The 288358-nt window shown below is 40.6% G+C and overlaps 1 protein-coding gene across 1 annotated transcript; it reads right to left on the bottom strand.

Moving 5' to 3' along the window:
• Positions 1-64777: 64777 nt before the first annotated feature.
• ARAP2 (ArfGAP with RhoGAP domain, ankyrin repeat and PH domain 2) lies at positions 64778-282260 on the bottom strand. The gene is made up of 33 exons (XM_034772450.1): positions 281907-282260; positions 267406-268480; positions 245709-245794; positions 241811-241890; positions 237628-237716; positions 236406-236768; positions 231901-231970; positions 220161-220281; positions 213002-213180; positions 187573-187688; positions 186120-186319; positions 183550-183635; positions 180231-180413; positions 176663-176837; positions 175033-175167; positions 165249-165393; positions 162113-162215; positions 161262-161460; positions 159060-159123; positions 146629-146792; positions 144215-144427; positions 139956-140061; positions 130997-131144; positions 130079-130147; positions 115858-115932; positions 114593-114710; positions 105210-105338; positions 91092-91231; positions 89440-89522; positions 87233-87268; positions 86239-86302; positions 74434-74565; positions 64778-67172 (listed from the first exon to the last, which is right to left on the bottom strand). The coding sequence occupies exons 2-33, from the start codon at positions 268299-268301 to the stop codon at positions 66825-66827; spliced, it is 5115 nt and encodes a 1704-aa protein (XP_034628341.1). The 5' UTR covers positions 268302-268480; positions 281907-282260; the 3' UTR covers positions 64778-66824.
• Positions 282261-288358: the final 6098 nt, after the last annotated feature.

The raw sequence follows: 288358 nt of genomic DNA, 5'->3' as shown, positions 1-288358 counted from the left end.
TTTCTTAGTAAGCATGCACTCTGCAAAGAGTAAATAATGGTTCATAAAATGGAACAAAAACATGATGTAGTCATCAAGTTCATTGCACATTAAAATATTAGTCTGCATATGATTCTGATAGGTTTCTAGGTGAAGTTTGAGGAGCTGGTTTTATCTATTGATCTTTAAATAGTTTGGTACCTAGTTATCCGAGGTGAGAGTTGGCCTCTCTCCACATATAGCATCATTATCCTCGTGATCACAGGGGCTGATCATGCTATCAGACTCCAAAGTTGAAAATGGAAAGAGAGTCAATGTTTTGTTTAAGCAGTCCTTGACTGTGAAATTTCATTCATCGGAACCTGGAGTTGACAACCTTCAGAGCATGCTGCAAAGCTCATCTATTTTTTTTTCCAGGCTTTTTCCTCGTATGGTGATTTGACAGATTTGGGCTGGTTGGTGGAGGAAGAGATAGGGATTGTGTGGGGCAGGACAGATAAATCTATGTATTGTGTTTTTGTTGTAACAGAGTCTTGGTTAGAATGGAGCTTTATAAACAATAGTACAGAAGTATATCAAATTAAATAAAAAACTGAATATTTATATATTTTCTAATGAAGCCACTGTGTGATATTTGTGTTCTACTGAAAACACCAGATATTGATCTTCTGATTTATGAGAATGGAAGAATCATTACTGCTAAGATATCAGGATACCCAACAAACTGGAACAGAAAGAAAAAAAAATGGAGTTTTCAAGAAGGGAAATGTCATGGAAGTCAATAAGGATTGATCCTGTAAATTAGCCACATTCTACTTTCTTTCATTCAAGGATGATGAAGATGGCATGGGATACTCATAATGGGAACCATAGTTAGTAGTCTGTCAGAGTAAATGACTTCTCACCGCTTCTTCTGATACCTTAGGCTTCCCCCAGTTCAGGCTTCAAAGGGATTCAGTCAGACATAATTCTGTCTGAAAATGTTTAATCTGCTATTGTTACTATTAGTAGTAAGAAAATCATAACTAGGATAGGGTAGGATGAAAAAAAGAAAAAATTATTTTGTCCATTTATTAGCACTTTGTGTGTAGCCAATTTCACCATTTCCCCCACAGAGAGCGTCGGTTTCCTCTGTTGTTCCTATGAGTATTATACAACAGAAGAAAAAAACGTTCATAAAAATAGAATGTCTTATTGTAAAATCACAAAAATTGGAAAAGAGGCTTAGAGAAAGTTATAATATCTATAAGTACTTTACACTTTTTTTTATTTGATTAGATTTCAAGTTGCTAAGTGTGATCCAGGGACCTCTTGTTGCCAACTGGTAAAGGGCATATGGGGGTGCATAAAAGTTATAGGCATCACCTGGGTCTAGTATTTACATTCTAGTTCACCAAAGAATGTCATAGAAGGTCTCTAATTTAAATCTGTCATATTAGTCCTCTTAATTGTTGTGAAATGTAGGTACAGATGATATTTAAGGAGCTATGTATCTGTACAAAATTATGTTCTTAAACATGTATATGACATGCCCTAGAAGGGTTCCATCGGACAGGAGGTAAGAAACATCTATTTCTCTGGCTACATGTAAATGAAGTACTGTAAAAGCTTTTCAGTGGAGGCCCATTTACATACTGACTTAAATGCTAATAGTGGGATGTGAAATCAACATCAAAGCAGCACACAGGAAAAAAAAAGCCAAGGGGAGCTTATCCTGTTTGCACTAAAACAATGGGGTAGGGAACTATTTCTAGAGATGAACCCTAGTTATTCCTTCCATCTGTAGGACAAACTGCCAGCAAGCTTCACCTTCTGGGAAGGAGTCTTAACCAAACTGGTTGGAAACTCTAAGGAAAGAACTTGGGGTAAGCTAGTTTGTAGGTGATAGGGGGATGTCTTGTTAGTTAAGTTTAGTCTCTTGAAAGCATATTATGATATTGTTTTATATGTATGTATTTGTTTCTATCTTGCACACTTTTTTTCGTCTTTTTTTGTTTTATAATTGAACGTAAGTACTGTGCATAATACAGGACTGATGGTCTAAGGAAACTGGTAGACTGTGGTATACTGCTCCTTTGGAACCAGAAGATCTGGGATTTCTGTGGGTGTCCAATGATCATGGGCTGTATACCACAGGGGAACGACTCGGGCTGGGGTGCATCCATTGTCAATCTGCAAGGTAAAGACAGTAGCCCAAATTAGAGTGCTTTAGTGGTGGACAGGCTGATAGTATTAGGGACCTAACACCCAGCTAGCACAGGCAGGACTCCCTGGAGCTGGAGACAGGTGGTAACAAGGTGACTCTCAGCCCAGGGTGCCCCAAGAAACAGGGTTTGCAGTGTCAAGTGGTGGGACAAGATTCCCAATATCAAAAATCCTTAATTGTTGTTGGATGTCTAGCATTTAAAGCATGCTCATGAAAGCTCAGCTGCATGGGTCTAGACATCTTGTTGGTGGGGCCAACTTGAGAATACTCAAGGCTATATTTTATGGCCAGCTAAAACAAGACACACAGAAGTAAAAATGTAATGCATGTCTGGTTGACCCCCAGCAAGTGGAAAGCAATAGCCCATGACAGAGCAAGGTGGCAGCAGATTTGTTTTGTCACAGTTAACTGCTTTGAAGCAAGGCACATTAACATCTTATGTAAAAAGCATGTACCCTTGCTTTGTACTGTTCAACAGAATGCAATGGCCAATCTTGTAACTGTTTGTGGTTCTTGCAGTGGTCTGACCTCACAAATAGGTGTTCACCTACAGTGTTTTCTGAATCCTTGTATATCAACATGAGACTCAATCATTATCCGTTAACAGTAGAAAAAAGCTTTCAATTTTCCTTCCACCAGAATCTGACGCTCTCTCTGTAGGAATCGTCAAATGGTTAAGAGAGCACCTGCTGTTCACAACAAGAGAAACATTTATACTGCCAAAGAAAGTATTCAGTACAAGGCCGCATGGATCAACAGTGGCACCCAGTGGACAATTGATTTGTCATAGAAGTACATTTACTGAAGCTGTATTTTCTAACAGTTCTATACATAATGCTTTCTGCATGAAAGGAACAACTCTTAAGCAAGTCTAGTTTAATAGCCTATAACCAAATATTGCATTTCCCCCCGATTAATGTTTTGTAATACTATGTACAGTAGACAGCACAGCTGAGTTTGGGGCTTTGTACAACTCTAAGAGAGGCTTGTATTTGATGATACTGTGGGTATTATGCATAGTCAAACTGACTGGCAAGTGAAGACAATTTAGAAAGTCAAAATGTTGCTCAGATATTATGGTGATGGGTGTCCTAAACCTACCACAGACAGCAGCTGAATTAGATAGCGTCACAGTTTATATTAAAAAATTGGGGGGAGGGGAACTAACATTATGGAACCTATTACACTGATAAGATGCACACAAATTACTTAGGGCAACTATATGATCCCTCTGCCTTCTCCTCCCCCGCCTCCAATCCCTTCTTTGTTAAACTCAGAATTTAGGTCATCTTGTAAACAAGTGGATTATATCACTAGGAACTAAATGAAAGTGGCCCAGCCTCATTTCAAAATGTTAGGCAGTGCTGAGGGTGGAGTAAAATCACCCCCACATGCCCAACCTGCAGATCCAGATTTTGTTCTCAAATTAATCTGCAGTTCCCCTCCCACTCCGATTCCCCTGCCACTCCCATGCAATATTACTCTATGAAAACAATGAAGCCCTATTTGTTTCATGGTATAGATGAAAGGGGAGGATGAACTTAATCTCCTGTCCATCAGTGGACTGACAACATAAGAAACACGTCCTATCCTCACAGGTATTTTAATCTTTTGTTATTCCAAGAATGCACACAGTAGCCTACTTTGCCCACTCATGTATACAATCAGTTACCCATGAGATATTTATTGTTCGCCTGTGTAGCTTTGAGAACAATTTGATTAGAACTCATGTTTTAAAGTCCAGGAAATTGAAATTCAGGATGAAGCCCTTGAACTGGCAGTGAAAGCAAAACTGAGGGCCTGCGTGGGATTGAAGCACAGGGGTGATATGCTCATGGTGGTCTAACCCAGAAAGGGTATTTTTCATTTTTAACAAAAAGGTATTGTGTCTGGGGGAGGGGGGGGAAGAGCCTCTTGTTTAGTTCCTCTGACTGCTATATTGCAGCCAAACCAATTTAATGGGGGATAATTTTTCTACTGTTTTTTAAACATATATGCTCTTATGGAAGTAGTCTGCAAGTGGTTCCTTTTCTTAGTATGTGAGCAGTCTGGAGAAATGTTATGTTGTGGTGAGGCTGTTTGTATAGATTCTTGCAAAACAGGAATTTGGTCAGTGCCTTAATCCAATGATTCTCAACCAGGGGTATGCATAGGTCTTCCAGGGGTACGTTGACTCATCTAGATCAGTGCTTCTTTACTTGGGGTTCACAAATGCAGGGCCAGCGTTAGGGGGTTGCAATCATACTGGGCAGCAGGACTTCGGCTTCAACTCCGTGTGGCCCGGCTCAGGGGTACTGTTTGGAAATATTAAGGCAGTGGTTCTCAATCTGTCTCACTGGAGTCAATTCTTGATGCAGAGTTGTTTCCTAGGATCTGGGCATTAGTATTTTGGCAGAAATTCTTAAGAGGGGGGATTGATTATATGCTGTTTGTGACCACCTCTGTTCTAGTATCATGTGTAAAAACAAAACTAGTTACACTAAGAAAATACACAGACTATGTCTCTCATGTCTCCTCAAAGGGGAAAACAATGTGTAAAGTCCTGAAATCAACTGTTGCTTGGCAGAGTGGTGACAAGAGAATTTTACAGAGAGGATATAATTTTCTATAAAATTCTATAGGATGCCTTAAAAATTCAACAGAAATGCCATTCTCTATTAAATGCTATATATTTTAGAGTAATTTCTATAGAACACTACTGGTTTAATCCCTATTATGTTGTAGAAAACTCTTCCACAGCAGAAATGCGTTGGAAGTTTTTATAAATTTATATTATCATAGCACCTAGGAGCCCAAGTCATGGACCAGGACCCTGCTGTGATAGATTCTGTACAAACACAGAACAAAGAGACTCTCTCTGTCACAAGCTAATATTTACTGCAATTTTACAGAATGTAAGAAAACAATATAAACATGAAATATAAAAGCAAACAAGAAGCTGAAAACATTCTAAGGTTCAGCCACAACGAATCATTAATTAAAAGGTGCACTAGACTCATTTAAATTGTTTTAACCTTACAAGTTATTTTAAAGATAATGCTATCTAGAGAATGGAAGAGCGTTTAAAAGGAGGGAGAATGGAATGGAAGATCTTCTCATTTTCCCTTTCATAAAGGGATTGCTTTAAATGTGAGGCTCTCATATTTCAGAAATGCATTTAGTCATTACCATTTCTTAGGCATTTGTGTCACTGCCATTATATATTTGTTTGATATTTCATCCCTTTTATTTATACATCTTCTTCCTGTATTTCAGCTGAGTCTCTCATTAAATGCCAAGTAATCCATGCTGATTCATTCAAGTTACAGAAGAGGGACATATTGTACAATTTACCTGTCTAACTTATGCAAAAGTTGACCTTACAAGGGGCCTAAGTCCTTGAATTTAAACCCTCAATGAGAAATTTTGCAATAGGCATATGCCTTGCCTTTCTCGTTGCTTGTCTGACATTCGTAATTACCTTGCCTACATGGCAGAAGAAATCTCACTGCCGATATTTAATATAACTTAATAGTCTCAGGAACTGATTCAATTTAACCATGCCATTCTGACAGAACACTAAAAAATTGTCGTAGAACACATGTAGTTGTTAATACAAAATTTTACTTCAATAGTCCATAGAGATCTTTTAGTTTTCTGGGCATACAACCCTTCAAATATTTCATGTTTTTCTTAGCACATTAGAGCCAAAACTGTCCTTGGGGCGAATGGATAGGGAGCCTTTTAACACACCTATCTGCTTGTTTCCATGGGAAGGGATGAGTCAGCCTTTTGCATGGGACCACTTTGCTCTTCCACAGAAACAATGGAGGGCATTTCATGGAGGGTTTCCATGAGTGGGGAGTGCATTGTTCCCAATCCCAGATCCTAGGGACTGCTTTTTAGGAGCTAATAAGGTCTTGGGTTGTATTAATTCCCAAGCAAATTCCCTCTGTGCTGTGGAACCACACGTTTGAGGGGTGGGGGTTGAGATAGGAGTTCCAGGGGCAGCTGCTGTCATGAGACCTGCATTGCAAGGTAGCTGAGGAAGAATCAGGGGGTGGGGAGGAGGGTGAGGCAAAGGGTCAATACATGAGTATTCCCATGTACACACGGAATCTCAGATTCATGGGACTTGGAAGCTAAACACCTTGCTTTTTCCACAGAAGAACAGAATTTGTCCAACTGAAGAACTTGGAAGAAAGTCCACAATGGGAACTTCCTTTTCTCTTTTTTGATCCCCTTCAACAGCAAGTCACAATCTGGCTCTTGGCTCCAAGTGCCAGGCACATTTCTTTGGCCTTGCCTTCTAATATAAATACAAAGCAGTGTGTATTAAAAACACAACCTCCCTGTCTCTCTCTCAAACACACACACCCCAGAACAAACCAAAAACCATAACAAACTCCCTACCAAAACAAGATAATCCACTGTTCACACTTCTACCCCTGGAGAAGAGGATGAAGGAACAAACATGTGCCTAAGGTCAGTCATGTCGCATAATGCACTACTGGAAGGTGCTTGGTTACCACTGTGATGAGACCCTATATAGAATAGAATAGACCGTGGCTAGCAAGTTGTGTGAGCAGAACCAAGGCTCTGCCTATTCCCCACTCCTGCTCACCCAAGATAATCCCACTTGCTCTCCCTTTGCCCCCTATGTGGTGTCATAAGCACAAGCCACAACTTGCTCCTCCCTCCCTCTCCCAAATCTAACCACCTACAGAGCACACTGCAAAATCTTCCCCACTGATGAAGTATTTCCATCATATGCAACATGATGATTTTTTTTTTTTTTTTTTTTTTTTTTAAAGAAATTATCCCAACAGAACCTCCTTCAACCAAGGCACAAAGAAGAGCAGAAATATCCAGGAAATTCACTAGGGATCTCACCATGCAGATTTAATTGATCTAGTAAGTTCCTGGATACTGTGGTGGTAGACATTATAGAAACTAAGGTAAACAGACATCAATACATTTTACAAACATTATTTAGTTGCGATCTCACATTATGGTTGGGCAGTGGGTCCTTGGGTATTGTTTTGTGGGTGAGCGTATAAACTGAAGTTGGTCTGACTAGAATCTTCAATTTAAACATTGTATTAATACATTTTAGATGTTTAATAACATACTTGATTTTTGGGAGGTACTCATAGCTGTCAATAGGAGCCAGATAACCTAAAAGAATAAATAAATTGAAATAATTAACTCTCTCCAAAAAACTTTCATGCTTACATGAGAAAGGCTTACATGCTACATGTTTTTTCTTCAAGTAGTATGGTTTTTTGGCAGAGGACTAAACTAACAGAGGGCAAGCATCTTGCTTAAGCTTATGCTGTAAATCAGGGTAATGCAGGAAGAGGGACTCAGAAGTCCTGACTCCCATTCCTGTATTCTAACCACAGAAAAACGCAATGATCTAATTCATCTTTCCTGGACTCTGGTTTCATTAAAGTTGAGTATAAGCTAAAACAAAGTATGATATAGTTCAGAGCATAACTCTTTATTCCAACATTCCTTTTGTTCTAAATACTAAAAACTTTTCATGATACTGTGGGCTCAGAATCTTTTATTTATTTATTTATTTTTAATTTAATTTTCTGTAGGCTGCTTTGCATCATCACATTGTGATCCAGCAGAGCTCAGGCTCACAATACTGAATAAGCCTCCCAGGCAAGCTTAAGTATTTTTTATGTCTTAGCTTCAGTTGAAAAGGTTGCTGCATTAAAATTGTTGTCATATGGTGGGTTAAACCCTTCTTCCTTCACTTTTAATGTTGGCACAAAATATTTAAGATCCTGAGAGTTGGCACTGAAAAATTCTGGAACCTTGTTAGTTATATTTAAAAAAAAACCCACAATAATATTTTCTACTGACAATGTTATCTTTAGTATTATTCTTAATATTCTGTACTATATGCATACATCCCCGTAAAGGATTGGGGGCCTACCTTATAGCATCCCCTTCCAAATGGACCCAGGCTTGTGCCTGCTGAGCCCACTCTCTCCCCACGGAAGGTCAGCCTGGAGCCCTCTCAGAATCCAGGGAAGGTAGTTTCCAGCCAGATTAATTGCTGTGGATTTTGTTTCAAGCCTTCTGAATGAAAACAGTATCAAAGCTTCACAGTATTTCCCCTGAAAGTCTGATCAGGTTAAGTCCCTTTCATCAAGTTTGCCCCTGACCCCACAAGTTCATCAACCCAGAAGTTCCTGGTTCTTACTTCAGAGCTTTTGGGATAACAGGACTGTCCCCAGTTTCCCTTCTGTCCATCTGTTTCTTAGAGCCATTCTTCCCTGCAGTTGCTCCAGGCTTTGGCAGGTATTGCAGCCTACCTTCCATTTCCTGCTCCTGGTTTTATGGGGATCGCCCAATTAAATTTTGGGGTCTTTTCCTAGGTGCAGCAGGTGGGGCTAATTAGTCAGCCAACCAGGTGCAGGCTGTGTCCCTAGAGGAATACTATCCCTCATACCTTCACAATTTCAAACAAAAAAGTTTAATTACCCTGGAGTTAGGGTTGAGAGTGTATATCAGTAACTAAAATGTAAAAATCCTCACTAGAATGTTGTAGTTAGCAGTGGGGGAAATTTAAAAAAAGAGTTAAAGAGAGACGAGGGTTGGTGAGGTAGTTTTCGAACTACACCAAGCTCTTCCTCAGGTCTGGCAAAGGTACTCTGTGTACTCTGAGTTCCATTCCCAGACCTGAAGAAGAGCTCAATGTAGCTTGAAAGCTTGTCTCTCTCACAACAGAAGTTGGTTGAATAAAAGATATTACCTCATTTCTCCTGTCCTTCTCTTTCTAATGTCCTGGGACCACCATAGCTATAACAATACTGCATACACAGAGTTAAAGAGAGTTATTACAAGGCATGGGCACATTTGAAAGTATGGAAGTTAATATTTACCATACTCAAACTTTTTTTTTCTACATATTATACTGGATATGAGTCAACAATGTGCCCTTGTTGCCAAGAAGGCAAACGGCATTTGGGGCTGTATAAGTAGGGACATTGCCAGCAGATCGAGGGACGTGATCATTCCGCTCTATTCTGCATTGGTGAGGCCTCATTTTGAGTACTGTGTCCAGTTTTGGACCCCACACTACAAGATGTGGACAAATTGGAAAGAGTCCAGCGGAGGGCAACAAAAATGATTAGGGGGCTGGAGCACATGACTTATGAGGAGAGGCTGAGGGAACTGGGATCGTTTAGTCTGCAGAGGAGAAGAATGAGGCGGGATTTGATAGCTGCTTTCAACTACCTGAAAGGGGTTTCCAAAGAGGATGGATCTAGACTGTTCTCAGTGGTACTAGATGACAGAACAAGGAGTAATGGTCTCAAGATGCAGTTGGGGAGGTTTAGGTTGGATATTAGAAAAAACTTTTTCACTAGGAGGATGATAAAGCACTGGAATGGGTTACCTAGGGAGGTGGTGGAATCTCTTTCCTTAGAGGTTTTTAAGCTAAGGCTTGACAAAGCCCTGGCTGGGATGATTTAGTTGGGGATTGGTCCCGCTTTGAGCAGGGGGGTGGACTAGATGACCTCCTGAGGTCCCTTCCAACCCTGATAGTCTATGATTAGGAATGACAAGTTCCCATTATAAGCACATTTGCTTCTGGCATTGCTTGGATAAAAATGGAATATCTATAACATATCACTATTTTCCATAGAATTCCATATGATTGAAGTGAGTCTCAGCTCATACTATAACCCTTGAATGGGTTTGTTGCATACTTATGTTCTCTAATCATCTGCTTTCAAAATAAAAATGAAAAATCACAAATGGAAACTACCTTACTTCCTTGGTAGCAGTGGTTTCAAAGTTTCCATTGCATGAAAAGTCCAATATTGGGAAGGAAAATATCAAAAGAATGTTTCATTTGTTAAAACAACAAAAAAAATCTTGAAAACTTCCTATAAGGTTGCTCTTTATTTTCACTCCCACGTTCCTTGTTTTGCTGTCTGATTTCTGAAGAGCCAAAAAATCCAAGCTAAAGATAAAATACACACTGTCTTCCAATATCTTAGCACAAAGGGTTGTCAATGTAACAGCTTACTTAGGGCCTGATTCAAAGTCTAGTGAAGTCAAAAGAAAGACTCCCATTGATTTCATCAAGTTCTAGATCAGGAGTGAAATCTTGGCTCAATTGAAGTCAATGGCAAAACTCCCATTGACTTGAGTGGAGACAGGATTTCAACTCAAGTCCTTAGTACTCCTCAGTTGTGTCTTGTGTATGTATGTGTAAAGTAGATATTAAAGTTGTGCTTTGTCTATGCACTTATCACAAGGAATTCATTGGGTAACAGATAATGACCATGTTTTCCATATAAATATGCTGTTTAAACAGCCTGGGTAGTATTTTAATATCTTGTGTGCTTATATCACATTTTCTAAATCTGGTGTGGTAATTTGCAGCACCAGAAGTAATACCACATTTAAAAAATGATGATGGAATTCATGATTACTTTTCTTGGTGTAAACATTTAGCTTTGGTTACTGCCCTCTGGGTTAAGAAAGAATGATGGAGAAGTCAGGAAGGCTTTTCCTTTAAAGCTCATCCAATTTAAAATGCTGGGCCTTTCTTGATTTCTAAGCATGGCTGAGCTTTGCTCAGCACTGGACTTGGAGACAGATAGGGAGTGAGTGAATTTTAGGACACTTTTATGGCTTCCAAGTTCCAGGGCCTACTGGAGTATAATTCATGCTCTGCTGTAAGGTAGCCATTTGTGACAGAATTGCAACCCTCTGTAGTTATCTGTTGGGGACTATTCTATGAAATTTATGGACGGTTTATTTATGATTGTGTATTGCTCTCTGGGGAGAGGGTTACCACAGCTTTTCCAGGAACTGAAAACAGCAGAGGGTGATTAAAATGAATTGCACAGAGTGTAAACAACAACTCCAGAGAGGTACCACATCCTGGAGTGGTTTTCATATATTCAGAGAACAGACAAAGGAAGGGTTTTGCTATAAAAGAAGGAGTTTAAACAGCCAGGTGGTCTTCCTTTGGATTAAAAAAACCTGACATGGCCTTTGGTCCCAGGGGGACCCACAACCCTTGCTGGGTTGGAAAGAGTGATACCTATCAGAGCCCTATATTGGAGATGGTGGATGACCTCTGGTAAGCTGCTAGTAAGCATGTAGAATCTTTTTAAAAAAAAAGATGTTTTTCTTTAATGCTTTTGCCCTAAGAATAAATGTGCTTGCTTTGCAAGTCCCGCATGATAACTTGTAATGGCAGACAATACACAGATCATTGCCCTTGGAGAGTAAGCATAGCCCAGGTGCTGGCCAGTGGGGATCCCTCTAATTTTTCCCATATATGTGCAGGATGAATTTGGTTATGTGCACCACTATGGAGCTGGTGTATGACACATCACTTTCATATTTGTGCACATAACAAAATTCATGTGGTGGGGTGAGGGGTTTGGAGTGTGGGAGGGGGGGGTCAGAGGTTTGGGGTGCAGGAGTGTGAGGGCTCTGGGGTGGGTCGGTTATGAGGGGCTCAGGGCTGGGGCAGAGGGTTTCAGTGCGGGGAGGGTGAGGGCTCGAGCTGGGGGTGTGGGCTCTGAGGTGGGCCCAAGGATGAGAGACTTAGGGCTGGGGCAGAAGGTTGGGGTGTGGGAAGGAGAGAGCTCTGGCTGGGAGGTGCAGACTCTGGGTGGGGCTGAGGGGCTTGGGGTGAAGGAGGGTGTTCCAGGGTTATGGCAGGACTGCCTCCAGTTCTCTCTCCCTACAGCAGCACCTTGGCTGAGGGGGAGAGGCGCCTCTCCCCATCGCAGTACCTCCGGGGCTGGGGCCACGAAGTAGACACCCCCTCCTCTGACTGCGGCTGGACCGGGCTCCCCCTCCCCTGTCCATGGCAGGTCTGGGGCTGAATTGGGGCAGGGAGCGGGGCACCCCCATAGGCACTGACTCTGTGGGTGCTCCAAGGCCGGAGTGCCCACAGAGAAAAATTAGTGGGTGGTGCTCAGCAGCACCCACTGTAGCCAAGTTCTCCCCACACCCCAGCGCCTCTCACCTGCTGGCAGCCCTGCTGATCAACTCCTCCCTGTCCCTCCCAGCACCTCCCACTCACCACGAACAGCTGTTTCACTGCATGTAGGAAGCTCTGGGAAGGAGGGGATGGGGCGCTCTCAGGGGAGGAGGCGGGACAGTGGCAGAGCAGGAGCAGAAAGAGGTGGGGCGGGGGTGAGGACTTGGGGGAAGGGGTGGAGTGGGGGTGGAGATGCATGGGATCGAGCATCCCCTGGCTAGAAGGGAAGTTGGCATCTATGGCGTGTCCCTCCCCCGGCAGCAGCAAGTCAACTGGGCGGGTTCCATGAGCACCTTAGGTGCTCGCCTGTAGGCAGACTGGCTTGCTGAGGATATCCCAATGTATGGCAAGAGGAAAGGCAGCTTTCAAACAGAATGGAGTGGGAGAAGGGTCTCTACCCAGAGATAGCTGATGAGTGGAGACCCGATACCTTTCTGGGTACTTCTGGAGTAGTCTATGGAGGGGGAAATACAGGTGCAGTTACCCTGAAACTGTGATAGCTAGATCTGCTAACTTTATGGCCATTTTTCAGCAGCAGCAGAGCAACAGAAATGTAAGGGACCTGAGAATTGGGAACCCTGTGTTAGCCCTAAGGGGTGTAAATGGGCTGAGCCAAGCTAAACCTCTATGTTCTGGTTATAGGTTCACTGCCCTTTGCAAGGAAAACACAAACACTAACTTTTCCAAGATTATTAAGCTTTGATATGCTTCTTTATTTTCTAATATACTTTGTATTAAATATTAATTTGAGGAGAAAAGATAACATGTACCATAAATACAGCTTTAATTTTTTTTTTTTAAAGGCAGCATAGTGGCTGAAGAAAGCCAGAGATTGTGCCAGAAAGAGTTTAATAATAGTGCTCTGGTCACAGAAGCCTAGTGCTTAAAAAAATTAATTTATAGTTTAAAGCTGTTACTGGCAGCACCAGGAGTGTACAAAGCACATTCTCATTACCAGAACAGTTTTTAGAGTATAAAATCCAAATGCTCCAAGGTAAAGACAAGGAGGACTTTCAAATCTGTCAAAGATCTGAGACATGTATAAAACTTCCAGGCCATGAAAAATAGATTTCCCAAAACAAATGAAGTGCTAGAAGGTAAAATAGAGAGTTTTTTTAATTCCTGCTTTTTACAGCCATAAAGAGGTATCCACTTCACAAAGAATGAGATCATGTTAATTTAATGAAAGACTAAGTAAGTGTGGTCTTGATCTCTCTCAAATTCAAGTAAAAGAAACATCTTCTAATGTCTTTGTTGCCACTCAAAAGAAAAAATAAATGTTTATCTACTTCTGACTTACAACTACAACAAATATAATGCTACTTTTCATACTGCAAAGGGAAATTCAAACACATTGGCAAAATCAGTCCTTGGCCTAGAGTTGTACTCCTGCATACCTGTACAAGCAGAGCAGAAAGACTTCATTGTACTCAAAGATCTCATCATGTGAATAGGATCAGATGGTTTGTTCTTTCATCTGTGATCTGAGAACTACTGAACAAGTCTGAACATTTTTGTCCAGCAGTGTCACTAATATTTTAATGGAGCCATTGAGAACCTTTTTATCTGTCCAGATACTATTATCTGTGCTACTTCCAGCACCACAGTGAATGAGTGTGATGATTTGAAGAGGTGAGATTACATACTGCAGGAACACAGTGCACAAGAACCAAAATGTGAAAGATATTCTAGTTATATCTAGTAAAGATTAATCTGATTGTTAATAGCATTCATTGTGCATCAAAATGCACAAGATATTCACAAACTCTATAGGAAGAGACAGGGTCTCTAAGAGCTGGATAAATCATTCATAGCAAACAATTTCTGTGATAAGTTTTGCTCCTGTTTCGATGTATTGATTATTTGGACTTGTTTTATTTACATAAGCTGTTTGTCAAAGTCATTCTGTGGGTTCATTAACTATCTATTTCAGTCATGTGCTACTTATTATTCATAGTGTCATTGGTCACCTAAGTAGTAAGGGATAGTTTCTGTTTCCTGATTGGGTGATTCAAGTTTTTAAAAATCTGAAAACAACAAATGAATAATCTTCTGGGGATAGAAATTCACTTATTTGCATACACATACATGTCTCCAGCTGAAGAACAGTTATTGCCAATGGGAACAATACATTCACATGAATATTTGTAAATAGCAAGTAAAAAGGGGGCAGGAATATGATCAAAGTGAACATCTGTTCAGAATTTGAATGAAATGTTTCTCAGCATCCAAACTAATAACTTTCATGGACCTGCTTTTGGACCTTATGCCGTCATGTACACTTTTGCAAAGTGAGCACAAAAAAGGAGTAAATTGCTACCAGATCAGAATTCTCCACCGCATACACTGTAGTGTTGTACACTCAGACTTTATACCAGTGTAAATGGCAGAAAAGCAGAACCAGGTTTAACCCCCCACTCCCAGCTGTTTACCTATGCTATTTAAGGTGAATGGAACTTATGCTGAAGAACAAGAACCAGCTTTAGATCAATTAAATTAAGTAGTTTACTGCTGGTGTTTTTGATAATCCATCATAATTATTGTAGTGAATAACACACCCTAATTGTTGAGTGTTTGTACAAAGGAGGGGTCCCCTAGGTGAAGGGTACAGCCACATCTGTCTCTGATCCCTGGTTTGGGGGGAACATTTCAACAGATCTATTTTTCTGGCGCATTAATTAAAGAACATAAGAACGGCCATCAGGGTCAGACCAAAGGTCCATCTAACCTAGGATCCTGTCTTCTGACAGTGGCCAGTGCCAGGTGCTTCAGAGGGAATGAACAGAACAAACAATCATCAAGTGATCCATTCCCTGTCATCCAATCCCAAGTTCTGACAGTCAGCAGCTAGGGATACTCAGACCATGGGGTTGCATCCCTGACCATCTTGGCTAAAAGCCATTAATGAACCTATCCTCCATGAACTTCTCATTCTTTTTTGAACATTTATCATTTCGAATCATTCACAACATCCTCTGGCAACAAGTTCCACAGGTTGACTGCATTGTGTGAAGAAGTGTTGTTCTGTTTTAACTGCCTTTACTGAGAGTCCCTGTACCTTGACAATCCCTTGGAACTCCACTGCCAGGATTTTCCCTGCTGGGAACTGTCCCAGGACTCCCCACAAAGGGAGGTTCTACAGTGCAAAGAAGAGCCACAAGGCTGCAGCAACATTTTCCTGGATCTGCAGCAGGGCTTGGGAAGGCCATTGAGTGTAATTTCCCCCAAGCTGTGGAAGCAGGACTCACTTCCATCCTTTGCCTACTCCGTCTGTATTCATGGATCTCTGCCACAACAGAGAATGAGTGACAGTGCCACAAAGGTGGCTGGTCCTGCCTACACAAAGGCCCAGGATGGGTACCCTCCACACACAAATCTCAGGGGCGCAGTTAGACTCTAAATTTGGATTACTTAAAAAAAACCCACACAAACCAGAACCAACCCCGCCCCCATATTATTTAATTATAATAGTTATTATTTCCAGTTGTCTTAGCAAAATTTTCCTTCCACATCTTTTATGTGAATTTTAATTTACACAACAGATGTCATGAACTCCTGTGCACCACTGAAGAACCACCTAAGTCTTATTTTGAAGGCTTCGTTGGTGCAGACCTTGTGTCATCTCCCCGCCCAAGTGTGAATTTCACCCACTATGCATGACTCCACATATAAGTGACCGAGGGGGGGGAGAGAAAAAAAAAAAACCACATTAGGAATTATACAGACATGCTTGCCTGGCTCTCGTATCTTAAAAGTAATAATGATACAAATAAGTGGCAGGTGTATATTTTCTTCTCTACCCTTAGAAGATAAGATTTTTAGCTGTTGAGCTTTAACCAAAGTCCAAAACTGGACAAAAAGTAGTGTCATTTTATTTCATGTCTGAATTGCATCAAGCTTAATACCCATGCTGAGCACAATATAGTTACTTATTAAAAATGCTGACATTGGCATAAAAATGCAATTACAGTATTGTGCCTCCTTTAATAACAAACTAGTCTGCTTCCCTATCTTAGAGGTGACTCAAAGCCTTAAATTAGAATTCTCAGCATATTCCACATAGGCAAACTGCAGGATTTGAATGAGGATATCTGCTTCCTGATCATGTTGCTTACTGCTAGCTATAATTACAGTATTTATGAATTTAAACCTTAATGACAGGAAACCCAGCAGCTTTTCTGCATTGTGCAACAAATGTCACTTTCATTTTTCTATAAATATCTTATTCAAAAATAGATGACCATTAGGACAGAATGCGGGAAGTGAGGGGTTAGGATTCAGATTTGTGTGTGGTTACAGAGACTGGAGAGTGATTATCAGCTAGACATTAAGGCATTACTGCAAAGCCCAGAAATCCTTCAACTTTCCTGGAGGATCATGAAGTAGCCTGTGGTAGCAAATCCCATTGCAAAAATCTGGATGGAAATTGCAGGAGACACATTATCAATTCTCATCTGGTTTGCTTGACTGACTTTTAAAAGCATCTTGTTTTTAACTATTATATTTATCAGCTATTATTCACTGCTTCTGTACAGTTTGTGCAGCTGGTGACCCATACGACTAGTTCTTTTTGCATCTGTTTTTCTTGATACCTTGAACCATCTGTGATATGTTGATTTGGCTCAAACATAATAAAATTTTTTTGAAAAAAGAAATTAAAGAGAAATTGCAAGAGATCATGTAACAAATACAAAATACACATGGGTCACTAAAGCAACTCCTGCCTAACTGTGTAGCATGCATACTGTGACAATAGTTGATCAGGTGCAGTGTACACCATATTCTGGATAGCACAGCCAATATTAATAGGGAAGGATTGCTCATTCTTCCAACATTATACATAACATCTGTTTCAACATGCTGGCTTTTTTCTCCAAATGGCCAGTCTCTTGAGCCATCTTAATGTCTCTAATCCCAAGCCACCCAATGGCAACTGCTTAGTATAGGCAAAGCCTAATCAGTTTTGTCAGGTTGAAATCACAACCACTGACAATGAGGGAACCAAAATAATGTAATTCCCTGCTGCTGGAGCTGCATTTTCACTGTGGCATGTAGCTACACATATGGTTCCTGTACTCTACACGCTGCCGTAAATGTAGACATAGCCTAAACTACTGTCTGAAGAAAAGGGATCTCTCACTCAGCAATAAAACAATGACATATTTGAGCAGTACTGTTTTCTCAGGTCAGAAGAGAAAGAAATGCCTGATACCATTTATTTTCATTTGGGTTACTCTACAACTTTGTCACACCCTTTCACGCCAAGTGGTTTTGTTTTCTCTCCCTCTTCTGTCGTTAAACTACATTTAGGCTCCTTTCAGCAAGCACTTATGCAGATGTCTATGGGCTTGGCTACATTTGAGACTTACAGCGCATTAAAGGAACCCCGGATGCACTAGCTCACTACCCATCCACACTGGCAAGGCACGTAGAGCGCTCTGACTCCACAACTAGAGCGCTCCTGGTACTCCACCTCAGCAAGTAGAATAACGTTTGATGCACCCCCCGCTGGAGCACCCCAGCGTCAGTGTGAACAAGGTGTTGCATTACTGCACTCTGATCAGCCTCTGGAAACGTCCCATAATCCCCTTAAATCAAGTGGCCACTCTTGTCATTGTTTTGAATGTCCTTTGAAAGCTCCATTTGACAGCCAGCATGCTTATCTGCTCCAAGACAAAGCAACCATTACTGTGGAATGCTGTGTGAGAGAGAGAGGGGCAGGGGAGTTGGAGGGGAGGTCTGTTGCTGTCTGAACTTACAAGACAGTATGCTGACATCCTCTCAGCCCCCAAAAACCTACTCTCTCCCCCCATTTACACACAACACACTCCACCCCATCCTACCCAATTTGAAAAGCACATAGCAGCCACTTGCATGCTGGGATAGCTACCACAATGCACTGCTCTGTGGCCATTGAGAGAGCTGCTAATGTGGCCACACCAGTGCGCTGTCAACATGGACAGACTATAGCGCTTTCCCTACTGTGCTCTACGAAGGCAGGTTTAACTCAAAGCACTCTACATCTGCAAGTGTAGCCATGCCCTAAGTTTAAGCCCACAAGTAGTCCCATTGAAGTCGGTAGGACTGTTTGTGTGCTTAAAGTTAGACTGTGAGAGGGTCCTGTATTCACTCAGCCCTTGCTATCTGGATCCAGGCAGTCAGTAGCATAGGCCTAGGCATGGGAGATTCCACAGAAGTCTACCCCTTTCAGGGCTGTTATAGTTCCCCCAAAATGCAAAGAAAAGAAAACTAATGGAAGCTAGGAATTAGCTTCCCATCTGGCAAGTGGCCTCTGGCAATCAGTAATACAGTTCAGGCAAGTCACCCTCAGGACTTCTAATGCAAATGTTCAGGCCCACATTCTACTCAGGATGCTCATACTGACCATGGTATCCAAGCAGTCTTTCACCTCACCTACAGTACTCTCCAACAGCTGAGGATACTGAGCTCCAACTGCTGCCCCCATATTGGCTAACTGCCCCCTTTTTATGGGTTAGTATACTCCATAACAAACACTAGTTATAGGCATAGTATGAATAGAAACCCAGCCACATACAATGAAGATGTTGTGACAAAGTTAGTCCTCTATCTTGATAGGTCCTGCACTTATTGGAAGATTTTCTTGCCTCAGAGATTCACCATATGGGTTGACCTTCCCCACAGTCCAGGTCAATTGGGAGGTTTGCAGGTAACCCAGGCCCACACTCTACTCCAGGTTCCAGCTCAGGGCCCTGTGGATTGCAGCTGTCTATAGTGCCTCCTGTAACTGCTGCATGACAGCTACAACTCCCTTGGCTACTTCCCCATGGCCTCCTCCAAACACCTTCCTTATTCTCACCACAGGACCTTCCTCCTGGTGTCTGTTAACACTTGTACTCCTCAGTCCTCCAGCAGCAGCATACCCTCCTTGCACCTCTTACTCCCAGCTCCTCACACTCATACCACAAACTGAAGTGAACTCCTTTTAAAATGCAGGTGCCCTGATTAGCCTGCCTTAATTGATTCTAGCAGCTTCTTCTTAATTGGCTCCAGGTGTCCTAATTAGCCTGCCTGCCTTAACTGGTTCTAGCAGGTTCCTGATTACTCTACTGCAGCCCCTGCTCTGGTCACTCAGGGAACAGAAAACTACTCATCCAGTGACCAGTATATTTGCCCTCTACCAGACTCCTGTACCCCACTGGTCTGGGTCTGTCACAATGTCCATAAGCTACAAAATCCCATAAAAATATTTCAACCAAAAGAATAAAGAGGTTTTCCCACATTTTCCCTTCATCCTGTCAATAATTCCAGACTTACTATATTAGAACTGGTCAATAATTTTTTTTATTGGAAATTTCTGAAAATAGCAGTTTTCTTCCTCTATTTCTTAATTTTACTTTTTTTGATTAACTCCCCTCCCCCAAACTGAGAAACTGGATTTTTTCTTCAAAACCAGGTTTTAGTTCTCATCTTCTTTCCATTCCCTCCCTTTCATCCAGCCCCCATCTTCCACTTTTTCCTTTTTCTACTCTTTTCCATTGAGAAAAAAAGAAAAGAGGAAATGGGGGAAGTGACAAACTGAAACATCAAAAAATATTTTTTCCACATATATTTACCATTTTCCACCAGCCCCATATATTATTGTTAACATCACCTGACAAGACAAATTATGAATTTCCAAATTGTGTGATGCTTGTACTAGTCCACATATTGAAAGGTATTTATAAAATATCAATTTCTTCACTTCACAGCCTTGCCTTACTTTGCATGCTGCAATTTTCATATATTTTTGCCATGCCAGTACATAGCAGTATTACCATGATGTGAAAGAAGAAGTTCTGTAGATACCTTCAAGGCTACTTCATGGTTATCATTCCATCCTTTTCACATATGTGTGTCCAGATATCTCAGATGTGGTCAGCCCTAGGAAGGAATTTTGTGCAATTCTCATCTGCTAATGGGCAAAATTCAGCCATAGAGTGAAATCCTGGCCCTGTTGATATTAATGGTAGTTTTGCCATTGACTTCTTGGGACCAGGATTTCACCATAGAACCATGCCACCAGTGATTTTCAAGAGAACTTACAGAACATCAAAAAGAACCTGAAAAGATCTCCCTTCATTTCCTATTCTGCCCCCAAGAAAGTGTTTTCCCCCTAAGCAGCTCTGATTTCCCACCTAGCTATTTAGCTTTTCAGGGTTCAGAGGAAAAGCTGGACCAGTTAGCTAAGCGACAGTTCTGCAGAAAAGGACCTGGGGATTACAGTGGATCAGAAGCTGGATATGAGGCAACAGTGCACCCTTGTTGCCAAGAAGGCTAACGGCATATTGGACTGCATTAGTAGGAGCACTGCCCGCAGATCAAGGGAAGTGATTATTCCCCCTCTATTTGGCACTGGTGAGGCCACATCTGGAGTATTGCATCCAGTTTTGGGGCCCCCCACAACAGAAAGGATATGGACAAATTGGAGAGAGTCCAGCAGAGGGCAATGAAAATGATTAGGGGGCTGGGGCACATGACTTATGAGGAGTGGCTGAGGAAACTGGGCTTATTTAGTCTGCAGAAGAGATGAGTGAGGGGGGATTTGATAGCAGCCTTCAACTACCTGAAGGAGGGTTCCAAAGAGGATGGAGGTATTCTGTTTTCAGTAGTGGCAGATGACAGAACAAGGAGCAATGGTCTCAAGTTGCAGTGGGGGAGGTCTAGGTTGGATATTAGGAAAAAACTATTTCACTAGGAGGGTGGTGAAGCCCTGGAATGGGTTACCTTGGGAGGTGGTGGAATCTCCATCCTTAGAGGTTTAAGACCCAGCTTGACAAAGCCCTGGCTGGGATGATTTAGTTGGGTTTTGAGCAGGGGGTTGTACTAGAGGACCTCCGGGGGTCTCTTCCAACCCTAATCTTCTATGATTCTATAACCACTAATAAGGTGTTTATGGAATCCCAGATAAACTAAACAAACAGGCAGAAATAGAAATGATCCATTTGAATTCAGAGTGAAAGAAGGTGAACAGTAAATTCATCATATACTGTTACAAAACAAGTACTAAGACATTTGTAAGAAAAAAAAAAAAATCACAAAAAACTTACTCTTTGATTAGTGACTTTCAGTTTTACTAATATGTGACTCATGATAATTCCAGGTAGAATTAGCTATTTTTCTCCATCGTGTCATGAACTATCCACTCTTTAGATGGTAATACTTTTGTAAAATATTTATTGAAGACAGTTAATATTTTCATGGATTCTGATGGGAACACTTAATTTGAAAAGTTTACTTTGGAGTATACATTTTCAATTTAAAATGAAATCTAATTTCCCTAGTGACTTGATCAGCATTCTATAGCACTGAATAGGAGTCTGTTCTATTTTTAATAGCCTAGTGTCCCCAAAATAAAAATATGTAAAATGAACATGAAAAATAAATAGAAAAGAGATGTATTTTCAGAATTGCTTTTGTTATATGATTTCTACGTATAATGATATTAGAAAGCAAAAAATACTATGTGATTTATATGGATAATTCTACCGTAATTTCATCTGTCAGACATTTTCTTGTCTTTATTTTGCAATTTAACTGATTGTTTTTCCTTGTCAATATTGTGTATTCATCAAAACTCTCTTGCAACTTTTGCTAAAGTATTTTAATTAAAATGGGAGTATTTACGTTTGTTTATATCACATTCATATTCAAGTAGACATAAAAATTTCACTAAATATTGAATAATTAAGAATAATACATTATTAATCTGCTATGAATAGTTTTCTACAAGATAAAACACTATTTTGTTATTATTTGTATTTATTTATCAGTTATTTCAAAGTCAGGTTGATATTGGGAAATGAACTTTCTGATGTGTGTACACGTTCACACAGACAGACTGCAGCAAATTTTGAAATTGCTAGTATCACCTATTACTGAAAGCATAAAAATGAATATTATATTCTTGCTAATTTGTATTCCCCTAGCCCTCGACACATACAAAAAAGTGGGGGATAAAATGATACTTAAAGAAATAAAACAAAACTAGGGTTGAATTTGTTAATTATTATGTTATCTTCTGGTCCTCTTTATCACCAGCCAGATGCTATTTGCATTATTCATCCTTAGAGAGCCTAATGGCACATGCCTGCAGTCCCATCTTTCTCTAAAAGTAAGTGGCCTATTGGTGTAAAATTTCACACAGGGTTAGTTTTGCCCTTTGAATTGTCTATGTAGTTTGGTTTCTTTTCATAAAAATTTAACAGGAAGACTTTAAAATTCATCTGTGGCTGAAAGTTTTCCTTCGCAGTCTCTCTTTTCATTGTTCACTAACTGCGTTTAAAAAAAAAATCACTGTCTACACTACATAGCATTTGGTAGGGAGGTGAATCCTGAGTAGATCCTAGTACAACTGGTAGGGTGGATTTTTTTTTTTTTTTTTTTTTGAATGGATTCAGAATAATTTTTTGCCTTTATTCAAGTTTTTACTGAAGGTGTATGAGCTGCGTACCCCAGCCTGATTGATGGGTGACAATTGCATGCAAAGCTGAAAGTACTCCTGGTTCAGACTCAAAACTGTTCATGTCAGGACCTACACTTTTCTATCAGATGTTATCCACAACAGAGAAATTTCATGTACAACTGCTGATGGATAAAACACTATCAGCTGCTGCACTTCTACATCCCACAGGTCTGACCCACCTGCCTTGTCAAATCCACCCCCAAATTAAATATTAAACAACCCAGAAAGTTAATATGCAAAATGTGTTGTTGTGAAGCAGTTAGCACTGTCACACCCACAGCATACCTGACACAGAACAGTAAAAGCAGGAAAATGAAATCTACAGCCACCTATCAGTATATAGTATCAGAGGGGTAGCCGTGTTAGTCCTGTGGCACCTTTAAGACTAAAGGAAGTATTGGAGCATAAGCTTTCATGGGTGATGCATCTGATGAAGTGGGCATTCACCCACGAAAGCTTATGCTCCAATACTTCTGTTATTCTTAAAGGTGCCACAGGACCCTCTGTTGCTTTTTATCAGTATATATGCTCTCTTCCTCCACAAACTGTATCATTACAAACAACTAACATACATCATAGATGACACACTAAATTTAACTCTACACATGTCCATTTACCAACTACCTGTTTCAAGCACAACTACTTCACCAAATTTCTTCAGTTACTAATATTGGGGAAACTAATCTATTAAAGGTGTGTGTGTGTGGAAGGATGGAAGAGGAGCAGAGCTAAGGCTGTGATACACTGGATCAGTTCATCAGCTTCCCCAGTATAAATATTAAATAACAATAAATATCCCATAGGGTAATGAGGAAAAGAGCAATACTTTAACATGTAAAACTTGCAGAGTTCTTTCGCTAATCTCATTTCCCCTCTGTCATTTGCAATACACCCAGATTAGTTATATTGAAGGGGTATTGTAAAATAAATGAGTATTTTATATTTAGACAACACCTTTTATCCCAACACACAAAAACTATATAGATACTGCACTGCTGAAATGAAGCCACTTTTGGAGTATTGGGCAGTGTAACAGGGTTAGGACTCACCACCATGGCGCCTCCTACTGGTTGTTCCGAGAATTAGCTCAGTCCAGTGGAGCGCCCCCTCCTTGTGATGTCCCGACCGTTGTCTCACCCTCGGTTGGCGTGTCTGAGCCCATGTCACTCACCAACTCGCGACGTCCTCTTCAGGACCACTGCCCTCCGGCAGTGCCCCTCTGTCTTTCCACACCCCCTTTGGGGGGGGGGGGGAAAAGGTGTCAATCAGCAGTCTCCTTGTCCAGCCACCGTAGTCAACCACACACCCCAAAGTCTAATCCCTCCCATCAGGAATCTGGCATGGTCTGTACTGGCCCCTCCCTACGGCCAATGGCGAGATGTACTGCAAGGGAGTAAGTGGGGAACCCAGGCCCACCCTCTACTCTGGGTCCCGACCCAGGGACCCTCTGGCGGCAGCCTCACTGTCCTCCTACTCTCCCCTCGTCTGTCCACTTCCCTGGGCCACTTCCCCTACAGCCCCTTGCACCGGCTAGGCCCTTCCACTCAGGATCTGCAGCCTGGCAGGCCTCAGGCTAGAGCTCCCCTCTGCTCCCTGAGCCTGGCCAGCACTGCACTGTCCACAGTGCTAGTCTCCCAGTTTGGAGATAGACCCTTCCCCTCTCAAAGGCCTGGGACAGACTGACTGCTCGCTCCCTGTGCAGTCTTTTATAGGGCTGAGCCTGGCCCTGATTGGCTGTCTCCAACCTGGGCCCTGATTGGCTCCCAGTAAGCCCTGCTCTCATTGGCTGTGTGTCTGCCCATAATCTCAGGGAGTGGGGCAGCTACCCTACTACAGGCAGCCAGCCAGATAAGCAGTGTGCAACACCTAGACCTGAAAAGATGGAAGAGAACATTTTAACTTCATGAAGATTACAAGAGCAAAAACCCAACTATGTACCTATACATCTCCAGGAACTGATATGGCCTGCATCATACTAGTACATAAAGCCACAAGTAAAAATTACAATGCTGGCTTGATCTCTCTTTTCCTTCGCTGACACCAGCTCTTATGAAATCTGCCATAGGACTACATTCTGAGCGCATAGGACCTCATTGTTTAAGAGGCTAGACAGCACAGGTAACTGCCAAGTATGCAATTTAGCTGCTTCTGGTGCTGAATTGAACATGCTAAATGTTCTGTCATGGTAATTTGCTTCCTCTTCCCCCATTTTCTAGTCAGAAAAAAAAGTCACATGAAGTTGCATGGGAAGGACTGAAAGTTCAGCTTTGGCTCAATGTGCGATACATTCCTCAGCCAAATTACAGATCAGATAAATATTTAAATCTGCTGATTATATTCAGTAACTATCCTATCAGAAATATGAATACATTACCAATGTGCTAAGGTATCTGTAGAATCTGTGCGCTAAAATGACTTCCCACAGTTGATTGCTAATCAAAAAATTTTAACCAGTAGCAAGTATCAAAATATAGAGAGGATGAATGGTTTTGTGATAAAGGTATTACACAGGGAAATCTGAGTTTAAATCCTGGCTGTGCCCCACACTTGGATATGACCTTGGGCAAGTCATGAACGGTATGTCTACACTGCACACTAAGCGTAGTGTCCAACTCAGGTTTGAGCCCAAACCCCCCTTCCACCCACACACAAATCAGTCTGACTCAAGTCAGCAAACACTCAGGACTTGGGTTCTAGAAGTGTGGGTCAGACCCAAAGTCCTGCTGGGACTTGGGTCCAAGCCCTGTACTTTTTCAGTGTGGATGCAGCTCAAGCCACGGGACAGAGTCAGGAGGTCTGTGCAGTGCAGTATGGATGCTGTGACGGGGTTTATAGACCCCACAATAAGGCTGAGGCAAGGGAAGGCCTGCAGCATTACTGGGCTCAGAAGGCCCTGCCTCTAAGGCACTGCCAAACATACTCCTGGGGAAAGGACCAGTATAAGGAAGCTTCAGCAGCCACAGAGACAGAGAAGAAAAGAGAGAAGAGATTTCCTAGAGGAAGACCACTCTGCAGCAGCAGAAGAAACCACTGCTAAGGGGGGGTCTGGCTGTAGGTCATAGAATCATAGAAGCATAGTGTTAGAAGGAACCACAGAGGTCATCTAGTCTAACACTCTGCCAAGATGCAGGATTTGTGGCTTCTAACCCCCTCCCCCTTTTGTGACTCTACTCTAGAGGGAGAGGTAGAACCAGGGTCAAAGGTAGAACCAATTCAGAGGTCTCAGGCATTGGCCTGGATTGTGAGGTCTGGAGGCAAGGAGAGTTATTCAGTTGTGGCCACACTCCAAACTCAGACACTGAGTGTGATAGGAAGTGTCCCAGGGGAACATGAACAGTGGTGTACTAAACCCAGATTATCCCATGCCACTACACTTTCAGGGTCCTTGGCTAGGAACCAGTAGAGTAGGAAGATCCAGGGTCCCCATATGCAGCCCAGAATCCTGACTCCTGGCCCCAAGAAGGGCAGGGAAAGGGGTTATTAGCAAAGAAGCCAGTCCATCAGGGATCTTATCCAGAGAGTAAAGGAGATATTGAACTCAAATAAGGACTAAGATCGGAGGCCCAAAGCACTAGGCATGCTGACTGACCAAATCATCCTACTACAGATGCATTAGCATTGCTGAGAGACCTGGGTCCAGCAATTGTAAACCCAGGTTTACAATGCAGAGTGAATGCTCAAGCATGGGCTTGAAAACACCAAGTCCACTAGGTCCCACAAACCTGAGTTTATAATCTAGGGTAGACAGACTCTTAGGTTCTGAACCTGCTCCCATACCATTCAATAGCAAAACTTCCATTGACTTCAGTGATACAGTACTGAGCCCTTAATCTCTTCATGCATCATCTCCTCACCTGTAAAATGGGAATAATAGTATTTTACTTTCAGATTTGTAACTTCTTTGGGTCAAGAAGTGTCTCCTATTGTGTGTTATACAGTGCCTAGCACAATGGGCTGTGGTCTTACAAATATTAAGTAATAATAATAAATCAATAACAATAATGAATAAATAAATTCAAATAGAGATAAAAAAGCCTACAATACAAATATATTAATGTACAAAAAGGATTTATTTATAGAAAAAAAACAAAAATTATAACAAAACAGAAGTTGCTAATAGATGTCGAAGGACAATAGATTTTCTGGTTTTTATGCATACATATTATACACGGTTCAAATAAAAATGTTTCTAAAGGAGCAATATAATATGCACACTATTTATTCTTTGCAAGGTAAGTTTCTCTGTCTTTGTGAAAATCAGGATTCCATCCAAAAGGTTAATTCTTTTTATAAAATTATTTTTGTTGCCTTGGCATACATTAGAAAACTATTTTTTCTTTCTTACTTAAACATCCTGAATGACACACCAAACACAAATCAAACATTCATATTGTGTAGGTTTCAAAAGTGGTTATGTCCTTTCAAATTAGTCAACAGGTGATAAAATAGTGCAGTCTATAGGTCATGCAGATTTATTTCCAGGAAAGCACTTGATTTATTTTGTGAAACTCACTCAAGCATGAGTTTCCCTAACAACTTTATCTGTTTATACCAGGCTTTTTACTGCAGTGTTTAAGCACTTACAGAGATGGAAAGTTTCTGCAGTTGACAGCCATGGTATTTAGCAATTTGCGTATTCCTTTCATTTCCTCATTTGATTTCCTTTGTTTGATGAAAATTATTGGAATTTGATTTTCTTGCATTTAATGAGAATCATAAACAATATTTGTCATGATGGTACTGAGCATGTGAAATAATACAACCAGAAACATACAAACACTCTGGACAATGAAATTTAGAAATAAGATTTAACATGAAGAATAAACACTTAATTTACAGTGCTGATTACAATCTTACAAATTACAGGCATGTCAATCTACCCATTCTTTAAGGTTATTATATTGGCAAAGAACTATTAAAACAAAATATGGGCAATCTTTTCACAAATGAAAAAATGGTTATAAATGCAATACCAGTCAAAACAAATATATTCATTTCTAGTGGAAGAAAATGTGACAATGGGCTGACATATCAGGGAATCATATTTCCTACTGTAACAATAGTTATAATTTTATTTTCATACCTGTAGATTCTCTAATACTTGAGGGAAGTCTAGAAATTCAGTGTTATACAAATGGGAATATTATGGATAGATTGGGCTATTGAGTGTAAAATTGACTGCAGAGAAAATCCTAAAGATTTTGAGCAAGTGAGTCTTCTGGTGCAAAAAAAAAGATCATAAAAGTGTTTCTATTAAACCATTTGCGGGTGCTGGAAACATTATAACTCAGCTAGCAAGTGCTTTGAAGAATCAGATGTGAAAAATTCATTTTTAGTATCACAGGACCCACCACTGATATCAGGTAAGTAAAAATTTATGTCTGAGGGGCTTCAGTTTCTGCAAAAATAATTTTGCACATCAGAAAACCTGGAAAGCTCCTCATTAGGATTAGTTTGTAGATAAATGATCACAGTTTGCATGAAATATAAATGGAAATTCAGAAGAGAGGTGCATTCAAAGAGCTCAAAACTGATTTCACAGACATTGCAATGCCATCTTTCCAAATAATTTATTTAAATCTTTTACTGTGGTCCATGTCCTTCTCTAATTATGAATTAGAAACACATAGTTTAGGTGTGTATTATTCATATAGTGGAATATAGAATATTCAGTATAAAATTATAATGAAACAGTAGTAATTATAACCCTGATTCAATGGGGACAGGATAACTCAAGGTACTGGTAATAGACTATACAGTCTTTCATTTCTAGGCAGCCAAACTGAATCCAGCCCAAATTGGGAGCAACAAAGTTTTAACATCTGGCCAAGATTTTCACAGAGAATGACGTACCCACCGTTGAAATAAGGATGAAGTATGTTAGCAGGGATGCATGGTAGAAAAAAAACATAACTGTTCTGTGGATCGATTGGCATTCATCTCTCGGGTACCAATGTTTAGATACCATAATGCTGGGCAACAAACAAAAAACTAAGGCCCCAATCCTGAAAAGATTCACACACACATGCTTAACTTTAAACACAAATAGTCCCATTGAAGCCAGGAATGCTAGGAATGAATTTGACTTAAATTGTCTCTAAGTCAATTGTCTATTGTACAGACAATAACTACATTTGTCATAGGGACAGCAAATGATTCATGATATTTTTAACTTTTTATAACTTAGCCTCAAACAAAAAGTACTGCATGTTCATTCATCCTGAAAAGTGTTTTAGAGTCTAGGAGGTCCCAAGGAATTATAGATCAGTGAGCCTATCTTCAGTACCTGGAAAGATACTCCAACAAGTTATGACACATTTTTACAACCAACAAATTGATTACTTGCTATGATAATGTTATTGTCTTTGCTTTCTGTTTTGATATCATAAACAAGCAGATCATGGCCACTGTTAGTAGTTTTTCAAGGCTAGGATCTATTCCCTGAGAGTCATCTTTTCTTCCATAGGAGAAAGGCAGACTAATTATAATCTAGTCATCACTCTGGTACTTATCTGATCCTTAATACTATTGTATCTGATTTTTAATTTCATCACGGGGATCACTGAAGACATGTTAAAGGTGTATCATCCATCATTTCTGATGTTAGGTGCCTGGCAAATCTATTTGCAAGCCCTCAGAGGTGGTGATAAATGTGATATAAATACTTAGGTAAACAGATATAAATATAATTCTGTTTAAATTAATTGCTTCCATCATCACTATAATCCTTTAAAAATTATTTTGACAGTCTTTTATGGGTATGATAGGATGAAGAATTAAAGAGAGTAATATAATTAATGCCATATGGAATTTATGGAAAAATAGATCCTGTCAGACAAACTTGATATCTTTTTCTTTCAAAATGAGATACAGTTTGGTTGATAAAGGTAATAGTGTTGATATAATATACTTCGACTTCTGAAAGGTATTTGACTTGGTGCCACATAACATTTTGATAAAAAATTAAAAAGATATAAAATTAACAAATGACATGGATTAAAAGACGACTAACTGATAGGTCTCAAAATGTAATTGTAAACAGGAAATCATCATTGAATAGATGTGTTTCACTTAGGATAATGCAGGGATTAGTTCTTGGTCCTATGCTAATTAAAATTTTTATTAATAACCCAGAAAAAAACATAACATCATCACTGATAAAGTTTACAGATAACACTAAATTGGGGCAGCGGTAAATAATGAAGAAGACAAGTCACTGCTTTAGAGTGATCTGGATCACTTGGTAAGCTGGCTCAAGCAAACAATATGTGCTTTAATGTGGCTAAATGTAAATGTATATATCTAGGAACAAAAGAATGTATGCAGTACTTACAGAATGGAGGGCTCTATCCTGGGAAACAGTTTGTAGGCTGTGGTAGTTAATTACTGTCACTGTTAAAAAATGTACACCTTAGTTCTATTCTGAATTTGTCATGGGTGGTGGGTGAAACTTTCCCTGGGGGAGGCAAACTCTTTGTCCTGCCTCTTCTGCCCACAGCCCTGCCCACACTCCACCCCTGCTCTGCCCCACACCACGCCCCCACCCACCATTGACTTGCCACTCACCTCTTCACCTCCCCCCGAGATCCCCTCACCTCCTCACCTGCCTGCCACTCGCCCAACTGCTGCTCACCTCCTCACCCCCTGCTCTGACCAGACCCTTTCCCCGCCCACCACGAAACCCCCACCCCCACTTGCTGTGCAGCAGGCTCGCCGCCTCACATAAGAGCATAACATAAGACCATAAGAACAGCCATATTGGGTCAGACCAAAATTCCATCTAGCCCAGTATTCTGTCTTCCAACAGTGGCCAATGCCAGGTGCCCCAGAAGGACTGAAGAGAACAGGTAATCATCAAGTGATCCATCCCCTGTTGCCCATTCCCAGCTTCTGGCAAACAGAGGCTAGGGACACCATCCCTGCCCATCCTGGCTAATAGCCATTGATGGACCTATTCTCCATGAATTTATCTAGTTCTTTTTTGAACCCTGTTATAGTCACTCACCCTACTAATGCCCCATCCCGTGATACCCTCTCTCCTTTTCACCTTAAAGCACTAACAACATTCCTCAAGGGAACTGAACAGGCAATAGGTATAGCTTAATTACCAGATAGATTCTCCTCTGCATGGCAGGGAGTTCAGTGTTTGCTGTATAGAGAGAGACAAAAAGCTAGGCTACCTGCGCCAACCTGAAGCCTAATCTCTCCTTTTGAAAAAGTGCTTGTCACTGACAGCCTGCATTCAGGCAGTAGTTTAATCACCTTTCTTACACAGAATTCCCTGCCAGTCTCGTTTACTTAAACTGGGTTTGAATAAAATGATTAGATCAAGAAATAAACTCACTGGCTGTGTTCAGCTCCTCCTTGAGCCAGGTTAGCAATTATTCTCTGTACCCAGAAGCAGTAACTGAAGGGTCATTATTTGGAAACCGCTTTTAACCCCAATAACACATTTTCCTACAATACTAAAGCCAGCTGAATGTGGCCAAAGGCTTCCTGGGCATTGGCAGATGCCTGTTAAATGGCTTCATTGCCACTTTAATGGCTCTTTAACAGTTTCAGTGATCTTTGCTACTAGGTCTCTGGAAGGATTTTTCACTGTGTAGTTACTCAGGGATCCCCTCCACTCGCCTCCTCACTCCCCCCGTCTGCCACTGACTCCCCACTCGCATTCACGACACACACACCGTGCCCCATGGGGAGGAGTTGGTGGGGAGAGAGGCAGCCTGCAGCTGCGGGGACCTCTGGGGGGTGGAAGGGGATGGGGTGGAAGAGAGGAGAGGAGATGAGGAAGACTCATCCCAGGCAGCAGCAGCAAGCCATGGGAGTCTTGGGGAAGGGTCAGAGCAGGGAGGGGATGAGGCGGGGGGGAGGGCACCACGGCCCAGGTGTCAGGCAGCAGGGATGGCTGTGCGTTGCCCGCCCTTGCCTATTATACCCACCGGCCATGGAATTTGTCTAGCTTCAGCTTCCAGCCATTGGATCATGTTATACCTTTCTCTGCTACACTGAAGAGACCAGTTTTAAATATTTGTTCCCCATGTAGGTACTTATAGACTGTAATCAAATAACGCCTTAACCTTCTCTTTGTTAAGCTAAACCGTAACAGACAGGGGATCACCTGTCTGTGTATAAAGACAAAAGAGTGATTCAGTATAACACAGGATGGAGAAAGACACTATGTATCCATTCACTGAAGAGACATCTTGAGCACATGTGTTTCATGAAAGTCTGGATCCTGGTTCCTCAGTAGCCAGACGGCTCTGCAACAGACTGGACTTTGGGCAGAAAACATACTCTATTGGATAGAAAAGATAATATAAAATTCACTTGAGCAGTATCCTTGACCATTTTCTGTTCACTTTCCACAAATATTCCAGTGAACAAGTTTGATGGTAGGAACGTTCAAGGATAAAGTGAATGTTATGGACATATTAGGGAAAGTTTGAGGAAAGCAAATGTTGAGGTTGGCATGGATATTCTCACTGGAAACCTGATTCTATTGTAATCAGAATATATAAACAATACAATGTGATTTATGCATCAAGTTAAAAACCAACCAAAACAGCTAGAATCTTGAATACCAATGAACTACTCATGAACAAATTACAGACAAAGAAAGATTTGAAGAAATAATTCAGTGCATAATTTCAAATAAGTGATAAGATGGAGAAAAGTGTACGCTGTACACAGACAAATCACAAAGCAAAAAATAGTTACCTTCATCAAATACATTACTTACTATAAGCTATGCATGCAGATCTACTGCCAAGCCATACTTATAGTTGGTTATTTTTTCATTACTCTCAGTTGTTTGTAAGCCAACCCCACTGTTCCTTATAGGCTCAAAAAATAACATGGACATGAACAACCATCAGGAAAAAAACGCAAATATTTATATTTTCCTCTGTGTGTGTGTGTGTATTTATGACTAAGATGTGTTTACTTCCCTTCAACTCAGCTTTGAGAATATGATATAGTAATCTTTTGCTCCTCTTGTGTTTGGTTGTTAACATGCGTTCTGGGTGTTAACATGAAGGACACCAAGCTTGACAAAGAAAATTGGCTATTTACAGAGATGCTGCAACTGCAGCTAGCTTTCCAGTCAAGTGCCTACAAACTGAGTTGCTGGTGCCTCCTCCAAACTGTGCTCTTCCCTCCACATTCCATGCAGGTTGCGACAAACTGTAACCTGATCCCCTGGAAAGCAGGGCAATGGAGGCTAAGCTGGTCCTACTTGCTCACACTCTTTGCACAGATTCCAACATCTTTGTTCCTTTACTTAATCAATCATATACAATAAACACTACATTCATGCCCCTGCCTTAGTTTTTTTACCACTCCAGGACAATCTTTGGGCTGTGGCCAGAAATCCCTTGGGTTGTCAAGAATCCTTCTGCTTCAGTGCTTGGCTCATGGTTTGCCAAATGCTGGGTTGCTCCGCCTTCAAGGACTGAAGGAAAACGGCCCCTAAGCAGAACTGCTTCTGCCCTTTTAAAACTTTGTCTCTCATATTTAAGTTTTTATCCACAGTGAAACAGTCAGTGGGCCAGAAAGAGAGAGTGAGAATGACTCTGTAACCCAGGTGTTAATGCATCTGCTTGGAAACCTCCCCCCTCCCTGCTCTAATCACTCTTATGTTGTCCACAGTGGAACAGCTTCAACAGGAGAGAGAGAAGGATCCTCACATCACATTAGCTCATAGATCAGAAGTTAGAGCATGCTCCTGAGAGATGTGGGAGACCCCTGTTCAAATCCTCTCTCTGCCTCTGCCTCAGTGGAGAATTGAACCTAATTCTCCCACATCCAAGTTGAGGGCCCTAACCACTGCTAAATGTTATATTGGGTGTATCACCATACTAAAAGTTTTAAGGTGGATGGTTTTGACTATGACCTATCCAGTAGCTGGCCTCTGAGCACACCTTCTGGATTGTGCCAGGTCGAACACACACATCTTCCCCTGGCTTGTGAATAGCTCTGGGGCTTAGGCAGGAGATAGATGTCCAGACTAGGCAGGCCACTCATTCGTTATAAGCTAGACAGTTCTCTTTTTGGGTGGTTTGTTCCCTGTCTGGTACAGAGACAAAACCAGATGTGGTTTTCTCCCATATCAGACAGCGAATTCCATTTTTGAAGAGTGCACTACTCTGTCCACACTGGCGAGACCTTGCACACACACCATGAGAAATCACAATGGCAGGGGTAGAGCGGAGTGGCACACCCTTCAAAATTGCGTCCCCCATGTGGCATGACCTCATGGGAGCGTGGGCCTACACCATTCCTGGAAGTACCTAAATACCCAGCATTCTAAGGAATGTGAGAGTGGCCACTCTAGTCCAGATGCCAATAGGGAAGCAGTAGTATGCATGCTCAGAGACAGAAGCATAGATGCCTAGGAACTTTTCCCCTGAAAATTTAGGCACTGAATGAGTTTAGGCATCTACAAAGGTTAGGCAGTAGTTCTGTGCATCACAGTGGAACCAAACCTGGGAATTAGGAGCCTAAAATAGAGACTTAAATGCCTAACTCCTTTTGCATATTGAGCCTTGGAATAAGGTAGTATCTCCAACCTTAAATAGTTTGTGAGGCCTCTAGTGGTGCTCACTGTGTTCTATGCTTTAGAAGCTGCCAGAAATCAGTCAGAGCAGAAGCATGTATGTATCTAGGTCTGACATGTTTGCCTGCCCTGCACCTTTAAGCAGGGGACATTGGCTGGCTGTCCGAATGAAGGGAACAGTGCTTTATGGCTGCTGGGGGCGGGAGGGAAGGGAGATGAAAACTGCTGCAAAAACAAAAAGGTGAGCATGGTTGCCGACTCATTGCCTGGGAATGCAGAGTTTAAAAGGTGCAGCTCGGTGCCTGAAGCCTCCCCTTTTACATTTACCAAGGCTGAAGCAGGACCCCATCCTCCCTCCCTTTTAGGTGGTAAAATACCAGGTTTGGTCAACACCTACTGTGGGCATTACACTAGCCGCCCTTTTTTTAGGGGGTCTGGGAAGGCATTTTTCCCTTACCACCATATTAGCTTGGGTACTGTTGGGGGGGGGGGGGGTTGCCTTCCCCACAGTGGGTTTCAGGAAAGGCTCTATTCATGCATGGCATGGCATGACGGGAGGTAGGCCATATGTCACAATTCATTATTTAAGTGTAGGACAGGTGCAGGTAGTCCACAGGAAAGGTACACAGTGACCTAATAAATGGCTTGGAAAAGAACTTTAAAAGAGGTGTTCATTAAAGGAATGAACAGGGGGCAATTGGGGACTCCTATGATTGGTACAGCAGGGAGCCAACCCCCCATTCTTATAGCCCACCTTAACCCTCCTACCTGGATGGGGCGGAGACAGGGGGATGATAAGGTCCTGGCAATGGATTTGCTGGAGGGACATGGATGGAAAAAGAGGGGGAGCTGGTAAAAGCCCCCCAGGTAATTATGGAATAGACATGGAATTACCTGCACTATACACTTTTATCTGCCAGGTAGTCCCAGACATCTAATAATAAAATTACAGCTTGATTAAACCCATGTCAAATGTCTCCTGTCCTTCTTTTGGCAGAGCCAGACAATGTGTATATTTAGTGAATAAGGTTATTTGGGCTCCAGTGTGCCTGTGTAGTTAGTGCACACAGTTAGTGTTTTGTAAAGAGCAAAAGATAAAACAAACTTATAACAAGAAAGTGATTCTAAGGCTGAAGTTAGACAAAAATAAACAGAAAGCGCATACAGACAGGGCAGCAAGACCCCGAAGAAGAGACATAGCAAATTTAAATTAACCCAGTTATTTTATAACTTTCAAAAAGCATCATTTCCAGAGTTGCATCTTTCACCTTGGACTTGTTTTTCTATACATTACATCACATTTTGGCTTCTTAGGGTATTGTAAGGTCTGGCAGAATGTGTGTATCAGTGGGCAGAATTTGACCCAGTGAATGAAGCCAGCAGATGGAGGACTCTGGTAATTACTTAATTGCTCTGTCATGTCTGACCACCCGTTGGGAGGCACAACAGCAGCTTTCACAGTTATTAGTGTAATTGCTAACTGACATTTTTTTTGCATGCTTTTGTTTATCGTTTTGTTTCAGTGAAGTCTTATTCTTCCAAAATATCGTTTTTCCTCTCCTTCTCCCCAGTCTCCCTGTCCAATAATACATTTTTCTGCTGATGTGCTGCTCTTTTAATGTTACCTGTATATTTGGGGAATGATCCCTCATATCTCTAGATAACCATTAACCAAAGCACCATTGAATTTTGCTGATCCATGTTACTACATAAAAAACAGACGATAAAAGTAGTCAAGGGATAGGAAATGAAAAGTGCCTGTTAAGAAAATATGTGAAGCAATTTGCCTCTGAACTGTTTATTATACCCTGTAAAAATCCAAATGATGTCACTCAGAACCATTCCAGATGATATTAAAGTACCAAAGATTTGCAAGTGATCACAATATCGACTTCTCTAACCCTAACTGTACCACGGGGGTCCAAGAGATTTTGTACACTACTGCATACTAAAAGTCCCTGTGCTCCAGCAGAGAAATAAGACCATACATCTTGCAGACTCTATTCTCTCTTGTGAGTTTAGTTAATAACAAAGGAGAACTTTCTTTGGGTTTACCTGCCAGAGATGTGTTCCATATTTCAGTGAGTGGAATTTTTCTACCTCTCTCAGAAATGGTGGCTTCAAAAGGAATTACTTATCTCATTTCTTATTCATCACTCTCACCAAGACGTGTTAGAAGAAGCAAAATGTAAATCTCTTTATAACTAAATTAATCCAATTCTTCTTTTTCATTTCTCATCAGAATGACAAAGCTCTATTGTCAGCTGAACACACGTACCAAATGCTTGTCACTTGCGTGTGCTAAAAGAGCAAAGACTAAAAAGAGATAATTTCTTCTGACTAATACCTATCAAAGCAAGAGAGTACTTTTTCCTCAAACAAATGTGCCCGAGCAAATTATTGATTTGTTTGCTTTATATCCAATAAAAACCCATAGCATGAGTGGTATACAGTGCAAGAACTATCATTATGTATTTATGAATGCAAAATAGCCATGGTTCCTGTTTTGCCTTAATTTAATCTTTATAACAAAATGCACAAAGTTTATGGTCTTATAATGGCAGAATACTTGCCAAAATATTCCTATCAAAATGCTAATTTTGACCTTCCACCTAATATTAGCTATCAGCTTTTTCTCCTAAATTCCTTTGGGATGGACATACTTAATAAGAGGAGTAATATTCTTGGTAGATTATATTTGTTTTGTTTTATTTTTCTAGTCACTTGGCATTCAGAGAAGTGAAGTTTCTTGGAACCGAGAAAGAAACATTAGAGTTTATGATTACAAAATCCAGTATGAATAAATTAACCATTATTGTGCTCACAAGGGAAACAAATATTATACTCCTTATCGGCACTTGTCAGGTAATAAAAACAATATATCAAATAGTATACATTTATAAAGGTATTAGAAGCTCTTCCTATAAAATGACAGATAAGGTTTCCAATAACTTTCATATGTCTAGCAATACATTAGGATTTGCATGTCTATTCTCATCCTGTTTTAAACTCATCTTGGTGCTAGACTCTGGCTCTGGGAAGTGTAAATGCATGCACATAAAGGCTGGTCCATTCAGACGCACTCAGCATTGGCCTAATTTTGCTCCTATTGAAGTGAATGGTAAAACTGGCATTTACTTCAATAGGAGCAGAGTTTAAGTCAATCCCACTCAAAATGCCAGAGCCCGAGAGAGGAATGTGCTGTAGAAATATTCCACCCAGACTCCAGCTCCCCTCAACCAGACGCGAACATTCACTAGAATCATGGCCTGGAATCATGGCCTCATTGTGCTAGACATTGTACAAGCATATAGTAAGAGACAATCCCAGCTGTGAAAAACATACAATCTAAATAGACAAGAGAGGCATGGAGAAAGAGAAAAGAAGTAAACCTTGCATCCGGGCAAGCATTACTTCAGGAGTAGGATTGTTGCCATTTATACACGAGGTACAGAGAGTTTCTGTGACTTGTCCAAGGTCACACAGACATTACGTGTCAAAGCCAGGATTAGAAAAATCAGGTCTCGCTCACACTCCTGGTTCTGACCACTATACTCTGCTGCCTCTCTAATTTTCACCAGGGTGGAGGTGGGGAACTGGGACCAACCAAAATAGGGGCTCACAGTCACGTTTACTTTTGCAGAATTAGGACATGCTTGTTGTATGTACAAAGCCAAAAAGTGTCAGAATTTGGCCCAAAATGTTTAAAATATTAGTAAATTGATATTCACTCAGTTGTTATACTGGTGCTTGTAGCACCACTGTAGTGCTTAGTTACTCTCTCTATCTACTCTACTACTGATGCACATTTTATACAAATACTTTTTTTGTTGTGTGTGTGCACATTGCCTATAACAATTGGGCTGGGTCTTCTAGTTACAGCTACCAGACAATTAATAATAATAAATAGATCTCACTCATAGGAAAAGAAGGTTAAGCGCATACAACAGAATAGAATATACCTGTTAATCCTAATTTTCAGAGTCAAGTGCAAAAAGCATTTTACATTTTAAATCACATTAAAATAAAATTTGGGGTCAAATTGGGTGTATGTAGATCAGAGATGGTGTTGCATTTTTAATCTGTAATTAAATGATATGTGAACTAGGCTGCACTTCTTTCATATAATGAAAAGAAAAAGAACACATGATCTGTCTGCAATTTCAGATGGTTTTGTGGTAATCCCTGTAAAAGAAAAAGAAAAAAAGATTCTTTTTTTGGCAGTAAAACCATAAAGTAGATTAACCTCTTCTGGTTCTTAGAAAAGAATGATGGGAAATGGCGAAGATATTTAACCTTGAAAAATACTTGCTTAGTATTCAAAATGATCAATAATATTTATTCGTCAAATGTATAAATACTATACTTTTGTGTAAAAAAACAACAACAACCCACTATGCCTTTTACTTAAATAGGAATGTGTGCTGTCTAAAATCTGCTGAGAAGACGCACCAACCTGTGGCATGTTTGGGTGACCACTGAAATTCGATTTGACACGTTGGTCTAAGACTGCCCACCAAAAATAACTTCTCACCAGACTGTATATTTTCATATGACTTGGTGAAATTTGGATAATTCAACCATCACCCTAGCATAGAAAAGTATAGTATCACTTCTCTAGTATCCCAGAGTCATGGATGTAGGAAGAGGCAGGATTTGTCCCATGCCACTTTTTACCTGGGTGGAACAACATTGCCATTGCTTCCTATCCTCATTCCTGCTGTCATTGGAAGAGGCTCAACAGTTCCCTCTTCCAGGAGTCCCTGTTAAGATGATGGGGAAAGAGTGGCACAACAGATGAAACTGCATGCAGCCAGTAAGGGGAGCTCTAGTGCAGTCTGTGATGCTCCCCATCTCTCACCCAGACTAGCAGAGAAGGAGGGGTGCAGAGATCTGCCAGCTCCAGCCTCCACACATAGCAGAAGGGAGGCCAAAATGGTTATGGTGGCTCCTCCCTCATCCCCTGCATCAGCTACAGGATGGGAGAATGAATGTACAGATGGCAGTGAGGGAGCTGGACACTGGGTGGTACAGAGGGCATTTAGGGGAGTCCAATCTTAGGTGTGGTGTGGTACATACTTGTCTGATGTCACACATTTGATCTGAAATTCATAATTTTGTGGGATTTCTCAAGCTTACCTCCAAGATCTGACTCTTTCTGGGTAAAAGCAAAAGTGCATGCTACTATGCATAAGGGTTTCTGTTTAAGCTTTTTTCTTTTGTTTTGTTTTTCTTTTCCAAATAATGTAAATATGGATGTTCTCTTAGTAAACAAAATGCTTCTCATACTAAAATCCTGGCCTCTATGATGTCTTGTGGCAGTGAGTTCCACATATCATCAGTCAGGCAAAAAAAACTATTTCTTTTAATTAGTTTTATATTTGCTGCATTTCAGTTCCATTGAATGGCCTTTTTTCTGATAGTTTGAGAATGAGCAAATAGGAAAACCTGATCTAATTTCTTCAGGCTATTCATTATTTTCTTGTTCCTTCATTATTATTTTCCTTCATCTCTTCTCTAAGCTAAACAGTCCCAGTCTTTTCAATCTCCTTCAGATGTCTAACACTTTTGTCACTCCTCTCTGAACACTATTTCTGCTAGGTCTTTTTTGGAGATGGGGTACCAGAACTGAACACCATATCCAAGTGAGGGAGAACCATCAATTTGTATAACAGCAATACAATATTTTCCAGATTATTTTCTATTCCATTCTTTACACAAACTAACCATTTGTTTGTTTTTTGACCATTGAACAAAGCTGACTCCACCTATACCAAGTCTATTTTCTGAGTGGTTACAGTTAATTGAGAAATAAAACCCAGGAACACGTATGAGTGATTAAAATTATTCATACCAATGTCAATCACCTTGCATTTGTTAACCTTAAATTTCATCTGCAATTTCATTACTTTATTAAGTCACTCCAAAATTCCACAAGGTCGTTACAAGTATTGATTAACTTAAATAATTCTTCATCATCTGCAGATTTTGCCACCTGAGACTTCACCCTATTTCCCAGGTCATTAATAACTACATTAAAAAAATTAAAGGTGTCTATTTTCAGATTAATCTTGGAGAGATAAGCCAAGGCAGGTTGCACAGTGGACTTCTCTTTACTCTAACTCACTGATACATAGAGCTTTCACATGTCTGCTGCTCTTTGAATGGTCTTTAATGATTATCTCTTATAAACTCAAGATACAATTATATTATTCATCCACTATACTGCTCAATATATAACAAACATGTGCTGTACGCTCACTTAAAATAGCATAGAAAAAAATGGAATCTGCAATCTGAAGCAGTAACAAATCCTTTCAAGATCATTAAGTAACAGCTAGTTACTGCACACAGTTGCTCTCTGCATTCAGGAACTGTATATTTGTATTCAGTAAAACTTTCCCCCCAAAGTCTTATAATTGACAATAACCTTAAAAAATATAAAAAGCCACTAGAGATCTCAGGCTTCAAAATAATAATATGTGAACATGATGTCAGATTGTTCAACTAGTCACAAAGAAAAGCATTCAAAAGAGCCAGTCAGTATGACAACAACATGCATTTTCAAAACAAAAAATAATGACTTCCATGCCAGTGACAGGAGGTGATTCAACTAGCTGGCTGGCAGTAAAGGTTGTTTACCAGGTTCTGGATTCCTAATTGGGTGTCTAGCTTGCTAAGGAGCAGCTGGTCTTTAATTAGTTGAAAAATTATTACCACTAAAAGTTGTCGTAAAAAGAAAGAGAACAAAATAATTAAAATGTTAGAATCCATATGGTGAGACCCTTATTTTCACTTGTCAATAGCTGTTTTTCCTCTCCGCCCCACTCAGCATTAATAAGTCAAAACTGCCTATTTGCCAAATAATTTCTTTGCTTTTAATTTATATTCAAAGAAACAGGAAATCTGAAGAGTGTTCCAAAATGGAAGTGCGCTCAGAGACCAGCTCACAGTAGTGTAACGATTCCTTTTGACCATGAAATTATCGAAGTTGCTATTTTCTGTGGGTCGAAGGCAGGATTGATGAGTCACTCTTGTCAGCATACCTAATTATGGCAGGACATCACAATCCCCCTTTGGTTTGTTACCTATAAAGTAAAAGCAGATCATGTCTCTTAATATATTAAGCTTAGCAAACAGCAGCATTCATGAATGTGTTATATTAAATATGATCATAGCATAAATGCATATTAGAACACCTGTAACTGAAAATTTACAAGCAGCTGTGCTACAATTATATATCTTAATATATTATCTGCCTATATAATTTCTAAAGGCTTACAGATTCTTCCCAAGCTTAAGGAACATTTCACTTAGCTATATAAGGAACAAAGGGTTTATCTAAGAAGCTACCTGGTTACTGTAGAACAAGCCCAGTTGTATTTGTAAGATCTTTGCAACTTCTATCTTGTCCAACTATAGTTTTTAGGTGAAATATTTGAAGCACATTGCACTGTGATTTTTTTTTAACTATATTGGCACTGGCGGAAAAGCATTTAAGAGAAAAACAATGAACATCTTCCTTTGAGAAGTTTAAACATTACATGACTTTGGAATACTTAATTGAGTCCCCCTGAACTAACAGGTTCAAATCTTGGCAGGGTTATCTTGTCCATTCACCCTTTCAGGACAGGGTGTTTATTTTCAGAGCACACCTCCTGGAACAAGTTCCCTCTCTGCTCTGCTGGGCTGTGTCATAGGCCTAAAAAACTTTCATTAGGCTAGAGTTAAAATTGAGACCACATGATCAGTACCTTTAAGTTCAAATACTGACAAGAGTATGGGTGTTAAACAAAAGAAAACCCAAAGCAATGGATGCCCAAGAAATTAAGCTTAAAAGAAACTCAAATATTTGAAAGTATAGAAATACATAGTAACAACACCCAGATAACTTTCACTCTGCCCCTGTAGCACTGACTTGAGAAATAAGTCAACTCAAACAATATTTTCCATTCATAATAAAATAGTTGATATTTGGGAGTGACCAAGAACACTAGAATTATTTCATCTTAATTGAATAATGGTAAGTAAATGGTAGCCTTCTTCATGACTATACATAGGCCACAGAAGGGACACAGACTTTTACAAAATGTTCATTAAATAAGCAACTCACAATTATTCATTAGAATTTCATGTCTGCCTTATTTTTTTCCTAAAGTGCCTATCTACAGCTAAAAGCCAATATAACTGATGTCTCATCAATTATACAAATGTCAGTAAGTATTATTTGCTATTTGCATTTTCATAGTGCCTGCAAGCCAAGTCATGGACCAGAACTTCTTTTACTAGGCGCCGTACAACACAGAACAAAAAGACATCTTGAATAAAGTGCTAATCTCTCTCTCTCTCTCTCTCTCTCTATATATATATATACACACACCCACACACACGATATATATATAGAGAAAATAGATGTAAATTTCCTGTGTACAAGATCATAAAATTTACATGTAAAAGTAACAGTTACTGTGTTGACAAAGCATCAGTCTTTAAACTATACTCACACATACACATCTGTACAAGTTGTAAAAGTACAGTCTCTTCTCTAGTTTAATATTTCCGCATTCACTGGCTGCCACCTTTTTCAATTCTTTATGAGAAAAGAGGATGAAAAGAGGATGGAAGAGTTATAGTCGCTGGTGTATGAATACAGTGGCTTTTCCAAATGTTAGATATCCAAAGTTGAAGACTGTGAACTTCTTAAAGCTCAACGAGCATTATTTTATCAACCCATATTCACATAAGTAAGGATTTTCATCATCAGGCCCTCAGTGGTTTGAGCATTGGCCTGCTAAACCCAGGGTTGTGAGTTCAGTCCTTGAGGGGCCCACTTAGGGATCTGGGGCAAAATCAGTACTTGGTCCTGCTAGTGAAGGCAGGGGGCTGGACTCGATGACCTTTCAAGGTCCCTTCCAGTACAAAGGTGGTATAAAGCCTTGATCCTAGATGTAAAGTAGAATAGCTAGAGGTGTGCTTTGACTTACACTGACTTTTAATGGTTCCAAAGGCCACAGTAGCATCCAGGTCTGACTGCAGCTAAGGGTGTCCTGTAGCCAGTTTTTGACATTCCTCAGTAACTTACTTATACACCACTTCAATAGAAAAACTTGAGGCCCTGACCATGGCTCCACAATATATTTGAAATTAAATTTCTACTTTAGTCAGAGCTAGTTTTTTTTTAATAAAATATTATGATTATATTATGCATATACCCACATACTCACCCCCAATTTAAATAAGATTTTGCCTATCATTAAGGATGTACACCTCTACCCTGATATAACTGTGTCCTCAGGAGCCAAATAATCTTACCGCATTATAGGTGAAACCGCGTTATATTGAATTTGCTTTGATCTGCCGGAGTGTGCAGCCCCGCCCCCCCAGAGCACTGCTTTACTATGTTATATCCAAATTCGTGTTATATCGGGTCACTTTATATCGGGGTAGAGATGTATATTAGGGAGGGGAAAATGACACTGCAGTGGACTGACATTAAGATATCTGCATGAGTATGTATATTCTATAACACCAAGTAGAACTTACATTTGAAATATATTGTGACGCCACAGTCAGGCTCCTGTCATTTTCTTCTTTCTAATATATATCCTCAGTGATAGCTTCAATCTTGCTTAAATTATGGCCAAAATTAATGCATTTCGGCTTAAATATTCTTCTATTTTAATTTCCCTCTTTTGTTTTAATTATGTTGAAAAATAAATAATAAAAATGAGGCAGAGGGCTGCCAGAGTGTTCAGTGAACCCAGATTAAACCTTTATGTAATTTCTAGTAGCAGCTGGTAAAGAAAGAGATTGAAAAGGAAAGATGTTACAGAATCCTGATAAGCAGGCCCCATTCAACGGCAATGAGAATGAAAGAAGACCATATCTGATTTCCATGAAACAGATTGTATATTACAAGCAGTCCTGGGAAAAAGATTATTAAAAGGGTAACTGTTAAGAGACTGTTACGGTATCTTTGCATTTTATCTGAGTAAGGGTTAGGGTGCATTAACCCTTTTTATGAAAAAAGCATTAAAAGTTTCTCAAACGTAATCACCCTTTTTTCTTTATATAAGCTTGATTACCTACAAAAACAGGTTTTATTTCCTCAATCTTGACCATCAAATATGTTAACTTTAAAGGCATCATTCTGTACTGCCATATCAAACAGACCACAAAAAGGAAAAAGAGAAGCTCCCAATTCACAAATGCGACAGGAAAGTCTGGTTAGTAAATTAACTGTTTCATAATCTCAAAACTCATCCCTGCTTATAGATAGAAAACACCTTGTTTGCTGTATTACGAGCTCATCAGTATAATTACATTGATATACATTATCTTATTATTAATATTAAATTGTATATTTTATTTGTGTTCTCATCACATACTGTTGTAAGTGATGCAAACAGCAAAAGTTTTGCTCAGAAAGTGGGCAAGAAGGTCCTGTCCTTGCAAGCTAACTTTAGACATTAAAATCACAATTAAATTGGAACGATATATGAATAAGGAATACCACCCAATGTTATAAGAAGAAAACAATACATAGAGCCAAAGAGAAAACCCACACACACAATTTACATAAATTGAAAAGTCAATGGAATGTGAGTTTCTTTCAACAAAGTTAATATAGCAGATGTATGGTAAGCTGTTCACTAGCAACTAAATAAGCTAGCCTAATATTTCATATAAGTGCAAGACCAATTTGTGTGTTTAAGCATGAGTGTGTATGCACAAGTGTAAGTGTGACCATGTGAGTGAGGGAGAGAAAGTCAACAAGTAGCAAATTTTTCTAAGCCAAAATACACAAAGAGCTCAGATACTTGGAGCACTTTACCCTTTCAGTGTTAAAACTTGTATAGTGAAGGAAAGAGGATGAATCTACTACCTGACAAGCCCGCTTTTAAACAACCTATGTTTGGAGGCCACATATATTCAATCAAACAGGGATCTCCATATTTCCTCTTAAAGGAGGAGTAATACTCATTTTTTTCCTTCACTGAATCAACAGAATTTTCCATTAGCTCATTAGCTCCAGAAAACCAAACTCCTGGATCCTAGTAAAGTTTGGCTTTATCATATTGTAGGCAATGCAATGGGCAACTTGAAAATAAGAAGAAAAAAAAAGGATAAGACACTGAAAAGCACCCATGAAATAATTCTCTATTATTTATTAACTAGTTGACCTAGATGAATCATATGCAGACTTTGTTTAACTATATTTTATATTGTTCTTACTAGGGCCTCACTTTAGTACAGCACTTGAGTATGTGCTTCATTTCAATTGGTTAAATTCAAATGGTTAAAGACAAGCATTTGCTTTAGTGCGTGTTTGAATCAGGGTCTAGATCCTCTTCAGCAGCCTGTGCCTAAGCTTTTCCTGGAACAATTTAAGATGAGAGGGTAAATGCAACTGGGGAATGGTTCAACTAAATTACACTAGCTTGTAACAGCAGTATATGGAGTCATTATGCCAGCCAGGGATTGCAGGAGGATTGCACCAGAGGGAGGGGAAAAGATGAGATCAAGAAATAGCACTGATGGTGGTATAGTCCTGGTTACCCCCAAAATGAAGATCCTCCAGTTATTTCAGCTTTAAGCCCCCTTTTTATCACCAGGGCAGCACAAAGTGGTTTCAGCATAGCCTAGGTGTGGATTTATCTGTGTGCTACTTGAAAATTGCTATAATTCATCAGAATATTCTGGTTTATAAATAAACCTGTCTAGTCATTTGCTTTTTAGAATCTCTTCAGTGTTTCTGTTGATGTATGTTCCAACAGAGTTAGCTCTCAAGGACTTCCATCCCATCATGTTAATGCAAAGTTCTGAAACCAAGAACCTGAAGGGACAAAAGTAAACAACACATAATAGCTTGTTTACATTATTCAGCATGTGGTATATGAACAGAAAACATTTACAAGGTTCATTTTATATTCACATTAATTATGTGAAATTAGAGGCACTGAGAGTGGCCCATTAAGTGCTGATTAGACAATAATATCAGAATTTCTGGCAGCGCTGGTTATAAGGAACCTAAATTTACCTCCAAAGGGAAGAGAGTTCATTAAAATTTTAATTTGTTTTTCAACAGTTCAATTATAACATGCTTAATGTGCTGGACATTAACTTTCAGGGGCCTGAACAAAATTATAGGCCAGGCCAAAATTACCTTGCACTTTTTTGAAAATACAGTAGCAATTATTTTCTTTATTTGCTGTCAAGACTGTTAATGATCCACTTTGACCCAACACACTCTTTGTAAGTGGGTAAACTGACTTTGCCCCTTACTGAAACATAGTAGTTTTCTTGGTTAGCTCTCTCCCAGTTCAGAGAAAGGGGAAGGACCTAAAGGAGTCAGGATCATGGAATTGAAAGGTCCCCAGGGCCAGTGGGGAGAAGCCAGCACTCAAAGTCAGCCAGATTGACAAGGCGGGCAGGCCAATGAGGGTGATGAGCCCAGGACACATCCTCCGTGTGAGTTGGGGCTGCCAGGGTAGCATAAGTCATGAGAGGGAGAGTGCCTGAGATCTGAGCTGCAGAGAGTGCAGCAGCCACTCAGAGTCACGGAGTTAGAACAGCAGAGACCAGCCATGTTGACGCCGGTCAGCTAGGACCCAATTACAGTGGAGAGCCACAGGACAAGAACCAAAGTAGTGGAAGGTACGCCGTTCTGCAAGTAAATGAGAATGAGGTGGGGATTCTGGGCAGAGAGAGGGCCCAGAAGAGGGAGATGTCACCAGACAAGAGGGCCTTGAAGGTCGCACTCGGAGGTGGGGATGTGAACTTCAAACTGGAGAGGAGGGTCCTGCCACCTAGAGCCTGAGGGTGTGTAGCTATCACCAGAGCAGGTATCATCGCAGTACATCCAGGGTCTGGGAAGAAGGTCTGGGACAAGTGAGGAATAGATTGGAACTCAAGAAAATTCAGAGAGACTATTGTGTACAGTGTTCACAGTGCCCATCATGTGGGGTTCCTTGATCCTTTAACCTTTTTAATTTTTCCCTTGTTTGCAGTTGCTATTTTATAAAGTGTATGTGATTTAAACTCAATGTAGTGCTCACTGGGTCAGGGAAATGGCCAGTGAGTAGAGAGAATACCCCAGAGTGTGGACACCCTAGCCTGTGCTGAATAACCCACAATGGGACTGGGGGTTAAGCCTCCTAGGAATCCTGGGCCCAGCCTTATCAGGATTACAAGGACTCCACTGCATGGTGAAGAGTCCTTGAAGTCAGGCAGGTATCCAGGTAAAGGGAGTGGAGGCAGGGACTCAGATCCTTTGATCATCCGATTCCACCAGGGTAGAATAGAAAGTAGGAAAATTCCCCATGATACTGGGACCATTCCCCTGCTTAAAACAAGATAAATTAAGTTTCCTGCTTTCAAAGAGCCTGGAATGGATTTTGCTACTGAAGACAAAGAGGCCTTGTGTACATGGTGCAGCAAAGTGTGCCAGAGGAAGGGGATTTGTAAAGCACACTCATGTGCTGCACACTAACTGGCCCTTGTAGACCCTGCTGCAGTGCTCTAAGTAGTATCTAGTTTGTGTTAACTAAGTCATGACTATTTTAACAAGAACACGGTACCTTTTAAAGCACACCAGCAGGGTCTACAGGGGACAGTTGGAGCATAGTCCGTTATAGCTTTACATATCACATCTTTTGGCATGCTTTGCTGCACCATGTAGACAAGCCCAAAGTAACACACATATCAGAGGATACATGTGTTCAGCATAGACAAAAACCTAAAATGGTAGATCTCTGTCTATTTTCTTATAGTGCCACATGTACGGAAAACTGGACACATCATGGAAACAAAGTCCTTGTTGAGGTATCTGTATTATAGGTTAGTATCCAGTTAAATCCCTTAATTGCTTATGCATGCAACTCCTGTTAAATACATGTAGAGTATGAGCAGCTCCTGGATTTTGCTTCACATAATGTTCATGGCAAATTCTACTGTACATTTACCATTGTTTTGTAGTACTACATAAACAATTAACTCAAAGTGAGCTGCCTAAAAGAAAGGAATTTGTCATTTTTCAATAGTGTCCTCTGAGGGCAGGCAGGTGGGATTTACTCCTAGGTGTTCTTTTCATTAATGATACATCAGAGAAGGGAAAAGTGAGCAGCAATATCCAGAAAGCTGACAAGATTTATGAGAGCAGGTCACTTACTGTACCTCTGGAGGCAAACAGGGCATCTAGTCTGTCTTTAATTTTTATGACAGTAAAAAAAAAAAATAAAAACAACGCAGAAGTGCAAGTTGACAGAGGACAGAGAGGGTCAAAGGAGAGACTGATCATGGATATTAAGTGAAACATCACAGAAGTAGAACAAGTAAGTGGTAGTGGCCATTAAAAGCCATAAAAGATTTTGATAGTGGAGGCCGGGGTGGATGATTCAATAGATGCTTTATACTAAATTCCTCTTGGACATGATTTTGAGTTGTAGTCAAGGGGGACACTGCGTGCCTGCAGCAGCACCCTTTGCCCCAGCACCACAATCATAATCCCAGCCCAGTGTGGACGGAGAACCCAGCAGGGTGGGACTGGGGATGAGAGCTGGAGAGCAAGCCTGCCCTGCACTCACCCCACAGTGGTGACGCCTGTCCCACAGGGCTGGGCCTGGCTCCTTACTTCAGGCATTGCAACCTGGCACACAGGGTCACAGTGCAACTCAGGTTTGGCACCTTGGGTTTCATGATTTCAGTGGGTGCAAAGCCATGAGCTCCACATTAAAGCTACCCCTGGCTGCAGCAAACCCCAAATCCTGATGAAGTTGGTTGAAACTAAGTGGATGGGGGAGAAATGATAAGTGTAGCCTTTCCATGCTTCTTTCAAATCAAGAGGTCCTATTTATATTAAATGAAGTTTCCATTTTGTATTATGCTTTTAACAGGCAGAATTAAAGTAAAATAAGTCTGCTCAAAACAAACTGTACCTAAGGGAATGCTAACTGACATTAGTTTCATACCACCATCTTTTGACTTCAGGGTGCAGTAATGTCTACTAAAAAGCCAGCCATAATGATAATCACCCATGCTTTGACAAAATAGTAGACAGTCAAAGTGTGATTTTTTTATGCCTCTTTGGAGTCCAGACCTGGGTAAGACCGTAAGACAGACTCAAAGGTGAATTCACTCTTCCTTTGCAAGCATAGAGTGAGTTTTTCAGATAGTTTTTAACCATTCCTTCCTTAGCCAAGGGCTTTCGACCCATGTTATCCATAAATTGCAGAAAGTACAAGGTCAGATCAGGTCTAAGGTTGGGATTTTCAATATCACATAAAGGAGTTAGTTGTCCAACTCTCACTGAAAGTCCAATTTAAACTCCAAGTACAACTCTATTGACTCTCATAGGACTGCATGTACTTATATCAGTGGGAGATTTCTATTTTATTCTGGTTCTTATTTTGTACCCAGCACTATTGTATCCAAGTACCTTCCAAGGTTCAAAAACTAAATCAAGGGTCTGATCATAAATTCCATTCCCCCACTCCCTGCCCATGGGCAAATTGTGGGAGAAGTGCGAAAGAAATACTGAAACTCTGCCACTTGAGACACCATTCCTAATAGATTGTGTAGGTATTCAGAATATGACTCTAAAGAAAAGAAGGAGTGAACAGAGCAGAATAAGGACAGAGGACTTAAAAAAAGACTTCAACAAACTGGAGAGAATTGGTGAGTCCTGTGGGAAGAAAATCTAAGGGTAAAAGGAGTTCAGGAGAGCTGGAACTTTCCTCAAGAGACAGTATCAAAAGACAGAACAGCAAACTATCCCATTGTGAAGGAAAGATCGGAAGCACAGTAAAAGGTCAATAGGCTGCATCTGGAGCTCTTTAACGAAAACCAAAAAAGAAACCTAAAAATAGTGCAAACATGGGCAAATTGATAAGGATGAGTACAGAAGAATAGCATAAGCACGTAGGGATAAAATCAGAAAGGCTAAGGTACACAATGAGTAACACCAAGGAAGAGCTATAAAAAACAATAAGAAGTTCTATAAATCCAATAGGAGCAAGAAAAAGACAAAAGAAGTGTGGGCCCACCATTTTGCATGCAAGGAGAGCTAATCATCATCAACACCAAAAAGACTAAAAAGTGTCTAATGCCTATTTTGTTTCTGTTAAAAGGTTAATTGTGACCAGATGTTTAAACACAACTAATATTAATAACAAGGGGGAAGCCAGAATAGGGAAAGAACAGGTTAAAGGATATTTAGATAAGTTAGATGTATTCAAGTTAGCAGGGCCTGACAAAAGTCATCCTAGAGTACATAATGAATTAGCTGAAACCATCTCTGAACCATTAGCAATTATTTCCGAGAGCTCATGGAGGATGGGTGAGGTCCCAGATGACTGGAGAAGAGAAAGCATAGTACATATCTTTACAGAGAGGAACAAAGAGGACCCCAGGAAATACAGACCAGTCAGCTGAAGTTTGATACCTGGAAAGATTCTGGGACAAATTAACAATCAATTTGTAAGCACCTAGGACAATGGGGTGACAAGTAATACCAACATGGATTTCTCAAAAATAAATCATGCAAACCAACCTAATTTGCTTCTTTGATGGGTTACTGGTCTAGTGGTTGTGTTTTTAACTATTTGTTTATCCATCTTATAGTAATTTCATCTAGACCACGTTTCTCTAATTTATGAGAATGTCATGTGGGACTGTATCAAAAGCCTATATCAAGTCTGATATATATTAATTTTTGTAAGGCTTTTGATACAGTCCCACATGACATTCTCATAAATTAGAGAAACGTGGTCTAGATGAAATTACTATAAGATGGATAAACAAATAGTTAAAAGACCATGCACAATGAGTATTGTTTACTGTCAAATTGGGAGGACATTTCTAGTGGGATCCCTTGGGGTCAGTCCTGGGTCTGATACTATTCAAAATTTTCATTAACGACTTGGATAATGGAGTGGAGAATATGCTTTAAAAAACTGCAGAGGACCCCAAGCTGGGAGGAATTGCAAACAATTTGGAGGACAGAATGAAAATTCAAAAGGACAATTATCATCAAAGACTAGACAGGTGATAGCAAAGACATTGGTCACGTATACGACTAAACATGATGTCTAGAGACTAAACTTAACTAACAGGTTAACTTCCTGTTTAAAGAAGTTTATCTTATCCAAAGTCCTCTTCAGCCTTTTCAACCAAAGCTAGCCGAGACACCACTTTCATGAATGCAAACACACTGTCTGTTTACTTCCTAGGTACAGGATGCCAGGGTGCCTTCTTTGCCTTCTTGAAATACAATTGTCTTTACTCAGACAGGATATTCCCCCCATGACTTTTTTTTTCCTGTGTGCTCCTTTCCTGTTGAATTCACGTCTCTTCATTAACATTTGACTTTGTATTTCAATAGGCATCTACTGTATTCATTTACAATGTTTAATTTACACCCCAACAGAGAGCTAGGTGAACAAAAACCTCGTCTGAAAAAACAACTGTTTTTCACCTCTGCTGGTGATTAATACCTTGATACAGACTCCAAGAACATATTTTCCTGATATATACATAACTCTTTACATAGTATCTGTAACTACAATTCACAATTACATTAATAACACTGGCTTTCATTTGAGACCTCACATCACATTCTTTGGTGAACCAGAATATACATACCAGAATCAGGATATTCCTGTGACCCCCTTGTCAGCATTAATAGGTTCTTGCATCACAGTAAAGACATGTATTATCATGGTGAGGCCATCAGCCAGGTTCAGATGTATCTCCTAGGTAGAGAGAGTTTCTCACAGATAAGAGCCAAGCATCAGCAAAGAGTCATCACTACCATTTGAATTTAGAAGAAAGATGCAAGCCATTTTAAAGTACTTCCTTGGACTCCTGTCCCCACTTCCAAGTGAGAACTATCTCAAGATCAACAGTATCAAATATTGCAAATAGTTCCAAGAATAAAAGAATTTTAGTCTGGATGTCACTCTATGCTGTATTGTAGCTCCCTCCCTTCCCTACCTGTCACTTTGTCATTTTTATTTTAGAGAGGCAGGAGACTTGCTGACACTTGCATGAACTATAAGGTAAATTGACTTTGATCATTTCCCTTTTCTGGGCCTGGTGAGCCAACATCTTAGATATAGAAAAATGGTCAACTGCAAAAATTGGTTACTTACCTGTCTGTAACTGTGTTCTTTCAGATGTGAAGTAGACATGTATTCCATGTAGGTGTTCATATGCCCAGTGCACTGAAGCTGGAGAACTTTGCCTAGCAGTACCCCATAGGGGCGGTGCTTGTGCCCTGTTGCCCTAGCCCCTCCCCTGGCTATATACGTTTCTTCACACTGAACATGGAGAGTACAGACTCTAATGCAAGGGGATGTTGAGTGCGTTGTGAAATACATGTATGCATCATATCTTGGAGAAGAAGTTACAGTACAGATAAGTAACCATTTTTTCTTCAAGTAGATACAGCTGTGTAAGCAGTACTCACAGGAGGTGGGGCTCAGAGTCTATTTAAACAAGGATTGCAGGATTGCCTTCCCAAAGTTTGCATCTGATCTAGATTCAGTAGTAATGGCATAGTGGTTTGTAAACATATGTACCGAGCCCTGCAAATATTCGATATAGGAATATCACTTAGAATTGCCATCAATGTTACCAGGGGCCTCACAGAATGACCTCAGCCCTTTGAGAAAGCATACAACCTAGCTCAGATTGCATTATCATGATACTGGAAGTTATCTACCTGGAGAACATCTGTGAAGAGACTGCTTGGTCCTCCATTCAGTCCACAAATGAAACAAACAGGTAAGATGAAGAAAAGAAAGATTTAGTTCTATCCAGGTAAAAAGCTAAACATTGCCAGACATCCAATGTGTGACGATATTGCTCATCTAGAGTTGAATATGGCTTAGGGAAGAATGCTAGTAGATTTATAACTTGGTTCAAGTGAAACTGAGAAACTATTTTAGGTAAAAACTTAGGGTTCAGCCACGGGATTATTTTGTCTTTGGAAAATTGCATATAAGGAGGGTCTCCCATCAAAGCCTGCAACTCACACATTCTCCTTGCAGATGTTTTCTCTACAAGGACAGCAGTTTTCTGACATAGAAGGCAAAAAGAAGAAGTTGCCAGAGGCTCTAATGGATGTCCCATAAGAGCCATTAAGACAATATTATGGCCATGCTGGAACAATGAGAATGAATGTGGTATGATCCAATTTCAGCTTGAGATGGACCTATGGGATGATTGGAGTTGGAGGAAAAGCATACAGGAGAGTCAATTCCCAGCTCAGGTGAAAAGCAAAGCGTTGGTCAAGGAGCCCTGACTGAGACCCTCTTGAGAGCAGAACATTTCTTGTTTTCACTTGTGGAGAACAGGTCCATCATTGGGATGCCCCACACCATAAAGATGGACTGCAGGAAGCTGGGCTTCAGAGACCACTTGTGATTCAGGGAAAAATTTCTGCTGAGGCGATCTGGAGCCTAAGGTAAGTGATCAGCCACAGGGGTAAGGTTTTACCTGATGCAAAACTGCCAGAGCCTGATCGCATCCTGACACTGCATATTAGAGTGTGCTTTGCCCATCTGTTCACATAATGCCTTGTCATGGTACTGTCGGTAAGGATGTGTATCACTGAGTCCTTGGTGTGATCTCGAAAGGCCTGACAGGCATTGCAGATGGCATGAAGCTCCAGGACACTGATAAGCAGAGACTATTTCTGTTCCAACCACAGGAAGCCACATTTGAAGAGGACAAAGCACAAGCTGGTATATTAGACTACCTGGGTGCTTGCGGTCAAATGGCCTAGCATCCTAAGGTATACTTAGGCAGTGGTTGAGGCTGCAGTTCCAGACATAGGTAGCAAATCCCATGGAATCAGTCACTCAGCAGAAATGCTCTCAAATTCATAGAGTCTAGCAGGCTTCCAACCAACTTGATTCTTTGAGTTGGAACCAAAGTCAACTTCCCGCTGTTTAGGATGAGACCTGAATGATCAAAGCTTAGAATGAATTGAACACGAGCAAGGACTTTGTCTCTGGATTGGTCCTTCAGTATCCAATCATCCAGATATGGGAAAACAAATTCCTTCTTCCTGAGGTATTCTGTCATCACAATCATGCATTTGCTAAAAATCCACGGAGCAGAAAACGGACTAAAAGGGAGCATAGTGTATGGATTGTGCTGGTCTGCCACAACAAACCGGAGAAGCCTCCTGTGGCTCCAGAGAATTGCTGTGCGGAAATAAGCATCCTGTAGATCCAGTGCAGCAAACCAGTCATTGTGATTTAACGCAGGGAGAATAGTTGCTAGGGTGACTATATAGAACCTCATGTATCTGACAGATCTGTTGAGATAATGGAAGTCAAGGATAGGCCTCATCCCTCCCCCTTGGGCTTGGGAACCAGGAAATACCAGGAGTAGAACCCATCCCTGATGCTTCAGGGGAAACCTCCTCTACAGCTTTCAAAGCCAGTAGAGACTGAACCTGCTTAAAAAGCAGTATATCATGACAGGGGTCCATGAAGAGTGGCAGAGTAAGGAGGTGGGGAGGAGGAAGAATGGAGAGGAACTGTAGAGCATAACTGAATCTGACAGTGCTTAGGACCCAGCTGACCACTGTAATTAAGTCCCCAACACTGTGAAAAGGAGCCAGCCTGTCCTCCAAGAGGGAGAATGGAGATGGAGAGGTTATCACTGGATCATTGCCCAAGACAGACAAGTCAAAATGGGTGCTTGCTGGATGCTGTGGTAGGACAAGCCAGCTGGCTAAATCCAGAATCAGAGGGCCTTCATCTCTGTGATTTAGGATCCTTCCTAGGCTAGTCCTGCTGCCTTACGGGAAAGGAAGACTAGCCAAAGAAATACTGTAGGCAGTATTGGTGTTGCCTGCTATAGTGGCATCTCTTTACAGCTGGAGTATAAACTTCCAAAATAGCTCAGGAATCCTTAAAAGAGTGCAGGATCTTGTCAGTCTTTTTCCAAAAACAAAACCTGACCATCAAAAGGTAAGTCCTCAATGGTCTGCTGTACTCTGGGTGCAATGCTCAAATTCTGCAGTTGAATTGTGCAGTTCGTGATCAGAGTGGATGCCAGAATTCTGACAGAGGCATATGCTGTGTCCAGAGCTGACAGTAACAAAGTCTTGGCTACCATACAGCCTTCTGTAATGAATGCCTTAACCTCTTCCCTGGAGGTGTCTGGCACTTGTCAGCAAACTTAGCCATGGAAGCTCAAAAAGTCATATTTAGCAAGTAATGCCTGCTGGTTCACAATGCACAGCTGCAAGGAAGAGGAGGTAGAAATCTTCCTCCTCATAAATTCCATCCTCTTGGAGTCTTTAGGAGTAGATTTACATCTTTCCTTTTATACCCTGCAATTTGCTGCAGTTACAAGGAATTAGGGGCCATATGGGCGTAGAAACCCTGACAAACCGTGCCTGGGGACAAAGTACCACTTCTCCACAGAATTTGTTGTGGGAGGCAACAAAGTAGTATTCCAGCGGGCCTTTGCAGGCTCCAAAAAGCCTCATTTACCAGAAGGGCTACTTTTCCTGGAACGGATGATTGGAGAACATCCAACAGTTTAGGTACATTCTCCTGTATAAATTCAGCTTCTATGCCTAAGGCAATTGCCATATGCCTTAAAGTCCTCAGGCAGTGAGGGAGCGGAAGAACCCAACATAGTAATTCTCCAGAGAGGATGAAGAAGTGATTTACTGCACCAATGGTGGGTCCTGTTCTTGAATCACAGGATCCAGTTGGGATGACCTTGGAGGTCCAGAGGGAATGGGCTCTGTGGTCACTTATAGATGAGATGGTTTGGGAATGGCTACCGTGAACTGGACTAGTGATCTCACTCTTCAGCAGGCCAAAGAATGGGACCTCAACAATGAGGCGTATCCCAAGGATTCCAAGGAGGCCACTGGGAAAATGGATATGGCATTTGTGGCTAGTAAGTACCGGGCCAAGAACTCCATCCCAGCTGTGGGAATGATGTTGATCTTAGTTCCGAGGGTAATCTGGGAATGGGCTCTAGCATCTATGAGGTGATGATGAAGGAAAGGTTGACACCAACCTGGATCTTGAGGAGTCCCAGAAATTCTCTGGTTTCAACAGGGAGCCAGCCCAAATAGGGTGGACAAATGAACAGATTCACCCAAAGCCCCAAATGGGGGTGGCATTGGTGCTGAAGAGACGAATAGGGAACAAGCACTGGTGGTACCAAGTGAAACATATTCCCACCCAGTACTGGAAAAGGCACTGGCAGTGAGGCCAATGGCAGCACCAAACTCGATGATGGGATCTCCTGCCAGGGCAATGATGGTACCAGGGGTGCACCAGCAACAATGGGGCTTTTGCTTGCAGGCATAACATTGGACTCAATTCCAGGATCTGGGACCTGCATGGTGTGAGCTGAAGAACCAAGCAGCATTATGACACCACCAAGGGCACAATGGAGATAGAAGCTATAGGATCCCAGAGACTGAGAGAAAAAGCAGATCTGATACGTCACCTGATACACCTGGAGACAGCGTTGGTGCTGATGTCATCGGTACTGGTCTGAACAGATGCCTCATGGCAACAACTGAAGTCAGTGGTACAGGCTTTCACTGATCTCAGCACAGTACCGGGCAGCAGTTGGACCTGCTCCATTCTGTGTGCTGGAAGGAGTATGGGGCCAGTCAGCAGATGAGGAAGAGTCTCCTCAAGCCCTCTTCCTTGCTGCACCTGAGGAGAGAACGGGATTCCTCTTCCTCTTGGGGAAATGCCAGAGCAGCATCACTTGCCAGTTCCAAAGGTGACTACTGATCAGACAGGGGGGCTCAGTACAAAGTGGGCCTCATAGCCTGCTCCAGAAGGTGCTGCTTCAGCCACAAATCTCTCACGGAGTCCTCTTTTTGAATGACTTACAGATGGAGCACCATTCCTTAATATGTGCCTCACCGAGACACAAGAACCTCGTGTGGGAATCACTATTGGGGATTACTCCCACACACGATGAACAATGCTTGAACCTTGGTGAGGGCATCACACAGGGCTGCCAACTAACACTACACTAAACTAAACCAAAGGTAGTACTAATTATTACTTAGAGGTAAAACTCTCAGAAAACTGAGCCTGAACTCATGAAGTGACAACATCATACAGAGCTCCAACTCTAGCTGTGGGCAGGGAGATAGAACTGAGGGGGTGGGGGGTCACTGCCCTTGTGTAGCCAGAGGAGGAGCTAAGGCCAGAGGGTGCAAGTGCCACCCCTACAAGTACTGCTAGCTAGGCAAAGTTGTCTGGCTTCAGTGCGCTGAGCTCGCACACACCTACGTGGAATACACGACTGCATCTACTCAAAGAAGATATATTGTGCAAGAGGAGGCTTGTCCAGACAGTCCCATGAAGTGGAGGAATTTTGTTTTAGAAATTTAGGAATAATTTCTTGATGCATGTTTAGAACACGACGGAACACCTTTTTCCTGCACCAATCTTGAGATGCAACAAAGATTGCCTCAAACGCTTGGTAAAAAGCAGCAGATCACATGAATGCTGTCACTCACCATGCATGTCTATTGTTGAGCAAATTTTGTGCTTCCCAACCATGTTTTCATGGGAAAACTGAGCTAAGAATTTTATCTCTGAGCTCATTGTTATGCATTTATAAACAAACCATGTGCTTGGTGCAGTACAAGGTAACTAAAATCTATATCTGCTCTGATTTATCAATATGCCAGTACATGGCAATGCAACCAGCCATCCTGGGTGCTCATGTCAGTGTCCTATGTGAATGCACCATTGACCAATTAATGAAGACTTTTTTGTAATGCTAATAAAAATGAAATTTCTTAATTGTGTCATTATATGCTGACCTGGCTGCATTCTACAGAAGTTAAGGATAGTAAAATGTCAGCAGAAAACTATCCTCCCCATTCCAACCCAAAATAGCTCCATGTGAGCTATTAAAAAAAGCAGAAATATTCCCAAAGGCTCATCTGGAGACAGATTAACAAGTTAACTACAAAAACTTCAAGCTGCTGGTACATAGTATCTTACTATTGGCCACATTCTAAATTGGGATTTTCAAAGGAGTAAAAGTATCCAACTTCCACTAAATTTCAATTGGATTTTTGGTCCAGATTATCAAAAATATTTAGGTACCTTTGAGAATCTGGGTCTTTGTGGCCAACTCTTTGAAAATCCCAGTTCTAGATTCTATAAGGTTACATATGTGTAGTTAAGGAAGCCAGTCAAACACTGAAACAATGGCTAATTATTTATTTAGTGATTGACAGGAAAAATATGTTGAATAATAGTCACAAATTATGTATTCATCCAGATCTACTATTTAAAGAGAACTAAGGAAGCTAATGCTGATGTGATGAGAATAGCTTGTGCAGGCATATAGCCCTTGTATAAAACTAAATCTCAAAATGAAAGCAATTTGAAATATAAAGTAGCTTTTCCACAACATTTAGAACTCAAAGATAAACTGCTTCAACTATAGTCCAGTTTCAAAACAGGAAAGTTACCATAATTGACTTGTTCATAAGAAAAATAAAAACATGTCTGTTTTTAGTCTAGCAGAGAAGTGGAGATAATAAATTTTATCCTAAATAAAAATTTGTTTTTATTTTGGAGACCAATGAACATTAAGTGACTCACTCTTGGGAAAGGGCTTTATTTTCCTATTAGCTCTTTATATTTAAAACTGATGATGTCTTTTTGAGAGCTTTTACCCAGAATAGTCCAAACCAGCTTCCTCAAAAGTCATTTTGTTTGTCCAGATTTTTGATATTTTGGGTGATTCACTAGACCAACAGTCTGTGATACTGAAAATACCTAATATTGGTAGCTTACGCGGGACACTTCCAAGTTAACACCCACTAAACAATGACAATTCTTCACACATAATTAGACTGAGTTGCATGGTTTCAAGGTAGGCCTCAAACCTAATCAATCATTGGAACAATTTACTAAGGGTCATGGTGGGTTCTCCATCCCTAGCAATTTTTAAATGATGTTCTCTAGTTCAAAAGGAACGTAAGGAGTCAGAGACTAGAACCCACGTGTACCGAACTTGGGACAGCTGATGTTCCCATAGTGCCACCAGAGGCCTTGCAGACCTGTAGTCTAGGACAGTGGTCTCTAAAGTGGGGTGCATACATCCCAGGGGGTGCGCAAGAGGATCCTTCGGGGTGCACAGCAGGAGGAGCACCGCCGGAGCAGCGCCGCTTTTATTTCCCCCCCTTTGGCAGTTCGGCCAGGAGTCCGAGCAGCTTTTTTTTTTTTTGCTTCAACAGTTCGTCCGGGAGCAGGGGGTGTGTGCTCAAAAATTTTTTACTGATGGGGTGTGTGATCAAAAAAGTTTGGAAACCACTGGTCTAGGAGCACATTGGAGAGTAAATGCCACAGCAAGTACTGTCCAATAGATACAGAATGACAGCACCCTGCGGTCCTCTGATTGGCCAAGCATCCTATTTAACCCTGGAGGGTGCCCAAGGAAGTTGTCTGGGTAACCACACAGACTTCAGGCTTGGGGCAAGTCCAGAGCTCACCTTGTCTCCTGGTCTCCGAATCAGCCTGACTTTGCCCCTGATGGTTGCTTATTCAGCCTGGCTCTAGCAATTCCTCCAACCCCTGCTGACTGACTGCCATCCCTGACATGTGGACCCCAGCCCAGCTGTGACCACTAGGCCACACCACCTACACTCCAGTCGCTTACAAGCAAATATCTATGACCTGTGTTATACAGGAAATCAGATTAGATGATCAATCACAGTGGTCCCCTTCAGGTCTTCCAATCTATGTAAAAAGCTGATCTGGCCAAAGAGACTAGAGGGAGAAGCTGCAAGGTGGAGTGATTTTTTTTTTTTTTTTTAAATACTTAAGAATCAAAAGCAAGGCTGAGTTGGCTTGCCAGCTCAGTCAATAAGCCACATTCCAGAATCTCCAAGACTACGAACCTCAGAGAAGTCATGACTAGGGCTGTCAAGTGATTAAAAAAATTGTGACTAATGATGTGAATAAAAACAATCACGATTAATCGCACTGTTATACAATAACAGAATACCAATTATTTAAATATTTTGGATGTTTTCTACATTTTCTAATATATTGATTTCAATTACAACACAGAATACAAAGTGTGCAGTGCTTACTTTATATTTATTTTTATTACAAATATTTGTAAAAAACAAAAAATAATATTTTTCAATTCACCTAATAGAAGTATTGTAGTGTAATCTCTATCATGAAAGTTCAACTTACAAATATAGAATTATGTACAAAAAATAACTGCACTCAGAAACAAAACAATGTAAAACTTTAGAGCCTACAAGTCCACTCAGTTCTACTTCTTGTTCAGCCAATTGCTCAAACAAGTTTGTTTACATTTGCAGGAGATAATGATTCACACTTCTTTTTTACAATGTCACCTGAAAGTGAGAACAATCAATCGCATGGCACAGTTGTAGCTGGTGTCACAAGATAATTATGTGCCAAATGCGCTAAAGATTCATATGTCCCTTCATGCTTCAACCACAATTCCAGAAGACATGCGTGTACGCTGATGGTGGGTTCTGCTCGATAATGATACAAAGCAGTGAGGACCCATGCATGTTCATTTTCATCATCTGAGTCAGAAGCCACCAGCAGAAGGTTGATTTTCTTTTTTGATGGTTCAGGTTCTGTAGTTTCTGCATCAGTGTTGCTCTTTTAAGACTTCTGAAAGCATGTGCCACAACTCACCCCTCTCACTTTTGGAAGGCACTTCAGATTCTTAAACCTTGGGTCGAGTGCTGTAACTATCTTTAGAAATCTCACATTGGTACCTTCTTTGCATTTTGGCAAAGCTGCGGTGAAAGTGTTCATAAAACCAACGTGTGCTGGGTCATCATCATCCAAGACTGCTATAACATGAAATATATGGCAGAATGCGCGTAAAACAGAGCAGCAGGTATATAATTCTTCCCCAAGGAGTTGAGTCACAAATTTACTTAATGCATTATTTTTTAAATGAGCATCATCAGCATGGAAGCAAGTCTGCTGAAATGGTGGCCGAAGCATGAAGGGGCATACGAATGTTTAGCATATCTGGCATGTAAATACACCTCTACCTCGATAGAACGCTGTCCTTGGGAGCCAAAAAATCTTACTGCTTTATAGGTGAAACCGTGTTATAATCGAACTTGCTTTGAGCTGCCAGAGTGCGCAGCCCTGCCCCCCCCGGAGCACTGCTTTACCATGTTATATCAGAATTTGTGTTATATTGGGTCGCGTTATATCGAGGTAGAGGTGTACCTTGCAATGCTGGCTACAAAAGTGCCACGCAAATGCTGGTTCTTACTTTCAGGTGACGTTGTAAATAAGAAGCAGGCAGCATTATCTCCTGTAAACAAACTTGTGTGTCCTAGCGATTGGCAGAATAAGAGTGGACTTGTAGGCTCTAAAGTTTTACATTGTTTTGTTTTTGAGTACAGTTATGTACCAAAAATAAATAAATAAATAAAAATCTACATTTGTAAGTTGCACTTTCACGATAAAGAGATTGCACTACAGTACTTGTATGAGGTGAATTGAAAAGTACTATTTCTTTTGTTTATAATTTTTACAGTACAAATATTTGTAATAAAAGATAATATAAAGTGAGCACTGTACAATTTGTATTCTGTGTTGTAATTTAAATGTATATTTGAAAATGTAGGAAAACATCCAAAATATTTAACAAATTTCAATTGGTATTCCATTATTAAACTGTGCAATTAGTTTTTTAAATCATGATTAATTTTTTTGAGTTAACCATGTGAGTTAACTGTGAATAATTGACAGCCCTAATCATGACATTGATAAATAGGCCACGCCAGCCTTAACCAGTCTATCCCAGCACTCATAGCTGGTCCATAAGCAAGAAATGCTGTGCCAATAGACCTATAACTGTCTGGTTTCTTCTCTCTAGTTCTACAGCCTGTGCTCAAGAGTCTAGAAGACTACAAGAGTTGAAGAGTTCATAAACACCCTACCATTTAGTTATCACATTTTTCCCTTTTCTATATTTCGTCTTTTGTTTTTATTAGGTGGGAGATATCCCAGCCTTACTATATTTTATTTTTTGGGACATGTGAAAGTGTGGCTGTGCGTATAAGTACCCACAGCACCCACATAGGGAAGGCACTAGTAAGAAAAGTTGCCCAGGTTGAGACAATTTGTAGGGTTACTTAAAAGACCCTCACATTAAAATATGTTCTGCATTTAAGTCCTGAAAGGACTTGAAATTGTCATCTGTAATTTCTGGAAGAATTGCTAAATATCTACTTATCAGAGTATCCTGTTAAAGTCTGTATTATAATATCACTATTGGAGGGAGGGAAAACAATTAGCTACCTAAGAATTGAAGTCTAAGAAGATTTAAGCATCTAAATGAAAGCAGCCTGAGTTTCTGAGGGACAGAACACCTAAAGCTTTCATTGGCCCCTATCTACCAACGAGGTCAATGAGTCTGTCAAAATGCTTAAAGTTATGCACATGGTGAAATACGTAACTGAACTGGGACCATTAAACAGATGAGACTAGTCAGACAGTGAAACCCGATACTTGGTAGGATGTGGTCCTTAGATGCTTTTATTGAGTGCAAAGTAGTATATTTATTTTATCTAGAACACTCAATCTTCCATGAATTAAAAAAATTTCAGATGCAATCATTTATTTATTGTTTCTTAAAGCTGGAGAGACACCACACTAAAAATACAGACTGAGCAAGCCCAAGATATTTTATATCGTAATGGATTTGAATAATTAAAATGGATAGCCTGAGCATGCAAATAGCCTGCAAAGAGAAAATAAACAGCAAAAAAAGTTCAGTGCAGGACACCCAAGTGAAGATTGTTAAGCTATTGCAAAATTTAAATATGCACATATAAAGAAGAACTACTCAAACACCAACATCATTAGCTTTTAATTAGTATGTATTGGAAATGAAGATAGGAAAGAAAATGACTAGTTATTAAATCTATTCATATATATAGATGGAAAACCTCAAATGTATTCTAAATTGGTAGTTCCACAGTAGGCTGTAGTACCAGATAAATCAATACTAACTGAGTTCTAAAAGAAAAAAAAAGGATTACTATTCATATAACCAAGGTATAATTTGCAAGGGAATGAATTCTGTAATACCAGGAACAGCACATATTATAAGATCAGCCATGAACTGAAGTAAATCGTATAGCATAGAACATTTTTCTGATCTCAATGAAGAAAATGGTGTAAATTTTTAATGGTGAGAGTAACTAACCATTGGGACAATTTACCAACGGTTGTGGTGGATTCTCCATCACTGACAAGTTTTAAATCAAGGTAGGATTTTTTCTAAAAAAATATGCTCTAGGAATTATTTTGGGGAAGTTCTATGACCTGTGCTATATAGGAGGTCAGACTAGATGATCACAGTGGTTCTTCCTGGTCTTAGAATCTATGAATATAAATATGCATTTCCATAATAATTCCAGAAGGATTTATAAAGTAATTAAGATATGCAACACTAAGTGTATTGAGAAGGCTGCTCTCCATATTACAACATACCTTCCGACATAGTCTTCATTTTCACTTCCTGGAAATGTAAGTTTGGTGATTATTCCTAGGAAAGAACAGCATCTAGCTAACTCTTCAGTGGCTCTTTTAACGGATGAGCTAAAAGTATAAAAAGACTATGGGGGGATATGATAGAGGTATATAAAATCATGAGTGATGTAGAGAAAGTAAATAAGGAAAAGTTATTTACTTGTTCCCATAATACAAGAACTAGGGGCCACCAAATGAAATTAATGGGCAACAGGTTTAAAACAAATAAAAGGAAGTTCTTCTTCACACAGTGCACAGTCAACCTGTGGAACTCCTTGCCTGAGGAGGCTGTGAAGGCTAGGACTATAACAGCATTTAAAAGAGAACTGGATAAATTCATGGAGGTTAAGTCTGTTAATGGATATTAGCCAGAAGGGGTAAGGAAGGGTGTCCCTAGCCTCTGTTTGACAGAGGGTGGAGATGGATGGACTTGAACTGTTGGGTTCACTCCCTCTGGGGCACCTGGCCAAATTGGCCACTGTCGATAGACAGGATACTGGGCTAGATGGACTTTTGGTCTGACCCAGTACGGTCATTCTTATGTTCTTATGTTCCTATGTTCTTATTTTAAAAACTTCTCAGTAGAGCTTGAAAATGCACAGAGAACTGACATTGTGTGGATAAACAGTATTGATATTTATTGGCTTTTCTAACTAGGGAGGCTGGAGGAATCTAATATAATAAAGGACCTGAGATTTACTAATTCCTAAATTTTAATCCCAGCTCTGACACTGTTATGATTTGTGCAAACCATTTATTTTAGTTGTGCCTTTCTTTCCTCATCTGTGAGGTGGGGATAACTAATCTTGACCAGAGCTCAGAGGTACTGCAAGGATTAGTAGCAACGGTATGGAGATATGCGTAGAAATAATTGCTACAACAATTATCACTGGCTTGATGATTTTTTTCCTGAAGAGATTACACAACACAATTTAAAGAAAATATTTATTCTCTGGAAATTAGTTTCCTTCCCATTCCAGAATAGATGACATACAAAACACAGCAGCCATTATGACACTATTACAGATGACACACATTTATTCTTCAGTTCTTAGACCAGTCTCAGTGCTTAGTGCAATACTGATTGAACATCAGGTAATAATTTGAATCGAAATCAGAGACTCACAGGTAATGAATTTTAAATGAATTTAATCACACTTCCATTTTATTACAGAAGTTGTGTTTAAGTTAAACAGTGCCATGGTTCAAACAATATGTATTACACATGTAGAAAACACTGAAAGATTATTTATACTTTAGGTGAAATATTTTCACTGATAACTCAGTAGCCATAAATTCAGGTATTTTAACCACAATTGAAAAGTAAACAATATTTAGTTTGAATTTTTTTCAAGTAAGCAATTTTTTTCTTTACATTTTTCGTACCCTTTGCAGCAACTGTGCCTCAGACAGACAGTATAAGCACTTTGCTGAAATATCCTCCTTTCCACAAAGATAAGTCCTGATTAAGGAAAACATTTAATAATGTATTTCACATTCAGCACTCTCTTAAGTAAATGGGACTTAAGCCCATGCTACAAATTAAGACTAACAACATAATCAAAAGTGCACTGGGGAAAATTAAAAAAAAATTACAAACTTGCTCTTAGATTTTACAGTTGATCGAACAGAATAAGTGCAAAGTGAATGACAGAGGAACCCTTACTACTGCTACATTCTAGCAAACTATTACAAACAAAACATTATAAAAACCATTAAATCATAGGTTTTCTGTCCTTCCTTTCAGAACATACAGATTACCAAGACACTTGTATTCAGATGGCAGCTTTCTCTTTCAGAATTAACTTCCTCCAGACTGATATGTTCAGTGCTAACCACCATGAGACGTAACTGTGACATCACAATGACAGTTATGACATCCATTCATATCAGAAAATAGGAACAAGCTAATTACAGAGGACACTGCTTCTGTTCGCACAGAAATATGGCAACAGGAAAAATCAGAAAATATGCTTGTTAATTAAATAAGGCCAATATTACACTTTATAAAGCTTGATGAAATATGGCAGTTTCCCTTCCCTCCACAATATTAATGAATTTAGTGCTCCTGAAGGGTACTAGATTGGTAGAGCCTGAAGCCTCTCATTATCCTCAGAAGAGCTATAGCACAAATTGCAGCCTCAATCAATGTCTTGCTCCATCTTGATCTGGTGGGACCACCTCTAAGGGTGAAAGGACAATTTTGTCTCCATGCTCATTTCATTCCTGGCCATTCTGTGACAGGATGAATTAGAGACAGTCTGATGGGTGGTTTTGTGATTGGGCCATCTGTTCATAAGGAAATTAATTTTGCATGTGATTACTGAATCGCCATCAGATAACAACTTTGTCACTAGCAAGCTAGTCACATCCAAAAGAGGGATCTAAAGATGAAAGTTCTTCCTCACATTCCTGATTATATGAGCTAGCCAGTCCCCTGGATACACTTTCGTTAAATTAATTTCAACCTGTTTAGCAGAGAGAAGATCCTGCAAGATGTCATCAGATTAGATCATATGTTACTTATTCTTATATATTATTAGACAACCACAGTATGTATGTGCACTTTGGTCTCTTTTTACAAGAAGATTTCTCCCGTACTTAGAAAAGGGTTCTGGACATACAGAGCATAAGCAAACTGTACTTAACATTTAAACCGTCTTTTTTAATTTTAATTTAATAACTCTGGTTAGAACACTAACAAAGTCTGCATTCAAAATGATGGGTGAAATCCTGGCCCCACTGAAGTCAATAGCAAAACTCCCACTGGCTTCAAATTCCAGGATTTCATACCAGGAATTTTATACACGTAAAGGTCTCTGTTTAATCTTAAATTATGTCATATTACCAGCACATACATAATTGTCATTTAAAAATCAGCAGCTGTATATAAACACATTTCACAGTCTCTACACTGTACAAAGCGTACACGCACTTTAACAAACAAGCTATTTATTGCCTGGAATAATCAGGTTTTTTGTCATCTGTCTCTTACAAATTCAGCTTTAGGTTTCTTCGTTGAGGGTTCTGTTTTTCTGCAGAACTGTATTTAGTTCCTGAATAACATTTGGTGGCAACTTGTCAGATTCCAAATTAGATTTGTTTGTTTTGTTCTCATGTTTCTTCAGTGTCCTTGATTCTTTATAGGGACTTTGGTGTAAGTCAGCAATGTCAGCACCTGTGTCCTCAACACAGATCAAGCTTCGATGTTTTTTCACATGGTTTTTCATTTTCTCCTCCTTGCGCCCTAGACATTGTGCCACGATATGTGCTCTTTCTTTTAAATTCTTTTTTTCTTCCGCAATGTCATTTTCATCTTGTTCACTGAATGTCAGCTTTCCAGCTTTAATATGCTGAATAAAGTCAAGAAATCAGAAACAGAATGGTTCAAATTAACACAATATTCAATAATATTGAGATTGTGAGTTTTGCTCATTACTTTACATAACAGCTTACAAGAAAAATCAATTTTGCCGAAGAGCTGGGGCAGCAAAGCTAATAGTTCTGGCCCCAGTAATGGTGTAGGAAGGCATGGCCAGGTCCGACTCAGCATGCACACAGCTCCAAGAAGTGAAGCTGCTCCCACTGTGCCAGCCAGGGACTGAGCGCATGGCCAGGCACCATAGCAGCAGCACTCCCTCAGACTCAGCCCCTCCCCGCATCCTGACTAGACAGACCCCTCTTTGCACACAGCCCCTAGCTACCTCCTGCCTGCATCCTGAATTACACCCCTGATGGCACCCTGAGCTACCCCGGTCTCTGCACACAGCCCCTAGCAACCCCCATCTGCACCCTGAACTACACCGCTGCCTGCACACAGCCCCTAGTTACCCCTTGCCTGCACCCTGAGCTGGCTAAAAGGCTGAAAAGTGAAGATGAGATCAGGTTGGGCCTCACTAACATATATCCCCAGCTGGAAAAACTGCAAGGAGAAGCAGACACATCCATCCCATTAAGAAGATTCCTTGTCTGGAAGTTATTCTATATTTTATTACAAAATTTGATCCTTTTCTAATTAGTTGAGAATAGGATTGGGTCTTTACTTACACAGCAGAGAAACATTTTACACTAAAAAAACTGAACACAATATAATGTTCAAAGTTGGAGACAACCATTTTGTTGCTCTTGAAAAATGTATTCCAGTTCCCTAACTGGGCAAAAGGGAGGGAAAAGGAACAAAATACATATAAGTGAAGTGAGCTCCCATCTCCAGCATTCTTTATCTACCGAAGTAGTCTCTACTCACTTCTTAAATTTCAGCTGAATCAACATTCACACAATATTTAAAAGAATAATATTATTTTGTCATTACATTTGGGCAAAATAAACCAATGACATTTTAAAATAGATTTTTTTTCCTAAGAAAAAACGGAGAGTTAAGGTTGCTGATAGTGTAGTTCTCATTCATTAAGAGTGAAATTCACCCAGGAGCAACTGAGCTGTTGATGCTAGTGGAATTTTGGTGTTCTGATACCTGGGGGAAGGTCAGCTTTAGAATGACCAAGCATGGGGACTTCATACCCCTGCATGTGCTAAAACTGGCTTATATACATGGGCCAGATCTTTTTCTGGTGTAAGCTGTCATATCTCCACTGACTTCTACAGTGCTATGGCAATTTACACCAGCTAAGGATCTACCCTTGGCTCTCTGTAGGCCAGCACAGAAATAAGGAGTGATAGCACGGTTATTGGCTGTAATGTGTTTTCGTGTTGACAGTGGCCAAGAATCCCTACACAAGTGTGCAAGGGAGTTCAGAAGCTGCCCCAAAACCTCAGTGTTGCAGTAGTGCTATCCTGTCTAATAGCTATGGACGTTCTCATTTTCCATGTATATTAAGAATATAAAGTCTGAACAGTAATTCCGCAAACCTCTACAAACAAAATAGAGTTCAATTAATAAATATGATGACCCTGAATAAGAAAATCTTCATAAATACATATAAAATAACTTTTAGGTGTATTCCCTGGGGCTCTTTAAATAAGGGGTTCGATTTTGATCAGAAGATGCAGTAACATGGCTGGAGGGCTTTCTAAATGTCAGTAAGCCATGGTATTAAATTACTGCCTTGAAATTCAATCTGGAAGAATGCATTTTATTTACAACCCCTAGTAAAACCATGTTTCAATTTTGCATCTTCTAAGAAGCAAAATAGTGATTACATTTCTTAAAACCCAATATAGCTCCTTGTTAAATTGGGTACAGTGAGCTCCCTTTTTCCTGACGTTCTCCCCCAAAGTTGCTCTTACATGAAATTGGAAAAGGCCTAAAACAATAATCACTTTTGAAAAGTTTCTTCTCTTTTGAAATAAACTAGCAGATCAATAGATATTCCTTCTACTTAAAGTGGGGCATACCACTCACACACAGAACTTTTTCAGTGGCACTGGTATAGGCTCAGCACACAGATGATTTATAATTTGCACGTTGTATAAAACCCATGAAATTGATGAAACCAGCTGTACAAAGTAAAGCACGATGTAAGACTATACAGAAGATACAGAGCTAAGCGATTTCCCATACCAGTAATGTGTGTCAAACACTAGTGTAAGATGACCTGTGATCAGAATTACCATATTGTTCTCCCAATGATTTCCATATCAAAATGTAACTGTTTTACAATAAAATGATATTTTCCCCTAACTGCCAGCTCTGCAAAAACAATATGGGTATAATTATGATAATCTGGAAGTCGAACTTTTTCCTTCTGCATATCACCAGTAATAAAGATTGGTCAGACTAAATGATGTCCTCAGTTACATCTGTGCAATACTATTTCTGTCAATGGGATTGCAGAGGTATGCCTTTCAATTTAGTAGGTAATAATTCTGATAATGATGCACAAGAATGGACAAATCTATCTTACATTCTCTCTTTTACCTTTGTTGGCTTTTCAAAGCTAACAAGAAAAACAAACAAACAACCCACCTTATTTTAATCAGCCAAGTAAGTAGACACAATTCAAAATACATAAGCAGATCTTGTGAGGAAGGTGGTACAATTTTTTACCATTTATGTGATACCGAGTACACTAAATATTAAGAGTGAAATTCTGGCTCTGCTGAAGTTGATGGGAGTTTTGCTATCAACTAAAATGGAGACAGGATTTTCACCTATTTTTTCCCTTTCATACCCACAGCACTCATAGCTGACACAGCTGTCCAGATCCTGTTCTGATGCTGATATCATAGTTATTTTGCAACAGTGCTGGAACATGAATCTGGTTAATAATTGCTTAATTACTTTAAGTGGGTATATTTTGATTTTAGTTATTTGATGAAGTGTAATAAACATTATTATAAGTTAGTGCTTTCAGCACATACTGCTAAAGATGTTGAACATTGGTTAATTTTAGTTACCCATTACCTTTCACATTGTTAATTTAAACGTAACTAAATGTTTTTCAAGCATTTATATTTTGTGCTACATATTTTATTTGTCCATGTACAGCAAAATTCCTTCAAATACAAATCAGTGCAGAAAATTATGTACTGCAGTTTGTTTGATATTCATTTCCCTAATATAGCCTCCTTTTTTATTTTTTTGATTGGTCTACGGGTCTCTTAGCAAATCACCTTTCTGCTACCTTTTTACTACTATTAAATTAATTTCTTTTTTCAAGTACTTCAGTATCAGGAAGCCAGCCAAACTATCAATGGGGCCACTGGACAATCAAGGTACTAAAGGAGAACTCAAGGAAGACCAGGCTGCTGCAGAAAAGCTAGATGAATTCTTTGCATAAGTCTTCACTACAAAGGACAAGAGGGATATTTTTACCCCGAGCCATTCTTTTCAGGTAACAAATATGAGGAACTGTCCCAGACTGAAGTGTCAATAGAGGAGGTTTTTGAACAAATAGATAAAATTAAAACAGTAATAAGTCAACAGGACTAGATGGCACTCACTCAAGAAGTTCTGAGGGAACTTAGACACGAAACTATAGAACTACTAACTGGGTTATCTAACCTATCATTTAAATCAACCTCTGTACCAGATGACGAGGATAGCTAATGTAAAGTCAATTTTTATAAAAGGCTCCAGAAGTGATCCTGGCAATCACAGGTCTGTAAGTCTAACTTCAGTATCAGGCAAATTGGTTGAAACTATAGTAAAGAACAGAATTATCAGACACATAGATGAACACGATATGTTGGGGAGGAGTCAACATGGCTTTTGTGAAGGGAAATCATGCCTCACCAATCTATTAGAATTCTTTGAGGGTCTCAACAAGCATGTGAATATAGCATACTTGGACCTTCAGAAAGCCTTTGACAAGATCCTACACCAAAGACTCAAAGTAAGCAGCCATGGGATATAAGGCAAAATTCTCTCATGGTTCACTAACTGGTTAAAAGATAGAAAACAAAGGATAGGAATGGTCAATTTTCAGAATGGAAAAAAAAAGAAGAGGTAAATAGCAGGGTGCCTCAACGATTTGTACTATTGAGCATATTCATAAATGATCTAGAAAGGGGGTAAACAATGAGGTGGGAAAGTTTGTAGCTATTCTTTATACAGATCTGAGGACATTATCATCATGTGTTTAACAATCTATTGTATCAAAAGGAATGAAAATGCATGCCACCACTGAAATGGTTACCTCCATAAGTTTGGAATCAAATCCTCTGTTGGTTAAACTAAAATGTTATTTTCCCTCCTTCTCTTTTTGAACCATCTCAATTACATACTTCTTCAGGACAAGACTAATTTGGATTCCAACAATATATGCAAAAAATGTTAGTTTACACTTTCCAATGCTTAGTTTTGTTCTAATTTTCTTAAGGTATTCAAACAGGACCTGTGTAGATCTATTTTTATATATCAAGTTTGATTCTTTTTTATGGCAGAGTTTCACAACACTATGAGCACTAATTGCAAACCTTTTTCTGATATGACTGTCACGTGTTTGGCATGACATAATGGAGTTCTTGCCAACAGGGGACAACAAAATCAAGAAGGCCCTGGTAATGTTTAGATTCAAAATTATGCAGTTCAAGAAAGATAGGTAAAATCTTTACTTCCAATAAATGCTCAATCTGAAGCTAGCTTAAAGATAATATAATAAACATTACATTGCACTTGTAACATCAAGCAAAAAGAAAGTATGAAAACAAGATTATGGGGTACCTTCAATTGCATGATAAGTTTCTCTTTTTTTACAGGAAAAATATTTTAAATGGTAGGAGTAAGAGGTTTTACAGTTATTCAATAACCCAAGGTAAATTTAAAGGTCTTTGAATGAGAAAGGAGGCTAAATAAATTAAAAAAAAAGAGTTAACAGAACTCAGTGGCCATTTAGGAAGCAATATCACAACTGCTTAGGGTTACCATCCGTCCGTATTTCCCCGGACATGTCCGGCTTTTGTGTCTCTAAATAGCCGTCTGGGAGGAATTGGTAACAAGGTTAAAATGTCCGGGTTTTTTTTCCTCCCTTGCCTCCCTCCCTCCCTTCCATGCAGAGTGCGGCTGCTGATTGGGCGGCTGGGCCGATTGAGCCGTTCCCATTGGCCTCCAGCAGCCAGAGCCCTTCCCTGCTCCCTCGTCCCTCTGTCTGCAGCCCTGTGTAACACACAAACTGACCCACCGGGCAGCGTGTTTTGCCTACACGTGAAGCCAGAATGGTAAGGGGAGTCGGGGGGGCAGTCAGGGAGTGGGGGAGTGTTGCATGGGTCCCTGGCCTCCACCTGCCACCCCCCCTCTGCGCATCTCCCCTCCCCCGTGGGCCCTCCCTCCCTGCCTGCCTCTCCCTTGCCTGCTTGTACTGCCAGAGCCAGCAGCAACTGCTGTCTGCTGCCCCCGGGTCCTAGCGTCCCCCATCCACTAATGGGAAGACAGGCTGCACCTACCCTGCCCTTCCACCCTAGCCCTGAGCCTCTCCAACGCCCCAAACCCCTCATTCCCCCGCACCCAAATCCTCTCTCCCAGCCCTGAGCTTCCTCCTGCATCATGAACCCCTCATCCCCAGCCCCAGCCAGAGCCCTCATCCCCCACACCCTAATCCTCTGCTCCATCCCTGAGCCCCCTCCTGCACCATGAACCCCTGATCCTCAGACCCACAGCCCTCACCCCTGCATCCCCTATCCCCAAACTCCCTCCCAAACCCCCTCCCCTTCCCACACACTCCCTCCTGCCCTCAAACTCCCTCCCAAAGCCTGCACCTCCTCCCTTTGCATCGCCTCCCACCCCCAAACTCCATCCCAGACCCTGCACCCCTCACCCCCTCCTGCACACCCACCCCCTGCACCCAAATTCTATCCCAGAGTCTGCACCCTGCACCCCGCCTGCACCCTAATCCCCAGCCCAGGACCTGCACCCCAGACCTCCTCCCCACACCCAACCCCCCTCCCAGAGCCTTAGGCAGGTGGGGGGGGTTCTGGGCACCACCAAAATTTCTACAACCCTGCCACCCATGCAAGTGGATAAGGGTCAGGGCAGTCAGGGGACAGGTAGGGTCCTAGGGGGGCAGTTAGGGTGGGGGTTCTCAGCAGGGGCAGTCAGGGGTCAAGAAGCAGGGGGGGTTGGAGTTCTGAGGGGGGCAGTCAGGGGGTGGGAAGTTGGAGGGAGTGGATGGGGGTGGGACGGGTCTAGGGCGGGGCTTCCCCCCCAGCATCCTCTTTTTTGATTGTGAAATATGGAACCCTACAACTGCTTGAAGAGACTAACTGTATCACACATGCATCTGCTTCAGGAAAGCAGCACTGTCTAGTGGATAAAGCATTAAACTCTGACTTTGGAGACCTGGGGTCTATTCTCAGCTCTATCAGTAGGTTGCCTTGAACAAGTCACTTCACCTCCCTATGCTTCAGTTTCCTGATCTGTAAAATGGGGAAAAGGATGGTTACCCCCTTTGTTAAGCACTTTGAGGCCTACTGATGAAAAACATACAACAGCTAGTTGTTATTACTATTATGTAGGGTCAATGATAGCAACTGTTCTGTTCCCACACTCAAAATATTCCCCATTCCAATGTGCATGCAGGAGCACCTCAGTGCTCCTTTTTGTGGTGCTAATGGTTCATCTGATAAGTCACTTATGTTAGGACTGAGAAACGCCATTCATCCCAGAAGTCTCATGGCACTTGAGTAAGTGCAAACAGCATTGCTCCAGACTTATTATTCTTTAAGCCTAATAATGCTATAATTGAAATGTACAGCAGTCAGTTCCATCTTAACTTAATTTGCAAATGGATCTCGTTGCTACTAATATTGTAGGATAGCTACCTAAAAGTTCAAATCTGCTTTGGAGATAGGAAAAGATATGGTACAATATGCACACAAAGCTATATCATCAAGGACTTTATTTTAAAAAACACCCTTATTAATGTCTAGTAACATTCATGGTAAAAATCACATTTAATTCAAATGGGTGGCTCTTACTAAAAAAACCCCAGTGTTAATTTACCAACTTGCCACAGGGCTAGGTCATTATGCATTTGATTACATTGTCCTAACTATTTTTTTAATGACAGAACAATACAAAGGACACTAATATTAGAAGCATCTACATCTCACATTTATCCAACTCCAGAGAGATAATGGCTCCTCGACTATATAAAAAGGACAACAAAATATAGCATTGTAATTAAAGTTCAACACCAATGTTAACCACCAGCTTACCTCTGCATTTCCTCTGGTTTTAGAAGTATTTTTCTCCTGCTGAATGGGAATTAAAGGTAAGCCTCCAATCTTTGGATTTTTAGTTATAGACTGCTTTCTTGCTTTTCCAACTGGTGGCCATATATCACTGTGCTGTAGAAACAAAATTCCTTATTCTTGGCATGCAATTTTATTATGATATATACACTGCTTTTTACATACAAAACTTTCTTAGTAAGACTATATACTATGCTCTACTATCGCTCCACATAAAACTGACTTTTTTTTTTAAGATAACAGGAGTGTGTTTTTTATAACTATGTTGATGCTTCTACAAATGCATCAGAAGTATTGCTGGAGGACTGCAAGATGCTAAGTGAATAGAGCTTTAAGGTCTCAGTACACTGTCTATGTTCCAGAGGTGTTCCTCCACACTATATATCAAAATATCAAAACATATCTATTGGCAATAGAACAAAAATCAATATTTAGGAAAACAAATTTATCTCCACCTCTACCTCAATAGAACGCTGTCCTCGGGAGCCAAAAAATCTTACTGCGTTATAGGTGAAACCACATTATATTGAACTTGCTTTGATCCACCGGAGTGCACAGCTCCGCCCCCCTGGAGCACTGCTTTACCGCGTTATATCCGAATTTGTGTTATATCGAGGTAGTGGTGTATTTGTTTTTTAGCTCCAAAATTCTACATAAATTGTATATATAAATGCAATTATCTGACCAATATGAAAATAAATGTTTAAGCATAAGGGAACATTTATACTATTCATTTATTACTGTAAGTTAGTTATCATAACAGTTATGGTTCAGACTTCCAAGGAAATTCAGGGGATTTAGTCATACATCTTCCCCTCATCCCAAAGGGTTAAATGTACTGAGTAGAAAATCTTTAAAAATCTTAACCTACAACATGTAATCTCCTCATGGTAGAAACATAAAAAGAGGTAGACAGCAAGTAGAACACACCACTTCTTTGGGTGAAGGGATAAATTACATTTTAGTGTAAAGAATTATGGGTGAGATTCACTAGGGAGACTTAGGCATTGCAACACTCACCTGGTTTCAGACCTCTCCCGATGAAGCTTTTCCACTGCGTAGAAATAATCATTGAGGCAGGAGGACTTGAGTCTCTCACCTCTGAGGTGTGTACCCTAACAATTGGGCTAGAGAGTCGCACTAATTTTCTTGGTGCCCAATGAATATTTAATTATTTAAACAAAGTGAGACAGCTTTAATGAGAGAGATTGAGGGAGACCCACCCCAACATGGCCAATAGCTCAGTGGTTAGTGACCACGCCCAGGAGGTGGGAAACCCCATTTCAAATCTCTGCTCCAAATCAGCCCAACAGAGATTTCAATCCAGGTCTCCCACATCCTGAGTGCTCTAAGCATTGGGCTAATGGACACACCACTTCTTCCTCCTGCTTTGTGTGGGTTTAGGCATACTTTGCGCATGTCTACTGGAACGGGCCCCAAAAGCAAGATAAGTGTGGGGAGAAATGCCTATTTTGTGAATTGCTGAGAGTTAGGCACTGGGCAATGGCAGGAGTTAGATGGCTGTGTGCATGCCAAACTAGTGAATTTAAGGTGGTCAGGTGGAACCTGAATGTGAGACTTCAGTGCTTAAGTCTCCTTTGTGAATCCCACCCTGAGTGTCTGTAACAGTTTTAATTGAATGGTAAATAATAAATTATTAATATTTGTAACTCATTAGACAAAATTAAAATGTACTTATTCACAGTTCTGGCTCATCTAGGTGGCTCTTGTCAACAGAAATATATCAAAATATCTTTGTCTTTTCAGAAGAGAACATATAATATATCAAGTCCATTTTGTAAATATTATTCAAGTGCGAAGAGTCTGTAGATTGGTCTTGCAAAGCACAAAGCGACAGGGATAAGAGAAAGAGTATGTGTATGCTGCCATTAGTACATGGCCTCTAAATTCAGGGGGGCAAGATATGTTTATCACTCAGGTTTATAACTTGGAGATCATCTTCGACTCTTCCTTCTTGACATGCCCAAATCTTGCAGCTTCTTCCTTCACAGCATATTATAACTAAAGAACTGTAACCATTCCTCAGTTATGCCATTAATCCCTGATGGATTCAATGAGGTGGAAGGCCTCTGGGAAGGTTGAGCTCAGAGAAACAGGCAGTGTTTTCATTGCATTTATCCGAGAATGACTGCTGTCATGATGGATGTAGAATGTTGTTTCAAAGCAACTGAAGAGAGAATATTTGGTGCTCAATTTACAGTGATTTCTGAAATTCTCCATGAAATATACTGCAAGAATTCTGCATGTATTTATTTAGTTTAAAAGGGTCACAGATTCAACTGGCTTTCATAAAGTGGTCTGTGGAGAAGAACCCTTAAACCATTCCAAATAACAAAATTTTCTTTCTAAGCAAAGAAACAAGGCTCCCTTAATTGAAGTATTAAGCAGAAGAATTACTGCCCATGTACTTGAAGGTGTATCTTCATCTGGGTGCTAATTTTGGCTTTACTTGTCAGCCTCATGATGTGCTCAGAGGAATACATGCACACAGATATTAGAATTGGAAAATATCTTTTTTGCTCATCTTCCCATCAATACCATATTTCCTAGATAGCTGTGTTAAGTGCTTTTTGTCCAGACTAGTTTTATTCAATTCAAGACTGGGCTTGAACTATAGCCCATGGGATGACCATAAACAAAACAATGATCCTATTTTAGGCATTTTTTTACTGTTTACCAATCAAAATACAAAATGAATAATCTCCATACTAACCCAACTTTCTCTAATTGAAGCCAGAGAACTAGAATAATTAGGTTATACAAACGCCCCCCAGGTTACACAAACCCGACTTACGCAAATCCGCACTTACGGAAAAAGTTCTGTAAGCTAGAATTTTTTTTTTTTGGCATAATGGTCGGGTATATGTTTCCGACTTACGCAAAATTCGAGTTACGCAAGGCATTCCGGAACGGAACGCTTGCGTACGTTGGGGAGCGTCTGTAGTGAGATAAAATTTACAATACTATGGTACCTACCTCATCAGAGGAGGGGAAAAAAAGGATTAATACGTAATATCTTCCCTGAATACTACACTGTTCAGCTAAACACAAAAAGTTTCTATGGAGTAAAAGAAAATGGGTCTCCATCACCGAGTTAGGCTTCTTCCACTTCTAACGGCAAAGCCTCTACCTTTGGATAATTTAATGCAAAATCTTGACACATATATGCCTTCTTTACATTCATCTTGAAGTTCAAATCTAGATTCATCACATCATTCAAACAAATGAAACCTACTGTCTAAAATTCTATCCACAGAAATGTGTTCAGATACCATGCCAATGCGTCTTGTATAAGAACAGAAAGCATAATAATTTTAAACATGGTCATCATTGAAATGCTGATTCAGGGTAACAAATCCAGCTTACATACTTACAATGTTTTTTCTAATCTAATCTATAGTGGTGATGAGGATTAACTTCGTACCAGAGACAAACACTTGCATGTAAAAAGCATTCTGAGATTTTACATCTTCAAGTACTGATTTTACAGCAAATAATATTTTACCATGGAAAAATAGATTAGTTGTGTCTCATTACCGCCTAATGGCACAAATAATTCATGGTGTTGCTACATCTGCTAAAGACCAGAATGCTGAATAAAACTGTTCACTTAATACAGTCTGTTAATATTGTTAATTTATATACTGCATATCATGAGCAAGGCTGCAATTTAGTCATGGAGGTCACGGAATCCGTGACTTTCAAAGTCCTCTGTGACTTCAGCCATTGCCTGCTGGGAGCTGCAGTGTCCCCTGCTGCCTGCGGGCAGGTGGCAGTGGGGACCTCAAGAGCTCCCGACCGCTGTGAGTGGTTGGGGGAGCTCCCGCAGCTCCTAGCTGCGGCAGAAGGCGGGGAGGACTCCCACAGCTCGGAGCAGCCAGCAGAGAGGGACCCTGAAGCTCCGAGCCCCCTGGGCTCGGAGCTCCAGGGTCCCTCTCTGCTGGCTGGGGGGGGGGGGGGGCCTGGAGCTCCCAGCCTGCCCACAGCTGACCAGGCTCCCCATTTTGTCATGGATATTTTTAGTAGAAGTCAGGGACAGGTCACAGGCTTCTGTGATTTTTCATTATTGCCTGTGCCCTGTTACTTTTACTAAAAATATCTGTGACAAAATCTTAGCCTTAATCATGAGTAATGAGATGACAGTTTTCAAAGAAAAATAATTGAGGAATATGCTGAAGTTGGAAGAAAAAAAAAAAGTAGCAACGTGCATTCTTCTGTTTAAACAATTCCCAAAAGATATTAACTGCTTCTGTAAGTCTTCATTCCAGATTGATTAAACAAATACATTTCACTCCATACTTGTTGGTCTCAGAGTTGTAACATTATCTTTCTTGTGATCTTGCATCAATAGGACTTGAACAGAGTTACTAAGCATTGGATGAGTTGTTTTTAAGTAACCTATGTCAATAACCTGTGAACCTATTCATTGAGACACTACCCTTGTTATCCCCATGAGATGTATTTCCGATTTGGTAGCTGTTTCCATGGAAACCACAATAGTTACTTCGCTTGGAGGAGCTGAATAAGACACGGTTTTGAAAAGTCTGTTGCTTCCGAGACGTATATTACACATCCCACTTCCACTATTTACAAAGGTCAAAGACAGACTCTCCCTCAGTCCATGATTATATAGTATGTATTGCAATAATCATGTGTTCATTCTGTATTATATACTCAGAACACAAGCAGGATAATCAGATATATTTATTTTTTTTATAAAAAAATGTACATTAACAATGAAATAATTTTTTAATAGAATGGCAGCCTGTGAGGGCTGCTAACTATTACATTCTCAACTTTAATATTGCCATAAGTGCACACTACACAGTAAATTCTAAACAACTTACGACTCCCTCCACAATCAGATCTCCTTGAATATACTGCATTATATTGTTTGATATGGCTGTATAACAACTTCCACATGAAGAAAAAGGAAGCCAAATTTAACAGCGACGTCTACTTCCACATTTGTCACATGTTTATTTTCTCATCTTCTCCCCAGGGGAGCAGTGGAATGTTTTGGTTTGAAATTTATACACACACACACACACATTGCCATATGTTTATATTAGAGAAGGAAAGGTCAAAGAAATGTGCCTTGCATTTAGAGGGGAAGGTGGTGAGGTTTGTGATGGTCCTTACTTCCTGTGAGAGCTCATGCTTCATTCTTGGGTCAGCTCCTGAGAAAGCTCTGCACAAACAAAGCTTTACCTTTGTTACAGAAAGTCCCAAAGACCATCTTCAGGTTAAAAAAAGAATCACCTTTGATCAAATAGTAAACATGAGAAAAGACAGTTACCTTTTTCGTAACCGGTGTTCTTCGAGATGTGTTGCTCATGTCTATTCCACAAAAGGTGTGCGTGCTCGCCATGTGCACTGGTGCCGGAAGTTTCTCCCCTAGCAGTACCCATAGGGGAGTGCCCCAGTGACCCATGGAGTGGTGCCTCCAGTGTGCGCTCACCCCACCCTCAGTTCCTTCTTGCCAGACAACTCTGACAGAGGGGAAGGCGGGATGTGGAATAGACATGAGCAACACATCTTGAAGAACAACAGTTACGAAAAAGATAACTGTCTTTTCTTCTTCGAGTGATTGCTCATGTGTATTCCACAATAGGTGATTCCAAGCTATATCTGTTGGCGGTGGGAAGGAGTTCACAAACTCTTGGGACAGAGAATGGCCCTTCCGAACCCGGCGTCCTCCCTGGTCTGAGAGACAATCGCATAATGCGAGGTGAACATGTGAACTGAAGACCACGTGACAGCTCTACAAATGTTCTGAATGGGAACATGGGCCAAAAAGGCAGTCGATGAGGCCTGCGCCAGAGTCGAGTGCGCCCTCACAATTGGCGGCGGAGAGATTCCCGCCAGGTCATAACAGGTACAGATTCACGAAGTGATCCAGTTGGAGAGTTGCTGAGTGGAGATCGGCCGACCTTTCATGCGCTCGACCGAGGTGATGAACAGTTGCGAGGACTTTCTGAATGGCTTAGTCCGCTCCAGGTAGAAAGCCAGAGGCAGTCTCACATCCAACGTGTGGAGGCGGCGCTCCTCACTGGACGCATGGGGCTTGGGGCAGAGGACCAGCAGAAAAATGTCCTGACCCATGTGATAGGCGGAGACCAGCTTCAGCAGGAACAAAGGGTGTGGGCAGAGCTGGATCTTATCTTTATGAAACACCGTGTACGGGGGCTTGGAGGTCAGGGCCTACAAGACGTGATTGCAACCAGGAAGGCCACCTTCCACGAAAGGTGTGACCTGGAGCACGAGGCTAGTGGCTCAAACAGGGGCCCCGTGAGATGGGCCAACACCAGATTAAGGTCCCACTGCAGCACAGGGGGCCTAACATACAGGAAGAGGCGATCCAACCCCTTAAGGAATCAGCCAGTCATAGCATGGGAGAATACCATGTGGCCCTGCACCGGCAGATGGAAGGCCGATATGGCCGCCAGGTGTGCCTTGACCAACGAGGGCACCAGGCCCTGGGCTCTAAGGTGAAGGAGGTAGTCCAGAATAAGCTGATCAGAGCAGCCACCATGGAAACGCCCCTCTCGTCCACCCATCTGGAAAACCGAGATCACTTTGCCAAGTAGGCTCGGCGCATGGAGGGTTGCCTGCTTTCTAGGAGGACACACTGAACCCCTTCCATGCACATCCTTTCCTCCCTACCTAACCATTGAGCAGCTATGCCGTGAGTGGAGTGCCGCTAGGTTGGGGTGGAGGAGGCGGCCTGGGTGAGCAGGTCCAGGCGGGATGGCAACGGTCACAGCAGGGGGAGCACCAGGCCCATGAGGATCCCGTACCAATGCCCCGGTATGGCCCAGGCAGCAATCAGAAGGACCCAGGCCTTGTCCGTCTTTATCTTTTCCGGGACCTTGCCGATCAGTGGGAATGGGAGAAAGGCATAGAGAAACTGGATTCACCAGGACAGGAGGAAGGCATCAGAGATAGCGCCCCGTCCCAGCCACACCCCCGGAGCAGAACCCAGGACAGCGACAGTTCTGCCGAGTCACGAACAGGTCCACCTGGGGAGTTCCCCATGCTTGGAAAAGTCTATGCACCACCTCTGAGTGGAGAGAACACTTGTGCTAAGAGAAGAAGTCCCTGCTCAAGCAATCTGCCCGCGCGTTCTGGACGCCCGGTAGATGGAAGGCCCGTAGGCAGATGTCGTGGGCTATTCAAAAGTCCTACAGCCTGAGAGCTTCGCGGCAGAGGATCGGGCCCCACCTTGTCTGTTGATGTAGAACATCGAGGCCATGTTGTCCATGAGGACCCTGACCACCAGGTGTGAGCGGAAGGCCATGCACACCAGCCGTACCGCCCTGAGCTCCTTGACGTTTATGTGAAGGGTCAGATCCTGAGCTGACCACAGGCCTTGGGTCTGAACATTCCCCACATGGGCCCCCCATCCCAAGTCCGACGTGTCAGACACCAGTTCCAGTGACGGGGCCCTGCCCCGAACAGAACCCCTTGGAGCATGTTTCTCGGGGAGGACCACCACCATAGGGAGGTGATAACTGGCTTGGGCACCGTGAGGACTTTATCCGTCCTGTGCATGGCCTGGGAGAACTCAGAGGCCAGCCAGAGCTGGAGTGGCCTCATCCTGAGTCTGGCGTGACGGACCACATACGTGCACGCCGACATGTGACCCAAGAGCTGGAGGCGCACACTGGCGGTTGTTACCAGAAATCTTGTGACCGTGTCGATGAGCCCCTTCAGGGTCTTGAACCTGTCTGGTGGGAAGGAGGCTCTGGACAACGAGGCATCCAGGACCACCCCTATAAACTCTATGCGTTGTACCGGGACTAACGTGGACTTGGTGTTTACCAACAAGCCCAAAGTGGTGCACGTGGACAGAAGGAGTGCCACGTGATCCCGTGATGACCTACGACCGGGAGCTGCCCTTGACCAAACAGTCGTCCAGATAGGGGAAGATCTGGACCCCCCGGTGCCTAAGGTAGGCTGCCACCACCAACATACATTTCGTGAATACCCTGGGGGCAGTGGACAGGACAAACCAGAGTACCGTAAATTGGTAGTGTTCCTGCCCCACTGTGAAACGGAGGAAGCATCTGTGCCTCTCGAATATATGAACATGTAAGTACGTGTCCTGCAGATCGAGGGTGGCGTACCAGTCCCTGGGATCCAGGGAGGGGATGATGGAGGCCAGGGAGACCATGCGGAACTTGAGTTCACCGTGTAATGGTTCAGGCCTTGCAGGTCCAAGATGGCCTGAGCCCCCCTTTGGCCTTCGGGATAAGGAAATAGCGGGAGTAGTACCCTTTGCCTTTGAACTCCCCCGGTACCACTTCCATCGCTCCTTGGCCGAGGAGCCGCCCCACCTCCTGCTTGAGCAGAGCCTCGTGCGAGGGGTCCTTCAGGAGGGACGGGGGAGGCAGTGGTTGGACGGGGGTGGGAGGGGAGGTAAACTGGAGGATGTAGCCCCGGGAGATGGTGTTGAGGACCACATACGTGCACGCCTCTGTGGGCGCCTCTTATAGTCCTGGGACTTCTTATAAGCGGTCTCGTATTTTGACTGGGTGGCCTGAGCGGGAGTCTGCTGCAGCTTGAACTTAGGTTTAGCCAGAGCCGGAACATAGAGACCCAGAGTCTGGAGAGCTGTGCAGGAGTCTTTCAGGCCATGCAGCTTTGTATCCATTTGTTCTGCAAACAGAGCTTTGCCGTCAAACGAGAGGTCCTGCAAGGAGGTCTGCGGCTCACTGGACAGCCCTGAGAGCAGGAGCCATGACGCCATTCTCATGGACACTGCGGAGGCCACGGACCACGCGGCCGTGCCCCCTGCATCTGAAGCTGCCTGCAGGGTTGCCCTGACAGCTGCTGTGCCCTCTTCCACCAGCGCTTTGAACTCCTTCCTGTCGTGCTGCTGGAGGGAGTCCTTGAACTTGGGCAGAGAGCCCCACAGATTGAACTCATACCAGCCCAGGAAAGCCTGGTGGTTCGCCACCCTTAATTGGAAGCTAGAGGATGAATAAATTTTTCTTCCAAATGAGTCCAGCCCGGAGCCTAATGTCCCATTCTCTCTTGGTCGGAGGCTTAAACGACTTGCAAATCTTGCAGCGATCACTGAGATGGGTTTCCCCCAAACAGCGTATGCAGTACACGTGCAGATCACTCAGTGGCACAGATCTCCTACAAGTGTTGCACAACTTAAAACCTGGGGCCCGAGGCATGCCCTTGCCTGGACGCTCTAAACTAACTAACTAACTACGGGTACCATAAACTGAACGAACAAGCAGTTTTGGGGACAAGCCAGAGCAAAGATGGAGCAGAGAAGTTCCGAAGCACCTTCACTGGCGGCAAGACGGAACAGAGGGTGAGGAGAGCATGCAGAGCCCCTTATACCGCACCATGGAGGCGCCACTCCAGGGGTCGCTGGGGTGCTCCCCTACAGATACTGCTAGGGGAAAAACTTTCAGCACAGGTGCACGTGGTGAGCACGTACATCTATTGTGGAATATATATGAGCAATCACTGAAAGAAGAAATGTCACATCCTAAAGTTTATTAACTGTGAAAATCTCCTCTCCTTCTGTTCAGCCATGGTCTGGGTAGTGAGAGGGTGTTTGTCAGTAGTGGCAGGGGAGGGGTCATCTCATGTGGGGTTGGGGCAGTAGGAAATACCTACCCAAAATCCCACTTAGTGGTGTAAGGATATAACTGGGTATGAAAATATCCCAGATGTAGGTGGCCATTTCTGCACCTACTTACTATCCACATCCCATTTATCCCTTGGCTATTCAGTGGTTTGCTGCTGATGATGTGTCTCTTTTCAGTGCTTTATGTTCAGTTGGTACCCTTTTTACAAAGCCAGGAAGGGTTTTTTCTGTCCCTCCAACTGGTGAGCAGAATGTGGGTTTTTAGCCTCACCCAAAGAAACTTGGGAAAATTAGCTAGAGAGAGAGTTTATTTTGTCAAATTTTATTTTTCTTATTACAACTGCATGGCAGCTGGGGGGTGGGGGAGAGAAAGAGCTTCAGCGTCTTACACAGAAAGAGGCACCTCATCATCTCTCACATAAGGAAAGGACAAAGAAAGATTTGGCAGTTTGGGTGCCAGATTTCTGGGGTGGTTCCACGCAAGGTGACTCTTAAACATTTAGCATGCCCTCCATGGCCACATCTTGGTGAAATGCACTGGACGTAAGCCACTGGACAGTTTTACTTAAAGTAGTGTAGGGAAAAATCCACTTGAAATCCTCTCCTGGTTGCACTACAACCATGTTATGCAAGTTGTAGAGGCTTTAGCTGAAATCCTGGATGTGGTGTGATGCTAACTGTGATGCTGGTGTGACTGCTGCGTCTTTTTCAATACTTTCTTGACAAAGAAAATGGGCATTTTGCTCTAACTAGCATTACAACAGCCCCCAGCAAAACAGGCAGCATTTTCTCCCCCCATATGGTGATGGTGCACCAGACTGGAAGCCAGGAAGTCTCAAGTTCTATACCCATCAATTAATCGGGGTTATGAAGATATTTAGCATCGGTGAAACCTGAAAACGGACAGAATTTTAAACACTCGCTGCCACAGGCAGACAAAACGGTCACACTCTATACAGGGATGACATTTGCAAACACCTCACCTCTGGCATCTAAAATATCAATTTTCTCTTAGCCCTGTTGAATTTTTATTTTCACCACAAGTAAGTATTATCTTATTTGTTACGCTAGGGAGACATTTTCAGAAGTGTCTAAGTGACTTAGTGTCCTTTGGACTTACAGTTCTAAGTGCCTACATCTCTTGAACATGCAACTTAGGCACTTTTGAAGATTTTACATTAGCAGAATAAAGCTGAGAAAGGCTAAGGACAACGTTTTCAAATCTGCTTGCTTAAAGTTTTCTATTTCTGAAAAATAGCTAAATTTTCAGAAGTGCTGAACACATGCTACTCCCAATACTTGGCACTTCTGGAGATCAAAAACACCTAGCTGCCCAAATATGGATACAGGCACCCAAATTTAAATGTTGTCTGATATTTCCAAGCCTCAGTGACCTAATATGTAAAATTTAATACTTCCTTATGAAGGAATCGCAAAAGTCAACATTTGTCAACTGTTACCCACAGTGACTTTGCCAAGAAACATCCTGAATCCTCATGGAAAAAAGTAGAAGAAACTCTGATGCAAATATAGCACCATTTTCAAGATTCCCGCTAAATGGCTGCGTGTATAGATCTCCACTCTGGGTGAAATTTTCCACCATCTCTTTTAGTCCCTATCACCACTACCCAAGCACATTAAAATCCTTTTGTATGGATGTGTTCTTGAGCTGCCACTCAATCATACCCCACCTTCCCTACAACCTAGTAGCAGGTATCTTGCTATTTGGGGCCAGGATTTCACCCAATATGTTTACAGGTGGGCAAGTGGGTTGCCTCTCTTTGTCCAGATTCTCTGCAACACAAAAGAAAACCCAGGAGAACTCTATGTACTCCTCCCAAAAAACTACAGCTCAAGCAGTTATTATCTATCACTCTAAGCACTTGAGTGATAGCACATAGCTGGGCTAAGTCCACATCTTCTTGTAGTTGTATGACCTCAAGCATTTCAGTAACATTACTGGCTTCACAGCATTATTCTTTTTGCTACAATGTATGGTTCATTCAGAACATCCTTCCATACATTTAATTGTTTTGCAGATAAGTACAAATTACTGGTGAAACTCAGCGATTCACCGCTAAATATGAAATGTAGAGAATTTTAAAAAATCTTATTTCCTCTGACCAAAGTATTACCTGTGCATTGAAAATACTGGTCATCCACTCCATCTGTGTATCCTGTCCATCACAACACATGTGCCTACAATACAATATGTGGTATCATTAAAATAAACAGATTAATGAAGTATCGAACTGTAATTGTCACATACCACAGAAGCAGTTCTTGTTTTGACATTCAAAACCTACTTGGATTTCTCTTAATTATTTAATGTTGTTAGCAGCGCCGTATTATTGCCTAGGCCGACAAGGCCTAGGCCTAGGGCGGCAAATTTGCAGGGGCGGAAGCTCCCCTCCATGCCCCGCCCCCCTGCTCCAACTCACCTCCGCGTCCTCTGCAAGCGTGCCACCGCGTCCTGTTTCTCTCCCCTCCCAGCACTTGCGCCGCGAAACAGTGTTTCGTGGGGCAGGGAGGAAGGGGGGAGAGGGGGAACAGCGCGTGCTGGGGGAAGAGGCGGGGCCGGGGATTTGGGGAAGGGATCCAATAGGGGAAGGGAGGGGGCGGAGACTTTGGGGAGGGGGTTGGAATGGGGGCGGGAAAAGGGCGGAGTCGGTGCAGGGCCAGGGCGGCATTTATTTCCCGGCCTAGGGGCGGCAAAATTATTAATCTGCCACTGGTTGTTAGTATTTTATTATTTACATTTTACACATAAGAACTTCTAAAATATATATTAAATGCATATTATGAAAAGACTGAGGATCCAATCCAGGAATCCGTCCTTATTCTACAAAAACTGAAGCACCTGTTTAACTTTAAGCATATGCTTAGTTCCTGGTATTTCAAATCACAGTTTTAAGCCTGTGCTTTGGGGCTTTGCTGAACAGGGATCTTAGCAAGGATATGAAACTGACAGCTTAAACTAAAAGTTATTGCAACAAATCAACCAATAATTTTTGGTAATGGGTAAAAATTAAACAAAAACAACACACACACATTAGGTTTCAAGGACACTATTTAAAAAATGTTGACACTAAACAGGCAAACACACATTTGTTGGTGTTGGTTACTTACCAGTGGTGCTTTTCAGAATATACTGTAAGACCCCAGCTGAAAAAAATAAAACTCCACATTAAAAATAAATATTTATTTATTTACCAGAAACCAAAGCCATAACAGAGAACTGAATGCTAACTTCGGGGTGCTTGCCAAATATTCCATAGGGAAGTTAATTTTACATGGAGATTACACCTCAAAAGCTATTGCAAGAAGTTTAATATGTGATTCTAATCTGAAAAGCATTTTCATTTAAAATGGCCTTATGGGGTTCCATGTTTATTGTCTCAATGATTTGATATCAACTATGCTCTATTTACAAGTTGTGACAGGACCTTTTCATCTAACTAGCAGGTCTGTCAACTCAGTCAAGCTGGGCTCCTTTTACCTCATGAATCATCAAAACAGCAACAAAGTTTCATAGATCAAATTATGCTCTCAGTTATGTCTGTGCTACCCCATACATTTTATAGTTTCAGTAACACCTATGCAACCTCATGGAGTTATACTTGGGTAATTTGTTGGAATTAATGTAACTTATTAGGAATTCTTTGATGATATACAAAATGGAATAGAATCCAGCTCATTCGGCCTTAGCTGTGTAGGTTCTGCAGGGCTGCTGTGAGTTTAAAAAAAGCATTTTTGTCACTAAAGTAAGAAAAGCTATGACTGAATACACACAAGGAACACAGCTGAGACAAGAGATGTCATTTTTACATGTTCACTTTCAAGAGGAACACTGATATTTAGTCCTCTACAAACACTTTGAGATCCTTTGATGAAGGTGCTATAACAGGCCAAAGTATTCCTACTAGCAGTGATAGGGACATGGATTTGAAGCAGGTGGGGCAACTAGTGAGGGCAGTCAAGTGAAGGCTTGGTTTCTAGAATGAAGTCAGGCAATATAATCTAATATATAGCACTGCCCCATTTCTAGTGGTGTGAGAGACCAGATCAATCAGCTGAGAGTTTGTAAGGCTGGGGTAAGAAAAATAAATCATAGAGCGGAGAAAAAAAAAGAAAGGTGAAATGGGACCAGACAATAAGATGGCAGAATGAGCAAAAACAGAAGGAAAGACAAAGTCAGCAAGAGCAAACGACCGCATGCACACACTGACACACACAATAGGGCAGAAAAGTTAAGAGGACAACCATATGAACAGCTCTGCAGTGAGAGACATTGGTTTGATGCCAGCTTCTGTCACCTCTGAGGCCTGGGCAGAGCCGGTGGAAGGATGTTTCGCGCCCTAGGCGAAACTTCCACCTTGCGCCCCCCCGTCCCCGAGCCCCTGCCCTGAGGCGCCCCTCCCCCCCCCCCCGGCAGCCCCCCCCCTCTGCCCTGAGGCGCTCCCCCCTGCGGCAGCCCCCCCACCCAATCAGCTTAGGCGCCGCAAGCCTGGGGGGGTGGGAGAAGTGACGGCGTGCTCGGGGAGGAGGTGGGACAGGGGTGAGCTGGGGCGGGGAGTTCCCCTGCGTACCACCCCCCGCCCCCTTGCTGCAGGCGGCCCTCCCCGTGCTCCTCTGCCCCAGCTCCCTCTGTCTAAATGCCGGCAGCGACCGGGGCGGCCGAAGATCCGGCCGCCGCGGTCGTTGCCGAAGAAAATGGCGCCCCCCAAATCCTAGTGCCCTAGGCGACCGCCTAGGTCACCTAAATGGTTGCACCGGCCCTGGGCCTGGGTGTGCGCTAAGGGACAGAGTGCTCTGCCTCTGAAGATAGGAGACCTACTAGTCTCCAGCAACTAACCTGACTCGGTCAGGAGTGCCACTAACTGACTTAAATACAAAGAAAAGTCACAGCAATGTGAAACCTGGAGAAGGAAAATCCTTCATTGAGGACCCAGGGACTGGCACCAAAGGTCAGGACTAGTAATCTTTTTTGGCACACTAAAGGTGTGCCCACCATTGGAATGCAGGATACATGCTACAAGACTAAATTGAGCTAGTAACAATTACAGCCACAACAGAAAACACACTTCAGATTAAGAAAACCAATCAATAAAGTAATTTTCTAACACAGAAGAGTTAACACAGAACACAGGACCAGACAGCATCAGAACAAGTAATATTATGGAGAGCAATTCCATTCAGAATAAGGGACAGACTTCACTTGATTTCCTGATTTTGTGTGCGCTTGTGTCTGTGCGTGTGCGTCTGTGTGGTGTTCCATCACAAAACTCTAGTATTTTGCTATACAGAACATAACCCCATTTCTTTTCTAATCTTACTTTGTTGGTGGCTTCATTTTCTTCTTCACTCCAAGATAAAGTTTCAGTGAACTGAGGGGCAGCACTTTTTCAGGTTTGCTAGTCTGTGAATGAACATAAGTTTCTAATTACTGCATTAGAAATGTACAAAACAGAATGGTTTATAAAAGCCCAATCCCCTTTTTTCTTCCTTTGGGGGTTCTCTATTCTTATCTTTTCATTATGGGTCACTATTTCTAATTTTTCTACCTCCCCCCTATCACCTTTGGGGAAATAATCAAACCTTACAGACCTAGTATAATTATATACGTGTATAAGGTATATGAGTTTCACAGCTCCAGCTTGAGGCTAGGAGATTGAAGTGAAGTTGAAAAATTTTCCAGTAGAAAAAAAAAGAGGCACATTTGAGTGTCTCATACATGGAGCATAAAGCCACATTGTCAAGGTGCTAAGCAAGGTTTTAGGAGCATTAATTAATGCTCACGTATGTGCCAATTTCAGTTTTTAGCACTAAGTATTTAGACCCTTTCTGACATCCTGTGGTCATTCTACTTACGAAATATATCTAAGGATTTATACAAAAAAAGGACATAATATTTCGTTTACATAATCTTACATTAGCTATTAACGCATTAAACTCTTCTCTAAGAAAAGGAGGATATTCCCCCAACGTATTTTAAGGAAAGTACAGTATATGTATAAATCCGCTGCACAGACAAAAACAGCATCAAGACCAAAAAAGCAATACTTTATTTAAAAGGTATTCTTTACCAGAAGCTATAAATGGTAAAATGAATCGAATAAAACTAATCATAAATACAATACTTAGTTTTATAATTTTGTATAAATTGCACACATTCAAAGGATTCTGCAAAGCACTAAAAACTTCTGATATATTATGGACCCAAAGTGGCAAAGCTCTTAACACATGCTTAACTTTATACATGTGACTAGCCCTGTTAGTCAATGAAATTGTTAATGTGTAGGAAGTTAAGCACATGTATGTTTGCAGGACTGGGCCTAAATCAATAATATAGGTTTACTTTTCTGCTTTTATTATTAAAAAGTTAAGTAACAACTTCATACTTTTTTTGGAAGGGGCAGGGGAGGGGAATAGGGAAGAGAGGGAAAAAAGATAACATTTACAAAACAATACACAGAAAAGAAAGAAGATAGTATAGTGAAAAATGTTATTTTCCAAAACTCTTCTATCATGACATTTTTAACAAAAATAATTTTAAAAAAGTTATTGTGCTCCTGTACCTTGCCTTTTCTAAAAGCCTTGAAATTGCAGGGCAAACAAATAAGCAGTTATTGGAGCTTTATAATACTTACAACACCCCAGCCTTTAAACAAGCTCTGTACATAAAACATAGGCTCTATACTGGCTTCTAAACTATACTGGTTTCTGGAAGTTGCTTTAATTAAAACAAAGTTTATCACAATACATAAACATAGCTAAATGAGCTCTTATATTTTCTCACTTTATTCCACTTTAACAACTCTAACATAAGCAAAAAATCTCTCTTCTAATTTTAATGCCTGAATTGCGTAGGCAAGCATAACAATTGCTGATTTGCCTGTCAACCAGTGTTCATTTTTTCATATGTAAAGGAAAGAAGTTTAAAGCTTAAATGCTCGTGATTAGAAGGGTGCAGAGTATGTGTTTATACCTTCATATCCTTGTAAAGAAGCAGATTTCCTTCCCGTAATACAAAATAACGCTCTTGAAATTTATTTCCAGACAGTAATTTTGATGGTTCTTCTTTGTATTTCAGATAGCCTGCTTTCACACTACCTTTTACATTCTTCTCTGTCAAGAAGATGAAAAGCATTTGGTTACAGTATTTTTAAATATTGGAAATCAACGAGTATTGAATTTTAATGTGCTTAGCATTATTATATACCAACCCTATGATACCAGAATGTTATTGTTCTAAACTTTCTTATTCAAAAGTTTATGACTACTATATTGGTGCTGAAAGATGTCCTATTGATAGCACAGACAGAGACCATGTAAGCTGTCTATACTGTCTCATCAACATACTTCAATATGAACATGGAGAGACTAAAATACATTTCTAGGAAAGAATATCCCAAAGCTTAGTTAGATCTTAGTTTCTTCAATGAGTCTAATACTAACTGATACCTTTTGTTGAATAATGTATTTTATCATGCTGGACTGTGGTAGGTCAACTTATTTCTAGAGCTGGTCAACAATTTTTGAATGTAATGTGGCGTGGGTAAAAACCTGCCTTTTCTGAAAAGTTTTGCAAATATTTAGGAATATATATATGTGTGTGTGTGTGTGTGTGTGTGTGTGTGTGAGAGAGAGAGAGAGAGAGAGAGAGAAAATTTGTGGCTTTTTAAAAATCCAAACCACTGCCAAAAATTTTCACTGCCAAAAATTGTGTGTTGTGTCAATTCAGTTATGTTTTTGAAAAACTGATTAAAAAGTGCTTTAAAAAAAGGTCTCTCTCAAACCCTGTGCAAGGGAAACAACTTTAAATGTTTGACATTTTTGCAAGTATCTTATTTATTTAACCTGTTCTACTCATTTCAGGTAGGTCAAATGTCAGCTGGCAATGACTTTTGGTCACTAATGTCTAGGCTAAATTTGAATGAAACTGCTAAATAAATAAATTCCATCGGGACTGATATTTTCTAAGTAAAAAGCAATTACAAAAAATGCCAGTGGGTTGAAGAGAGATGTAAAATGGGAATCTAGAATGTAACTCTATAGGTGCTACAGGCTGCCACAGCAACAAATTTGAATTTGGGGGAGCAAGACAACAGTGAACATTGTGGCTAGTCACGTTTAGATGAACAAAGGGTACTCTGCCTTTTATCTGGAAACTACTGTGAATGCACTGTACAGCAAACCTAGATTCCTGTGACTGGGACACTGCTGGAGTTGGCATTCCTTTCTAAAGTTACTGCCACAAGACTCACTGAAAGGATACAGAAGCCAGCAGCATATGAGTGACTTATGGGTGACCAGTAGTTAAAGCAGATTGCCAAGAAGGAAGGGGAGTAATCAGGGAGACTATGGGCAGCAGTGCTCCCTCATTCCCTCCTTCACACTTCAGCCCCTGTAGGGAGTCATATCCTGGTAACAACAGCTAATAATTCCATTATCCTCAAATACCACCACTCTATAAACTGAGTCAAGTTTTTGCAGAGTTATTTTTCTTCTGTTTAATTTACACATTTCTTAGATGCTTTTAGTCATTTAAAAAACATGTCTGCTCTTGTTGACCACCTGTAGAACTATACTGTTAATGTTTTTAGTGGAAAAAAACAATTATGTTATATGTTTTTACATTGTTGACTTGTTTTCAATAAAATTTTGATTTATGTTTTGCAAAGTTGATACACAAATTGCAACTCATCAAGAAGTGACAGAATAATATAGCTGTAAAATATAAGGGGAAAGGACATAATATTTGAAATAAATTCTCAAAAAAGTTTTAAGCAAATCATACATGAAAGTTAATCAGGAATACAGCAAAGAGAACTAATTCATATATAGGTACCATTTAGTTACAAAGATGGTGATACTTAAAGAACAATGCCTCACAGCAAATGACACAGTTAATTATATTTGGGAACTAGTGATTCCTACATTATATCATGATCAGAATCATCAAATTCTTCTATATGCATGCATTCCTTTGTACAGGTAATCATGATATCAAAGTATGACACAAAATGTAAAAATTTGGTATTACAACTGATAAGCCAGAATTAGGAATCTACTTGTAATATTGAAGGAGGCAGTAAAATGCATGGTCCAATACAGTTTCTAATAATATAAAGAAATTACTGCACCATTACATTTCTTCAACATTCCCCAGTAATCCCAAAATTACTATAATTTCCTAATTTTGCAATATTTTTAGTAAGTCAGTCATGTGACAAGGAAATGTCTATCTTATTAATATTTCAACAGGAACTTTCATACTGTACATTTGTCTCTCATACTCACTGCTTATAAGACTATTTTTACATTAAAATGAGTCAAGTTTGGCATACCTGATCCAATACATTAAAACTTACTAAAAAAACTGGAATTGCTGGTAAAACAGAAGCTAATGGGTACTTATGTTCGACTGTTAGGAAGAGAAAATAATTTACCATCTTAATATATAACAATCAGTGCTGTTATACATATGGGGGAATGTGATGGGGAGTGCAGAAAAATGGAATTCCTCATTTTTTCCTCTTGTCTGTATATGTTGCAGTAGTGCTTGTAACTATACAGTTTTCAATGTCTGTTCTCTTCTTTATGTTCTTTTTTTTTTTGAGTCCTTTAAAAATTTATACCATATATTAATAAATGAGGAAAATTGTTTCCATAAGTAAAACCTTCAAACTAATTAATATTGCCTGTCTAATTTATATATATATATAAAAATTAGAATATATATATATATATTCACACATACACACCTCGCTTGACAACTATACACGCACACGCACGCACTCTGTAATTGGGTCCACATGGATGGACTTCGGGCTTATGTGAATCTCCATCAACTTCACTGGGGTGAAGTGTGAGTATGTAAGGGTTCAGGATCTGGACCTTGCCTGCGGGTGTGGTATTTGGTGGGGCCAGAAATGAAGGGTTCTGGGTGCGGGGGGAGGGGGGGGGTGAGGACTCCAGCTGAGGGTGCAGGTTCTGGGGTGGAGCCGGGGATGAAGTGTTTGGGGTGCAGGAGGGGGCTCTGGCCTGGGGCCAAGGGGTTTGGAGTGCAGGAGGAGTCCGGGGTAAGTGGTTGGGATGTTGGGGGGTGGGCTCCGGGAGGGAGTTTGGGTACGGGAGGGGACTCCGGGCTGGAGTCCCCTCTAGGCTGCAGCTCCCAGGAAGCAGTCACCAGGTCCCTGCGGCCCCCTTGATGCATGGATGGCCAGGGAGGCTCTGCGCACTCTCCTCGCACCCACTGGCTCTGTCCCCACAACTTCCATTGGTTGCAGTTCCTGGCCAATGGGAGCTGTGGAGCTGGCTATCGGGGCGGGGGCAATGTGCAGAGCCTCCCTGGCTGCCATGCATCTAGGGGCTGCAGGGACATGGCGGCTGCTTCCGGAAGCCACACTGCACTAGGGCAGGCAGGGAGCCTGCCTTACTTCTGGTCCCACAATGCACCACTGACCGGATTTTTAATGGCCCAGTCGGCAGTGCCGACCGGAGCCGCCAGAGTCCCTTTTCAACTAGGGAAGAACTAGTAGGGGAAGCAAAAGTGGATGGGAACCTGGGAGGCAGTGACCATGAGATGGTCGAGTTCAGGATCCTGACACAAGGAAGAAAGGAGAGCAGCAGAATATGGACCCTGGACTTCAGAAAAGCAGACTTTGACTCCCTCAGGGAACAGATGGGCAGGATCCCCTGGGAGAATAACATGAAGGGCAAAGGGGTCCAGGAGAGCTGGCTGTATTTTAAAGAATCCTTATTGAGGTTGCAGGAACAAACCATCCCGATGTGTAGAAAGAATAGTAAATATGGCAGGCGACCAGCTTGGCTAAACAGTGAAATCCTTGCTGATCTTAAATGCAAAAAAGAGGCTTATAAGAAGTGGAAGATTGGACAAATGACCAGGGAGGAGTATAAAAAATATTGCTCAGGCGTGCAGGAGTGAAATCAGGAAGGCCAAATCACACTTGGAGTTGCAGTTAGCAAGAGATGTTAAGAGTAACAAGAAAGGTTTCTTCAGGTATGTTAGCAACAAGAAGAAAATCAAGGAAAGTGTGGGCCCCTTACTGAATGAGGGAGGCAACCTAGTGACCGACGATGTGGAAAAAGCTAATGTACTCAATGATTTTTTTGCCTCTGTCTTCACGCACAAGGTCAGCTCCCAGATTGCTGCACTGGGCAGTACAGCATGGGGAGAAGGTGACCAGCCCTCTGTGGAGAAAGAAGTGGTTCGGGACTATTTAGAAAAACTGGACGTGCACAAGTCCACGGGGCCGGATGCGCTGCATCCGAGGGTGCTAAAGGAGTTGGCGGGTGAGATTGCAGAGCCATTAGCCATTATTTTTGAAAACTCATGGCGATCGGGGGAGGTCCCAGATGACTGGAAAAAGGCTAATGTAGTGCCCATCTTTAAAAAAGGGAAGAAGGAGGATCCGGGGAACTACAGGCCAGTCAGCCTCACCTCAGTCCCTGGAAAAATTATGGAGCAGGTCCTCAAGGAATCAATTATGAAACATTTAGAGGAGAGGAAAGTGATCAGGAACAGTCAGCATGGATTCACGAAGGGGAAGTCGTGCCTGACTAACCTAATTGCCTTCTATGATGAGATAACTGGCTCTGTGGATGAGGGGAAAGCAGTGGATGTGTTATTTCTTGACTTTAGCAAAGCTTTTGATACGGTCTCCCACAGTATTCTTGCCACCAAGTTAAAGTAGTATGGGCTGGATGAATGGACTGTAAGGTGGATAGAAAGCTGGCTAGATCGTCGGGCTCAACGGGTAGTGATCAATGGCTCCATGTCTAGTTGGCAGCCGGTTTCAAGTGGAGTGCCCCAAGGGTCGGTCCTGGGGCCGGTTTTGTTTAATATCTTTATTAATGATCTGGAGGATGGTGTGGACTGCACTCTCAGCAAGTTTGCAGATGACACTAAACTAGGAGGCGTGGTAGATACACTAGAGGGTAGGGATCGGATACAGAGGGACCTAGACAAATTAGAGGATTGGGCAGAAAAAAACCTGATGAGGTTCAACAAGGACAAGTGCAGAGTCCTGCACTTAGGACGGAAGAATCCCATGCACTGCTACAGACTAGGGACCGAATGGCTAGGTAGCAGTTCTGCTGAAAAGGACCTAGGGGTCACAGTGGACGAGAAGCTGGATATGAGTCAACAGTGTGCTCTTGTTGCCAAGAAGGCTAACGGCATTTTGGGCTGTATAAGTAGGGGCATTGCCAGCAGATCGAGGAACGTGATCGTTCCCCTTTATTCGACATTGGTGAGGCCTCATCTGGAATACTGTGTCCAGTTTTGGGCCCCACACTACAAGAAGGATGTGGAAAAATTGGAAAGAGTCCAGCGGAGGGCAACAAAAATGATTAGGGGTCTGGAGCACATGACTTATGAGGAGAGGCTGAGAGAACTGGGATTGTTTAGTCTCCAGAAGAGAAGAATGAGGGGGGATTTGATAGCAGCCTTCAACTACCTGAAGGGGGGTTCCAAAGAGGATGGAGCTCGGCTGTTCTCAGTGGTGGCAGATGACAGAACAAGGAGCAATGGTCTCAAGTTGCAGTGGGGGAGGTCCAGGTTGGATATCAGGAAAAACTATTTCACTAGGAGGGTGGTGAAACACTGGAATGCGTTACCTAGGGAGGTGGTGGAGTCTCCTTCCTTGGAGGTTTTTAAGGCCCGGCTTGACAAAGCCCTGGCTGGGATGATTTAGCTGGGAATTGGTCCTGCTTTGAGCAGGGGGTTGGACTAGATGACCTCTTGAGGTCCCTTCCAACTCTGATATTCTATGATTCTATGATTCTAACTGGACATTCTGGTTGAAAACCGGTCGCCTGGCAACCCTAGGAATAAACAGGAATTCAGTCCTCACTCTTCCAATCCAAATGGAATTGACAAATTATTACAATTATATTCATAACATTGAGATTCAATAATAACTTGAATCCCCTCACCCATCAGCTCAAATTGAGAGAAAATAAAGTCACAATTATATTAATAATAAATAATAGGAATCCTAGGACTCGAAGGGACCTCAAGAGGTCATCTAGTCCAGTCCTTGCACTTAAGGCAGGAGGTGACTATCTAACCTGCTCTTTAAAATCTCCAATGACAGAGATTCCACAACCTCCCTAGGCAATTTACTCCAGCGCTTAACCGCCCTGACAGTTAGGAAGTTTTTCCTAATATCCAACCTAAACCGCAATTTAGGCCCATTGCTTCTTGTCTTGTCCTCAGAGGTCAACAATTTTCTTCTTCTCCTTGTAACAACCTTTTATGTACTTGGAAAGTTATGTCCTCCTTCAGTCTTCTCTTCTCCAGACTAAACAAACCCATTTCCCCCCATCCCCAATCTTCCCTCATAGATCATGTTTTCTAGACCTTTAATAATTTTTGTTGTTCTTCTCTGGACTTTCTCCAATTTGTCTACATCTTTCCTGAAATGTGGCACCTAGAACTGGACACAATACTCCAGTTGAGGCCTTATCATCTGAGAGTAGAGTGGAAGAAATTACTTCTCGTGTCTTGCTTACAATACTCCTGCTAATACATCCCAGAATGATGTTTGCTTGTTTTGTAACAGCATTACACTGTTGACCCATATTTAGCTTGAGATTCACTATGACCCCCAGATCCATTTCCCCAGTACTCCTTCCTAGACAGTCATTTACCATTTTGTATGTGTGCAACTGATTGTTCCTTCTTAAGTGGAGTACTTTGCATTTGCCCTTATTGAATTTCATCTTATTTACTTCAGACCAGTTTGTCCAGATCATTTTGAATTTTAATCCTATCCTCCAAACCATTTGCAACTCCTCCCAGCTTGGCATTGTCTACAAACTTTATAAGTGTACTCTCTACTCCATTATATAAATATTTGAATATAGAGGATACCCAACTCCCATCATAGCAAGAGGATTTAAATTAATGGTCACAACTTTTCATGATCACAACTTAATCACAAAAAATAGATAGATATTAGGTTGCTAGTCTGCTGTGACTGCTGCCTATCACCAATCCAAGTAAACAATGAGACAATATTGTACTCCCTTTCTGTCTGTATCCACTTATTGTCTCTTGTCTTATACTTAGATTGTAGGTTCCTTGGGGCAGGGATCATCTTTTTGTTCTGTGTTTGTACAGCATCTAACACAATGAGGTCCTAGCCCATGACTATTGCTCCTAGGCACAAAAGTAATACAAACAATAAATCATAATAATCAGGATTATTTCTTTGTTCTGAAGTTTGTCTTTAAACTGATAAAACCACTTGTTCTAAAATCAGTAACCCTCTTGCCATAACAAACCTGTCAAAATCTCTCTCTCAGTTCTATCAACTGATTGACACACGGAGCTTTTTATCCAAATCTTAAGGGAAATTGCTTCAATTCTATACCACACAATTTATCCTTGAACTGACTATTTTCTATATTCTTTGCCTGCCACTAATTGGGTGTCTGATACTGAAATTAAACCTAAAATAATTTCAGTTTTTGTCTTAATATGGGAAATTCTCATTTTAGAGGAAGAAATAAAGACTTATTAAATACAAGTGAGCCTTACTATTATCTCGTCATAAAAAAACAAAACAAAACAAAAAAAACCTTACAGCACACACTTAGGTTTTCCTCCTTGCTACTTGAAAGACCTGAATCATCTCTTGTTACAGACCTCATCCTTCTGCTGTCTAAATTTATTAGACATGCTAACAGAGAAGGAAAAACTAATGGTCACCAAGGACATTACTATATATCCATAATTAAAATCTCTGGTGGGTTCCATGTATAAAAATCTGAGGACATTATACAGACATTTGATTCTTTCTGTTAAAAAAATCTTTGCCAAACTCATGACCAAAGGTAGGAGTTTTTATTTTTTATATATATATATATATATATATATATAAACACCATCGGTCTTTATAGTCTGAATAAATGAAAATTCTGAATGGCCCAATCAACAAACAAGATATAAAGGAGGCTAGTCATCACAAAAAAGAAAATTAAATGATAAAGCCTCCATATCAAATGATTTTGGCACATATTAATAAATATAACTTTTAAATTAACCTCTTTCAAATGTATCAAGCAGCTTTTGATAAGTAATTTCCTGGATCTTTCAATACTATCAATTTCTATTACATATAATTAATTAATGGAGATATCCTATCTCCTAGAACTGGAAGGGACCTTCAAAGGTCATCGAGTCCAGCCCCCTGCCTTCACTAGCAGGACCAAGTACTGATTTTGCCCCAGATCCCTAAGTGGCCCCCTCAAGGATTGAACTCACAACCCTGGGTTTAGCAGGCCAATGCTCAAACCACTGAGCTATCCCTCCCCCCCATTTTAGAAAAATGCTGTTTCTAAAAACCTTACCCCTCTCTTTGGTAAATGCAGACTTTTGGTGACATGGCTAAAAAAACCTCTTCCTGAATCTAATATACCATAAACAGAGATGGCTCAGCAAAAGTGGAACATCAAAAGAGCCTTATGAATAACTTGGGTGCCAAACACTCTGAGCTGAAATTAATTTTAGTTTTATAGATGCCAAAAAAGGCATTTGAGAGAGTCATGGAATTGCTTTTTTGAATCCCTGTGACGAAAAGCATCCGGGTATTCATACCCTATGCGCCACTGTCATAATCTTTGTACAAAATCTGCCTTGAGAGGTACCATTGCTAACGATTTATTAGTTTTCAAATGGTACCTCATCTATATACACATACATATTTACATGTAAGTGGTAAACAGGATTCTCAATACAGCAGGAGAAGGAGATGGCAGAAAACAGAACAATTTATATTTTAGCAAACACAAGTGGGGAAAGGAAGAACATGGAACCTCCTTCATCACCAGACTCCATGTCACCTTCCTCACTTTTTGGAAAAACTTTGCTTGAGAAGTAACCTTCAGAAGAATCCACTTCAAAGGTTCACTGGAATATAAAAGAAAGGCAAAAAATCCCAGTTCTCTCTTTCACCTAAGACGACAAAAGCATCAGCACCTCTGGCCCTCTCCAACCAAAGAAAGGGTCAGTAACTATCTTACTGAAAGACTGTAGGTGAGAAAGGCCAATTTAAATGATGCCTTGCTAGATTAAATTTTAGACTTTTAGATGCGTGTTTCCACTTAATTTGCTTGTAACCATTTCTAACTTTACCCCTTATACTTGAATTCACTTAAAATCCTACCTTGTTTTGTTAATAAACATTTGATTTTTAGTGTAATCCAGTGCAATGTTAAAAATTAACTGTTTGGTAACTGCAGTTCAATTAATAAACTGCTGAATATTGATTCCTTATGGGGGCAAGGGATCTTAATAACCGAACTGTCCAGGAGAGGGCTGGACTTTGCAGAACACACGTTTTTGGGGGAAAATCTGGGACTCAGAAAATCTGGGGTCACTCTGTTAATAGTAACCAAGGACTCTGGAAGCCTGAGTGTGACTGGTGTGTTGCTGGCAAGCTGCAGGGGTCAGAGCTACTGGACCAGGGTTGTCACTATACAGACACTCAGGATGTGACTTGCATGCTGGTAGGCTGTTTATGAGAGACCCAGGTTGGCAGCTACAGCAACAAAGCATCATGAGGCACCCAAGGTTACAGCAGTGACAAATCTGGACTGCATCCCATTGACAAGCCCTTTGTATATTTGCTGTTGGTGGTAACTTTGCACAATGGATCCAAATTCTAAGTTCTGCTCCCAAGGGACTTGTCTCAGTTAATAACTAAAATTCCCCTGGTTTGGTTATTTGAGAAAAGATACTAAGCCCATTCTTCATTTTATTTTTGTTCTACAGAACCAGTGGCTGTATATTTTCCCCTGTTTAATGGTGCCTAGGTGAGAAGAGGCCACTCACATGATTTCTGTATATGCTGCTTTCCACCCTCCTCTTTATTTTTAGTCCAAACCAATTTTCAATTTATAAGTGTAGGATTCATTACTATACCCTTTGTTAGAAGAAGTGGGGAACCTTCTCTGCTTTGAATCACACTCACATTAGGGAAACTCTTTGAAGATGTACAACTATGCTATTTTTGTTGGCTCTTTAAAGGGAACTAAATTGACTTAAGTTCTCAACATTTCAGAACCATTATTTATACTCCCATGTCCATATCATTTAGTGCTGATGGTAAATCAAAGTTTCATCAGACCAGTTATAACCAATTACCAAAGAAATGGAAATTAAGTTTAGCCAAGCTACAGCATTAAGGGCAATTAACAGAGCCAATTACAAGGTCTGAGCTATGCTAGGAACGTCACTGCTACAAATGACAAAGGCACACAATACAGAAACTCCAAATAAAAAAATGGAATCCCTCCTTGAGTTCAAAGTGGTTGAAAGAAATTTGAGCCAGATGAAGATGAAACACTGGGTGTTTGATCAGGCCACACCAGAAAATAAAACGGATTCAGTAATAATGTTAAAGTGAGGGCTTCACCTTTATTAACTGTAAGCGGAGAAAAAGGGAGTGAGAGAAAAGAAGACATATGCCCACTGAAAATACCTGGCATTTATTTGGGCCCAACACAAATAAATGGCCTCATGCCAAATATTAAATAGTTAGGGTTGCCCCCCACCCTTCAGCATAATTTCTAGGATTTAATCCATAACCATGAATGAAAGTACACATGAATGGTACCTTAATCTGCAAAGACATAAGGTCTCTCCTTCCTCCTCCAGGCTAATGGATCCCACCAGTTATCTCCTCCTTCTCTGCCCAGGAACAATCTCCCTGCACATTCTGGGTAGGAAAGCCACAGAGAAGCCAAGTCAGCCCCTCCCTTCTGCACTCCTCTCAGGATTCCACAGGGTGGCTTTCCCTTGCTGGTCTAATCAAGGATGACTACGAGCCACCAATGTGATATGGCCGTGAAAAAAGCTGATGCGGTCTTGGGATGCATCAGGCGAGGTATTTCCAGTAGAAATAAGGAGATGTTAGTACTGTTATACAAGGCACTGGTAAGACCTCATCTGGAATACTGTGTGCAGTTCTGGTCTCCCATGTTTAAGAAGGATGAATTCAAACTGGAACAGGTTCAAAGAAGGGCTACTAGGATGATCCGAGGAATGGAAAACCTGTCATATGAAAAGAGACTCAAAGAGCTTGGCTTGTTTAGCCTAACCAAAAGAAGGCCAAGGGGAGATATGATTGCTCTCTATAAATATATCAGAGGAATAAATACCGGGGAGGGAGAGGAATTATTTAAGCTCAGTACCAATGTTACAATTGATTTTGCTTGTATCATTGACTCTGCTTCATTATTAAGACAAGGCAAGAAAACCATAGAAATATTCCTTAGCATTTTTCAGTTTTTACAATGAACAGCAAAACGTGAACATTTCTGAAATGGTGCCTGTTGTGCTGGTAACAAATTGACATTAAATCATATTTGATTTATTTTAATTATTTCCTTTTTAGATCCCAATGTTAAGGTGTATCGGATGTAATGAATGTAGCAGTAATGCTGGAGTTGGAAGTCTTTGCGATTGATTTGGAAGACATTTGTTCAGACAGAGACAAAGTAAACTACCCCAAATCTATCACCAAGTACACTCTACATAAGTAGTATTTACAAGTTGGTTGCTGCAAGACACAATTAAGGAGAGAGAAAAAAAATACCTCAGAGTTTTAGTCACTGAAACATATTCACCATGGAAAAGCTTCTTAAAATGGCAATCCTAAATTCAAGAACAGTTCCAGCAGTAATGCAAGAGATTATTTAGCTGTGATAATAGTGCCATGATTAAGACTACAATTTGCAACATTGCAGAAATATTCTGAATCCAAATCAAGCAAGAGCACTCACTAAATCTGCTTCTTAAATACACTTTTATTACTTTAACATCTAAACTACTTTAAATATCCCCAATTAATTTACAAGATGCTTGCCTGTAAGCATCTAAATACAGTACCATTAAATCAATATGCAACATTAAAATAAAATGAAGACCTGAACCAACGAGCATTGTAGCCACAAAACCAATGTATCTGGCCCAAGTCAAAATGCATAGAACTGAGGCAAGCTACCCTATCAGATAATGGAGATCCATTCCAATTGAACATACAGAGACGAACAAAGAGGAGTTATGTAACCCATACACCACCTGGGTGCGGTGCTCTGTCCCATGTAGTAGCACCGAGACCACTTAGAGGTTAATGAGTCTGCTACAGCCTTAGCTAACAGCCACAGGGCTTTTTGCTCATGCAGTAGACACTCATGCATTTAGCTCCAGAAGTCCCAGGTTCGATCCTGCCTGCCGACGACCGGGGTTTGTTGGTGTTACAGTAGCACACACAAAAATGTGTCAAAATAAATAAAAAGTAAGGATAGTTCTTCTGAAGTAAGTGTAAATTGCACACCTCCAGGTTAAATTACTGCAATGACCTATATTTGGAAATGAACCCGAAGGGTATGTCTGGATCGGCGGGTAGTGATTGATCTATCAGGGATCGATTTATAGCATCTAGTGTAGGCGTGATAAATCGATCCCCGATCGCTCTGCCATTGACTCCAGAACTCCACCATGGCAAGAGGCAGAAGCGGAGTCAACGGGGGAGCGGCGGCCGTTGATCCTGCACTGCGAGGACGTGAAGTAAGTGATTCTAAGTCGATCTAAGATACGTCTACTTCAGCTACGCTATTCTCGTAGCTGAAGTTGCGTATCTTAGATCGATCCCCCCCCAGTGTAGACCAGGCCTCAGACAATGAAGAAACTCCATTAGATAAGGACACAGTGGTTCACCTAATGACCAACAAAGGCAGATGAAAGCACCTTCTTCTCATGCTTCATTCACTTCACTGGCTACGCATCAAACACTAAGTGGGGATCAAGGTCTTTGTCTTGATATTCTAAACTCTCAACAGGCTGGGCCCAGCTAACTTCTTCCTCTCCATCCACCAACAACTATATAAATTGCTACTCTCATGGATGGTGTAACTGAAGAATAAAACTAGCTAAAGTAGTGAACAATGTGTTCTTAGTGGTGGAGCTTCCTTCCAAAAAGAACCAAGGATGACAAGAAAAGTTTGCCACCTTAAGGACAACATGCATCTGACTTTTTCTTGTCATCCTTGATTCTTTTTGGAAGGAAGCTCCACCACTGAGACAGACAGACAGATGAAAGATTGACGTCTTTGTGTAACTGGAAGTGAGAGAATAGAAAGGAATATTTATATGGATATGTTGATAGATAGTTTTAATATTTCATTAAGTCTATCAGGAAAAAAATCAGCACTAGGTTTGATTGCCACAAACACCACTCTCATACAACTTGAATCCATAATGTACTGGTTTTCAATCTTTTTTTGTTGTAAAACATGCAACATAGAAATTCCCCTCATGAATCCACCTTCCAATCCCCCATTTTCCCTGAAACAACTACAGTAAACAATTAACTTAACACATGAGATGGCTGTGGCTGTAACTGCTAGATCACATCTCCTCATTTTACATCTGAGCTATGTTTACTCCCTGGGTGCCAGACCTAATTTTCTCTTCCTACCTGTGACTTCTACTGCCCTACTCTCTTTTGCAGTTTGGTTCTGTTGTCCTATGTTTGCTCTAGTGCTCCATTTTGGTGTAATCAGGATACACAGTCAATGATTTTACACCAAAAGGACATTACCCAAAGTAGAGAGGCTCTATGTTGTTTTTAATTGGTCAAAAATATCATCAGAAACATCTCGTTAGGCCTTGACTGGGCTATGAAAAATCTGGATAGACCTTAACTGCGCTACAATTATCAGCAAGCAACACATGGACTATCTAGCAGTGCTTTGTGAGCCAACAGTGGTATGCAGACCAGTTTCTGAACTGCTGCCACAGAGTTTTCCTTGGATGTTTTCATATACTCAAACAATGGATTTTATAGTTTGGGAAAAAAAGAAAACCCATAAACCCACTTGTTTAGAGAAATTCACTGGAACCTTTGGTAGAGCTCTGATTTTTATACTGTGTAGTACTAGAGACTTTCTCAGATATTTCAGTGGTACTTTACACACACAGAACAATCACTGAAACAGTTAGCGAGTTTATGCCATGTTGGTACTTTGACATAAAACATCTAATTTTTCAAAAGATAAATGTACGTACCATTGTAGAGTTTTACTGCATCTGCTGTTAGGAACTTCTTTATTACAAGATACGCAGAGCAAGGCTCAGGTAATGAACTCCAGTGAAGAACTTGTTCCAACACATTCTCTGTGTAGTGTAGAGGGCGCTCTAAAAATGTCAAAAGTGTAAAAAAGAAAACATAACAGACAATAAACAACAAAAACAAAACCACAGGTCCTGGTAGGTTACATAAGCCTAGGTATTAATGTGGATCTCTTTAAAACATGGAACCTTACCTTGTCGGTTGTTCAAGTGAATTCTACAATTAAGCATTTAACTGTTGATCCTCTACCACAACACTTTTGCTGCTATGTTCCAAATAAATTTCAATTTCAAGCAATGCATACCCAGATGAACATCAGCAAAGTGTTTAGAAGAACTCATTATATTGAACTCTTAATGGACCCTTCTGAAAGGACATAAAATACATAACTGTACTATATACTATCTAATGCAAAAGTTAGATTTAAACATAATTTAATATTTTTATTATGGTAACACCGATGGTGCCAGTCCAGTTGGGTCCCATTGTGCGAGGCACTGTACAAAGTGACATTCGCTGCCCCCAAAAGTTTGCAATCTAAACTATAAATATAAAATTTCAGTTATGGCAAATAACTTCCTCTTTCCCATCATCACAATCTGCAGTAATTTATTGGCATAAATTAAATTGTCCATTAAAAAGGACACAAACAGATATTGGGCCAAATTCTTGGCACCACTCCGTTCCCTTTGCAAAATAGTTATGCAGTGCTGGCTTATCAAACCAGGAAATCCACTGACCCTGGCCCAGGAGATACAGCATGATAAAAGAGGGCGTGTGCACAGTGTCAATGCATTTCAGTAATCCCTGAAGGCAGAAACGCACTTTAGGGGAATCAAAAGGTTACACACAGTCAATATGGCCCTGGCCAACCCAAGGATCACGGAACTGTAAAGGTAAAAGCACAAATTGTGCCACTGCTCCCTAGGATACTAATTCAATGCAACTTGGGCTGATGGGCCCAATAGCTACGTGTGTTTTCACACACAGACCCAGACATACCTGCCGACCAAAGTTAAGCTGAATTTCATGGGGGACAAATATGGTATTTCCTTAGCCCCAGGACTTCCCCTTGCCAAATAACTGCTGCAAACAATGGAGGCATAAGATCTCTTTAAAACAAAACAAAGTCACAGGAATACCCTATAATAAAGAATGTTAGACATCGTAACTACAGGGGTCCCTACCAGCTCCTCCTATAATAATTTAAATATTTTCTGTTTTGTAAAATTCTGGGCTGTTTATTGCATTATTTCAGTATACAGGCTTGACATTGAGTGATTAATCAAATTCACTCATTTGTAAACATCATTTTGAATTTTAGGAAATTATCAACTTGAGTAATCCCTTCAAAAATATTTAACAATACCATTTTATTAAAGTTTCAACTGTTATATATTTACTATGGTAGGTCCCAGAGGCCTCCCCCCCAGCTCCCAATCAAGACCAGCACCAAATTGTTATAGATACTGTACAAATGCAGGAGTAGTTAAGGACACAACACAAAATCTTATAAATGGTGCTTGTTGCAGGATTAGAGACTAAGAGTGCCCCCTCTCCCCTTGGTAGGAGACTCATTTATTTGATCCAAGTGTCAGGACTTCCTTCTCAGAATACTGATCAGAGGGCATGCCCTGGAGCACCACGCCCCCCCCTTCTCTAACCTCTTCCCTGGCTGAGAATGCAAATGGGAAGCATAGATGGGGGAAGGGGCTTGTGTTGAGGAGGAAGATCCCCTGCCCATCCACTGGCCAATTCAGATGGTGTGTGGGAGCTGATGGCCTCCAGCAAACCCTCCTCTCTTATGTGTTTAAGCATTCTTGGGCATGCAGCAGCCTTTTCTTGCTGCTGAAAGTTGTCTCATCCACTCCACCCTATAGGTGATGTCATTATCACACCCGGGTTTCCAGGCTTCCTATGGGCCTAATCAGATTATCTTAGGGGTCAGGAAATAATTTTTTTCCTCTGACAAGATTGGGAAGGTGTCTGGTGGGTTTTTATTTTATTTTTTTTACCTTCCTAAAAATGCTATTGGCCCGGTAGGTGGAGATGATAAAGATAAGGGATAGTAACCCACTTCTAAAAAAGGAGGAGGTAATAAAAGTTAGTAAGTGTCACTGTACCTTGGAGTCAGTGTCCAGTGTGACTAAGAGGCTTCAAGAGGCAAGATCCTGGGATAAACCTGAGCACTGGACTCAGAAGGAAATTATAGAGCCTGTGAAGTCCTCCCCTCGCCCCCGAGACTCAGTCTTCACAGTCTGAGCAACCTTTCATCTCTGCCTTCATTCCCTCTGGCATGAAGGTGATGCAATTCAACAATTCGCTAAATTATGAATTTGGTAGTGGGTATCTAACTAAGGGAGCAAGCTTCATTCTTTGATTGTATGTTGTGATTTAACCCTGTACTGGACTCAATTAAATGTCTGGTAGTTTTTGAGAAGGAGGAAGATCAGCACCCCATTTAATATTAAAAATAATAAAGCTGAGGCCTATCTTTTTAAATCCTTCATATTATCCCTAGCATGGATAGGTTTCCATGATCCTGGGTGCCTGATCAATATAGGTATATTTTTTATAAAATGCCTCGGTGGCTTAGGAGACTTTTTGAAAATATTTTAATATATTGAGACATTTTGAGAAAGGCATTTTCATAAACATTTGTTAATTTCCCCCAGTAACATTTCTTAGATTTAATATTAATCTGAATGTATAATGTTATCCTACTTTATATAAACTAATTACAGCAAGTTTTCAGTTTGCATTGTCACAACAATTGAAACAAATAAATATAATGTGACTCAATGGAATGTAGGCTCAGTAGGCTGAGCTGTGCTGGGAGAGAACAACATGGCACTCTTTAAACAATGTGCTCAGGAGTCTTTAAGGCCAGAATTTTGAAGAGCTCAGTGCCACAACTGAAACCGGATTTTCAAAAAAGTGCCTAGCTCTCATTAAGGCACCAAAAAAAGCAGTCAGATTTTCAGAAGAATTGGTTGGGCGCACATTGGGCATTGAACTGTTTTGAAACTCAGGAAACAATTGGGGTCAGAAAGTTCAGCCCTCTATTTCTAAAAGGCTTCTGCCTCCTAAACAGCGAGGGAGAAGCATGGCACCTAGAAGGTCTTGCTACCTGTTTTAAAAAAAGAACAGGAGTATTCTATGCAAGCACAGGCAGCCAGACATGCATATGGACACATCATTGCAGTAACACCCTTGGGGTTGGTCAGTACTGCAAACTGCACTAGTAGAACCTCTTTTCTTGCACAATGGCCCACTGGGAGAGAGGTATGATGGCATCTCTTTTATTCACCAGCACAGTGCAGTGGGAGGCATAATTTAGCTTTGCATAAGAAATGATTTACTTATAGGCATATTAACCCAGTTATTAAGCTTTTTTGTAATTGTTCAGAAATGATGATTATGGGGCAGTTTAGCAATAGTCTTCTATGGTCAGTAATTCAATAGTCCCTTTAAAACTGTGCCTGTACAGGAACTTTTATTAAAGTAACACTAACTTTGGAAGAGATTTAGGAGTGGGGTGGTCCTTTAAATGTAATAACATTAAACCAACTCATTTCCTTTGTAAAAGAGTTAAAATTCACTCTAAAGCAAAACCAAAAAAAAAAAAGCCAAGCTGAACCTGGCACATCACCATATTTTCCTAGAATATAAATGCTCCCAAAGTAAACACCTACTCTTTTATTTATAGCTACATTTAAGACCATCTGTCATCATAGATTATATGGTACATAAATCATCATGCTAAAATGCATTAGCTATTTTGCTGGCAACATACCTCCTTTACAAGCTATCCATCTCACAAATATTACTAAAAAATGACATTGATCCTATTTGATAATAGCATATGGTACTATGAGTTCTCTGCAAAAGGCCAGATAATTTTACCAATTATTTCAACTGTTCTATATGTAAATAATTTAGTTGATTTTTAATATTGTAATTTCAGTATTTCTAACATCAAATGGTCAACATATACTTCCAATTACCCTGTTACTAAGGTCATTATGCATTTGCTGGTAAATATCCAGAACAAGTTATTTTAGTCTGAAACAGCAATAATGAGAAGGAAATTACATTTCAGATAATACAAGATGTTAATTTTCTTGACTTCTGAGGGTTCATTTTCAGCATGGTGCCCAAGAAATTGTTTGACAGTACACAAAAAAGTGCAGCTCCCCAGAGACTGCAGAGTAGACTCTAATGAACTGAATCTCCCAATGCCCTGTACAGGTGCCAATAGACAAGTACAATGATACATGCTAAAAATACTTTATCTTCTGTACTGATGTGTCTGAAAGAAGTTGTGATCATCAGCATGATTTGAAGCAAAACAGGCAAATCTTATCATCTGGGTCTCCCAGTCTCTTCTCTTATTTGTGTCTTTTAGACTAAGCTCCTTGGGACAGGGACTGTACAGTCCACAGCATGACAAACAAATGTATTAAATAATAACATTAACAAAGGCAACTTGGAGACCAAATATATTTTGTTGGCTCTTATCTCCCCAGTTTGGGTCCAGGAGTAAAGCGTGTCTTAGCTGTAGCATTATATATATATTAGCCCAATTAATTTTTATATATATTTCAGGCAAAGAATTAAAGAAGTGCTGATAATGAGATCTGAGCCTTTGAGGTCATTATGGGAGTCAATGGGAGTCTTTCCATTAATTTTAATCAAAGTTGGGTCAGGCCTTATCTGGAGCTGTGATGTGAACTTCTAAAACAAGGATTGATCCTGAGAGGCACTGCGTATCCACCTACTCCTATATCAGGACTAGACCATAGTTAAATTTGTGGCAGACTAGCTTTCATGACTTTAAGGCCAGAAGGGACCATTAGATATGACCTCCTGTATTTCACAGGCCTTTACATTTTACCCAGCTACCATTGTATTGAGCCAAATAACCTGTATTTAGCTAAAGTGTATCCATGAGAAAGGCATTCAATCTTGATTTGAAGAACCTCTCTACACCCATTATTATTTTTTCAATAAATGTTCTTATGTTCAGTTTGGGTTAGATGTTTATGTCTATCTAGAATCAAGGTATTTTAGCCTTGCTTCTCAGAATTTCTTGGCACATGCCATAATATTTTATGTTAGTTTGCATGGCCAATATATCAAATTTGCCTCTTCTGTAGACTACAGTACTCTGTAGCACATAAATTAATATAAAGTTGCCTTTATTTTCAAGCCTCAATGGAAGTCTCAAATTAAATTTCTGGGAATCTTAATTTTCTTTAATCTGAAATTATATTAAAGCTAAAAGAAATGTGACACTTTGCTTCTGATCTCCTTTCCCTTTCCTCCTCTCTTCTGTTATTTAAAGATTAGCTATTTTTGTATTTACTATATAAGGGGCAGTATTTCTTGCATGGTAACTTTTCTCCATTAGTCTTTGTTTTTAGTTTCAACCTTGGGAAGAACTGCTTTTAAGTTTAGCCAGGATTCCACAGAATCTCCACTGAACAAGAGCCTCTCCTGGGTTTACTAATCTCATTCCCCACTTCCAACAATTTATCCGCTTCCTGTATTGCACAGGTCCCCCCCTCAACTCTGAGGAGTAGGGATTACAGGCTGCTTGTACCAGTAGGTCCCTCAGGAAGACTTTCGAACAACAGAAACATACAGGCTTCTGTTGACTTAACCGAGACACAATCAGGTCTTCTGTGTTTAGTTAGTTTGCCTCCTATTTATTGTTAACTCCCTGAACTTTGTGAATCTCTGGCTTTTATTGGCTTCCCCCAGGCCCCTATCATACACAGGGCTTGTAGGGTCTCCCCCTAAACTTGGTTTTACACCTCCTCCAACATCACTAGTTCAGTCAGCCTTTCAGGCCAACGCTGTACTCGTCATTGCATCCAAAATACTTCACAACCTAGCTTTCCAGCGTCTTTGCTTTTATCTCTTTCCACTACCCCCATCCCCCTCCTTTCATATCCCCTTAAATCCTCATTTGCCAAATTTGTACTCCATTTCAGTACTTCAGCAAATGAGTAAATTTCAGGTACTATCTAAATAATAAATAATCTGTTTGTATTCATCATTTGTCATCAAAGTCAGTCAAAATGAATAGGTCAATAAAATGCCAAAGTTTTGTGATCCCTCTGGCTGCATTACAGGTAAGAGTCTTTGATGCCATTACAACCTCTTTGGAGCCAACCAATGCTCATGCATTCTAAGATGTTGAGGAGAGTTTTGACACTTAATTTAATTGAAAAATAGTGATTCAATCCCATTATGTTTGCTGATACTGCGAGGTCAGCACTAAGTATGGCAGCAATTCTGGTAATTCTTTAAGGCAAGGGTTCTCAACCTTTTTCTTTCTGAGCCCACTTCTCCCCCGCCACATTCTATAAAAACTCCACGGCCCACCCGTGTCACAATAATGGGTTTTCTGCACATAAAAGCCAGGGCCGACGTTAGGTGGTAGCAAGCAGGGCCTCATGCCACAGAGGCCCCCGCAAAGCTACATTGCTCAGGTTTAGGCTTCGGCTTCAGCCTCGGGTGAAGGGGCTCAGGGCCTGGGCTTCCACCCCATGCGGCAGAGCTTCCTGTCCTGAGTCCCAGTGAGTCTAATGCTGGCCCTGCTTGGCGGCCCCCCTGAAACCTGATTGCAGTGCCCCCAGGGGGCCTCAGACCCCTAATTGAGAACCTCTGCTTTAAGGGGTTTTCAAAATTATATTCCAGATCAGCCATTTGGGGATTATCCATGGCAATCCAGGGAATTTGACAATCCCAGTTTTCACAACTTTCCTCCCATTTAATTTATTGTTTTTAAATTTAATAAAGAATGGCCCATGTCAGAGAAACAAATTATTTCACATTTTGCAAAGACGACGACCAAACTATATAGGTACCACATTATTCTATACCACACAAACACACAGAAATGTAAAAACTCTATAAACCTTACTTTGTACACACTATACATGTTTTTTTCCTAAGGCTATGTATATCTTTCAAAATGTCAAAATGGCCCCTGTGGTTAGTGAGTGGGTGACAAGATACAAAATATTAGTAATAATATGTCCATGATGGCATAGCTGCAGTCCTTCTCTTACTATGTTTAAATTTATAACAGAATGTACCTTCATTTTAATAACTTCTGTCATTTTAACCGTGAGTTCCAGCATTAAAACTGCACTCCAAGTGTTGGATTAGTAGCAGAGATTCAGTACTTACAACACTTTTTTTATTTCTCCTTATAACTTATGAACTATATTGTGACCTTTTGGCCTTTGGTGTTGTCAGCTTTACAGTGATGTTTACAGCAGTGTTCCAAGACCTCATTATGTATCTTACAGCCCAGTGTGATAAATGTAAAATGATACAACTTTTGCTTGTGTTTTTTTCTAGCTTTTTAAAACTAAATTGACTGAAAAAAATTAACAAGAGTGCATTCTCTCTAAAGAACTGCATACTTTCTTCGAGCATCTTCTCCCAAAAAGTCAGTATTACTTATGAACCAAATGCTGATCTTCCATTCTGAATACATTTTGTGTTTGAAACATTATTATATGAGTCTATTATTTTTTTTTCTGGAAGTATGGGCCATAAATTTACCAAGTTTACCAAGAACCAACAACATTTTTCTACCACATATTTATGAGCCTTCAAGCCAACTTATTAAATCATTTTTTAATTTCTGGAGGAAAGGATCACTTTGAAATTCTGATGCCCAAAGAGGTGGAATGGACCTTTATTATATTTATAGGCTTTATGTTTTGACTTTTTGTTTTAGGTTTCCACTACAACTAAGAGGGAACTGGAGATTCTTAGAGATGTATCATCCCTACTTGCATCTGAAGAAGTGAGGTTCTTACCCATGAAAGCTTATGCTCCCAGTACTTCTGTTAGTCTCAAAGGTGCCACAGGACCCTCTGTTGCTTTTTACATCCCTATTTGTATTCCATACATGGGTGCACACACGTGCCATGCTCCTGAGTCCAGAAGTTTTCCTTAGCAATGTCTATTGACCCCCATGTGCATCATGCTTCCTCTTGTGCTCGCAGCCGAGGGCACATAATAGGTTGTGCGGGTCGACGCCTCTCCAGTGTCCTTACTGCTGAGTAAGGGTCCATAGCAGAGGGGATGGAGGGTGAGTATTGGAATACAAATAGGGACCATACATCTAAGTAAACCTCCTCTTCTTCTTCGAATGATGGTCCCTATATGTATTCTATATGTGGGTGAGTAGCAAGCAGTGATCAGCATGGAGGTGGATGTAGAGGAAGTGCAATCTGTAGTACGGCATGGCCTACAGCGGAATCTGCAGCTATCGCTCGGTCGACGTGAATGTGGAGACCGAGTTCCAGAGAGCACAACAGATGTCTTGCCATGGGACATCTGCAAGGCAGGCTGATGTGGCTGCTTGTGCTGATACAGAGTGCACTGTGACTCCATCAGGTGGTGGCACATTAGATTGTGTTTAGTATTTGCTGATGCACCTGGAGACCCATTTGGAGATTCATTGGGAGCAGAGGGCTTGGCCCTTAGATCAGTCAGCAATGGTTACAAAGTTTCAGCGATGTGCAAAAGGAACTACTATCTACACCTATAACTATATACAAATGGACAGAAGCCACTGTCATAGCAAAAGCTAAAAGCGCAAAGGAACAGGGGTTCTGACTAAGGCCATATGGCAGTGTGACAGGGTGCTAAGCAGAAAACTGCTTAGCCAACCCTCTGTCACTCCAGCTCCAATTAAGGGAGGTGAATTGGAGCTGGATAGACCACCTGGCCCTCATCGGGGAAGCTTGAACAGCTGCTGCCTCATCAGGCTGGGGCTAGATAAGAGCCCCACGGGAAGGAAGTCGGGGGGAGCTGGAAAGAGAAAAGGTGCAGTAGAGGAAAAACAGAGAGATAGCTTGCCCCCTTTCTCCTGCTGGTGGACTGCAAGAAGGGGACTACTTATATGGTGGAAAGGTGATGGGAACACAGCCTGTAAATAAAAGCACCAGGTGGGCACTGCACCTAAAGGTCTCTGTGTGACTTTCTCTGCCCAGTGGGGGCAGGAGGACTCTGCAGGGATGCTGTTACAAGCAGTAACAGGGAACCGGACAGGCATTGGCCCATCTGAAATATTATACCCTCATCTCTGAGCACAAGGGGACACTGCTAAGGAAAACTTCCAGACTTAGGTTCCTGGTGCACATCCGCACCCATGTATGGAATACATGTAGGGACCATCACTCGAAGAAGAACTATGGAGTTTTGATTTGGTTAACTTTCCAAAAGAAACCAATAATAATATGGTAAGAAAACACACAAATATTGTTGAAAAAAAAAAGTCACTAACCTAGCTCTCCATTTTCAATCACTTCAAAAGCAGCCCAGATCTCATCCTTGTTGGGAATGATGTTTTTTATTCCTAATACATCATTAGTTAATTCTTCTGCCTCTGTCAAAGGCGATACCTGTGATACAGATTGTAGGAGTTCAGAATTTAATAAATAGTTTCTGAAGTACTAATGGCTTCTGACTTGTGCAGACATTTTATACTTTTGTAATGGAAAAACAGTCCAACTTTTTCTTTTTAAGCACAATCACAGAAATACCAAGTTTGTGAATCCAATAATTATTTCTCAAATTGCTGGCCAGTACATTTTCATCAACTTTGTTGCATCAGATTGGAAGTTATCCAGCTAAAAACTGTAACTTCAAACCTTTCCCTTTATCTTCACCCCTTCTTCCCCCCAAATCAAAGCACTACAGCTCAGTTCCATGTGAAACAGAAAGAAAGAGCACGCTGTGATCTGAAAGGTAACAATTACTACAGACACACTATGTTTTTTGGTACAGTTCTCCCTCTCTGCCCCTCTCCCATCCCAGTCAATGATACAGAATTTTTTGGTCTTTAAAAACAAAAAAAATCTGAGTTTTTTTGTTGATATGTCCCATGCAGCATAAAATGATAATGAAATGGAACTAGACAACCCTAACAAGGTTAATAGGTATTTTGCTAAAATTGCTTTTCTAATAATATCTACCCTTCATTATAGCAGAAATTTAATGTTATCCTTTACATTTGAACATTAGAGTAGTATTGCTTAGAGTCCAGTACTTTTCAGGAGTGCTATTAGACCCGAGGCTGGAAATCTCAATTATAGTGAGTGGGGAGGTTAGGCTTCTCAGCACCTAAGCAAGGCAGACAGCCTCTGGCAGAAAGAGACATCAGGAGGAAGGCCTTCTAAATGACCTTGTGCTGCTAAATAAACTGCAGAAATCACTAGGCAATTGTTAGTATTCCTATCTATTGCAGCAGGACAGTGGTGTCGCTGTGAGCATCAATACTGCTGTACCCTGCCATAAAACTGAAAGAGGAGGTCTCTGCTTTAAAATTATGCCATAGCCTTCTGCTTAAAAGTACAAGAGAAATACTATTTACAGATTTTAATTAAGCCACAGCTTGAATGTAATAAATAAATAAAGAAATAAAATAAAGATGGGAAAAGAAATGAACTAATAAACACAAATGTAACAACAGACATGCTAAAACATGCAAATTTGTTTCACTTCATAAAAAAAGTTTATCAACAAGTTATAACAATTTTACATACTAACCCTTATTATAATACTACAGTCTGGCTCTTTTCTTTCCACATAAACTTCAATTAACAAATCTCCAGCTTGGGAAACCTAACACAAAACACATAAGTTACAAAAATTAAAATGCATTGAAATGTATATAGCTTTTTTCATAATTGGGAAAATACAATCATTATTTCACAGCAATGATAGAGTCTTATCAATACACAAACCTTCTTCCATTTTCTAAGCTGCAGAAAGAACCAGCATCCATCTGATCAATCATAGATAGGTCTCTGTGTCTGTCATGGAGGTTGCAGAAAACATGGACTTTCCACGACTTCCGTGACTTCTGCAGTGGTCAGTATGGCTGTCCCCAGGTCCGCCCAAACAGCTGGCTCCGGGGTCAGGTGCTGCTCAGGCAGCCCTGGGCAGTGGTCCCCAGGGTGGCCAGAGCAGCCACTGGCCCCCCAATCGACCAGCAGCGACTCCCCTCTGTCCCCGCAAGATTTAGTCAGGAGTATTTATAGTATAAATCATGAACAGGTCACGGGCCATGAATTTTTGTTTATTGCCTGTGACCTGTCCGTGACTTTTACTAAAAATACCCATGACTAAATTGTAGCCTTAATCATAGGAAGTCTCTACTGTAGGGTTGGTAACTGATTCAGGAAGAAATCTGAACTTGACTAATGCAGTCATGATCATATCTATCAAAATGCATATGAATTTTGAAGTATAGGTTCAGAAACAGGAATTCTAGCTAGACCAGTCATGGGTGAATATTATCGGGAAGACAGTCTGTGCTTCAGAGATCCACCTCCAGAGTGCAAGTCAGAGGAGATCTGTGTTTAGTTGTCCAAGCTTGGAAATTCAATCTGTCGTATTAGCCAAACTGTATGGTCAGAAGTTGATCTCAAATTTACCTGATTCACTCACCAACGTAAACCCATTTCACAACTATGATAAAAGAACAACTTGGGGTAGGGAAGAGTTCATAAAGCTCCTAATGCCCTTTGCATGGCAAAAGTTCTATTTCTCAGAGATTTTAAACTCTTCATCCACAACCACAAACCAGACAGGAGCTAATGCAACTCACCCTGGCAGCATAGCCAGTTCATATTGTCATATGGTCCCCTATTGCTGCACCTGCAGAACAACTGATGTTCCTGAGCATGATTCCTGGCAAAGTCAATGGAACAGAAATTAAACTTCTCTGCCTTAATATGACAGTGGAAGTTAATGATGGTCCATCTGCAGCTTCTAGGTTGTTTTTCTAGGGTATTAGGCTGCCTGGAGCATCTGCTCTCCAGCATTGTATCTTTGCTATCTACATCACAAATTACTGCTGAAGAATTTGTATGGGCTTTGGAGAAGACATAGCATACATGCTACTATAACACTTCGATATGATTCTTTTTTCCTTTCAACTTAGTTCATCATTCATTTGCTTCCCCTCACAGGATGAAGGAGAATATATAGCTCTTTATATGAGAAAGCCAATGGTTTGGATTTTGGGGGTGGTGGTGGGAGAATGTGGGACAGACTTTAATAAGAAACAGGGCAACAATTAATTAGAAATTAATTGATCATTAACTAAAATAGTTTAAAAACAACATTTAAAGTTCAATCCCCCCTAGCGCTTGCACACACTTTTTTGCTTTGTTAATTATTTCATGAAAAAATACAATCATAAAAATTTCTATTTACAGTGGACACCAATAAAAATAGGATATTTATCACCTTCGGTATTTACATTAACTGAGGGGTTTGTGTTGTTTGCAATGAAAAGTATAGTGAATACTGCAAATTCCTGATAACAGTAAAGACTGGTGGTCAGTAAAAGTCTATTTTAATGGTACCTATGTAATCTTTTAGAAATATGTATGACTTTAGTAAGTGGTCATGTTGACAAAATGGACAAAATAATGTTGGTCATGTTGAAAATAATGGCACGTAAATGTACAGAAAAACAAAAGGAAATATTCCTACATGCAACGTGTAATCGTTTTGTGGAATTCACTGTTCTGAAAGTCAAAGTTTTAAGATAAAATTAAGATCTTTTAAAAAAAAATCTGTAATCATTAATAGCATTAATATGCGGTTATGCATATTAAGTGTAACCAAACCATCTGCTTCCAATCAGAAATAAAACAAGTATTCTGTCCCCTGCACATTTACACTCTCCATGGACAGCTTTGGGCAATCGGCTAAAGGCTTCAAGGATATTTTTTTTCACTCCCATCTAGATATTGGCCAACACTGAAAATAGGACGCTAAGTTTAATGGGCCAGTGGTCTGGCAAATATTGTGCTAATAAGTAGAATTTTTTCATGATCAGATTAAATAAACTGATTTTATGTTGACTATATATTAGTTCATATATCCAGAAATAAAAATTGTAACATTCTTGTTAACTCAGACCTTTACTAAGGACTTGATAATTATGGAAGTAAGGAGAAAACAGAATTTAATGATGACCAAGTGGGATATATAAAAACTCCAAACTACTACTTCTTTGTTTTTTGTTTTTTGTTTAAATGAACTGATAGAGAATTTTCTATAGGAATCTGGCTTGCTCATTCATAACTATAAAGCCATCTACATTGTGAACGACAAATTTCATTGTTCCAAAGATAAAATATCGAGTGACTTAAGTACTGAGGCTAGGTGCAGAACCTACACTCTTAAGAAGATAGTCATATGCCAATTTAAAGGGGCATAATTTGAAACCCTGTGATTGTGTTTACAGTAGCAGGGTTTCAGGGAAGATATAATATGGAAGAGAATGAAAAGAGTGTGGGGAAAGGGGGAGGTTAATAGTTAATTTGAAAAAAACTGGACCTTTCATATTTGATCCAATATCAAGACTAGCATCCAAATGATGGTAAGTACAATAATTTGGGTCACAATTCTGAGACACAGACACAATCATGCTAAACAACACACACCTACATGCATATATATGGGTTAAAACCTAAGGAGGCTGAACAGGGCAAACAGATTCAAGCTTCATAGTGTATGTAATAGGATATTGAGTAGAATAATGAGGTTGCAAGGGAAGCTATGAAAAAATGTTTTGATTAGTTTACAGAGACTGAGAAGTAAATACACTGCATCACTCAATTTCTACCAACATTGACATAATGGAGAAATTGTGACTTTAAAGTTAGTTTAGCTCCTGAGAATAGAAAACCAAACAGAAGCATTTGTGAGGGAAAGCATTATGATGCTACTTTGAAGAAAGCTTCTTAATTACAGTGGCACAGACTCTGAAAATCTTAGTTCCTGGTAAAGTTTGCTTTTTAGATATTACAAAATAGGGTTGCAAGAAAGAATGAAGTTGACATTTGATTTCTACTGGGCTTATGTAAACAACTGTACATAAAAGAAATGTGCTGCAAATTACAAATAGCTGGCAAAATGTTTGGCAGATAGAACACAAAGAGTGGTTAATGAACTGCCAACTGGAATGGAAAACAAGATCATCTTAAGTGACAATTCAGACATGAGACCTTTCTTGGGTTGCAAAAGAAATCTGGGCACGTTAGCTTTTCCATAAAGTTTTCTATATCCCCTTTATGTTTGTTCATTTTAAGTGCCTGCATTATTTACTCTCCCTGCTCTAGCTCCTACATGAATGTATTATGATGGAACAACAACTATCGTTCCAGAGAGCAGTGTTTTGACTCTCAGACCTTAATTGAAATAAGATTCTCACTCAGGCTACACCTACACTTGGGGTGTGATTCCCAGCTTTCATAGACATGCTAGTTCTCATAGAGCTAATGCACTACAAATAGTAGTATAGCTGTGGAAACACAGGCTACTGACTCACTCTGCAGAAGCAGCTGCCTCCCTCTCCAACTGACCTGATACAGCAATGAAGTTGGGAGGGTTTTCCTAAATTGCTTGTCTGCTTAAACTGTGGTGATAGGAGCATGGGGGATTTTGCTGCCTTTCTTGATCTATCACCTCCCCTTTCTCTGTACAAGGGGTGTATAGGTTCTTGAAGGCAGGGAAGCAGCCTCATAGGCTATGAGCTGCAGAGAGCTGCTTCCCCCGCCTTTGAGATCCTATATACAGTACACACGCACGCACACAGACGCTGCTGATGCAGGTGTGGTGTGGATGCAGATAAAAGATAGAGTGCAGATCGTGAGTTGGATACAAGTGGATTCTTGTGGATGCAGATCAGATGCGGACCCGTATTTTTGTATCCAAGCAGGGTTCTACCTATGGTTACATATGCAGGGCAGCTAATCCATGCTGCTCTTTGCTGTTCCCACGGCTACACTACTTTTTGTAGCATGCTAGCTCTAGCAGAGCCAGTGCATGGTTGTCGTGAGATGAGAATCACACACGCCTCTGGCTCCAAGTTCAGATGTAGACACAATTTCAAAGGACTAGATGACCGTGTACCTTATGCAGTGTCAGTTTGCAGCCAGCTGCAAGTCACATTCATAATACTAAAGAGGAAGGTTGGGCTTTTTAAAAGCACTCAGTATTGGCCTAACTCTCTTCCCAGTGAAGTCCATGGTAATACCCACTAATTTCAATAGAACATAACCACCACCATACTAATGGTCCATCTAGCCCAGTATTCTGTCTTCTGACAGTGGCCAGTGCTAGATGCTTCAGAGGGAATGAACAGAACAGGCAATCATTGAGTGATTCCCCTGTCATCCATTCATAGCTTCTGACAGTCAGCATAGGGAAACCCAGAACATGGTGTTACATCCCTGACAGTCTTGGCTATAGCCATTGATGGATGGACCTATCCTCCATGAACTTATCTAATTATTTTTTGAAGCCCATTATAACAGTTTTGGCCTTCACAACATCCTCTGGCAATAAGTTCCATAGGTTGATTGTGAGAAGTAGTTAGGCCAGTGCTGTGTGCTTTTGAAAATCCCACTTAGAATATTTAGCAGGTAGGATAAAAGCACAGTACCCTAGAAGAAGTTTCTGGAGCCACTGTGCTTTAGGCAGGCAGGCAGAACACCCCTTGGAGAGGATGCAGTCTATATACCTTGTCCTCCATGCATGCACAAAACAGCTCTCAGAGGAGTGCATGAATACACGAGTGTATTTACATATGCATGAGATACATATAGCAAGTTTCAAAAAGGTTCACTTTAAAGCTTCGACATCACAGTAATATATTAGAAGCGTCTGATCCAGCAAAAATTACTCTTTGCAGTTGCTGACACATAGAAGTTCCACAAGACTCAGTTGCTGCTTGGCCACAGAGACTAATCCTAATTCAGAAGGGAAAATGTATGAATTTTGACAATCGAATTGCCACATATGGCCATCAAAGTCTTGGGAACAATATCAGAGGGACTTCAAATGAAACAGAGATAGGAGCACTCCTTACATTTTAACATGGTATCAGGTTATTTCCTGCCTTACTAAAACCAAACGTAAGGACAGCGCTGATAAAGGAGAACGGGGCAGGGATACATTACTTTATTTTAGAAGATTTTCCTGCTCAGAACAACTCCAAACTCAAACCCAAATTAACCCCTGGGACACAAATTCTCAGAACTTTTAAATCTGAACTTTAAAACAGAAATGCCCACAGTCAGGCTTTCAAAATGAAGCAATAAAATCAGCCATTGGTGAGCGTTTGCAGCCTATGTTTTACAAAGAATGAGAGGACAGAGTATTTTCAAGTGGGGATGCTTAACTTCATGCAGGTGAGAAACAAAGTTAGAATCTGTGCACTTGTCTGCTGAAGTTAAACTTCCACATAAATATGGCAGGATCAGGCCTTACTTTGTACGATAATTTTAACCAAAATAAAAAATGTTGTAGCAGCTCAGTGTCTATTAACTATGAATAATAAATATACCATGTATTACATTTTAAGTAGTTTCTCCTCTATGAATAGTTATTTTTAGAAAATATAAATGAGATTGGAGAAAGTTTTGAAAAAGATTTCTATGGTGATGAGTTTGACTGTTTTGGAGAATAGGGCTATTATCCCCACCTTTGTTTAAGAACCTTTCTACCAGTCAAATTCTCAGTCTGCTAAATATTGCATGCGAGTCATCTTTATAATCCTAGTAGCACAGAGACAATGTCATTCTACTTTCCTGTTATCTACCACACAGGTCTTTAATTGCAAGGAAAAGACTGGTACAGTAAAAAGAAAACTGTATCCCCAGCAATATGCAGTTCAACTTTATCTTCTCAACTGTTGAAAAAGTAATTATTTTTTCCTTTACATTTTTATAAAGTTAACAAAAACAGCCACCCCTGCAGCAAGCACTTCCAAGCTGCCAATGGCTACCTGAGTTAAGGTCTGTTGGCTTTCCCAGCAAGTCACTGGTATGAAATGACTTTCCACTCAGTGATTATTACTTAGAAAATCAACCTATAGTGTTGCTCTGTTTTTGTGACTCAAACTCAGTATATTAGAGTTTTGTGTCCACAGTGACTTAATTAAACACTGCAGCTCCATTAATATTTTTTACATTGGATAGTGAAAATCTGCATGCCAAATATTATTTCCCCAAATGGCCAAAGTAGTTCTATGAAATGTTACACTTTGTTTTCCTAGAAATGGAGAGAAGAACTAAAACAGCAATGACTGCTTTAAGCTAGGATCGTCTGTACTGCTTGCAAATCAGAGAAAAGAATTGCATTTTGTACAATATATGCCATTACGCCATTCAAAACTACAATAGTCTCAGGACACTATATTAAATGATCAAGCCTTAAAACAATGTATAGCGACATCCATTTCACCCACAAGCAGTGAATAAGAGGACTCAAAATTCTGCTTGCCCAGACTTGCATAACAAAGTACTTTCTGGAGAGAGTGAAAAGAGGAGGAGTAATTTACTGTAAGAACCTATCCATGAAAAAAAAAAATCTATTTCTTTCCAGAGTGAGATTTGCCAAAACACAGATATTGTTGATACATTTTGCCATTTATTTGTGGAAGAGGAAACTGAAAATGTACTTCCTGAAAAGCAAATTTTTTTACTTAGAACTGAGAACAAAGTCTACGTTCCACAAGAGTTTCTCTTTGGGGTAAGCAAATACATACAAATAAGAATGCTGCACAAAGTACAGTACAAAAAAGAGCTAGATAGAGTGAAGATGAGATCACAGATGTGTTGGAGCTGTACAATACATCACAAATTCTCTGAGATGGTACTGCAGAAAGAGGACATGCACTTACTGATAAACAGGATACATCTACAGTTACAATATTAAACAGCAATGTGACAATATCTACAGAAAAATCAACGGCCAAATACTTTACCTCAGGTGGGGCCTCATGAAGATTTGACAGTTTTTATTACCCAGCATTAGCACTTTTTTGGAGTTCTTTTTTCCATTAAAAGGAGCAATTGAAGGAAAAACAGATTTTAAAAATGACACCTGGACAGGTTAATTTAAATGCATAATGCATACTTTTTTTCATTTTTTTTCCTTAAACTAAAGTAAATATAATCTCTAGGCAGTAGCTTCCCTTATTTTTATAAAACCTTTGAAATGAGTACTGTCTTTGATTTTAAAAATAGAATATGACAATTCTAGAAGTGCATTTCTTTAAAACTGAATTTCTTTTAACAACTAGTTTTTGTGTAGGTTACTGTAAGTTATTTCCCAGAGTCTCAACACATACATACATAGAAACTATGAAATTTCACACAAATATGAATAGTGACTCAAATATTCTTTAAAATAAATAAAAAGGAAGAGAATTTGACAATTGAATACATAATTAAATGGAAGCATTGTCTCTACTACTTTTGAAAGTTTAAATATCACATTACACTACAAATCATCACTCTTCAGCTGCGAGCTGGAAATTTCTGGTTGAATATGTTTGTTTGTGTTAAGGTTGAAATAAAAGTGCTTTTTGTTGGAAGAATTTAAACTCAGCTATTGATAGGTTGATGAGACTCAAGCCAGGGGCTATAAAATGCAGTGGGTGGAACAATCACATATGAAGTCTGATTATGAATAGAGCAGAATTTGTTGCAAGCAAAGTGAAAACAAATAGTCAGAAACACAATTCAGGCTTCTCACAATTCTTCTTCCCGGCAACTACTAAAGTCCCCACATAAACTGGTCAATCATTCACAAGGGTCTGTCTCACTTTGGTTTTAGTGTGGGAAAATTAAGTATATCATAATGGATTTTTTTTAAATGACACCAAATGACTGCAGGAAGCTTAAACTTCAATTTTAAAAATGAGAAAGCAAGTCTCTAGCCTCTTTCCTTTTGAAAATAGCCTTCAGAACAAGAACCAATTCCTAAAGAGAGTGCCATAGTGATCTTTCCAATAAAACATGGAACATCACATCTGCCTCTTCCTAGCATTCCACTCTGTCCAGAACTGTAGTTTTGGCTGAATGCACTCAGCTATCAGCAACCAGAGCTCCCAAATTGGTCACCCGTGCCCAACGCTTTCTATTTCTCTTTTCCACCAACTCCCAACTCCAAACACATGGAAGTACCAGTGGAATCACTCCCAAGGCACTTCTCTCATTTATGCTCTTAGCTTCAGTGGCTGTACCAGGTACCAGTAGTGACACCAGGAGAAACTGCAAATAGCACCATAGCCATTGGAGCTTCTGCCATGACTTCCTATGGGGATGAAATCCTATGAAAGGGACTGTTCATTGCAGGCATTTCTTGGTGCTAAGTCTCCAGGAAATCACACAGTTAGAAGGCAGAAAAATTATCTTTTCTCCAACTTTCTATGCACCTAGATCTTAGGCATCAAGACTTTATTCCTCCCAGCAAAAATCTTCTCTCAATAGCATCACCACTCAAAAGCAATAGAGATAAGATGTTGCTGTATTTATTTTTTAACGTAAATTTCAGTCCCTTGCCAGCAGGAGGCATGTGGTGGTATTATATTTAGCCCTTTGCACTGGCAAGTCAGGTGCACACATTGCATGAACGAGGCCAGTGGCAACACAATCTTCACACGAGGCAGAATTTTCTCTCTCTCTCTCTCTCTCACACACACACACACACACACACACACACACACACACACACACACACACACACACACACACCATTCAAGTTTTCATACATGCACATCCACAAAAGGGCCATACAACAGCACTTTTCCCCAGAGCAATGAAATTTGACATCCATGGTAGAAGGGGAGGAGACAAAGTAATACAGCTCAGCAGAAATACAGAGAATCATAGAACATCTGACTTCCATGAGCACCATAACAAACTTATCTTTACTGATGAATTAAGGTACTTTGAGATTTACGTGTTACACCACACGCATAACCAAGAAGGGCAGCCACCAATACTGACTTATAGTTTGATGTGTCTCCCTCACACTAACTCCTGTAGCCCTACTAAATTCCTAAACTTCCCAGGGCTTCTCCCCAACCTTATTTCAGACCTCCTACACAAATCACAAGTTCCATAGGTTTCCTTTTGTCATGGTTAATTCAGCTGCCCACCTGAGCAACAGCTTCCCAAGGTTCAGCTCCGGTCTTAGAATCACTGCCATGTGCTCTAATTGGGACCACACATGAACACTACTCAAACTTTAGCTAATGAAGCATGTAGCTACTCATTTAATAGTTCTTCTTGCAGAGAGTATAACATGCTACAGGGATGTATGGGGTTGTCAGGGAGGGGTAGTACCACTGATGGGGGAGCAGTCGTAGCTCATCCACTTTGGTCCCCACTTGACACCCAGCTCTCACCTGTGGCTCCAAGTAGCTGTCAGCATGCGACAGCGGCCACACCCCAGAGACCGTCTTGACTGGTGGGCTAAACCAGGTGAGGGTAGCCGATGAGACTCTCGGTGAGTTAGGGCCTGTCTACCCATTGCATGCGAAGGCTGGATCCGGCTGACTGAGGCAACCTGGTTCAACCTGGTTCAATGGTCAGGAAGGCGGTGACAGCAAGCGTTGTGGAACGCTTAAGAGAACGACAAGACACGTAGGCGTCCTGGTCATCCACTGCGCCCTGCCCTATCTCCACCCGTCTCGACTTCTGTCCTGCCACTGGATACAGATAGGAACTGGGAAGAGAGAGTGAGGCTGACGTCGCGCAACTCTCCCTCACTTTAATCCAATTCACGCGCAAGTCTCGACATCATATTATATCATATTACATCATATCAAGTCCTGTGGCGATGGGCGAGCGACGAAGCAGCAGGTGTGGATACACTGGGAGCTGTAGCCATGGACCTGCACATAGGCGGCTCAGGCATAATGGTCGTTCCTCACTGACTGAAGCAGCAGTGGAGCTCAGCATCTTCTTGAGCGACTGAACAGCCCTATTCAGGATTGCACTGCTCACCTCCGTGGAATGAGGAGGGGGCTAGAAAAGGTGCCCTAAACATTGCCTGCTTCACCTTACCCTGGCCAGCATACCGCGGCTGGCGGGGATCCCACAAAAGTGGTCGAACAAAAACAAAAACAAAACTTAGAGTGACACCGATCACTATTGGCACATGGAATGTGCGCACGTTACTGGACAACATCACGGCAGACAGAAGAACAGCACTTGTCGCTTGGAGAGAAGAACAGCACTTGTCGCTAGAGAGCTCGCAGGCTACAACATTGACATTGCAGCCCTTAGCGAAACTCGCCTTGCTAATGAAGGACAGCTGTCTGAGTCAGGCGGTGGCTATACATTCTTCTGGAGTGGCCGCAGCAGTGATGAGCGTCGCGAATCTGGAGTTGGCTTCGCCATCAAGAATCATCTTGTTCGGAAACTTGCCAATTCCCCCAAGGGTATAAATGACCGGCTCATGACAATGCAGCTTCCGCTTCAAAAAGGAAAACAAGCTACTTTGATCAGTGCATATGCTCCTACAATGACCAACCCAGAGGATGTGAAGGATAAATTCTACGAAGAACTAGATACTCTGCTATCGTCAGTGCACCGCACAGACAAGCTGATTCTGCTTGGCTGTTTTAACGCAGGAGTTGGATGCGATGCCGCAGCCTGGGAAGGAGTCATCGGGAAAAATGGAGTGGGAAAGTGTAATAGCAATGGCCTGTTACTGCTGAAAACTTGTGCAGCACACGACCTTCTGATCAGCAATACAGTCTTCCGCCTTCCTACCCGTAACAGGACTTCGTGGATGCATCCCCGTTCCAAGCACTGGCATTTGATTGATTATGTCATCATCAGGAGAAGGGACAGACAAGATGTCAGGGTTACAAAAGCTATGTGTGGTGCTGACAGTTGGATGGATCATAGGCTTATATAGTATCCAAAATGAAGCTCCATATCATGCCGAAGAGACGAACACAAGGCTCTAAGGCTCTCAAAAGGATCAACGTGTCGAAGCTGAAGAACAGCCCCATCTCTGAAAACCTAGCAGAAGACCTAGAGAATGAGCTTGCTGATCTTCGTATTGAGGATGACGCTGAGAAAGTCTGGGAGCAATTCCGCAACACTGTCCATACAGCTGCATCGAAGGTATTGGGGCCCTCCACATGCAGGCGGCAAGACTGGTTTGACGAAAATGATGCAGAAATCCAGGCCTTACTTGCTGAGAAGCACTGCCTGCATCGTGCATATCAAAACGATCCATCCTCAGCGGCAAAGACGACCACCTTTATCAACGCTTGCAGAACAGTACAGAACCGACTGCGCAAAATGTGGGACTTGTGGCTGAGTGCCAAAGCAGATGAAATACAGGCATATGTGGACAGGAATGACTATAAGTGGTTTTATGAAGCCCTCAACACATTCTATGGTCCACAGTCTTCTGGGAGTTTTCCCCTCCTGAACTCTGATGGTACTGTGCTCCTTACAGAGAAGAGACAGATTCTCCAGAGATGGGCTGAACACTTCGAAGCAATTCTCAATTGCCCCTCAGTCATCAATGATGAGGCCATTGACAAGATGCCCCAGGTTGCAGTCAATGACTCCATGGATGCTTCACCAGAAGAGGACGAAGTGAAGAAAGCTATCAATCAGCTGTCAAGTGGCAAAGCCCCAGGGTCAGATGCCATACCAGCAGAGGTGTACAAAGTCGGTGGATCCGTGCTGCTACGGAAACTCACTGAGCTGTTTCAGTCCTTCTGGAAGCAGGGAACCATTCCACAAGAATATAGAGACACGTCCATCTCGCATCTCTATAAGAGGAAGGCAATCGCTAGGTATGCGACAATCACTGTGGAATCTCGCTGCTTTCTACAGCGGGGAAAGTTCTTGCACGGGTTGTGTTGAACCGACTGATCACTCACCTGGAGAAGGGCTTACTGCCAGAATCAGTGTGGCTTCCACAAGGGACGTGGAAGGGACTATTGACATGATCTTCGCTGTGTGTCAGCTACAGGAGAAATGTCAAGAGTAGAATCGTGAGCTCTACACAACTTTTGTGGACCTCACGAAAGCATTTGACTGTCAGTCGCCAGGGCCTGTGGAGGATCATGTCAAAATTTGGCTGTCCAGACAGATTTATACGAATGGTACGTCAATTTCATCATGGGATGATGGCTCGTGTCCTGGATGATGGTGAAACATCTGAGGCTTTCCCAGTCACCAACGGCGTCAAGCAAGGGTGTGTTTTTGTTCAGCATGATATTCGACATGATATTCTCTGCCACTTTGACTGATGCTTTTCAACATTGCACTGAAGGAGTAGGCCTGAAGTATAGAACTGACGGGAAACTATTCAATCTGAGGCGACTGCGTGCCACCACCAAGGTGAAGAAAACTGTACTTCGAGACTTTCTCTTTGCTGATGATTGTGCTCTGAATGCTAGTACAGAGCCAGAAATGAAAGCCAGTATGGACAAGTTTTCAACTGCATGCAACAACTTCGGTCTCCCCATTAACATCAAGAAGACTGAGGTCATGCACCAGCCAGCTCCCCACGCTCTGTACTCAGAACCGTCCATCACTGTAAATGGACAGAGACTTCGGACAGTGGACCATTTCACGTTCCTGGGTAGTACCCTTTCCCGAGCAGTGTCAATCGATGATGAAGTAAACTGCAGAATTGCTAAAGCCAGCTCTGCATTTGGCCGATTGCGCTCCAACGTTTGGGAACATCGAGGGATCAGCCTACCAACGAAGGTCTACTGAGCAGTGGTGCTTCCAACTCTGCTGTACACCTGCAAGATGTGGACTGTATCAGAGTCATGCACGAAGGCTTAATCACTTCCACATTTCCTGTCTGCGAAAGCTTCTAAAAATCAGATGGCAGGACAAAGTGCCCGATACTGATGTCCTCACTAGAGCCAGTCTGCCGTCAGTTCACACATTGCTGATGAGAGTCCAGACCAGGTGGGCCGGACATGTCGTGAGAATGTCAGACGAACGCATTCCTAAACAGCTCTTCTACGGAGAACTCACTCAGGGAAAGCGCTCCCATGGAGGACACAAAAAGCAGTTCAAGGACATGCTGAAGACCTCTTTGAAGTCCTTCGAGATTAACACCGCCACATGGGAAACCTTCGCACTGAACCGTCCAGCATGGCGCAGTCTCATTCACACGGGCAATAATACCTCTGAGGCGAGGCGTATTGCTGAGGCTGAAAAAAGCGTGAGCTGCGCAAGTCCAGAGCTGCTTATACAATATCGACAGTGCCATTACATGTCTGCCCAACGTGTGACAGGACATTCCACACCCGAATCGGACTGATCAGTCATCTTCGGACATACAGAGCCCAGTCATCGAAAGAATGAGTTGTTGAGGTCTTCATCGATAATGATGGACGAACATCATAACATGCAACAGCTTCCTAATAACTTCACAGAGCAATTCAAAGTGGGTTTTTTAAAAAAACAAACAACCAAACAAACGTACGTTATGGTTTGAAGCCTCCCTGCACTGAAAATGGCCTCTTTTTTGTGTGTTCTGTTTGAACACTAAGATAATCAGAGGTGCCCAAGCTCACACCATGCCATTATCTACTGATAAGCCTGTTTTATAAAATTCCAATACATACAGAGAATTCTATCCTAAAGATAGGAGCTCAAAATGTTTTCCTAACAATGCCAATCACTACTTCCTACAGTTTATAAAACATATGGAACTAAATACATCTAAAGTTGAAATCTGAGTGAGATATATAGGTAAGATATAGTCCCATTATGTGTTAGATCATAATTTCATGGGAACAACGCTGCATAGACACAGTTGTTTCACTTTGCTGTTTTATGTCTCTTTTCGAAATGGGTACATTATGCAAATCTCCATAAAGAAATACAAAACTGCTACATGACAACAAAATATTCCTTTGTTACGATCATTCCCAAATCAATCGAGTTTCACCACTTACTTGGGTGTCTTTCCACTTGGTAATGAAGCTGTTCTCTGTATCCATTTGTTTGATCTGATCTTCATTTATCTGTTAAAAATTGATATTTCGGTAAGTTAGAGGGAAACTAACATAACGCTTTATCATCCTTAGTGGATTCTTTATAATGGCTAACAACACTAAGAAAATCAAGTAGGGTTGTTATGAGTGATTACACTTACAATGTATTTTATCTGATTGAGAGATTTTTTCTAGTATCAAACAGAAGGCACTATTTTTATCGAATGTAAATCTAAAGAGGATTTTTCCATAAAATCCATCATACCGCTGAGCTCTTTATAATATCAACACATTTCCTCTGTGACCCCCAGATAAAAAAGAAGAATGCTGCATAATGGGTCACAAAGATTAGTCCCTAGTAATGAATAAATTCAAATTCAATTGGATTCAGTTCTTCTGCAAAAAGCTTCGGAAGAAAACAGTATCTCTCTGAAGTGCTCATCATTCACTGAGTCAAAAGTCTGGGAATACCTTAGCTGCAACACAAGAACCATAATAGGTGAACAAACATACCACTTTCAAAGATCACAATCTTGGAATTTGTTAAAAACTATGCCATCTTCATGCCAGTGAGAAGAGTTGTGCGCACTCATTTGGAAAAGACTGATTCACAGCAACTCTATAAACACAGCTTTTTCTCTTCAGTCTAGACTAGTTCAGAATTAATGTCTAAAAGCAGCCAAATAAAAGGCAAAGGCCACAGAGCTAAAGCATCAGAGAATCCTGCACACTGTGAAGCAGTGGAACCAACATTGCACAAAAAACATTTGTGAAGACAACATCTTTGTGCAAGATCATGAAATGCAGAGAGATTTTCAGACATCTTACAAAATTCTATTACCAGAGCACTTAGGCCACTACATTATGTAAGATACTTACATCGAAGAGTTGTACGTAATTTTTAATTAGATCTTCTATTACATTGACTTCTTCACTGGTATGTCCATTAGTTTGAAATAAACATGATGAAAACACCATGGCTAGATTGTGCGGGTTCATATAATTGATTTCTGAACATTTATGCACCCTGTTTGAAGGAGAATAAATCCAGTTAGAATACTCCATTGTTCTTGACACTGCTCATGCTCGACTCAAGGACACAGAGTGCTTTTCCAACAGCCATATTTTCAACAGTATAGTTTTATTAAACAAAATTATTAACCTATTTTTATCTAGTCTTTTACATGTATGTAATGATTTCATGTACACAAACATTAATTGATGCTTTCTTTCTGCCTCTGATCTATGGTAGTGAATGGTGTCATGTCAATAATCATTTTCATACTACTACTTCATTTTGTGATCTGTATAAGTTGGATATGGTCAGAAAATGGGGGAAGAGATAATGAAACTCTTAAAACATTTTTGTTTCTATAGTGCTGTTAAAATTTTCTAACCAATTGTACTAGGATTTTTTTTCTACCGATTCCAAGACAGAAGTGACCATTGTGATCATCCAATCTGACCTCCTGTATAACACAGGCCACAGAACTTCCCCAAACTAATTCCTAGATCATCTCTTTTAGAAAAACAGCCAATCTTGATTTAAGAATTGTCAGTGATGTAGAACCCATCAAAACCTTTTGGCCACAGCATCACATTGGGAGCTTGTGTTCAGCTGATTATGCTTCCACCATAATCTCCAAATCTTAAGAGTCACTGCTATATGTGTGTATTACATGCTTAAGCACATTATACTCTACATGATTCTTTAAGAAACAACCATTTCTTTAAGATACCACAGGGCATTTTAATGCCATAGGTGCCAACTTTTGCTATATCTGCTTAAAGTGAGTTTAACACCGACAGGCGGGATCAAACCTGGGACCTCTGGAACTAAATGCATAAGCCTCTACTGCATGAGCTAAAAGCCACATGGCTCTTAGCTAAGGCTGTAGCAGACTCATTAATCTCTAAGTGGTCGAGGTGCCACTAGAGGGGCTAGAGCACCACACCCAGGTGGTGTGGGGTTACATGGGCACCTTAAAAACTCCCAATTTACTGATTTTAACCTTATTTCCTGCATTTCCTATACTTGGAAGAGGAGGTTACTTTCCTGTAACTGGAGGTTTTTCGAGATACATGGTCTCTATCTGTATTCGAGTGAGAGTTATGCATGCGCACCATGCACCCAGAGCTGGAGAATTTGAAAGCAGTGTCCATTGTTCGTGCATACGCCCTAGCTCATCTTGTGCCTCCAACCAAGGGAGTGAAGGGCGAGGCGGATCATCCACCTCTCCAGTTCCTTCTAAAGCAGAAGGGAAGGAAGGTGGACAATGGAATATAGATAGAGACCATACATCTAAAAGAACCTCCAGTTACTGGTAAGTAATCTCCTCCTCTTCGAGTGATGTTCCTATTGTATTCCATTGTGGGTGACTAACAAGCAGTACCTAAGTAGGAGGAGGATGTAGATGGTAGGGCTGAGCAGAGTACCACCATACCAAAGGAGGCATCAGCAGAAAAGTCCTGCACCAGGAAATAATGTCTTGCAAATGTGTGAACGGAGCCCTATGTGGCCGCTTTACAGATTTCGAGGAGGACTACCTCCTGAAGAGATGCCATACGTGTTGCTTACGTTCTGGTGGAATGAGTTCTTAACTCATGGAGAGTGGGGGGGAGGCTCGAAAGCTGATAGAGTAGAATGCAGCTAGAGACCATTTGCAGATTCTCTGGGTGGAGATGATGTGCCCTCTGACTCAGTCGCTATAGCGACAAAAGTCTTAGGGATTTCCTGATTTGTTTTGTTCTCTGTAGGTAAAAACCCAAGGCCCACCGACCACTGAGGGAGTGGAGTCTTTGCTCCTATGTGGAAGTGTGCAGTTTTGGGAAGAACACAGGTAAGTGAATGTTTTGTTTAAGGTGAAATCCAAAGCTACATTAGGGGTAAATTTGGGGTGGAGATGCAAAGAAACCTTATCCTTATGGAATATAGTGTACGGCAGATCGGACATCATGTCTCCAAGTTGGCCAACCCTTCCACTGAGGTGCTGGCCACAAGGAAATCAACCTTCATGAAAAGGATGGACATGGACTATAACTAAAGTCTCAAAGAAAAAAAAAAACATCTTGTGAGTACTGAGAAAACAAGTTTCAGAGTAAGAAGTGGGCTGTAGTCCACGAAAGCTTATGCTCTAATAAATTTGTTAGTCTCTAAGGTGCCACAAGTACTCCTGTTCTTCTTTTTGAGAAAACAAGGTTTAGGTCCCACTGGGGAATAGGCTTCTGAACAGGTGGGAAGGTTTTTATTAGGCCTTTCCAGAATCTATTGGTCAGTGGATGTGTGAAGACCGAGTAGCCCTAAGAAAGTGGATGGTCTGCACTGATCACAGCCAAGTGGACTCGCAAGGAGCTCATGGACAAACCTGTTGTCTTCAAAAAGAGAGGATATAGTCCAAGATGAAAGCAAGATTTGTAGTCTCTGGGAGAATGCCTCTTTGGTGCGCCCAAGAAGAGAAGCTCTTTCACTTAGCTAGGTAACATTTTTTGTAGAATCCTTTCTACTTTTAGAGAGGATGTCTCATATGGCTGTGGAGCATGAACATTCTAAGGATAATGCCCATCGAAATACCAAGTCCTGAGGTGGAACGGATGCAGATCAAGGTGCTTGATCTTGCCCTTCCACCGAGTCAGGAACTCATGGAATGTTGGGAGAATGATTGGTGGTGAGGCTGACGTGAGGAGGAAATTAGGAAACAAGAACTGTCTGGCCAGAAGGAGGTTATCAGGATGACCTGCACTCTGTCATGCTGGATTTGTGTACAACTTGGGGCAGAAGTGGTAGTGGAGGGAAGACAGTTGAACTGGTCCCACCAAGGAAAAAGCATAGTGTCACCCTAACAGTGGCATCCTAGGGCTCTTCTGGAGCAATACATGATGCACTTCCTGTTTGCTAGAAAGCGGTGAACAGATCCCTGGTTGGGGTCCCCATAGAGTGAAAATATTGTGCAGTACCAAATCATGAATCGCCCACTCTTGGTCGATTGTAAAATGTCTGCTGAGGGAATGTGCAAGCACATTTTGTTTTCCCAGAAGGTAGGCTGCCAATAGGGTGATTTGATTGCTGATACACCAGTTCCAGAGGCCTGACAGGGAGGTGGATCACAGTCCCCACTGCTTGTTGATGTAGAAGACAGTTGTAACATTGTCTGACATTATAAGGAGATGGTGAGCATGGATGAATGGAAGAAAGAACTTGAATGACTTCCAGACTACTCACAACTCCAGGATACTGCGGTGCGTTCTGGACTCTCGAGCTGTCCGGGTACCTTGTGCTGGGTGGCTAGTCATGTGGCCACCCAACCAAATAGGGATGTGTCTGTAATAATGTTCCTGTCTGGAAGGGAAGGGAGAAAAGGGACACTAGTGCTTATCTGAAGAGGATTTGTCTTCCATAGCAGGGGAAGACATTATCTTGGCTGGAACTGTCACCATGAGGTTCATGGAATGATGGTTTGGGGAGTATAGTGATTGTAGCTAAGTTTGAAGGCAATGAAGGTGGAGTCTTGCAAACAGGGTGATATAGGTGCATGAGGCCATATGACCTAGGAGAGAGAGATGTTTTGACTGGTACTCGAGGGTTGCTTGACACATGAGCTATGGTATTATTTATGGTCTAGAACCTATCCTTGGACAGGTACGTTCTTGCTGTCAGGGCCGGGTCATGGGCAGCCAGACCTAGTGGTACGAGCTGGAATCCACAGTCAGGAGTCAGCTTGGCCAGGATCCTGGAAGGTCAGAAACCAAAGCCAGACTGGAGATCAGAGCAAAAAATCAGAAGTCCAGAGCTAAGCCAGAGTCAGGATGCCAGGAAGTCAAGCCAGGGGATTGGGGGGGGGGGGCGGAGGAGCATAAGCAGGAGGCACAAGGTGGATGCCAGTTTTTTAAGACAGCTTCCTGTTCCTGATGCTGTCATAAGTAGGGCCAGGAGGCCAATCAGCTGCTCTGGGGTTCTACCAATGGGGCATCAGAGGCAGAGCTTCAAACTGGGGCTGGGCTTCATGAGTCCTGGATCAGCAGTTGGTCCAGTGGAGGGTTGCAGCACGTCCGATAAACCCTGTGGACCTGGGTTCAAGGCCTGTCCATCATGACATAACCCCCACTCCTAGGGGCACCCTCTGGGAAACATGGGCCCAGTTTTCTTGAGTGGCTCCTATGGAAGGCCTGAACCACGGCAGGAGCATGAACATTCTCTGCTGGCTCCCAAGTTCATTCCTCTGGGCTGTAACCTTCCCAGTCAATCAGGTATCACAATTTACCCCGCTTGACCTTGTACTTGTGGAGCTTAGGCTCTATGGGGAAATGTATTCTCAGTGTAAGGTTTTAGGAGTGACACATGGAATACACGGTGGTCCCTAAGGGACTGAGGGAACTGAAGCTCAAAGGTTACTAAGTTGATCCGATACAGGCCAAGGAACCGGTGGTCTAGTTTCTGAGAGGGTCTGTCTGTGCAGAGGTGTTCTGTAAAAAGCCATACCTTTTGTCCCACAGTGTAAGCCAGGCCTTGTTGCTACTACTACTGAAAATATCTTGGTAAAGACTCTAGGGGCAGTTGCTATCCCAAAAGGAAGTTCTCATTATTGAAAATGGTTGAAGAACACCATGAATCTGAGAGAGCATCTATTGGCAGGATGAATGTCTATGTGAAAGTATGCATCCTTCATATTGAGAGCCATGAACCACATGGCCTTTTCTACAGATGGAATTATCACTGCCAATATGACCATGCAAAATCTGAGTTTGTGAATGAAACAGTTGAGATGGCAGAGGTCAAGGACTGGTCTCCAAGTGCCCTTCTTTTTGGATATTAGGAAGTAGGTGGAGTTAAACCCTCTCCTTTGATCTTGAGGGGGGACATGGTTCTATTGCTCCTTGCTGCAATAAGGAGTTCACTTCTTGAGAATACTCTCATATGAGAGGTTTCCCCAGGGCCGGGGAGGAAGTTTCTGGAGAAGGTAGTGTTGCAAAATGTATTATATAGCCAGAGTGGATGATGCTAAGCACCAACTTGTCCATTGTCATCACACTCCAGGTGTTGAAAAAGACTTCCAGATGACCCCCAAGTACTGTGTGGCAGGGGCGGGAGGTGTTGGGCTTAGTGTTTTGTGGCTCTTGAGCTCCCATCAAAAATAACATTGAGCCAGGGATTGAGATGCCAAGCCTATTGCCGAGGGTGTAAGGAAGTGGGACTTTTGAACCCTTGGTCTCTTATGTATTGGTTCAAAGTTGCTCTGATAGAAAAATTGCTGAGCCATAAATCTAGATGTGACCTGTGGGTGGTGAAACTTTCTCTTAGTGACAGGCATATCCATAGCAAGTGGAGGGCAACCCTGGAATCCTTCAAGGTATAGAAGGACTCGTCCGCCTTCTGGTTGAAGAGCTCCTATTCATCAGGGGGGAGGTCCTCAATGGTATTCTGGAACTCCTTAGTGAATCCTGACACATAGAGCCATGACTCCTTGCGCACGACAATGGCGGTAGCTATAGCTCTAGAGGCAGCATCGACTACAGATTGGAGGGTGGTCCTGGCTACCAGTTTGCCATTGTCTGTCAGAGCTTGAAAAAGAGATCTGTCTTGATACGGAAGGCTGTCAAACTTCACAAACTTGGCGTAATTCAGGAAAATGTATTAAGCCAGTAATGCTTGGTATTTGGCTATCCTGAACTGGAGGCTGGATGATGAGAAGATCTTTCCTCCAAGCAGATCCAGGCATTTTCCCTCTTTGTCAGCAGGAGTAGATGGTGGATGCTGCTTTCTAGCCCTTTCAGAAGAGGCATGGACCAACAGTGAATTGGGAAAGGGGAGTGAAAACAAAAATTCTTGGCCAGCACATAATAATGCTTCTCAGCCCCTTTGGTGGTAGGAGTGCAGGTGGTAGGAGTGTGTCAAACTGTCCTAGCTGGCTCCAGTATGGCTTCATTAACAGAGAGAGCTATTCTGTTGGTTCCAGAAGCATGCAAGATGTCTAAGGTCTGGTCTATACTACCCGCCTGAATCGGCGGGTAGAAATCGACCTCTCGGGGATCGATTTATCGCGTCCCGTCGGGACGCGACAATCGATCCCCGAATCGGCGCTCTAACTCCACCAGCGGAGGTGGTAGTAAGCGCCGCCGACAAAAAGCGGCAGAAGTCGATTTTGCCGCCGTCCTCACAACGGGGTAAGTCGGCTGCAATACGTCGAATTCAGCTACGCTATTCACGTAGCTGAATTTGCGTATCTTAAATCGACTCCCTGCTGTAGTGTAGATGTACCCTAAGAGTTTGTGCTGGGAGTCCTGGATCTCTTCAAGAGAAATTTGAAACTTTCCAGGAACTCTGCAGAGATGGTCCTAGAACTGCCTGAAGTTATCAGGAGGCAGGGGGGTTAGAAGTCACCACTTTATCCAGGGATGATGATGGCAGTCTTCCTAGTTCCAGTGGAACTACAAGGTCAGGAGCGTAATGTTCCTCCTCCTCTGTCATATCCGGGAGCAGATCTGAGCATCCCCTTAGCAGAGAGGCAAGGGGTGTCTCCCTGGCAAATCGGATCAACTCTTCAGGGGGAGTAGACCAGTAGGCGTGGTTGATAGGTGATCACAGAGGCCCCCATGGCATGGGGTAGCAGAAGCTCAAAGTTAGATGAGGTAGAGATTGTTCCCAAGCCAATGAGGGTCTTTTGAGTGGTGGAGGACACACAGGATAAGGGAAGAGCAGTTCATTGGATGACTCAGAATCTTCTGATGAGGAGAAGGCTGATTCCAGTGCCAGTGGTGGTACTGTGGTGCCATTGGAGGGGAGATGTATTCTGCAGATGGATCAGGTGATGAGCTCCTTCCAGCAGTTGATTCTCCCGGAGGTGGTGATATGTCCCTAGAAATGGAGGGGCCCAATGGAGAAGGAGATTCCGGATCTGGGAGAGCAAAAATGTCCTGTGAGGCAGGCAACAGATTCAGATCTCTCTGATGTGAGAGGGGTTTTGCTTGTCCAGGCCACCAGAGCATATGAGGAGGGTGGTATCCATAGTTGGCAGTGATCTGACTTGGTCAGTCCTGGCAGATCCTGGGGTTTGGAAGAAGCCAGGGAGGATGGTACTGATGGAATACAGTCTGGTACAGGTGGAGTCCAATGCTTATGGACTTTCTTGTCGTACCGCTGGGATTTAGGACATATTAAATCCTCATGGGTCAAGCCGATGGGCTTGTTTACAGCTGAGTCCAACTTCTATGAAGTGGACTTACAGGAAGATTTAGTCTCATGGTTATGACAGTGCTTCCTAGCTTCCCGATAAGACCCTGCCGTGGGGTCTGTCTTCCTGCGTCAGCATCGGACTTTGCAGCAGGAGGTGCACTTTTTGCTGAATCAGGCTAATGTACAGGGGTGATCCCCTGCCTGGGTCCTCCAAGAGATATTTGTGGAGATGAAGTTCCCGCCTCTCTTGGATACAGCTGGGGAACAATCAGCAGATACTGCACCACACTGCAATGAAAGATTCCCCAAGGAAGTACAAACAGCACTGACGGTCATTGCTGACTGAGACGGATCATGAGTAGGAAGCATTGAGTTTGAAGCCTGGAGTCCTGGGCATAGTCCAGTTCCTGAACAGGGAACAAGTCAGTGGGAAGGTCCCCCTGGGACACTAATCTAATACTAAACAGTAAAACCTATTAAAACTGTTAAGAATCATCTAGTTTGAAAAGTTTTATTTCGTAGAACAAAGCCAAAGCTGAGGACACTAAAGTATCTGACTCAGACCATATGGCGGCAGTGAGAAGGAACTGAAGAGGCAGTTGATCTGCCCCGACCTTTATCCTCTTCATCATGGGCACAAGATGAGCCAGGACACATCCACAGACCAGAAGAAACTGCTTTCAAATTCTCCAGCTGCGGGAGCATGGTGCGCATGCATAACCCACAATGTAAGACAATAGGGACCATCACTCGAAGAAGAAAAAAGAATTATCACTAAAGACTTAAAAATTGTTATTTATATTGATAGAATAATTTAAGGACAACCCTGGTTGTAGCTTTATTCTTCAACTCCGCATATTGTACTGAAGCAGGCATTCCAGAACCCCCACTTCAGATATTCAGTTAGTTTATGACAAATATTAGTGGAACGTATTCAGTTGCTACTAACAAACAAACAAAAAACCCAAAAAACTATTTAACAACAATTAACACTGATCCATTTAATTCAGTCTGACTTGTGCAGGAGCATCCAAGCTATACAATTCTGATACACTCTTCACAGCTTACTCTATCTTAGAAAGAGATACGGGTTTTGCTGTGTGCTTCAGTCTACGGTTTCAAATACTCCCCCGGGCTGTTACACTTGCAAAATTAAAAAGTAATGAAACATAGCTAGGAAAATTAATTCTTAAAGCCATCATACATATTAGACTCTCCCTCAGAGCCTTCTCTTCTCAGGAACTGCTATGCATGATGGAGCTTATGAGAAAGGGCTTTTAAAAATCCTCTAAAACTCCCTAGGTCCTTCTGCCTCATCTCTTTTGGAGGATGACAGATTCAGGTAGCATGGTCTTAGTAGGCGCATTTAAAATTCATTCTATATCTGCAGCTTCCTGTCAGTGCAAGATTGTTCTTTAAAGTGTGTTGGTATCTATAGTTAAAATTAAAATGTAAGAAAAATACAGTTTATAGATTACAAATTAATGCAAATCCTATTAATCCTATTTATGAATCAGTAAAATTAGCCATGACTAGTTGAATAGCTCTGAACGGTACTTATCGATATATGAAGTGTTAATGACATTTCAGTCACGCCAGTGAAGTAAAAAATGCTTATTGAGTGTTCTCTACTGTGGTGCGAAATCTGAGTCGATCTGCTGACACACTGACCTGTAAAGGTGTTCAATTAAAGCTGCCAAAGTTGCTCTATTGACTCGTGGAAGGCTCTGAATAAAAGTTCCATACTTCCTCACTCGTTCCTTTTCATTCTGTGTATCTAATGGAGGAAGAAACAAAAAGTCACTGGACATTCACCACAATGTATGTCCCAAAACAAGAACAATACTGATCCACTACAATGGCAACATCTAGTCATTTAAAATTATAATTCAACCAATCAGCCTCCAGAAAGCAACAAATTGTTTTTCATCAAAGGATGCCTTAATATGTAGAGAGTGCATGTGTCTGTAGTTAGTAAATTGGTTTGATTTGGAGAGAATATACTTTTTTTTGCACCTTATTATTATTATAGTAATATGTAGAAGCCCCAACTGGGGTGAAAACACACAGTGCTCCAAATAGTTTACAATCTAAACCAGGGGTCAGCAACCTTTCAGAAGTGATGTGCCGAGTCTTCATTTATTCATTCTAATTTAAGGTTTCGTGTGCCAGTAATACATTTTAACGTTTTTAGAAGGTCTCTTTCTAGAAGTCTATAATATATAACTAAACTATTGTTGTATGTAAAGTAAATAAGGTTTTTAAAATGTTTAAGAAGCTTCATTTAAAATTAAATTAAAATGCAGAGTCCCCGGACCAGTGGCCAGGACCCAGGCAGTGTGAGTGCCACTGAAAATCAGCTCGTGTGCCACCTTTCGCACGCGTGCTATAGGTTGCCTACCCCTGATCTAAACAGACAAGAGAGATGAATGGTGAAATGAGAAGCAGAGGCTCACTGAGGTGAAGTTACTTGTCCATGATCAGACAGCGGGTCAGTGGAAGAGCCAGTGATTGAATCCAGTCTCCTGAGTCCAGTGTGTTATCCATTGATCTACTTTGCTCTCTACCCTGCATCTACCTTGACTCTCTACATTGTGCCTAAAGCCGAACCTGCTGCCTACCTTGCCAGGCTCAGGAATAAAACTACTAACTCATATCAGGCTTTTCTTCCTTTCCTCTTTGTTTCTGCCTCAAATCTTGTTTTGCAAATTTTCTGTTCTCTCAGCTAATGACTAACCATCTCTATTAAGTGTTTAGCAAGATGGTGTATTAAGAATACTACATAAAAATATAATGCACTGTTGCATATAGTTTTTCACTACTTGGAAAATATAAAAAACTGATTTAAATTTCTGTTCCACATATACCTCATGTACCTATCCGCTCCCATGTATTTATAACTGTCACACAACTGAATACGTTCCACTAATATTCCTGGTAATATTTAACTACAACAAGAGTCTCTGCTGCAAAGCTGGAACAGAGTTCTAGTCACATGCACTAGCCAGGATGTTAGTCAATGAGACTTCATTATGGACCTTCCCTGAAAAAACTAATTTAAAATGTTGCTCATGAAACTTTTTCTGACTGCTGACTCGATGAGAGCAATCTACATTTCAAAATTCAGTCCTACACTTCGTCTTAGTTGAGGTCAAAGGCCAGTTACTGGTACTAAGCCGTGTTGTTGTTGCCATGTCGGTCTCAGGATATTAGAGACATAAGGTGGGTGAGGTATTATCTTTTATTGGACCAGCTTCTGTTGATGAGAGAGACAAGCTTTCAGCAACAGAGCTCTTCTTCAGGTCTGGGAAAGGTAATCCCATCTTCACAGCAAAATACAAGGATGAACAGATTGTTCAGCATAAGTAGTTAACACATAGTATAAGGGACCATTCAAGGTAGAGTGGCCCATTAACACCTCTGCAGTCATACGAGAAAAAGAGGGGGTTAGTGGTTTACAGAGATTGTTGATTTATGGCTTATTACAAAAATCTGTAACCTACTAACTCCTCTTTGAATGGTCTCCTACAATATGTGCTATTACCCTAACCCACATTGTCTCTCTAAGTTACTGGTGCTATCTTTCCCATGAATTTGCCAAGTTCTCAAATGGCCAATACTCATTGAACTTCTATATTTAGCCCCATCTTTTGCAAAGTTAGAGAGCAATTAATGCTGCTATATACTTTTTAAATTCAATATTTTATTCTTAAAATGAAACTGGACATATTTATAGTCAATAAGATTGTGTCATGTAAGTGAACTACAGTGGTATCAATCTTGTGTGCTTCATTACTATAGTACCTGAGCAGCTCACAATCTTTAATGTATTTATACTAACAACATCCCTGTGAGGTAGCAAAGTGCTACTATCCCCATTGTACAGATGGGACACTGAGGCACGGAAAGACTAAGCTACTTGACCAAGGTCACACAGGGAATCTGTGGCAGATAAAGGAATTGAATCTCTCTCCCAAGTCCCAGGCTAGCAATGTAACCACTTGGGCCATCCTTCTTCTGAAAGGAATCTACAATTCCAGTACCGTACTTGGGGGGAAAAACCTCAAAAGTTTAAACTACAAGGGTGTCAATATTTATGTTATCATAATTCTTTATATTGTTTACAAATAAAAGTGAGTAAATATAATTAAGAATTATTGCCCCTACAGGTAAACATCATTTATTTTCATTTCAGTTAATATTTATCTCCAAGGTCAATAAACCCTGATGTTGACCTCAACAAAAGTCAAGGTCCTAATAGTAAAATCTTCACCTCCTATAATTATACCAGGAGGTATAATGCTAGCACTGTTTACAGGGTAGATAAATATGTGTTTATATGTTTCCTAACTATTAAGGACCCCAAAAAACCTTTCAATCAATCACTCTAATTTTAAACCCAGTCAACATGTGACTATGGACTTGATCCTGATCTCTATTAGGTGGAGACACATATCCTTGGGCTTCTAAAATAAGATGAAGTTGGGTTTAGGTTGAAGTCTCACCGTTTTCTTTCATGTTTAAGTTTGTTTTATTTGTACTGCTTAAAGAGAGGCACATATAAACAACAAATTACTCAACAGCACAAGTACAGATTTAGTAACACACTTATATCCATACTGATGTGTATATATACACATATAGAACTAATTAAGCCAAAGGATCTTTAACGACTGCAGGTGTCAAGAGCTTGATTTATGTCTCATGCAGAATATGGCAAGGGTGGCCAAACTGCGGTTCGTGAGCCACATGCGGTTCGTTTACAGTTAAAGTGCAGCTCCCAGAGTCTCCCACAGCCCCCATTCTCCACCTACCAGACTGGGAGGAGGGAGCTCGGGGTTTCTGCCATGCAGTGGGGTGGTGAAGCTAAGGGCTTCTGCCAGTGACGACTGATGCCTGCTGTGAGTTGGGGAGGGCACACAATTTAAAGGTTTGGCCCCTCCAACAGCTTGCGTCAACCCCCCAGGCACACTTCCCCTCTTATCCTCAGTGACCCCTCCCTGCAGCTCCCAGGTGTTAGCTTCATATGGAGAGGCAGCAGCAAACAGATGGGAACTGCAGGAAGGGGCTTCTGCTTTAGCTCCTTGGGGAGAGGCAGCAGCAAAAGCAGCGACTCTCCCTGCAGCTCCCAGCTGTTTGCCGCTGCCTCTACCCAAGGTGCAGCTCTCAGCTTGCCGGCTCCTGCGTGCAGGGAGGAGGCCCAGTGGTACCAGGTGACCAAGCAGGGCCAGCAAACCCTGGCAAAAATCTGGGAGGGCACATGATGCCATGTGTCCCCCTCACACATTGCCTCTGACTTCTGCCCAGTGGGGAGGATGGTCTTGGGGCTTTAGCCCTAAGTCCTGGCAGTCATGCCCTGACTCTCGAACTTCTGAAGATTGTTGTATGTGGCTCAGAGTGTCAGTAAGTTTGGCAACCCCTGGAATATCGCATCACTAGTATCATGCCCCTTAACCACCAGGGCTCTTCAGTACGTACTCAGAGGAAGAGGCACCACCTACTAAATACATGGCCTCTATTGGAACTCCAATGCCACTTTCTCCAGCACGTGTGTGTTACTTGCAAACCTCACATCCAGCTATTGACTAACCTTACTTAGCTTGGGAGATCTTACTGGAACACAACACAAGATTGTATATTTGCAAGCAGTAGACAGAGGACTAAGCAAAGAGCAGTATTTACAGGTCCGAGTGTACAAATTAATGCTTTTGCTACTGACTTCAGTGGAGCTGGGATTTAACCCATAATTTCTAAATAATATATATAGAATCCTTTTATTGATTATTCAATAATCTGATGTTTGCTCTGTGCATATATATTAAATATAAAATACAATATTTTGCATTAAACATGGTAATAAGAGTTCACATTTACATGTTCTTTTCCTAAAAGATCACTTCTGAGCTATGAACAAGACTTATTTATTTTACCTAGTGCAGAGATCCAAAATGGATAAAGCTCTTTAGTGAGAAGTGCATCACTTATTTGAGACAGGAAACATTTCAGTACATCAGTTACATCTTCCACCTGATGTGTTCCAGCTCTCAATTTAACACTTCTTGCATCTTTTTTGAAGCTCTCTAGAAGCTCACTCACGTGGGAAGGATCGCCATTCTTTGAGTAGATATGTTTGCTACCTAAACCTTAAATACAGGAACACAAGGGAAAAATCAAGTGTTTTCTTAAAATCAAAACATTATTCCTTACACAACATTGACCAGCACCACCAAACCCAGTTACAGTTAACATAGGCCTCTTTCTAGTGGATTTTTATTAATGTCAAACTGTTCTATGAACACTACTTCAGGAAGAGTTTAAAATTACAAATTCCAACAATCATTTATGGACTTCTTATAATCATCATAAAAGAAGTGATAAAGGGAAAGGGTGCTGCCTCTTTATATAAGGTGATTTCTTTCCGGTTTAATATATCTGCACTTCTGTCCCTCCCCCAGTGACCCTTTGGGACTAATCCAAAGGTATTATTTTAATGTGTGTGTTTGTTCTAAGATGTTTGACTCCTGAGGCCTTAATGACGGCACTGCTGATTCTCTCTCATTTTCAGGTGGACAAGTTCCAGACACCACAAGGGAGCCACTGGCAATTCCACTGTTCCCGTGGGTGGACTGGAAGCTTAAAGAGATACTGCCAATTTGAAATATAAAACACCTGAAAATATGTTATGAATGTCACCTTTAACTACTACAGATAAATAAAGCCTTTTATATTAAGTTTGTTAAATGTGTGCATTTGACAGAACTGTGTGTGTAGTCAGTTTAACTGTTTCTCTTTGTAGAGGCTGCTTTTCCCTTGCTTCTCCTTAAAAATGCTGCCAACCATGCCAGCTCTGCTGCCAGCTAGTTCATGTTTCCAACAAACGCATCCCTGCTTTCTTCCAGGGCACCCTTTATGTATGGAGGGAAACTCTGTCAAAATCCATGAAAATCACCAGCTTACATTCTCCTTCAAACTCACCTCTACTGTGTTATCTAAAAGCACTATCATCTGATAGTGGTTCTGCATTGTTAACCTTGGTGTGGGGCCTGGTAAATTCATTTATGGCAATTTGTTCCTTTTCAGGCATATTTTAAGTATAAACCACTACTCTAGCAAGAAAGAAGCATCTGATAACTGTCTCAGCTGAGTACACTTTATTTCTCTCACACTCAGAATACTAATTATCATAATCATCCCATTAAAAAGGACACTATATACCTCTGAGCTGAGAGCAAGCATTTTAACCCTGAGGCTAATTTTTGAAAGGGATGTTAAAAATGTCTGAAAAAAAGGGGTTAGCCTAAATGTGCCTTCTCCTTCATAACTACAGCATCACACTTCCCATGCTTCAGTAACAGTTAAACACATACAACTATATTATGATACTTGGGAGAATAAAATGTTATTTATAAAAATTCTTCAGCTTGCAAATGAATCAAAAATAATTAAGCAAACAATTGTTCTTGGTTTCAGCCAAGAAAACAACACCTTGGGATACCACGGTTTACCATAAGACAGCATTACCATATTCAAAACAAAAGTTATTCAGCTAGACAAACCATCAGTGTTAAAATATGTATGTATGGATCACGCTTCATTAAACCTATTCCATGCTGACAGAGGCCATGGACACTAATATTCTGGAAGCATGTCTTTATAGGGTTCAGAACACTAGGCTTCATTAATTCTCAATGGTGCAAAGGGTGAAGGCAATTTGCACATACCCTCTACAGGAAACTGTGCTCCAGAGAGATTTACCTTAGTAGAGGATAGATGCCCCTGTCCTCCTTTGGCTCTTCTGCCAGGTGGTGAAAGAGGTCGGAGAGGGAGCAGTAGCTTTAAAAATACAGTCTGGGATCCCAGTTTGTGGAGATCTCTCAGGATATATGCTCAGCCTGCTCTTTCATCCTGGTTGATTTTATTCACTTCCTGGGCTCAGCTTACCAGCTCTGGATGCTCAGGTGCAGAGGGGGGTTACAGAGAGCTTGCACAACTGCATGTGGGGCTGCCATATGGGGCTTAAAGCTTGGGCTTAACCATGCAGTGAATCAAACTCCACAACATAAAATTATAAAGGGGACGCATGGATTGCCAGCCACGTTCAAGTTGCAGTTCCCAAAGTTTCACTTATAATCAGGTATGTTGCACTGTACATCTCTAACACATCAAAAACCACTGCAACACAAAGCACCTGCTGAAAGCAGTGACAGTGTCAATAAATGAGTATGAGTTTTAGCTACAGTAGCACATAAACTCATTCAATGCAATCTGATAGAGATGCTTCTTAAGTATTATATGAATGATCCTAGGAGTTCAGCGAGTTGAATAAAATCTCTACTCCACTTACCATACTGTGTAACAAATGCTATACAGCTGTTCACTATAATAGGAATGTCATTTTTGCTGAGCTGCTGATCTTGTAAGGCATTACCATCTGTACGTGCTGCTTTTTCAATTGCAGTATGCCAGACCGTGAAATCCAACTTTGTATGACCATGGATGTATAATGTTCTGCAAAGTTGGAAAATATTTTGAAACAGTAATAAGGGAAAGATAGAAAACTTCTCACTTTTCCAAAGCAGCACAGTAGTTCTCATGAAAAATGAATACACGCAAATAGATTCAAAGGCTCAAGGTAATATTTGAAATAAGGCATCAGAGCACCTGACTTAAATATACTACAGGAGGCTGTTGTAATGGCCTATTCTACTTTTAGTGCTTTCATTTTTCAGCAAAATATTATCCACAGTAGTACAAGTATTATATACTGGTGCCAGCATGTGTTACAGTAGAGACAGAATAGAATCCATGGACCTTGACGCAGGATTTGGGATGGGGCCCTTTATTAATGCTTTATTCTTTTTTGCTCTTGTGCACCCACTCTTGCAGTGCACACTCAGGACCGAGTCACAGTTCGGTAGAGACCACAGCCTCACTCCCAACTTAAGATGAATTAATGGTATCCTTCTCTTTTCTGTTTTCTCCCCGAGATCCAGAACTGGAGACAATCTAGGCCAAGGGTGTGGATGGAGGAAGTCCCTGTGGGGAAGCTGAGCTACCTGAGCTAATTCCCTTCCCCCATCCTCTCTGCTATACAGAGCAGTGATTGTCCAGGAATTTTATAGATCTGGGTGAGGGAAGCAGAGTGGGGAGAAGAAACTCTGAGCACCATGGAAAAGTAACTTAGCCAGTTTCTTTATTCATTTCCTTACCCTGAACCATTCAGTTTGGCTGTTATTTAAGCTGACTGTAAGAATCCTCACTCTGTTTGCCCTTACTTAGCTTTGGCTCCTGGGAGGCAGCTCCAAGACTTGTTTAATGGTCTACATATAGAGAAAGTGTTCAGTTATCTAATGACCATTCCCAGATTCGTTCCTTTTCCAGCAGGAGGAGAATATGAACCAGATTTATTGTGATTGTTTAGCACAAAACTCTATGAATTAGTAACATTTTATTTATTTACAATGATTTGTGCAGAGTTCATTCATAGCACGTTGCAGCACAGCCAAGACCAGCCAAGTGATGCCTCAGTTGCCTTCAGGCCTGCCAGGTCCTGTGGCAGGATCAGAGGTGCAAAACACAGCAGGCACTGAAGCAGCCCTGCATCTTGGAGACCTCTTTCAAATCTGTACCCAGACAATAGACGTGCTCTTATCTGGCCTGATTTTAAATCTCCCTATGTGCTCCAATAGGGATTGTGAAAATACAAATCATTCTGGGGCTGCGGAAAGGTGAGCAGCTATAGTCACCATTTTGAACTGCTTCTCTGAGAATTTGGCTTCCAATACCACTCGTTCAGAAGTACTGCTTCACCACCTGTCCTTATCTGATAGCACACATTGTACCATATGGCAAACGAGTAGGCTGGTCTGTCTCACACTGGGCACAGAGAGAGGGAGTGCTTTGCAGGGGCCGTTCTCTCGGACTCTGGGGGCAGAGGTTGACAGGAGATAATGCATTGCTTCCAAGCACATTTGGGCAGCCATTCAGAATGCTAGTGAAGAGGGGGAGGATCCTTTCAGTATTTTCCAATATGATGGGCACAGCATTCTCTGTAAAGTCACACTTATGCATTATTCATTCTTTTTGCTGCTGAAAAATAACAGGATTTATCTTGTGGTTGAATGTCGCTCAAAGGAAGTGAATGGAAACCTCAATAATAGAATTCTAATACACATAGGAAAGCAGCATACTGTAAGTACAAATATTTTCAACGTCTTCCAGTCATTCCACTCAGCTCAGAGTCACTAAGTGGCATACCAAAATATATTGTAACTTGATAATTCACCTTGTTTTCTAAAATTTGAAAGCTGTCATAATAGATTTTAATTCTAATAAAGGAGCGAATGTGGCATTGGCTTTCTTGTAACAAAGAATGAAGAAAAGGAGAGCTATATTTTGATGACAGCCCTGTGGTTTCCAGGATTCCAAGGCTGGAAAATTCTGCTACTACAGCAGAAGTTGGCTACAATTGCTGGACAGGACATTGGGCTATGTTATGCAGGAAGTGCCTTCTGGCCTTAAACTCTGAGTGTATGAAAGTAGCTATTCAAGCTTCTCTCAAAAATATAACATTGATCCTACCCCAAACTCCAGGGCAGAGACAGCCAAGCAGGCAGGAGTAGCTGGAGAAGCAGTTTCAGCATGTATAGCAGCACCAAACAGGGAGAGAGGGGAAAATGAAATCCAGCCTCCTACCACGGGAACAGAAAAGCATCCAAAAGGGAGCCTCTGTCAATCCCCGGATCAAGCAGAAAAAGGGGCATTTCCTGTTCTGCCATGGCTTGGAACTGAGCCTCAGGGAGGAAGGCTCTGGCCTGAGTAGAGTCGAGTTGAGTTCATTGTTGAACTCTGAGTTGTACTGGAATGAAGGTTGATTTTTTCTTGTTTATTAAAGCCCCAGGTCATGACAGGTGGAGAAAATCAGATTGAGATGCCGCCACACCTGATCCTGGGACCAGCCCTTTATAAGCCAGTCATCGAGGTACAAATAAATTTGCACCCCTCAGTGCCTCAGGTAAGTGGCCATTGGAGCTATGCACTTTGTAAACATTTGAGGCTGCCGAGAGCCTGAATGGCAGCACCGTGAATTGAAAATGGCGGTGGCCCAATATAAAACAGAGGAAATGTCTGTGCCCTGGGAAAATGGAAACATGCATCCTTCAAGTCAAGGGCAGTGTACCAGGGAGGGAATAATGGAGGCCAGAGAGACTATGTAAAATTTTAATTCTTGAGAGACTTGTTGAGGCAGCGCAGGTCCAGATTGGGTCTGAGGCCCCTTTTGCTTTTGGGATTGGGAAGTAGAGGGAGTAGAACCCTTTCCCCTTCAAGTCTGGGGTGACCTCCTCTACCACCCCCAGGCATAGGAGGTTCTTGACCTCCAGAATGAGGAGAGGTCCCTGAAGAGGGACCGGGAGCGGGGCGTGGGTGGGACTGAGGGTCGGCCACAAATCGCAGGGCAAAGATTATGTTGATACCCAACAGTCTGAGGTCAGTCGCGACCAAGCCAACCGGAAGGGGCGTAGGCGGTTGAGGAAAGAGCAGGGGGGTGGATCCTGGGAAGTGACTGGGGCACCATCCTTGGGTGCATCCTCAAAAGGTCTGCTTCTTGCTTTCTTCGCCCCTGGAAGAACCAGGCTGGGCAGAGGAATGGGAAGAGGAATGGGAAGATGAAGGATGACGCTGTTTAAATCCTTTGTCTCTGTCCTTCTTCCAGTAGGAGCTGTACCAGGAAACACCCAGGACCTCGATGGAGGCAGAGCCGGTGGGGGACACAACAACTTTCTAGCCCGCAGAGCGGTGTGTAGGCCCAAGGAATAGAGGGTGGCACAGGAGTCTTTAAGGCCATGGAGCCATGCGTCAGTCAGCTCTCAAAAGAGCCCTGCTCCCTCAAACAAGAGGTACCGAAGGGTAGTCTGCATCTCCTAGGACAGCCCAGAAGACAGTAACCAGGAGGTGCACCTCATGACCACCACCATGGTGACTACCCAGGCCGCTGAGTCCGTACCGTCCCAGGCCACCTGGAGGGTGCCTCTCACCACTGCTTTGCCCTCTTCCACCAAGCCAGCAAACTCCTGGGCTTGGTCCTGTGGGAGACTCTCCTTGAACTTGCTGATGGAGTCTCACAGGTTGAAATTGTTCCTGCCTAGCAACAAAGAGTCCTGTGGCACCTTATAGATTAACAGACGTATTGGAGCATCAGCTTTTGTGGGTGAATACCCACTTCCATCAGATGAATGTAGTGGAAATTTCCAGAGGCAGGTATAAATATGCAGGCAAGAATCAGTCCAGAGATAATGAGGTTGGTTCAATCAGGGAGGATGAGGCCCTCTTCTAGCAGTTGAGGAGTGAGGCCTAGCACGTTCTGATGGTTAGACACGCAAAATTACAGGCTGGCTGTCAAATAAATTTTCTTGCCAAACAAGTCCATCCTGTTGGCATTTTTATTTTTTGGTGTGCTACTCACCTGATCCTTTCATTGACAGTGGATACGAACTGGGACCCCACTGGAACTCCAACGCCTAAACTACTATGCTAACAGTTAACTTAAAGGTCTAGGTCTAGCTAAATACATATCAACTAACAATAAAGAAGACAGAACAATGGACTGTAAGAACTGCTAATGCTCTTGCGATGCAAGACAAGGCACTCCGACCAACCATCACAGACGTTAAGAAGAAACTGAGAGGGCATAGGTTCGGCAGCGCCTAATATACCAATGCATGAGCGTGACACTCAAGGGGGTACTACAGCCGACCCTAAGACTATCGCTAAGGCAAAAATCTCTGACGACTGTGCACATGGGCGCACACACACCTAGAATGGAATCCACATGAGCAAGCGCTTGAATAAGATTTAATTTACCCTTTCCTAACAAATCAGATGAGACATTTTACTAACCCTAAGCCATATTTGGTATGTTTGTCTGTAAGAATGTGATGTTACAAACCAACGGCAAGGTGGTATGAAGAGGAAAGGGGGCGGGGGAAATGGTTTCTGAAGCATCCCCTAGTATGTGGGAATAAGTGTAATACAGTTTACAAGATTTTCTATAGTACTATATATATTTGGAAGGACAGCTTTGCAGCTCTAGCATCATCTATTGATGTCACTTTCATCTCTTTGCCCACACATTTTTCAGCAAACAGCAGCAAAAAAGCAACAAAACCCACTACTAGAGAGAGATCCACTCACAGCTTAAGACAAAGTAAATCAGTAAACAGTAAAAGGAGCTGGTGTCTCATTCTGCTCACGATTGAATCACCTGTCAATAACACACTCAAATGGACTTTATTATTTCTTTTATAAATTTCAATCTTTGAAAACAAATCCTTTTTCTATTATGTTTATAAATGCCTGCCCTTCATACAAACTGACAATTATTTTGCACAGCAACTTAGATATGAAATGCTCTCCAAATGTCCTATACTGTATACAAACATTTTAAAGTACAGTTAAGAAAATATACTATCAAAATGGCAGAATTGCAATAAGGGTTTAAAAAGTTGACTCAAAAAAGTACCGTATATACTCATTCATATGCCAAATATTTTTGGTAAAAAAAAATGAGGCATCAAAGACCGGGGGTTGGCTTATAAATGGGTCTATATCAAAATTTGATAATTTTAAATTCTATGGAATCATTGAATTGAATACCTAATACAGGGATCGGTAACCTTTGGCCCGCGGCCCGCCAGGGTAAGCACCCTGGTGGGCCGGGCCGGTTTGTTTCCCTGCCGCATCCATAGGTTCGGCCAATCGTGGCTCCCACTGGCCGCGGTTCGCAGCTCCAGCCAATGGAGGTGGCAGGAAGTGGTGGCCAGCACATCCCTTGGCCCGCGCCGCTTCCTGACGCCTCCATTGGCCTCGAGCGGCGAACCGCGGCCAGTGGGAGTCTCAACTGGCCGATAAACAAACCGGCCCAGCCACCAGGGTGCTTAATCTGGCAGGCCGCATGCCAAAGATTGCCGATCCCTGATCTAATACATTGCAGTTTTGTTTACTTGGAGCGTCTGCAGGCATGGAGCCCCTCAGCTCCCTGTGGCTGCAGTTCGCCGTTCCCAGCCAATAGGCAAGCCACTTCCCACAGCTCTCATTGGCTGAGAATGGTGAACAGTGGCTACAGGGAGCTGAGGGGCTCCATGCCTGCAGAAGCTCCAAGTAAACAAAACATCCCAACCCGCCAGCGGCTTACCCTGATGGGCTGGGAACCAAAGTTTTCCAACCCCTGAAATATAGGGTCAGCTTATAAAAGGGTCATACAGTTTTTGCTATTTTTACCTATCCATTTTGGGGGGTCGGCTTATAAAAGAAAGGGCTAATGAACGAGTATATACGGTAAGTGGGTTGTACAAATTAAGGTTTTTAACAGTGGAACACACTAAGCAAATGCTGCATTATCTAAGTAACGCTTATTATTGGAATAAGAATCAGATTTCAGCCAGGGTCCACCTGTCATAAAGGGCACTGAGCTGTGCTGCAAGTCAACCACAGCTTCTTAATCTATTTTTCCCTTTACCAGTAAACAAAACTGATAAAATGAAACTGCTCACAAGACATAAAATTTGAGGTGAAATGGTCCCTGCCCCAAGAAATTTATAATGCAGGACTGGGCTGTTGGAAGCAGATCCACCAGCATGGAGCAGTTTGCAGGATCATGGCCTAAGCATTCACTTTCTTTCCGCTGGCACTTAGTAATCAGTATGTGTGGAAAATTACCAAGAAGATTGTTATATTTATTTAACTGGAAGGGGATAACTGAAAGAGGACAAAAGTGAAGAAGCTGGTCAGAATCAGACAAGTATAACAACAAGGGGCAAAGTTCAGCAATCTTTCAAATGGCAACTGAAGGTCTTTATACCCCTGCACAACATCATTATGGTAGCACTGAGAACGTCCATTCAGCTATGTACAACTTTGTGTTTTATGTCTAGATTAACCCCGAGATGTCAGTAGTTTCCACCCCATTTTATGCTCATGATTGCATTTCACAAGAAGTCTTATTGTTGACATCAAAAGGTAACCAAGAAAGCAATGTAAGTAATGAACCATCAGTATAATTAAATTATACCATGATGTAGGAAGCGGTTATCATCTAAATAAGAAAAAATACCCTAAGTACAAGAAAAGGGCAAGAGAAACAAGCACCATCTGGATCACATTCTGGTCTGAAAATATTCACCCACACTTAAGAGGAGGTGGGGAAGTGTCTCTTGAAGAAAACACCTTTAATAAAAATATACTTATATAATAACTCATTATTCCTTAAAGGAAAACTCCAGTGATTTAGCATAAACTTTTCCAGAGGTGAATACTTCCTTTTCTTAAAAATGATGAGCCTGACCAATAACTTCTACAGTACAATATCTTTTATACCCCAGCAATAATAATTATACTAGTTTATGTTACGATTTATAATATATGCTCCATTACTCATCTACAGTTGTTCACAGACACTATTCTTCTCCCCACTAGACAGTCCACCAGCAAGCCACCTAGACTCTCCAACCCAACTTGATCAGTCACCCAGTAGTGGGAGAGCAAGGGAAACAGAGGGAGCGAATGGGAGATGGATTTGTCAAATGGGTAGTGCCTGCTGGAGGAGAACTAGGGATATAGCATGAAGGAGCAAACTGGATGGGAGAACCAACAGGAGGGAAGAAATATATATGTATGTGTAGCTACAGTATAAGGCTACCCTGTGACTGTGGGGCGCTCCAGATACAGGAGATGGAAAAAGGATTGCTGCTTCAGTTTCTATGTCTTACTGAATGTCACCAGGTAAAACCAAAACACCTCTGTGTTCCAAGTTTTTTTTTTTTTTAAATGTTAAATCAAAATAAATTTCAAGTGTTTGTTTTTTGTTTTATAGGTTTAAAGGATTGTAAATTTGGCCAGTCCATTGGAGTTTTGCCTTAACAGACTGTCTCACTCAAATCTTTTTCAAGGAGCTAGAAATTTAAAAAGAGAAATACTATAGACTGAGAACAGTTGACTCTGATTTAGCTCTGTCAGAGCAATCTTCTACTTGCTATTGTGCTTAATTAATATGCTCTGACCATTACCTTTGTACCTGAGCAGGTGGTGACTTTGTGAAACAGTCCAGATGCCATGTTGCTATTATCTAATCCTGGCGAGGAGAAGGCACCACACAAGTAGAAGAATGAATTGGTGCTGATATTGTGGTTGTAACTGAAAATTTTTAAGCTGGCCCCTGCTCATAAGCCTTTCATCATACATTAAAACTATGAAAATCTTGTGCACTTCTCCGTAGCAAGACTCTGGGCTTGTCTATATTGGCAATTTACAGCGCTGCAACTTTCTCTTTCAATGCTGTGAAGTGCCAGTGTAGACAGTGTACCAGCGATGGGAGCTACGCCCCTCATTGAGGTGTTTTGGGTTTTATTGTCCAGGCCCAGCATCTGGCAGTTGGAGGGTTAGGGACACCCAGAGCATGGGGTCACATCCCTGATCATGTTGGCTAATAGCCATTGATGGACCTATCCTCTATGAACTTATCTAAATATTTTTTCAATCCCATTATACTTTTGGCCTTCACAACTTTATCCCCTGGCAATGAGTTCCAAAGGTTGACTGTGCATTTTTTGAAGGAGTACTTCCCTTTGTTTATTTTAAACCTGCTGCCTATTCATTTTATTGGGTGACCCCTAATTCTTGTGTTATGTGAAGGGATAAATAAGCCTCTCTTATTCACTTTCTCCATATGAGTCATGATTTTATAGACATCTATCATATCTCCCTAGCCATCTCTTTTCCAAGCTGAATAATCTCTCCTAATATGGAAGCCATTCCATATCCCTAATCATCTTCTCTGTACCTTTTCCATTTCAAATGTGTCTTTTTTGAGATGGAGCGACCAGAATTGCAAGCACTGCTTTAGATATGGGCACACCATGGATTTATACTGTGGCATTATGAATTTACGGTCTTGTTATTTATCCCTTTCCTAATAGCTCCTAACATGTTTAGCTTTTTTGATTGCTGCTACACACTGAGTGAATGTTTTCAGAGAACTATCCACAATGCCTCCAAGATCTCTTTCTTGAGTAGTAACAGCTAATTTAGACCCCATCATTTTGTTTGAATAGTTGGGATTATGTTTTCCAATGTGCATTATTTTGCATTTATCAACACTGAATTTCATCTTCCATTTTGTTAGCCAGTTTTGTAAGACCCCTTTGTAGTTCTTCACAGTCTGCTTTGGACTTAACTATCTTGAGTAAATTTGTAACATCTGCAAACTGCCTCCTCAGTGTTTACCCCTTCTTCTAAAACATTTATGAATAAATTGAACAGTACTGATACCAGAACAGGTCCCTGGAGGACATGGCTATTTACTGTTATTCATTCTGAAAACTAACTATTTATTCCTACCCTTTGTTTCCTGTCTTTTAACCAGTTACTGATCCATGAAGGGAACTTCCCTCTTATCCCATGACTGCTTAGGTTGCTTAAGAATGTTTATCAAAGGCTCTCTCAAAGTTCAAATACATGCAAGGTCCCTTCCTCCTTTTCAGTGTGGGCTGGAGCCTAAGTTAAGCCTCTGAAATAAGCAAAGGGTTTGCTCAGGTAACATAATTTTAGACTTAATAACACCATGCAGCTTTATTACTATGACCAGAATATCATCAAAATTAATAAAACTCTGTGCCTGGTCCTTCCTTTATAGGTCAAATTTGTCAGCAAACTTTTAGATTGTCACATTATGAATCATTTTTATGTACCAAACCTCCTGTGCTATGACAGCACACGTATATTTTAAGTACAAAAACAACAAAGAGTCTGGTGGCACCTTAAAGACTAACAGATTTATTTGGGCATAAGCTTTCGTGAGTAAAAACCTCACTTCTTCGGCCGCCGGGGGATCCCTGCCCCGAGCCCCAGCCCCTGCCGCGTGTCCACCTTGGGGAGCCGGGCCACGTGCTCCAGCTGCCCCTACCCCAGCCACCGGTGGGGGACTCCTGCCCCACGCCCTGGCCACCTCTGCCTGGGCAGCCCGGGGAGCCCCGCGGCGCGCCTCCGCCGCCCGGGGACTCCTGCCCCGTTCCCCGGCTGCCACTACCAGAGCAGCCCGGGGAGCCCCGCGGCGCGCCGCCGCCGCCGGGGGACTCCTGCCCCGCTCCCCGGCTGCCGCTGCTTGAGCAGCCCGGGGAGCCCCGCGGCGCGCCTCCGCCGCCGCCGCCCGGGGGCTCCTGCCCCGGTCTCCGGCTGCCGCTGCCTGGGCAGTCCGTATATTTTAAGTGTAATTTAAGGCATAAAGATTCATAAGTAATTATGCAAGTGGTTAAACCCACCCCCCATCCTTTCTTTGCCAGTGTTACTTATGAAAACATGAACCATTCAAACAAACAAGTGATGAAATTCTAGTCCACCAAAGTCAATGGCAAAACTCCTATTGACTTCACTGGAGCCAGGATTTCACTCAAGGTATTTTCGTTACTTCCCCCAACTGTATTTGAGGGGAAAAAAAAAAAAAAAAAAAAGAGGAGGCAGGAGATCTGCCATCTTGATTCATTCACTGACGCAAAGAAATTTTAAGTGTTTTGTTCACTTTGGAAGTTCTAATAGTTCTGTAACAAACTTTTCTCATCTTGTCTCATTCCTATTAGCTACTTATTGATACTTTGGACTGTGCAATTTTTCTCTAAATGACTTATGAAGTAATACCAAGGATTTCAATATAGCAGAATATAGATTCATCATGCCTAGAAGCCCCTGGAACTCCATTTAGCAAATTGTACACTACAAAAACATGACCACAAGTTGATGAACATAATATGAAAGTCTGGAGGCTTTGCTGTTTCATCACCACCACACATTTGGTCAATACTAACTAATATTGAGGAATTCCATATAGATGTACTAACGAGTTAATCTGCTGTTTTCATATATCAAAGCTGAATAGAAACCATAATAAAGTAGTATTTTTAACTCTTCAAAATCATGCCGCAATAAATTGCTTATCACTAACAGAGACAATATCTGGCAGGCATGCTGAAAACCTGGATAATTATAGAGTAATATCCTAAGAAACCATTACTATGCCAAAGCTCTTATATCCATATGGCTTTTAATGGTTCAGATAATGTGAACACTATGCATTTAAATTTAGTGTGGCAGACTTAAGTGGAGAAAAATTCAACATATTCATGCTCACCATAAAAAAAAAAAAAAAAAAAAAAAAATTCAGTTGATGCCCCTGCTGGAATTACTTCCAAATAGTTCAGAATTTCCATTAAACTATCAAAGCAGTTCAGGGAAAACTTGTCTCTGCTTGACAGAAATATTATAATGAAAGCAATAATAAAATCTGACTTAGAGCTAGAAGCTTTTCCGAGCACTGATATCTCTGAAATTATATGTATGGTATAATCTGTTGGACTATGGTTGAATAGCATACCCACTGTCCCTAGTTGGGCTGTGTGTTTTATCACTGAGCCTTTCAATATGTTTCTTTTAAAAAAAAGGCTCAGGGAAAGGTGTTAGTTTTCCATCTGTGTTGCCATATTCAGTTATGATGTCCAATACATTTTTAGGAAATTAAAAAGTACTTATGAGAGAATTAAAATACCGGAGACACAGACGAGTTTCCTAGAGTAAGACAATAATTTACAATAAACAGGTATTTAGGATATTGGAGGTTTGCTATAATGGCAATCAAATCATTCATAAATGCAACTTTGCAATTGTTGTCTCCCCCCCCACACAAAAAAATGAAAGAGAAAACAACCTATCTTCTGCCATCACCAGATGTCCAAACGGTCCACTAGTCCGAGTATCATTGTTTTCTGTACTTACCTGCACATTGTTCACTCCCTCAATATCATATAATTATCAACAGTCCCATTATCAGATGAGGGTTTTTCCCCTTAATCTGAGAATGTTTTTAGACTTCCAACACTGTTTTCTTAAGGTCTGAACCTTGCATGAAGAAAAGAGTCTTTCATTTTCACACCCCTTATCACTATCTTGTCAGTTTTGTTTTCATCACGCTTGCTTTCCTTCAGCTATCTTGCTGGCAGGAAATTGCGAACGGCTTGGGTAAGCCATCCTTCACTTAGTTTTATCCAACTAAACCATAGCTAAGGAATGTGCAAGCTTTTCATCTTAATTCTATAAAGGTTTCACATCAGTCAAGAAGTAGCTTTGACCAGTTATTGAGTATACTTGTCCTTGTCTGTACAAGGAAAATTGCACAGTTTAGATAGCAAAACTACAAAATTCTACTTTGAAATAGACATTGCTTCACTAACATTCCCTTGCAACTAGTATCAAAAAGTCCTTTTTCTACCAGTATGTTACTGATTAAAGTCATGCATTAAATTAAGAATAAAAAGGATGAACCACACATACCACCTTCTACTCTTACTTCTAAATTGATTTAAATAAAGAACCTGGGATATAGTAGTCATGTAAAGACAGAAGCAGTGTGAAATTTTTAGAAGGGTTCTTGTTCTTTTTGTCTACTTGGGAAAGAAAACTAGGGCTTTCTGAAGAGGCCTAGATATGAGTGATGGAATAATCTCTCAATATGAAAATTTTACTTACTTAAAATACACTGTTAGCATTTTCTGACACAAATTTAAGATTTACTTAATAACAGAGCAATTTTTTTCTTTTAAAAGGCCACAATTTACTTAGAAACCACAACTGCAAAAACATGACAGATAAGCAAGAATCCTAAAACCCAATCAGCCTAAAAATCAGACCACATCTACTAAAGTTTTAAAATTGATAATATACAAATGAACACTTTACCTTCCTTTTTCAACAAGCAGCAAGACATCTATTTTTTCTCCATTTTGAATCACACTGCTGATTGCTGAAAACAAAACATAATGACATTTTCCTCTTGGAAATATGTGCAACAAATTTTAAATGACCAAAGGAACATGAAGCTCATCAAAATGTTTTAGATTTAGCATGCATTTTGAACAAGTGAACATATGGCAAATTATTAAAGCATAAAAATAAATTACAATAGATCCAAAAGTATATCAAGAAAAACAACCTGAATAATAACCAAGTAAAAATAAGCAGATTTTTATTGCAACTCCCACCTCACTGTTTTGCTGTATCAAATTAACCTTGACCTGGAAAAAAAAGCATGTTACAGTACTGTACAGGTGCATAAGTAAACTGGATTCTTGAACCTGTCAGCTTGCTTGCATTCCAATGGCTGTGAATATTTACAATATCATATTATGGAGGAAAACTAACTAGTGTAGTGTGAAGACCATTTCCACTCTTGATTATGTTGATTTATATTGTGTGTGTCTATATAGGTGTACATAAGTATACATATGTACATAGATACCCGCCTATATAAAGTATACGTATCAAGTATATACATACTCCACTATATTTTTATAAGCAGTATTATCTAAACAGTAAAAGCTTTGATAGGTAAAACTCAGTTGAAGCATTGTTGTGTCTATCTACAAACTGGGCTCTCTGAATAGGTAATCTCTTTCAAAGAGTCTGTGGAATATCTTCATGCTGCCACCTACCTCAAGAGACAGCAAAATTTTGAATTTCAATCAAGTTCAATAAGCGTATCCTGGTGCATGAATCAAATGCCAGTAGCTTCCGTTTTTGTGTCACATATACACAATACCTCATTTAAATTCACTGTTACTTGAACACATGGAAGATGGGAGAAAAAGTGGCGAGTGACTCTGAAGAGTCATTATTTTGCAAACTTCAGTGACCGGTATATAATTCAATTTCCTCATTAGTTGGAAAGACCCTTACTTTTTGGCAATTGAAAAGTCAGAATCTAAGGAAGATGGACAGTCTGGGTACCTAGGAATTCAGAAGGAATTATGTGACTAGTATTACACGATGTCCATTCCATCATCAGAATCGAAGCAATACTACTTGCCGAAGGACCAATATTCAAAAATTAGGCCAACATGCATCCTTGCACAGGCAAATGCATAGCCAAAAAAACCTGAAATTCTGAATTCTCATAACTAATCCCAATGCAATTGTTTCAGATTTTGATGACCACAACCTGACAACTGTAAGTCAAGCTCAGAAAGTATTCCAAAGATTAAACGAGAGCTAGAGGTATGTGAATTCATGAAGAAATAGATGCCTTTCACAGTACTGATGGGGAAATTAAAGGAGGCCAAGAGGTCTGCTGGCTTTTAAGTTACTTCTTGCTTGAAGTGCAGAACAGTCTCATATATAATAGCTGTGCAGATGGATAGAGCTACAAATAGATAAGAATAATAGCATGTATGAAGAACTATATATAAAGAGATAATAAAATTTATGAAAAGCATAATTTCTAACCTTTCCCACCCCCCGCCCTATATTCCATGCTGCCCTGCTCTGTATAATTAAATTATAAAACTAAAGAGGGCTCCAAAATCTAATTACTCCATTATTGAGCACAGTGTAATCTACTATAGAATGTATTAAATACATATATTCCTATCTTCCTCGCATCATGAAATTGAGCAAAGGAAAATTTGATACTAAAGTAACAGAAGAGTGAAAAACACTAGATGGTGAAATAGTTTTCCCAAGAGGACTATTATTTTCCAGTAAATTTGCATACTTCTAAACTAGAACAGTCAATCGTCTCAAGAATACACACTGAATGTTTCTGTATTGACAGGGAAAAAAGACAACAGACCCAATAGGTCATATATTATTCTATGATCCTGCACTCTTGTAAGAAAGATTCCACTATAGCTAGACCAGACTTGGTTTACTATGATGCTATGAAAATAGCTTTAATCTGGGCAACCAATGGAAAGAGAGAAACAGATATAGACAGTACAGTATGAGAGTGGATGGGGATGGCATTTGGTGCATGCAATGGGATGTGTGCATTGAATTCCTTGACATTCGTGATTTTAATGTTATACAGATATTCCCAAAAGCGAGGATCAGAATACGTTTCTTAGAACACATGCTATACATTTCAAATATTCTCTGAAATCTCACTTAGCTCCTGCAGTCTCCTTAGATGTATTGAATCCTCTTGAGCATTCTCCATTTCAAGACAAAAATGTAGACTTGACTTATCTATAGCAAACCAGCCTTTTCTCCACTGATCAAGATTATGGCAATCTTTGTAGTACAGCTGGCCAATCAGGTCATAGTCTCTCTTTAACAAACATTCAGCCACAAAGGGAACAAAATGCTGCCAAGAAAAATGAGAAAAAATAAGCCACTGCAAATACCAAAGTTATACATACACAAAATAATAATGCATATGTATTAAATGGGGATGAGGTGACAATATAGATAGATATTGCACCCCTTAATAAGGATAAAAAATAAATACATACGTTAAATCCTAAGACCAAATGTAAAATCAAGAATAGTACATTTTTCCAATTCTGGTCTCTTTAAGCTTGCAAAGTCAATGATCTATTTCTAGTATAAGTAATGTAACCTTTATGTACCTTGTTTTATTTCAGTAGAAAATATGTGAGAAGCATAATTGTAGCCATACTGCTCAGTTGATGTAAGCTCCTATTGCATGGATCAGTATCCATTGATACTAACACCTACTGAGACACTAGCACATATACAACCGTATTCTTAAGGTCAGTGTTAGAATGTTGCATACCAATTCTCCTTGTGTTTCATTGCATTATCTCAATACACATCTACATTACAGTAGATATTTTCTTCGCTGCACAGAAAGCCTTTGCACACCAGATAGCTCAGTATTCATCAACTTACATTAAAGAACGGTTTCCCAGACGATTCTAAGCTAACAATGCCACTTTAGATCTTATGTAAAGGCTCTTGGCCTAACTTGCACAGATAATTATCATCAGCATTACCTTGGCTATTGCCCAGGTCCATTTTCTCTGTGAATGTGCGGTTTCAGTGCCAAATAGAATAACACGTTCTGTCAGTAAGTAGATTTCAAAGGTAAAAATGGCCCTAAAACAAGCAAGAGAATAAAAAAGTTGTATTTAGGATAATATGAAATAGCCAAGAGCTCTTTTTTTTCCTCTTTCTCTCTCTCTCATACTCTCATTCCTATGGAAATCCATCTGCATTTTTCTTTTAATGTTACATATATAAAGTAGCTAATACCATAAAACCGTTTATATTATGCAGTCATAGCAGGATGGTTACAGTACTTTTTAGGTCAATACATTTTGTGAAGGCATTGCATATTGGGCTTTGAATTAAGTTGAAATGAAAATTTCATTGGAAGACTATTATTTGATCTTGAAATTTTATGTAATTTCAGGACAAATCATTGTTGCAATACATTTAAAACATATTATGCTTGTTGAATATAAACAGACTGTTTACCCACTGAAAAGGATGTTGCAAATGATTCCTTACTAATATTAAAACATACCCAATATTTTAAAGGTTAGCTAATCAAAATTCACATTTTGCTAATTGTAACATAAAAATAATGATGCTGTCATTATCAAAGAAAATCAGCCTGAATTCCTAGCCAAGATTTCTCCCCCAGTCCAGCACATTTGGGTTGTGACTCTTCTTGCAAATACTGGAGGCAGTTCAGATTTGTCTACAAGCTTTGCAGATTGTTCATGGCCCTCCACCCTCATTCCAAGTGAGCACTTCCAAAGTTATATGGAAATTCGTATTATTAGTAGGCTAAGCATCTCAACAGTAACAACTTATTCCACTCCATTAAGAACAGACGTGAAATTAAATAGGCCATCATATAGTCACCCAACAAACTTCTCAGGTTGGGTGGACTGGAGGAAATATCATTCCCAGAAAGGAAATGAGGCAAGAAGTTTTCAACTCTAGCCCTTCCACCCAGGCAGATACAATTGGTAAGGTAGAATTAATTAGGGAGAGATTATTAGTAGTAATAGTAGTATTTATTTATTTTGGGCCTCGTTGAGCACCTTCCTGCCAAACAATGCTTCTGCAAAAAAAAGAAGGCCAAGCCTGTAGCAGTTTATGAATGTGTTCATGCATCAGCAGGTGTCAGCTTTACAGATTTCCTTTGTGGGTGTCAATGTCCTTTCTGTCCAGGATACTGTCCTGAAACTTGCTGAATGGGTTTTGATTCTTTTTTGGAATCAGTGTGTCTGTGGCTTCACATAATACAATACTACTGGCACTTCCTCTGGAGGTTTTGGATGTTTTAGATAAAGATGATGAGGGAGTTTTTCTTGTTAAGGTATCCTTTAATTTCTCTTCACACATCTAAGGTGAAATTCTGGCACCACTGAAGTCCACGGGTGTTATGCCATTGACTTCAATGAAGCCAAGATTTCACTGTATTGCATGATGTGTTTTTTTCCTGTGTGTTAAGGCCTTGGGCAAAATGAGGGAAGAATGATTTCCTAAGATCTAGGGCAAGAAGAGTTAAAGTTCTGTGGTGAAAGACTCTGGAGTACAATGGACTACCTTTTCTATCTCTGTCAGTCAAAAAGCAGGAAAAATTTTCTCCCTCCTCCCCCTAACCTTTGAAATGATTTCGACCAGTTCTACTGTCAGTCTAGATACATGTATGTTCCCATCACTGTGCTTTCTGAAAATCTCAAATACAACAGAAGCAGGGCAGAAATATCATCCCTATTCACTAGGATGGGAACCGAATTGCACAAGATGTCTTTTGACAGAGCTGGAAAGTGCATATGTATTCCCCAAATCCAAGTTTAGAACCTAAACCATGTGACCATTCTTGTCCTCACAGAACAATAAATAATAAATAGAATCATAAAAATGTAGGGGTGGAAGGCACCTTAAAGGGTTCATTTAGTCCATCCATTATGCGAACACTCCGCTCTTATCAAACCCTTTCCATCTGTAGATCTCAAAGTGTTTTATAGCAGAGTTCAGCATCATTAGCTTAATTTTATAGATTAGGAAACTGAAGCACAGAGAAGGGTAGTGACTTGCCTAAGGTCACACAGCAGACCAGTAGCAGAGCCAGGAATAGAGCCCACATCTCTCGAGTCCAAGTCCAGGGCTCTATCCACTAGGCAACAGAGTCTCCCAGTAAAGGTCACGTTTTCCAAGACACAGATTTTGAAGACACTTTTTGAAAATGTAGTTGTGACCAGGAAGCAGAGCTTTAGGAAAAGGAATTAAGGGAGTTATATATGCCATTGATTTGAATGGATGGTTCACGACAACTTGTAGCACTGTGAGTAGATCCAAAGTAGGGAAGTTAGGCCTGATTGCTCATTTGAATATATGTTTCCTTAAGGAAACCCAATACCGTAGAGACATTTACCAGAGATTTAGATAAGCCTGCATTGATGATGGTGTTTGACACAGAGATGTGTCGATACGTAGTTTTAACCTACGGTGTAAGAAATCCAGAAGATCAAGAATGCCTGGCTTCCTAGACTGTTCACTCTCTGAGTTGACACCTGAAGGAGATGTGTGTCCAGCCTCTTGCATAAATCAATAGAGTGGAAGTCTTGTAAGTAGCTAGGACAGTATCTATTATACTGGAAAGTACATCCTGTTCAGAAATTACTTAACTTTTCAATAGTCATGCTGTGAGGTTCATTTCAGAAGAAGTGAGCCCTGGGTTGGAAGATACATGATCAAACCCTAGAGACTGTTGGACATCTCTGAACTGCCCTCCTTTATTTGCAGGAAGAAAGGCACAAGCCAAATGTTTTGGCCTGGGGGAGAAGTCAGTCTCCGAAATGAATGTTTCAATTTATCATCATTTAGCAATTTGTATATTAAAGATAAATTCCTTTTACAGAAAATGTGGACTTCCTTACTTTAATTTATGCTGCCCTTTCAAAGTTACCCTGCATAACATTTTTATTGTCTACTAATAAAAAAAAAATCGCCAAAGACCACTTAGTTATTTCTTGTCAACCACATAAAACAGCTCAGCTCTTTTGTAAGAGTCCAGGAACATGTGACGCAATAGTGAACACGTTGTCACTTCTTAGGACAAAGGCTAGAAAATGTCTTCATTTATTTTGAATGACTAATTTTGGAACCTACCCTGTATTTAAAAAGGAATCTTCTTTGTGCACCACAAGACAGATAACTTCACTGATGTCAATCATACCAGTAGGAGTGGTTGTTTTATCATTTTCATAGTAACTCAAGAAGCCACTTTCCAAAGTACACCACCTTTTATTGCAGTCTGTGGTTAAAAAGACATTCAGTATGTCACAGGATACTACAATCACTAATATTATATAAGATACATAGCTATAGGAATGACTTCTCCACTGATTTCCATACGGCTGGGATTGCACCTGTAGCGCTCATACAGCAATACCTATACCTCATATAGCAAAACCCTAAAGAAAGAATATTAATGTATGGTACTTCAACCAGATATTTGTGAGCATAATGCACTCATTTTAAATTTTCTGAGTATTAGAAGTACAGATATCAAGTTGCTTTACAAGTTTCTCTTTGCTGCTTTTTAAATTTAATACTGAATTTGGTTTGTTTGGTGTTACAGAACCATAAGATATAGAATTAAAAAAAACCTTAAGTTAGAAACATTGAAAGTTTCAGGAATAATGTATCTTGACAACAGTTGATTGCAAAATGAACAGTTGAATCATAGCACACAACAGAGAAAAGGTGCTGCTATTTTTTCCATGAACACTGGAAATAGAGGCCAACACAGAGTTAATCCATTTTCCACTGTAAGGTGATGCTACAGTGCCCACTCAATCTCATAAGGCTAAGGAAAACAATCTAAACCTTTCAAAGATTCTAGGAAAAACATGAATGGTTGTACTGTCCAAAACGTATATGCATTGCAGACTACAGAACACAACAAGAAAAACAGGTGTCAAAAGTTTTATTATTTTAAGTGATCAAGAAAACATGAAAAATTTGCTCCCAGAAGACTAGCAACTCATGCTGTCAAATCAGAGAACACATGAAAGATTGTTTCATTAATCAAACACAATTTTTAGTTTGCTTTGTGTTTTAGGAGGGCAGGAACGAGAGTGGGTTATGTATTATGAGCCTGATTCTCCATTCGCTCACAACCGTGAAACTCCATGGAATTCAATGGAGTCATTTACAGTGGGGTATATTGTATATACACTGTAACTATGCTGGTGTTAGAAGACCTCATGTTCAACAGTTCTTTAACAAATACAATGTTAAGGAGGTTTTAAGTGACACAGACAAATGTTTGTGTCTGGAGGATAAATGTACTAGGAACAGTTTCTGACTGAGGTTAGATGATATTTATGTGAATACAATTCTGTGAACATGTGGCAATATAGTAATGTTAACAATGCATAGCATTTATAAGAGGTTGAGTTAATCCACATTTTATCCTGAATTAATTACCAAAGTATAGATAGGAATACCCATAAGCTACCATATACATTTATTTATTAAATAGATCACTTAAGCAACTTAGAGCATTATTGGAAACATTTATTAAAATTGGATGTTTCCTACCTTTCAGAAACCTAAAAAACATACACTGTTTAAGAGATAACATATTATAAACTTTGTGTCCCTCTATATATTTCTAGGTAATCTTAGGAATGCTTCTTACGTTCCACTAGGAGAGTTAAAGGACTCAGTATTGCACAGGATCAGGTCCTAAGAGATAAGCCATATTGCTGGATTTGCAGAACCTTCTTAGCCTTGTAATTTTGCATGTAGGCTGTAGAAAAAAAAAAACCTGTTCTTGGATTGTTCCATTTCATAAACTGGCTCTGCCAACAACTGTGATCCAATTGGCTAATGAGGATATATGCTCAGGTAATTTTCTCCAGTGGGCACAGACATCAGGACCATACAATAGCTTTGTGTATTAATTAATGTCTGTACAGTGGTTTGAATAGGTAAAGCAAGAATTTGTTATTATTAGGCTCAGCGGTCCTATCCAGGACAAGCTATAAATGAGAAACACTAAAAATGTAGATAGAAGTAACCTCAGGGTAAAAATAATCTGCAGGTGAGAGTTGAGCACATTTAGCTCCTCATAGGACTTGGTTTTAAGTTCTTCACAATGAACATATGTCCTCACCACAACTTATTCCATTTAATGACAGGTTTCCGAGTAGTAGCCGTGTTAGACTGTATCCGCAAAAAGAACAGGAGTACTGGTGGCACCTTAGAGACTAACAAATTTATTAAAGCATAAGCTTTCGTGGGCTACAGCCCACTTCTTCAGATGCATATAGAATGGAACATATATTGAGGAGATATATCTGTTCCATTCTATATGCATCCGAAGAAGTGGGCTGTAGCCCATGAAAGCTTATATTCTAATAAATTTGTTAGTCTCTAAGGTGCCACAAGTACTCCTGTTCTTATTCCATTTAACTGGCCCTAGAATAGGAATGTTCATACAGGACATAGCTGACACACGTATAAGATAACTGAGGGGAAAAAAAACATCCCTAGCCTACAGTTTATTTGGTTATGCCACCCACTGCTATCAGTCTTCACTTTCTTATATAGTAAAACGCAGCTAAAGTGAAAAAAAAAATCAGATCAGTTCTCATAACCAGGACCTAGGAAAACATCCGATGACTTAAAATATGTATTGACAAGTTTAAAGATTTTGTAACTGTCTGAAGCGCAGCGTGAGTTTAGTTTCACAACTTGGTATATAATTTTGAATACAATCAGTTTTAAAAAGGAGTATGATCATTCATTTTTAAACAATTGCCTGTCTATGCAAAATTCCAAGTTTCAGTGTAGAGTTTAAGAGATTTTCAACTCTAATAGAACCAGAATTTTAGCTGAATCATTATAATCTTGCGGAGAATGGCTTTGGAATGCTAAATGTTTTAGAAGACACCCATAACCCAGCTTTTCTTTCTCCCCTAAAACAAATAAACACTATTCTTTGATGTATTGCACCAGAACAGTAGCAATGTTTGAGAGCTCTTCTCATTGCTTATTAAAAGCTGTTAACTAAACAAACACTTCTCCAAATGCTGTTCATCCCTGCTGAAGTCAGTGCTGGTAATAGGATGATAAGTACACAAAAAGCAGGCCTACCATCTTCTCCTGTATCTAAAACACAGTAGAAAGCCACTAATTCATACTTATTTAATCCACAAATCTACCATTTTCATGGAATGAAGGATAGTCCAGTCATTAGGGCATTATCCCGGCACTTGAGACACTTGGGTTTAATTCCCTTCTCCACCACAGATTTCCTGTATGAACTTGAGCAGTTCACTTAGCCTCTCTGTGCCTCTGTTTTCCATTGGTAAGTACTTTAATATTAGTGATTTTAGTAAAAGAAGGCAAACTAAGTTTAAGTGTAATTAGATACCAATTAATTTTACAAAGTTTGCCTTACAAATTTTATATCACTGCAAATAAATAATCAAGGCTCAAGACCAAACATATACTGTATAAATGTACAAGGGAATTTTTCAGAGGCTGAAGGCAACTAGAAAAAAAAAATCTGCTTCTTTTCCAATTATGGTGTTTTTCTTTAAGTAAAATGCCGGTAGTAAGCATTTCAATGAAGTGTTTGGGGCTTTTCCAAGACTGAGAGGAACATTTGGGAATTTTCAGTAATTATTACTATTGGGAAATTCTGAATCTCTCGATACATTTCAAGTATATTTCCACAATCTTGCTAATCCAAAACATCATCACATAGCACTAAAATAAGACTTTGCTATTTACTTTCTTAATCAAGTAACTAAATAATATGTGAAAATAAAGTGAAGCAGAACTTTCGGTAGGAAGAGAGCCATCTATCAGAATTTTCATGCTGGTCAGAAAAATAGGTGTAAAAATTCTCGTTTAGTTGAACAATAAAATCAAAAAGATTTTAAATGCATAACCTTCCTCTGAAAAATTACTCTTTATAAAGCTCTCATTCACAGTAGTGGATGCCATTACAGAACACTTTGGCGTGATGCTCACAGTCTCTCTTCTTGTAAACACATTTATTTTGTTCAAGGACCTAAGGAGTACTTTTATATTAGAGGTGAATTAAAGTTGCAAAACTTTTGTAAAACTTCAAGAATGGAAATATGCACTACATCCCTTTAATAATACATTGTATTATTGGCATATTTTAACATATTTGACAAAATATCTATTTCCTTAAAATCCTGTAGCTCAGATTTCAAAGATATCCTTGTTTCTCTGCCAGTGAGAGGGATAGAAGTGCCATGAAAAAAAGGATAGAACTGTGCAATTCCACATACAGAAATCCAAACACCATGTCTGGTCTGCTCAAGACTGGATCCAGACCTGTATTTCACATATGGTCCTTGAAAATGTTGGTATAACCCACTGGTGAATGTGTCTGATGAAGTGGGCATTCACCCACGAAAGCTTATGCTCCAATACTTCTGTTAGTCTTAAAGGTGCCACAGGACCCTCTGTTGCTTTTCACAGATTCAGACTAACACGGCTACCCCTCTGATACTGGTGAACGTGTGTTATCAGTTCCCCTCTGTGCTCAATCCTTAGAGGATAAGAGTCTGTTACAATTTCTGCTATAGAAATTGGCTCTTCAGCTTTGGAGGTCCCTAGTTCAATCCCTAGTGTGCTGGCCAAAATAGCAGCCATCACATAGGTATTTGCATTTTGGAATTAAAAGTGACACTTAATATAATTCAGTATTGGAAATAGCTTTTATCAAAGAATTCCAGGTTTCAAACTGTTTTAGTGTCAACGCCCAAAATATCAGAATATGATTCAGAATCCCCAAAACTCAGATTTTTTTTTTTTTAAAGCACCAGTGATGGAATTTTGTCTGTCTTCTGGTTTTTTAACTCCCCCTGCACATTCCACAATGTGCAACTACAAATTGAAAATTCAACCTTATATGCATAAATAAAATGTTCTATGCAGCGTTATAGCCATGTCAGTCCCAAGATATTAGACAGACAAAGTGAGTGACGAAATTCAACTTCTGTTGGTGAGAAAGACAAGCTTTTGAGCTCACACAGAGCTCTTCTTCAGGCCTGCAAAACTTTCTCTAAATATCACAGCTAAATACAAGATGGAACAGATTGCTCAGCCAAACCATGGGAACAGCCACAGGTACTAGGATGGCTCCCCAATATGCCAACCTCTTCATGGACCTACTTGAAGAAGAATTTCTCGGCAAATGCACCACAAAACCAATAATATATTTGAGATACATTGATGATAATTCCATCCTCTGGACAGATGACAAACTCCCACAGAGATTTCCATCACAAACACTACCCATCTATTAAACTCTCTCTGGAACATTCCCACACCAGCATCAACTTCCTGGACACCATGATCAGCTTCAGCAATGGAACCCTACAGACAACTATATATAAGAAACCCATGGATCACCACACCTACCTTCATAGATTCAGTAACCACCGCAAACACACCAAGAAATCTGTTATCTACAGCCAGGCATTCAGATACCACAGAATATGCTCCAAGGAGAAAATCCAGGATATACACCATAACACACTTAAAACCACCTTCACCAAACAAGGGCACTCCACCAGAGAAGAGGCGTAGCCGTGTTAGTCTGGATCTGTAAAAAGCGACAAAGAGTCCTGTGGCACCTTATAGACTAACAGACGTATTGGACAATAAGCTTTCATGGGTGAATACTCACTTTGTCAGATTCATGTAGTGGAAATTCCAAAGACAGGTGTAAATATGCAGGCAAGAATCAGTACAGAGATAATGAGGTTAATTCAATCAGGGAGGATGAGGTCGTCTTCTAGCAGTTGAGGTGTGAACACCAAGGGAGGAGGCTGCCAGACAACTCTCCAATACCAAATTCTACAGGCCACTTCCCTCAGATCCCACTGAGGAATATACTAAGAAACTGCACCATCTACTCAGGACACTCCCTACACTAACACAAGAACAAATCAACATACCCTTAGAGCCCCGACCGAGGTTATTCTATCTACTACCTAAGATCCACAAACCTGGAAATACTGGACACCCCATCATCTCTGGAATTGGCACTCTCACTGAAGGACTGTCTGGATATGTGGACTCTTTACTCTGACCCTACGCCACCAGCACTCCCAGCTATCTCCGTGACACCACTGATTTCCTGAGAAAACTACAATGCATCGGTGATCTTCCAGAAAACACCATCTAGCCACCATGGACGTGAAGGCTCTCTACACAAACATCCCACACACAGATGGAATACAAGCTGCCAGGAAAAGTATCCCTGATGACGCCACAGCACAACTGGTTGCTGAGCTCTGTGACTTTATCCTCACGCACAATTATTTCAAATTTGGTGACTATATATACACCTCCTGACCAGGGGCACCACTATGGGCACCCGCATGGCCCCACAATATGCCAACATTTTTATGGCTGACCTGGAATGCTTCCTCAGCTCTCATCCACTCACACCCCTTCTCTATCTATGCTATATTGATGATATCTTCATCATCTGGTCCCATGGGAAGGAGACTCTGGAAGAATTCCACCACGATTTCAACAGCTTCCACCCCACCATCAAACTCAGCCTGGACCAATCTACACGGGTGGTGCATTTCCTAGACACCACAGTACAAATAAGTGATGGTCACGTTAATACCACTCTATACCAAAAACCCACCGACCGCTATGCCTACCATCATGCCTCCAGCTTCCATCCCAGACACACCACACGATCCATCATCTACAGCCAAGCACTGAGGTACAACTGCATTTGCTCCAACCCCTCAGACAGAGACCAACACCTACAAGATCTTCACCAAGCATTCTCAAAACTACGATACCCACACGAGGGAATAAGAAAACAAATCAACAAAGCCAGAAGTGTACCCAAAAGCCTCTTACTGCAAGACAAGCCCAAGAAAGAAACCAACAGAACTCCACTGGCCATCACCCATGGTCCTCAGCTAAAACCTCTCCAACACATCATCAGTGATCTACAACCATCCTGGACAATGATCCCTCGCTTTTACAGGCCTTAGGAGGCAGGCCAGTCCTCACCCACAGACAACCCGCAAACCTTAAGCATATTCTCACCAGCAACCACACACCACACCATAGTAACTCTAACTCAGGAACCAATCCATGCAACAAACCTCGATGCCAACTCTGCCCACATATTTACACCAGCAACATTATCACAGGACCTAACCAGATCAGCCACAACATCACCAGTTCATTCACCTGCACATGCACCAATGTAATATACGCCATCATGTGCCAGCAATGCCCCACCGCTATGTACATCGGCCAAACGGGACAATCACTACGTAAAAGGATAAATGGACACAAGTCAGATATTAGGAATGGCAATATACAAAAACCTGTAGGAGAACACTTCAACCTCCTTGAACACAGAATAGCAGATTTAAAGGTAGCCATCCTGTAGCAAAAAAACTTCAGGACCAGACTTCAAAGAGAAACTGCTGAATTTCAGTTCATTTGCAAATTTGACACCATCAGCTCAGGATTAAACAAAGACCATGAATGGTTAGCCAACTACAAAAGCAGTTTATCCTCCCTTGGTGTTCACACCTCAACTGCTAAAAGAGGGCCTCATCCTCCCTGATTGAATAAACCTTGTTATCTCTAGACTGATTCTTGCCTGCATATTTATACCTGCCTCTGGAAATTTCCACTACATGCGTCTGACGAAATGGGTATTCACCCACGAAAGCTTATGCTCCAATAGTTCTGTTAGTCTATAAGGTGCCTTAGGACTCTCTGTAGCCCCTTCCACCAGAGAAGTGGAATGGAATACCCAAATAACTTAAGATAAATCAGCAGAAATAAATTCTGTTATAACCGCACATCCTTAGCTGTCACATAGCACCCCACACTGCAGCCTATATGGGTATCATCAAACAAGTACAACTCATACTCAACAGGGATCCATCTTGAAAGAAATCTTTCTGAACCCCCTCTTCTAGTTTTCAAACAACCCCAACCCCTCAATCTCTTCAAGCTCATCATCAGAAGCAAGCTCCCCAGAGACCAGGACACATCAACTCAAAGCGGCACTAGACCCTGCCAGGACAACAGATGCAAAACCTGTAGCCATAGCTTCACTGCTACAACGATCAGCCTTCATCCCCCAACACACCTTTCAAGATCCATGGGTATCCCTGGGTACAACATGTGGTATACCTCATCCAGTGTACTAAATGCCCCAATAGCAACTATGTGGATGAACCCAGACAATCCCTATGCTCTCAAATGAACTCTCACAGAAAAAATGATAAAAGACAAAAACAACATATAACCTTTTCACAAAGTGATCACTCCATATCTGGCCTATCAGGCCTCATCCTCAAAGGAAACCCACACAACACCTTTAAAAGGCCAGCCTAGCAGCTTAAATTCATTACTCTGCTAGACACCAAAAATCAGACTAAACAGAGACACTAGATTTATGCAAAAAGAAGAACAGGAGTACTTGTGGCACCTTAGAGACTAAAATTTATTAGAGCATAAGCTTTCGTGTTCTTCTTTTTGCGGATACAGACTAACACGGCTGTTACTCTGAAACTAGATTTATGGCTCATTACAGCAATCTATAACCCACTAACAACTCCCCCAGATGCTTCCTGCCCCTTTCCTCCCCTCTCACTGGAAGGGTATCAATGGGCCTCTTCACCTTGAATGGTCCCTTGAAACATGTGTCAACTACTTACGTTAAACAATCGTTTCCCTCTTGTATTTAGCAGGGACACTCTGAGTAAGTCTCCCAGACCCGAAGGAGAGATCTGCGTAAGCTCAAAAGCTTGTCTCTCTCATCAACAGAAGTTGGTCCAAAAAAAGATATTACCTCACCCATCTTGTGTCTCTGAATAAAATGATCACATACCAAAAATGTAGCCCCCGGGTCCATGACTCCCCTCCGTCCCACTGTTCAGAGGTTTCTCCAGCTCCCTCAGCCTCCAATTTCCGGAAGGCTCCAGCAGCTCCCAGTCACCAACTCTCAATTCTATCCAGGTAGGTAGTAAATTTCCCTTGGGCTACTGCCTCCATTTACTCCCCTTCACTGTTCTGTGGTGGGCTGGGATAAGGATGCTGTTGCTGCAAAACTTGGAGAGGGGATGGCTCCACTGTGCTGAAACTAAACAATGCTCTGGGTGCTCAAAGAGCATAGGGATGCCCCGGTACTGTGACAGCCACTAAGGCTGTATGCAGCACATTGGCTTTCTAGAGGTCAAGAGGGAAAATTGCAGCAACTCAAGCAATATTCCTGAACTGCCTGTAATAGGCTGAATCTCACTGGATTTGAAACAGTTGAACACTGGGTATATTTGGATGCAATCTGAATGCTGAGGCTTGGACCTATGCTGTTTTTTATTCCTTTTCTTAGCTCGTGATGTACTGGTGATTTTACTCAAAAAACTAGAAACCTGAAATTCAGGATTTCTCAGTGATTGTTAAAATGCAAGGCCAATTACACTGTTAATGAACAGCCATATTTCTGCCCTCCCTCTTCCCCCTCCCCTCCCATTATGGAGCTAAAAGACTAACTTTTAGCAAAACCTTTGTATGAAGTCCACTAAAGACGCAGTGGTTGGGGGTTGGGACACCAGTCTTTCCCTCTAGTAACCTAAATGTTCTTCCCACCTTTTTACTTTTCAGATGTTTATTTGTCTTTCTCCTTTTCTTCTCCAGCAACTTCTGACCAGAGAGATTTGTGGTTACTGTGATTTTCTTTGAGTGAATACTAACTTCTTTTGCTTCTTTAAACACTGGTGTCATTTTAGAGATGTAGTTTGTCTTTACAGAACTTTTAAAAGTCTATTGTTAGACGTTAAGAGACTAAACTCATCCATTGTACAGAATCAATCAAGTACAGAAAGTAAAAGATATTTACCTTCTTTCAATTTCCTGTCTGTAAATAGCTTAGCAGCATTATAAGAAACTTTGTATAAAAATTCGCAAAGAAAAGTAGAATGTGAAGTATCTTGAGAGAAGCCACTTTCAAAACTAGTATCATAGTTCGGGAAATCTATGAAGAGAACAAAGACAATAAACAACACTCAGAATTTCCATTATTAACATTTACAACCATTTGACCGCCTGCGTCTCATTTCTTGAATACATAACTGATAGTGTACACAGTTTTCTTCACCTCATGCTATGCAAGATTTAAATTATATTCCTAGTATTTTATATATTGCTCTAATTGAATTATTTCTTGCATATATTGAGTAAAATAATGAAGTGTGAATTAAAATACTTACATTAGGTGCGATGTTACTGTAATCCAGCAAGGATAAATGTAAAGCACCACATGCTTTTTTTTTTTTTTTTTTTTTTTTTTTTTTTAAAAAAAGGTAAAATAGTTGCTTTACTAAACTTCACTTAATATACTTGAACAAAGAATTTGTTTCCTCAAGTCTCAATCATGCCTTTGCTGCAAGCTCAGAGCAAAGAGCAAAACGAGATTGTAACAGTCACCATCAGTTTTCCCAGTTTCCCCTTACTCTGAGGAAGGAAGGGCCCTGTGCCAGGCACACTACATAGCTATCCTGGCTTGAGCACTGTGGGGAACAGAGACATAGAACAGATTGCAAGACTCCCACCTTGACTATCTGGGGCCTTAAGATCATTGCACCACTTGCCTTTGAATGGAATATGGCTGCTTCTTAAGTGAGAGTGCCCATTACACCAGGCACCAGAGTCTGCACTGGCTTCTGATTAATGTCTGGGTGGAATATAAGGAATACAAAGCCCTAAATAATTTGGGAACTCACTGCCTGAGACCACATCTCAGAGCCGTATGAGCTAATATTGACCTGATCTAAGACAAAGGGTCTTAATGGCAGTGTTTCCCAGAATCCTTGAACTCTCTCCTCTCTGATCAGTCCAGAGTTGACGACTTTCAAGGCATGCTCTAAGGTTTCTCTCTTTTCTCTGAGCTACAACAGAAGGCATGAGATGAAGGAATCAGGATGGTTTGGTGGGAGTAATGCTATTATTTTATGCTGACTTGATTAAAAGGATGAGCTATATTTTGGGAGATGGTTTTGTGAAAGGTGGATAAGTCTGTGTGTTGCAGATACTGTTAATGATTCAAAGGCTTGTAGTAAGCACCAACAGCCTCAGTAATGTGCTTTGAACAAATTAAATGGATACTTAAGTAAAAGTCCCACAATCATTATCATATGGTCTCTCCAGGTTCTCTCTGTGATTAATATGAAGGCTCTTGATTTCCACCAACAAGCATGCAAGTTACACGTGACTTTTTCTTGATTAAGCGAGACCTTAAGCGTCATGTTTTAGCAAAGGAAGTAGTGTCAAAAACACAATTGTATTTTAGCAAAAATGAAATTTAACTAATTCCACCACCCCATGTTCCTACACCACACCAAGCACATTTGTCAAAGACTTATACTTTTTCAACCCAGTACCGATGTTCTAGATTTTTCTCCATTAGCTTGTTACATAAAGAGAGTTTAAAAACATTAAAAACGTGAAGAGGACATAATAAAACTCTATACCTGAGAATTTATTGTGGTAGAGGAATTCCATTTGTAGCCTTTGTCCTGCTTTCTTGGCTAGTAAGTAAGGAGTACTGTAAACAGGATCTCCAGTGGCACACATAACATCAGCTCCACTAAATAGCAATGTCATTGTTTCCAACACGTTTTGTTTAACTACTGCAGCACACAGGGCCTAATCATGTAGGGGGCGAAAATAACAAGTCAGTTTAAAACAGAAAACGAATGGGAGTAAGTATTATTATTTTTTATTTAGGTGCAAATTCCGTTGTCCCTGAACTAAATCCCCACGCCCTCATTCACAGATCCTGCGTATAGCGGAAAGTAGTAGGAGGGAGAGGGAGTAATAGGTAGAGTTCCCTCTACTGCCCCTGCAGTGGGGTCTGAATCCTCCATGTTCTGCAGAGAAAAGGCTGTGTGAAGTTATTACACAGGGTTGGCTGGCTTAAGTCAACAGATATGCTTGTAGAGGTAGCATACTGCATATAGGAAGTACTCCACTAACCCTCTCCCTCCATAGCCTTAAGAGAATTTCTCCCTCTCACATCCAAACTTCTACAGAAAGCTCTTGCTGTCAAATCCCTGGTATTTGGGGTAGACTGAAAGGACAGAATTTGGTCCCAAGACTCTGTGCTAAGTGAAATTAACAGATTGTATTTAGAAAATCGTGTCTTTGATTGATAAAGTGATTAATGATTCTGGGGCACCTCAATTTTAGGGCACCCAAATTGAGATAACTTAAAAGGGGCCGGATTTTCAGAGGGTGGGTACTAAGCACTTCCTGAAAATGAGGGCCCTTTAACAAGTGTGAAGTTGGGTGACATCAATCATTAGTCAAATCAAATCACTTTTGAAAATATTGATCCACATCTTTAAATCAAGAGAAGTTATAGTACATGATTTCTGCAATCTGTACCAGTTTAAGTTCCATGATTTAGTGTACATTTAATATAAATTTATTTGAACTATTTAACAAACAGGTTTCTCTGAAATGAAAGACAAAATACTCTTGTTGCATTTAGCAATTCTATCATGCCAGTTGCATAAATCAACATGTGTTTATCTAGTATATATGAAAGGACTTTATGTTACTATAAAAGAGTGAAAATGACCCATAGAAATGAGGGACTGGAAGTGACCGCAAAAGGTCATCTAGTCCAGTCTCCAGTACTTAGGCAGGACTCTGTATTATCTAGCTGATTTCTTTTTCTGAATACTGATACAGTGAACTTTTAACTGACAATTGACCGAATCTCCCTTCCCTCTCTCCCCCCACAAAACGACTAAACTATAAATAAAATCACTCTCTCCATATATATTTTATATTTTTCTGATGAAAAGATTGGGGTCAATTTAAAAGAGATTATACTACCACTCTATTTTACAAGGCATGTATAATCCAATAGTGGTCTAGATGATCTATTGAGGTTCCTTCCAGTCCTACACTTCTATGATTCTATAATTACTTGGCAATGGCCAAGTAATTACAAAATAATGTCATGTCCCCGCAGAGCACTTGATAACTACTGGATAATTACATCTGAAGTTAAGTGATTAACACACACCAATTATATAGACTTTAGTACACCTCTACCTCGATATGACGCTGTCCTCGGGAGCCAAAAAATCTTACCGCATTATAGGTGAAACCGCGTTATATTGAACTTGCTTTGATCCACCAAAGTGTGCAGCCCCGACCCCCCGGAGCGCTGCTTTACCGCGTTATATCCTAATTCATGTTATATCGGGTCGCGTTATATCGGGGTAGAGATGTAGTTAGAAAAATGAAGTTTACAAAACAGAAATAAAAAACTACAACTTTTCTCTATTGTTCAGTTACCATCTAGCCACTGATTCATTATATGGTTATTACAGACAAGTTACACAATGAAAATAGAATGCTCTATTTTCCTAAGCAGTTTTGGGTGAAATTCACTCCTCTCCACATAAAGCATAAGAAATCAGTTTTTGTTGTGGTGAAGTCAGAGGGTTTGTAATAGAATTTAGTCAAGTCCGTGGCAAACAGTAAGGTTACACTGTGGGTGGGCTGGATGCCTTTGACTGTCTTTGAATGAAACGAATGTGCATTTGTTGCAAATTCTCATGGCTACAGGACTATAAAATATAGCTATTTCTTTAATACAGTGAGAGGTTCTCCTTTCAATAAGCGAGCTCCTCTCTTTCCAGTTGGAAGCAAAATCACTTTTTGCTAACTCTTATTTGCTAAACTCAACCCACCTGTCCCGCTCCCCCACTTCATTGAATAGTGTGTATGTACACACATTTTCCAAGTCTGACTAAGAAGTAATCAAATATGCAATCTGTCCAATCTCTGTGTATTTTAATCCTGACCACAGCACTTCTTCCCTATCCATGGACCTCAGTACATGTGACTATGCGCTCAAATCATCAATGGAAAGCACAGGTCTCCTTTATGAGACAGAATACTGGATATCAAGAAAGCCATACAAAAATTAAAAGTTAATCTTAAATTTGCCATCTAATAATTGATGACAATCTATTTGTGTAAAAAGGAATACTGAGAGCTCTAGATTTCTCATTTCATTTGTTCCAGCTTGCTTTTCTTCTAATGGGGTACAATCTACCATATAAGAGTGCGCATGAGTTACTTTCACACTTGATAACACTCCATGATTTAATGTAGTAGAATGATGTTACATGTCAGATGTATTATATACTACATCGGCTGTAGTAGAAGAAACAAGCCACTGCAGTGGGAATTTCAATCTGCCAAGTATGTACTTGAAAATTAGAAATCCATGATTTAATGTATGGTTGTGAATAGGCATATTAACAGGAGATACCATCATCTTTTACAAACACAAAGAAACAGATTGAAAAAGCAGCAACAAAAATAACATGGGTCATAGTTTTAAGAACTATTAACAGACATTATACATTATACTATTAACAGACATTATACATACAGAAGATCAAAAGTATGAAACATATTGAGGTCATATAAGAGTAATTGTACTGTATGCCATATGATTTGTTGCATGAAAGAGCATAATCCAAACAACAGTATCAAACAACATGACCTGCACCTAAAATGCAAGGTGAACAGGCTTAATTTAACACAATATATTCGGAAGTTTTTATTAAAGGCCTCTCAAAATACTTGTGTGTAGAGGCAGCATATACTGAGTGCTACCAGTTAACTCCATATCCTTCAGAAGATCAACCACAGATCACAACAGATAATTCAATCATTTCTACCCCCAAATAATGGCTAAATGCTATGGAATCAGAATTTGGGGACTTTTTCTGACGAAGGTATTTTACTACTTGAGTAAGCAAAGAGCTACATATTGATAATGCAGCGGACTGTACAGATAAAAAGCATCTGTCATTATTGACTCTAATAGCTCACATGTAGCCTTGGACAATAACACTGTTAGTGGCAGTATGTTAGCCAGGACATTGTCTCCTATCAGTCTAAAAAGATGTTATACAAGAACTTAGGTAGAGTGATTGGGAGGGATCTCTAACTACACATTTACACTCACAAATAATGAGGGTGGGACTTAGTTTACCACAATATTACCTTATTTAATTCTTCTTTGGTTTTGTAGCCCAAAGGAGTTTTCCTGAATCTTCCTTCTTTGTATTTTTGTGTAATAAACATTATCCTTTTTTCTAAAGGGGAGTCCATATGCAATTCCTCTTCTGGTTGAAGTTTTCCTGCCCAAAAACTGTTTGCCCTTTTATTTCCAATGACAATAAAAAGCTGCCAAAGAAAAAGAAAAGGTAATTCAATGCAAAAGATATTGAGGTAAACTATAAAATCTTTTAATCTGCTAAAGTGAAAGATGATTAGAGAAAATGGAGTTGACTCTGGGGAAAAACAATGGAAGCCTCAACAGAATCATTGCTTATGCTGTCCTGTTAAATGGTGGATGAATAATGAACGAGTCCAGAGTTCTATGTCCATGATTAATCACCAGTAACAACCGAGGCTTAACAATGCTACTCAGACAGTATTTCAAAAGGAACTGGGCAAGATCAGTAGAAAGGTTAGCAACAGAGGATAGGCAAATATGTACAGAAGCACAGTGTACCAGCCTAGTGCTCCTTATAAACTTGGAAGTAAACACCAACTTTTACCTGTCAAAGTAACCAACTAATTTCCCACAGCAAAAGGAAGATGTGAGGCGATGAAGAGGGATCTCATTGTAGAGAACAGATACGGTTACTCTTAAAAAATGTCTTCCATTTTCAAAAGATTTTATTGTTGGATAAATATTCCCTGGGAGTAAAAGGGGGAAACACTGCTGGATGTCTCTCAAAACAAAATATTTTAAGCACCACTACTGCAGGAGATTCTCAGGAAGATTATTCTAGAGAGAATAGCTTTAAAATTTCACTCACTCTTTTTCTTGAACTGAACTTGAATTTTTCCTACAAGTGTGTAATAGGGAGGAGTCCAGTTTAGGACTAGATTAAGGGCCCATTAAGAACATTTCCAAAGAAGTCATAGCAATGCAATGCTCCCTCACTGGGTGGACTGCATTCAGTTAATGTTAGCAGGGAGCCGTCACTGCTGGATAATGGACTGCATTCTGGAGGGTGGACTGCAGTTGTACTGATTCTCAGTGTGGGGATATAGAGTGTGTGTGTGGTGGAAGACCACTGTAGAGACCAGCTACAGTCTAGCTTTGCATATCTAATTTATATCAAAATGATCAAAATCATTTATGCAACATTAAGAAGTATTTAAAGCAGTATTGCCAAATTATGATTGTATTGCTAATCTCAGGATAATTAATGTATTTCTTAAAGCCCCAGCTCCTGGAGTCATGCAACTTTCTGTTAAAAAAATGTATTGAGGGGAGAGTGGAGAAATATTTCAGCCTTCATGGCTTTGGCGAGAAGCTGGAAAAAACAGAAAGGAAATAAAAGTAATTAGGGCTGTCAAGCGATTAAAAAAATTAATCGTGATTAATCGCACTGTTAAACAATAATAGAATACCATTCATTTAAATATTTTTGGATATTTTCTACATTTTCAAATATATTGATTTCAATTACAATACAAAATACAAAGTGTACAGTGCTCACTTTATATTTGTTTTTATTACAAATATTTGTGCTGTTAAAAAACAAAGAAATAGTATTTTTGCATACACCTCATACAAGTATTGTAATGCAATCTCTTTATCATGAAAGTTGAACTTACAAATGTAGAATTATCTACAAAAAAAATGCATTCAAAAATAAAACAATGTAAAACATTAGAGCGTACAAGTCTACTCAGTCCTACTTCTTGTTCAGCCAGTCACTCAAACAAGTTTGTTTACATTTGCAGGAGATAATGCTGCCCACTTCTTGTCACCTGAAAGTGAGAACTGGCGTTCACATGATACTGTTGTAGCCAGCACTGCAAGATATTTATGTGCCAGATGCTCTAAAGGGTCACATGTCCCTACATCTTCAACCACCATTCCAGAGGACATGTCCATGCTGATGACGGGCTCTGCTCAATAACGATCCAAAGCAGTGCAGACCGACGCATGTTCATTTTCATCGTCTGAGTCAGATGCCACCAGCAGAAGATTGATTTTCTTTTTTGATTGTTCGGGTTCTGTAGTTTCTGCATCAGAGTGTTGCTCTTTTAAGACTTCAGAGAGCAGGCTCCACACCTTGTCCCTCTGGGATTTTGGAAGGCACTTCAGATTCTTAAACCTGGGGTTGAGTGCTGTAGCTATCTTTAGAAATCTCACATTGGTACCTTCTTTGCATTTTGTTAAATCTGCTGTGAAAAGTGTTCTTAAAATGAACAACATGTGCTGGGTCATCATCTGAGACTGCTATAATATGAAATACATGGCAAAATGAGGGTAAAACAGAGTAGAGACATATTATTCTCCCCCAAGGAATTCAGTCAAAATTTAATTAATGCATTATTTTTTTAAACGAGCGTCATCAGCATGGAAGCACGTCCTCTGGAATTGTGGCCGAAGCATGAAGGGGCATACAAACGTTTAGCATATCTGGCATGTAAATTCCTTGCAACACCGGCTACAAAAGTGCCATGTGAATGCCTGTTCTCACTTTCAGGTGACATTGCAAATAAGAAGCCATCAGCATTATCTCCAGTAGATGTAAATAAACTTGTTTGTCTTAGCGATTGGTTGAATATGAAGTAGGACTGAGTGGACTTGTAGGTTCTAAAGTTTCTTTTGTTTTTGAGTGCAGGTATGTAACAAAAAAAACAAAAAAAAAATTATATTATACACACACACACACACACACACACATTTGTAATTTGCACTTTCACAATAAAGAGATTGCATTATGGTACTTGTATGAGGTGAATTGAAAAATACTATTTCTTTTGTTTATCATTTTTACAGTGCAAATATTGTAATAAAATAATAATATAAGGTGAGCACTGTACACTTTGTATTCAGTGTTGTAATTTAAATCAATATATTTGAAAATGTAGAAAAACATCCGAAAATAGTTAATACATTTCAATTTGTATTCTGTTGTTTAACATGTGATTAAAACTACGATTAATTGTGATTAATTTTTTAAAATTGTGATTAATTATTGAGTTAATCGCATGAGTTAACTGTGATTAACTGACAGCCCTAAAAGTAACCCAATAATAATTATGTCTTAAAATTAAATGACTGTTCAACCAATCCCATGAATTGGAGGGGAGGGGGATGATTTTTAAATACTTGGGTTGGCAATTCCGTTAAAGAGTAAATACATTATGCAAGAATAGGGCTTATACATTTATTTTAATGAGCTGAGCCTTTAAACACAAATAAGAAAGCAACTTTTATACCAAAAATCACACAGGTCTAACATATTTTTCACGGTATCTCAAGTAGTTCAGTTATCACATAACCTACCTCAATCAGCTCATTGCTCCAAATGCTGGCATCCATTTTTAGGCTCCGGACCTTTGAATCTCTGGGCCCTAAAGATCTGTGCTGTCCTTAATAAAAATAAATTAAAAGTATTATTTAATTTCAACTGAGCCTTTTGTGTTAAAAAAATAACAAAAACATGACTTTAATAAAAACAGTAGTTATTATGCGGATTGTTTTCAACACAGACTGGTCATATGCAAGAAGTTTGAAATTTTTAGATAATTGCAATACAGTGCAATTCACACTATAATAAAAGCAGCACCCTAAATTATGAAGAGATTGTAAATTCTTTGGAATAGGAATGATGTATTTTCCATGTTATGTAAATACAGGTTGAACCTCTCTAATCCGGCACTCCCTGGTCCGGCAATATACGCGGTCCAGCATAGGGGCCGACTCTGTGGGTGCTCCAGGGCTGAAGCACCCACTGGGAAAAATTAGTGAGTGCAGAGCATCCACTGCCGTCAAGCTCCCCCTTCTGCCCCCCTCCCCCTGTGCCTCTCATATACCAGCGGTCCTGTGCTTACCAACTCCTCTTCCTCCCTCCCAGTTCTTCCGGAGCACCGCAAACAACTGACTCACGGCGTTCAAGATCCGAGAGGGAGGGGAAGGATGAGAACCTGGTGCCGGTGGCTGGGACCCCGGGCCACAGTAGGGTCCTGGGCGGGGGGTCATGCTGGGCACAAAGCCTGGGGGTGCTCCACAACCCCCCGCACCCTTACTTCCCGTGCCTATGGAGACCCACTGGCCCTCTGCATTGACCTCCCGTGGATCACCGATTTTTTTCTGATACAGGGGACATTTAAAGATTTTTTTTGTTAAACTACTTGGAATTCCCCCCCCCCCACACACACACACACACACACTTAGTGCAAATGTAAAAATCCTGTTTTACCTGCCATTTTCAAGTAGGTTTCTACTAACATCTCAAAAATATTTCCTTGGTAACCATAAAATATGTACTGAAGTTCTGGAGATAATTTCTGAAATGTTTACTTTGCAATGTCTACTCGTAAGATTTTATTAAAGGAGCACTCAAGAGAAGGCCACTGTAGAGAAACTAAATGAATTCTTTGCATTGGTCTTCAGTGCAGAGGATGTAGAGATACACACATCAGAGCTCTTCTTTTTGGCTGACAACTCTGAAGTTCTGTCCCAATTTGATGTGTCAATAAAAGAGGTTTTAGAACAAACTAATAAGGTAAACTGTAATAAGTCACCAGGACTAGATGGTATTCATCCAAGAGTTCTGAAAGAACTCAAATAAGAAATTGCAGAACTATTAACTGTAGTATGTAACCGAATACTGACACCAACCTCTGTACCAGACAACTGAAATAGGCAATTCTTTGGAAATTAGAATTATTTGAGGGAGTCAACAAGCAAGTGGATAAAGGTGATCCAGTCGATATAATATATTCCGATTTTCAGAAATCCTTTGACAAGGTCAAAGGAAAAAATAATCCCAACTACACATAAACAATGATGGGTTCTAAATTAGCTGTTTCCACACAAGAAAGATATTGAGGTCACTGTGGATAGCTCTCTGAAAACTTCTACTTAGTGAGCAGTAGCAGTGAAAAAGGTTAACAGTATGTTAGGAACTATTAGGAAAGGGATAGAAAATAAGACAGAAAATATAATGCCACTATATAAATCCCTGGTGCATTCACACCATGAATACTGTGTCCAGTTCTGGTCGCTGCATCTCGCTTTCATACGAGGCAAGACTAAAATGATTAGGGCTGTTCAGTTTAGAAAAGAGACTATTAAGGGGGGGGATATAATGGAGTTCAGTAAAGTCATAAATGGTGTGGAAAAAAATGAACAGAAATGTTATTTACCCTTTCACACAACCCAAAAACTAGGGGGTCACTAATGAAATTAATAGGAAGCAGGTTTAATACAAACAAGAGGAAGTACATTTTCACACAATGCACAGCTAACCTGTGGAATTCACTGGCATGGAATATTGTAATGGCCAAAAGTATAACTGGTTCAAAGAGACAGGTGCATCAGCGGCTATTAGGCAAGATAGCCAGGGACACAATATTATGCTCAGGGTGACCCTATACTTCTGGCTACCAGAATAGGGTGGATCACTCCAAAATTCCCCTGTTCTGTACATTCCCCTGTAGCTCTAGTACAGATCACTGCAGAGACAGGATAGTAGACAAAATGGACCATGGTCAGACCCAGTATGCCAGATCCTAAGTCCTTATTTATATGGCTACAAGGTTCCCAGTGCCTCTACAGAGACACTAAGAAGGCTTAACTTCCACTGATCGCAATGAATTACTCATTTCAAGGGCACTGAACAACTTAGAGGATTGGACACATTCATACATGGAAGTGGTTTAGAATAATGAAATATATCTATACTTCAATTTAAAAATATCACAAACTTCCATTCATTTCTGTTCCTCAAAACTTTTGCAAGGACATGTTATAAATGGCACTTTAAGCAAAACAAAAACAATGCAAGGACATGCACAGGTATGCAAATGACATCCTGGAGAATCACCACAGCCTGTTTTTAATGACTCTACCTGCACATTTCTTACAAACGACAACACAGAGATTGATGGATGCCCAGTCGGGATCTGGAGCTTTACAATCAGCACAGCTCCTGTTTGACTCATTGAACCATATCTTCTCAGCTACTTCATAATCAGAGAGAGTTTCTGCTATTGATTGCTGCAATGCTTCAATCCACTCCTGTTTCTCTCCTTCCGACTCTGCTGTAAAGCTGAAACAATTGACTTTTCTGCATTATTGCTCTTTATTTTAAAGCCCAATTAAACAGGGTCTACAGTTCCTCTTATGCATTTAATCTACAAATGAAATTGCCGTTCAAAAATCTGACATCCCTAGACATTTAAATATCAAGACAAGATATATTCTTTCATTGTGTTGATTAATGAAAACTCCCTTAACATTCCAACATATCATTTCTTTATAAGCTAAATAGTAGTTTTTGGCGCACTCAACTTTCGTTCCAGAGTTGCTTACAATCTTTTTACTTAATATAAATCAGATTTAAAACTTGAGTTTAAGCCGCAGTATCACAAATGACTAAGGAAGATATAGCCAAAGGAGCTATTAGTATTTACTAAGCAGTAGAGATGGACTATCCCATAGGTAATAGCTCTAAATAGGATATTCCTTTGCACAGACCATCTAATGTTGTCGGTTTAGTGTAAGTAAAATACTCACTATCTGACCCAGTTAGCCACAGACTGAAGTCATTGATCATGACCAATCTACCTGTAGTTCTATGCTGCTAGAAATGAGAATCAGACAGGTCACCAATGAAACTGAAAATTATGCATGCTTTTCAGTCTCCTGTCCCAAGCTTAAGATTCAGAAATCCAAGGAAAGGAATAGGACAAGGAAAATCATTTTTCTATATTACTGCAGTTTCATTTAAAGTGCAATAGCTTACTATGACATTCCATAAAAAGGTTTGTATATCTTTATTAGTATTCATGCTTTTGTTTACAATATCATACATCATGGAACATAATGAACTTGCAACTAGCTTCAATGGAAAGTTCTTAAAAAGGGTGGCATATGATCCTTTTTTAGAATAAATTGATAACTAATTACATGGACAAAGTATTATTTTCGGTACCTATTTTACCTGACATTTTTATTTATTTACTTTAAAGAAAAAGACTTTACAGTGACCTCTTCTTTTTCTTTACCCTTGCTTAGCATGAAACCACACACAGAAACTCAATTCATCCTTATATGATAAAAATAAGAATTTGTAAGGCCTGGGATATCTAGTAGACCCTACTTGGAAAGGGATGTAATAGATTAACAAGTCAGCCAAAGAAATAACATCTTAAAACTTTATAAAAACACTGAATCATCCTATTTAAATTACTGCAATTTTTACCAAAAGTGAGTAAGGTTAATTTTAATGTCAAGCAAACATTTCTAGAATTTACTACCAGCACTGAAATTTTTATACATAAAAATGTGAACAGCTCTTACCTAAAGCTTTTATAGGGAGTGATTATTTCAAAAGACTGTTTTGCTGTCCTGTCCACTTGTTTTACATTCGCCACATTCATAGGGATTATAGTGATACCAAACCCAGTCTTAAAATCCTAGCAGAAAAAAAAAAAAGGAAAAAAATTAAGGTTTCATTCTTCATTAATCAGAAAATTCAAAATGATTAAATCAGCGATTAACAAGCTCTTCTTGACTGCATTGAGAGAGGGCTAAAATACATTAAATACTTTTTTAATGTTACTTTTCTATGTAAGCAATTCCTCTAGTTTCTAGACAGATGTTATTTGATCACAAGTGGGCAAGTAAATGTTCTATGCAATTTAATGCGAGGTAAAGTGGTCTAAAAGAAATCTTGGTTTTAAAACATGATTCACTGGATTAAATCATATTTCAGTTTTTGCTAACCTCGGTTTCTACAGTACAACGCATATAGATAGATAGATAGATAGATATAGTGTTGCATATATATATTAGGCATTTCTAATACTAAGACAATGCTTTCATAACGTTTATAAAATTCTAGTTCTTGAATATTTGACTGGTTTTGCCACTGATCTGTTGAATGAATTTGGGCAAGTCATCTCACCTCTCTGTGCCTCAGTTTCCCAATTTACAAACTGGGGACAGTAATGCTTGCCTTTGAAATAACTTTTGGACAAAATGCTTAATAGTAGTATCTGTGGTCTTGTTAGAGAGGCTGAACATGGGCTTGCTTCCATTTTTAAAAACAAAATTGAGCAAGAAAATGAAAATTCATAACAATAATAAATTCATATGTTTGTATCATAAATGTTGAGTAATAATTGCATCACAGTAGGAAACAAAGGGCTTAGCACTGTAGACACATAGCAACAGAGTCCCTACCCCAAAAAATTTATAATCTTCATTTTAGAGCAGAACCTAAAACAGTATGGAGGCATTGAGACTCTATTTCAATTAAAGTTGATTAATTGATTTTAAAGGGGAAAAAAAACTGTTTATGATTTCCTGCAAGACTGACACCAAAACAACCCCTTAAAGTTGTTCAATTTAATTTTTTAAAGTACATCAACAACAAAACTGAAGCTACCAAAAACCGTTGTGGCAATTAATACTCAAACTAAGAATTTCACTATATGCTCTTAAAACCTGCCAAACTCTTTCTAATGCAAGTTTTTCACCTTTTAGATTTAGCCATTTCCCCCCTCCCTTTACTTTAATTCTATGCCTCTAACATGTTTGCATTTATTTTTCTTCACTTTCAGTCACTTCCTTACATTTTCTTCTAACACAATGACTTTGATCCTGATGTACCTATTCTAGAGAAGACCAAAAGCTCTCTGAGGAACCTGCATAGTGACTAATTCATCCTCTCTGATCAGTTCTATGGGCACAGAATGAGGAGTTTTATCACTTCTGAGCATAGACTTGACAGCATGTTCTACAGCAATGAAGTATTCTTAAAGTCCGACTTCACTGGTGAAATGAACAGAAGCCTGATGCATAAAAGTTAAAAAAAAAAAAAAAAAAAAAAAAAACCACCATTGTGTCTGAAAAAAGCAAATATTTAGTTTTGAGCGACAGTGGGCTACGATGGGTTAAGTCACATGGGAAGAACAAGATAGAAAGATAGCCTTTAGTTTCTTGTTGGCTATCATTTCTTCACTACTTTACTTTTAAGTAAACTGAATGATTTGTTGCTTATAACAACCCATCAGAAGGTAGAGCTGAGCGAACAAACGGCACCACACCTGAAGAATTGTGCACAATTCTGGTTGCTAAATAGAGAATGGATATTGAGTGATTGGAAGAAGTATGAGAAATAGGATTTCAGAGGACGTAACCTGAGGTCCTGACTGGAGGGTAACTGTGCTTTACTCATACTCCTTACAACCGCCAATGGGGAAGAAAAAAAGAGGGAGTGAGGGGCAGGAGAATGGGGAAGGATTAAGGTGGAAAAGCGGGGGGGGGTCAATTTATCCCCTCCCCAGCCCTTTTGCATAATTAATTATTTCTCCCCCTTCCTATTAATTTGGCCGCTGTAATTAATATGGCAACAACAGAAGTTTCAAATATGAAGCCAGTCAAAAGGAATCAGAAAGACACAGGGTTCAATTCCCTTCTCCACCACAGACTTCCTATATAACCTTGGACAGGTCACTTAGGCTCAGGTCCTCAAAGGAATTTAGGCACCTAACTTCTGATTCTGCCTCAGTTCTCCGGCCATAAAATGGGGATAATAGCATTGCCCAACCTCACAGGTTTGTTGTGAGGATAGATACATTAAAGATTGTGAGATGCTCTGATAATTTGTAATTGGGGGACAGCTAAGTAGTATAGATCATAGATAGAGGGAAATAAATATAAATATGAAAGTGACATGATTCTTTTTTTGTTCTTATGCTTTCACCACCTCATAAAAGACACTCTTGCTTAAACAGTAGATATTGTAAAACTTGGGCACTTCACAGCACTAGGAGGAATATCACAGAAGGTCCCTTACCAAAACACTCTTAGATTTATTTATGGTATTTCATTTCACATTAAATACCATGAAACTTTCTTATAAGTGTGAACATTTTCACCTCCTTTCCCATTTATTTGTTTCACCACCTTTTAAGTTTTGTCTTAAAAAAAGATTGCAAGCTCTTCAGAGGAAGAACTCTCTTATTGTTTATCTGCACAGCATCTAGCAAAGTGGAATACAGGCCGGCTGAGGCCTCTAGACCTTATTTTAATATGAAACTGCAAGGCATCTACAAGTCAAATAAATGACATAAGAAGTCATTTCAAACATTTACCCACTCATGGCCCTCATCCTCCAAACACTTAAATACAGAACAGCCCTACTGAAGACAGCAGAACTATGCTTGTGCATTAAGTTAGCATGTCCATAAAAATTTGCAGAACTGGATTTTAGTAAGAGGATCTTTAGAAAGCTGCAGCAACTGGGGAGTCAGTAATACCCTTCTTATTCTAATCTGAAAAATATAACATAACACACTATACAGTCAGTTACTCCATGCCTTACTGCTGTAAGACAGCACCCCATCTGGTAACTATAGAGCATTCAGCAGTTGGTATAAACCAAGTTTTGTGAGTGACACATACAGCAGAATCAAGGTTCAGAAATTATAGGCTGTTTTGATTGCAGTATTGTTCTCTCCTTCACTACTGGGAGTTTGAACTGGATGTAGGGAGGGAAGAGAGTGTTCCTCTTAGAAAGATAAATTAATTCATTTTAAGAGCATGAGAGGACAATAGGGCTATTCAAGCACCAGTCAGAATGCACAGACAGCGAAGATCAAGTATCTCCTCTCTGGAATAAGAATTGTTTTACCCCTACAGATTGAAACTCATTGTTCAGGATAGTTTAAACCAGTACATTAGAGTTTCTGAGCAATGGAAGAAGAAGCTTAAGAACATTTAAAATATAGAGGGAAAGCAGAGTTTCTTAAATCGGAAAAGTCTATATGATAGATTTGTATTTGGGGGTATATATTTGGAGAATAAAAAAGGGGGATCCTGGACAAGAGCTTTTTTTAAAAGCTGTATATAGGATACACTGGGAGAATAAAAATATTGAAAAATAAATCTCAATTACATGCTCATGACTTTAGGGAAAGGGAGCTATCCATGAAATAAGACAATGGGAACCTATCATATTAACTGTAGTAAGCGGTAATTTTCTTGCAGCAGGAATCATTAGAACATATGATCCCCACTGTCATTGCTACAGAAGTCTGTATAAACACAACCTAGAAAAAAGTCCTTCCCCCACATCTAAACCAGATGCATCCAGATGGTGCATCCAGAATTCTTTGCACTTACATTCTAACCAAGAATCACAGTGTGTTATAATTGGTTTAGTTTCATAACACTCCTGTAATATATATCTACATCTGTAAACTGGGAATAACAGACAGAGTATAAGGGTAACTTTTACAAATTTAGTAAAGTCAGGACCCTACATCCATATTTAGACATCTAAGATGTCTTATTTTCGAAGCATTGAACATTCACAGCTCTCAGAAAATAGGCAACCAAGTACCTGGGCCTAAGGTCATGCAAGAAACCTAAAGCATATTTGTGACTAGAGGAAAAGTCTTGTGGCTCCAAGTTAAATATATGTTCTACCCACAAAACCATTCTTCCTCTCAAGAGGAGTACAGTCAGTCATAAACAACCTTACATTTCATTCACTTTTGTTTACCATTTCTGGTCACCAGCTCAGTTCCCCTTCCAGACCAAATTTTGCCTGAGTCCACCAACTCCAGATTTGTGGTTCTTTAAACTCTGCAAGTGGTTTTGTAAGGTTATTTAAAAGTTATAAATAGCTGTGTTCCGGTGTGCTCTACTTTTTACTGAACATACCGTTATTGCTGTGTGGTGTAGTCTGTTGAAAGACTTATAAGAGACAGTTAAATTGCACAGCAAAAAATCCCCAGAACATGTGCCCTTTATTGCTTCTTTATGATGTATGACGAGAACCACAAACATTTATTCTAAAGAATCAAACTCTACTTGGTAATTTTTGCATTAGAAATATCAGACCTAAATTCCTACGCTTTTTGCTGGAGGACAAGAGGGATAATGACGACACCACAGAAGACTGAAAACTGAACAGCAGCTTTACTGAGAGAAGAGGGGAATGTTTAGATTGGAGGGTTACAGCAGAATGAGAATAAAAGGACATGTTTTTCGGGTTTTTGTTCTAGCCTGCTTTACTCAAAGTCATGACAAAATGGAGTGAGGGGTATTGGGGAGAGAGCATAGCTCTCTGAAAAGATTCAACATCCCTTCCACTGGCAGCGGAAGACTGGGAATGCTGCAGCTCAGGTTTCAGTTTGTTGTGATACTGCTATCCTGATCAAGTTGTTCAATCCTAAAGTCCAGTAAAAACCTGGAATTCAACACTTGATATTTAAAAGGTTAAAAATACATACTGTATTTAAAAAAATACCAGAGGAAAAAATCTTCAGAGTCTTTTTGACATTGTAAAAGAGCACCAAAGAGTAAAAATAAAACTATTCTCGCGATTGCAGTTCACCTTTTTGACAATCCTGCAACCCAGTCTAAAATATGGTCTTCTAGACTTGTGAAACCATTCTAGTTCCAATTTTCCTTTCCCAGTAGAGTGTGCGACCTTTAATCTTTTTTAATCAATTCATTGCTTCAAAAGTATGATCTTGCATGTTTCCTTAGATTTACCTTTGCTTTTTGCAGTAGCTCATTTGAGGTTTACTTTATGCAAGTTGTCACAAGGTTTGTGGAATTTACAGCAAGGCTTCCTTCTGAAAACTAAGAAGTCCCTTAGCAATTTAACATGATTTAGATCTTCCTCCCTATATTAGCCCTACATTATTTGATTTTCTAGCAGTCAAATAATTTCAAATAGATTAAAAGCTAGTAGCTGGAGTACCTTCAGATGAGGCAGTTAAAACTCCCTTATTTTTTAGGTAGAGTGTAGTTTAGTATTTTCAGCTGGAGCAGAGCGGTTATTTCCACCATGTAGAGATTGAGAAATTTGTTTCCATATTAATGGAATGAAAGAAAATTAAGATATGTATCACCAGAATTTGAAAAATATAATTGCTCAGTAGTCTAGGAATCACTTTGATTATATTAATTCTTCTCCACAAAGCTATACTGACTTGTCTCCTTTTAAAAGGTATCCTTTGCTTTAGTCTCCCCAGTTGTATTTCATCAGGTTTTCCAAGCCTTTAAGATTTATGCCATTCATATTTCAGCCTAAAATCTTTTAAACCTAGATTTTAATTGAGCACCGAAAGAACACATAGGCACAGTTTCTTATACCCTTTTATTGCTGATGCTTTAGAATGTCAACAAAGCACATGGTGTACGTATAAATACTACACATGCAAAAGGGAAGTTAAAAGAATATTTTCAAGGTTTAAAAGTCAAGCATTCAAAAGTTAGAAAATACCAGAATAAAGGCTACCTGTGCAACCTTAAATCATCCCCACAGTGTGTATGCATTATGATGCCATCTTTAACCACATGTTCACATAATCAGTCCCAACCAAAAAGGATCCCACATTTAAAGAACAAAAGGGACCTGCTCTGGGGATGAATCAGGGTTGTGTAGTAAGGGAGATTATTGTTTCCAGGATCCCAGTCATGTGTGTCACTTATTTGTAAAAGGCAACAAAGAGTCCTGTGGCACCTTATAGACTAACAGATGTATTGGAGCATAATCTTTCGTGAGTGAATACCCACTTCGTCAGACGCATGGGTATTCACCCATGAAAGCTTATGCTCCAATACATCTGTTAGTCTATAAAGTGCCACAGGACTCTGTTGCTTTTTACAGATACGGACTAACATGGCTACCCCCCTGATACTTATTTTTAAGATGCTACTCAGGTGAATTTCATTAGCTTCTTAGCTTACACCCAAGATATTCAACTGTTAACTTCAACCCAGTCTGTCTACTAGAAAAGAGTAATCCAACAAAACCAACATTTAACAAGATCCTGAATCATTGTGGAAACAGACAACTTAATAAAGCAATGTGGGGAAAGTTAGATAATAGCCTCTCTTGGGGAAGCTTGCCTAAAAGCGGGGACGGAAGAAAGCTTGACAGTAAGTCAAGTAAGGATCCATTAACAAACAAACAAACAAATGCATCTATGCTTATCTCTGAAAAGCATTTTAATAGTTGTAGTTTTGATTCTTGGGGGATGAGATGGTGTAGCTCTTGTTTCAGTGTAGTCTAATTCCAAGTAAAATAGAAAATATGAGATATAGTCTAATTACCGAGAGCCATAGAAATTTACTATCCCTGCAACCCAAACACACACCACTTTGGGTGGAACAACTGCTTTGCTCAGTTTCCAACAAGTCATCACACTTGGGTATGATAAAATTAAGAAGTGTTATAATAAAGGCCTTCAAGCTATGATGTAGCAATTACAAATCATGCAGTTATTACAAGAAGCTGTTTACACAGGTAGCAAAGAGTCTTGACAAAAGCCGATACGGGGAGGAGACAATGCTACAGTAGTTTAAGGATGGTCCATTCATTTCTCTTTTGTACATATGCTGTTTAAGTAAGCACTGTATGAAATACAAATACCCATATAATAAGCAATGTGGTATTCTCTCTCTGAAAGCAATCAGAAGCTATTAGTAAAATATTAAGTTTGGGGGTTAAAAAAAAGTGGTCCTGGGATTGACTGTGATGTTTTCTGGAAAGTCCTGAAGGGACACAATCCTGCCTTGTACTTCATGATGAGTTAGACTGAAGGGGAGGTTGCTAATAATTATACATAGTAGTTGCTAATAACTATAGATAGTAGTTGCCCAAACATTCCAGCCACACTTGCTCTCTACCACTTTTCACTCTCTCTCTGCCAGGCACTAGGAAAGCAAAACAGCCCAACACCATCTGGGTGCCATGAATGAGAGACAGAGCTGTATGTCAAAGGTAGACTGATGGCACCGCAGACCAAACCATTGTAGTATCTCCCCAGTTTTACATAAATGGTGAACGGGGGAGAGGGAGAGACCAGATAGATCCTTGTGGCACCCTGCATGACAGAAACATTGGCGCAGATGAACAATTCCATAATTTGTACAATTACTGTAATTCCCTACCAGAAGGGCTTCCTCATACCATGTGGCATGTTCTGAATTCAGCAACACATTAGCTAATGGGCATGAGCAACTGTGATCATATTATGCCTGTCCTGTGTTCTTTCCATTTGGCTGCCTGTAAAGTTATGAAATGGTATTAAGATGATCCAGCTAGTTAAACAAAATAAAAATATAAAAAGGCTTTAACAGAGAAAGCCCAGGATATATTCAAGACATTCAACATTTGGTTCAGCCCAAAGGGTGTTCACCCTGACACCATCAACTGTTTAAGAAAACTTGTCTTCATGCATCAGGTCACAGATAGTGTTAACACAGGTCTTATGATGTGGAACTTGCTCCCATTTAACATCCATCTCAGCTCCTCACTCCCCACTTTAAATATTTTCCCCCCAAAGAGTGATTTTATTATGACCACTCTTCAACACTTAACTAATATCTGGAAATTCATTTATTGTCTCTGCCTTTAGTTTTACCTTATATTAGGGCTCTCCCATCTATTTCTTGATTATCTATTTTAATGTCACATATAGCATTCATCTTGTAGTGTTCAGCATCCTGGACTCCTTGGTGTGCAAGGGAATTTACAAATATCATTATTACTTGCATCTGAAGAAGTGAGGTTCTTACCCACGAAAGCTTATGCTCCCAGTACTTCTGTTAGTCTCAAAGGTGCCACAGGACCCTCTGTTGCTTTTTACAGATTCAGACTAACACGGCTACCCCTTTGATTATTACTATTAAAATTTCAAGTAGCCATCTGGACTTCTGGAGAACAGAAGCTAAGACAGAACCTAGAATTTTGCATATATATTTATCAAGCCCGTTTTCTTGAGACCAGTTTTAAAAGGTATCGAGCTCTATCATGATTTCCTAAGTTCTCATACGTGTGTAGTCATGTTTTGTTGCTGAAGTTTTAAAGGATTTTTATTATGCCTGCCTTGCTAGAGCAAAACTGCTAGAGAAGTCAGTGAAAGCTTTGAGTAAGGATCTTAAGTGCCTCGGGTACATCTACACTGAGAAAACAAACAAACAAAACAAAAAACACCCACAGCAACTAGTCTAAGAACCTGGGTCAACTGACTCAGGCTCATGGGACTTATGCTACCGAGCTAAATATAGCAGACCAGACATTCCTGCTTGGGCTGGAGCCTGGACTCTAAAACTCAGCAATGGGGTGGGTTTCAGAGGCCAGTTCCCAGCCCAAGCAGGAATGTTTACTCCACTATATTTAGCGCCACAGCCCAAGTCCCATGAGCCTGAGTCAGTTGACGCCGTCTCTGAGACTACTCGCCAACACTTTGTTTTGTTCCATGTAGACGTACCCTAAGAGATCTGGATTGTGGACCATGCAAAGCTAGTGCCCCTCCTCTCTAGAACTCCTTCAATTGCAGTTGTTGGATGTAATGCAAGACTCAGTGATAGGCCCAAAGGAAGGTAGAGTTCCCGCTTCCACAATAAATTATTGAATTGTTAAACCAATAAGCCAAAAGCTATTTGTACAAAAAATATTCACCCCAGTGAGCTGGAATTTTGTTTAGAAAGCACTGTGCTTTTACTCGTTTCTTAAAGGCAGAGAGAGAAGTTTCAAAAATTTTAGTGCCCATTTTCTACACATAAAAGTAAATTATAGTCAAATCATTTTTTTCTTCTGCTTTGGCAGGAAGAAAATGTACTGGTTTCATAGTTCACAAATAAAACCTGGATCTTTTTTCCTTCAATAAACGGACTGGCAACACTTCTCAATTGAGTGGATTTCCCAAGTTTTATTTATCTCCAAATAGTCTATGAGATTCCAAATATTTGCAAAGTAGGCATAAAAATAAGTAACAGGACTGAGTTTAAACTTTTCTTTTCAACAACATCACATCTACATACATCTTTTTATTTACTTACTTTTAATGGTAAGTACTACCCAAATAGGATTAAATATAAAAATATATATTTTCACGGAAGTGTGTAGGTCATCAACAAACAAGCCTTATTATAGAAGTGCACTAGTGATTGTTTAGTTAAGAATTGGGTCTGGGATACCCCATTTGACAGGTCTTTAAAACCTCTCCAAATAAAAAAAAAAAAAAAAGCAGACCTGTTGTAAGAATCAAAAAGTGAAAAAAGATGCACTTTAGATGGAGTTTTTGAACGTAGTTCGATGAAAGTACGGCATGCCCACAGGGGTCAAAAAAAAAAAAACCACTGGGAGCAGGGGGGAATTATTGCTGAGATGGTGGTGGTTTGAGTCTTATTTTTTTTTTTTTCGAAACTATGTTTCCAACAGGCATAAAGCCACTAGCATATCACATCTTCCATGTGATTTCAGAAAGCCTTGCTAAGTGCAGATGCTTTTGAAATCTCATTTACTAACGGAATGTATTTTGTGTGTGCACCTCTTTCAGTAAAGAGGGTAATTAACCAAAACTAGCAATGCTGATTTCAGGGTCCTAAATATATGCTGCAGAAGAATAGTCATCTTTTTTGTATCCTTGTGTTTTTATGCCACAGACAATTGCCTCAAATTTAATGACCATTACTGGTCCCCTCTGAAATATATGATGGAAATTATGTCTGCCTATATTTTAATATCCTCATCAAATCATAAAATATAGCAAATTACCTTCCATTTTTAGGTGTATTTGCCTACTTCGATTTTATTTCTTGTTGTATAGCAAGCAGAAATGGTGCACAGAGTTCCTCTTCAAAAAGAGAGGAAGACTGTTCAGGTAAGTATACTCTGTAAGGTGGAAGACAAATCAAACACTATTCTGTGCCACAATGAATACGTTAAAAACAAGTCAGAGACAATGGGAAGGTGAAAATTAGCTTTGACAATCAACACAACTTCCCATTGTCTCTGACTAGTTAACAGAAGTTTCCTCCCTTTTCAAAAAAATATTTCTTTTAAATACTTCAGACTTGCTGCTGTGACTCTTCACCAGCACTAAATTAATCTCCAGACCAGAGATAAAGTTTCCGCACATTTTAGTTCAGCGTCATAGACAGAGGAAGTACTGAAAAACTAAGAGGACTTTCAAGTAGGAAAATGATATTCCCCAGTTACTGGCTAATTTGCTTTCTATGCTTTGATTAAGACAGCACAAATACTGGGTTCCTTCGCTTTACTCACTGACATGATGATGACAAAACACTACACATAAACTTCCCAATCTCTACCTCTCCCTCTTTGACTTCTCCAGTTTGAATCCCTCTGATCTCAAAGGTATTGCTACATATAAACTATTATTTTGTCAAAGCCTGAGACTGGAAAGCCTGGCAGAGTGGGAATCTTTGCCAAGCCAACAGGAAGGGAGTTAGGAAAACTAATAAAAACATAAGAATGGCCATACTGGATCAGACCAATGGTCCATCTAGTCCCGTAGCCTGTCTTCCAACATACCAGGTGCTTCAGAGTTCCTTCAGAATTCTTGGGTGAATACCATCTGGTCCTGAGGATTTTTACTATTTAATTTATCAATCTGTTCCAAAACCACCTCTAATGACCTCTCAATTTGGGACAGTTCCTCAGATTTGTCACCTAAAAAGAATGGCTCAGGTTTGGGAATCTCCCTCATATCCTCAGCCGTGAAGACTGATGCAAAGAATTCATTTAGTTTATCCTCAATGGCCTTCTCATCCTTGAATGCTCCTTTAGCAGTGGCCTCACTGACTGTTTAGCAGGATTCCTGCTTCTGATATACTTAAAAAAAAAATTGCTGTTACTTTTTGAGTCTTTGGCTAGTTGCTCTTCAAATTCTTTTTCTGGCCTGTCTAATTATACTTTTACACTTGACTTGCAAGAGTTTATTTTTTCTAATTTTCCTCTCTAGAATTTAAATTTTTAAGAATGCCTTTTTGCCTCTAACCAGTTATTTTACTTTGTTGATTAGCCACGGTGCCATTCTCTTCCTGCAGTTCTCTGACCTCTCAATTGTTAACAACACACCTCCAAACTCCAATTCTCTCTCCTTCCACACTGTTTGCCAGAAGCAGGTGAGGGGTATATTAGGTTCCTGACAGGGCCTTAATTGCAACAGGTGCTCCAATTAACCTGAAGTAACCCTCCCTAATCTACAGGGAACCACGCCTTAATTAGCCTAGCCCTAGGATTTATATATCTCCCCTCGACCACTCTTCCACTGCTCCCTGGCCCTGCTGTATCACACACCTTAATATTTATTAACGTGGGTAGGTAAACAATTTTAATGCACTTGACATTGTTCTGAAAATATATCATTCAGTATTTGTGCCAAGATAGTTCAAGGTACTTTACACAACAGTGTGATTTAATAAACTAATAGTCTACAATGCCAAGTTGCTGTCAGCAACAGCCAAATTATAAAGTCTTCTGTTTTGATTTAGAGACAAATGGTGGCATCACCCTGATATCTCTGGATACCAAACAGAATGACTTAAACAAAGCAATAACTCTCCTGCATGTCATGGTTAGGTACTATACAAAAGATTATTATCATAACCTCCTTTAGGGCTTGGGGTACAACAGATCACCATGTTAGACAGACAAGCTAGACCAAAACTGTGAAGGTTTTATAGATCAAACAGATCACCTTAAAGAGATTATCTTGCAAGTGGTGATGCTGAGCCACAATTAGAGTTATATGACTGGGTATTCAGAATCCCAGCAACAGCATTTTGTAGCAACTGGTGGGGAGAGGTTATCAAAAGTGTTACAATGATGTTAGAGAACTGGACAGAGATTCTTCAGTATCAGGAAGACCTGACAGATGCAGTCTGTAAACACAATCCTACAAAACTCCATTCAGGCTGCATTGTGCATACAGGAACTATGTAGAGCCTCAAGCCTTCACAATCAGAAGGGCAAGAAGTTAATACAGAAATAACCCTAATAGGCCTTGTGCTAATTTTTAAGTAAATCTCCATGCACTAGTATCTATAAATCAATAGATGACAGAACTGTACAACTAAAACACCGGAATAGCTAGAACCAAAGAGTTATGCAGAACTGTGATGTGATAACAATTTCTGTTTTTGTGGCAAAGATGCACTCTATTAACCTTTTATTTTTTCTCTGCCTAAATTCCAGTAGAGTTACTCCTGCATATATGAGGAGACATATTTCTGACATACTATACTTTGGTATGAATCTAAGAATGAAAATGAATAGTATAATGAATACTCAACAATAGAGTCTGTGCTAATGTAATACCTTTTGTTCCAACATTAGCATTTAGCAGCAAGAACTCCAATGAAGCCATTCAAGTTTCATACAATTTATTTCTGAGAGTTTTTTCCAGGAGTGGTTGGTTGCTAGTGCCAACTATAAACACAGGTAATTTCTTTTTACGATCATCCTGAAATAATATTTGAATGGCTGGTGTATTGGATATTATTAATAGATGCCAATAGTGAAAATGGACTAAGCAAGTAGACGAGTATGGTGGGGTGTCTGCCCCACCCCCATGCTAGAGGGGGCTGCGGCAGGCCAGGGCGCCTGTGCAGCCCAGCAGCCAATCAGGGCAGGGCTTATTGGATGCCAATCAAGTACCGGATTGGATATAGCCAATCAGGGCCAAACTCAGCCCTATAAAAAGGCTGCTCTGAGAGAGGAGAGTCAGTCTGTCCCAGACCTTCAGGGAGGAAGGTCTGTCTCCTGAGCAGGAGACTAGCACCCAGGACAGTGCAGGCTCAGGGAAACAGAGTGGAGCTTCAGCCTGATACCTGCCAGAGTGCTGGCCCTGAGTAGAAGGGCCTAGAGGGTACAATGGGGTCAGAGGGGAAGTGACCCAGGGAAGGCTGAAGGCAAGGGGAGAGAAGGAGGGCCAAGAGGCTGCCGTTAGAGGATCCCTGGGTCAGGACCCAGAGTAGCGGGCGGGCCTGGGTCCCCCTTTCCCCCTTGTGCTGCACCGGCCCATGGAGCAGTGGCCGAGTCAGGCTGCAACCTGCCCCCTGACGTAAGAGGGGCTAGACTTGGCGGGCCGCTGAGGCCAGTGCAAAGACTCCTGTTAACCTCCCCCCCCCCCTCCGGAAGGGGGTGTGGATGGACTAAGGGGCACTGCCGGAGGGCAGTGGTCCGGAAGAGGACGCCGCAAGCCGGAGAGCGACGCGGGTCCACATGCCAACCGAGGGCAAGACGACGGACGGGACACCACCAGGAGGGGCACTCCAGTGGACAGAGCTAATTCCCAAGATAACCAGTAGGAGGTGCCAGGGGATGAGCCCCAACCCCGTCACAATGGGACGTATACTATAATATTTGTCCCTTTAAGAGGAAGAGGGGAAATTGGAAGTTTGGAAAACAATGGAAAGATGACATTAACAGGCACCTGGCATTGGCCACTGTTGGAAGACAGGATACTGGTCTAGATGGACCTTTGGTCTGACCCAGTATGTCCGTTCTTAGTAGGGTAAGTTAGTGTACTTACTCGGAGCCATAACATCCCTTTGCATATGAAGACATGCAGAAGAGAACATAACACAGCTAAAATTGTGACCTCTCCAAGGTACTAGTTTGTTTTTTTTTTCCTTTCAGAAGCATAGTGACACCAATAATGTGTAAAAATATTGGGTAGTCTGACTCTCATGCATCTGTGGTCTGTGCTATTCTCTGCACCAGCGGTATGGCTGGCTACCACTGGCTTGTCCCTCTCCTCATGTGTGTGCTCACATGAACTTAATGCTGCTTCAAGTGGCATTAAAAACTTTGCATATGTTTCTGCCAGCTATACTAACTAAACAGGGAAAGACGTGCTAGAGTAGCTGTTCAACTACTTCCCTTTCCTGACCTTTTCCTCATGGTGTATTTTTAACTCAATCATGAATTCATCACCATGGTGCAACTATTTCCATCTCACCATTTGGAAGCACCTCTCATAGCTATTTAGGTCTAATTAAATACAACAGGACCTATTTTTCCACAATCTCATCAGTTAGAGAACTGGAAAGAAATTCTTCAGTATCAGGAAGACCTGACAGATACAGTCTGTAGCCACAATCTCATCAGTACTGAGCCACAGCCACTGAAGAAGAATGCTTATTTAAAATATCCTGAGCTGTGCTTAAAAAAAGTTGCAATATTCTAATTATGCAATGGCATTAAATAATGGATGATCCTGTGATCCTTAAAAGGGTTGATTATAGGTGAAAATATCAAAAGTCAAAAAGGCATCATCGTGAGTATAGTTAATTAGCTAACCATTACATTCTTTAGGTTAAAATTAAAAAAAAAAAAATCTATGGCTACTTTTCCTTTACATTCTCATTATAAAATACAACTGGTTATGCAAGCTAAAGGATAAAACCTACAAGTTATGAATGCTAGAGATAGCACTACATTATGAGCAAAAATATTAAGAGATACATTTAATTTAAGTAATAGTGCTAGCACAGCAGTGTTTTATGAGGCAATCATTCAGTTTGAGCTGATAAAGTTCAAGATCGTTGCTGAAGCAGTTTACTAGCAAGAGCCCTGGATTATTGCTGAGAAAGCACAGTATGGTACTCCCTTTATTATTAGTATGCTGTATATCTTAAATATCCCCTCCACAAGCAATGAGTGCTTTATTTATTTAGCATGAGGTGTGGACATTGGAAGAAACATCCACTCTACAAAATAAGACATAATAATAATTATATACGGTAAGTTATCAACTGGAACCGCATCTTATGATATAAAATACATGTAAGTAAAAAGACAGCCGGGACAATCAAAGAATCACATATAGAAGTTCAAAAGATAAAAACAACACATACCTTAAATCATTCAGTGATTAATGTTCATAATAGTTTAAATAAATAAAATTCCAAAGATCTTCCTCAAAGTAGACCAACTCTTAGCTGATGGAAACTCAAATGGCCTAGTCTTTAAGGCATTTCAGGACTTTTCCTTTTTCCCGTTGCTTTCCCATCAGTCCAACAACAGCACCACCAATCTTAATAAAAAAAATGGTTTCTAGATAATTAATGGGAGTATTAAGAGCTCTGTGTAAGCTCAAAAGCTTGTCTCTATCACCAACAGAAGTTGGTCCAATAAAAAAATAATACCTCACCAACTTTGTGTCTCTAATTAATGGGGGTGTCAGAACTGAGTGAAAAAGCAAAATTCCAGTCATGCAATCAGGTCCACATGGGGAGACCTGTTCATCCACACACTTCATATGGGGCTATGCATAGACACAAGACGTCAATTGTAGGATCAGGAACTAAAAAGTAGGGTCAAATCCCTGAGGTCTCGTGTCCACTAAGTGCATTCTTTTTAGTAGAAAACTGTAATGTCCTACGGATTCTTTGCATAGCGCTTGGAAGTGCTAAAGTGCAAAGTAGAATTAACAGCCTAAACAAAAACTGCATTTAAAATACTGTATTCTAAAACTCTTCACAAATGGCAGTTAAATAATGAAAGATCTATTTTAAATAACCAAAACTTGTAGTAACATGACACTCTTTGATCTATTTCCTTCCCAGGACAAAGCAGTCAATATAAAAAGAAATTTGTTCCTCTGTCTTTTTAAAAATTAAAATATGCACAGAGAATGTTTCCTAGAGACATGGTATGTTGTAGTAATCCTCAAAACAAAAGCCCTACTCTCAATTCTCAAAGAGAATGAATTTTGAGATTAAGGCACTGTAATTTTACCAAATTCATATAAGGCATTAGATGAATGTTTCTGATATGAAAAACAGTTTCATACCTGAGAAAAAGCATACAGAGGGAAGGAATTAGTGTAATTTCTTTGGTACCTCAAAAAGCTACTTCTTTATTTGGGGTTGGACAAATCTGTTCTGAATTACCTCTAATTTGATAAAAACCTAAACAATTTATTGAAGTTTACAAACACTCCTCTCCTATGAAGGTTGACATCACCATGATTAGCTGGAATTGACTAAGGTACCAATGCGGTTCTACTTAAATTTCATATGCTCTCCTGTATGTAAAACAGATTAAAAATGGTGCTGTCTCACTATTCTGAAAAAAAGAAAGTGATTTTTTTTAATTCTTGTAGTTTTAAAACTGGTTGTTAGCTAGTCAAATATAAAATAAGCCCATGTATACATGTGAATGTTAAAGGATTGTATAATCCATAATGGATAACTAGATGTGGAACTGTTTGGCTTGTGCAATTAGAAAATAAACTTAAGGGTAGAAATGCAGATGTGTTCTGTCCTGAGCACTATGGCAGATAAAAATGCACGTACTAGTGCAGTGCTAACTATTCCTAGGACTCTGGATTTCAATGATTTATTTTAAAATACGATGTTTGATGCAAAGCCACTGGTTTCTGCAAAGCAACACTTATTTATTTAAAAAACAAAAAAAAACCATACACCTCTATCCTGATATAATGCAACCCGATATAACATGAATTCGGATATAACGCGGTAAAGCAGCGCTCGGGGGGGGGGGCGCTGCACACTCCAGTGGATCAAAGCAAGTTCGATATAACGCGGTTTCACCTATAACGCAGTAAGATTTTTTTGGCTCCCGAAGACAGCGTTATATCAGGGTAGAGATGTATATGGCCAAGGATTTTGTTTAGGTGTGGATCCAATTCTCGTTAGAGGAAAGTATAGATTGAAATGGTAGTACCATTCTACCCTGTCAAGTTGTTCTGAAACCTCCTACAATTATTTTTGTAAATTTAGTGCCTCTCCATAGAGTTCCTTAGGGTATGTCTACACTGCTTCTGGGAGCAAGCCACCCAGCCTGAGTCAATAGATTTGTGCTAGCATATTAAAAAATAGCTGTGTAGATGTAGTAGTAGTCCCTGCTCCTTCCCTAGATTTGAGAGCCTAAGCACAAAGCCACAGAGTCAGAGCAACATCTACACAGCTGTTTTTAGCCACATAGTGTGAGCTCCACTAGCACATCTGTGGACCCAGGCTGGGATGCTTGCTTCCAGATGCAGTGTAAAGATACTCTTATTGTGCATTATGTTTGATCAGAGTCATCCTTCTGCTCATTGAAATATTTAACATGATCATAGTAGTTAGATGCAAACATACAGAAAGTCTACCTGAATTCCACAGAATGCCATTAGAAAGCTGGGGATTCAATCTTTCTTTTTTTGACCAATTCATCATGAGGCCTTCGATCATAGTGGAAGAGTTTTTGAACATCCATAACAAACTCTAGGATTGTGTCGGGTGTTACTTTTTTTTCCAATGAGATCCTAATAGTATCGCACCATGAGTCAGAAGTTTAGGATGCCTGCACCTGAGAAGTATTCATCTTTTTCATTTAATTTTTGTTGTCTGAGCAAACGATAGGACCTCCTTGCCATACATTTCTCTGTACTCTTGGATGACATCTTCAACAACTTGGATACAAAATTCTGCAATATTATTTTCAGGTGTAGAAATCACTGGCATTAAATAGGACTATTTCTTCCCATGTGGATGTTTATAGTTACTGTCATTTCTCATGCTAAGCTATTGTATATTAATATTAATTTTTAGCTTTTATTTTCAGCCTTATTTTTGGCACTTGCAGTATATAGTTTAAATTTGCATGGAGCACTTTCATTCAGGGCAAAGCACTTCAATAATTTCTTTTCATGGATCATTCTGTGCTACACTGTTAGTAAACAGAAAGTTTGTAACTTTCTTACTGAATTCAAGAATACACCTTTGAATTTTTAATTGCATAAACACTGATTGATTTAAGAGCAGTCTCTGTTCGTCTTGAATACCCAAAACATGGCAAAAATCAATCTGATGCTGAGGAGTTGCTGGAAGACCAGGAGCATAGATTTAATTTATCCTCACAGCTACATTTTGATAGCAACACTGTCATTTAAACTGTCTCCCTGGTTGGATCACATTCGATGTTTGGTGCTTCCACTTCAATAGAACAAGCTCCAGTCAATGGCACATTTGACCTTAAAGAATGTAAAGGAACAGATTTTCTGTACTTTTTGAGATGAGCACAAATTATATCTTGCTACAGGACTTAAATAATTTATTTTAAAAGTCCAAAGACTGAATGAACTAAAACAAAGCACACTTAGTTTCATACCATTTCCTTCACAATTATGGCATATTAAATTAGATAAATTCATACACTGATATTTGGTAGTGACCTATTTATATGTTTATAGAACTGACCACCAACAAAGCTGTTCTTTTCTTTCAGAACTAGACCTTTTCCGTTATCCATGCGGCACCTCAGAAACACTAGCACAAGATCTCAAAACCACACACATGCTATCCAGTAAAAAAAAATTATCTTCCCTCTACCACAATCCTAATGATAATTTGCCCTGCTTCTCCCCAATTTCTAGATCAGACATTTCCCTTTTACTACCTGCTTCTATTATTTCTCTTTATCTCCCACCTCATACCTACCACCTATCCCCTGATCTCAATGCCTCCCACTCCCTGTCCTCTCTCATTCTCTCTCTCATCCCCACTCTCTCCCTTATCTAGTCTTATTTACAACCTGAAATACAGCACTAAAGAATTGCTCTCCATTCTTGGTGTTTCTAGTATCTGTTGATTCACATTCCCCCTTAATCACCATGCAGTCAAACTACGGAGAGAAGTCTAAAGGAACTAAGTAAAAGTCAATGCCCTCCACCCTCTCATCATGTTTGTTGTGCTTTTTGAACTTCCCCATATCTGTTAACAGCAAAGTGGTTCCCAGAAATGAATACAATATCCCAGGTGTGGATGAACCAGAATCACACAGAAAGGGATCATGACCTCCTTCGTTCAGTAGGTCCAATCACCTTTTCCTTTGTTAGTCATCCTTTCCCCATCACTCTACTGCTAAAACCCTCATCTATACTTGCTAAATTGTCACTAAGCATAATCAATCCTTCTCCTTTCTGGGTTCCTTGTGTTTTTTTACGTCTCACCTCATAGTCTAATTGATTAAAAACATAGCTGCCAAAGTAGTCATCTTCTGTTACTCCTTTGATCCATTTTATATGGCTTCCCTTTCTCCTGCTACGTCAAGTGCAGGCTCTTCACCTTCAAGGCCTTGTTCAAACTCAGTTCTACTTGCACCTTTATCCGTTTCTTCTTACTCTCTACAAGCAATACTACTGGGTATTTGTACTGGCACTAAATAGATGCTAAATAGTTTTCATTGCCATTTTTGCTAACTCATCAAAAACATTTGCTTCATATGCAACATTTAACCATATCTCTTACAACATTTAAGCCATAATGAGAAAATTAAAGCAGAGGTACAATTTATTACACACAAACCCAAAGAATCAATATGAAAAGTTTTTAATAAAAAGACCCACTGATAAAGCATCTTGAACTCAAAGAGAGAAGTTCAAACATTAAGCTGAAGACATTAATCTGAAGTCCATCATGGGACACACACAGCTACACACAGAAAGTCACACACTGTTCCACAATCCCTGTGAGTGTAGGAAAAAAGAGCTCCACAAACCTCACAAGTCACCAATCGCAGGGCCACAGTCTGGAATCATTTGAAGCAGTCTGGAATTATTTGAGGCAGGTGGAGAAAAACCCCACTAAACTCTTTCTCAAAGCCACTGACAAAGATCTTCACCACTCAGATACATCTGGAGGCTCTCCCAGACAGAGCCAACTGTCCAAGTGTCTGCCAGAATCTTCTCCTACAGCTCAGTGGAGAGAAGGGGTCACCAACACTACAATCACAGCAGACTGACATTACAAACACAGATTTAAGCCATCCTAAAGGATCACGCACAACACCGATTTGTGCATGAACGCTTTTAAAACAGAAATGGGAATTTCTGTAAGTTATGGGCTGAGTAAATAGATTCTGTATGTTCTATTTTTCACTTTTGCTCCACTGAGGAAGTTTAAGAAATCCACACTACATACGCAGTCTAAGAAATTGATGGTTTCATAGTAGCAGTATATCACTGCCAGAAGCTCTAGCTAAAAAAATAACTTTTTAACGAGAAATAGACCTGAGACATGAAGTTCTGATCTCAATCTGAACTTCACAAAGTTCACGATGGTTATGTTAGGTTCTGGCATTTTGGCTCAGACTGTTCTCTACTTTTAAAAAACAAGGAAAAATCCTGTAAAGTGCCATTGGACTTTTCTCTATCAAGTTTAGTAGAAATCAATAAATCAGCTAGATCTGCTCTCATTTCAAGATAGTAAGATGTCTAAATAGCTTCTTTTAGCACTGCAGTTATAATAAACCCCTGTAAGTCACTATGGATGTAGTTCTAGTATGGATGTGAATTCTAGGATACGAGGACATCCCTGAGCATATTTGCCTGGTAATTACTGGGTAAAATACTGTCTCTTTCAAAAGAGACAGATTTTTAGAACACTAGAGCACTCTACTGGTTTCAAAGCTGTATTATTTATTTTCCTCTTCAATTAAATGCTGCAAGAAAAGTAATGAAGAATCACTTGTGTTTGAACTTCAAACTAAATCAAAATGGAAGGATTACCTGTAAAGGAAGAAGTACAAAAAAGAAAAGTAGTATGTTTAAAGAGGGAAGCCATCCTTCTTGATTTCCAAATACCCAAAAAACATTAGAATAGAGGGACAGTCTTTCAAAGCAACTACAAAAGACTTTTTTCACATTAAATTCTTAATAACCAAAATGACTGAATTAGGCCATATGCCCAACCTGTTTTTGCACTGCATATTTCCCAAGCTTTTTCTTAATTCTGGACTCAGGAATACTAGAGTGCATGTGACAGATTGAGGACATGGTTGCTTCTGTGTTAAATTGTGTCATTTTGTTTTGTAAACCCCATTTTGTTTCAGAGGCTCTACTTTGTATTACAGCTTTCACGTTGTATTGCAGCTTCCTTTGTGGATTAGAGCATCAATTTTGCCGCAGCGGCTTGATGCCTCGTGGAAGAAAGACTATGGCTGAGAAGCTATGATGCAACCACAGTGTTCAATGACACTCTCCTACTGGAGCAACAGGTTTGCTATCAGTAAGGCCAACTTGTAATGACTCTACACAGAAGCCAGCTGGGGGCACAGGGCCGGCTCCAGGCACCAGCAAAGGAAGCAGGTGCCTGGGGCAGCCAATAGAAAGGGGCGGCACTCCGTCCGTTATTGGGGCGGCACGTCTCACTCTTCGACGGCAAGTCCTTCAGTTCCTCTCTTCCTCTTCGGCGGCCCTTTGGCAGCAGCTCAATCGGGTTTTCCTTCGCCGCTTGGGGCGGCAAAAAAGCTGGAGCCGGCCCTGTGGGGGTGGGAGTAAGTGCCCAGAATCACTGGCCTGAAGCACATAGGCAAAAGGGTGACAGAGACTGTTTTTAAAAGAGGGAAACTTCCATCCACCACCACATGCAAGTAGAGCAGGCTAAGGAGGGAAAAGGCAAGAATGGCTGCCTAGTGACTATGAACACTGAAGAAATCCAGGACTCACAGGAGGGGTGAGATCAGAGTCAGAGGAAGAGTATGCAGGACTGTTTGTTGTTTTTCAACAATCTGTACGTTTTAGTGCTATTTAAGAGTAGAATGTCTGATTTTGAGCAATTCCCTTGCTAGGCCAGTATTCTTTGCTTATCTGCCCAAATGTCCCTGAAAGCTTTAATTGCAAAGCTCAAGACACCCAAGGTGATATGGAACTCAGTCTATAAGCAACTGCAGGCTAAGGAGGGTTCCAAGATCTAAGGTGGCTAGGCTGTGGGGGGAATTCACTGCCCAAGGTTTTAAATGCATCTGGGAGTATGCCTGAGAGACCCAGATCTAGGAACAGTGACAAATCACTATCCAGATTCAGGGGCTTAGAAATACATGGAATCCAGCATTTAGATCCAACTCAACAGATTGGTGTCCTGTCAGAGGAGGATTGAGTCAACTTGTGACACCAAGAAGCTCCAGATGAAGATAGCCATGTTCCATCCAACCATTTAACTTCTTCTAGTTAAGTCATTTATTTTCCTTATTCTTGTATATGATGCACTATATTCATGAAATCCCCTCACTCTCTCCATTCCTTAAAACAATTTCCTTCCCTGTGATGCAAGAGAGGGAACTGTCTTGACACTGAAAAATATAATAAGAAAAAGAAACAGCACAACAACTTGTTTTCGCACTATTTCAAATGACTTTTGGCTGATGGGAAAAAAACGAGAAGAAAAAATAAAAATAAGTTATATAGGAAAGAAAGAATGAGAGATTAAATAAGTAAGAGAATGTAGTAAACATCAGAAGGAATGAGAAAAGAGGGAAGAAAAAAAAGCATAAAAAATCAGTCAAGCAAAGAAACAGCATAAAAAAAATCTGGGAAAATGAGGTGATTTAAAAGAAGTCTGAAAAAGAATATTATAGCCACAAACAGGAAAAAAAAAAAAAAACACCAAAAAAAACAGTAAGCTAGAGCATGAATAAAACATAATGGCTAGAAAAATGTTTTCTGAAGATTCATTCCTGATATTCTAAATAAATTTAACAGAGGGGTTTGCGGCTTTGTATATTCTTCTATCCTTAATAGAAAACTACTGAAGAACAAGTTGTAGAGGGGGGATCAAACCAGGATTCCAGTGTTGCTGGCATAATCAACTGCAGATGCAAACAGGTTACAACGTCTAGGACCAGATTTTCAAAAGAGCTCAGCAACCAAGAGCTTCCGCTGTTCTCAGTGTGAGCCACTGAGTCCTGAACACTTTCAAAAATCTGACCCAAATTGTGGGGGCTGCACAATTTTCAAAGTCTGGCCTCAAATTTGTACAATTTTCCTTTGTAAATGTATCAGCAGCCTTGTGCTTGAAGGTTAAAAGTTAGATACTTTTTTAAAAGTTTGGCTGTTTCTCTTTAGTAAAAACAACTCAGTTCCAAATAAAAGGCAGAGCTACAGTCACAAGCACTTTGAAAACTGCTTAATGTTTTAATTCTAAGTAACAGTTTATCCTGAAGGTATAAGTGATGATGGCTCTAAACTTCTATTTGTTCCTCATTTCAATGTAGTGATGGCTTATCCTCACTTTTCACTTAAAAGCTTGGGGGAAGAGGCTAGTAGAACACCAATGCCACTCACTCTGAAAGACATGCCCCCAACATTATCTGGATAACAAAAAGGATATTAGGTTGATGACAATACAGTAGGTATTTGACTGAAAACTGGAATATGAAAAAATATAGTTTCTCAACAGCTGGTGTTGCTGTTGCTTTAGCTAAAGACATTGCTTGGACTATTACCTTTGTAGATGGGTACAGGATTCATGAGAGGCCCCAGTCCTGCAACTTGTTTCATTCAGGCAGACCTCATATCCACATGGAACCACCCTGAAGATCATGGATATGAAAAAGTTGCAGGATTGGGACCTAAAACATCTTTTCTGCTGGGGGAAATGAAGACAATCAAGATGAAATACATTTCCATTGCTACTTGGTAGACTGACTAATTTTTGTATTTAACAGACCACTGGCCTTAACCTTTTTTGAAATAAATATATCAAGTTACAGGGCACCTAACTAGCTACTGTGGTCATGACTGAATCATGATGGAGGCCCTAAATGATCCCATAGGGCACATAACAAGACTCTTTCCTCTTCAGTGCACCCTTTAGGACAAACCTTCCCTCTCGCGAAAATAAATATCAAATTTAAAAACAAGATGTAGCTACCACTCATTATCTCAGCCACAATATGGTTTAGCACTGGGATAAGCCTAAGTAAGGTAATGATAAAAAACAAATGAACTGGGCCACAGTTTGTGCACAAATCAATTAGTTTTGATAGCCAACCACACAAAATGCATCTGGTGAGTCTCAGACTTCCTTACATACACACAACCTCAAGCACTGCACATGGCTCTAGAGAGGGAAATTCCTTCTTGACTCTCAGTGGGCAGCCATATCCTGGGAAAGAATGGTGGGACATAATCCCAAACACGTGATAGGCCCCAGCACAAATCTAGGTAGCTTCACAGAGGAGAAGGCCAAGTTGAAGGCAATGAGGGTAAATTACAGACAGACCAACCTTATTGACTGTCCCGATTCCTATTTGAAACATGGAAGCTTGAGTGGAAAAAGAGCAGGTACTGTATCTCTCTCAAGTCTTTGCATATGAGGCTTGCCCTGACACCATGTCTGGGTTAGCAAGCATTACCAAAGTGAAAGAGGGGGGTGGAGGGATTGAAAGAGAACAAAAGAGTCAGACTGTAACAGTAAAAAGGCACCACCCTGGGTGTAGGGGCTCCAGGGAGGAAGGGGGGAAAAACCCAAAACAGCAACAACAAAAACTTGTTTGTCTATGTTTCCCCCTGCCGCTTGGGACTTTCCTAACAATTCCAGCTAGCAAGAGCTCTGTGTGACGGGGGAACTCCATTTTTCCGTACTAATATTATGCTAGGAAATATTTGTGGATAAATCACTGGATTTTATGAGCGGAATTAAGTGTCAAGTTAGTATTTTGTTGTTATTTTATATTGTTTATTTAAAATTTTGTAGTACACCATGAGCAACATTGATGAAGTCAAACTTCTTAAAATACAGACATTTCTTTAAAATTTAGTGGAGATACCATTTAAATACTACAGATAATCAAAAGTACATACTATTCATACTGTACTGTTTAAAAGTCCGAATAACTAAGCCATTGCATACAATACATCCTCGGTCTTTACGATTACTCTACATGTGTATATTGTAAGCAATCTACTAAATTAACCCCATCTCTCCTACTGACCTATAAAGATATCCAGAGCTTATCACTAGTTTGTTTTTCCCTGTAGTACAATGGAGGTGGTGACACACATTTTGCTTTTAAAAGCCCTTTTAGAACTACAACAATGCTGTGTGATAACACAGTGCTAAAATGTGACCATCCAATAAGTGGCATAATTTTCTAACTCACTAGTTTAATCATTTTTACAAGCATTATTTCACAAAAATGTATGACAACATTTACCTGTTCGTTTTTGCAGAGCCACACATTGTTCCCCAGAAGTAAAGTAAAGATTTTGGTTTTGTATCCTTTTAGTTCAAGGTATCCACTTTTCTCAGGAGTGATAGCAGTTTGAGTTTGAGAGGTATTGGACTGTGATTTCAAGGCACTGAGCATTGTATTAATCCAGTCAATTCTTTCATCTAAGGAAAAGGAAAAGGAAATTAGACAAGTGCAGCATGTTCCTGGAATGTTGCAGCTTCCCCACTGTCTTCACATACATGCTCATGAAGGTGCTCTAGTTCTTTTGACTAAGCTACTGTGTTGCATAGGAAATGTCATGCCAGATCAGACCAGCAGTCCATCTAACCTGGTACTCTGTCTTTGGCAATGGTCTGTATTAGATGATTGAGAGATAAGTGCTAGAATCACTATTCTAGACAATTCTAGGACAGAGGGGAAGTTTTTTTTCTAACCCTATTAGATAGTGGTTGGCATGAAGGTTTATTTTCCTGGGGGGGTTTAATCTTAATTTAACTGTGGATATTTCCATGAGGGAAGGGAATGAAAAAAATAAGCATGAACATATATCAGGTAAAGACTTAAGACAGAATCTGCACTTCAGTAACTCCCATTGTCAACATGCAACTTCTCCAAGAACACAATACTTTTACCACGTACATTTTCAAATGTTACTATGCAGTGGTGCTGTAGCTGCATTGGTCCCAGAATATTAGCAAGACAAGGTGGGTGAGGTAATATCTTTTACTGCAGTGTTTCCCAACAGCCAGTCCGTGGACTCATGCCAGTCCCAGAGATCTCCCTGACACAGTTTAGGAAGGCAGCAAGCCAGTCCCTTGTATCAAAAAGCTTGAGAAACACTTCTTAACTGGAAAAACCTGAAGAAGAGCTCTGCCTAAGATTGACAGCATGTCTCACTCATCAACACAGATATTACCTCACCCATATTGTTCTCAAACATAACTAGTAATTTTTGGGTAGCCAGCTTGAAACAACTTAAAAGGGCCTGATTTCCTGAAAGTGTTGAGAATCCAAACTATGGAAATATGGTCGAAGTAAGATATCTCAAGTTCAGCACCCAAAAATTGGGGAATTCAAAATCAGCAGGAATTTCTGAAAATGTAGGCCTATATAATACTGATAATATAGCTAATGTTTTTACGCAAAAATATTTTTGCAATCTACAGTTTATTTCATTATGATATACCTTGTTAAAGTCTGCATTATCCAAGGAATTTAGGTAATGCCTGTTTGAATACTCTTTGCATGCATTATTAATTTAACAGCTTACAAAAGCTACAAAAGCAAGTACCGTATTTTCCGGCGTATAAGACGACTGGGCGTATAAGACGACCCCCAACTTTTCCAGTTAAAATATAGAGTTGGGATATACTCGCCGTATAAGACTACCCCTCGTCCAACGCACACCAAATAAAAAATAAAAAAACATCAGATTTGATTTCAATATGGTAATTTTAATTCAAATGCTTATGACATGCAGGTACTTAGCAGGAAAACTGTCACTTATAAACATAAGGCTGTTTGTCATCAAACATGTAAACATAAAACAGTGCAAGTGGATTAAACTTTTCCTAATTCGCTCTAAAGCTGAAAGGAAGGATAAGACAATAAACCCATGGGAGCTGCCATGCTGTTTGTTTTCTAAGCTGTCAACCAAACTGGAACTGATGATGATAGGAGGAAGATAACAAACAATAGAGAGAGAGCAAGTGCTGGGCAAGTCCCTGGCGAGTTAGCAACGCCCATCATAACTGCAAGCTACGGTATTTTTACAGGTTTTGCTGGCGTGACAGTTTCCCTTTAAAAGCCTTCAAAATCCTCCTGTTCGTCATCTGATATCATAAGTACATCAATGACATCTTGTGATACATTTGTAAGGCAGTCATCGTATGGATCGAATTCCGTATCAGATGGTGTGGTCTCAGCTTCGGCTTCCTCTTCATCTTGCCACAAGTAGTCGTCCTCCATACCATCTAATGAATTTGATATGCCACACTTCTTGAAAGACTTGATTACTGTTTCTGCATCAATATCATTCCAGGCTTTTATGACAAACTTGCACAAAACATCCAACTGTGGAGCACGCATGTTTCCTCCTTTTGTGAATGACTTTTCGCCGCTAACCATCCATTCATTCCATTGTTCTCGAATGCGATCTTTAAATGGCTTGTTTAGGCACACATCCAGTGGCTGTACCAACGATGTCAATCCTGCAGGAATAACTGCCGCATCTGTGTTTAGTCTTGCAAGCCTTTGCTTGGTGCTGGGAGTTAAATGAGCCCTGAACATATCCCACACCAGTAGACTACATTTTTGAATAAGTCCACCTGGTCGCCTGCTCCATACATTATCAAGCCATAGCTTTACCCCTTCTTCATCCATCCAGCCTTTTTCATTCACATGTACAAAACAACCAACAGGGAACTTGAATTTCGGCATTGTTTTTCTTTTAAAAATAATCATTGGTCTCAGTTTGGCGCCATCAGCTGTGCATCCTAGTACCACTGTAAAACTGGACTTCTCATGTCCTGTTGTTTTAATTAAAATTGTTTTTTCACCTTTTTGATGGACAGTTTTATTTCCAACCATATCAAAATTCATTGGAGTTTCATCCATATTTCCAATACTACTTAACGCATAGCCATGTTTAGTGCGCTGATGTATTACGTATCGATGGAAACTATTTACTTTGCTATCAAGATCTGCAGGTAATTTTTGGGCAATGTTCGTCTTTTGCCTCAGTACCATATTATGCCTTCCCATGAATCTAGTACACCAGGATACAGTGGCCTTAAATCTGTTGCTGTGATCTGGGTTAGATTTGGCCCACTGAAGTGCAAACAAACGTATTTTATTTCGTGTCACTACATAACCGTTTTGGCGATGCTCATTCACCATGTCTGCTACATGTTTTTCGAGTTCTGGCCAATGTGGGGTGCCTCTTCTTAATGCACACTTACCCCTTGGCATACTCTTTAATGCTTTTTCATTTGCTTTCCAGTCCCGAACCATCTTTTCTGTTACTCCATATTGTCTTGCAGCAGCGCAGTTATTATGTTCCATGGCAAAGTTTACAACTTTAAGTTTGAAACTGGCTTCATATTTCTTTCTTCTTGCTGGTGGAGCCATGATGGGGTTTTGACTGTTGGACATTTGTATACTGTACTGTATGTACTGGTGCTATACTGTATGAACAGGTACAGATACTGGTGCTGTACTGTATGTGGTACCCAGTATACAACAACCAGCCAATCACGGCAAGCGATGTACCTTACCGGCGATTGGCTGGTTGTTGTATACAAAGCCTGCTTGGATTGGTCAGCTCTCCCTGCCTGCCCAGCCCTCCCTGTCTCCAAGACTATCAGAGCGGTAGCGCAAACACGCCTCTTTCACCCGTCTGGCCCGCCCTTGTATCCTATTACCTCCTTCTCTGCCTCTCAGATCTCGCACATGCGCGCCTGCGCCGCTTCACTGCAGTCCTCAGGAGCGAGATCTGAGAGGCAGAGAAGGAGGTACGGTAATAGGATACAAGGGCGGGCCAGACGGGTGAAAGAGGCGTGTTTTTCTGGGCACAGCGCCGCTCTCTCTCTTTTTGCCATACCGGGCGTCCCAGACGCCTGCAGCTTGCTCCGCCCTTGCTGCTTTCATGCGGCCACGGCCGTTTTTGAGCTCCCCCCACCATATGCGGTGACTGCAGATTCTCCAGTCCGGCTGGAAGTTTCAGCACCTGCCCTATAAGACGACATCCGGCGTATAAGACGACCCCCGACTTTTGAGAAGATTTTCCTGGGTTACAAGGTCGTCTTATACGCCGGAAAATACGGTATTTGAAGTAATACAATTCTATTCAGTCCTTCACTCATCCACTCTGTCCAGTTACTGCACAGGACCAAGATCAAGATATATGTTAATGATGAATATTATGAGAGTTATTATTAGACTTGCCCCCACTTGTGGCAAGACTATGATGAAAGCTTTAACTCCATTTGCTCTGGGAGATTTAATTCACAGAATAAGTTATGAAACAGTACGAAACTGATTATTATTTTTCTTTTTTCAAAAAAAAAATGTCAGTGTTGCATTTTCAATTTTTTTTAACTAACTCTAATATGTTACAGCACCTAAAAATGTATTATAAGTCTAGATTACAGGCAAACAGACCTTATCCGTATCCCAAAGAATGCAAAGAGAGGGTGACAAAATAACAGGGTGCAGACATGGGAGGCAGAACAAGGATTACAGCAAAAAGATAAGCAAAAAGTTGTTACTCAGCAAAAGGTATGTGCACAGCAAGGTGGGGCATGAATGTCTGTTCAACTCCATTCTTATAAACATCATCTTAGAAGGGTGTGTCATGGAGGAATCTTAAAGAAGACAGAATAGCAGTTTGACAGATCACCTCAGGAAAGGCATTTCAAGCTCATCTCTTAGAGTGGATAGTTCAAAAGATCAATAGGTGCATAAAAAAGGTATTTCAACATGTAGCTCCATCAATGAGCTCATTGATGGAGCTGAGTTAATATAAAAAAAGTTTTCCACAAACATTGTTGAATTCTAATCAAATCATATTCAGATTTCAAAATGGAGTGGGACATTGTTTATTAACATAACTGTGGATATGTATACACTGCAGCTGGGAGCGGGCGTCCCAGCACAAGTAGACAGATATGCGCTAGCTGTGCTTGAGTTAGCACGCTCAACATAGTAGTGTAGCTGGAAGTAGCATGGGTGGCAGCTTGAGCTGCCATCCAAGCACAAACCTGCCTGGACCCCTGGCATACTTATGTTATACCCCATGTTACACCCGGCCACACAGCTATTTGGAGCATGCTAGCTCAAGCAGAGCTAGTGAATATGTGTAACCATGCACTACAGTGTACATTTACCATGTGAGACAGTTGTCTTAAACCTCCTGCCCCAGTACTAAGACTGTTAAGTCTTCACAATTAGTACTGCTCACATACAAACTTTGTGCATCTGGAACAAGAAAAAAAATGAATGCAAAGTCTACTGTAAGCAGATCACAAAACTTATTTCACAGTTAGTTTCTCCTCCCCTCATTTTTAAATCCAGTTTTCTTCTTTCCCCCCAAAAGCCTGGGATCCATGTCTGCCAGAGCATAATACTTCTGTGGAAAATAGGTACGGAAAATATTTTAAAATACCCTCAATGCCCTATTCCTACTTACGTCTTCATAGAGTAATTCTTCAGAAAATGTTCCTGACCTCCCTGGGGAATTGTCTACCCACCTAACTTTAACTAAAGTGAAGCAAAACCTGTTTAGACAAGCCATGAGAGAATCAGAGAACTATGATTTATTCAGGCCCACTTTCTGTTTATCAAGCATTACGGTCTACCAATCCAGAAACAGAAACAACAACATGTGACTTAGATGACCAAAAAGAAAGCGCATTCATGCTTTGATATTCTCACAGCGAAGCGTTCACAAGCAAGCCTCAGACGGAAATATATTTGAAAATCCTGCTCTTGAATTCTTTATGCAAAGCCACAAATGGCAGGAACCCTTGGAAACATCCCCTGAATATTTTTCAGTCATGAACAAATTCATGCAAGTTGAGATTGGTTCAAGAATAGTTTGTGCATATACAGGAAAGGGAATTTGGGTGTATACATTACTGAATACTTCAAAGGGCTCTAGTTATTGGTATGGACCATTTTATTTGTCCCAAACCTACTTAGAACAGTAAATCAACAGCTGCCTAAGCAGGCTGTTCTGTCTAGGGAGGGTTGCACATTTAAGGAAAATATAATTTGTACCCCATATAAAAAGTTTGTCATAGGGCATACAGAGGAACACTTTAAAAAAACATATAAATAAAAAATAATAGTTGATCTGTTTTCTCATTATCCAAAGGCATTAGTACATAAAGCAGATTATGGCCCTACAAAATTTCATGTTACAATGAAAATATTTTTGAGCAACAGTTAAAAAAACAAAAAACAAAAATATCTTTAAAAAAATTGCAGATCTATTTTGAAGCCAGCCAACAATGTAAAAATGCCTGACATGATTTGAGCCAAACCTGATAAGGCTGGGATACTGCACTCAAAGTTATAGCCTGGAGCAAATGTTTATAGCCAAGCTATAACCCCATAAAAAATTGCAGTTGATAATGGAAATGCTGACAGACTTTTAACTATAATGGTGCTAGTGTACACTGCTGTAAATAAATAAATAAATTCTAGTTAATATTCCATTTTTATTGGATTTTTCATAAATAACTCAAGCTGTACACACTTTTTAGTATTGATTTTGCATAATACACTCTACAGGTTGATAAAAAAAATCTACAAGAAATTACTATGGCCTCTAGTTTAATTTAACCTTATTCACTATCAAAAACCTCATTGGAAACACTGCACGTTTGACATTAAATATAAGGCACCAGAAAACCCAAGCCAGATTTCTTCGATCTCCACATCCAAGCCATCAACTTCACTTTGCTCTTTGTCATTTTTATACTAAACAGTCACTCAGAGCAGATGGCTGAAAGTACAGGGATTATAAGTAGCTCTAATAAATGTTAAAGAATACCCAGAAAAAATTTGCTTTATGCCATCTTAAAAAAGAAAAAAAAAACCTGCTGGAAAATACCCTTATTTTTTTCCTAACCAATACAGTACTTCAAACTGGGATTTCTATCAATTAAGTCCGTCAAAGACTTGACCAAGCAACATAAAACAATCTGCATATTCCAGCAGATCTGATTAAATCACAAATTTGCTTTAGGAAAGTAGGCCTTTAATATAGGCAGTTTGGGCTATGGGAAAGGCACTTGGTTCTAGTAAATGAAAAACTCAGGCTAAGACAATCACCGTCAAATAGTCCTAGGGCTGAACTGCACAGAGGACTCAATGACTTGGCCTTTAGACTAACTTCGGAATCATAAGACTGTTGATAACAGTCTCTCCTCTAGTTGGGAGGTAACCTATCCATGGAGTTTGGAATAAAGTTATGTCACAAAAACCTACAACATAGGAGCCCAAGATAGCTGGATCCCAGTGACCTTTCTGGAAGTGACAACATGCACACAAAAACATTGATTTTAGGAATGTTGTTTACCTATAGCCACCAATATGATCTGCTAACAGTTGTCATTTAAATATGTGCTCTGCTTACCTTCCTTTTCCACTCGGAAGACAAAAGTCCTATGAGCTGTGACAACTTCAAATTTATTTTCCCCATGGACTCTGACTGTAACTATCGCTGAGAGCAGGATTATTCCCTTAGAGTAAACTTCCTATATCAAAAACAATAAAAATAGTTAATACGACTTCATAAAATTGTAGGTAGTTCTACTCAGATTTATGCCATTATGCCTGTAAAGTTCACATATTAATTCAGTCTTTTGCATTATTGATAAGTCATATTGATTACCAAAGTACTTCTGCCCCCTCAGAATTTGCTACATAACACCAGTTTCACCCTTATGTAGCTATCCACAGTTGCCCCTTTCTTAGAAGGAGTTTGACTCCATACAGGTACATTATCCAATATACAGTAAAACCACATTTTATAAACTCCAATTACATGAAACTCTGTATTCCAAAATGCCACTGTCAGCCTGACAGTAGACAACTGTAATTTACCCTAGTTTTACCACAGTATTGGGTATCTCTAGGACTTCAGGAAACATCAGCTACACAGATAAATTTGACTCACTGAACAGTGTCAGGGAAGAACCAAGTCAGCTTTTTCCCCCAGACATCATAACACCAGGAAGGTATTTTCCACATAGTTGGTCAGTGAGAACAGGAGACGCATAGATTTTACCTTTAGCCTGGGATTGGAATGGAGACAGAGATAGAAGGGACCATACAGCAGGAACAGTAACGAAAGAATTAAGAACCAGGGAACCTCCCTCTAGGATCAGATGTTCTCTTCTCCCTAACATGGCAAAATGTCTGGGAGTCCTAATACTTCTAATTTGGTGGGGTTGGTGGTCTCTGACTCCAAAACAGTGTTTGGGACAAGAAGGCCCAAAATAGAGGGGGAATGATGGAGAAAGCCTACCAGAGTTTAGCACGACTCTAGTTTTTTTGTTTGCTTTTTTTAAACAAAAAGGTCAAGCCATCCCTTACACCAATGGGATCACACATCACAGGTATTCAAGTTCCAGTGAGAGAGCGAGAGAGCACGTGCATATGCAGGAAAATCAGATAGGATAGTAGTATATAGAAAAGGGGTGGGAAAACTTTTTGGCCCGAGGGACACATCTGGGAATAGAAATTGTATGGTGGGCCATGAATGCTTACAAAATTGGGGTTGGGGTGTGGGAGAGGGTGAGGGCTCTGGCTGGGGGTGTGGCCAGAAATGAGGAGTTCAGGGTGAGGAATGGGGCTCTGGGCTGGGGGGGGGTGAGGGCTCCAGCTGGGGGTGCGGGCTGGGTTGGGGTTGGAGATGAGGGGGTTGGGGTGCAGGAGGGCACTCTGGCCTGTGATCGAGGGGTTCAGAGGGCGGGAGAGGGGTCAGGGCTGAGGCAGAGGGTTGGGGTGTGGGAAGAGGCTCAGGGGTGCAGGCTCTGGGCAGTGCTTATCTCAAATGGCTCCTGGTAGTGGCGGCATGTCCCTTCTCCATTGGAGTGCTGGAGGGGGCCAATGAAGTGCATAGGAGCCAGAAGGGAGCCATGCCGCGGCTTCCGGGAGCTGTGTGGAGGAGCCCCCGACCCTGCTCCCTGGCTGCAGTGCTGGAGTGGGGCCATGTGGCTGCTTCCGCGAGCCACGTGGAGGGGCCCCCGACCCTGCTCCCTGGATGGAGCGGGGCAAGCCCCAGACCCTGCTCCCCAGCAGGAGCTTGAGGGCTGGCTTAAAACGGCTGGTGGGCCGGATGTGGCCCATAGTTTGCCCAACCCTGATCTAGAATGCACTTTTAAAAAACTGCTTGGCTTCAGAGCTTGGGTTTTTCCAACCCCTCTATGCTTGGGTCAGTCTGCCTTCTGATTAGAACCCAAATATGCTACTGGGATTTAGCAAGTGAGAAAGCAACATATTTCTGACTAGAAAGGGTTCAATCAATTTCCCACAAAAAAATTCTAGTTATAATAATTTTCCTCCTAGATCATTGTATAATAAAATTATCCTTTGTGTCTCCACTCAATGTATCATTTTTAAGGTTAAATGCTGAGCGCCCACTAGATATATTTTCTATTTATTCACTGTATTACTGATCTATGTAAATACATCCTATATGTCTCACGTTTTTCCCTTTTAAATACATATATATTCAATGAAGGCTGTTCGAACAATTGCAATATATCAAAAATATAATGATGCAATAAAAATGATGCATTTTATTTCAAGCAAACACTTCTACAATTATGTGAAGAACTACTGTTTTGGTAATTTAATCTTAGTATGTCAGCACAATGAAATAAAGGATTACACACAGAGAACCATATCATTAAGGCTATATTTTCTTTGAAAAGGGATTTTAACACAGTAGCTATTCATTTGTCAGAAAAAATTGGGTGCCGCATTAAAGTTTTTTTTACAGTTCACAAAATAGAATCATAAGGTAACAAATTCCAATAGCAGATGCCCTAACGGCACTCAGATATAATTATGTTCCGGTGTTTGCAGGCATCTACTGGCTATGTTAGGTACTGTAGCAGCATTACTCTATCAGATTGCTAATATGATCAACAACTATTCTTATTTCATAGTATTTGCTAAAAAATAACTTTTCTTTGTACTCTGTTTCTCTCCTCTCCCCTACAGGTAACACATTTGGACCAAGAAACACAAATGCATTTTGCCGAAATTGAAAATATACACCCCTTCAGGGCAGAGAACAGACCTGGCAAATTTTAATGAAGGTCAAATTTTAGGAACTTCTGAGCAACTTGGAACAGGAATTTATATATGGAAAGACTTTGGTAACCCAATTACCAGAACTGGTGCTGTAGCTAAGACTAGCTACACAGCTGCTGTAAGACTATGTGTTTTTTACTGGCAGATTAGAGATGGCACTTCTATTCCTATTGACTTTGGGACTGAAAGTTCTTGTACTTGGTCTAAATACAAGAAAAGACAGGCTGATGATGGAAAGAGTTCTGCAATTAGAAATTGCTAAAATGTTACCTTTCCTCTTACCACCCTAGCTCATGGTTAAAACCATCCCCTCCAACTAGCCATTAAATAACATAAAATAAAAATGTTCATCCCATCCTTTATGTTCAAGTTAGTTATTTTGTTGGTAATCTTAGATGCGTGTTATCTAAGCCGTCCTACATGGGAGACTCTCTCCCCCATGTGCCATGCTGGCAGTATTGCAATCAACAATGACTCTCATATTACAAAAACAACAAAGAGTCTGGTGGCACCTTAAAGACCAACAGATTCATTTGGGCACAAGCTCTCGTGAGTAAAAACCTCACTTCTTCGGATGCATAGAGATGCATCCGAAGAAGTGAGGTTTTTTACTCACGAGAGCTTGTGCCCANTCCTCCTAGTCTTTAAGTCAGACACTTCCTTGCACTTCACAGTTGAGTTGGCCAAGAAAATAATGGCTTCACATGCGGTTTCATTTAAGCTACTGTTATGTGATGAACCAGAGATGGGATAACTTGCATCAGGATATTAAACCAGACTGTTATGGCATAAATTGACTAAGAGGACATTATCAGGGGGTAGCCGTGTTAGTCTGTTAGTCTTGCATCCGAAGAAGTGAGGTTTTTACTCACGAAAGCTTATGCCCAAATAAATCTGTTGGTCTTTAAGGTGCCACCAGACTCTTTGTTGTTTTTGTAGATACAGACTAACACGGCTACCCCCTGATACTTGACTCTCATATTACAGCTCCCTCAAAATAAAAAAATAAAGAAGTAGGCAAGTGGCAGAATGTTCTCCATCAGGGGCCTTCTACTTTGGAAAGTTTCCCCTCCTTTATCTAAAAGACTCCAGGTTTTTTGACATATGGGGCATACTACAAGGAGTATCTATTTACTCAGACTTTAGGGTATATCTACACTGCATTGTAAACCCAGATTCAGGTTTGAGCCCAAACCCCGCTACCGTCCACACATGTCTGATTCAGCTCAGCAAGCACTCAAGACTAAGGGCCTAAGCCCCTGCTGGGAGGTGGGTCTGAGTCCAAGGCCTGCTGAGACTTGCGTCCCAGCCCTATCACTTTGTAGCAAGGGCATAACTCAAGCCTCAGAACCAAATCAAAAGGTCTGGCTAGTCCAGCATTTGCATGGCTGAGACACCCAGGCCCAGCAATTGTAAACCAAGGTTTAAAATGCAGAGTGGACACTAAAGCATGGGCTTGGACACCCCAAGTCCAGAAGTACAGGTCAAACAGATTCAGGTTTACAATGCCCTTAGGAAGGAGGGCAAAGGAAGGGATCCCAAAGGACAGCATTGCGAGCAGAGACACTGGTGAAGGCCTAGTTGTGTTGGGGCTGTTGTTGAGACTGACTACTACTTTCAGTTTATTGGTTTTTTTGTATTTTATGTCGAAGGCACTGGAGTGCTATGCAGGTGTCTTACTATATACTTTTATAAATCAAAAGATTGTTAATCTATTGAGTTGCATAGCAGAAATATACATATGCTGGACAATATACAAATACTTCTGAAATCTATCACTCCAGATATTTATATGAGCCTCACTACATAATTTCAGAGTGCCTCACAATCTGTATTGGATTTTATCATCACAACACCCTGCGAGTTTGGGAAATATAATCCCCACTTTTAAATATGGGGAACTGAACACAGAGTAGATAAGGAAGCAGCTTGCCCAAGGAAGTCTCTGACTGAACCAGGAACTGACCCCATAACTTTAGAATCCCAGTCCAGTACCCTATGCACTAAACCATTCTTTTTATGCACACTTACATAGGTCTTACACGGTTATGTTTCCCCGGGCCTTTATCCTTTGTTGGAATAACCAGCCCTTTTTTCACCTCAAGACATTTGGAACATACAGCTACTAGGTGTTTGCAGGTAGAGATGGACAAATGTGAGCAGCAGAAGTTTGCTATTAGTTGTGCTAACATCCTACAGATGCTGCTTTTCTCTCTGCCACAAGTTACCCAGAACACCCTTCTCACTTATGAATCCTGTGGCTTCGATGTGATACAAGATTATCACACAGAGCGCCTGAACTGCACTTACCACCTCCACCCCCACCGCCACCCTCAGTTGAATTAAACTACCACAGTTGAAAGGTAAACATGCACACTCACATGGTCATGACATTGAATTTAGACTTGTTATGCTTGGGTTTTATCTATTCACCTCAATTTGAGGCAGCAGAAAGAGCAAATGACTAACTTTAACACAGTCTCACCCAATACAGGAAGAATATCCCAAAATTAAAGTTACTGCAGACTGCCTCAGCTGAAAGCTCACCTTCACTCTTTCACTAGAAGATCAACGCATTTAACAAAACTAATGGGCTGTTTTTAAATCTCTAAGGAAGTTCAAGTAATTGCTGTTACATTAACTATTACATCTGTGACAAAGTGGGACTGTTCTTAATGTTTCCTCTGAATACTGTGTGGGTGCCTCAGTTTCCCCTATGCATTTCTTAAGTCTCTAGGTGGTGGGATAAAGGCCAATATGCATAAATAGCCAGCACTCTGTCTCCTAGCAACAAATGGCTGGGGGGCCTTCCCCCTGCAAGGGGTTAGCTAAAGGGGAACAAAGAGATCAGGTGACCTCCTGGCCCAGGAAAGAGACAAAGGCCAAAAAGGAGGGGCTTGAGGGGTTTTTTCAGTTGGGAGCTGGCTGGGGATGGGAAGTGAGTGCAGACGGGGTTGTCTGGATCGCTGGGCCCCAGAATGGACCTGGCGGAGGGGTACCGTTCTGTGTACCTACAAGCTCTGTTTTAGACCGTGTTGCTGTCATCTAATAAACCTCTGTTTTACTGGCTGGCTAAGAATCACGTCTGACTGCCAAGTGAGGGGTGCAGAACCCTCTGGCTTCCCCAGGACCCCACCTGGGCGGACTCGCTGTGGGAAGCGCACGGAGGGGCATATGCTGAATGCTCCAAGGTCAGACCCAGGAAGGTAAATCCGAGTGAGCTTCTTGCCCTGAAGACAGTCTGCTCCAAGGGAAAGGAGGCTCCCCAAAATCCGGACTGGCTTTGTGAGCATCGCCCGGGGACTCTGTGACAACGTCTGAGAGGAAGAGACCCTCTGGTATAGCACAAGAAGCTCCTACACAAAGAGACTGAAAGTCCACAATGGACTGAGGGAATTGAGCTTGCTCATCTGGCTTCTAGATAGGGAAACGCAAACCATGTTGGAGGGTGGGTAGACACAATGACTGTTGGAACAATGACAAGTTCTGAGCATGTACCAGCTGATAGGAAAGTGAAAAGTAAAGCTTTAGCATGGTGCAAAATCAATTTAACATCCAGCTGCATTCTGTACATACTGTAAATACAATGAAACTGGAATAGTTTATCAATCGTTTGTCAATAGCTACTTCTTATGCACAGGAAATAAACGCCTAGTATTAAAAATATTCTTTTCTGATCAGGACTATTTCCGAGCCATTCAGAAACCTTTCTAAATAAGCAATCAAATGAGAAAGAGTCCGCTATTTCCTTCCCCACCAGAAGTACTCATATTAATATCAGAACTGGTCAGAAGTTCTCAGATGGAATGGTTTTCTGTCAGAGAGGGCAGATTCATCAAAATCTAGCCTTTTTGTGGAGGTGGTTTGATTGTGATTTAGGTTGACAGAACCCAGACACAGCTCTGGCAGAACCTTCCCTGGTTCCCTGACAGCTTGCCTGGCTGGGTCCTAAGCAGCCAGCCTGGAGTACTGCTGGGGGCCCCGGCTTCCAGGCTCCTGGCTCTTTGGTAGCCCAAACTCTAAAAGCAATGTCTGAGCCAGGAGCCAGTTCTCCCAGCTCTCCTTCAGCTCAGTAGGCAGAATTTTGTTTCAAAACTATCAAAACAAACCATTTTGACTTTTCAATAATAATAATAATAATAATAATCTGCATTCTGTTTTGCATATAATTTTTATATTTTTTGTTTTCATTCCAAATCAGAATGAAATCAGATTCTGAAATCATACACAAAACGGGTTTATCATTTTCAGTACAGCTCTAATTAATATGTCCCAGCTCCTCAGACTTTTGAAATGATAACCTTACCATACCAACATTTTTGCTTTACTATAATTTAGGTTTTGTGGAATTATAGTTCCTTACATCAAAAACAGACAGCACATTGAGGCAAAAAAAACATGTAGATCTGGTAGTTGAAAAGCAGCCTCAGATTGCATTTTCCATTTATAAAACTCTCTCCGCTTAACCACACTCAGTTAAGGATGTAACCACACAGGATGTTGCTCTCACCACACTAGCTTGCTCAAACCTATGTACGTATAAGAAATGAGCAGCATCAGTGGCTCAGCGAAGAACAGTATCAAGGTCAATGAGACTGCTTGCAGGAAATTGGACATTTTTCTTCATATATTATATTCGGGTATGAGAGAAAGAAAAATGTGTACGTATTAAAAGAGAACCACTCTACTGGTTTGATATTGCTGAACAAGGTCAGAGAAAAGTGGTTCAGAAAACTCGGTAAGACCCTGCTGCTTAGAAGGACTGAGTATAAGTTTGTGGGGGTGTCAAACATACAACTCTCTCACTCCCCCCAACCCCTTTAGTTTTCTTTTAACTTATTTGCCATTTGGCAAACTTCTCCTTCTCACTCCTTCACCTTCTGCAAATTCTCAATTAAAGTGAAGCAGACAAGGCAATTTAGCATATGTAGTGTTCCAAGATAAAATACAGAAATATTTTTAAACTTCTCAGCATCTACGCAGCGTTAGTATACCTCTGTGAATGCGGTTTGTAGTTAAAAGCTGCCGAGGACTAGCAGTAGCTACATAAAACTGGTTAGATCGGCACCTCACAATATGGATTTGCTTATTATTAATTTGTGTTAGTATTTGTGAAAAACAGAATGAAACTAGACATTTAAAATACAGAAAACATTCTCTGTCAGAGTAGAACCTGATTTCTGAAGATATTGCACAGAGGAACACACTGAACACTTGTCTTCACTGCAGCGTTGGTTCCAGGTATAATTCGTGTGTTTCCCTAAACCCAACACCCGTCAAAAATCTCTAGCTCAAGTTAAGTGGTGCTTTAAACTTGAGCAAGCTGCCCTGTGAGGGGTATGGGTTAAAGCTCAAGTGCTCTGGACCGAGAAATTCAGCTACTCTGTGCAGCTAATAAAATTCACGCTGTGTTTCTTGAATGTTGTTTTGCAGTGTGACTGTTCTCAACTGAGCTATGTTAACTTGGGAGGTGTTAGTTTGAGTTATCCACACTCTAGTTAACACCACCATGAAGAGAAGACTCTATATATACACAAACTCTTTAGATCATTTTTAAAATAAAGGAATAACTATTAAAAGTGACTTGTGGGCTTACAGGCAATAAAACACTGTGTTTTATCACTGTTATCCTCAGCCTGCAGTTAAATCTCAAAACAAAACCCTACAAGAAACACTACACACACAACTTTCTACCTGGTGAGAGGTTAAAACACACATGACAGATTTTAGTCATGCTGCTCAATACACTACTGAAAGGAACCCAGATACTACAGTGCAGAGGGGCATTGCTTGCACCTGATGGCATATATCACATTAGTAGATGGGAGGTCAGGAAGTGAGGAAACAGATTGACAGAGCCAGATGGGTACCCAGAAGTCACCTACTACAGAACAGGCCTAACAAGGAACATAACAGAACACCACTGGCCATCACGTACAGCCCCAAGCTAAAACCTCTCCAGCACATCATCAACGATCTACAACCTATTCTGGAAAATGATCCCTCACTCTCATAGACCTTGGTGGGGGGGCTGTCTCGCTTACAGACAGCCCCCGCACCTGAAGCAAATACTCACCAGCAACTACACACCACACCACAGAAACACTAACTCAGGAACCAATCCCTGTAACAAACCCCGTTGCCTATTCTGTCCCCATATCTACTCTAGTGACACTATCAGAGGATCCAACCACATCAGCCTCACCATCAGGGGCTCATTCATCTGCACATCTTCTAATGTGATATATGCCATCATGTGCCAGCAATGCTCCTCTGCCATGTACATTGGCCAAACCGGACAGTCTTTACGTAAAAGAATAAATGGACAGAAATCAGACATCAGGAATGGTAACATACAAAAGCCAGTAGGAGAACACTTCAATCTCCCTGAACATTCAACAACAGATTTAAAAGTAGCCATCCTGCAACAAAAAAACTTCAAAAACAGACTTCAAAGAGAAACTGCAGAGCTACAATTCATTTGCAAATTTAACACCATTAATTTGGGCTTGATTAGGGACTGGGAGTGGCTGGCTCACTACAAAAGCAATTTTCCCTCTTTTGGTATTGACACCTCCACCCTGACTGAATTGGCCTTGTTAACACTGGTTCTCCACTTGTGAGGTAACTCCCTTCTCTTCACATGGCAATATAATAATGCCTGCATCTGTAATTCTCACTCCATGCATTTGAAGAAGTGAATTTTTTACCCACGAAAGCTTATACCCAAATAAATCTGTTAGTCTTTAAGGTGCCACCGGACTCCTCATTGTCAAGGTATTTCATGTAGTTAGAAATCTGCAGGCTCCGCAATTATTCGCATAAGTATGACTATGTCACGTGGCCAATTCACATACGTATCCAGCAAAAACATGCTCCCCTAATCCAAGGGTGAGAAGAAGAGGGGGCTAAAGAGATGTTAAGTCAGGCTTTTATAGGTTCCTTATTGCCTTCCTCAAAACACATTCGCACCTATGCTAGGGTTTATGAGGGATCCTCAGAAGGCATCCTTATGACTGGCTTCTCCCATTCCTGCACCAAATGTAGTAAGGGCTGAAGTGGCAGGGAGGCTCTCATCCCAAGCATTTATCTTCAGTTATCTTTTTAATTGTTTTACCTAGTACAGACGTATGGCTCAATAATCGATAATAAAGTCAGTTTTAGCGCCTTTTCTCTTCAATACATTAGTTACAATGGTGACCATGCTTCAGTCAAATGCTGAATTCTCTATATTGTTAGTGGCTTTACTTTTTTCGTCAGCTCCTGCCCTTGTGTGAATGCCATCTAGGACTAGTGATTCACTGCCATTTGAATCTTGAAATTATTTTATCACTTTCTCCATCCCCCGATCATGCCTTACTTTTACATTGAGTGTAACAAAGTAATCTTGGGTAGGCCTTCTCCCTTACCCCCAGTTAATTTACATGGTGAAGATTCATGAAAAGAAATCATTCAGATTTTGTCTAATCTCCTTATCCCCTTCAGTGTAGTCCTTATGCCCTGGTAGTATATCAGACCATTCTGTGCTATACATTTCTCATTTGTTCTTAAGGATCTAAATAATCATAATATAAAGCCCCTACAGGAGTTTTGATTATTGGTCTCCACCATAGCTTTCAGAAAAGTCACAGCCTTTGCAAAGAGAGATGGCCTTGGTCACTGGTGTTTTGTTTTAGCCAGGCACGCCTATTGTTTCTTTGCCAGAAAATGCTCTTGATGTTTCAAATAAACTCATATCCATACACTCCGAGCCCCAACACACATACACACACACAAATGTGTGTCTTGATCTGGAGTTTAGTTCAGTTCATTTTCTTCTACTTAAAAGAAGATCAGGATCTTGTGAACCATAGGGCAAGAGGTAGTTCTCTTGTGGGTGAATACTGCTTGAGAGATAGGAAGCAAAGAACAGGAATAAATGGCCAACTTTCAGCAACCAAAATATCTAGGTACCCAGGGGATGAGTCCTGGAACTGATAGTGTTCAATATATTTAGCAGTGATCTGGAAGAGTAGTAGAGTGAAACGTTACATAAAACTCCTATATAACCAATTTTCATCAAGGAACAAGAAGTCTTTTGATGAAAAGCTGATGCAACTAATTTAAAATGGGTAAAAAGTTATTTTGTACAACATATATCAAAAGATAACTTACCTATGGAATTCACAGTTGCCAAGACAAATAGTTTAATAAGATTTTTCAACACAAGACAACACACACACACACACACACATACACACACACACACACACACACATACATACACACACAGGACAGTAGTGGGAGTAACAAGAGCTGCTTCATTTACATTAACTGTGGCAAAAGTTTAGCAGCCATCAATTCTCAGGTTTGGAAGTATAAGCCAATAGCCAGTGGGTGTCAGAAAGAAATTCTTTCCACTCCCCAATTGCATAGCACTATACAGCTTAGAATATTGTTGTCTTTATATACAAGCCAATTCAGATAAAAGCTAGTCAGTCTTGTTCAATATGGCGATTCCCAGAAGAAAGTTAAAATCAGGAACAGAAACCACACACTGATTAATGAAAAAAAGATGTGTGCCAAATTCAATCCCTTTTTCAAGCTTATCACTGCTTATCCATCATGCTCAGCTTGCCATGACAAGCCAGGACAAAAGTCACTACCATCGGCTAAATAGAATTTGATTCCCGCAGTATGGTTTGCATGATCTTGTTCAGTTTTTCAGATATTCTGCAGTACACATGTCTTCTACAAAAAAAGCAGAAGTTCTGAGAATACCTCTCTGGAAAGGTCAGGAAGGGGATCAGAAAAAAAGAAATATTAGCGGACGATCCCAACAGTATCTTCAAACATTTAATATAGTGTCACATCCTAATATTTTGCAAGTGAAAATACTATTTAGAAACAAGTTATAAACAAATACTAATTTATATTTATTTTTGAATTCTTTTATGTTACAGTAAGCATAGCTCATCTGCACTTTACCTTTCCAGTTAAATGGTAGGAGACCAAAACATACTTATTTAAAACACACACACACACACACACACACACAAAGAGATGCTTACCTTATCATTATTGTAATAAGAAATACTGTCTCCATCAAACTTAACCCAGCGCTTCTGAAACATACGTTTTCTGTAAATTAAAAATTAAATATTTTTAAATGATTATAAAAAAAAGGTAGTACCACATTGAAAAGTTCCCAGTAGAAAATAGAGAACAATAGGAAGAGTGGATGCATGCCTAACAGTATGTAGGCCTAAACATTTACAAAATTAAAACAATCTCATTTTCAGTTCAGCCACATTACCTTTTCAATATTTTAAAATATTGGTTTCAGATACAAGAAAAAAGAATGATCACTACCATTAAGTGCAGTGTTGCCAATTTATAATGTTGATAAAAAAAACTATCTAGTTTATCTTCAGTAATATAAAAAAAAAAACGGTTAAAATTATACTACTTCTGAAACTCTGCAGTTTTAGAGCCACATTTTCTTGCTTTTTAAAATGACAAACTCCTGACCCATTGAAATAAATGGGATTTTTGCCATCGAATTCAATGGAATCAGGATTTCACCCTACATCTTTTTATCATCCATGCTGCTGTTTCGACACACACAAATGGGGGGAACTGACCATCTAAATAGGACAAACAGTGTAATTCAATATACAGTGTTCAAGTGCAAAAAATAAGCAAACTGAAGAAACAACAATTTCTCCCAAAACTGTTCTAGAGAAACTTAGGTGTTTGTAACAACAGATAGAAGAATTTCAGACAGGTGTGGGTTTCTTTATGTTAATAGCATCCCTTTAAAAGCCTGCCCCCCCTCCAGCTCCCACCACAAGATGAACTCCTTTGATGAATTATTACTCAAATTAATTGTACATTTTATAGAATTATTATTGCGCATAAAGTTATATGTGTACATGCCAAAGCCACAGAAGTCTCTGAAAACATCCGGTACTCCTTTATTCAATCTCTCATCAAAATGTTTGATATCATCCAAAGAATGCTAAATCAGATTCCTAATCTAAAGAAAAATGGGAGCTCACCATAAGAAGTGTTGCAAAGTAAACAGAGACAGTGGAAAGAAAACCTCTCTCAGATGAGAGCCATAGGAAGAAATAGACTAGACTAATAATAGACTAGGACTCCTAAAAATTTCTGAAGTCCCAGATGGGTTCAGGGACTAGTGCAGGCAAACATGTACTCAGGTCCATGCCGATTATTTGCACGCACCCTTGTCCCTTCAGTCCTCTATCATTAGGCACACACTCCTTCTTGGGAATCTCTCAGCAAAAGTGAGAATGTTCCCTGATTTGGTTTGCTGCTGTCCCATCTTCAGTGTTCCCAGAAGTCATAAGGAAAAGGAACACAGAATCCACAAGTACAGGGGATCAAGGATTGGCTGCTCTTCATGGAGACAGAGTTAAGGTTTTAGGTGCCTTGGAGCCAGGGGTGAAAGTAACTTAAAGGACTTGCCACTACGCTGGAGTCCTGAGCAGGAGATGGGGCCTCAAACCAGAAGAGTCAGGGCCTTTAAATCCCCAGGCTCTTTAAATCAAGATTTAAAGGGCCCGAGGCTCCAGCTCCAGTAGCAGCGGCTGGAAGCCCCGGGCCCTTTAAATCAACGCCGGAGGCCCATGGTAGCAGTAGGTGTGGTGGCGGCCGGGAGCCCTGGGGCTCGGGCAGCAATTTAAAGAGCCTGGGGCTCCAGCCACTGCCGGGAGCCCCGGGCCCTTTAAATCGCCGGCCTGGGGGAAGCTGCCCACTGCCTGTACGGTCGGCTGCCTACTGGCTCTTGCCGGTACACCGGACCAGACCAGCTTACTTTCAACTCCTGCTTGGAGCCCCAAGAGAGAAGTTTGAGAACCTGTAGCAACTGGCTCATTGCCATCTAGGGTGATCAGATAGTAAATGTGAAAAATCAGGATGGGGTGGGGGGTAATAGGTGCCTATATAAGAAAAAGCTCCAAATATCGGGATTGTCCCTATAAAATCAGAACATCTGTCACCCTATTGCCATCCCCCCAAAAAGGGGGGTTCAGGATACAGTTCACATGACCAACAAGCCATTTACCACCCACACCCCTATTCCCAGAGTTTGCATCTACTCAAGGCCATGGACTACCAAGTACAATATATGAAACAAAATTCCATTAAAAAAATATGCATTATTAACTGGAGTGATTTAACATGATTTGTATTTTTGATTTAGTTGGGGATTGGTCCTGCTTTGAGCAGGGAGTTGGACTAGATGGCCTCCTGAGGTCCCTTTCAACTCTGATATTCTATGATTCTATGATTATTAAGAGCAAACGGAGATGATAAACTCTATATAAAGACCACTTTAAAAAAAACTACATGAACCTGAAATAGTCCATTCTGTTCATTAAAAACGTTGATGGCCCATTAGTTATCTGTATATGAGTTTCAATTCTAAAACCTATTAAACAGTTAATTAAGCAAGAATGAGACCTCTCTCTAACATCTTTTTTTCCCAACATTATTTCCCTTCCTGCTAAATGAGTGCTCTGCTTTAAGATTAGTAGACTGTGAGAGTTTATCAAAACTTTAATTAAATAACAGCAGCTCTGGTTTAATTAACTAACATGTATTTTATGACAACAATAAATCATAACTGTTCTCAACCTGAAAAGGCCAGTGTAAAATCCAGTTTCCATTAAAAATGTCAATAAATCCTACAAGTACTACCTCAACATGCTGTGCAGAGGAAAAAGGAAATTCAGTTTTATATACCAAGTAAACTGAGCGGCTTTATATATTTTAGAGAATTAAGTGGAGAGAGAAAAATTGTGCTCTAATTTTAAGATTTGCAATGAACATAAAATAGAATTCTCAGGGTATAAGTTCTATTTAGCATCTTGTTACACAGCTTTTCCTAAAGTGTGGGACACATACTTGGAGTTTAAATAGGGCCCAGGACTCAGTTCATTGGTACATGAATTACAACGCAAGTGTTCTGCACATAATTTAATGTTATGGCCAGTTTGATATCTTTTGCAAATAGTAAGTTCAGAGGAGAGCCATGAAAATGATTAAAGGATTAGAAAACATGTCTTATAGATAGATCCTTGATAGATTCAAGGATCTCAATTTAACTTATCAAAGAGAAGGTAAAGGGGCAACTTGATTACAGACTATAAGTACCTACATGGGGAACAAATATTTGATAGTCAGCTCTTCAATCTAGCAGAGAAAGGTATAACAGGATCCAATGATTGGAAGTTGAAGTTAGACAAATTTACACTAGAAATAAGGCATGAGTTTTTAAAACCGTGAGGGTAATTAACTATAGGAACAATTTACCAAGGGTTGTGGTGGATTCCACTGACAATTTTAAAAATCAGAATTGGATGTTTTTCCTTTTAAAAAAAAATGTGCTGTAGGGATTTTTTGGGAGAAGTTCTGTGACCTGTGTTATACAAGAGGTCAGATTAGATTATCTCCGTGGTCCCTTCTGGCCTTGGAATCTATGAATTAGTGGAATATCATGTCCCGTTCAGGTGTCCACACTTCAAAAAATGTGTGAACAAATTGGAAGAAAGTTCAGAAGAAGAGAGAGACAAGAATGATCAGAGGTCTAGAAAACCTGCTTTAAAGTGAAAAACTAAAGAAGTTTAATGTATTTAGTTTACTGAAGATAAGGTTCACAAGTGACCTGATTAGAGTCTACAAGTACATACATGGGAAAGAGCTAAATGACAGCAGATGGCTCTTTAATATAGCACAAAAAGGTAAAAAAGGAAAGAGATTCAATGATTCAAAAAATAAACCTAGTCAAATTCATATTATGAAAAGATGCAAATTTTAACAGGGTAATTAACTATTAGAACAATGTAACTAGGATATAGTGGATTCTCCAGCCTTTGTGGTTTTTAAATCAAGACTAGATGTTTTTCTAAAAGACATGCTGTAGCTCAAAGAAGTTATGGGCTTCAGGTGATGGATGATGTTCTTTTGTGCGTGCTTTGCAGAAGGTTAGACCAAAAAATAAATTGTGCCCCATGAACTTAAAAAAAAAAAAAAGCTATGAATCAGATCAGAAGATAGGGCAGCACTGGAACCAAAAAGCCTGAGAAACTCAGCAATGTTTCCAATCTAGGAAGCGATTTTTATATGTACCTACAACAAGTCTGGTAAATGGAATCTTACAACACCAGAGTCCATTGTATTTCTGATTGTGGTCCAATGAAGAACTTTTCTAAAAAGTTTCAGGATAAGACACAATAACAATTTATAACAGAATTCACAACCTGTAATTTGTAAGTGCTTGCTAACTGTTTCATTAAAAACGTATCTTTCCTTAAGTGCACCTATTAATCAATCTCTGGAATGAGCAACATTATTTCAAAAATTGAAAAGAATTCAAAAGAAAAAATCTACACCATATTTATTACATAAATCTACACTAATGTTCCCATCTGCTCCCCAATAAACCCTACTTTTTCCCAAAAGAAAACAATTAGTATTTGGACAAATATAACTCATTTTCATAACATGCAAACATAAGATGTATTAAATAATAATAGAAAATACTACATACCCCTGAGGTGACAGTTTATCCAACCACCCTGCTTTAACCTTCTTTACTGATGATCCATAAAAACAGGCATAGGGTGTTATTGAATCGTTCGGGGTGATAATTTGTTTATCACCAAATGGCAGAAAATAAATTGATTCTTTAACAGACTGTTCCAGATTTCTGCTTCGGTTCTTAGTAGGGAATGAAGAATACTTTTTGTCTTTATGGTTTTTTGTTCTTAAATATGGAGAACATTCTTCCACAGTAGTATATTCAGATTCACTAGCAAGTTGTTCTGGAAACATAAATGTATCCTCTTGAGATATCAATTCATTTTTCACATGGTCCTCAGACGATGCTTTCCCTTTCTGGATATTAAATACACTAGAAGAAAACAACAGAATTTTACTCTTGGTTTATTAAATAAGTACGTTGCATAAATAAACAAAACTAATAATAATAATTATTATTGTAAACAGTCATTCTAAATTGTTATGAGGTTAGAGACCTTACACTGAAACAAACCACATTTACTTTAATAGTGACCAAGAGTGAATCCTACCATGCCCAATCACTGTGTTTAGCAGTAACACAATATTTATTGGTACATTAGGAGGTCGGAATGACTTCCTGAGGTCTCTTCCAACTCTAATCTTCTATGATTCTATGCATTTTGCAGACCTTCAAAGGGAATTCATTGTCCCCAGCATACTGGACCCCATTCATGTCTTTAGGGTTGTGGCCTGGTCTGTTTCCAAGTGAGATCAGGTTAACCCTTTAAAATCTTCAATGGGCAAATTGGCATTAGTTGACAGCTCCCATAGATTGGAGCTGGAGTGTGAGGTAAGTATCACAGCCCCACCCCAAAAGTAAGTACTGGCGTTTGGGGGGGGGGAGGGAAGATGGAGGTTGCATGCAGGCAACGGTCCCCTAGAAGGTATCTAAGATAAAGTTCACAATTTCCCTGCTTTCATGGGAGGGACTGCCAGCAAAACAAGGTGATTCAAACTATATCAACTTAAGTCTGAATAAAGTTCAGGAACCAGGGGGAAGATGTTCCCAGATTGTCATAGACTACAAACTCAGACTGATTTTGGGGAGGGGTCAGATCTCCATAAACATATTATGCCATCCTGATTGTGATCCCAGGGATGCAGGTCAACCATTTTACTGTATTTCAATAAAGAAGTTGATGACAGGTGTGAGAACTGGTTTAAACTTGTCCTTAATTCATAAGTAATACCGTGATTTATCATGAAGACAATGCTCTTCAGTCACTTCTTTATCTTCAATTTTTTCTTCAAAAGCCAAGAATTCATTTCCACAGATTTCCTGGAAAAAAGAAATCAATTATAGAGACATGCATTTGATTTGGATTGCTACATGACCTCAATGTTTTTGCAAATATAAAATCAGGAACACGACACCCACTGTAGTAAAGGTGCCACTCTGACATTTAAGCACTTCTTCTTTGCATACGATATAAGGACAGGTGATCTCAAATGCTTCTAAATAAAGACCAAATTATTTAAAGGTAAGTATTTCACAAATTTTCACTTTTCCCTATTTAAAAAACAAACTTCCAAAAGTTGATCTGACAACTTTATTACATTAATATTCAGTTTTCTTGTGTTTCCCACACCCTTTGGAACACAAAAAAAACAAACCCCACAATATGCTCCTGTTTTATGATGGAAGCATATAAATGAACCCATTTAAGCTTTGAAGTGCACTTATATCCAGCTAAATGGCGATGGAAAGGAAGGGTTTAGTTTCCAGCATTATTGTTGCTGGGAGGGGGGGAAGGCGGTTGGAGAAGCTGTACATCAGACTTACATTTGAAGGTTGTATCTCAGCAACAGAAAGAGACAGGACAACCATAAACTGAGCATGTGCAGAGTGCACCAACATACATATATATAACTGACTCCTCAGATTGGACGCCTTTTAAAAGGAGCTTCTAAAACAAGATTGTTTGACTTGTACTATAGTTTAATCAATACATAAAACCATTTCTTGCTCAGGCAGCTCCTCAGACGTCTCCACTCCAATCAGTTGCCTTCCCTCCTGGTTTAACTCAGGCAGGTTTCCAGTCAATCTTCAGTGCAGATAACCACATGAATTCCCAGCTCCCTCATGTTGACTCATCTCTCAGCTGTAACACCTTAGTGACTGATTAATGATTTCCCCAGACATTGCCCATATAAACTGCAAGCCTATTCTTCCCAGCTGCTCCCTTGACATCTTTCCTGTCCCAGTGGTGTAACATCTAATACCCAGCCACTTAGAATATACAATGATCAGGCTTTACCTAACTAGTCCAGAATACTAGTTTGCTACGTGTGTGTGTGTGTGTGTGTATTATATATATATATATATATATATATATATATATATATATATATATATATATATATAAAGTTACACAGACTTTGATAATTAAACTTTTCTTAAGAACTACATAGTATTTTCTTATGCATTCCTAGGATATTTGGAATATCTAGTGTTTTCTAATTTTTTCAGTAAATTTTAATACCTTTCTTTTCCCACCACCACAAACCATATTCTGATGCAGTTGAACATTAGTAGTATGTGTTACCTTTAACAACTTGGAAATTTTGATTACCCACACTAAGAGAATACCAGCGTATTTTTGGTCTGTAGCAAGACTCAACATTATTCATGTTTATATTGTAACCAATTGTGTTTAATGAGATCTGAGTTTGTAACGAAATAGCAATTCCATTCTATTAGGCAGATAATCCAATATACATGGCCTGTTTAATGGTAGAATAATTTTACATGTAGTGCCTTTATAAAAAGAAGGAGATTGTTGATAACCATCCTAAGTGTGTTTTTGTATTCTATTTTGTAACTATTCTAACCAGGGTAAGTAGCATTACGATAAGTTTCAACACTCCCAATACTGCAAAGGCATAACTTAGCAGATAAAAAAAGATTTCTAGCCTAAATACAAGTATATAAGATGCATTTTATTCATTTTTAAAGTATTTTCAACCTCAAGCACAAAATTAAATAATCAGTGTTAGCAAGATATTCTGCACATAAGGAGGGATGGGGGGAGCAAGAAGCTTAAAAAGTCATTTGTGTGACTTCTTTCCCTTCCTAGTTGGGGCAAATAGCACATGACTTTATCTTTAGTTCATGTAAATATAGAAATAGTTATATACTTGCAGAGGTATTAATCATAAGGCATTTTCTCCAGACTTTGAATCATGTGACCTTTTTCTTTATCCTGTCCAATTTTTCAAAATCCTTTTTAAAATGTTGACACCAGAACTGTCCACATAATTCCAGTATCAGTCTCCCCAGGGCCATACGCAGAGGTAAAATAATTACCTTGTTCTTACTCCTTATCTATACATCCAAAGGTCAAATTAGTGCCACAGCATCACATTGGAAGCTCATGTTTCGTTGCTTGTCCACTATGCACCCTAAATCCTTTTCAAAGTTACTACTTTCCAAGACACAGTACCCATTCTGTAGGTGTGGTCTACATTCCTTGTTCTTAGATATATAACTTTACATTTGGTTGTACTAAGGCAGATCTTGTTTGAATTGGCCCAGTTTACCAAGAGATCCACATTGCCCTCTGTAGGACAGTGTTCTTCACTGCAAGGCCTGTGAGCTCCCATCGACCCTAAGTGCGGCTTGCTAAGTTCCCTCTAAGCTGCACAGCCGTGCAGCAGGCTATAAATAGCCACACAGCAGCTCTAAAGAGCCACGTAGCAGGGACCTGGAGAGGAGAGAGGTAGGGGGTGGGTGGGAACTGGGGAGGGGAGCAAGTTGGGGCTTGCAGGGCTGGTGTGGGCCTCTCCAGTGACCCCAGAGCTCCCTGCTATTGAATGGGAGAGAGGATCCTCTTTACCCGGAGCTCCTGTGCTGCCTGCCAGCAGGTGGGAGAAAGGGCCCTTCCCCCGGAGCTCCGTGCTGCCTGCCGCCAGGGGGGAAAGAGGGCTGGGGGGAGTCCTCTGGCTCCAGCCCCGGGGCAGCCTGCCTGCATCCCAAACTCCTCATCCCCAGCCCCACCACAGAGTCCACATCCCCAGCCAGAGCCCTCCTCCCAACATCCCAACCCTCTGTCCCAGCCCTGAGCCCCCTCCCACACTCCACCCCCCTCATCCTCAGCTCCACCCACAGGGTGAAAAGAAAACAGAGGAACAAATTGACCAACCAACATTGGACTGCCTTACTAGGATTGCAATGACAGATTACACATATTCCATGAACAAAGTCAAGGAGGAACAGGCACACTTTCGCTCATCCAGTTTTTAAAGTAAGGTTTGCATTATTCTGCTCTTAAAAAGTTTACCTGCATAGGTACCTTTTTAATTCCATATATTTTCCTGGTTATTTTATAAAAGGAGTATCGTTTTATTGTACAAGTAGACTTTGTTTTAGTTACATGAGTGGCTCTGTAACGTTACATCATTAAGGAGTAGTAAGCAATGTGTTAATTTAGTAATTGATGTGGCTCTCATACTGAAAGTTTTTTGCCAAAGTGGCCTCCCTTCAAAAATAGTGAAGAGCACTGATGCAGGATGTCACCATCATTATTTACCACTCTACCAATCTTTGCCTCACCTGCAAATTTTATCAGCAGTGATTTTATATTTCTAGATCATTGTTGAAAATGTTGAACAGCATTGGCGCCTAGTCTAAACCCTGCAGAACCCCACCTGAAATAACTCCATTCAATGAGGATTCCCCATTGACAACAACATTTGACTCCCCTATGAGAAGACACAAATGAATAAGAGTGGACATGACAGACATATAAGGAAAAATTAATTCAGAGAAGAGAATTCAGATGCTACTATTTACCTATTTGCATATTACAAGAACAGATAGGGAAAATCAAAAAAGCAACAAGTTTTAATACTGATACAAGGAAATATTTTTATATGACACAATTGATCAGTGGACCTTATTCCCACAATATATTACTGAAGACAAGGGCATCCAAAGAAGAATTAGACATTTGATAATGAGAATACCTATAGTTAGTTACATTAGATACTAGGACAGCTTCACACTTGAATGTGTACGCCAACTGGTTGGGATGAGTTAGAAACTTCTATTGGGGCAGGTTATTCTATAAACGTCTGTTGCCAGATTTCTTGCATCTTCCTCTAAAGCATCTGGTACTGGCAACAGAGAATAGATTAGATGAACCACCAGCCTGATCTGGTATGGCTTTCCTTATATACTTCATGCAAGGCCTACTACTGCTGAAAGACAAAGTGCATCTCACTCTTCACTATATCAAAGTTACTAGTCCATGAAATATTTGTAGTACAAGTAATTCATGAAGTAGTGTGTGCGCACACATTCATACAGTAGGGAGGGTGGGCAACAAATAACGTACTGCACTACAGTATTTACACCAAAACCTTTCCATTTACCTTGGCATCTGCAGGGCTGTTGAAAAGAAAAGTTTCCCCATATGGAGAGATGACAGATGGCTTTTCCTCACTGGAGGTTTCTTTAAAGAAAAAAAGAAAGTCATATCAATAAGAAAATAGTACTGTACTTCAAATCTGTATGGGATAGTGCTGTATCTTCAATATGTTTTCTGTTTATACCGCAGCAAATAAAAAGCAAAATTTACTCTTGAATGGATTGGTCCTACGTGCAAATTTGTACTGATCTGTTTTTTAAGTCGATTTAGTTGTTTCAGTGCAAGTCTGTCTGTGGACACTCACGCCTATTCATAATAAAAATGGCTAAAGTAAACGTAGCTATGATTAGTTTGTTACTAACTTTAGCCCAGTCAACTTTAGTCATTTTATTCTGAAGAAGGGGAGAGAGAGTTTCCATACACTGACTCACACTGAACAATTAAGTCTGCTTTAAAACAAATAAATTTTGTTATTTCAGAGCAGGTCTCTGTGTTGACCTGCTTTATGTTGCATTCTGGACTAACGTATCTGAAAATTAGGGTGAAGGCAATGTTCAATTTGTTGCACTACACTCTACAGTCTCTTCTCACCCAACCCCCACTATTGGATAGGGGGTTTTCTTGGGAAAAAAACGGTTAGAAGATTTTAAGCATCTTAAAACTGAAAAGATTTTTAGGAGTATACTTAACAATTTCTACTTGTGATACATTTAAAAAACAAAACAAAAAATATACAAAAGTTTGTGTGTTCTACCCACAATTTATAATAGTTTATTCTTTACAGAAAAAGAGAATGAAGATGCTGCATTTCAATAAAAGTTCTATCCTACAGACTATCCATTAATTGTTCTAAAGAATGAGAACATTTTTCCTGCCCCCTGTTGAAATCCAGCATCTTAATTCTTTTTCTCCAAGTTATTTCTGTCTTTATCATCTTCCTCTGACTTATTCTACTGTCTCACTATCAATGACATTTGGACATATCAGTTTTAAAGTATCTATCAAACTGACTTTGGATTCTTTAGTTTTCAATCAGTAGCCCTCTTTTTCTGCTCCTTCATTTTCTGGCAAAGGCAAATTTCAACACAATGTTTAGGTTCTAGTTCAGTGTGATCTATTTGCTTGACATGAATATGTCTGAACTTGCACAGGAATTGTTTTCAGTGAGTTAAATTAACTTGTTTATAAGTGACCGAGCAATATTGCTAACCTGTTCCTGTGTAACTGTATAACACTAGAAATTCTTCTTGTTCTTATTTCCTCACAATCCTATAGAACTTAATTAAATGGTATCAGGTTATCTGGGTTAGACGTGAACCCTTTGCATACATTTTTCATCTAAAATAATTTCTGCTTACAAATAACCACTTGACTGTTTAGTATAAAATACATTGAAATCCAAGGATTAGGCAAGTAAAAGTGGATGGAGGAGAAAGAAAAAAAAAACCTTCCTAACTTCCCTTTATTTAAAAACTGATAATAATTTATAAACAAGGACATAAAACTCGGGCTGTCAAGCAATTAAAAAAATTAATCGCACTGTTAAACAATAACAGTTTATTTTATTAGTAGTTAATTAATAATAGTTATTATTTTAAAAATAATTATTATTTAAATATTTTTGGGTGTTTTCTACATTTTCAAATATATTGATTTCAATTACAACACAGAATACAAAGTGTACAGTGCTCACTTTATTTTTATTTTTGATTACAAATATTTGCACTGTAAAAAACAAAAGAAATAGTATATTTCAATTCATCTAATACAAGTACTATAATGCAATCTCTTTATCATGAAAGTTGAACTTATAAATGTAGAATTATGTACAAAAAATAACTGCATTCAAAAATAAAAATGTAAAACTTTAGAAGCTACAAGTCAACTCAGTCCTATTTCAGCCAATTGCTCAGACAAACAAGTCTGGTTACAATTTACAGGAGATAATACTGCCCACGTCTTGTTTACAATGTTACCTGAAAGTGAGAACAGGCGTTCACATTGTAGGGATATTAAAGAAGGTACTAACAGTGATTCCCCCAAGTGACANCATCTTTGCCTTATCCCTCTTAATAAGATCCTGCTGGTTTTTATTCTATTGGTATAACAACATGGCACTGTTGTAGCTGGCATCGCAAGATATTTATGTTTCAGATGCGCTGAAGACAGGGGTGAAAGTAACATTCCAAACTTACCTGTAGGGGGGCCGGCTCCGGCCCCCGGAAGGTGCGGGGCCTCAGGCAGAAGGGACAGGGCTGGGGGTCAGCGTCCCCCAGTCAGCCCATCCGCACTGCCTGGCCTGTGCCACCCAGAGCTCCAGCAGCAATTTAAAGGCCCGGGGCCCTGGCCACTACTGCGGTAGCAGCAGCCGGAGCCCTGGGCCCTTTTAAATTGCGGCACCGGGGCAGCTGCTCCTTTTGTCCCTCCCTCCCGGCGGCGGCCCAGGCAGCGGGGCAAAAGGGGTGATGACATTAAAGCACTACCATGGAAGTGCTTTAAGCAGGCTCCTTTGCCATGGCCGCGTTTTAACATCAGCTGAGTACAGGCCAGTACCAGCGGCCACTTTTTATCTGTACAACGTACCGGCCTGTACCAGCTTACTTTCACCCCTGGCTGAAGATTCATATGTCCCTTCATGCTTCAACCACCATTCCAGAAGACATGCGTCCATGCTGATGACAGGTTCTGCTCGATAATCGAAAGCAGTGCAGACCGACGCATGTTCATTTTGTTCATCTGAGGTGGATGCCACAAGCAGAATATTGATTTTCTTTTTTGATGGTTCGGGTTCTGTAGTTTCCGCATCAGAGTGTTGCTCTTTTAAGACATCTGAAAGCATTCTCGTTCCTCTCAGATTTTGGAAGGCACTTCAGATTCTTAAACGTTGGGTTGAGTGCCCTATCTATCCTTAGAAATCTCACATTGGTACCTTCTTTGCATTTTGTCAAATCTGCAGTGGAAGTGTTCTTAAAACAAACATGTGCTGGGTCATCATCCGAGACAGCTATAACATGAAATACATGGCAGAATCCAGGTAAAACAGAAGGGGAGACATACAATTCGCCCACAAGGAGTTCAGTCACAAATTTTATTAACACATTATTTTTTAACAAGCATCATCAGCATGGAAGCATGTCCTCTGGAATGGTGGCCAAAGCATGAAGGGGACGTAGCATATCTGGCACGCAAATATCTTGCAATGCCTGCTACTAAAGTGCCATACGAACGCCTGTTCTCACTTTCAGGTGATACTGTAAATAAGAAGTAGCCAGCATTATCTCCCGTAAATGTAAACAAACTTGACTGTCTTAGCGATTGGCTGAATATGAAATAGCACTGAGTGGACCTGTAGGCTCTAAAGTTTTAAATAGTTTTCTTTTTGAGTGCAGTTATGTAACAAAAAAAAAATCTACATTTGTAAGTTACACTTTCACGAAAAAGAGACTACACTGCAGTACTTGTATGAGGTGAATTGAAAAATACTATTTCCTTTATCATTTTTACAGTGCAAATATAATAATAATATAAAGTGAGCACTGTACACTTTGTAGTCCGTATTGTAATAGAAATCAATATATTTGAAAATGTAGAAAAACATCCAAAAATATTTAATAAATTTCAATTGGTATTCTATTGTTTAACAGTATGATTAATCACAATTCATTTTTTTAATCACAGTTAATTTTTTGAATTAATCGCGTGAGTTATCTATAATTAATTGACAGCCCAACATAAAACATATGGTATCATATAGATATGGTTACTTGCTTGGCATTATATTTATCTTTCCTTCCCAGCTTACCAGATTTTCCTATAATAATTCAATATCAATTTCTGGTAAGTTATTTAAATGAGATCTGTTCTCTCAATTTAAAATATAAATATAACAGCATTCAACTCACTTTTCTGTGAAGTTGGGCTCCCAGTACAAGAAGTTGGGCTCCCAGAAATATTTAAAATATCCACATTTCTTCTTTCCAGCAGAGAACTTGAAACAAACAAAGAAGTTGAGTAATGTTTGTCAGAAAGTGTACATAACTTTCATGTAGCAACATAACATGCAGGTTAAAACAACTACTTAAAACATGCCAGCCACTTGTGTGTTCTTAATTCTAATTCTAAGTCGGAGGAGGGGGGGAGAAGAATAACCAGAACAATATAAAAATTAAACAACTCAGATTCCCTCTCTGTATAAATCACACTGAATATTTTATTGAGCCTAGCATAAGCCTTACTTTTTTCAATTTGGCCTTATTACATTATCCAGTTAGAATTCTGTACTTTTTTCAAATATGGACTATTTAAGTAATAGTGTATTAGGGCCCTCATCCTGTACCATTACAGTCTATGGAAGCTTTGTCATGGACTTCAATGAGCACAGGATCAAGCCCAAGAAGAGAGTGGCATCTCCAGCCAAGTATTTTTCAGAGAAAGACTAACAACTTAGCCTTAAATAAAAATCAAATGGACATTGCATGATACAGAGGAAGTAGGATCCTATGCTCTGAGCTGCTGAAAGGATTTTGCTCAATGTTCTGAGTTCAAAAGGTAATTTTCTTTTCCAGGAAGTTTTGCATTTGAAGACAGAGTTATAAATTAAACTGTTTTGCAATCAAAAGATAGCAATAGCTATCAGTAACCACTGTAATATAATGCTCGTGACTGCCATTTCAGGTTTCCTAGATGGCAAACAAGATTATAGTTTCATATGCATTCTACATTACTGTATGCAGTAATATTTACTACTGTGCTGTCCTATGAATACTTGAATGCAGAGTTTTAGATGTGAGTATATAGTCATCTTTGTACTGCTAAAGTCATGCATTTTCAATATTACTGAATTCTCTGTATGAATGCCATTAATCCTCATTATAATTTGCATGACACTATGATTTTGAATTTGCTAAGGGGCAGCTTCTGAAAAACGCTGCATTAGAAAACCATGGTTTTTCTTTCATATTGGTGAAGACAGGAAGCTCTCCATCAGCACTGCAATCTCTACCACTAATTTGCTCTGTGACCTTGTAAAAATCAGTGTCTCTATCCTTTTATTTCTTCATCTGTAAAAATGATAATATGGATCCTTACTTAGCCTTTTTAAAATGCTCTCAGAGCGCTACACAAAATTTAAGCATTACACTAACAATTCACAAACCAGCATCTTTCATCCCAAAGCCATAAAGATCAATATTTTTACCAAGTATGCCAAAACAGGAAATTCCTGGTTTACAGCTCTCCACCACATTTATCAAAGTCCTACTAGTCATGCTGTCTACATTCGTAACTTCCACAATGTTGCTTCATCAAGAAGTCAAAGTTCAATTATTTCCTCTTACAGGCCAACTCATAGGCTTGGTCTACACTACCCCCCTAATTCGAACTAAGGTACGCAACTTCAGCTACGTGAATAACGTAGCTGAAGTTCGAAGTACCTTAGTTCGAATTAGTTCGAACTTACCTTGGTCCACACGCGGCAGGCAGGCTCCCCCGTCGACTCCGCGGTACTCCTCTCGGCGAGCTGGAGTACCGCAGTCGACGGCAAGCACTTCCGGGTTCGACTTATCACGTCCAGACTAGACGCGATAAGTCGAACCCAGAAGTTCGATTTCCAGCCGTCGAACTACCGGGTAAGTGTAGCCAAGGCCATAGACTCATAGACTTTAAGGTCAGAAGGGACCATTATGATCATCTAGTCTGACCTCCCGCATGATGCAGGCCACAAAAGCTGACCCACCCCCTTCCCTTGACTCAGCTGTTGAAGTCCCCAAATCCTGTGATTTAAAGACTTCAAGTCGCAGAGAATCCTCCAGCTAGCGACCCCCGCCCCATGCTGCGGAGGAAGGCGAAAAACCTCCAGGGCCTCTGCCAATCTACCCTGGAGGAAAATTCCTTCCCGATCCCAAATATGGCGATCAGTAGAACCCCGAGCATGCAGGCAAGATTCTCTAGCCAGACCCTCATTGACCATTGATACTATTTACCAGCGATGGCACGCTGTTGATTGACTAAAATCATGTTATCCGATCAAACCATTCCTTCCATAAACTTATCTAGCTTAATCTTAAAGCCAGAGAGGTCTTTCGCCCCCACTGTTTCCCTCGGAAGGCTGTTACAAAATTTCACCCCTCTGATGGTTAGAAACCTTCGTCTAATTTCAAGCCTAAACTTCCCCACGGCCAGTTTATATCCATTCGTTCTTGTGTCCACATTAGTACTGAGCTGAAATAATTCCTCCCCCTCCCTGGTATTTATCCCTCTGATATATTTAAAGAGAGCAATCATATCCCCCCTTAGCCTTCTTTTGGTTAGGGTAAACAAACCGAGCTCCTCAAGTCTCCTTTCATATGACAGGTTTTCCATTCCTCTGATCATCCTAGTGGTCCTTCTCTGTACCCGTTCCAGTTTGAGTTCATCCTTTTTAAACATGGGAGACCAGAACTGCACACAGTACTCCAAATGAGGTCTCACCAGTGCCTTGTATAATGGAAGCAGCACCTCCTTATCCCTACTAGATATACCTCGCCTAATGCATCCCAAGACCGCATTAGCTTTTTTCACGGCCACGTCACATTGCCGACTCATAGTCATCCTGCGGTCAACCAGGACTCCGAGGTCTTTTTCCTCCTCTGTTACTTCCAACCAATGCGTCCCCAGCTTGTAACTAAAATTCTTGTTAGTCATCCCTAAATGCATCACCTTACACTTTTCACTATTAAATTTCATCCTATTTCTATTACTCCAATTTACAAGGTCATCCAAGTCTCCCTGCAGAATATCCCGATCCTTCTCCGAATTGGCAATACCTCCTAACTTTGTGTCATCCGCAAACTTTATCAGCCCACTCCTACATTTGGTTCCGAGGTCAGTAATAAATAGATTAAATAAAATGGGACCCAAAACCGAACCTTGAGGAACTCCACTGGTGACCTCCCTCCAACCTGACAGTTCACCTTTCAGTATGACCCACTGCAGTCTCCCCTGTAACCAGTTCCTTATCCACCTGCTAACTGTGACGCAGACGATATGTGTATCAAATTTTGAACTCTATTTTGTATTGTGTGTTGAACACATGTCTAAACTTGCCTAAAGGTAAGACTATTGAATTCCATTCCATACTACAGCCTAACCCAGGAATAGTGCTTGACACCTCATTGAAGGACTACCATCAAGAAGGCAATCTGAAACTATGGACTTTGACTGACACACCAACTGGTCCACCTCCATGGAACAAAGGGTTTCTATGCAGCTGATGCCAGCATGACAAGGGGAGGGGGCTAAAACATTTCAGGAGGAACAAATGGCAAGCAAACAGACTATAAGAGTAACATGATGCTTTAAGCTGGGGGCCAACCATCACCCCATGTAAACATGATGCCTAGGAGAGAGAACATAAGAGGGACTCTGTACAGCCTGGAATGCTGACAAACCTTGGACTCGCAGAAGGAATGAAATCAGACATGGGGAAGGGACACCTCAGGACTTTTGTTATTTTTAAAAGAGCTGTAACTCTCAAATCCTTTTAAGAGTAAAGTTACTGTGGTTAAGAAATTCCTTTGTTAAGCCTAAATTCCTTCCTTTCTTGCCACATTGTCCCTGAAAAGTTTAAACTAGAAGCCCAGAGCACGCACAGATACAGCGGAGTTCTTGGGCACTCAGAAAGTCTGAGGCACCGGTTTAACTTCTAGGGCAGCAGTCTCATGTTGCAAACAAGGGGATTTGAGCTTGCAGTCTGCCTGCCAGGCTCAGAGCTAGGAACAATGACTAGGACTCTGCCTAACAGCTATAGAAGCATATGGAAACCTGTAATTGCAAGAGATTGGAGTAGCCATACAGTGGGATACTGGACCAGGATGTAACACTATCATCCACCTTTGAGACACTAATGTGTCAAAATGATAGTCTATTCCAAATTCTTATATTCTTTAAAATTTTCAAAATAAGACCTTAGAGATTTTCATGTTGAAAAGGCAGCTCCATCATGCAGAAGTGTCAAAACATTCACCTGCAGTCACAAGATCCAGTGAGACTTGGCATATCTTAGAAATGGCTAGTAATTTTGTCATTAATTTACTCTGCTAAAAAACACTCCATTATAGTTCTTTACAGACTCTTCCTTTTTAGGGCAGATAACCTTACATTGAAATTAGTTCATTCTATCATAAAGCTTTATCTAGTATATCAAGTCATTTTCAATATATTGATCTCAGTTCCTCGTCCTCAGGTGATTTATAATGAATAAATCATGCCTGACTAACCTAACTGCCTTCTATGACGAGATAACTGGCTCTGTGGATGAGGAGAACGCAGTGGACATGTTATTCCTTGACTTTAGCAAAGCTTTTGATACGGTCTCCCAGAGTATTCTTGCCAGCAAATTAAAGAAGTATGGGCTGGATGAATGGACTATAAGGTGGATAGAAGCTGGCTAGATCGTTGGGCTCAAAGGGTAGTGATCAATGGCTACATGTCTAGTTGGCAGCCGGTATCAAGCGGAGTGCTCCAAGGGTCGGTCCTGGTTTTGTTCAATATCTTCATTAATGATCTGGAGGATGGCGTGGACTGTGCCCTCAACAAGTTTGCAGATGACACTAAACTGGGAGGAGTGGTAGATACGCTGGAGGGTAGGGATAGGATACAGAGGGACCTAGACAAATTAGGGGATTGGGCCAAAAGAAATCTGATGAGTTTCAACAAGGACAAGTGCAGAGTCCTGCACTTAGCAAGGAAGAATCCCATGCACTGCTACAGACTAGGGACTGAATGACTAGGCAGCAGTTCTGCAGAAAAGGACCTAGGGATTACAGTGGACGAGAAGCTGGATATGAGTCAACAGTTTGCCCTTGTTGCCAAGAAGGTTAACAGCATTTTGGGCTGTATAAGTTGCAGGGGTGGCTCCAGGCACCAGTGCAGGAAGCGCGTGCCTGGGGTGGCAAGCCATGGGGGGGGTCACAGTGAGGGCGGAAGTCAGGCGGCCTTCGACGGCATCTGCGGGAGGTCCGCCAGTCCCGCGGTAATTCGGCGGCAGGGACACCCAAGCTGCAGGACCAGGATTCTTCCTTGCTGCATGGGATTTTGCTAAGTGCAGGACTCTGAACTTGTCCTTGTTGAACCTCATCAGATTTCTTTTGGCCCAATCCTCTAATTTGTCTAGGTCCCTCTGTATCCTATCCCTACCCTCCAGCGTATCTACCACTCCTCCCAGTTTAGTGTCATCTGCAAACTTGCTGAGGGCACAGTCCACGCCATCCTCCAGATCATTAATGAAGATATCACCCGCAGAAACGCCACCGAATCCGTGTGACGCCTGACTGCCATGCTTGGGGCGGCAAAAAACATAGAACCGCCGCGGATAAGTAGGGGCATTGCCAGCAATTCGAGGGATGTGATCATTCCCCTCTATTCAGCATTGGTGAGGCCGCATCTGGAGTACTGTATCCAGTTTTGGGCCCCACATTACAAGAAGGATGTGGAAAAATTGGAAAGAGTCCAGCGGAGGGCAAAAAAAATTATTAAGGGGGCTGGAGCACATGACTTATGAGGAGAGGCTGAGGGAACTGGGATTGTTTAGTCTGCAGAAGAGAAGAATCAGGGGGGATTTCATTGCTGCTTTTAACTACATGAAAGAGGGTTCCAAAGAGGATGGATCTACACTGTTCAAAGTGGTAGCAGATGACAGAACAAGGAGTAATGGTCTCCAGTTGCAGTGGGGGAGGTTTAGATTGGATATTAGGAAAATCTTTTTCACTATCAGGGTGGTGAAAGCACCAGAATGGGTTACCTAGGGAGGTGGTGGAACCTCCTTCCTTAGAGATTTTTAAGGTCAGGCTTGACAAAACCCTGGCTGGGATGATTCAATTGGGGATTGGTCCTGCTTTGAGCAGGGGGTTGGACTAAATGACCTCCTGAGGTCCCTTCCAACCCTGATATTCTATGATTCTATGAATGGCTGGGAGTAGTTAATTGTTGAAGACGGGAACATAAGTTACAAAATGAAAAGGAGCAAACAATGTCACAGTTCTACTAAATCATCCCTATATTTCAGTTTTGAAAAAGTAAGATCAAAATACCAGAAATCCCAGGCTCAGAGTTTAAATTCTAACAATCAAACAGGGACAAGGGGAGGAACATGGTAAGGAAAGATAAGGACACAGCCTAATTGCATGTTTACACTGCACACTTTTTACAGTGATGTGTAGAGTATGTATACAGCTACCTCCCCTCTCCCCCCCAGAACAGGTATCAATAGCAGTATAGACAGTAAGGCACAGCTTAGGCAAATAAAGTAGTTGTATATACCAACATGGCTCTCTACTCACCCAAGCAGTGCTTCCCCTCTTTACACTGCTATTTTTAGCAGTTTAGCATCCCACTGCTGGAATCTTTCTGTGCCACAGGGAAAGGCTCTGCCACCAGGAAGCCACTGAAGCCTTTCCCCACTATCTCCCCCCACCAAAGCCTTTCAATGCCGCATGTAGCTACATACCACAGTGTGGACGCAGGTCGTTTTTCGCTGCGGCATGTATCTACACAAGCCCTATACACCGCCACCACTAATGTGCAGTGTAGACACAACCTATTGGTCTTCTCGGTCCATCTATCCAATCTGCTGAGCAATGCTCTTAATATCATGCAGTACTTTGCTTCAGTTCTAGGTCAATATTTATTTCTTTGGGAGTTAGTCTGCTCATCTTCCTTGACTACCATAACATTTTGTTCCTGTTGCTCTGGAATGAGAAACTTCTTATCAATGTTTAAGACTAACTTGCTAACATTTTTATTTGAAGAATTATATTCCCAAGCCTAGAAAAATTTAAAAAGGAAAACAAATTTGTAAAATTTAGGCCCAAAAATTATATTTAGTAAAAACAAGGTTTAATAAAATCAAAGGTCAATTTTACACTTGTTAAATACTGCATTCAATCTTACCTTAGTATTTTCCAGGTATACAATTTAAAGTGATCGCTCACCCAGTCTTCTAATTTTTTTAAAAAGCTAATAAGCTAATCTGTGCATGTCTTCTATCATTTACCACTAAAATACAAGATCTCTCTGGTAAATTTTGTTCGTTCTGATACAGTTTACACTGTATCGAGGTAACAGTGTTGTACTGAAAACTATGTTAGAATTGTAAGCTGTCGCTTGAAATTTCAAGGGAGTTGCTGGTCCTGCTAGCATCTAGGGGCCTGTATAGGAAAACATGTGGTCTGGATCTTGTGTAGTAAGGCTGCAAACAGTAAGCCCATAGTAAGGTGGGATGAGATGTGCCTTTCTATTTAAGGGAGCAACCTGCTTTGTGTCTCTCTGTTTTGAGGTTTTTGTGTGTTATTCTGAATTCTAAGAAATAAGCATTACCTTCCAGGAAGATTCTTTATGCTTTCATCTAACTTCTCTCTGTATATTCCATGAACATAACAGTAACAGACAAAAACCTTTAAGCTTATGGCCGTGGCTACATTGGCAATTCACAGTGCTGCACTTGCTGCGCTCAGGGGTGTGAAAAAACACCCCCCGAGCGCAGTGTGTGCAGCGCTGTAAAGCGCCAGTGTAATCAGCGCCTGCAGCGCTGCACACTCGCTCGCAGCACTGCAAGCTATTCCCCTCGGACAGGTGGAGTACTTGCAGCGCTGCGAGAGAGCTCTCGCAGCGCTGGCGGCGCGACTACACTCGCGCTTCACAGCGCTGCCGCGGCAGCGCTGTGAATCCGCGAGTGTAGCCAAGGCCTTACAGTAGATTGGTTTTAAAAAACCCTAATATGAACCCTCTCTTCAACACATTTCCCTCACAACTTAAGACTGCAAAAAGTACATGGTGTAGTCTGAATTTAAGTGTTACTGATATCCACACTGATTAAATGGAAATAGATAAAACGCTCTTCTGAACTGAAAGTCATTTCTCTACAATGTCTAAAACAGTGAGTCACTGGTTTGACTTGAGAGAGGGAAGAAGGAAAGATTTAGAAATGAGCAAGTAAACACTCAGCAATGGCAATGACTCACTGTTCCTACCTACATTTAGTTGTTACTGGCACCCTATCATATTAAAAATATAGTTTCCTTTACTTTAATTTCTTTCTATGGCAGGAAATGGCTGCAAAATGTCTCCAAAATCTTTTTTGATTGTTTCAGTTAAGGATACCCACTGGTAAGCAAACAATGGGCCTGTAGTCAAGTATCAGAAATAAGATTTGGAAATAGAATCTTGAAAATCTCTCTTTATATCAAGTAAGAATTATCTCAAGAATGTCTAACTAGTGCCAGAACAAATACATTTATTTACTCTGACTTAATGAATACCTGTTTGACAAATAACTTGGAAACAGATGTGATATGAAACACTAGATGTTTGCCAATACACAATTACTATATGAAATGAATTCTAGAACTGGGAGGGCAAAATACAGAAGCCTGTTGAGAACTCTTATTTTAGGATTTAATTCTATTTCACATCTTTCCTCTGAATAATTAAGGTACTGACTCTCCAGACAGACTAGCAGATTACTTGAGTTACCTTCTCAAAGACAGATGACTGCAAACCTGTCCTCCATGCTGTTGCACCAGTTTCACTTTGGTTTAACTGGTTTAAGTGGTGCTGCATTGGTGCATCATCGTAGCACATCAGGTACAGTAGCTTCCAATATCAAGAGATACAAGACATAATTCGGGATACCTGTTCTTCTCCAGTCTCCTTCCCCTCCACACAGACAGGCTGAAAAAGCAACAGCTGGGCTGGACTCCTTGTGAGCACTGTGGTGTTGTTTACCTGGGTGCATGCCAATGGCATCACGCCCTTCCCAACTAACTGTAGCCCAGCTTCCCAACTAACTATAGCCCACCTCTGGCTCTAATGATGATTGGATAGGAAGGAGCTGCCCTGCCCCTTAAGCAGAGGGAGGAGTAAAGGGCTATTCTGTCTCTCCCGCTGCAGCCTGCAACACTATTTGCCCTGGGAGACAGGGATTAGAGCAGTGGTCCCCAAACTGTGGGTCACACCCCCACATGGGGGTGCAGAGGAACATTCGAGGCGGCACGCAGCGGGGCCTGAGCCAGACTCCATGGGGAGTGGAGACAGAGCACCACCCAGTTCCGCGCCACTCCAAGCCCAGCCCAGCTCCGCTCCGTCCCCAGCCCAGCTCCAGACCCAGCCTCAGCTCCACTCCACCCCCTGCTCTGCCCCCATCCCAGCTCTGCCCTCATTTAGCTCCACCTCTAGCCCAAGCCCCTCTCCCATCCCAGTTCTGTCCCCAGCTCCATCTTCAGCCCAAGCTCCTCTGCTGAGTCAACTGTAGTAATGGTGGGGGGGGAGAGGGGAGCGGGGGGAGAGAGAAGAACACGAACACATTCCATTACAGGGGGAGGGGCACAACAGGAAAAGTTTGGACACCACTGGGTTAGAGCAAATGGTCACTCCTTATCTTTGTATATTGGCATTTATTTGCTGAATGCCTTACATTGACAAAATTGTATTTCCTTTTCTGTCCGGGTCAAGACAACATAATGGGGAAATTTCTATGTTACAACTTTGAGGGCCAACCTACTGTTTGCAGGGGTTAAGAGTATTTGGCTGTTGGGGCAGGAAATTTAAGTACCTCAAGGTAACTACCCCAGAACTGGACAGTCTCCATGTAAAAGAATAAATGGACACAAATCAGACATCAGGAATGGTAACATACAAAAGCCAATAGGAGAACACTTCAATCTCCCTGAACATTCAACAACAGATTTAAAAGTAGCCATACTTCAACAAAAAAACTTCGAAGAGAAACTGCAGAGCTACAATTCATTTGCAAACTTAATACCATTAATTTGGGCTTGAATGGGGACTGGGAGTGGCTGGCTCACTACAAAAGCCATTTTCCCTCTCTTGGTATTGACAGCTCCTCATCAATTATTGGGAGTGGACCACATCCACCCTGATTGAATTGGCCGTGTCATCACTGGTTCTCCACTTGTAAGGTAACTCCCTTCTCTTCATGTGCCAGTAGATTTATGCTTGTATCTGTAATTTTCACTCCATGCATCTGAAGAAGTATTTTTTTACCCACGAAAGCTTACGCCCAAATAAATCTGTTAGTCTTTAAGGTGCCACCGGACTCCTCATTGTTTTTGTGGATACAGACTAACACGGCCACCCCTCTGATACTTGACAGAATTGTTTAATTCTCTACATAGCTGGGAATAAAACCTTTATACTAAACACCATCTAAAAACCTACATGCACCATATATTTATATAGGCCCCCTTATGACCACAGTCCTAGCATATGTATTTCTGAGGAACAGGAAAACTAAAACATTTAAAACTTCTAAAACTTGTCATGTTGTGGTAAAGACCGATACATTGTTTTGTGGCAGAGGAGAGCCAGCAGCACAGAGAAGCACATGTAATTGCAATGGAGGTAAGTGCTTTATTAGTAATAACAAAGTATGACACAGTCACAGCACTTCTACTGGGTGTCAGGAGAGCCACAGTATTAACTTTTTGTGCTGGAAGGCACTTAAGAGAGCCTAAAATAGCTCTTCTGTCCATACAAAATTTCATGACTGAAGTCTTCGCAGGTCTAGAAGCAAGTGCTGAGTCTCCCAAGGGAAAGCTGGATTTCTACCCATGTGTGAAAACTCTACAGGATGCAATAAGGACAAAGCCAATACCATTCAATAGCAATTAGGAGGGAATGCTTTTTTATAACATTCCAAGGAGAGAGATGACTCCATTAAACTTAAGACTGCATCCAGTTGTCATTTTAATCATCCTATTACTTTGGCTTTAAAAATTGCTGAGCAAAGGAAAATGGTTCTGTGAAGTTTGATATCTGTTTTAAAATTCTGACAACATTTGTCTCCCTCCAGAACAGCTTATTACTACCCCTTCATGATTTTCACACAATTATAAACCAGTACATGTGATTTTAGGGAGATCAATTTGAAGAAACTAGGCTATGGCTAAGCAAATAATTTTTGGTAATGCAGCGTCTAATTTGGGGCTCAATCCTACATCAATGGAAGGTTGTGCTTTGGGAAGACAGGTGCGACTTCAGTATGAGCATGATGGGGCACTACATGTGCAATATGTTCCCTTCCCTTATTGCAGGCGAGAGTCCGGAATGGTTGTAGCTTAGAGAGGGGACAAGGGTATTTTTATAATAGATAGTTCTCTCTCTTTTCCTCAATGCCCCCATGTTTGGAGCTGAAACACCAGATTCCCGTCTCAGCTCTGCAGGAGTGTTTTATCATCATGGAGTGGGAACAACTATTCCAAAGTTAAGATTAACATCAAACATGCCCATTTTGATTCTCTTAAAAAATTGAGCACACACTTTTTATAGTTAAAAGCCTAAACTTCCACAACCTAAAACATTTTAATATTTTTAAAAGATATGGGTGGAGTTCCTTTTCTTTAATTAATACATAAAAGTAGCTCTTTGGTATAATTTGATACAAAGTATCAAATGTTTCTTTGAGTCTCTCAGTCTACCCAGTGATGCCACATTTCATAAAAACGGCCATACTGGGTCAGAGCAATGGTCCATTTAGCCCAGACGCCCATCTTGCGACAGTGGCCAATGCCAGCTGCTTCAGAGGGAATAAACAGAACAGGTAATCATCAAGTGATCCATCCCCTGTCGCCCATTCCCAGCCTCGGACAAACAGAGGCTAGGGAAACCATCCCTGCCCATCCTGGTTAATAGCCATTGATGGACCGATCTTCCATGAACTTATCTAGTTCTTTTTTGAACCCAGTTATAGTTTTGGCCTTCACAACATCCTCTGACAAAGAGTTCAATAGGTTGACTGTGTGTTGTGTGAAGAAATACTTCCTTTTGGTTTTTTTTTAAGCCTGCTGCCTATTAATTTCATTTGGTCAACCCTAGCCCTTGTGTAATGAGGAGTAAATAATATTTCCTTATTTGCTTTCTTCACACCAGTCATGATTTTATAGACCTCTATCATATCACCCCTTAGTCATCTTTTTTCCAAGCTGAAAAGTCCCTGTCTTATTAACCTCTCCTCATATGGAAGCTGTTCCATGCCCCTAATCATTTTTGTTGCCCTTCTCTGTACCTTTTCCAATTCCAATATATCTTTTTTGGGATGGGGTGACCTAATCTGCACACAGCATTCAAGATGGGGGCTGTACCGTGAATTTATATAGACGCAATACAATATTTTCTATCTTATTATCTATCCCTTTCTTAACAATTCCCAACATTCTGTTTGCTTTTTTGACTGCTGCTGCACATTGAGTGGATGTTTTCAGAGAACTATCCACAGTGACTCCAAGATCTCTTGAGTGGTAACAGCTAATTTAGACCTCATCATTTTATATGTATAGTTGGGATTGTGTTTGCCAAGGTGCATTACTTTGCATTTATCAACATTGAATTTCATCTGCCATTTTGTTGCCAAGTCACCCAGTTTTGTGAGGTCCCTTTGTAGCTCTTCGCAGTCTGCTTTGGACTTAGCTATCTTGAGTAGTTTTGTATCATCTGCAAATGTTGCCACCCCACTGTTTACCGGTTTTCCAGATCATTTATGAATATGTTGGCAGTACTGGTCTCAGTACAGACCCCTGGGGGACACACTATTTACCTCTCTCCATTATGAAAACTGACCATTTATTCCTACCCTTTGTTTCTTATATTTTAACCAGTTACTGATCCAGGAGAGGCCCTTCCCTCTTATCCCATGACAGCTTACTTTACTTAAGAGCCTTTGGTGAGGGACCTTGTCAAAGGCTTTCTGAAAATCTAAGTACACTATATCCACTGGATCCCCCTTGTCCATATGAGTATTGACCCCCTCAAAAGAATTCTAGTGATTGATGAAGCATGATTTCCCTTTATAAAAACCATGTTGACTCTTCCTCAACAAATCGTGTTCATTTGTGTGTCTGATAATTCTGTTCTTTACTACAGTTTCAACTAATTTGCCCGGTACTGAAATTAGGCTTACTGGCCTGTAATTGTCGAGATTATTTAATCTGGAGCCTTTTTAAAGAAATTGGCGTCACATTAGCTATCCTCCAGTCATGTGGTACAGAAGCTGATTTAAATGATATGTTACAGACTACAGTTAGTAGTTCTGCAGTTTCACATTTGAGTTCCTTCAGAACTCTTGGGTGAATACCATCCGGTCCTGGGACTTATTACTGTTTAATTTATTAATTTATTCCAAAACCTCCTCTAATAACACCTCAAACTGAGATAGTTCCTCAGATTTGTCACCTACAAAGAATAGCTCGGATTTGGGAATTTCCCTCACATCTTCAGTCGTGAAGACTGATGCAAAGAATAGTTTTCCACAATGGCCTTATCCCCTTTGAGTGCTCCTTTAGCATCTCAGTCATTCAGGGGACCCACTGGTTGGGAAGCAGGAAGCCTGCTGAGCATGTACTTAAAAAAAATGTGCTGTTATTTTTTGAGTCTTGGTCTAGCTGTTCTTCAAATTCTTTTTTGGCCTTCCTAATTATATTTTTGCACTTCACTTGCCAGAGTTTATGCTCCTTTCTATTTTCTTCAATAGGATTTAACTTCCACTTTTTAAAGGATGCCTTTTTGCCTCTAGCTGCTTCTTGTAGTTCGTTGTTTAGCCAGGGTGGCACTTTTTTATTCCTCTTACTATGTTTTTTTTTTTTTTAATTTGAGGTATATATTTAATTTAAGCCTTTATTGGGGGGAGGGCTTTCAAAAAGTTGTCATACAGATTGTAGGGATTTCACTTTTGGCACTGTGCCTTTTAATTTCTGTTTAACAAACTTCCTCATTTTTGTGTAATTTCCTTTTCTGAAATTAAATGCTACCGTGGTGGGCTGCTGTTGTGCCCCCTGCACACGGATGTATTATGGTCACTATTACCAAGCGGTTCATCTATATTCACATCTTGGACTAGATCCTGTGTTCCATTTAGGACTAAATCAAGAATTTCCTCTCCACTTGTGGGTTCAAGGACTAGCTGCTCCAAGAAACAGTCATTTAAGGTGTCAAGAAACTTTATCTCTGCATCCCATCCTGAGGTGGCATGTACCACGGGATAGTTGAAACCCCCTATTATTATTATTATTATTATTATTGAGATTTTTTATTTTTATAGTCTCTCTAATCTCCATGAACATTTTAGTCATGATCACCATCCTCATCAAGTGGTTAGTAGTATATACTGCTATATTCTTATTATTAGAGCATGGAATTACTCTCCATAGAGATTCTATGGTACAGTTTGATTCATTTAAGATTTTTACTTCATTTGACTCTATACTTTCTTTCACATATAGTGCCACTTCCATAACAGCACAACCTACTTTGTTCTTCCAATATATTTTGTACCCAGGTATTACTGTACCCCCATTGATTATCCTTATTCCACCAAATTTCTGTGATGCCTATTATATCAATATCCTCATTTAATACAAGGCACTCTAGTTCACCCATCTTATTATTTAGACTGCTAGTATTTTTATATAAGCACTTAACATCATTTTTTAGCTGTCTGCCATTATATGATGTAATTGAATGGGACTCTTTCATTTGACTGTTTCTCATCAGATCCTATCCATATTTTATCATCTTCCATCCTCTCCTCCTTACTAGGATATAGAAAATCTCCATTAATAGATCCTCCCTCAAGGGATATCTCTGTCCGAACCACTGCACCTGTTGGCTTTCCCCCAGCCCATAGTTTAAAAACTGCTCTACGAACTTTTTAATGTTACGTGCCAGCAATCCAGTTCCATTTTGGTTTAGGTGGAGACCATCCTTCCTGTATAGGATCCCCCTTTCCCAAAAGTTTCCCCAGTTTCTAATAAATCTAAACCCCTCCTACCTACACCATCGTCTCATCCATGCATTGAGACCCTGCAGTTCGGCCTCTCTAACTGGCCCTGCATGTGGAATTGGAAGCGTTTCAGAGAATGCTACCAAGGAGATCTTGGACTTTAATCTCTTACCTAGCAGCCTAAATTTGGCCTTCAGGACCTCTCTCCTGTCCTTCCCTATGATATTGGTACCTACATGTACCATGACCACTGGCTCCTCCTCAGCACTACACATAAGTCTGTCTAGATGTCTTGAGACTCGCAACCTTTGCACCCGGCAGGCTAGTCACCATGTGGTTCTCCAGGTGATCGCAAACCCACCTATGTTTCTAATGATCGAATCACCCATTACTAATACCTGTTTCTTCCTAATAACTGGAGCTCCCTCCCACGGAAATGGTATCCTCTTGCACGGAGGACACCTTTCATCGCCATATGTTTAAAAACAAGTATTAGCTCAATAAGCTCAACATTAGCTCAATAAGCCAGATGCAGTTTAAGGACAGGAATATTAAAGTATTTAAAAAAATAAATCTGTACTCAGGCCAACTGTGAATGAGATAATGTTCTCCCACTTTTGTAACCTGCTTTGAGACATACAATACAAAAGCACTAGATAAGTGCTAAATGTAATTAGGCACATTTGACAGATGAGGTAACTAGTGGACAGAGAGGTTCAGAGATATGGCAGGGAGATAACATGGCCTTAGCTAAGTTTAGGCCTTGACTATCAAACCACCAGCTTTTCAAAATCAGGACAAATTTGTAGAAACACTATTTTTAATATAGTGCAGTTAGTGGACATGCTGATAACACAACTCTATGATTGCTAGAAATCAAGACCACACTGACAAGCTAATATCCCCAACGGTAGTCAGGCTCATCCTTGTTTACACAGGCCATAAAGCTGGGGTCAACAGCATACTGGTAACCATATCATTAAAAAGAGTGTTGTAATCAGATTTTCATAACGTAGACAAACCTCAAGGGATTAAGGTTCTGGGCTTGGGTTTGATCTTCCATTTGCTATTGCCTTTTAGCAAAACAACAATACTTTTTATTACATGAAACTAAATACAATTCTTTTACCAACAGAGTCAAAATATGAACTCAACACAGTCGTTTTGAAAGATGAAACTTATCTATGCACATTTATAAACTGACTCAAATGCAAGTTCCCCTATCTTACACCATCAGAAGTTGTTTTTCCTACTAAACTGCATACAATTCCGTTTCTTGAGAATATGGTATATGGAGAGCTGGTAGTGTAATGCCAACAGACCCCAGTCGTCAGCAGATGGGATCGAAGCTGGGGCCTCTGGAACTTAGTGCATGAGCCTCTATCACCAACTGGCTGTAAGCTAAGGCTGTAGAGCAGACTCATTTTATCTCTCTCTCTCTAAGTGGTCTCAGTGCCAGTTGATGGGACAGAACACCACACCTAGAATGTGTGTGGGTTACAGTAGCAACATCTATATTTAGGTTGCCTAAACACTTTGCATTATGAGAACACTTGCAGACTTTGAGAAACTCGCACCTCCATTGTTTGCAACAGGCTTTTGAAATTTGGCAGTGGGGAAGACCTCTGGCTAGAAAAAGTACTTTTCTTTGTCCAGTGACATTCCATTCAGGGTTTGGTGAGAAACTGTTAGAAAAGAGTCACTTCCCCTTCTCTCACTTGCCTGCCACAGGAAAAAATTGGTAGAATGCCAAAACAGTAATAAAACAAACACTCAAAAAAAGCAGAGCCCATACCACCACTAAAGCAGCTGCTACAACTGTGCTGAGAATGGTTGGGGTCTACCAGAGCACCTTGGGTGGGTGGAGAGGCACACCAGGCCAGGCTCCCCCAAACACTTTCTCAGATGCAGCACATAGCCTCAGCAGCCTATTTACCCCTCACCAATAACATTTGTTTTTAACCTTAAATACCCTTCACTCCCTAGGAAATTTCATACCAAAACAAGTTAGCAGAATGTTATTTAGGTTACAGATCCAAGCATTATACAATTAGGCAATCCCACATTTAAGGTGCCCATGCAACTTAATTTTGCCCCCATGAGCATATGCATTATGCTACAGCATTTAATTAAATGATTACATACTTCCCCCACCCCTCCCACACACACAGGACTCCAACCTCATTCAAAGCACAGGAAGGCCTTGCCTGACCTTTGAGTGCTCAACTTTGCAATCTATACAACACTCTTTTAATGTAGCTTTTTGGTGTAATTTCCTTGATTTTAGACTCATAGACTCATAGACTTTAAGGTCAGAAGGGACCATTATGATCATCTGGTCTGACCCCCTGCATGCTGCAGGCCGCAAGACCCTTCCCTGGACTCTGCCGTTGAAGTCCCCAATCCTGTGTTTTAGTGACTTCAATCGGCTGAGACCCTCCTGCTAGTGATCCCTGCCCCATGCTGCGGAGGAAGGCGAAAAACCTCCAGAGGCTCAGCCAATCTACCCTGGAGGAAAATTCCTTCCCGACCCCAAATATGGCGATCAGTAATACCCCGAGCATATAGGCAAGAGTCTCTAGCCTGACCCTTGTTGGCCATTATGCTATTCATGTACCATTGCTTGGTTTTCCTCGTCTACTATGTTTTACCATTAAACCATTCCCTCCATAAACTTATCCAACTTAATCTTAAAACCAGACAAGTCCGTCGCCCCCACCGTTTCCCTCGGAAGGCCGTTCCAATATTTCACCCCTCTTACGGTCAGAAACCTTCGTCTAATTTCAAGCCTGAACCTCCCCCCGGCCAGTTTGTATCCATTCGTTCTCGTGTCCACATTTGTACTAAGCTGGAATAATTCTTCTCCCTCCCTTGTATTAACCCCTCTGATATATTTGAAGATAGCAATCATATCCCCCCTCAGCCTTCGCTTTGTCAGACTAAACAACCCAAGCTCCTCTAATCTCTTTTCATACGACAGGTTTTCCATTCCTCTGATCATCTTAGTCACCCTTCTCTGCACCCGTTCCAGTTTGAGTTCATCTTTTTTAAACATTGGAGACCAGAACTGCACACAGTACTCCAAATGAGGTCTCACCAGCGCCTTATACAACGGAAGCAGGACCTCCCTATCCCTACTAGATATACCTCGCCTAATACATCCCAAGACCGCATTGGCTTTTTTCACCGCCACGTCACATTGTCGACTCATAGTCATCCTGCGGTCCACAAGGACCCCTAGGTCTTTCTCCTCTTCCGTTACTTCTAACCAATGCGTCCCCATCTTGTAACTAAAATTTTTATTAGTCATCCCCAAGTGCATTACCTTACACTTTTCACTATTAAATTTCATCCTATTTCTGACACTCCAATTCACAAGCTCATTCAAGCCTCCCTGCAGAATATCCCTATCCTCCTCCGAGTTTGCAACTCCTCCCACCTTCGTATCATCCGCAAACTTTATCAGCCCACTCTTGCAATCGGTCCCGAGGTCAGTTATAAATAGATTAAATAAAATGGGTCCCAAAACCGAACCTTGAGGCACTCCACTAGTAACCTCCCTCCAACCCGAGAATTCACCCTTTAATACGACCCGCTGCTTTCTCCCCATTAACCAATTCCTTATCCACCTCTGGATTTTCATATCGATCCCCATGTTTTTCATTTTAACCAATAATTCCTCATGGGGTACTGTATCAAACGCTTTACTGAAATCTAGGTACATTAGGTCCACCGCATTTCCTTTATCTAATAAGTCAGTTACTTTCTCAAAGAAGGAGATCAGATTCGTTTGGCACGATCTGCCCTTCGTAAAACCATGCTGTAGTTTATCGCATTTGCCATTAACCTCAAGGTCCTCAACTAGTTTCTCTTTCAGAATGTTCTCCAGCACCTTGCACACTACTGATGTTAAACTAACAGGCCTATAGTTACCCGGTTCACTTTTTTTCCCTTTCTTGAAAATAGGAACCACATTGGCTATTCTCCAGTCTAACGGGACCACCCCCGAGTTTACAGATACATTAAATATAGTCGCTAATGGGCCTGCTATTTCCCGCGCCAATTCCTTTAATATTCTCGATGAAGATCGTCCGGTCCACCCGACTTAGTCCCATTAAGGCGTACTAGTTTTGTTTCTACCTCGGATGCGGTAATCCCCCATCCTGTATGCCCCTCTGTAACTGTGCTAGTATCCCTAATACCTCCATTGGCCTCATTAAACACCGATGCAAAATATTCATTGAGATATTGCGCCATGCCTAGATTATCTTTAATCTCCTCTCCGGCTATAGTCTTCAGCGGTCCCACTTCTTCTTTCTTTGCTTTCTTCCTATTTATATGGCTGTAAAACTTCTTACTATTGCTTTTAATTCCCCTCGCTAAGTCCAACTCTTCCCGGCCTTTGGCCTTTCTCACTCTATCTCTACATTCTCTGACTTCACTAAGGTAAGTTTCCTTACTGATCCCTCCCCTCTTCCACTCTTTGTACGCTTTCTGTTTTTTCCTAATCGCCCCTTTGAGTCGGTCGCTCATCCAGCTCGGTCTAAATCTCTTGCTTAGTAATCTTTTTCCCTTTTTGGGGATACAGGCCTCCGACAGCTCATGCATCTTTAACTTAAAGTAATCCCAGGCTTCTTCTGCCTTTAGATCCCTTAATACGTTTGCCCAATCCACTTCCCTTACCAGTCCCCTTAATTTGTTAAAATTGGCCTTTTTAAAATTAAAAACCCTAGTATTTGACTTAATTCTGGTAGTCCTTCCATTTAGTTTAAACCGAATTAGCTCATGATCACTGGAGCCCAAGTTGTCCCCCACTACCACTTCCTCAACAAGGTCCTCACTACTTACCAGAATCAAATCTAAAATGGCCTCCCCCCTCGTCGGCTCAGCTACCACTTGATAAAGGAATTGATCAGCAAGCACATCTAGGAACATCTGAGCCCTATTATTGCTACTAGCGTTTGTTCCCCAATCTATATCCGGGAAGTTAAAGTCCCCCATAATTACACAGTTTCTATTAGTATTTACTTCTCTAAACACATTAAATAGTTCCTTATCCATATCCTGGGTCGATCCCGGCGGTCTATAGCACACCCCAAGCACTATTCCCGGAGAGGCTCTAGTAGTCCTTTTACCCAGCTTGAGTATTGCCCAGACGGACTCCGTGTTATCAATTCCATCCACTATTATTTCTTTACAGCTTAATTCACTATTGACATACAATGCCACCCCCCCACCTTTACCTTTATCCCGGTCTTTCCTAAACAGCGCATACCCCTCCATACCTGCGTTCCAGTCGTGACTGCCATTCCACATAATGCCATTTTGCCATTTTGTATCATAATGTGTTCTCTATTATAATATAGTAACTAATATTTTCCATTAGCACTATCCCTTTAAAGTATTAAAATCAAGATACTAAAAGTAATACATTAAAATAAAACTTAACCTATAAATCAGAGTTACAATTGTGGTGAAATATGGATTTATACTCAATTAATGAAATCTTGGCCATACTGAAATCAAGGGTAAAATTCCCACTGTCTTCAATAGGGTCAGAATTTCACCCATAAATTTATTGCATCATTATTTCTTTGCTTCTAAGTTCTAAGCTCCTGAGTTTGAAAGTGAAATGATCAAGATGTAGTAACAATGTAGTTAATAACTTATTTTAAGAAGTCTGTTATGTAGATACACCAGCAGATAGTGATATATAAATATAAAAATCACAAAAAAGACACAATATAGAACCAATTTCAAGACTGCTTGCAGCTAGTAGCATAGCAATTATTAAATTCATATACTTAAAAAGGAAGCCATAAAAATTAGTAAGTCTAAAAAATAGATACCTTATGTTAATTCTTACTATGAGTAATTCATGTATTTATTTCTTTTTGTAAAATAGTAAACTCTTAAAAAATATTTGCTTAAGTTAAATTTGGTGTATGTGTGTTCTGATTGATGTAGTGAGAATGTACCAGTTTTACACAGAGTTGCATGAGGAGGATGAGATAATACCTTTTATTGGACCAACTAGGGTTGGTGAAAGAGACAAGCTTTCGAGTGTACACAGAGCTTTTTTCAAACTTAAAGATATATAAAAAGATATTATTTCACCCAACTTGTCTTTCTAACATCCTGGAACCAACATGGCGGCATGCATGCCACTGCAAACAACTGAATTGCAAAGCAGTTACAAAAAACAAAAATGCACCCTCACATACATTTAGTCCAGGAGTCTATGAACTCCTCAAGAAGAATACACCTCTACCCCGATATAACGTGACCCCAATATAACACGAATTCAGATATAAGACGGTAAAGCAGTGCTCGGGTGGAGGAGGGTTCGTGCTCTCCGGTGGATCAAAGCAAGTTCGATATAGCGTGGTTTCACCTATAACACGGTAAGGGTACGTCTATACTTACCTCCGGGTTCGGCGGTAAACAATTGATCTTCTGGGATCGATTTATCGCATCTTGTCTAGACGCGATAAATCGATCCCGGAAGTGCTCGCCGTCGACGCCGGTACTCCTGCTCCGCGAGAGGAGTATGTGGAGTCGACGGGGGAGCCTGCCTGCCACGTGTGGACCCGGGTAAGTACCTTGTAGTTCGAACTAAGGTACTTCGACTTCAGCTACGTTATTCACGTAGCTGAAGTTGCTATCTTAGTTCGAACTGGGGGATTAGTGTGGACCAGCCCTAAGATTTTTTGGCTCCCGAGGACAGCGTTCTATCGGGGTAGAGGTATACTTACACATACTGCCACTGACAAAGTTGGCCAATTTTAAATGTTACAGTATCAGTCTCACAATTTGTGTTTTTTAATTATTACCTGGGTGAAGCTGCAATTTTAGATGAACCTGGGATTTCTGGAACAGGCCGATGTCTTAACATAAATGACCGAGTTGTTCTGGGAACTACTTTCGTACAGCTTTGCTTACAAGGACCATACAAGTCATTATCCACCATTTCACCTTTAAACTCAAAGAACGGAGAATCTGGTAGGACATTCGGTGAGATGTCCATCTCTGAGAATGTTAGATGCTCATTCTCACTGGACTTGGTTTCAGATGAGTCAGCAAAAGAAGACCAAGAACTTGGATCTTCGACATATAATGCAGAATGGCTGTCAAAGTGCAAGTTACCTTGTTGTGCCTTTGATTTTTCCAGTGCAACATCCATATTAGGTATTTTTTGAAAGTTAGCACTTTTCTCAATGTTTCCACTAAGGCTGACAGCATCTCCTGAACAATCTGATTTCTGGTACGATGAACTAGAAGATCCCAAATCTGAAAAACTACCATCTTTCACTTCCAATAACTCATGTTTAGTAAATTCACTCTTTTCTTTACTAAAAAGTCTTGCTGGCAATGCTACAAATTCTGGACTAGCTTTAGCAACCCCGTTGGAACTTAAATTGGATATTTTGGAAACCTGGGCATAGCACAAAGAATGACTTTCCCCTATTTCCTCCAAGTTCTTGAGTTTCAGATTTTCAGATGATACAGATTTTTCTTGCATTTTTGAAAATGTGATCTCTAACTGCTTAAGAATCCTTTTGCGGTGTCCAGTAGGTGATATTCCAATTTGCTGGAGCACATTATTATTTATTCCTATGCAGTCTGATACAGCATTATAGCCAGCTTCTTTGAAGTAAGGAAGATACTGCACCAAGTTGATGTTGGCCAAGAATTCTTTGATATCAACATTCCTGTCTCTGGATGACATGATGGCAGCTTCATTCCTTATGTAGGCTCTCAACAATACAGAAGCACAGTCTCTACATGTGTTTATTCTCCAGTGTAAAGTAAGTAAGCAAACTCCAGAAGTAAACTCTTCTTCAGTCACTCTAGAGACAATGAAATTTCTTCTAAAAGTAGCAATTCTGCATAGGCCAAGGATGTAAACTGTAAACCCAGAAAAAAAAATGTTAAGAAATGGTATTTTTCCCCATTGAACGTAGTGCTTGCATTCACAATCTAAGCCAAAATGCTGAAGCCTCTCTCTATATCCATTTTGGAATTTACTTAACACATGGAAATCTCAAACAGATAAACAATGTAAAATCTTGAGCTACTTAAGGGGAATAGTGAAATTTGAGTTTCTAAAATTCAGAACAAATACTATTATATTGTTTCCTTTGGAAATATGGTTCACAAAAGGGTTCTGTTATACTCTACAGTCTACACCATCCTCTGTATTGGACAAGGTTGAGAAAGGCAACCCCACACTCATGCATGGTTGCTTATGAAGTGGCTAGACAGAATGTCTCCCAGGTGCACTAGATGTTCTTAACTAATGTGCTGAAGAGTACACCCTGGATGGAAAGAGCATGGCAGGTCTGCTGCTAGCATGCACAAATCAGCCTTAACATAAACATGCATATTGGGTCTCCTTGGGAAAGGAATAGGAAAAGACAGCTAAAAAGTTGCCAGGTTCATTGAGCTATCCTGACTCATGGATGCTGACACTGTTCTGACAGGATCTCTAATGAATAAGAAGCTACTTGTAGCAACACATCTTCCCTTCACTTTATGTTGTTTGGAGGTAAAAGGTAGGATTTACCCTATAGGCATCTAGAAATCACTTCACCCTGTTTAATAATATCCAACAAGACCACACAAGAAGAAGTGAAAGATGCTAAATGCCTTTGATGCAACAGGGGAAGTTTAGGTGGGCAAAATAATTATCCAAACCAGAAATTTAGCCAGGGAAAAATAGATTACTTCTTGTCAAAACTGTCTTAAGATATTTAATGACCACTAATGCTCAGGTTATCAATTATACATATTTGAAGTTGAGACATTAATGAAGTCAATTGGTACACAATGTCAATTGCATACAATAAAGGGTGGGGGGAGATGTACTGCTGCCAAGATTTTCATGATTCAGACAACCCAATGTCATTCCAGTGATGTGACTGGTCTCAAGAAGGGTGTAACTTGGGCAGCCACACAATATGTCAGTGGGGAAAAGCAATGGGGAAGTGAAGTAACTAATCAGACTAAAATTTTTTTTGGAGACCAGTAAAGTTTATGAACTCTGACAGATATGTATCATTCTTCACCGCTGAGCAAACTATAGCATTTTAGTTATGAGTTTTGAAACTAATGAAGTCTAAAATACCCCAAGAATCCTTGAATATTATAGTAATATTACATTATAAGAAGCCATAACTTTATTTTCTTTTTCAGATAAACAGAAGTCAAACACAAGAGTACTTCAAGGTATCTTTCCAACAACTTACATAAAGAAATATTAGAGGGACATGAGTATGGGCCAAAATTAAGGTTTATTTATTTTAATTCCATTGAAAACATTTACAAAAAAATCCACTGTCATGTTTGCAACCCAAATATTATACACTAGAACAATGCAGCGAGACCAGAAAACGAAATAGACTATACCTAGGTTTCGTAGAATTCAATTTTTTATAATGTTTACAAATATTTATGTTTATTTCTAAGCTTTTTTTTTTACCTATTTACATTTTCATAGTTGTGAAAAATTATGGATTTAAGCATTTATTTCTGTTGATTTATATTTTTACAGTTGTGAGAATTCATGGAGGGGTCAGACAATTTTTAATGACAATGCACAATGAGAATCAAAAAGTTAAAGCTTTGTAAGTGTTAAAACACGTTGTCAACATCACATGTCAAAATATTTTAAGTAAATATGCTTACCTCAAACTCTAATTAGTTCTTAAGCAGTATGTTTCTTACTTTGCCTATCTGTACATTTTGACTATCGATAGATATTTTTTATCTTGGTTTTGTATGTGCATCATGAAATCAACATTTAACAACATTTATTAATAAAACTCTAATTCTTCAAACACTAACTATAACAAAACAAAAACAAAAAACCTGTCTACTCTATATTCATTGTCCAAGCTGATACAATAAAAAAAAAATAGAATGCACATTTAAGATTCAGTTTAAATTATCTAAAATGATATGATAAACATAGTTGAAGACTCTTATCAATCCAGTAGTAGCCCTTTAGGAAGGAAGAACATATTCCATTTATAGAATTAGATATACAAATCAACTGTGGCTAAACATTTCAAATTCCTTCAGTCTGTGTGTATGGTTAAAGTATAGCTACTATTTTTGGCCAATTACTTAAGATCCAGAAAGTATGCTGTAAATAATCTTACAGTATGATAGAAATTCTGCCCTAAATGACATTTCTTGAGAGCTATTAAATAATAAAAAAATAAATAAAAATGCTCTACCTGAACTAGTTTAAGTCATTGCATTTTTCTAAAGAGTTTTCATGCTTTTTAAAGAAATTCTATTGGAGTGGGGGAAGGGAAGTATTCTAACAACTAAAGTGTATAAATATAGGTTACCATTAATCAGAAACTGATCTCACGGGTGTGCTGTGGAAGACTCAGGGCATGTCTACACTTACTGGGGATCGACGCTGTGGCACGGGGGGGGGGAATCTCATACTGAGTGGCACAGAGTTGTTTACATTTCTTGAGCTTCACTCTGATTGAGAAGGTATTTTAACAATTACTAAAAGTCTTCTTGTAAAGTTTTGTAGTGGTCCTTATTACACCCATCTTCAAAATGAAACACCTCAAAAAATAAGCCTTTTTGCGCCACTCAAGATGCACTCTGTTGGAGAGGTGTGGGGAAAGGTGAATATATTTGCACAGGTGATATAATGTATACAAATGTTTTCAATGTATACGATGAATACAAATGCCAGAAGTAAGAGGAACAAGCAGGATGAACTGTAAGTCATGGTATATGAAGAAAATGATGATTTTGTTGGCATCACAGAGACTTGGTAGCACAACTGCCATGATTGGAGAACCAGCATTGAGGGACATACCTTGTTCTGAAAAGAGGAGGTGGTGTTGCTTTTCGTCAAGGATGTATACGCTTGCTCCAAGGTCCAAGGGGAAGTGAGTGACAGACCTACTGAGTGTCTCTGGGTGAGGATAACAAGAGAAAAGAACAGTACCAATGTTATGGTGGGGGTCTACTATAGACCACCAAATCAAGAAGAGGAAGTTGATGATTCATTCTACAAGCAGGTTACAAATTAGCCAACACACAAGTGAGCTAGTATTAATGGGAGATTTTAACTTCCCTGATATCTGTTGGAAGACTATTGAAGCAAATCATAATACGTCCTGCAAATTCTTAGTGTATGTAAGGGACAGCTTTCTGATTCAAAAAATTGAGGAAACACCCAGGAGGTCATCCATTTTGGATCTTGTTTTGCCCAACAGGGATGATTAGTTGCACATGTGAACACGGTCGGGAATTTGAGAGGAAGTGGTCATGATCTGATAGAATTCAAGATCCTAAGGAAAACAGGACCTAAGAACACTGGACTTCAGAAAGGCAGATTTCAACCAACTCAGAGAATTAGAAGGCAAGGTCCTATGGAAAAAACAATTAGGAAGAAAAGGAGTTGAAGGGGGTTGGCAGTTCTTAAAAGATATAATACTAGAGGCTCAACATCAAGCTACTCCAACACAGAGGAAAGATTAGAAGAGCCACAGGAAGCCAATGTCCACACAAGGAGCTTTTTAGCTATCTAAAACCCAAAATGGATACATATAGGAAATGGAAGGGGGGGCATGTCACCAAGGAAGCATACATGGGAATAGCATGAGCATGCAGGGACAAAATCAGGAAACCCAAGGCAAAGAATGAATTACAGCTGGCAAGGAATGTTAGAGAGAACAAGAAGGGGTTCTTTGAATATGTCAGAAAAAAGGAAAGATCAAGGATGGTGTGGGCCCCACTGCTCAATGGAGAAGGTAAGCTGATAAAAGAATATGCTAGGAAGGTAGATCTGCTCAATGCCTACTTTGCATCAGTCTTCTCACAAAAAATAACATGTGACCAGATGACTAGCAAAGTTACCACAGACAATAAAGGGGGAAGGGATGCAGATCGAGATAAGTAAGAACATGTCAGATCTTTTGACCAATATGAATGAATTCAAACCAGTGGAGCCGGATGCTATTCACCCAAGGATATTGAAGAAATTATCTGAAGAAATCTCGGTGCCACCAGCAATATTATTTACAAACTCACGGATGACAGGAGAAGCCCCGGAAGACAGGAGAAAAGCTAACGTAGCACCCATCTTTAAAAGGGGGAAAAGGAGAAGCCGGGGAACTATAGATCCATCAGCCTGAATTCAATACCTAGGAAGCTACTAGAGCAATGCATAAAACACTGAATTTGTAAATACCTGGAGGATGAAGGGGTGATCACTGGCAGCCAGCATGGATTTACCAAGTCATGCCAAACCAGGTATCTTTCTCTGACAAGGTAACTGATTTGGATAGGGGGAATACAGTGGACATAATACACCTGTACTTCAGCAAGGCTTTTGACATAGTTCCACATGACATTCTGATAAGTAAGCTGGAGAAATGCAGGCTAGACAGATTAACCATTAAGTGGATACATAATTGGTTAAACAATCACAAACAAAGAGTAACTATTAATGGAATGATGTCAGATTGGAGGGAGGTCTCAAGCGGGGCTCCACAGGGATCTCTTCTGGGTCTAGTGTTGTTTAACATCTTGTTTGACATCTGGATGTAGGTAGAGAGAGCATACTGATCAAGTTTTCAGATGACAGAAAGCTGGGGAGGAGAGGTTGCAAATACTTTGGAGGATAGAGCTAAAATTCAGAGGGATCTTGATAAACTGGAGAACTAGGCTATCAACAACAAAATGAATTTTAACAAAGACAAATGCAAGGTGTTACACTTAGGGAAGAAAAAACAAATGCACAAATACATATTGGGGAGAAAACTGACTTGGCAGCAGTGCTGCTGGGAAGGATCTGGGAGCTGTGGTGGATCACAATCTCAACATGAGTCAGGAATATGATGCTGTTGCAACAAAAGCAAATGCAATTTTAGGTTGTATTAACAGAGGCATAGCATGCAAGTCACAGGAGGTAATAGTACCACTCTACTCGGCACTGGTTAGGCCTTAGCTTGAGTACTGTGTACAATTTTGGTCACCAATGTCTAGAAAGGATGTGGAGAAAGTGGAAAGGATCCAAAAGTGAGCAACAAAGGTGATCAAAGGGATGGAATGCAAGCCATATGAGCAAAGACTGAGGAACTGGGTATGTTTAGTTTTGAAAAGAGGAGATTAAGGAGAGACATGATAGCAGTATTCAAATACTTGAAAGGCTGCCATAGAAAAGATGGAGAAAAATTGTTCTCTTTTACCACAGAGTGGAGGCCAAGAGGCAATGGGTTCAAACCACAGCATAGCAGATTTAGATTAAATCTCAGGAAAAACTTCCTAACTCTAAGAACAGTAGGACAATGGAACAGGAGGCTGTGGAAGCTTCTTCACTAAAGATTTTCAAGAGGCAGCTAGATAGCCATCTATCTTGGATGATTTAGACAACTCCTCCTGCATCTTGGCAAGGGGTTAGACTAGATGATTACTGTCGTCCCTTCAAACCCTATGATTCTGTGGTGGTGGCGTCCAGGAATTAGATGGTTTTCAGATGAAATTATCAGAGATTCATCTAATAGCAAAATGCCAGCTTCCCAGAGATCCCCTGACCTGCTTACTTAATGCTTCAGTGAAGAATCTACATTTTAAACAGGACAGCAAATTAATTACTTTATTATTAGCAGCAAAGACTTTGTATTGCATATTATTAGAAAAAATGTGAGTTTTCCCCCTGTGAAATTGTGGTATAGTCAAATGTGGACTGTCCTTGTCATGTGACGAGCTTTCACACCAAGTACATACAAAAGAGAAATGCCAAAAAGAGGAGAGAGATTTAGAAAATTTGGTCACCCCTTTTAGCATACTCAGGGAGAGGGGGGCTCCCCAGCCAGCAAGCCAGCATCTTTAGCCAGGTTCTTGGAATATGAATTTGATCCTGAACCCACTACATTGTGCATTACTTAATGTTTTATTGTAACTTTGCCTTAATAAAAAGTTTTTTAAAAATGAATAAGCTTGCTTACAGTCATCACATCACAGACTGTTGCAAGAAAAAAAAATCAACATATTTGCATTGTAGAAAAACTGGCAAAGACCACTGTAACAAATGTGCTATAACATTTCCATTTAAAATACTGTTTGCAGTTGCTCATTGCTTTCTGAAACTTCATCTTTGGAAATAAAATTTTCCAGCCCTGGTCTCTGTCCAAGTTTTGTTTATTTAAAGTCTGAGCAAAAGTAGTTCAGTAATTTGACTATGAGAAGAGTACTATTTAAAAAATTTAAATTGGCAGGGATCAGGGCCAGCTCCAGGTTTTTTGCTGCCCCAATCAAAAAAAAAAAAGTCGCCCCTTGAAAAGTGCTGCCCCAAGCACATGCTTGGGACGCTGGTGCCTAGAGCCGGCCCTGGCAGGGATGCAGCAGGGGTAAGATACAGGAACGGAGCCGCAGCCAGGGCTCAAGCCTGGGAGCTGGGGCCACAGCTGGGGGCGGGGCTGGGTGGCGCTCCTTCCCTGCCTCCATGGGGGCTAGCCCCAGGCCCCACGATGCCTACCTGAATGTACCTCTGCGCCAGGGCACACCGCAGTTTTGGAACCTCTGATCTACATTGTACTTCCCTAGTTTGTTTATGAGAATGTCGTCCGAGACAGTATCAAAAGTCTTACTAAAGTCAAGATATACCACATCGACTGCTTCCCCCCATCCACAAGGCTCATTACCCTGTCAAAGAAAGCGATTAGGTTGGTTTGACATGATTTGCTCATGACAAATCCATGCTCACTGTTATTTATCACCCTATTATCTTTTAGGTGTTTGCAAATTGATTGCTTAATTATTTGCTCCATTATCTTTCCAGGTACTGAAGTTAAGCTCACTGGTCTGTAATTCCCCAGGTTGTGCTTATTTCCCTGTTAATAGATGGGCACTATGTTTGCCCTTTTCCAGTCCTCTGAAAGTTCTCCCGTCTTTCATGACTTTTCAAAGATAGTCACTGATGGCTCAGATATCTCCTCAGTCAATGAGTATTCTAGGATGTATTTCATCAGGACCTGGTGACTTAAAGACATCTAACTTGTCTAAGTAATTTATAACTTAGATCCTTCCTCATTTTCACTGGCATTCACTATATTAGACATCCAATCACTATTAACTTTTTTGGTGAAAACCGAAACAAAAAAGTCAGTTAGCACTTCTGCCATTTCCACATTTTCTGTTATTGTTCTCCCCCTTCCCCCTCCCATTGAATAATGGGCCTACCCTGCCCTTGGTCTTCCTCTTGCTTCTAAGGTATCTGTAGAATGTTTTCTTGTTACTCTTTATGTCTCTAGCTAGTTTAAACTTATTTTGTGCCTTGGCCTTTCTAATTTTATTCTGACATACTTGTGTTATTTGTTTATATTCATCCTTCATAATTTGACCTAGTTTCCACTTTTTGTAGGGCTCTTTTGTGAGTTTCAGATCATTGAAGATGTCCTAGTTAAGCCAGGGTGGTCTCTTGCCAAACTTCCTATCTTCCTATTGTGATAGACCCAGATCAGTTGGGAACAGCAGAGTAGCAGAAGGGAGATATACTGGCCACTGGATGAGTAGTTTTCTGTTCCCTGAGTGACCAGAGCAGGGGCTGCTCCAGGCTAATAGACCACCTGACTCCAATTAACCTGCTAAGAGTCAGGTGAGGCAGTTAAGCACCTGACTCTAATTAACGCCCCTCTGATGCTATAAAAGAGCTCACTCCACCCAAGCCAGGGGGAGCTACAGGAGAGGAAGTATGTGTGAGGAACTGGGAGCAAGAAGCTGAGAGTGAGTAGGTATACTGCTGGAGGACAGAGAAGTACAAGTGTTATCAGACATCAGGAGGAAGGTCTGGTGGTGAGGACCAAGAAGGTGTTGGGAGGAGGCCATGGGGAAGTAGCCCAGAGAGTTGTAGGTGTTGTGCAACTGTATCAGGAGGCACTCTAAACAGCTGCAGTCCACAGGGCCCTGGGCTGGAACCTGGAGTAGAGGGTGGGCCTGGGTTCCCCCCATATCTCCCAACTCCTGATCAAACACTGGAGGAATTGACCTGGACTATAGCTTCTACCAGAGGGGAAGGTCTCTGGACTGTTTCCTGACCCACAGGGTGAATCTGTGAAGGGAACAAATCTGCCAATAAGTGCAGGACCCACCAAGGTAGAGGAGGAACTTTGTCACACTATGCAGTGGGATAGTTTGCTTAATAATGTCTCTAAGGCCTGGTCTACACTACGACTTTAATTCGGATTTATCAGCTTTAATTCGAATTAACCCTGTAACCGTCCACACAACGACGCTATTTAATTCGATGTAAAGGGCCCTTTAAATCGATTTCTGTACTCCACCCCAACGAGCGGAGTAGCGCCAAAATCGATTTTAGCAATTCGAATTAGGGTTAGTGTGGCCGCAATTCGATGGTATTGGCCTCCGGGAGCTATCCCACAGTGCATCATTGTGACCGCTCTGGACAGCAATCTGAACTCGGATGCACTGGCCAGGTAGACAGGAAAAGCCCCGCGAACATTTGAACTTCATTTCCTGTTTGCCCAGCGTGGAGAGCACAGGTGACCACAGATACCTCATCAGCACAGGTAACCATGCAGGCTGATAATCGAAAAAGAGCACCAGCATGGACCGTGAGGGTGGTACTGGATCTGATCGCTGTATGGGGAGAGGATTCAGTGCTTGCAGAACTTCGTTCTAAAAGACGAAATGCAAAAACTTTTGAAAAAATTTCCAAGGGCATGATGGAGAGAGGCCACAATAGGGACTCTGAGCAGTGCCGCGTGAAGGTCAAGGAGCTCAGACAAGCCTATCAAAAAACAAAGGAGGCAAACGGTCGCTCCGGGTCAGAGCCGCGGACATGCCGCTACTACGCCGAGCTGCATGCAATTCTAGGGGGGGCTGCCACCACTACCCCACCTTTGTTCGTGGATTCTGGGTCGGGGATAGTCTCGACGCCTGAGGATTCTGCCGATGGGGTAGAGGAGGAGGAGGAGGAGGAGGATGAGCTTGCAGAGAGCACACAGCACTCCCTTCTCCCCAACAGCCAGGATCTTTTTATCACCCCAACTGAAGTACCCTCCCAAGCCTCCCAAGCCAGTACCCAAGACTCTGACCCCATGGAAGGGACCTCAGGTGAGTTTACCTTTTAAAATATAAAACTTGTTTTAAAAGCAAACGGTTTTTAATGATTACTTTGCCTGACTTTGCATTCGCGGTCAGTTCAGCTACTGGAAAAGTCTGTAGCTACTGGAAAAGTCTGTTAACGTGTCTGGGGATGGAGCGGAAATCCTCCAGGGACATCTCAATGAAGCTCTCCTGGAGGTACTCCGAAAGCCTTGCCAGAAGGTTTCTGGGCAGTGCATCTTTATTCCCTCCTCCATGGTAGGACACTTGACCACGCCATGCTTGCAGCAAGTAATCTGGTATCATTGCCTGACAAAGCCTGGCAGCGTATGGTCCCGGTGTTTGCTGGCATTCAAGCAACATCCGTTCCTTATCTTGTTGTGTAATCCTCAGGAGAGTGATATCACTCCTGGTAACCTGGTTGAAATACGGGAACTTAATTAAGGGGACAGAGGTGGCCGTTCCCACTGGGCTGTTTGCCTGTGGCGGAAAATAAATCCTTCCCTGCAGTTAGCCAAGCGCAGATGGGAAATTGGCCCTGAGTTTTTCGCGTTTGGCTAGCAGGGATCTTCCCTGTTACCAGCCACGCGGTGGGGGGAGGGTACCGTGATCATCCCAGAGAATTCATGGCGAGGGGGGGGGGGTTAGTTTGTTTTCTGGTGCTGCTGAATGTTAACAGAAAAACCGCAGCACTCTACTTGCCTGAAGGGGCCCAGACAAGCCCCACCACACTGCCCCCCCCCCCAACTGGCTGAGATTGGCCAGGCTTCTGCAGCACTCTACAAGCTATGCTTGGTATGTGGGAAAGGACGGCGCAGAAGCTTACCATGGCCGCATGCAAGCCGAATTCTGGTGCCCAGACCTGTGATCTCTAGCAGCAAAGCCACAGGCACTCAGCATTAAGAGGCAAAATGCGACCTTGCACAGAAATCACATGTGCTATGTAATGTGAACAGTGTTGGTCACCGTGAAAGAGTATAAGCATTGTTCTGCAAAATGTAGCTTTTAAAACAATTCTCTCTTTTTTCCCCTCCCTACAGCAGCTGCAAATTCCTCAAGCCTCCCTCCTCCATCCCGAAGGTTATCACAGATAAGGCGTCGTAAGAAGAAGACGCGAGACGAGATGTTTTCGGAAATTATGCAATCCAGCAGGAGTGACAGAGCTCATCTGAATGAGTGGAAGGAAACAGTTTCAAAGTATAGGAAAGAAGTCAGTGAACGTGAGGACAGGAGGGACCAACGTGAGGAGAGGAGAGACGATCGAGATGAGAGATGGCGGCAGGAAGACCAGAGGATGAAGGATGCAACGCTGGGGCTGCTCCGGCGTCTGGTGGAGGTTCAGGAACGGCTGCTGGAAAACAGACTGCCGCTTCAGCCCCTGTTCCACCCTCCACCCTCCCCATGTTCCGTATCCTCCTCACCCAGACGTGTAAGAACGCGGGGGGGGAGGCTCCGTACACCTTCCCATTCCACCCCAGTAGACAGCCCAAGCAAAAGGCTGTCATTTTTTTAACCTTTTCTTAGCTGTCTGGCGTTGCAAGCTTCCACAGGGCTATCGCCACGCGCTTCTCAACTGTGAGGGCTGCTCTCATCTTGGTATTCTGGCGTTTCAGGGCAGGGGACAGCAAGTCACAAAGTTCCATGAAAGTGCCCTTACACATGCGAAAGTTCCGCAGCCACTAGGAATCGTCCCAGACCTGCAACACTATGCGGTCCCACCAGTCTGTGCTTGTTTCCCTTGCCCAGAATCGGCGTTCCATGGATAGAATCTGCCCCATTAACAACATTATCTCCAAAGCACCGGGGCCCGTGGTTTCACAGAATTCTGTGTCCGTGTCCATGTCCTCATCATGCTTGTCGCTGCGCTGCCGCCGCCGCTGCCTCCTCTCCTCGTTTTTCTGGTCCTGGCTGAGCATAAACTCCACGAGAACGCGCGAGGTGTTTGCAATATTCATGAGTGCTGTCTTGACCTCAGCGGGCTCCATGCTTGCCGTGGTATGGAGTCTGCAGTGTTCACCCACCCAGGAAAAAAGGCGCGAAAATGGTTGTCTGCCGTCCGTTGCTTTCATGCAGGGAGGGAGGGAGGGAGGAAGTGAGGCTGTACCCAGAACCACCTGCGACGATGTTTTTTGTCCCATCAGGCACTGGGATCTTAACCCACAATCCCAATGGGCGCGGGAGACTGCGGGAACTATGGGATAGCTATGGAATTGCTACCCACAGTGCAACGGTGCAGAAATCGACGCTAGCCCCGGTACTTGGACGCACACCACCGAATTAATGTGCTAGTGTGGCCGCACTCATTTCGACTTTATACAACCTGTTTCTCAAATCCGAATTATCTAAATTCGGATTAATCCCGTAGTGTAGACATACCCTAAGAAACTATCAACACTCTTGAACTGTTTTTCCCCTTTGACTCGCTTCCCATGGGATCTTACCTACCAACTCCCTGAGTTTGCTAAAATCTGCCATCTTGAAATCCATTATCTGTATTGTGCTTTTCTTCCTCCTACCATTCCTTAGAATCAAGAACTCTACCATTTCATAATCACTTTTACCTAAGCTGCCTTACACTTTCAAATTCTCAACCAATTCTTCCCTATTTGTCAAAATCAAATCTAGAGCAGCTTAGGAGATACTTTTGTAAGGAACTCTAAGGGGAAGGAGTAGAAAGACCAAGCGTGATATTAACTGAAACAAATTTCTGACTTTTAAAAAGTCCACAGCTAAAGAGTAATTCTAAGCATGCGCTAAAAAAATGATCATTTGCACAAATATTAGTAGGTTCAGGTGCTGAAGCATGTACTGTATTCAGATCCATGTAAACAGAGTAAAAGATGACCAAGATAGGAATTACTAACTATTGTTAGATTTTATTGTTTCATTATCTATATTTTCCATTGTGAGTACAATCCAAGACACATTGTAAAGCTAACAGGCCTAGAAATTGATCTATATTATATCTTTAAGTCCATTTGCAATGCTTTTTTCTTTATTAGAAATACTTAAATTATCTTTTAAAAGTTCTAATCGCTCTACTCTCCACAACAAATGTGAACAAGAAAGCAGTGCACAGGAAACAAAATTGATTTTAAGCTATTTCTGCGTCAAGATTCAGTGGGACAGTTTGGAGAAGTAAAAATATATTTGAGAATTATGAAATATTCATGAGTATCATGTGACAAAATATTGCTCAATGTTTACTCTTTCTGTTGCAAAATGCTCATCTTTTAGAATCCAATCCTTCCACCTTTACTCCTTTTGAATAATACCTCAGCCTGAAAGAAATCCCAATAGAAATACTTGAGGAATAAGGCTCCTTGGAGTAAGCAACTACTCAGCCTGAATAAGCAGAATATGGCCCCAAGTAATTCACTTCAAGGGTAGAATTAGTTCAGTGAGGTTTGCCTAGCTGCTGCAACAGCATTTGTGCATAGTTATACACACTGTGTCTTGCCTAGTGCTTTAAAAAGTTTCATAATTACTATACAGGTTTTTCAAAAACCAAAGTTCATTCACCATCTGCTAATGCTTCCACAGATGCATGGATTGTTTACAAGAAGTCTGTATAAAGCTGTCCAAACTTCTGAAAATAATTCCCCATTAAGGAAGCAAATAGAAAACAAAACATAAAAACATTCAAGAAAAATAAAGGGTAACAATTTTTTTAAGATTTAAAAAAAAAAAGTGCACAGACGGATTCCAACTTCCTACCTGGCTGCTCAAATAAAACTAATAGTTCTAAAAGATTACAAAACAGGGAATCGGATTCACCATTAAAAGATATGCCCATTAAAGTAGACTCTACTTAACATCAACAGTAAATGTTAACCACACACTATTAACTGCCTATTTGTCAAAGCCTTACAGTGCTACTGGTGTATTATATTACAGACAAGAACTAATATAATATAAATGAGTTAATAGTCATAGTTTTCCTAGATTTCCATAACTCGTCCATTAGTTATCTTTAATGAGCGATCTGATCTGATAGATGTTAAAGAAACATCAGCTGAATAAGAAAATCCTCAGACAGCACGGGGGATTGGGGCTGGTTTCCTTTGCGAGACGCCCACGCATCAGACGCTCTTGAAATTAACAAAGTGGCAGGCCGGAGCCGAACACATTATACTTTGGGGAGTTACACACACGGAAAAAAATCACCCCAAATCCTTGCAAGTAATAAACTTGCAAGCTCGCTTCCCCCCCGCTCCCCCGGACTTACCTCTGTGCTTTGGAAGAGACAAAGCTGGAGGGAGAAGGAGGAAAGTAGCACTTTAAATTCCCCTTTTGTCTATCCTACTTTCTCTTCCTTGTCCCCTCCTCACCTTCCGCTACCCTCTGATTTGCCCTAGAAGGCGGCGCGCTCGCGAGGTCCCATCGGGGTTCGGCACCGGGCGCCTGTCTGGGCAGGGAACTCCAGAAAGGCGTTGCTTGCAGCACCAGGTGAGGAAGGGAGCGGCCATGCCGGAAGAGCCTCCTGCTCAGCACCTGGGACAGGAGAGCAGCCCGCCACCAGGCCCGGCGCCGGGGAGTAACCCTACGCGCAGAGCCCTAGCGGGGGCGGATGCTGCGGGCGTGCTGGCTTGGCAGCGTATTTGCGAGCGTGCAGAAGGAAGCGAACTTGCAGTCACAAGCTTTTGCTTTGTGAAAGTTTGCTGCTGCAGCTAATTAACGATGGCTTCACGCATGCCTGGGTGCTGAGACACTTCCAATGCATCAGTAGCAGCATGCTGAAAAAGGTCAGGCTGTTAACACTCAGATCCCCCTTCTCCAGGGGAGCCTGCTCCTTACACCTTATGGGATGCATCTGCCACTTACCAGCAGCCCTTTGGCTGCAGCTGGCATGGATGGAGGTATTATCAAACCCCAACTCCATGCCCCTGTTACTGTCATGTGTGCACATAACCCAACTGATAAACAAGAAACTTTCCTTTTACCAACCTGAAGAGCCTTTAATTCTTGGTTTGAAGCTCCAGGGAGAGTGCAGGGGGGAACTGCGTTTGGCCCTTAGCAAACATGGTGTGCATCACTGTGTCATACAGATCCTTGCTTTCTGGATGTTAAAGCTATCGTTGGCCACAGGTTTGTTACGCCGGCAGTTGAGCTATCTAGAACATCACACTTGTCTACTGCACACTATGAAACCTCCCTGTAGCAGCAGCAGCTCAGGAATAAAATTCCCCTAGTGCAGTGGTTCTTCAAATTTTTTAGGCTGTCTACCCCTTTCCAAATAACGTAGTTTACCTTGTACCTCCATCGGAGATAGGGTCATAAATATACCTATGAAAATGGTGGGGGAGGGAGGTCTGTAAGGGATAACATGATCTGTTGTTCACCATGACGGTATTTTTCTCACATACCCCCTGACGAGCGCTCATGTACCCTAGAGGTATGCATATCCCAGTTTGAAAACCACTGCCCTAGGGCAAAAGTCCAGAGCACTACAACTTGAGCTAAAGAACAATTAATCTCCATTGGTATAAGTAGAATATTACCTAGTCCACACACTTTAGCAGTCCTTATAGCAACCACAGCGCAGGCTCTAGGCACCAGCAAATCAAGCACATGCTTGGGGCGGCATTCCGAGTTTTTTTTTTTTTGCTTTGGCAGTTGCCCTGAGCACCCAGTAGAAGGCAATGGTACATATGCAGACCAGGCCGTTAATTACACTACTAGGTTTTGGTTTGCAGGATTACTTGCTAAATATAAGTGTTACAAAACAGTTCATACACGCTGCACCTTCCTTCTCCACTTCCAGGAATGTAACTGTAACATTCCTAGAAGTGGAGAAGGAAGCTGCAGCCTCCCTTAGATTTATTTAGTTTTACGTTCACTGATTTATACCATTGCCTGCTTTTTCATCAGCTCCGAATGAATGCATGCAAAACATCAAAACAAGCAAAAGGAAGTCTGAGTTGATGTTGATGTACTTGTCAGTCAGTGTGACCAGAAGTGACCACTGTATCAAAAAAAGCAAAAACAAGGAATGCACAGGAATGTGTAAGATAAAGCAGACATTCCCATAACTTGCATATTCTTACAACTTATTCTAGATCATCAGGACTAAATTAGACTCCATATACATATCAATCAGCAGGTAAGATTAAATCCAAGGGAATCCAATGAATGACTGCAAGGAAGTACAAATGTACATAATTTCTGCATCTGGCCCCTTGAATTTAGCTGAGTACAGGCGTTAAATACACTTTTAAACAAGTGCAAACTGTCCTTGGGAGTTACCGCTTTAAATCTCATATTTTCTTTACTTTGGTCAGCACTACTTCTAGAAAGAAGGAGGAAGAGAAAGTGCTCCTTTCTCAGACCATTGTGGTTTAGTTTCTAATACCACACAGGATACTATAATTTAATATTTTATTGTTTTAATCAGGGACCAAGTTGGGGGGAAATGGAAATACTGTTCTAAGCTACCCAGTTTCCCTGCTCCAGCTTCCATCCCATCCATGTTTCTGAACAGAATCTTTATTTACAGTTCTACTCCCCTCTCCACAGCTTCCGGACCCAGGAGCCATTTCCCCAGACATCCATTTACACCCTCCTCTGTTTGGCTTCACACTGGCACTGTACAGCACTGCAACTTGCTGCGGTCAGGGGTGTGAAATTGCCCCCCCCCCTCCCCCGAGCGCAGCGCTGTAAAGCGCCAGTGTGATCAGAGCCTGCAGCGCTACACGCTCACTTGCAGCATTGCAAGCTACTCCCCTCGGAGAGGTGGAGTACTTACAGCGCTGTGAATTCCCGAGTGTAGCCAAGGCCTATGAGCCTTTGCCCCAGTTCCATTACTATTCCCATTCCTCTGCATGTGCGTCTCCCTAACTCACACAGCACAGGTGGCTTGGGCTATGTCAGATGGAGGCAGATCCTGCTAACATGAGTGGGTCAGCAACTGCAGTTCCTTCTGGTAGAAAAAGTGCTACAGCCATCTGAGAATGGGATTTTGACTGCCTCTGGATTGGCCAGTATCACCAACATTAGTCCTGGGGAAACGGCTAGGAAAACAGAAAGCAAATGTAGTCTCCATCTCAGTGAGGTGGGTATGTTGGGATTCCCTCCAAGACCTCTTTCCACTTGGCTTCCTAAGAACTCAGTTTGACTCAAGACTTGGTCCCTCACGTATCTGTATTTGGTATACAGAAATGCAACACTGACTAGACTGAAACCCAGGGGGGTGGATGCAGGGTCATCATCGATCTAAAGTTACACAGAAACCCTCTCCTTTTATATACATTTACACATCTCATTGCATGTACTATACATTGCATCACACATTTTGGGATTGGCTTGGTTACTTTGTAGGAACCAATGCCTGTACAGCATGCTCTGTCCATGTTCCACCTACTCTTTACTTTATCTTTACATTCCCGACTATCTGGTCCATTGTTATCTTGTTCATAAATGGTTCCCTGGGTGTTCCCTGCCCTTATCTTAGCTAGTTCAGACATTCTGTCTCTTAGCTCCCTGACCCATTTACCTGTCTTTTAGTTAGCACAAACATTCTGTTTTCAGCATGCTGATCTATTTAACTCCCTAATCCTGTCTTCCAAGAAATGAGGCCTTTCCCTTGTTTCATTACTCATGTCAAGCCAGGCCTACAGGATATACTCTATATATTCACATAACCACCAATTTCAGCTCTAGGGGCAGAATTTTAAAGATATTTACATGCCTAAAGATTCAGATAGTGCACAGTGGGATTTTCAAAAATGCCTAGATGTCTAAGTCATATTGAAATCAATGGGAGGGTGCCCAGGTGCTTTGGAAAATCCTAATAGGTGCCATTCCGAATCTTTAAGTGCCTAAATACCATTCAAAATCTGCCCCCAGGTTTAAAAAACACAATTTAATTCTGTTTCCTAAATCTGCACCATGCAAGCAAATGTGGTGCAAGAAAATCTCACTCAGCCGCATGCTGTGCCCTTTGCTATCTTTCATAATGTATAAAGATTACCTTGGAAATGTATTCATTATTTTGCTTTGACATTTTTCATTAACATTTTTCTTGCTGTTAGTTGCAACCTAGTCCCGTATCCCATTGTACAGTCATCAGTGTCTTGCGAGTGGACCCAATCACTGGGTCTCATGTGGTTCCATGCCACCCTCTCCAGTCTCATTTTACCCCTTCTTGTGAGTCCAAGGTTCATCAGTATTTCAGGCTGGGCAGAGTCCCTCCTACCCACTCTCTCTTTGAAGTCCTTCTCAGGTGTGCCAATGGTCTGGTTCCTTGCACAGCGGAATCTTGTTCTTAAGTATAGTCTCTGTCTCTCTACCATGTGCTCCACCTCCTTCCCACAAGTCCCTGTGTGGAAAAAACATTGGTCCTGGGGTGGGCCAGCAGTTAAGAGAAAACCCAAGTCAAGGATCCCAGATCACAGCCTTGATGGCTTCTCAGTGATAGTCCTTTCTCGGGCAGAGAAGTTGTCTGGAATACATTACCACAGCAAGTTTAGACCTGTGCAATCACAGTGCTAATATCTTCACTCACAGCACAACATAGGTTCATAAATTGATACCAGATATCAAGAGAAGAGACGTTGATGTTATTTGGTCACAGTACATATTTTTCTTTCTTGTTTTGATAGGTGTAAACTCTCCAATCTCTGTTCTGTCCTACTTAGTTGAATACCTGTGTCTGCATAAATTGAATGTACAGTAAGATCACAGCATATTCTAATTTAGAGTATATCTACCCATGTCTGCACTTAATTTTTTCTGACTAAACCTCATGCCTCCCCATTAATATCAGACAACCTGAAGTTGTTCTGCACTTACATTATATATATTTTGCTGTTTATATGCTATTCACAATTTGCTATAAAGTTAATTTGTATGTGTGGGGAATGTGTGTTATTTTATGACTTAAGACCTACATGATTTTTTTCTTCTTTTTAATAGAAGTGAAAAAGCTTAGTTATCAGATTCTAGGATCTCTCTCGATTGGATGACTAAAGAATATTGTAAGTTCTCTGTCATTGTGATAAAGCAGAGCTAAAAAAATCTTTACAAAAATCAAAAAGGAAGTTGCATTCCACTAACCTGATGCAATTCAGATATGATGTAAGGGACAACACTATTTTAAGAGCTGACAGGCTTGAAAACTCCAGAGATTTTATTATCTGATAATATCCCCTTCCCTTGAGTTTCTATACTACTATCAAAATTATTTGAGAGGTAGTGGGTTTTTTTTTTTAAGTATATGGAGATAAAATTGTCAGTTTAGAAATTAATTCTATGCAGAAGTTGCAAGGCTTTTACTGTTTCACTAGCAATTGTTGATTAACATATTTTATACATTGAGCAAACAAACCAAACATCTACAAAAAAAAAAAAAAAATAGAGAGCAAGCAGGGAGATATTGGGGCTGTTCTAGCCTAAAATATACACAGACCTTTAAAGAAGGTTATGCAGACCTTTAAAGAAGGTTATACATGAAGGAATGTACAGATGTCTGCCTCTAAATGCAACTATACTCACTAATTTAGCCCTTAAAACACCTTCATTCTCAATAATTGGCAACAAGCATGATTTGTTTTGCACACTATCTAGTCCATAAGAGTGGCCCACCCAAACCGGGTGACCCTATGTTTAAGTAACTAGTAAATATTGACATGTAAAATACACAGGGGTAGATCCTCCTCTGATGTAAATGGTCATAGCTCCATCACCTGAGGATCTGCTCCAGACTTCCTCTGTCAGAGGTTTGCTCTAGGATTTGAGAGATCATTAAACTAGCACTACATTACTCTAGTTTATTCAGTCAATTTATAACACTGAGAAAAATCTTCCAATACACATACGTTTGCTTAAAACCACAGCCAGAGAAAAACAGGTTATAAACTTCTATGTCCTGCCTATTACATTTAAGAACTCCCCCAAAATTGATTAAATACTCTAACAATTATCTCCAGTTATAATTTAGGGGAAGCAATTACCTCTCCTGTTATTGTACCCACAGATCTGATACTCTAAATTAGGGCTGCCAACTGTTTCCAATTTACAGGAGGATCAAAGTTTTTGGTAGCTTTATTATTATTACTATTATTATAAAGTCATTGTGGTCTGGAGGAATGCACACAGAGCTGGGAGGCAGAAAGACTGAATACCAATCTTGGGTCTGCCACTGTGTCTTTAGGGAAGTTAGATTGCCTTTCAGTGTAAGTTTCTCCATCTTTAAAATGGGGATAATAATACTTACCAACATACCTAATAAGGGTGTTCTGAAGATTAGTTAGTGTCTTTACAGTTTTTGGAATGCATCAAGCAGTATAAAATTACTATTATCAATGTCTCAAACAACCAGCAGATACATATGACACTTTTTATGTCTTTTGTGATTCTGATATTAACTGGTATATCATGGTTAATCAAATATTGTATAAACTGACCATGGAAATTAAATAATCTAGCACCATTTTCACAGGAAATATTATAGCATCGTGATTGTGAGGGGGAAAAAAAATTAAAAAGATTTTGCCCCTCAGAAAACATACAGGCAATTGAGCAACCTTAGCACGGAAATGAAAGATAGTGTTGTGATTAAGACACTGGTCTGGGACTCAGGAGAGCTGGGATCAGGTTCTTTGCTTTGCTACACACTTTCTGGATAACCTTGGGCATGTCACTTAGGGACAGACAGGGCCGGCTCCAGGGTTTTTGCCACCC

Source organism: Trachemys scripta, chromosome 5 (genome assembly GCF_013100865.1).
Source record: "Trachemys scripta elegans isolate TJP31775 chromosome 5, CAS_Tse_1.0, whole genome shotgun sequence".
Taxonomy (NCBI): Eukaryota; Metazoa; Chordata; order Testudines; family Emydidae; genus Trachemys; species Trachemys scripta.
The sequence above is the reverse complement of the archived record's forward strand: the minus strand, read 5'-3'. Positions and strand labels throughout refer to the sequence as shown.

Coding starts and splice junctions, on each gene's coding strand:
- ARAP2 (XM_034772450.1), bottom strand. CDS start 268,301: ATGTCATCCAGAGACAGGAATGTTGATATCAAAGAATTCTTGGCCAAC. Junction 231,971..236,405: donor GATAAACTGTCACCTCAGGG/GTATGTAGTATT, acceptor TTTAATTTACAG/AAAACGTATGTTTCAGAAGC. Junction 176,838..180,230: donor CCAAAGAAGAATTAAATAAG/GTAATATTGTGG, acceptor CTACATGATTAG/GCCCTGTGTGCTGCAGTAGT.